The sequence below is a fragment of the Cupressus sempervirens genome, chromosome 2 (assembly GCF_028749045.1).
Source record: "Cupressus sempervirens isolate cs-2001-9-10 chromosome 2, ASM2874904v1, whole genome shotgun sequence".
Lineage (NCBI taxonomy): Eukaryota > Viridiplantae > Streptophyta > Pinopsida > Cupressales > Cupressaceae > Cupressus > Cupressus sempervirens.
The window spans coordinates 774,229,429-774,517,786 of record NC_143119.1 but is presented as its reverse complement, the minus strand read 5'-3'; the positions used below and the strand labels follow the sequence as shown (position 1 = coordinate 774,517,786).

The window sequence follows — 288,358 nt, the reverse complement described above, 5'->3', positions numbered from 1 at the left end:
TGAAATAGTTGGTACCAAGTAGTCTCACCATATAATCCACCAAGTCTGAAACAATATTTGATAATCTGAAAGATAATCCTACTAATCATCAAGCATAAACTAGCCTAAAAGAGTTCACCAATAATAATAAAATGTAAACTAGGGGTAGGCACTATAGTATTTCTCTAACAATTGCTACACTTTTTGAGGTACTTGGACCTTCTTCCTAGTTTCTTCTTTAGGTCTTACCACCACTACACAAAAATTCCTTTTTCCTTCTTCATAGCCTTTAGGATCTCCTTCCCACTCAATAACATTACAATTTCCCCCACATGTTTCTCCTCCTTAAGTTCAGTCAAAGGGTCCATCTGAAACTTCTTACCTTGCTTTGTGATCACATAAATATTCTACTCCTCATCATGTATAGCCTTCACATCATACTGCCATGGATGCCCTAACAAAAGATGAAAAGAATCCATAGAAATTATGTCACATAACACCTTACCCTTGTATTCCCCTATCTCAAATTCTAAAAATGTGTGTTCATCCACTAGTATTTGTTGGCCCTTATTCAACTAGGACACCTTGTAAGAAGTAGTGTGATGTATCCTCTCCTGGTTCAACTTATCTACCACCTCTGTGGATACTATGTTTTTAGTGAAGCCAGAGTCCATTTTCACTCTACAAATCTTCCCATGTGACTTGCAAGAAGTCTTATACAAGCTCTTTCTCTAAGGTGGTTCAACCAAATTAGGTACCTTCAACAAGGTCCTCCTTAACATCAGATTCTAACCATCCAATAGTGGTCCTACTTTAGAAATAGGTGATGTAAAACTTTGGGTGTCATCCTCTTGTACCAATTGTGCTCTCCTTTCCCTCATGAATGAAGTGGAACCCTTCTCAGGATGTCTATCCATAGTGTGACCTACTTGATTAGAGTTATAACATCTACTAGTAAAAATAGTACTACCTCTACCTTGGGACTAGAGCCTACCTATAGGTGGTCCTCTTCCTCTGTATCCCACTCTTTGAAATGTGTTCTTGTTCTCATTTACCCCATAACTATCATTGGTTTGAGTTTCTTTTGGTCTACTTGGTCCTAGTCCTTTGCCAAAGTTGCCCCTACCTCTAAAACCTCAGTTACCTCTACCTCTTTGTTGTGAATTATGCCTTCTCCTAGCCTTTTCTTTTTTTGTTAAGGCTAACTAAAAACATTTATGCATACTATTAGGAGCCATCATGTTGATCTCATCTTAAATCCCTTGTCTCATCCCATTAAGGTACCTTTCCACTCTTTCCACTTCTTCTTCTTGTCTTCTTGCTCTTAGACTTAGCTTATTGAACTCTTTAGTATAAGCACACACAGTGAGGTCCCTATGCCTTATATTTTGCAACCTATGATATATTTGATTCTCATAGTCTATGGGTAGTAATTGGGCTCTCAACCTAATCTTTATACTATTCTAAGACAATATCTTCATCTTCCTTACTGCTACTCTATCATATTGCATCATGTTCCACCACACTAGTGTTGATCCCTTGAGTCTAGCCTTGGCATAGTTGACTCTCTTCTCTTCATATACATCCTTATAACCAAATTGATTGTCTATGGCCTCCATCCAATCTAATAATTCCTCTCCATTCAAGCTACCATAGTAATAAGGGATATGCTCTATATTTTCTTTGTTAAAGGATTTAAAGGTATCTATTAATACCTTTTGCTCCTTTCCCACCTTTGAGTCCTTTCCCCTTTCAGATATCTCCTTGTTAGACTTTCATCTTCTTCCTTACTCTCATCTCCCTATTTTGTGATTCTCTTCTTACTCTTTGGGTCTACCTGATTAGCTTTGGCCAATAGATCTTTAACCAAATACACTATGTAACCCTTTCTCATTGCCTTGGGTGGCATATTTTCAACCTTTTGGTCTTCCATGTCTAACATACACCAAACTAAAAGTTGGCTCCGATACCACTCTGATGTAGAGGGTCTAGGGTTCTAACAACCAACCACTTCTAATTAAGGTTCTAGTCTTGAATAATCTAATTATTCTTGTTTCTTGAACTTTCCACCAATCCAAGCCTCCAAGACTATTTTTCCAACTTTCCTCCTAGGTGTATTTGGTTTGGTGTAGACTTAATCTCCCTACTAAGGCAGTAGTCCTACTAGTCCCTCCTTCCCTTAGAACACTAAACCTTACTTAGGATCTTTCTCTGCCACTCCCTTGGGGTCTAATAATGTTTTAGATACCTTCCATATCCTTCCTAACCATTTATCAATACTCCTATTCACAATAATAACCATATAAAACTCACTTCCTCTAAATAGGGCTAATTAGGCCTATTTGCTTCTAGGTCTAGTAACACTATTTTATGCCAATACTCCAAATTCTTCCAAAAAACCTCATGAGAAACCTTAGGAATATGAAAGTTTTCATCTATCACTCCAAGATTCCAAATTTCTAGAGCTTCAAAACACCCACAACCCTATTCACCCTTAAGCCCTAGTTTCTAGCCTATCTTTTAGGCCTCTAGACTAGTCTTCACTAAAAAGCTTCTAGATCTCTTCAAACCTCAAATATACCTTCCAAACCACTTTCTAATTCAATTTCTCATGCTAGTGCTTCTAGGAAATCCACTCATTTTTGTATTTTGACCCAACTTGATCATGGGAGCATCTTTAAATTGCCCTGATTCATTACTCCCAATAGTCAACCTAGGGCATCACTCCAATGCTAGGTAACTAGTCACAAAAATGAAAACAAAAAAAAACATTATTTAAAAGCCTACCCTATCACCCCATAAGGTTTCACCCATTTTCCACCATGGATGATTAGGTTAGAGCAATATTTGTGGAAACAACCTTGTGAAGGAAGATCTCAGGCCAGTGACAAAGAAAATTCCACAACTTGCTAATCTAAACACCTTCATTCCAAGTTTGAATATCTAAAACAACAAGGATACATTACTCTACAAGAATCATAAGTCAGATCCTCTATTTGATTTTGTACACAACCATACTAGGGCATTAAACAATGAAAAACTCCAAAAAAAATCCATATAGCAGGTCCACACATGCATAATCTGAATGTAAACATTCTAACCTTCCAAAGTATGATCCCCATGCTTAGATACCCAAGCATGGGTACTTACAACTTCTCAAACCACCATTTACAACTTTTTGCAAAAAATTACAAAAGTTGCTCAAGCAACTTTGCAACTTTTGAGCAATTTTTTCTCTTTACAACTTTGGTCAAATGGGTCCACCTAGGACCATATTTAAGATTCCTAAAACCTATTTAGGTAATAAAATACCTTAGTTTCCCATCCCCAATCATTTTGGACCTACTAAGCATATTTTGGCTCATTGAGAAACTTTTGACCAACCTAGGACCTAGTGAGCAATTTGGATCTCACATCTAGACTATTTTCCTTCCAAGGATTCTTGGAACTTATTAAGTACACACACACACACACACACACTTAACTAACCCCTAACAACTCCAAAAACCAAAATTAGGGAGGTTCCTTGCACCAAAAAGGAAAGAATAGATCCTTACTCAAGTTCTCATTGTAGAAAGGGAATGTCGAGGACTTATTAGGTCCTACCTAGATATCATTTAAGAGGAGAATAGGTGAGAGACTTAAATACAATTTTATCTTTAAATTATATTGAATAGGTGCTAAACAGTATAAATTGAAGTGCTTCCAATTAAAGATAGTACAATACCAAACACCTTAGGAGTTGTTCTAGATTATGATATTGATTATATTCTTGCATTTAATTGATGTGTTCATGACTTTTTCTTGTAAAAATTTAATGCTTGCATGTGAATTTCTACCAAGATAGGTTGATTTAAGGCCTTACCATATAGTTGAGGTCATAGGTGGTATGTTTTGTTCATGGGTTTTTATCGTTTGATCTTATTAATGAAAATTTTATGATGGGTGTAACATGATATTGATGTAACATATCCATAGGGGTCATATGCATGAGCTATGTTTAGTGTGGATTATATCTATGTTTTGGAACCTAGATAAATTCCTATGAGAATCTCAACATGAGGCATTATGATCTTGGTTTTGAATTCCCCTTTTCTTATGATGATATCCATAAATTTCCTATTGATGATTTTGTGATTTTATTTCCCTAAAATTCCTTATTATATTATGTTGGAAATGATTTTTTATTTGGCAATTTTTTTTGGTTACATGATTTGTGATGTTTATTTTGGGTTTTTCAATTTGGGGAATGGGGGTGGTTTTCTAGGAGAATGGTTAAGGGAGTGGCTTGAAATGGGGCCTGACATTGTAAAGTAGGTACCATAGAAAACCCATTGTAGGTAGATTGTAATGTCTGTAATGGATCTTACTAGTAACTAATCGAAATAAACTGAAATTGAACTATTTCAAGTACTTGGGATGTCACTGTTAGATGGGTTTATAATGTCCTAAATAATTTCATCACCAAAGATGGTTATACAAAAATGTAATGATAACTGAAACACCAAAACTTATTGTAATTTGCATTAATTGGCTGTTTTGTTTCAACTTAGCTAACAATAACAAGCTTTAACAATATTTGTAACAGTTTGTATAACAATCCTAGGTGTAATAAATTTTGTCCTTGACTTTCATGAAATTATTAACAAGAACCTAGAATTATTGCTACTTCCATAATCGCCATAGCATGAAGGATGACGCTCCTCCCTGTCTAAATATAATTCTGCTGATGAATTTGGTGGAGTCGAGTCTGTTTTTTGTCTATATTCCTTAAGCTAGCTGAGACACCATTACTAAGAGATTTAATCAATCAAGGTCGTATCCTCTGCCCGTCCTTGATCCGACTGTTATTACTACGACGGGATGAAATGAATGATTACCTTCAAAATAAGGCTCAAATCTGAATAAGACTGAACCCGCCTGACATCAACCTTAAATTATATATGGTTTGGAATAGTTGTATGCCCTCCACCTTCGATACCGAAATCAAACGGCCCAAAAAAATAACAATCCATGCAAACCTTCCACTTTTTGATATTTCTTAATACCCTCGACCCGATCTTGATGTTGCGTCTCAATATCAAGGTGGATCGACGCCCATAAATGTTTCGACACTCCCTCTACAGACTGGTCACACTGCAATTTTCTAATATAATTTTATATCTTTCACTGACATGGGTTAAGCTGTCTAAGTGCAGGTATGACCAGGCAATAATTCACTTGCAAACTCGACTAGGTACAAGAAATTAATAATCACAATGGTCTCCAGTTCCCTTCAAGTTCCTCCAATTCGGTACTGGTTAATTTCTTTCTCCACTGTCAACAATCCACAAAATTTGGCCTTAGGCCACAGATTTCTGCCCTGATGAGATGACTGTAACGCCACCTCCCTTTTTCAATAATTTGGGTGATATCTCACACCCTCAAAATTGCTTATCAATGGGAGTTTTCGTTCCCAAAGATAAATTGAGAATTTGCAGACCAAATGACTACGAATTACCCTAACTGAAAAGAAGTAGAATCCACAAAATTGCTTGTCGAAATGGGTGCCTCTTGTCCTCTATTTATTCACTTTTTGAGAAGTCGCTGGAAGCTTCTAGAACAAATTATTATACTAACTTATTATAATGTATTTTATTATTAATTAACTTTATAAAATTAAATAAATAACTTTATAAAGTTAAAGTACAATCTCAATTCGACATTAAGACAAGTAGGCCCCACTTACTGGATAATAACTTTCTGAGAGAAAGAATGTAATCATCTATCAACAGAATGACTCTCTCTTCCAAAATTATTTGCCTGCAAGAGTCAATGATAGGCAAATCCCTGGTAGAACTTATGTTGCTAGAAAGGGGACATGACAGTTCGCCCTTCCTGAAATTGCTTGTCCTCAAGCAATCTTAAAGCTAGATGCTGCAAAATTGTTTCATTTTCCCAAGTGGCATCTTCAACTGGTAGATCTTTCCATTTAATCAAATATTCTCTGATTACCCTTCTGCGGAGCTATTTTTCCCTACTTTCCAAAATGAATTCCGGCACTAAGATCAATTTCCATTCATCATCCAAAGGAGGTAATACTGTATAAGGTACCACATTCTATCCTAGCACCTTTTTGAGGCATGACACATGGAACACATTATAAACTTTTCTATCTTCTGGAAGCTCAAGCTCATAAGCCAATTCCCCTATTCATCTGGCGATCCTAAAAGGCCCATAATATCTAGGCTTGAGCTTTTCTGACCCACTTCTTTTAAGAGTAGATTACCAAAAGGGTTGAAGCATGAGGTAAACCATGTCACCAACCTCAAAACTTCTCTCAATTCTCTTCTAATCTGCATATTGCTTATATTGATTCTGTGCCTGAGCGATATTATCTTGAAGAGTGCTAATAATGTCTTTACTTTTTTGAATCAAATTCCCGGCACGTGGAACCCGGACATCCCCCATCAGCAAGTCAGTAAATCTCAGTGCATCATACCCATATAATGCTCGAAAAGGTGTCATTTGAATTGACATGTGAAACGTGGTATTGTAACAATATTCACACAAATAAATCCATCTTACCCATGCCTTCTGCTGATCAGCCACATAATTCCTCAAGTAGCCTTCCACCCACTTGTTTACTATCTCCGTCTATCCATCAATTTGCGGGGGATAACTAGTACTGGGTGTGAGCTCAGTGCCGCATAATCAAAACACCTCCTTCCAGAAATGACTCAAGAATCTATTATCCCTGTCACTAATAATACTACGAGGTATCCCATGTAACTTTAGAACCTCTCTGAAGAATACCTCAGCTACCTGTACTGTTGTATAAGTTGTGGTGATGGGAAAGAAGTGAGCATATTTCATTAGTCTATCCACCACCACATAAATGCAATCGTGTCCATGAGCCTTGGACAACCCTGTAATGAAATCCATGGATATGCATTCCAACTTTTGTCTAGGGATGGGAAGTGGTTGTAGGAGTCCTGCTGGGAAGGTGTGCTCCTGTTTATTCTGTTGACAAACAGGACACTCACGAACATACTGCAATACATCCTTCTTGAGTCCTTTCCATGTAAAACATTCTCGCACCTATCTATATGTTTTAAAGTACCTGGGATGACCAGCTATGGGTGAATCATGAAGAGCTCAGATAATAGACCGTTTCACCTTCGATCCTGGGACTAAAAAGATCTTGTTCTTGTAAATGATCAAGTCATCCATAAGTGAATACCTAGTGTCAACAATTGCCCAATCAACTATCCCAGATGCCCAAGAGTCTCTAACATACTCTGCAACAATCAAATGCTTCCAATCCTCAGAGATCGCAATCATTGCACTAAGATGTGGCCTACGTGACAAGGCGTCTGCTACAACATTCTGAGTGCCCTTAATGTATGATATATCACAATCATATGCCTGTAGCTTACTCACCCATTTCTGTTGTCTATCATTAAGATCTCTCTGCCTAAGGAAATGTCTCAAACTGTTGTGGTCAGTTTTAATATAAAACTTACCTCCTATTAGATATTGCTTGAATTTAGCTAATGCATGCATGATAGCTAACATCTCCTTGTCGTAAATGCTGAATGTTCTCTCTAGCCCATGGAGTTTCCTGCTCTCATATGCAATAGGGTGTTTGTCCTACATCAAAACAACCCCAATACCATCTCCTGAGGCATCACACTGAAGTTCATGGCTTTGATAAATCGGGCAATGCTAGTACTGGGCATGAAGTCATGATCTCCTTAAATCTATCAAAACAAGCTTGTGCCTTTGCTGTCCAAACAAAAGCTCCCTTCTTGAGAAAATCTTTCATAGGAGCCGCATGTCGTGAATATCCGCAAACAAATCTGTGATAGAAGCCACATAAACCAAGGAATCCTCTCAGCTGGGTCAGGTTCTCAGGAATAGGCCACTCCACAATAGCACGAATCTTATCAGGATTTATCCATACTCCTTCTTTGCTAATAATATGACCTAAGTATAATAACTCAGTCATACCCAAATCACATTTGGATTATTTGGCATATAAAGACTCTGCCTGCAAGGTCTTCAATACTGTCTCTAAATGCTCCATATGCTCATGCCAAGTCTAACTGTATACCAAGATATCATCAAAGAAAACCAACACAAATTTCCTCAGCTGATGATGGAAGACCTTATTCATGGTGGACTGGAAAGTAGCTAGTGCATTGGTCAACCCAAATGGAATCACTAAAAACTCAAAGTGTCCACAATGACATCTGAAGGCAGTCTTCTCTAAGTCCTGTTCTCTGACTCTAATCTGGTGGTAATCGGATCTCAGGTCTATCTTACTAAAGTAGCATGCCCCATGTAGTTCATCTATCAACTCATCAATTTTTGGAATAGGATATCTATTCTTAATTGTCTTCTTATTTAGCATTCTATAATCAATGCACATCCAAAGAGAACCATCTTTCCTTTTTACCAAAACTACTGAAGAAGCAAAAGGAGACTTAGTAGGTCTAATGTGTCCCATTACAAGAAGCTCCTTGATGGTTTTTTCTATTTCATCTTTGAGCCTCTTTGGATGCCTATATGGAGTGATCATAAATAGTTTAGCACCCTCTTCTAATTCGATGATGTGCTCAATCCCTCTATCAGGTGGTGTTCTAGGTGCAATATCGTTGAATACCTTACTATACTTTTCCCTCAATATCTGGATGTCTGGATGATATTCTGTCTTTTGTTGTTCCTCCTTTGTAGGCATGAGAGTACACACGGCTGCCCATTCAATATCGTTATCCCTCACCAATCTTTCCAATCTTTTGAGAGAAATAGTTTCGATATCACTATTCCTGATAGCTCTCAACACATGCTACTTCCCATCTACCTCAAACTTGATCTCCATGTCCTTGAGATGAAAAGTGACTTTGCCTAATAAACGTAACCATGCCATACCCAAAATGATATCCAAGTCACCCATATTGACCACATGGTAATCTACTTTAAACTCATAATTATTCAGACGTAAAGGCATCTCTCTGACAATTCTATTGCACTTAAGAGTGTATCCATCGGCAACCTATACTCGGAGACCCTCAAACTCCTCTGTCTTGATTCCATGGCGCTCAACCAATCATGCATCAATGAAGTTGTGTGTGGCACCTGTATCAACCAATGTGATCACCTTCTGTCCTGCTAGAACACCACGTAACCTAAAAGATCCCTCCTGATGAATACTAGACAAACGCCCCTGCTATAAATGTAAATCAATTTCTTCCTTTTGTTCTGAATTTCCTATTTCTCCTTCAGGTTCTGAACTACTGGGATCATCCTCATTTTTTGCACTGTCAGAATCTGACCCTTCGTAATATGCCCACATAACTCTATTGGCCTTCCCTTTAGGTCTCAGAGGACAATCATGGTCCCTATCATATGGGCCTTTGCAATAGAAGCATAGTTTCTTTATGCGCAAATCGTCTAATGCTTCTGCATCTGAGGGTGTAGTGGATTTTCCTTTGGTTTCAATACTCTTCCTTTTATTCTTATCAAACTTCTTATTGTCTCTAAAAGAACTAGTACTCTTGGAAGTGAACCTACTAGAAGGTGTTGTTAGCTCCATACTCCGTGCTTTCCTCATGGCCTCCTGAAGTGTTGGTGGATCAAATGCCTTAATCCACCCCTTGAGGGGTTCGGACAATCCTTCTGTGAATAGGATAACCAACCGTCTCTCAGACACATCCTGTACCATAACTGACAACCTCTGAAATTCACTAATATAAACCTCTAAATTGCCTAACTGTCTTAACTGAGCGAGGTCGCAAAAATAAATCTCTGAATCCTTTTTATCAAAACGTTTAACCAATCTATCCACAAAGTTCTGGTAAGATGTCACCTGGTTATGCTGCAACGTAACCATCCCGTGTGACCACCAATCATGAGCTGCTTCCTCCAAATGCAAAGTGGCATATCTAATGGCATCTATCTCTGACATAGGCCTCAATGCCAAGAATGTATCCAACTTGTAAACCCAAGCCTGTGCTGTCATCTGACCACTACCATCAAAGGATGGTAAAGTAAGTTTGCTAACAGCTCGCTGCAACTCACTATCATGACCTCCTCTAGACCTCCTATTCTGACAGCTGCTCCTCATATGCTCTCTCCTTTGGTTTAGATAGCGGTCAAAGTTTAATAGTTCATGCACAAGCAGGGGTAATGCTTGCCATTCAGCAGTAGCAGCTCTGAGATCATCCTGAAAATCATTCGGCAATTTGTCTTCTCTTATCTCCTGAGCCTCCTCCCTTAGGAAAGTGGGACGAGTAGGCCTATTTGTTGTCCATGATCTGCGCCTAGGAGCACCCTGTGAGCCTACCACACTTCTATTATCATGATCAGGTGTACCTCTACCTTATTCCTGAATCTTGGGATGAACAACTCTCTCCATTATGGTAGTCAAAGCTTGTAGTGACTGAGCCATTTCTTGTTGTCCGGTAGTCATGATTCTGTAAAACTCTTTGGTTTCATCATCATCAACTCTGGGAAATCTAGGTGGACTCTATGATTATCTTTCACCCATATCTCTGCCCTTAATTATTGTTCTCCTATGAATATAATATCTGGAATATGGTTGCATAAAATGTTCTACCCAACAGGATGGCAGGAATACTGCTCTGATACCACTGTAATGGATCTTACTAGTAACTAATCGAAATAAACTCAAATTGAACTATTTCAAGTACTTGGGATGTCACTGTTAGATGGGTTTATAATGTCCCAAATAATTTCATCACCAAAGATGGTTATACAAAAATGTAATGATAACTGAAACACCAAAACTTATCGTAATTTGCATTAATTGGTTGTTCTATTTCAACTTAGATAACAATAACAAGCTTTAACAATATATGTAACAGTTTTAAGAAAATGTATAACAATCATGGGTGTAATAAATTCTATCCTTGACTTTCATGAAATTATTAACAAGAACCTAGAATTATTGCTGCTTCCATAATCGCCATAGCATGAAGGATGACGCTCCTCCCTGTCTGAATATAATTCTGCTGATGAATTTGGTGGAGTCAAGTCTGTTTTCCGTATGTATTCCTTAAGCTAGCTGAGACACCATTACTGAGAGATTTAATCAATCAAGGTCGTATCCTCTGCCCGTCCTTGACCCAATTGTTATTACTGCGGTGGGTTGAAATGAATGATTACCTTCAGAATAAGGCTCGAATCTGAATAAGACTAAACTCACCTGACATCAACCTTAAATTATATATGGTTTGGAATAGTTGTATGCCCTCCGCCTTTGATACCAAAATTGGACAGCCCAAAAAAATAATAGTCCGCGCAAACCTTCCACTTTTTTATATTTCTTAATACCCTCGGCCTGATCTTGATGTTGCATCTCAATCTCAAGGTGAATCGACGCCCATAAATGTTCTGACACTCCCTCTACAGACTGGTCACACTGCGATTTTCTAATATAATTTTATATCTTTCACTGACGTGGGTTAAGCTGTCTGAGTGCAGGTATGACCAGGCAATAATTCACTTGCAAACTCGACCAGGTACAAGAAATTAATAATCACAATGGTCTCCAGTTCCCTTCAAGTTCCTCCAATTTGGTACTGGTTAATTTCTTTCTCCACTGTCAACAATCCACAAAATTTGGCCTTAGGCCACAGATTTCTGCCCTAATGAGATGACTGTAACGCCACCTCCCATTTTGCAATAATTCGGGTGATATCTCACACCCTCAAAATTTCTTATCAATGGGAGTTTTTGTTCCCAAAGATAAATTGAGAATTTGTAGACCCAATGACTACAAATTACCCTAACTGAAAAGAAGTAGAATCCACAAAACCGCTTGTCCAAATGGGTGCCTCTTGTCCTCTATTTATTCACTTTTTGAGAAGTCGTTGGAAGCTTCTAAAATAACTTATTATAATAACTTATTATAATGTATTTTATTATTAATTAACTTTATAAAATTAAATAAATAACTTTATAAAGTTAAAGTACAATCTCAATTCGACATTAAGACAAGTAGGCCCCACTTAATGGATAATAACTTTTTGAGAGCAAGAATGTAATCATCTGTCAATAGAATGACTCTCTCTTCCAAAATTATTTGCCTACAAGAGTCAATGATAGGAAAATCTCTGGTAGAAGTTATGTCGCTAGAAAGGGGACATGACAATGTCCCAACCCAAGATCCTTGGAATAAGGACAAATATAAGCCAAGATTTGAAAAAAAAAATTGGAACAAGTATAGATGCACATAACATACGACATACAAGCATCACAAAGATTGCAATGAAAGACTAAACAAACATCCAAACACTAATGGATCTCCAAACACCACTACTAACCAAAATGACAAACCAAAGAAGAATGAAAACGATTTTGAATTCGAAACATTCTGAAATCAAAATCCAAAACCAAGGGATTCAAGAACATTATAGAGGGTATCCAAAACACCTCCTAAAAACTTATGGCCAAACTGAAAAGTTTTCGTTATCTGCCCAAATAGGTTCTTCAAAAACCTAGGTGATGCTTTATTCCAACACTATGTGATACTTTCAAGTATCATATGACTTTTCTCAAGAATGCGTGTAGCACTTTCAAGGTCTGAGTGACACTTCTCCTAAAGTCATGTGCTACTTCACAAGTATCATAAAATAGTCTCTCAATGGGAGTGTGATGCTCTAGAGTATTGCATGATAGTTTTCCTATGGACATGTGATACTTTCTAGTATCGCATGATTCTTCTTCTTTGGGTGTGCAATATTTTATAAGTATCACCCAATTCTGATGCATGGTCACCCAAGAAAAGAAAGAAATGCTCCAATGATAAACAAAGGGATAAAACAAGAAGTCAAAATCTCCATACTAGGGAGTATTGGATCCACAATCAAGGCATAAACACTCAAACACCATAACTACAAGAAGGAACTACATCCTACCATCTGAAACATAGTAGTAAAAGAACATATTGAAAGCAACATTGTAGTATAGAAAAGCAACATTGCAATGTACAAGAATAGAAAAACTCATGCACAATTCCTCCCAACCATAATAGCATCATGAGACCTCGAAGGTCCTAGCCATCCCCCATGCATAACATCCCAAACTATCGACCAAATTTTTGGAGTTGTCTTATGAGGATGTCACTACTAAAACATACTACATCATAAGAAATAAGAAACCTAACATGCTAAAAGAAAAGCATTAGATATTCCAATAAATCAAAATTATCATCCAACATATGTCAAACATCATAATAAGGGAATACATCAAATAAACTAACATAATCTAAACATGATATCCAATCATTCCAATGAAAGCATAAATCACAAGAAAGCATACTCCAAAACCTGAAGTACCAAGTGAAAACATACAACAACGGTCACACTAGGATAATAAACCATCTTTGTACACTGGTCTCCAGTAGTGGTGAAGGTAGTTATGCCTCCCAACCACATGAAACCCATAGTTCCACTCTCACCGTGTTGATGGAGATAATAATCCAATCACAAATTCACATGAAGCACAATGTCCATGGCTAACACTCACACTAGATAGTAATGATGACTGAAACCAAATCACGAGACAATGCAAGTATTACAGGTCCTGGTCAAACACTCAATGGATTACTATGTAGGGACTAACATCATGGAGAGTCACTTGGCATTGAAAAGCCTAAGCTCGGATCGTGCAGATTCAACTCCTTAATGGAAGATTCTAGTACTATGTCCTCAAACCTAATCTAGTGCTCACACATTTTGTTATCTTAAGTTTTATTATCACACATATTTTATTTAGTTATATCTTAATTAAAACTTCTACATGTGATACTCTAGGCATGGACACCAAGCTACAAAGATAGAAGCCCCCTCCATATGTTACCCTACCCTACCCATGCTCATCCAATGATGAGTGCCTATAGGAATGCATATTCCCAATCCAACCCCAAATGATAATAACTTCTAAAAAGTCCACAAAAGATTGGGCCTCACAAGTCACCTGACAAATGCATGTGTACGTGATCATGTGCGGTGTGCCACCATCACAAAGATCATAACACAAGGACTAGATGAGAACACAAGCAAAATATCACTCAATCAAAAACAAACTTGGGAGGACAAATTCTACATGAATCCCAAGAAACAATAAAACCATACCATAAAACTCACTCAACTGGCCTCAATCTAGGAGTATGGATTCTACATGAATTCCAATGATGCAATAAAATCAAACATCATGAACTCACTCAACTAGCCTCAATTCAGGAGGATGGATTTTACACAAATCCTAGTGTCCATGAAATAACATGGGTCCAAAAGAAACAATAGCACTAGGTATAAACTCACCCAACCAAACACAAAATCAGGAATATAGATCCCAATGCAACATAAAAGTGCAACAATGATCTAACTTGCATCCCAATGGATGATCCAAGTCCATGACCAACATCATGCCAAGAAAACTTGAGAAACCAGGGCAACATGGAAAACAAGGTAAAAACCCCAAAAAAAGGAAAACTTTGAAATTAAAACCCATTTGGTCTTAGGGCACAAAAGTCATGAAAATCCAATAAAATCTAGGCTCAGAGTCTGTATGCAAAAATGACTAGCATAACAATGAAAAACCATAAACCCTCATCCTGGAAAATAGGGAAATGCTCATACCCACCCAACCAAGCAGAGCCAAAATACAGAAATGGAGGGGAACACTAGTTCTCAATATCCTAACAAAAAACTACCAAAAATAGAAGTAGAAAAAAAGTTGAAACCATAAAACAGGAGAGCCCTACCTCACAGCCAAAAGGGAAAAATGAGAATCTGAACCATAAAATAAAAAAACCCACAAATGTAGCCAAAAATCATGGCAATCTAAAGTCTCTCCAAGCTAGATCCATTGAGACCAATCTCATGATAATCCCATGCTCGTAGCTCCCACAATGAACAAAATAGTAATTCCTCATGAAGAGGATTTTGGGTTTTATTCTCAAACTTTCTAATTCAAAAGTGATAAGTGAGGAATTAAATTCCTTTTTGGATACTTATTCACTTTTTGAGTGAATAATCGATTAGGGTAAGTAACCAGCCAACCTAGTTAAACCGCGAATCAACCCAAACTAAACCAAGCTATCGCAAGTAATTAGAATTCATCTATAGCCAAGCTATCAAAAATTAAAATTAATTAAAATAAAGCCCAAAAATCCCTTAAACCAAAATTAGATAATTCCTTAACAACTTTTGCAAAAATGTGAACCTCTAAATTCATAGACACATTCACTAATCTAATCACATAATCCAAATGAGTCTAGATTTAATCAAATCACCAGAAGGTTTAATTAAACAATTAAATAAGATACGTCAACCATATAGGGATGATATTGGTAAAATATGAATAGTTGAATCACTAACTCCATGTTCCACTGCCAAGGATATAAATCTTGCACACTAAAATACACGATCAGGTGCAATTAGATATAATAACTTAGCCAAAGAAATAAATGCATTAAATCACCTAATTTAACCATTTATTCAATTATACTAAAATAATCTATTTACATCACTCACACTTGCATATAGCATAATGAAGAAAAAATGAAGTAAACAACCATAGCCTTAAATCCATCACATAACATAATCAAAGATATGTCTAGATACCGAATAACCAAATATCATCATAAAACATACTGTCATCTCAAAATGGCATCATCATGCAAATATGATCAACTGAACAACATAGTAGTCTAACATCTATGATACTAAAATCAAAGTATAACATTTGACCTTCAGGTCATCTCAAATCTAAAACATAACATGAGTAACAAGTATCTCTTAGATCAAAATATAAAAAGGTAAATATCTACAACACATAACCAATGAATCCAACATGGACAATCTATTTCTAATATTTATGCATTTAATAATGGTTGTTTAAACAACATGAAAAGGCACTTAAAACACATAAGTGAACACAATCATTTACATGACTAATTGCTGCTATAGGAACCTAGTCCAGTGTAGTAGGATAATAATACACGGTGCAGTCTCTGCACACATCTCAGGGTAATCATGATAACACATCGATCCTGGTAACCACTAGAACAACCCTCAGTGAACCATCTAACACATCATAATCTCATAATCAACCATAAGTAAATTCAAAGTAATTGATACAAAAACATAAATCCAAATCACCTCAAGGGTGTATACCACTCATGGTCCCAATCACGATCATTCACCAAGCAAGATCATCAAGGTTGCATCTATAAGGATGACTTATAGAAATCAAATGGGAGAGGCACTACATAGATAATCTAATTATAACTTAATAAAATAATTTGGGTTGGATTAAAATAACAAACAAGATAATTATGTTTACTCATCCAAGGCCATTATAAAACCTATGTGGACCATGGATGGGATGGAGAAGGTGAACTACTTGTGTCATTTCCTATGTGTTGTGAAGTTATCAAATCAACTTCTTTTTCCTCATGAATGGAATATTAGTTTTACATGATTTCTCACATGGTGGATAGGGTCTAGAGGGGGATATTGACATGAAAATTTAGGATGGTTGAGGGCTATGTGATGATACTCTTCTACACATGTCTTAGGATTTCCTCCATTTAGCATTTTTGCTCTCTTGCGGTCCCTATTCTATACCCATGAAAATTCCATTTGTTGTTCCTTGGGTTTTTTGTTCCTTTTCTTACTACCTTACTTGTGTTTTGTTTATGTCATGTGAGGTTGTATGTTATATTCTATCTTGAGGTAGTGGGCCTCATGGTTCCATGCTATTCAGGTGGAACATAAATCTCCTTTTAATAATCTTCAACGTTTGTTTGAGAGCTTTCTAGATGGTCATGCTTCTTCTTTATAGCTTCATGTTCCTTGTAGCTAGTTTATTATTACCATTTATTATATCATGATTGCAGCTTCATGATTAAGTAATGATGTAATATCATCTATATCATCATATTGATTTATTGATGTTGTATTGTGATCTCCTTGAGGAAATGATTACAAATGTATATATAAGTATGTTTTAGTAGTTACGTGTAATGTAAGGAAATAGGTGGGTGTAGATTTTTTACCTTGGATATATTAATTATATAATTATGTGCTATCCTTGGTTGTAAGAATCAAAATGAGATAATTCATAATTACATTTTGTTCTTTGAATCATATATTTCCTATTTAATACATCGTCTTTGTTAAACATTGTCAGTAACAATGTTGAGAAACCTAAAAGGACTTAGTTATCTAGTTAATATTTTGCAATGAATTAAAATATTGAGATGATGTAATATGAAATTATATTTCAACGTTAATTTTAATCTTTATTTTAAAAAAATGTTTTCATTTTCTCTAGTTAATGGTTTCATCCTCTTTGGTTCCCTTGAGGGGGTGTTAAATGCATTTTATTTTTTATTGTTGAATAATATATTAGGAGAATTTTTGAGTGTGAGTTATAGCCTCCAAAATAGTTTCCCTTGTGTAAATTACTATTTTATGATATATATTCTATTTATGTTTATTTTTATTAATTTTTTACAACTTTTGTGAAGATCCAAATTTTTTTTTGATAACCTTCATCTGAAGGTTTGTATTGGAAGTTGTTCTTCCACCCTAAATTCATTTCATTCCTTACAACATCATTCATTTGTGTCTTTATATAATATCATTACTAATTAAATATAAGTTTATATTCACTTTATTTTCCATATTCACACTTACTACCTCATTATTAACATAGAAATCATATCTCACAAGTTAAAGAAAGTATGTTTTATCCCTCCCTTTATTGTCACCATAATATCTTCACTTTTTTGTAATGAAATATTTTATCTTCTTTAAATCATAAAAATGAATAATGTTGTGTATTATGTCTTTCTATGTCATTGTTACAACATCTTGTTAATCATTTCTTGCATAAATATTGTCAATTACAAACACATTTTTAGTAGAAACAATGAGAGCCAAGCTTAGTTATAGATAAAAATGATAAGTTTCAATAGAAAAATCAATAGTCACACTAGTTACATTTTTTATTTTTGAGGAAAAAAATTAACATAAAAAATAAGCTATGTTTGTGTCATCATGCAAGTTGTGCTAAATATAACTTTTTGCATTAAGATTTTTAATTTTTTATTTTGTAAGTGATTATTGTTGTCCACAAAAAAGAAAGAAAGTCACCTAATCTACCACTATTTGTTGTATATTTCAAATTATATTAGACTTATATACAACAAATAAGAAACACTAATGATTAAAATAACTCTAATTTATAGAAATAGTTGTAAATGAACATGTAAGAATAAATCAAACTTTAACCTTAATCTTAAGATTCAATAAATGAACATTTTAAAAAAATCAACAACACATCAAGAATACATAGTTCACCAAGATGTTTTTTGCATGGAAAACATATTTGGGGAAAAAATATGGTGGAGATGAACCCACAAGATGATTTACTCTATTAAAATACTATAACCTATTAGGAGTATTAAAATAGGAATGAATATGCATTTAGGTGCATTTCTTAGAGCTCACTGCTCAAAATAGAATAAAGTCTTACTACATTGGGAAGGCCCATTGCCTTAATAAGATTATGGGCTATAACTCTTAAGTCATGAATTGTACAATAACATCTTCAACATGTAGGGATCAGTTCCACTAAAGCACAATTATGGCTTTTTATTCCACACCAAATCTCTTCCTTTATTCACACATCTTGTCCACACTCTCACACATGTACACACAATCACAAGAACATTACGATAATTTTTACAACTCATCAATCTTGGAAGTATCAACATGGTTGGTTTCACTCTCACCACCTAAGTAAAAATATATATTTATAAATGATACATCTCTAATATGAACCAATGAATCCTAGCTACAACATAACATGGTCAAAAGTTACATGTCTTGAACATAAAACACCTCCAAGAATTATGCCTTGATCGTTCACAATATGTTACAATAGTCAACTTGACTAATAACATAAAAAGCACCAACTCACCAATAGAAGTCATCAATTGAAAGCACCATGATTAATGTGAACCAACAATATAATAGGAGAAAAACTAGAAACATCTACATGTATCATGAAATACCACAGGAATTTCCACATGATGAAGGGTTCTCCTCTTAATAGCACGCACACATAGAAGAAATAACAATGGGAAAAAATATGAGCTTCTTATTTTGGCCACAAATGTGTAATTACATAATTTTGAAATAAAATATGTAAACCCACATTGATGTCTCCTTACAATAATTTACAACATAAAGCTACAAAATATCACCCAGAACTATCCTACACAATGTACAAGATTTCCTTATATAGGCATTTTTACAGCTCCTGAAAAAAAAAATTAGACATCAAAACCTAACCCTGGAGACTGACTAACCCTATAAAAAAATAGAGTCGACATGATAAAACTTTGACATTGATTATGGAATTTTCGATTGACCCAACTTTGGAAGGCCATAATTGTCAAACTGTTGCTCTGATTGACTATTATAACCCCATTCCAAAATCCTAATTTTTTTAATCTATAAATCCCAACTCACGCAAGCTCTAGTTGACCCCATTTTGGAGCTCATTTTGGACCTATAAGGTCTTCAAAACTAACCCTAGAGTTTTTATAGCAAAATTACATACCAAAAATCCATAATAACTTCACAAATACTCATGATATGTTATTGAGCCTTAACTGGAAAGCTGATATATCCAAGATGAACATCCACCTTTGAAATTAGAACATTCCAAGATTGTATGACTAACTTACTAAGTTGCAACCCTCTAGAAAAAAATTCTGAATTGAGACAACCCTTATTCAAGAAACAAAAGGAAGTATTTTTTGTGTGATGCAAGATTGCTCTTACATCCAGGATTCTCCCAGATCAAACACCCAAGGTAATTTGAGAAGTGACCCTATTTACGTCTCAAGTGTTTAGAGGAAAACCAAGATAGTTAACCTCCTCTCTAGCTAGCTGTGATGAATCTTCTACTAGCCTCCCTATCCATCTGACTAGGTACTCTTCATAAGTTGTGTTCCTTATAATTTTCCATACACAATTGTCCAATATCTCCTCAATATCCTTTGTAGTTGAACTAGCTACTAGAAAACTCTACTATTCTTTTGCAACTTCATCTCCATCACTCTCTTCATGATAGTCTATCAAATTGGAAATGTTAAATACTGGTGAAATATTTAGTTCAGCATGTAACTTTACTTCATAGGCATTTCCATAATCATGCCTTTTCACTATCTTGCACGGTCCAAACTTCTTTATTTTTCAGCTTGGGTGAAAGTACAAAGATGTGTCATCTTTCAGGCTAACATATCAGAATGAGTAAATTTGAGTATTTTTATCTAAAAAATAAATTTGTTCAAACATATGATCTCGATAAGTTTATTCTAGCTAAGTTATATATGTTCTTACACTTTTCCAATTAGAAATGCCTATTAAATACATGTTTTATAATAGCTAGTATCCAATTACTAAATAAAATAAAATTATTTCAAAAAATTGACGTTTCAATAACTCTTACTATTTTTTATAACATTTTTTTAATAACATATAAACACAATTTTATAGAGCTCAAAGTCAAGAATATTCTCATATAGATTTCATGGTGTTTTCATTAGATATAGTATATTATAATTTAAAAAATCTACAAGTACATATTTTAACACTCGAGAAGATGTCAATTTTGAGAAAGAAAAAAATATTATATCATATCAGAAAAATTTAAAAATTATGACATTCTAGTGGAGAGAGTCTTCTTCAAGAATCTATAATTTTTATTTTGGTTGGAATAGATTTATTTTGAAAAATGTGGTGGGAGATGAAAACTATCAATTTGAATAAGTTGAAATTTGAATCATTATAAAAGAGAAAATATAGGTCTAAAGCCAATTTTTATTTTTGGTTGTTCTAGCTACATATGTTACCTATAGCATAATCTAAGATCAAAGGGAAATGAGTTTATTTTCATGTAGTTTTGTGGTGGGAACTAGACCCCTAATTTTCAGTGTTTTTTGACAACTAAAAAGTTGTCTTTAAAAAATAAGAAATATATCATTTCTTTTTTCAAATAATTATTAAAAATTATAATTCTAAACTTCATCCATTTCTACACATTTCATTAGTTTACTTCATTTTTAAATTCTAAATAATAATACAAGATTTATGTCATTGAAGTTGAACAATTATATTTTTGTTAGCCTTTTCCTTAGTAAAAGGGTGACATAGGTTTATGCTTTTACCCACTTATTATATGTACCCACTGGAAAATGCTCCTTTCTTAAATGATCCATGACTTTGTCTACAATCTAAAATTCCTGATACCTCCTTTTCACATTTTCCTTAGCCTTGTATTATGTATTCATCTTAATAGCGTGCTTCCCCACCTCCTCATGGATGTTCTTCAAATGTTCAACAAAATCTTTTGCTTCAACACTACCTATTTCTACTTTATCCAACTGCCTCAATTCAGAAGCATTTTTGGGACTTCTCCCATATACAATATGGAATGGCAATTTACTAGTACTCCCATTGACATAATTATTGTATGCAAATTCTACCTGTGGTAAAATCATATCCCATCCTTTTGGCTTATCTCCAACCAAACATTGCATCAAATTTCCCAAAATCGAGTTCATAACTTCTATTTGTCCATCAGTTTGTGGATGATGTGATGAACTAAACTTCAAATATGTCTTCAATTTCTTCCATAATGTATGCAATAAATACCTAAAAAACTTGGTATCTTGATTTGAAACAATACTCTTTGGCAGACCATGTAGTCTCACCACTTCTTTGAAAAATAACTTGGCCACATAAACAACACCACTAGTCTTCTTGCAAGGAATGAAATGCGATATCTTTGAAAATATGTATATTACCACAAATATTGAGTCATACCCTCGCTCTATCCTTCGTAAACCAAGAATGAAATACATACTGACATCCTCCCATTACTTCTCTAGTATAGCTAATGGGATCATAAAAAGGATACTTTCTTTTGGAAACATTCAACTTCTCACTAAGATAAGCAATAGGTCCACCTTTTTTACCCAAAATAGCTCATATTGTACTACCACTAACATCACAGTCTACTTGAAACACCTTATTAAAATATGGAAGTTCTAAAACACGCTACTCAATAAATTTTAGTTTCAACATATTAAAACTTTTATCTTCTCCTACAATCCACTTACACTCTTTCCTATCCCCTTTCATTCTTTCAGCCAAGGGGCCACAAATATTGCTAAAACCTCTTATAAAATTTCTATAAAAGCTAGTCAGTCCATGAAAATATCTTACCTCATTCACACTCCTTGGTGTAGGCCATTCAAGGGTAGCCTTCACTTTCTCAAGGTCCAATTTTACACATTCTGTCTAAACCACAAATCCTTCATCACAAAACTACAATTCTTCAAACTAATCAGCAAATTTTCTTCCCTGGGCTTATCAAACACCTTATGAATGTGCATCAAATTCCCTTGCAATGTCTTACTAAAGATAAAAATATCATATAGGTAAATAATGACAAATTTACACAAAAAACCCTTTAGTACCTCATTCATGAGCGACATGAAAGTGCTCAATACATTGTTTAGCCCAAAAGATGTGACTAATCATTTGTACAATCCTTACCTTATCTTGAAGGTAATCTTCCAGTCATATCCTTCTCTGATGAAAATTTAATTGTACACACTCTTTAGATCTATTTTTGTGAAATAAACAACTCCACTCAAAAAATCCATAATATCATTCATATGTGGTAATGGAAATATGTACTTGATTATGATCTTCCAAATAGCTCAAGAATCTATACACATCTTCTACTCTCCACTCTTCTTTGGTGCCAATACTATTGGTACATCTCATGGACTCAAACTCTCTCAAATCAACCCGTTTGGCAACAACTCATGCCCTTGTCTATTCATATCTTCACTTTCTACTGGTATCATTCTATGCAATTCCTTGTTTGGAAAACTAGCTCCTGGAATCAAGTTCATCTAGTGATTGATCTTTTTTATTGGTGGTAATCTATTAGGTACATTATAGATACATTATCTGGAAACTCTTCCAACAAATCTACAACTTCAGCATGTACCTCTTCTACTTCTTCTTGACCATCCTTTGGAATTACAAAAAAACACATATGATCATGCCTCATACCATCAAGAAATTGATTTCCATTAAAAATACATATTCTAGCAACACTACATACCTTGTCATCTATATCATTCAATGACTTCAACTTATGTTTCACCCTAACCTTTGTCAAAGTGTAGGTATTTGCACACCCATCAAATACAACATGCCTATCAAACTGTCATGGTCTAACCAAAAACATTTGACATATGTCCATAGGTATGATATTAGAAAGAACCTCATCTTTGTAGCTTCCAATCTCGAACTTCACTAGGCACTTCTCATTAGTCATGACCTTATGGTCATCCTACACCTAAGCATTATGATACAACCGTGGGTATTTCTACCTCTTGAGTTTTAACTATGTGAACATCTTTTCTAACACCAATTTTTCATTACTTCCTATTAGCATGAATGTTGATGATACTACATTGGAGGAGTATCTTGAGCATTAGAGAGTATTGATATGTTACATTCATGACTATGTTTTCCATTGATGTCAACATAGCATTATTTCTATAAAGAATGACAGAGTAGTAGACAGATATCTTGATGGTATAGATAATGGTTTGACTGTCTGCTCATGCATGGTTATGGACATGTATAACACAGTGTCCTAATGATGTGGTTAAGTGTACAGAGTCTAATTCAATGGCATACAAAAGTTGTACCTAATTTACAAATATTGGGAAAGTGGTTCTTGATGATTGTTGTCTATCTTACAGCCTAGATGTAATGAAGTGATTTGTAGTCAAGCAGTGATAGAGGATAGTCATTTGATGACATCAATGAGTGCACAAGCCCCAATATCACAAGTGTGGAGTTTTGTATAGATTATGAGCCAATAGTGCTATTGTAATTTTAATGTAGTGTAATTATCTTATTTTAATTAATTGGGAAAGCCTCAAGGCCAACTCAAGGAATTATTATGAAGATATGGTATAAAGGAAAGATGTTTTCATTGATGTTAGTGTGTGACATGTATATCTATTGTTGCAAAAAGTATGAAGTGTGAAAAGGAGCAGAATGCTTACTAAATGCATGTAAGTGATCTAAGGGATTATTGGATGAAAGATTTGAGATCTAGTTACAAGATCTGAAGAAGAAAAAGTATGGTTGACAGGAAAAAGAAAGAGGAAGGAAGTACAATTTAGTTTGATTATTCTGCAAGGAATAATACAAAGATCATTTAGATAGTGGGTTCATTGGTCTTTCCCTTGAAGCTATTTGGGTAGTGGGTCCAACTATCTTCTACAACTCCTAATAGGGTTGGCACAACTCCTGATAGGGTTTGAATCTCCCAGCAAGGATTCAAAGTCTCCTAATAGGGACTCATATGTACTGAATGTTGTAACAAACTCCTAACAGGGTCTATCTTCTAACAAGGAATATTTATTTTAGTACATCGTCTTGTGGATACCATACCCATCAAAGTTTTCCCTCTAGTCAAGGGTTTCCCTAGTTAACACATATGGTGTTATTGTGTATGAGTATCTTGTTGTAGTTTCAATTTACATTACTCATATGGTTAAGATTGTTAATTGTGATAGTAGTTGGATAACTGATTCACCCCTCCCCCCCCCCCCCCGCTCTTAGTTATATCAGTGGACTATATATTATAACACTTCCACCATCAATGATCACATCACAAAACTTATCTTCATATTTGCACCCGGTGAGAAAAATCCTCCTTTTATTAGGTCCATTCTCACAACTAAGAAATAGTTTTGTTAAATAGTACTTCTCCTCTTTCAACATCTTCAAAATGTGATTATTTGGCATCTTCATCAACATGTACAACTCTAGCCTAACCTTCAGTTCTATCAATCATTCCTTGGAATTGGGAACACTCAAATGCTCTATGCCTTTCTTATCTGTAGTGAAAACATTTTCCACATAATCCTCCTATTTCAAATTGATCTGATGAATGGATCTAGACTAATTGTAGTATTCAATGTTTAAATAAAATCAAATTAGCGGAAGTCTTATTACATTTAAACATAAATAAAATTATGCATCAAAACTTAAGAATTTAAGGTGAAATAAATAGAATTGAGAGAGAAGAAGATAAGAAGATGCAAACAGAGTTTGATTTCAGAGTTCACCACAAACATGACTATGTCTCCGAGTCCGCTCCAATAGAGTGATCGATCCGATTAATCTTCAAAATAGATTACAAATGCACCAAGACCTATTCCCTTAAACACATTAGCATAACATGCCCTCGATGTGCAGAATAGTCTTCAAAAATCTCCTGAACATTCTCCTTTCCTCACCACCTGAATGCCTCTCCAAAAGGTCTAATACCCCCCTTTTATACATAATTTTAGCCAAAATTAGGCTAAAACCAATTAATGTAAATATAGGGTCTTTAAAAAAATGTATCTTCGAAATACTCCTTTTACAAGTTTAGGAGATTTGGCACATTACACTTATGGGGCTAGAAATAACACCCACATAACTAGTTACCTTTTTTAAAATAAGGTTAAGTGGTGGTTTTAACAATATATAGCAAATACGCCAGATAAATAACCAAATGCTAAAATGCCACACCAATTCTTATCTATTTACGAGGGCACCGGTCGGCGGTTCAAACCCCGCCGGCACCCCTTTTTAATCCCCAATTTTCAGCAATTAAACTTTAAATAGTATTTACGCCCAATTGTTTATGAAGTCTACGTATAACGCAATGGCCACTGCTTGAAGTTTGGGGTCGGGTGGTCACTGGTTAGACCCCACCGACCACCAAATCTAGCATTTTGTGTGACATTTATTTATTTATTTTAAATTTATTTGAATGCCACACCACCTCGAACTTCAACTAGGCACCATTTTCACATACGATCTCTGTTTTTAATGAAACGAACGTCATTGCAGAGCTCTTGATGAAACCTTTAACCTGGTGCCAACTTTGACCATTTTTGGGGTGTTCAAATTTTTGCCTTTTTGATGACCTTTGTATTTGAGTCATAACTTGCACAAACGGACTCCTTTTCCCTCCGTTCAAGTTGCTTTGGAATCAAGATGTCGAGATCTTTTGATGGTACAAAAATTTGGAGATTTAAAGACACTTCAATTTTCACTGAAAATATCCACCGGATCACAAATCCTTTCCCTCTTCCTCTTCCTCTCTAATCTATATTATTTTGATCATGGAAATTATTGGAATTGTTTCCCCTTTGGTTCTAACTACTATTTCTCACCTCATTCTTCTTCTTCTAATCATTATTTCAGCCTCCATAAGACTAGCTACCAAATCTTCCACTGCAACCTCTTCCATTGTTCTAGTTATTAAACTTCTTGTTCAACTTTTTCTCAACTCTTAAAGAAACCTAGTATGCCTCTTCAATATTATTCATTCAGACCAGCCTCATCTCCTCTTGAATGCTTGACCTCTATCCATTAAGATAATGAGAAACTTTCTCTTTATCATCTTTCTCATGCCCAATTCCGATGAGAACTCAATAGAACTCCTCGGTATACTCCTGAATAGATATTCCTGCTTGCTTCAACCCTTGCATTTTCTTTAGCAAATCAAGCTCATAATCCATGAGAATGAATTGTCACTTTAATTTAGCTATCATTCAATGATTTTATCTTGTCCTCTTATATTTCACTCCAATTCAATCTCCTACCACCAGATCTTTGTGTCAACATTTGGTTTGGCCTTGAAAATTTTGACCCTATTAGGATCCACACTATCTTCATACTCAAAGTATTCCTCCAATTCATTGATCAAATTGATTAACTTCTCTAGGTTAATATTTCTTGAAAAAGTTGGAACCTCAAAGTTAGGTCTCTTTTTGATCTTGAAAATAGCCCTAAAAATCTTATCTTCTTCTAGGATCAAAATCTCCTATTCTTCAATATTTTCTTCTTCTCCTTCATCCTCATTTTAATCTCTTATGACAATATTTATTCCTGTACGCATTTTTTCTTTCAATGCTTTCATTTGTCTTTGGAGGGCTCTAAAACCCTTAGGTGTAACACCTATAGGTCTACCACCACATTCTCTTTGTGGAGGCATTTTTGCACTTCTATTGAAACCATAGTGCAAATTGCCTCACAATCGATGATCTCTATACAAACTCAACCCAAAACATGGTCCTAGTGAAGTTGCCTCATAGTTGGTGATTTGTTTACATGCTCAAGAACTATTGCTCTGATAACACTTGATGAAGGGTGCTCCCTTATATACCACAAACACATAACAAAAACAAAGAAACAATAACAATTTGCAAGAACAAAATATAGGCTTCTTATTATTATCGCAAATACAGAATTACAAAATTTTGAAATACAATATGCAAACCCACATGGGTGCCTTCCTTACAATAATTTGCAACACAAAGCTATAAATTATCACCCAGATTTTTCCTAGACAATGTACAAACATTCCTTATATAGGCATTTTTACACCACCCGAAAAGTTTCTAGACATCAAACCCTAACTCTTGAGACTGACTAACCCTAAAATAACATATAGAGTCAGTCCAATACAAATTTGACATTTATTCTAGAATTTTTGGTTGGCCCAACTTTGCCATAACTTTTAAACCATTTTTCTAATTGACTATTATAACCCGATTCTAGAATCCTTGGCTTCTGATCTATAAGGCCTAACCTACTCAAGCTCCAATTGACCCCATTTCAGAGCCTACTCGGGGCCTCTAAGGCCTTCAAAACTGAGCCTGAAGTTTTTATACCAATATTGCACAACAAAAGTCCATAATAACTTCATGAATACTCATGAGATGACATTAATCCTCAAGTGGTAGGTTAATATATCCAAGATGAACATACACTAAGCTCTTATGGCTGACTTACTAAGTAGCAAGCCTTTAGAAGAAAAAAAACTCGGCAATGAGACAACTCTTATTCAAGAAAAAAATAGAATTTTTTTTTGGGTGATGCAAGATTTCTCTTACACCCAAGATGCTCATGCATGACAACATCAACTCAAATATTTGAAATCATCAACACCATTTACTGAACTTCAAATACACTAATAGTAACCATTGTCAATCATTAAATATAGCTCACAAATCTCCAAATCATGAACTATTTGCATTGAGGACATACATTAATGTCCCAAATATGCCACATAGATCCATTTACCAAATATTGCAATATGAAGCACTATTGATCATAATATACTCCTATGATCATCATTAAATACCTATAAAAATAGTTTGAATGCATAAAATCATTACTCAAATCTTGTTGTGAACCCCTAAAAGTTGAACTAAATCAACTACAAACATACCTCTATTAAATTCACACATTAATATACACTAATCTCCAATATAAAAACTACACTAGACCAATGAACTCTCTGAATTTCTCAAGAACATTGTCACAAATAGAGAATTATGTTGACACCAATGACAAAAAATATCTTCAAATGTATAACAATACATCTCATAGGCATATATTTTTACATTATTCCAACAATATCCCGCTTTGGAATTTATGACAACATATGATGGGAAAAATAATTAATGTCAAAGAAACCAAGTCTCACACAACTCTTCCAACAATCTCCTCACATTGAAACTTCCCCCCCACTATTTTTTCACATATATATCTCTCCCCATTTTAAATTAATGGAAAAGGAACCTATTTGTACCATAAAAAATGAATCTCTCTCACTAAAAATAAAGATTCAACTTAGAAGACTAAAAATACTCATCCTAAATAGTAACCACCAAATATCAATCTAGATACATGATATCTTTGTGAAATATAATAGAATGATGCATACCAATACACCTTAGTTTTGATCAATACATGTAGGAATGCCTAGCGTAAGTCTAACATACTCAAAATTATCCTTGGGGGAATTTCCTCATGAAAATATATGGCATTTTTTTCTTAGTAGGCATATACTCTAGTCTAACTTCTCATTAACCTTCTCTCCACCCCCCACCACACCCGTGCCCCACACCCCCCCCCCCCAAACCTGATATATGCCTCATTTCTAAATACAACAATGGATTATTAGAAATATTAATTGCACTTGAATTCTCATAGTAGATAGCAAAAATCTCATGATAAATATATATGATATATTTCAACATTTGTTTCATCCAAATCATATGTAATACCCTAATAGGGAACCCAAAAAAAATTAACCTATTATGTCACTAAGTTTTCCAAACATTTTTTTACAAGATTAAAACAACAAGAGATAGCATAGTGGACATACAAAGAAAACAATAAAAATTACATTTCTCAAGGGTTCCATGACATTGAATCACATACATAAGTTTATTAAGATTAAATCTTATCTATAACAATGTCTACATCATAAGATAACCATAAGTATGAAATCAAATGAAATAATATACAAGTACATGAGATGCCACATGGCATAACCAAAATGCATAATCATCCTCTATACAAGTCACAGGGTATGAAATGCTAAAAGAATATACATCATGATAAGGTACAACATCTCATAATGTCTCAAATAATCAAAGTACACTAAATCAAGATAAGACTGTAGAACAAAATCACAATATCAGAAGAATGAACATATGTACAAGTACATCTAGCAACAAAATCCAACTATAAGATCTCAATGGTATAAGAAACACTACCACCTGACCTTGTGGAACCTTAATGGCCCATTCCCATCGTGCTAAGGAGATAATCTCAAGTCCCAAATGGATAACAATCCAAAAATCATAACAAGGATCTAGGTCAATGAATCTTGATAGAAATCTATCTCAAAGGTACCAAGTAAACAAATAACATCTAAACCCAGAGGCAAAAAATAAACATAGGAAACCTACTATGTAAGTAGGCAAGTGTCATTGAATGAGCCAACTCTAAGGTAACCCTGGCCACTTCTCTGGACTCTAGCCCGTTCGTGACTCTATTCAGCATCAATATCCTTTCTTACAGACAAGGCATACTAATGAGGCAAGGTCACAACTGAGCATCCTCTCTACTCCTATTAGTACATTTGGGTTCCATTTTTCACCTACATTTTTTATAACAGGCCAATTTGGCTTGTCAAATTCATTTTTTTAAAAATATGATCCCGACAACATCAAAATTTTGATGACAATTAAGTTTAGTATCAAAATTTTGACGTTGTCAGGGATATAAACAAAAAAGAAAAGAAAAGTGAAACTTCATTCATTCACGCAACAAAGTGCTAGTGGGAGGCTTCTAGTGGTGTGATGAAGAGTTTTTTAGCACCATTCAAGGTAAGGGTTTTTAGTGTTGAGTTGGGAGTAAGGGATACTAAGTCTTAAATTTTGTTTGATTATGCTATAGTGTGATAGCAGATGAATCCCAAATTCACTAGTATTCGAGCACACCATCTCCATCCTCTTCATCCACTTCAAAATCACCATCGACCACCTCAAAAGAATAAGTGTAGCATGGAGAATGAATCTCCTTCAACCTTAAACCATCAATATTTACATTTAACCCTACCCTTTTGGGAATGAAGAGACATTTCAAAAGAGGGATAAAAAGTTCTTAGATATGTTACCCTTAATAGTGATCCAACCCTCTTCCACTTTAATTGCCTCACTGTGTCAAACCAATGAACTCAATGTTGGACTATCATCATCCCAACAAAAATTGCTTGTAGAGAGAATGTCTACCATCTCAATGGGGTTTGGATGCTTAATGTTGATTTAAAAGGTGGTAATTTGATTAATCAAGACTAATACCCTTGAACAAGATTGAATCTCTTCACCATGTAAATATTATTAAAATACATTAAAAGCCCTATAGTGATTGATTAGGGTTTTGAGATTAATAAAGTAACATGAGAAGCCATAATCAGACTGTAGTTATATTTTAAAGCATAAAAATGACTAGTTAGATCAATTATGTCAATTTAAAGTACCAATCACAGATGATTGTTGGAGCATTTGAGTAAAAGTATTGAATTTATAGTGCAACATTTTTAGTTGATAAAGAAAATGATTAATATGAAAATAAGAAATATATGTTAGACGACACTTTGAAATGACTACTTTGCACGCATAATGGATCCAAAACTTTATCTTTACTACTTAGAGGCCAGAACAATAGTTGTAAGTAGTTAAATTTCATATGAAAAGAATGATAAAATAATCAAAACCTAATGTACCATTTAGAATATGTAGGTACACAAAATTGACTATAACCACTACTAATACCCTTGTTCTGTTCAGATTTTAACTGTCTGATTTTTCATGTTTTTCATGGTGAGAATGATGTCCATTTTATTATCCACTTGTTGTAAATGGTAGTTTATTTAATATTCTTTAGTTTGGGTTTCGTGGAACTTGATTTCATGCAGCATTAGCAAAGTTATAAGGATTTTTCTATAGACTGTCGAAACCCTCATCCTAAGTATCGAGCAAGAAAAAGAAATACAAATTTATACTATTTTACATGTACTAAAGCCCCATAAAGCATGTAATGGAGGGTAACTATGTATTTTATTATTATATATGGTTCATGCAGTGAATCATGCATCAAATGGAACATGGAACCAATAATAAAAATGTCTAAATTTTTGTGTCTAACTACTTGCATTATTAAAGATTGGTCTAGTTTGAGAGTTTGAATAGTAAAAGGCATTTGTATGAGAATTAATGGATTAGGAATGTATAGGGGTAAATATGAGGGTGTTTTAACTCTTAAGCGATTAGAAACAAGGGAGCACTTAATTTAAGTTCAAGTTGGTGGCTATCTTTACAAAGGAGTTGCAGACATGACTAGTTGTCTAAATGTTGGACAAAATTAAGGTATGGGTATTAGTGTTTGGGGGCAGTATATAGTCAAGGGGTTGAATAGGGTTTAATGTGCATTGGGATAAGATCCTTAGAAGGGAGAAAAGATCAAAAGACCAAGGTCAGGAATTGACCCTTGATAAGGATCTATGGGGAGATCTATAGTCAATATGTTTGTGAGAGGGACAATCACATTGAGTTGCAATAGGGTGACAAAGACGACAGTTGCACTAGGAATTATGGATTGAGAATGTCATTGGTAGAATTATAGAAAGTGAGGGATCCTAGTTGGGATTTGTGGAAGATAAGGTTTGGTTTCTATCATGGAGAGTGGTGGCACGATAATCAAATTTGGGAATGCGATTAGATCAGAGTTGTTATGATCAGTGGAATTGTTGAGTCTATGAGTGATTGTTTGTTGAGTGGATGCATAAAGCATTGGTAAAAGGATTTGAGAATAGACCTAATATTTGAGGCCTAACCATTGAGGGTAATTTGGGAGAAACAAGAGTTGTGATTGTGGTAAAATTTGTGGATCTATAGGTTGATCCTATGATTTTGACATTGGGATTAGAGATGCTTTGAATGTGTGATTAGAGTTAAGAGTGGAAGCTTGGGAACCTTGGATATTCATCCAAATAGTTGATAGAGTGTGAGATGTGTTAGAATTGTTTAGAATAACTGAGAGGGGGGATGAATCAGTTATCCAAGGTCTAAATGCCCTAATAATACCTTTTCATTAATTATAGTGAGCCCATTAAACTATTCATCCATCCAAGCTTAAAAAAACCATCTTAGCAAGTTACAACAAATCAACATGCAGGAATAAAACATGCAAGATCAACACATGACACAGTGATTTACATGGAAATCCAATTTGGGAAAAACCACCAGTAACATGCTACTCAATTCTCACTATTTTGAAGTGATGCCTTGTTAAAGGCCTGCCCTGTTAAAGGCTACAACACACTGTTAAATGTGACCTTGTTAGAGGATTTCACCATACTGTTAGGAATGGGCCTAGTCAAAGGACTTTGGAACATTCACTTGGAATGTCACCCTGTTAAAGGATTTACAACATGGCTATTAAACCAACCCAAGTCCATAGGATTTATACTAACTATTACAATTGCTAGAGAGTAACAATAATCGCTTTTGATCTGATATAACTTACAACATATCTTGTAGATTTCATATCACACTTCAGTTCAATTCTTTGCTTGGCTTTAATCACTGCGGCTCTGACAGCTTGTCATCTCAAGCTTCGTCTCCTTGAGTCTTCTTGCTCATCATAACAATGCAATCATCTCTGTGGTCATCTATCTAAACAAAGTTTCTATGCTCTCTTCCTCCTTAGCACCTGTTTCAGTACTTCATGCTTTCATACTTGACCAACCCTTTTCTCCGTGACCTTGTCACTCCTTAAATAGAAATATGGAATACTTTTCCTGCTCGATTCTTCCTCTCCAACTTTAGGGTTTCAATAGATTATGTAGGATACAATGTATCTCTCCCATATCTCATTTTCATCTAGAAACTTTGTCTAGAATCCAGTTGTGTTCGCCAAATTTTTTTTACATAGTGTTCTATGCCACCAGCTCATCATTCTTATCTTCTATCTGGTTCACAAATTTCTAGATAACAACCATGTTAGCTCAGATCTAGCGAATCTTCGACTTTTCAAAATAATGTAGCAACTCGACATTATTGGTCTATTGATGCTCGACTCCTTCTATGTTACTCGGCTCCTATATCATGCTCAACAACTAACCTTTACTCGGCACTTGAAGATCACTCGGCACTTACTAAAGTTGAACTTTGCTCGGCTTCAATTGAGAATCTGTTCGGCACTAACTAGCTTGCTTGGCTCTCTCTAATGGACTTAGTTAGGCTTTGCAAATGACTTAGCTAAACCTTACATCTTTGATGTGTTTTAGTGTGTCCATTCTCTGTGTCTTAGAGTATGTCATCAATACACTATTTCATCAATAGCTTAGTTGATCCTTATACTTCATTATAACATCATAACTTCAACATTTCTCTAGGTGCTCTAGTTACATCTTATTGATTGCCTCCTCCTTGTCAATCAACCAATTGATAGTATTTGGATCACTAAAGCAATTGTCATTCCTGCAAGTAACAAGTTTGACATCAATGACAAAACAATGATTGAAAACATTCTTTACTAGTTCCATTACTCTTCATTCATGATCTTTTCAATCATTTCCAACAAGATGATCAAGCATGAAACCTTGAGAAGGTAGGGTTGTTCCAAAATAAAGTAGAAAATGGAAACTTTTTAAGTAAATGCTAGTTGGCCCATGATGCTCTGCACTAGAAACCAAGATCCTCCATCTCCATTCCAAGCCTCATACACTTAATATGAAAATTGGCTAGAAACATGAGTAATTTTTTCATATTGTATTAGAGCTTCGATTAGAATTTTTCACACTTAGAACGAAGGTGAAAAACAAATTGCTAGTCTCAATCATTTGGAGAGCTCTTCCTTAATTTAGGATATTTGACATTAAATGGCAGTACTGAGAAGGTGTCATTTGAAGAACATGTTCACTTCAACAAGAAGACTACATCTAGTCATTACAAGATGAATTTGGAGAAAATCATTCATCTAAAGAAATAGGTATGTCATTTTAGAGCCATCCTTTTGGGTGAATTTAACTTGTGTATACTTCAATAAATTAGTTTCTTATTTTAAAAATGAGATGGATTACCATGGCACGATTATTTAACAATAAAAAAGCATAGAATTTTTTTGAATAGTCACAACACAATATCATTTCTAAATTGCTTCATGTTGAAGATTCTCTTTTAAGGAAAATGAGTCACACTAATACTTCATCTCCATCTACAAAAATAGCTAATCCTCATAGCCTTACTAACAAATAAATAAATTATGGCTAGTTATGGTATCACTCCCTTCCTCACAAGACACAAGATATGCTTTCATTCACACAATTTTTGGGTATCAAATTAGATGTAAAAAGTAAAAAAATATATAAATATAGTAATGAATCATTGGGAGAAGTGAAGAATTAATTGTGCAAGAACAAGTAAAGGAAAAGGGTCACTTGTTTGCAAATTGTGAACTACAACTCATCAAAATCAATGTAAAAATCAATCATCATGTAGTATCCCTAAAGATTTATGTCTTTAAAAAAAAAAAATGTAAAATCAACTTCACATTGTATTGTAACTTTGGCATAGGTGTTTGATCCTCGATAGCTTTCATTTCAGCATTCAATTTTTCAAGTTTCCTCTTCATTATATGTTTGGTTTATCAATGGTTTATCAATGACTTCCTCCAATTTGATTACTATATGATCCAGAATGTTATGAAGTAATGAAGCCAATAGTAACTTCTCTCATGTCTCTAGAAAATGTAGCATAGGTTTAGGGCCCCTTGGCTCCCAAGAATTTGTAGCATAGGTTCAAGGTAGTAACTCCTTACACTCAACTCTTCACTAAAGTTATTCTCACAACCACAATGACATTACCTCTAAACCATGAAAAGGATATTGAAGTGGTTCCCAACTTGAAACACTCTTATAACTTAAGAAATGGAAAAGCAAATGTAGATGTAATACATGACAAATTCTACAATTGTAGTCTTTATATATATATATATATATATATATATATAGAGAGAGAGAGAGAGAGAGAGAGAGAGAGAGAGATCTTTTCTATTCTAAGGTGCTTATTACATATTACCACAACAAAAAAATTGTTCCAACTGCATACATATTCCAAAATCCAAATAATAAAACAATAAAACTCACTTAATCCATGCTAAGTGACAAGCCATAACCTAGTTCAATTGGTCTAGTTGTTGATTAGCTGGGTTGATTACAAATTGATGTAGAAGTGTCATCGGATTAGGTACAATAAAATGAACAATAAATTGTTCCCAACTAGCATTAACTTGACTAGTCTATTTAGACCCATTGATTATTGTCGCAAGCTTTTAAACATAACTATATAAGGATTGAGTTAGGACTATATAGGTTAACCTTACATTAACTGTAAACTACAACATAAAGGTTGCACTAGGGTATTATAGTATTGTAATTATAGAAAACTGCATGATTCGCCCAAGTGGGTGTATGATGGAAAAGAGTTGTATTAGGTGAGTAAAGCTCACCAGTGGTTATAGGAATACAACTAAATCAAAATAATTAGAAACCAAAACTACATATTCATTAGAGTAAGTAGTTCAAGGGTCTTGATCCTGTGGATATGGGTATGTATGCCTCCAATATGCAGATGTCTTGGACATAGTTAGGTAGCACTTAACCATGTATGTATGTATGTACCTATATGGATGTAATTATTCTCTACTTAACAATGTGTAACTTTATCACTTGTAACCATAATTTTTAGATATTACAAACCACAACAGTTTCTTATAATTCTATGGTCCTCTTTGTAAGTTTATAAAATACAAGTTTAAAAATTAATTGCATTTATTTACATCTTTTTCAAGTTTGATATTTCTCTTTTTCTTGACTCATAGTCCAAGAATAATTTTTCAAAACACATATTGACCAGTTGGAGATTGAGCCAAAAAATTGTATGAAGGGTTGTGCCAAAAGAGTGAAAAACATGATTGGTGCACGATAATCAGCTTTTTATGCTCTTTTTGACACAATTGTTCTTACATTTTATGATTTTTGGTGAGAACAAAATTCCAAACTAATCAGGTTGGTGCTCTAGAATTAAATCCTAATTGGTTGAGGCATGTTTAAATAACTTATTTCACATTTTATTGAATGTTATGTGTTTATTTGCTACTATTAATGAATGTTAAAGGATAAATTTTCTAGGCTATTGTACCAATTCTTAAGCCCAAAATAGATAAATCATGATTTGAAATTCAAACTTGGGTGCTTAACTTAATGAATGAGCACACCAAGTGAAAGACCTTGTGTGATGAAGGATTATATGATTTTCTACGTATTTCACCACATAGTAGTGCATTGTAAGTTCACATATATTCTTAAGTAGACATTTGTGAGCACTAGGTGTGTGAAGGTTCCATGCAAAAACATGTAAAAGAAAAAAAGGTCACGATGAACATTTTTTATGACATGTTTTCCAAGAGTATACACAAGCTCCTCAAAGTGACTTCGCATCATTAAGTTTTCATGTTTTCCAACACCACTGCTCTTCCTCCATATCCTGCACAAATAAAAAGTGTTGCCTCCAACATTGAAACCATATGATAAATGGGAATAGCATGTGCCCGAGCCATAACCTAGTTAAATTGGTCGAGTTGTTGATTATCTAGGTTGATTACAAATTTATGTAGAATTGTATGGAGCTCTCTTTTAGGATGCAAGACTCAAAGTTCAACCCCTTAACTATTTCTGTGACAAGATCCAAAGATGATTATCCCTTGAGTGTATGCTCCTCTCCACTAAGTGCTAAAACAAGAATTTAGTACTTCAAGCATGGGCAGACCCTCAAGCTCTTATTTTCAGTCATTTGCATGCAAACTACCAAGGTTCCCAAACCTATTCTTCCTCCAAGATTTGAACTCTACACTTTAGGCCTAAAAGAGACCTAATTCTAGGAGAACACCCTAAAATGGCCTTAACAATAAAGATATTGTGATGTTCATTTGTAGGGATTGATATTTGTACTAGAGATTGAAGCTACATGTTATATTCAACTATAATCGTCCACCTCTCACCTATGTGTAACACAATATGAGCTTCAAAAAGTGGTAAAACTAAGAGGTGTTGTTATTCTAGTTTCCCTTAAAGGGTAATATTTTTCTACATTATTTATTGTTAGTTTGTGGTGACTCATCAAGGAAGTACTGTAAACACTTCATAATTCTTTAGGGTTCAACCCTATTTTATCGGGGCCTATTTTATCGTGAATTTTTTATTAGTAATTTTGGGCTAACATATTGTAATTAACTATAACCCTAAAGTGACAAAAATACTTGTATAAAAGGGCATAGGGTTGGGGATTTTTTCTATAATGTGTTATATGAAATTGCTTCTTGCGACAGTATTGAGCTGTAAGGGATTACAAATTGTAATTAGGTTGTAATCATTGGATCATAATAATATTGGATTTTTTGTTAGGTGAATGTAGCCTAGGGTTTGGTTGAACCACGTTAACTCTTGGAGCCTTGTGTTCTTCTTTGTGTGATTTATTATTTTCTGATATTGTTTATGTCTGCATGTAATTGTTATTTCTGTCTCTAGTTAATCCTAACACTTATCATAATCTTCTCTTTGATTCCTTCTCAATTTGTGTAATAGGAATCCATTTGATTCTCTCCCTCTGCAATCCTAGCATTTAATCTACAAACTTTTATTTATCAACTACTTTAATGAAGTTAATATTGCTTTTGGTATTGATATTAGCAATTAGCAATTTAGTATTTACAACTGTAGTAGTGTTTTGGCACTTTTCTTATATTTGTATATGGCATGTTATGTACTATTCAAGCATTCATATTATGATTGTAGGACCTCATTTAACTGTATTCTGTAATTTGTATGTTACATCACTATAAGCATTTTATCCAAATCAAAGTCATCACTGCCCATTTTTATGTGTAGATTAGTATTTTAATCTATAGTCTCAAAATAGAAAAGGTGATTGTGTGGTATGAAAAAAAATTACTTACCCTTGAATTTTCCAATATCTCATATACCATATTTTAAAATTTTAAATCTATGTTGTTCTCCATGTCGATACAATGCTTTGCAACATAAGATTTGTCCCAGAACAAATTTGTCCATCACTGTTTTCTATTTTGGTTTCATTGGTTATCCTAAGTTTGATGGACTAATTATTTAAAAGGATGTGAAAGTCATATGAGAACAATGAGAGGAATACTTGATCACACAAGTCACTTTTTCTTCAAATTTTTTGAGATTCCAAAGTACAGCCATATCATTAATGTTTTGAGATCATCAAATTTATGTGTCACTTAGTAAAACTATCTTCCAATCAATTTAAACTTAAGAAATAATATACTTCAAAATTTTATAATTTTACTAATATTTGATAGGAATCAAGTCATGTTTTGTTATCATTAAAAAGAGTAAGAGCACGTTGGTTCATGGAATAGATTATTGACCTATTAATAGTACAATCATAGCACTAGTACAATTTCAGCACAACAACAATCTATTAATGATGTCTAGTAATGATGTTATTAGCCTATTATTAGTCTAATATACAGTGAGACTATTTTTATTTTTTTTAAACTCGGGCTATTGTCGATATTTCGACGCAACCTACCATTGATGGTATGACAAGCCCATCGAATCATCTCTGGATGTCCTTAATATTTTGATGTTGACTAACGTTGATAGTATGAAAAACTCACTGAATCATATTTGGCTAGTGTCGGTAGTTCGACAGGGTTTTTCATTGATGGTATAACAAACCCATCGAATCATCTCTAGCTGGTGTTGATAGTTTGACATTTCAAATTAGTTGTTTGATGCTACCATGTGACATAGATGGGGATGATTTTTGACAAAGTGGCTCATCGATAAATCAACAATTGTGGAGTGCATCAAACTTTTGATGCAATTCTAGCGACCTTGACTTTCGACATTTAAGTGTCAAAATTTCAACCACCCATGCGTTAAAAAATAGGTCCAAATTTACTAGTGTCCCATCCTAGCCTGTACTAGCACTTAAGGCATGAGCGAGGTAATATACTAACTCTTGTTAATTCATTTTTAACCCAGTTAATGCAATGTTATCACTTACTAATACAACTTACAATGGGTTACCCAAGCAACCTCTTTAGGGCTTCGACCTCCATTGCAAGCCACCTCCCAACATACGTAAAGATAGCCTATCCTAAGCTCATTATAGAGAATCTCATAAAATTACAATGTCCACATCAGTCATATATAAGCAATTGGTGTAATGTCCCCTTTCTAGCATTCATAGCATAATTTTGTCGTTAGCCTATTTTCCCACAGTCCCATAGGCTAACTAGGACATTAAAGGGGCTTAGAGGCCATTTGGCCTAGACAGTTTTAGTTCAGGTCTTTCTGAGGGGTTCTGGGGCAACTTTGCGCATGCTTACTATTTATAGTAAGTCATCTTGGACATGGCCGGACATTCAGTCATAGTGGTATGTCGATGGTAATTGTTTAAAATCGACAGGAAAACTTATTTATCATTGATAAGATTTGTTATGCATTGATAAAGCCATTTTATAAAGTTAAATTTAAATATTTAACTTTATTAATGCATAGACTATAGTTTGTGGGAAATATTTAAATTTAAAAAGTTCCCTTTATTTTTATAACACATTGGAGACATAAGGTACATAAAGGGAGTTATGTTTTATCCCACATTGAGAAAACGAAGGATTGAGCTCTTGTGAGAACACTATAAAAGAAATGGAAGAGCTTTTTTTTGTATGCTTGGATGAAGATTAATGTTATGTTGCTGGATATCTGATTATCGGGCTTGGAGGACGGAATCCCTCTTTGCTAGCATTCTCTTCGCTGTTGGAAGACACAGTCAGGAGGATCAAGGGTGTTCTCACTTCAGGAAACACACTGGGTTTCATTTGGGGCGTTCTCATAAAGAAATTTACAAGGGTTTGAGATGCAGATCTGAAGTTAGTTATTGCTATAGTGCCGCATGAACAGTATTTTGCTATAGTCGGCATGAACAATATTTTTCTACAGTACGGCGTGAACAGTGTTGGTATCAAGTTTACTTGTTTTTCTGGCTGATTAGAAGTTTGGAGGGCTGTCGACTACATCTGCAAAATACTACGGCAACTAATTCCAGGTTTCTTCTGTCAAATTTTGATACTTTGCATAATAATTGTTGAATACAAGTCTGAATAGTTGTTGCAGCCTTTAAGGCAGCTGTAAGTGCACATCTACATTTAAAAATCACCCTTTATCAGCAGATTGAAAGAGTTTCCAAATTTTTCATATACTGTTGAATGTGTGCCAAGTGTTTGTGAAAATGTTATGATGTGTATTATGCATTTTAATGTCACTTCATAGTTGTTCGTAAATCTACTCATTGGAAAGCAATTTATTGAGGAAATCAGCTTTATGAGTTTGCATACAAAGTGTTTGACAATATTCCTTAAGTTAAATTTCTACAAGTCAAAGTTCAAATCAGGGGAGGATATTACAATTGGAACCCATGATAAATAATTGATCAAACCTTCAAAGGTCACATCCTGAAAGCACAACTTTACATAATAAATTTACATAACCACTGACTAGGATGTCTGCAATTTAAAGAATGTTTTTTCAACCAGATTCCACTCTGCCATAAATGCAATATGACATTCCACATATGTGTCATCACTTTCTTATCACTCTTTGACTTAATACTGAATACAATATTTTGATAATGTGACAACTGATTTGAAAAACATGTGATTAATTTCTAATCATTGATTCATTGAGTGATCACATCATTTTCTAGCACTTTTGCCAATGTATTATATATGTTTTTCCACTAGACGGGAAAAATAGCCTATATATATATATATATATATATATATATATATATATATATATATATATATATATATATATATATATATATATATATATATATATATATATATATATATATATATATATATATATATATATATATATATATATATATATATATATATATATCCAATAAATGAGAAAATTTGCCTAATCAAATATATATATTTTTCCAATAAATGAAAAAATTTGCCTAATACAATTTATATGTTTTTCCAATAAATGGGATAAAATCACCTTATACAATATTTTTTTTTCTATCAAAAGGGACAAAATTGCCTCATTTTTATGAAATTTTGTAATGGTTGGAGAAAAATCGTATCTAAAATTAAACATTTCTTGACATCGAAAAAAGTTCACCAATAGAAATTAATTTCCACCCCCTGAAAGTAATGTTGGATTCGCCACAAATTTATATTTTTTTAGGGGAGGGGATTTGTTAAAGTTATCCCTAATTATCGTCGAATCTTACTACACTACCATTACATCTTTTCAAATACATAAACTTTCTCTTATCACCTATCATATGATCTGAACATCCATTGATAATCACCCATTTATCTTTTTCTTCAACATGTGCACATTTATTCACATACACCACTTAGAGATCACTACTCAAAATAAAATAAAGACTTATTGCCTTGGGAAGACTCAGTATCTTATAAAAATTATGAACTACAATCCACAAGTCATGAATTGTACATTAACATCTTCAATGTCTATAGATTAATTCATTAAATCACAATCACAACTTTCTTTTTAACACTAGATCTTCATCTTTACTTTCACATCTCATCCATAATGTCACATACACACACATCATTGCAAGACCATTACATTGATTTATACAATTCACCAACTTTGGAAATATCAATAAGGTTGGCTTCACTCTCACTACCTAATTGTAAAATATAACTATAAATGATAGAGAATTTAATGTGAACTAATTAATGTCAGCTATAACATAACATAGCCCAAAATCACATGCCTTGAACATGAAATATCTTCAAGAATTATGCCTTGATCATTTGTAATATGCTACAATCATCATGCAGACCAAGAACATGAAGATCACCAACTCACCAACGAAAATCATCAATTGCAAGTACTACAATCAATGCTAACCAACAACACAACAAGAGCACAATCAAGAAAAATCCACAAGTGTCATGAAATACTACAAGCATATCCACATCACCTTAAATCTCTAAAGTCATCAAAATCATTTAATGAACCTCAAGAACACTAATAGGAACCACTCTCAATTTAATAACAATACCTTGTGGATCTCTAAATCACGAACCAATTGAGTTGAGGACATATATTAATGTCCCAAACATGCCACACAGATCCACATTCCAAAATATTGAAATGTGGAGCACTATCGATCCAAAAATTGTTACGTTGTCACCATTGAACAACTAAACAAATAATCTCAACACAAAAAACTCAAACTTACTCAAATCTTGTCATGAACCTGTGAAAGATGAACTAAACCAACTACAAACATACCTTTATCAAACATACACTGATTTTAATTATACATGATACATCAAACCAATGAACTCATTGAACTTCTCAAGAACATTTTCACAGACAGAGAAATACGTTGACATCAATGACAACACATCACTCTAATATGTGATAACCCATCTCATAAGTACATATTTGTACATTAATCCAATAGTAATTACATGTGGTGGATGATAATTATCTAGATAAAAAAGAAAATTTTGATGTTGCAAAAAACTTTTTGTTTTTGCTAATCAATAAATACAATTGAATAAATGAATCTAAGGTCAAATTTATTTTAGAAACAACTACATATCCCCCTAAAAATATAGATTCTTAGAAAATTACACAAGGGCCCTCCATATCCACTCTAACATTACCTTCCTCTACTTATGTTCAATTATGCATGGGCCCTCTACATAGATTAGAAAATTACACAAGGGCCCTCCATATCCACTCTAACATTACCTTCCTCTACTTATGCTCAATTATGCATGGGCCCTCTACATAGATTGCACAATCATGTCCCTCTATTTGTGTTTGAATGTATAAATGACCTTTTATTGTGTTCTTAAAAAGTTAGGTTCCATATAATCCAAAATTAAGTCCCAACAAAGTGGGCTTCTTATAAAAAGTGAGATTACATCATTAAAAAAGGTTTCTCATTTATAATTCAAAGTATATCATGAAAAAGTGAGTTTCTTCTATAAAGTCCAATTTGTGTCTCAAAAAGGTGGTTTTCTTCATGTAAATTTCTACATAAAATCAATATATCCCAAACAAATATGAGATTGGTGTCCTACAATTGATTCTTGTTTTTTTGTGAATTTCTCCATAGATCTCTACATATCCTTTAAAAAAAAGTTTTAGAAAAGCCACATGTCTCGAAGTGATTATTGTCCTAGGAAACTTTTTCATAGATCCCCATGTGTCCTACAAAGATAAATTGTGGAAAGATCATGTATCCCCAACTCATATCCCCACATAAATGAATTCTAGAAAGACCATGCATTCCCAATGTATGTCCCACGTGAAATAATTCTAGAAAGACTGTGCAATCTCAATTGATACCCCAAATAAATGTATTCTAAAAATAACCACACATCCTCAAATTTGTAATGAGTTCTAAGAAGATCCTAGATTCCCAACTTATAGAAATTACTTTCAAAGAGACTTGGTCCCACGAGCATCAAGGGGTCCATAAGGCCAATTTGGCAGGAAATATTTAAGAAAACACAACCCCTCTTTTGTTATTATGTCCATAAAGGACAAGACAATATAATTTATCATCAAAACTTGCTATCTGTTATAGTAAGTTGGCCCACTCATGTGTAGATGAAGAAATTTTCAAAATCTTGTCAATTCCAATGCCAACATTAAATCAAACTATATTGAATGAATGAACATGCGTCAAAAGTTGTTTTTCTTTTTTGATGGACATTTGTCTATGGGCTAAACCTCTTTAGCTAAGAGTTACGAACTCAAGAGTATCCATCTCTACCTAATTTACTCATGGCATGTGATCCGAACCTCATCCTTTTTAGATATCAGAAGGCTTGATCTCTAGGGTACTCGTTAAGAACATTTCAACTCCACCAATTGACAAAAGACATATTGATATGAACGAAAGATTTTAATAATGTCTAATTGACCTAAAGAATTTCCATGCCCTCGGATAGAAAAACCAAGAGTCCCATCAAACTTAAAATCAGACTTGATTGGCATTAGGAATTTGTCATAAGAAACCCATCTTTTTCCAAAAAGCCAAGCAAATTTGATGGGAATAAGTAATTTCTTGGAAAGTGCGGGTAAGGACCGGAAGGGATGTGCATGGAGGACCACTACTGCCACTTGCGAACTACATAAGCGTGCCGTCACATTCCTTCTATCTTATTCTTATTATTATTATTATTTTAAGATTTTAAGATGTGTGGGCAACAACTTCCCCTTCCCCACAGCGCGAAAGTTAAATAGTCCTTCTGTTTTGCAGGCGAACAGTCAAAATTACCCTTTCCGTTCCGGACCCTCCCCATCACTGGTCGATTTCTTTACACATCGCCTCAAGCCTTTTCGCAGGTACATGCTACTCACCGAATCATGATTTTTTTATTTGCTTTTCGTTATTCTGTTTGATCTTTGTGATTTATGCTCGTAATTCTGTTTCAGAGCTGAATATTTGTCTCTGAAACCTTTGTTTGATGAGAATATTTGTTTCTGAAACGTTTTTGGAAAAAAATGGAAACGTTTCTCTGAAACGCTTGTTTAATGTAAATAATGTTATCTGCTAGTTGAGGATTGAGTTGAATTTTAAAGATTTTCCATTAAAAACTGTGCTAATGGACAATTTGTTCTCCTCGTAATCGAATCTTGTTTGATGAAAATGTCCTCTGTTAAATGAGGTTTTAGTTCTCTGCTGAAGAATTTTAACGAAAAATTGTCATGGGCAATTGGTCTCCTTGTAATTGGAATTTTTTTGGTGAAAATGTTGTGTGTGAGTGGATAATCTAGTCTACCGTTACAGTTTGTTAAAGCTTTTTCATCAAGTTCACTGTAATAGACAATTTTTGATCCTTGTAAATGAAATTTGTTTGATGAAAGTGTTGTCGTTATTTGAATGTAAATTTGTTTTCATGAAAATTATTGTAAAATACAATTTGTTCTCCTTCTTTGACGAAAATGTTGTCTGTTATTTGAGAATTTTTAATTGGCTGTTAAAGTTTTATCATGAATATTATTACAATAGGCAATTTGTTCTCCTTGTAATTGAAATATGTTTGATTAGAATGCTGTCCGTCAGTTGAAGATTTAATTATTGTAATACAAAATTTACTCTTTGCAGATGAAATTTGTTTGATTGGAGAAAGGGTTTATTAGTGGGGACGATATTTGAATACATCCCTCAAACGAGTAGGGTCAAAGAAAACAAAGTTGTTATGCAGGTCAATAATATTGTATTTGACTAGTTTGTGTGACGAATTTCGAGAAATGATATTTTCTAATTTCAACGAATCTTAAATTATGAGCTTCAATTTCAAGAGAGAACGATTTGAGCCGAATTTAGAGGACTTAGACATTACAGAAGGAAGAATTTTTCTGCAAACAATAACAATTCAGAACAAATTCTGCTGCTGAAACAATTGTATTTCATTAGGTTGTGTTGTGTGATGAGTTTTAAGGAAATGATCTTCTCTAATCTTTCCTACTCTAGCTTCAATTTCAACAGATAAAGCTTTGAACCAAATTACACAATTCAGTCATCAGAGAAGAAAGAATTTCTCTGCATACAATAACGATTCGGAACAATTTCTGCTGCCTAAACACACATTAATTTTTAAGCGGGAGTAAGTTAAACTTCTGAACCGCAATCTTTGGCTAGAGTCGAAATTGTTTTTGATTTGAAGGTCAAGGATCTTGTATTTGACTAGGTTGTGTGAGGAATCTTTAGAAATGATATTGCCTAATCATTCCGAGTCTCAATTTTATGCATTTCGATATCAAGAGAGATTTTTTTGAGCCAAATTATAGGACTCGTCAACAGAGAAATAATTGCTCTGTATACAATTACGATTCAGAAAAAATCCTGCTGCTTAAACAATTGAGTTAACCAATTTAATGAAGTCTGCAGCAGCATGGACCCGGGCTGTGAAACTTCATTTCCTGGTCAATCCAATACAGCGAAAACCTTGAATCCCATCCGTGAAATTAAACTGCAATTTCTAGTTAAGGCGCTGAACATAAGCAAATGGGATTTTTAGATGATTTTTTTCTTGACGGCTTACGCTATTGCTAATAACGATTCTGGAAAGCTAATGTGACGGAACTGGGTTTAATGGAAATCATCGTTCTCTAATTTTCTTACCCGGAGCTGTGCATTAACTATAGGAGCAATTTGCGTGACTGCATGTTATGCTAATTAATACCAATTAAAACTGATCTTCTGAATCCAATTTTTGTGGAGAACGCAATTAAGAAGTGTTATTTTGTACGAGGAAGTACCGGTGCATACTTGCCTCCCACGAATTTGGTCGTAGGCATTTTCGAACCAAACAACAAAAACTTCAATAAAGAAATAGATCATCTGCACTTCAAAAATATTAGAGTCAAAGTCCACTCCATGGAATCTCATTTTATTAGTAACTTATTTAGAATTTGATTCAAAAATATTGGAGTCAAAGTCCACTCCATGGAATTTCATTTTATTAGTAACTTATTTAGAATTTGATTCTAAGGAAGGTTTTTTTAATATACTGTGTTGTGTGTTGTGTTGGATGTGGAGTTTGACTTTAAAAAATTAGTATAATTTATTTAGAATTTGATTCTAAGGAAGGCTTTTTTATATCTTGTGTTGTGTTGGATGTGGAGTTTGACTTAAAAATTTAGTAGTTGAATCTTGATAACAATATCATATTAAATATTTCTCACATAACAATTGTTTTTGATATATTAGATTATGGTTTTTACAAGATCAATTTCAAAGTTGATCTAGAACATTAGATAAATTTAGGTCATCATTATTTAGTCTTTAATCCTAAATGTATGTAGAACAATTATTTTCTTAACAAAAATTAAAACAACCCTTTCATGATCTAGTGTCTACTTGTTCTTTCTTTACAAGATACCTCCTTTCACTAACAACATTCCTTTCACACTTAATAGAAGTAAGATGAGCACACATTAGCTAAACTTGCTTTGCTTTTCTACAAACTAAATCTAAAGTTTCTTTGCCAACTAATAAGAAATAAATATCAATGTAGACATCACACAATACATTCTCAACAAACTCATCCTCTATATATTTTTGAATAATAATTTTTTTGATAGGTTATAATAATCGTATTAATCACAAGTAAAATACTCTAATATAATTCATTCGTAGAAAAATATCTAATAATAAGAGTAGTCTTCCTTATAATTATTATTATAGTGAATAAAGGTATATAAAAGTTAATTTAAATACATTAATAATTTGTATTGCATCAATTTATTTATTTGTAATAAAATCTTCTATACATTATTTTGTTCTTTGTATTTGTATTTTCTTTATTTTAGTACACTAGAATTTAGTGATAGCTTATTATTAAAAAATATTATAAATTATTTCACTTTTTTTATAGAAAAAAAAGTTAAGTTCATAATGGAATTGAAATCTTTCTCTAGAAAAAAAGAGAAATTTAATTGCAAGTACTCTTTTATGATATTCATTTTCTAAATATTTAGTTATCATGTTTTTGGAGAAAAAGCTTAAGGAATTTAAAATGATGGTAACTTCATTAGCCCAACCTCTCTGGTGTAGTGGTCAAGCTTGAGGTCGTGAGTTGCCTCTGTGGTCTTGGGTTCAAGACTTCCCTAGGTTTGAATGGTACACGTGCTACGGCATGTGCGTGTACCACAAAAAGGGATTAATTTCTCCCCTCTCACCCCAAAAATGGGTTGTTGGATGGGTAGTAGAGACATCTCCTTGGTTTCAAAAAAAAAAAATGATTAATCATAACTGATATTTTTCTTCACATGAAGCAACAAAGTAATAGTAATAAGGATAGGTTAATTTGACACTAGTATGATTGTATTGGGATTTTTAATTGTAGGGTAATTTTGAAGGGCATACTTTAGAACCATAAAATATTCACAAGATTGTTGTATCTTTGTATTTTTTTTTAAATTTATTATGATATTTATTGTTAATTATATAATATGTCTTAATTCCCTTTCTATATACATGACTTGTCTTGGTAGTTTAGGGAAGTCAAATGATTAAGTGAGGGTACTTTTAAAAAATAAAATATGTAAAGTTTTTATATCAAATCTATAAAATTAGTTAGTTATTTCATATAATATTATGAATTTTAGATTAAAACTCATGAGAATATGAATGGAAAATTGAGAAGTATTTATTTTTTCAATTTCTTTGATTAAAATGAAGGGATTGGAAAGAATTTATTTTGTCAAATTGATCTAAGACATGATTTCAATTTCATATCATTTATGATGTTGGAACTCTACACTTAACATGTCTTATTCCTTAATAGACTAACTCAATGCCAATCAAATTGACTCGTAAATGAAGGACCCATCAACAAATTCCAATACTTGAGGTAGATAATTAGGGGAAGCGCACCAATTGGTGCCCATGTTCCAATTACTGTTGTTTTAAAGTTGACAAAAATTTCATATGGGTTCTTTTTGTGTGAGAAATGTTTTGGAGTTTGAATAGTTTTGAAATTCTTTGTGGGTTGAATTCATGCCATGTTCTACCCTTTGTGGTAATGTCTTAACTTACAAAAGTGATACAAATTGTACAAGAATAACTCCATTGGTTTGAGACTACAAGGACTAGTGCTATCACTAAATCTATAATATTAATTGTTCTATTGGATTAGCTATATTAAATCATGGTTTGGTGATAGATCATGTTGTAACCATATCTATCTTCCATTATAAGCCATAGCTCATGTAGGTTGATTTCACTTTCATAAGTCACATGTTTAGGAGACACAAAATCTAATGTACATTATGTTTTTGTTTGATACCAAAACTTATTTTCTACATTTCACATTGTCATGATCACAAAAGTCATTTCTAATTCTCATCTAGGGGAGAGGACCTAAAATTTGAGCACTCTAATATCGTGCTTCTCAAGATCTTATGTGGAAAATTTAAATTACTTTCAATATTTTAAAATAATTCATTTGATAAGCTCCCTTAATATAACTAAGGTTTCAAGGCCACATCATCAAATACAATTCCACATATGCTTGTTTTTTGCCACAATGTTTGAAAAGGCCTAAAAATCTTGAGACATATTCTTGTGCACTTTGTTGGGACTCAAAACTAAAGCACTGATGTTGAGTACAATTCTGAAAATTGAGTCTAATCAAGCCCCTATAAGAGCTTTTCATGCATATGTACTTGGCTATCATTTTGAGGCCTATGATGTGTTTCATATTTTTAACACCTTTCATTCAGTACATGCATGTGTCTTATGATGATAAATTGTCATTTTGAATCATTCTATGAAGTGTCATTTTGAACATTGCTTAAATTTGCATTTTTACCCAAGTGCCAAACAACGACAAGAAGCCTAGTTTGCATTTGAATATCTTGCACCTAGTTAAGTTTCATGACTTGCCACTTTGGGAGTATTTAGTATGCATATTAGAGAACCTATGTTTTAGATTTCAAGTTGTTTTGACATGTTTTGACTAGGTTTTGAATCCCTTAAAGTTGGTTGTTTATTGTTAACTTCGACCCAGTTGACCATATTGAGAAATTTCTTTTTGAGTTGCATTCTAGGGTTAGAGACATGCTATGTTCTAGATTTGAGTTTATGACGAATCCATATGAATAGTTTTGAAACACGATTCCAAATGTAATTTTTGAAGTTTTACTAGTATCTAAGGGCTCGTTTGGTTGCGGGCATAGGAATGGAGAATAGGCATGTAATATTGGGAATAGGAATGGCTATTCCAATAACAGGTATTTTTTGGAATGTGTATAAGCTCATTTTAGAGGCAAAATGGGAATACGTATTCCTATTCCCTCTTCCAAGTGACAAACCAAACAGAAAATGGAAAACGTATTCTAACTTTTCTATTCCTATTCCAGCAACCAAACGGGCCCTAAAAGTGCAAATTTATCGATAGCCCTATTTGGGATGTGATAAATTTGTATCTATTATAGTTTGAGCCAAACAGATTGTACTACCGTGTTCTACTCTAAAAATACTATAAGTATGCCAATTTTCAAGTCTTGGCGAATCCTTTTGCACACTTTCCTAGGTTCATTCTGTTTGTGAAAATTATTGTTCTGCTAGTGTTCCCAGTTCTGCATTTCCAAGTACCCAATTGTGCCCACTTGCCAAATTTGTCCTATTATTTGCCATAATCTTGAATCACAGACTTATATTCTCCACATGCCATTGAATCAACACCCAGGATTTCAGGTCCCTAAGTGACCTTTTGTTTAGTTTTCAAAGCCAAAATGGAATGCACTTTTATTATTTTTTTACCATGTTTGATTGCAGGCAGTTTCAAGTGAGCAACTTCGACGGTCAATATCTTTGGACCTATTTGTCATCACGAGGCATACATTTCTAGGATGATAGTGGGAATGATAGAGAGTATGAGTGTAAGATCTCAAGGCCCGATGGTTTGATTCAGTCAGTTTTTAAGACCGGTCTTGAGCCCTCCTGGCATAGAATTCACACTTTTTAGAAAAGGAAACAATGTTTTAAAAATATTTAAATAGTGATCCAAATTGATTTCATTCAGTTTGAAAAGGTCAGTCAATAGATTCTAAGAGGTTCGGTTGTTTGAAATGTAAATTTTGTTTAGCCAGACCCGCTTTGGGGGCCAACTGGTTCCATCAGACAAATAAGGCTTTGGAGGTGGAAAGTATTTTTAGCTCTGAGGTTAGCATTGGTTTTGCTATTAATATGAATATATGGTCTTTTGAGATCAAATGGGTATGTGAGACTAAACACATAATGTTCAATAAAGGATGTATTTTAATTTTCTAGGGAAGTCCAAGGCTTTACAATTATTGAAATACATCTCAACAATGAATCCCACACTAAAGCTACTCTTTAAAAGTCTTTCTCATGAGATGTGTGTTGTAATTTTTCTATTAGTTGGATAGAGGCTAATCCATTTGATAGTGGTGTGCCACTTGTCATGACAACAACCAAATTGAAAAGGCTTTAAGAGGGTGGTTTTCTTGACATGAACTTCTTCATTAGTGAAATGGAATTTGAGTAAAGGAAGTGTTCGCATCATTTTTGTAACCCGAGCCAAATTTCAAGAGTTTCTTTTGAAGATATAATGTGAATGCATCCTATTGCAAAGCTAAAGAAACATCTTACACCTATTTCACGAGGTTTCCTATTATGAGATTTCCATTAAGGGATTGGGCCTTAACTTGAATGGGGTAGTTGGTGATTATGCTACTCATAACGGATTTGATCCTAGAGAAGGATCAAAATTGAAGTTGGAACCTTAGACATGGATTAAGATCATTGGGCTTCGATTAGGATTATGGAGATTTGAAATGAATTCTAATTTCTAATTTGGAACTTGGAATCAAGAATTCAGATTTCCTAACTTTTAGGATCAGATTTATGGATTTGCAGTCCTATAATTGGATTTGAAAGTGGAAATTAGATTTTGGAGGAGGAAGGTGGGTATGGTGGATGTTCTTGAACTAAAAGTTGGGAAGTGTGATAATCCATTTTTTTGTAAACTTGGAATGACAATTTGGAGACAGAGCGAAATTCCCATCTCATCCGATCTACACACCAAGAAACCCACATTTGGTGAGGAAGATGAAATTGGGATGGGATGCAGGTTGTGTTCAAAGTTTGCAAGCATGTATAAACACAAATGAAATTGTTTTATCTTCTAGTATGCACAACAACCTTGTCCAATTTGCAAAATGCATGCACAAAATCCTGATAGCATGGATTGGGAGATGCTTTGTTAACCCTTTACGTGGTACTTGAAAAAATGACAGATTTTGTTCTTTGTCAGAGGGAGAGCGGCAACATATAAGTCAAGTGGTGTTATTGTCATCATTTCCTGTGATCCAATTTCTATAGTTTTACACATGGTCAAAGATAAGTTTGGCAAATCAGAGGGAAATAACCAAATGGACGAGTCTATTAGTAGCAGAATATTCAATGACAACTCTATCCGATTTTCTCAGCTTGGTAAGTATCGTGCAAAGAGAATATCACCATTAATGAAGAGGTGAGGTTTGTTTCAGGATTTTCATCATGGTTTTAGCACAAGGAAACATTGATTGATGGAATGACTCATGCACTGCTACATGGTTCTCATGTCATTGTTGTTCATTGCCTGTGATATAGATGGGAGCGAAATGTTATTGGAAAGAGTTGTGAAGGAGAATATGCAACTTCATAAGATGAGTATGGCCTCCACGTGCTATCGAATGCAACAATTTTCTTCCTTCATTGTCCCTCTATTATGGGAGAACCATTGTGTTTGCTAACATTTTCAATCAATGTGCAAAGAATGGGGAAGCATTTATCCCACATTGCTTGTGTTGAGGGCCTTTATAACATTTTTATACCTCAACACACAAGTGGTTAGTGTCTAAAGCAATTTTCTTTATGACACAAGGCAATGCACATGCATGGGCCCCAGTTAGCTTAGTGGAAAGGTAAGCAAAATTTTGACTAGATATATAGGTGTTTTGAAATGACATGGCAACTTGCAGGTCAATCAGAACTTGACATGTGGCAGTAGGCCTAGACAACTAGGCAATGATGTAGATGAATAGGAATGTGACATGTGGCACACATCCAAATGTGGGCACAGTAGTCACGCAGTATGTGGTTAGTATGGTGGTTAGCAATTGGCAATTCTGAAGGCGCGAAGTGATTAAGGTTAGTAGTGGTCGTGCGATTAGCGATTAAAGTGGCAGTTAGTAGTTGGCAGTCCTAACGTTGTGAAGCAATTAGTTTGGTGGTTAGTTGCATGGCCAATGGTTAGATTGGTGGTTAAAGGCTAACAGTTTTGACGTCACAACTAACCACTAGCGGTTAGTTGCATGATCACCACTATTTGCAAGTAATTAGTGTTAAGAGCTTCAAAGCTGTGAAATGACGACATGTGGCATTGGTAGAAATGATGTGGAGGAGGTGCCAAATGGATGTTGATATCATTGGTGATTGAGCAGAGATCAACCAATCCGAGCACCACGTGGCAAGTTCGGTCAACCATGTTAGACTTGAAGTGAAAATGAAGGAAAAAATGCCAAGTTGCAAAAAATGATCTTTTATTCATTTCCTTCATTTTGAACATGCATGCATTTTAAATGAAATTGGTTTACATTGTATAGTTTGAACTTTGGGTTAAATTAATTTTTTTACAAATTAAAGGCCTATAAATCAGTTTTTGAACCTACAACTTCTTCCAAATGCCCTGGGCATGTTTTGAGGCCAATATAGGACTATTATATATCGTCAGAAAGATCTTGGTGTCTACTTTCCAGATGTGCCATCAGATCTTGCATAGGTATCAGTGGAAATCAATTATAATGAGTTTTGTCCGAGGTACTCTATTTCAGTTGCATTCTGGCATGAGCAGTTCATATTCAGTTTTTGGCTAAATGGTTAAAATGGGTATGGACCAAATTTAGAAAGGGTCTAAGCAATGATATTGTTTTTTCTCCAAATAAGTTTGGTAGAGGTTTTGGCAATTTTTGTCAACAATATAGATACTTTGTTAGAAAGGGGCTTTTCTCATCATTCTTGGAGATATTTTCAGAGTTTGTTATGGCAATGATAGGATTTGATCTGGTTTTCAGTTGAAGAGAGAAGAGAGAGGTTTGGCTTCAACAAATGGAAGGATTTCAAGTGGACAAATGGCATCATTAGATTAGATTCGAGATTCCTTCCCTCTTCTATATCTTTCTTTCTTCTCTCATTGTATAGGGTTGGTTCCAGAGTATTGAGCAAAGCTCTACTTGTGATTCGACCATCCTTCTTCAACATTTCTCTCTTGTATGAACAACAATGATGAAGTATAGAATATATTTCTAGTTTATGGTGTGTTTTATGAGTCTTTCATGCATCTTGAATGTACTTGTTTCAAAAGAATGAATACAAAGAATAATAAATTACTTAGTTTCATTCTAATTATTGTCTCATGTCTTTGTTGTTTGCAATCTTTTGTGATCTATGGACAAAGAACATAGATCCAATTACATCTCATTTTGAGCTATATATCTTGATGTGTTTTTCTTTTGGTTCAAAAAATCATGTAAATGCTTGATACATCTTGATAGGGTTGTGAATTTCATGAGAAGAATATTTGATGAGTATGAGGTTCAGTTTGAATGTTGATATCTGATTCACAAAGTGAGAAGATAGATCATTAAAACCTGATGTATGTTGTGATTTGTGCAATACCCAATGGATAGGGCACTCATCAGCTACATGATCAATTTAGCTTGTTTGTTGCATACGTGGGTTATGCTGATTCAAAGTCAAATATCAATTGTTCGTTTTTCCTTTCTGTTAAGGAGTTGAAAGGATACCATCACTTAGCTTGTGGATTTCATAGGTTTTGTAACTTGCTATTGCATAAGAGAAATAAGGGTTTAATCTGCTTTGTACAGATTCAGATGTATGCTTTGAACTGGTACCACGTGAATGAATCTAAAGGTCTACCCACCTAGATTTTGCAGAGCTTGAACTAGGAGTTCAACCTTATAATTGGCCTGGGTTCTTGACAAATTGTGTCCATCATAGGAGATAGCTTCCCTTAGATGCAATCGTGTCTTGGCTACTTGGTAGTTGAAATCACTACTAAATTAGGAGCCAACACATTCAACCATGTTTGTTGGTGCACAAATGTTTCTTAACATGATTGGATTCTTTTTAGACTAAGTAATGTAAATTTCATTCAATTATAGGTAGTTGTCAACACTAACAACTTTAAAGTCACAATTATTGGTGTAGCATTGTAGAAAATATCTGACATTAAACCAACAAGTTTCATGTAAGCGTACTTGGAATACAGTTATTTTCTTTTAGGTTATCCAATTCTTTGACAAACATAAGTTCACTAATATATAATATTTAAAAATATTTATGGCTCTTTCTTTAACTCTATTTTTTAGTTAATTTGAACTAAGCACGAAACTTTGACGCATACACTAAAACTCACATTGCAAAATTCTCATCCTTATTCACTATGAAGATTCATAACTTTCTCTAGGTCTTCTTTTAGTTACCATTATCTTTATGCATCTAAAACATGGTTTTAATTAAGAAGAATTTTAGGCTCATTTTTAATTACTAACATAATATTTTATTTTTAAATAAGGATGTTTACCACACTTTATCTAGAGTATGTTGAAAATGTTGACATTGCATTTTCACCATTTGAAAAAATTAATTTAAAATATTAAACAAAGTATTCTAATCGATTTCAGAGTTGTATTAGACTAAAATATGAGGAGTCGACATTGTTTATGGTTATTTTAAGTAAAAAATGGAATAGGAGTAGGGAGAGATAATGTGTATTAAGGTTAAAGATTGTAAGAGTTGTAGATGACTAAGAAGACATGAGGAGGTCTAGAGTATTGATAATAAACTGAAAAGGTTTATGATTTTTTATGACTAATGGTGTGCTTTTACTGTGGTGGCATCCTCCAAGGTGCAATAATGTCTCTTTAGGCATGGTAGTCTTTATAGACATAATAATATCCTCTACACATTTTGGATAGACTTACAACTTTATTTGAAGGGAAAAGTGGTCTTAAATACTTTTTGGAATATACACCAGTCAAATCCCAAGGTTGATTCAATACTAGGTTGTAGCATAAAGCTATATCTGACTTGTGGGTCACTTCCAAAATCTTGGAGAATTTAACATTTAACCAAATATAGACACACATTACATTTTACATTTGATCGATGTTTTTTTTCTCATTGAGGAAAAGCTCAAAGAGATGGTACAAAAAACCATTTTATTATATATAATGCCCTATGGCCCTTCAATTAAACTCATGTTTAAGTGGCAAATGGTTCCGTTTATTCCATAAATTAGTTTTTGATTTGAAAATGAAGTGTTAGTTCATGCCACTTCTTTTCCTCTACACATTCAAGGGTAGGAAAATGAGGAAATCAAGAACATTGCATTCAAAGGTTAACCACGAAACCCTAAAAGTATACATAATTGAAACTCATCGTAACCATTATGTAGCAATTGAAATACAATGCATAAAAACTAAAAACTGAAAACCAAATGCACTCCTCAATTGGGCTTTACTATCCTTTCCTCCTCATAATGTTGGTATGTAGCTCCTATAATGCATTGCACTTAACCATGAAAGGAAAAAAATGATAATGGCAAGAATATTTGAAAAGATTACAACATGGCTTAGAAATAAGAGTAAAATGAGTGTAATTTGTAAAGTTTTGGAACTTGAATGATTAGATTATGATTGAAATCCAATCAATGATCAAGATTGCCTTTCATTACTCCAAATTAGAAAATGCAAGATTTATGACAAATTGAATTGTAGATATGGAAAGGGACATAATTATGGTAAATTAACTAATGATTTTGGTAAATGATATATTATGACAAATACTGAGAAAAGCATGACAAGAAATGAATTTGGCAAATGACGAATTGAATTACAAATTATTAGTGCATTTAGAAAATGATAAGTCATAACAAATTGAAGAGTGATTTGGGGAAGATAAATTAGTGGGAGATATTAGTGGGAATGTCATATGAGAAAATTAAGGTCCCGTTTGGCTGCCGAAATAGGAATAGGGGAATAAGAATAGCTATTCTTGAATGAAAATGGGGGTACGTATTCCTATTCTTTGTTTGGTTCAACTAGAATTTGATGGGGAATTTGCAAACCCAAAAATTTATGTTTTCTAAAATAAATAAAACTAGATTAGGAATACGTATTCAAATTCCACCTATTTGGGTGGAATTGCAAAACCTCATTTTTGGGCTAAAATCAAAATATGTATTCCTATTTTATTTCGTATTCCAAATCCGATTTGGTGCATCCAAACGAAGAGTTCAAAATTTTAAGAATTTACATATGCCTATTTTGCTTGTATTCCCATTGCCAAACGGGCCCTAAGGGAACTCTTATATGAGGGAGAAGTGGGAAGAGAGAAAATTTAGGGACTTTAACATGACTTAGAAATGAGAGGAAATTTTTAAAAATTATTAGTTCCCCCACATTTTAGTAAATCAAGTAATCAATTAAATAAATTTAATTAATTATGGTAAAATGGAAGAGTGATAAATAAATACAATTTATTTACCAAGACATGAGAGCTCACGATAAGGGGTTGAATTAATGGTTATTCAACCTTAATGAATTAATTAACTAGCACGATCCTTTAATTGGATAGGTGAAGGACATATTGATAGTATATGATGAAAATTAAAGGATGAATATTAGTGATTAATTAAACATTTATTATTATTTAATTAATGAGGAGTGACACACTATCATTGAATGATAAAGATGAAACACACAATATAGAAAAATGAGCAAAAAAAGGAGGCCATATACGCCAATTTTTAGCATCTACAATTAATTGTATTTGAGGGCAAAAGGGGTATTGAAGACTAAATTTGAAATCTATCTTGATCAAACCCTTGGGCTAATTATAACTATACAACTCCAACTTACTTGGGGTCTATTTTGGACGCCTTGAAAATTGACCACATTTGGACACCAAGCACTCTTGAACTTTGACTAAAGATATTATTTTTGAATAAAGAAAAACCTTATATTGAAGGATAATATTTTAACAAAATACATTTCATTATAAATGTTGCTAAATAGTTTTTAGTTGTAGGATCTTCAATTCAAGGTGCCCAAGTGGCCATTGACTCCTTCAATTCTACATGTAACATATTTTTAGACAAAAACAATTGTTTTAAGCCATAATTTCTATTATCAAATGAGGCCACTGTGATACTAAAAATATGTGAATGTAGCCTACAAAGTAGGCTTTACAATAAATCTAGGTTATTATATTATATTCTATTTATTATTTTGATTTCTCTCATATAATGACTCATCTAGTCAATCTAAGTATGTATTAGGTATGTCCTTGTATATTCCATTCTTTCATTTGTTATGTGTTTTTCTTTCTTGTGCATGAATTTCCTTCAAACTACACTCTTCCTTTCTACCTATCAGACTTTCAAAGTCATATGTTCTATTATGCTTACTACTTGACCTATAATGCCTTGTCCTATCATTTGAGTCTTGTCTATGGTTGATCATTGATCCTTAATGTTCCTTTATATGTTTCCATGCCCTTCTTTACTACTTAGTGCATGTTGTTTTGGTCATGGTGGTACATATCTTTGGCACCATAATTTTCAAAATGGAACCTATTTGTGCCCATGATCATTAATCAAATTTGGATTCATGGGTAAAATTGGTGGCCAACTTGTTTATATGTAGAGGATATAAAATAATATTCTTGTTTAATTTCGAAGCATCTTCCATACTAATTCAATTCCTTTCTTGCATTGCAATCATATGACAAAACCCTTGGTGTGGACATAGATTCGACGACACTATATTGTTTTGATTCAATATTGTTGATATTGTAGTAACTAATTGTAGAACTAGTTAATATTACACAATCATTATTATATTAAGATAGAGCATAGAATTTGCATATCTACATTACTATTCATTATAATAAGAAGATGACAATTAGTTATTTTCTTTACCATTCAAAGTATGTTGGTTATTATTGACACACAAATAGTAGTTTGTAGATTTGATTTAACTAATATTTGAGAGTATCGCTAGTCAAAATGATAAGTGTTTGTGAAAGATTAAGCATTGAAGTTACATAATTGTTTTGGCCTAGGGTTATTATGCATCTATATATAGATTTATTACCTAACATAAAAACCTTTGTTATACATATTGGAAGACAACAAACAAATATTAATACGAAATATAACTATCCTTTGTATGATATTATATTTCATTAATAATAAGGCAAGAGCCTACAACACAACAGTAAATTGTGAGCCTCTTATCAAAGAGGTCTTGGGTTCGAATCTACTCACCCTTAATGAATAATAATATTAATCAATCACACCACATAATAATTAATCTTGGCTTCAACCTCTTATCGAAAAATAAATAAATAAATTTCATTAATATAATACAAATAATTCAAGTTATATAAAAATAATTATACTTAATGGGAAATATGTTTAAATTATAGTTCATTTCAATAATAAATAATAAATAGGATGCACAACTAAAAATTGCAAAAAACATGTAACTTAAGCATAAATATTAGTTCTATAGTTTACGAGATTGTGAAAAACAATATAATTTCTTGATTGAAGTATTAGGTATGGGGAAATATTACTCTTTATGAATACTAAAACTACAAGACATTGTGTATTGTCAAATATATTTAAACAATTCATGTTGTTTTAAAAAAAATAGAAAATAGTTTTTAATTTATATTTTAGGAAATCTGATAGATGCTAGTTTCGAGAAAAAGAAAAAAACCTAGATAAAGGGCTCAATTTATTTGTGAGAGCTTCATAGAGTTATAATAATAAGTCTCCACTTAGCTTGCAGTTTAGTCATTGAGACTTATAATTTAAATATTACTTAAATAAGATTTGTAATGTAGACATGTTCTTAGTAAAATATCCATAATCTATTTTATGAAAACCAAGATCCTAGTATTTATATACAATCATATGTTCCTACCCTTGAGAACCAAATTCCTCCAATTCACAGTTGAATAGAAGAAAGAGGGACAAATGCAATAAATTAGCTTAAAATACTTAATCAAATTGGTTGTGGTTGAACTCCATATTGTTGCTTGCAGGCCTCCTCTCTCTCAACATTGAAAATATGCACCACATGAATGAATGAAGAATTTTAACGACGTCCACGAGACCAATAACCTATGAGACCACAGGCCAAAAAATGCAAACTTACTCCATATTCCTTTCAAGATTTGATCTCCTGCAATGAATCTTGATAATCAAATTTATAGCCTGCCTCATCTTATCCTCTTCAAATAAATTATGCATGGTTATGCCCACCACCAAGATGACCCCGTAATGGACCCAAATGTACGCATAAGCCATGCACTCAATGAGAAAGTGTCATTGAGTTTCAACAACCCCTTTTTGTTAAAACCTGTAGATCCTTTCCTCTCATTCCTCTGTAGGCCCTTTCCATCTACACGTTTCACATATGAGATGATACGACATGGTCCTCGACTGAGTTGCTAACACTGTAGCCTTGCCATTAATAGCTTACCCAAGATAATCTTGATCCCCATGCCTCTTGGAAGGTTGAACACTTTGATATAATGTAGCTTTATCTACCCTATGTTACATTGTGCCCCCATATTTTACTAAAGACTTCCCATCATCGTCAAAAGACGTTGAATTTTTGTAAGAAAAATGAACATGACTATTTATTAAAATAAAATAAAGCATAGTTATAATAAGTAGAAAATGGAACTAGAAAGTGTATGGTAATTAGAGCAATACATAGAGGTCACACAACAAGCACCATATTTGAAAAAGGACAAATATTAAAGCAAAGATTTTTTTTGTGAAATAAATGATGGACAAATGGTAAAAATAATGTTAGATAATTTCTTAGGGATATTACACTATCTATTAAAACCCATGTTTAATTCTATGTGAATTAAATATATACTACTAAAAAGATGTCCAATACCAATGCGATATCCATGAAAGAGTAAATAGTGGACACTTAATATTAAGTTTTGTCTTTCTTTTCTACAACAAGTTACTTTAACTCTATATACGAAGATGTTTACCAAGAGTACCTTCTTTAATCCATTTTTTATGGTGAGGAACATCTAGAACCATAGACAACATAATATTCTTCTTCTCATGCAGCAATATACTTTGAAGACATATTATTGATTTCTATATATTTGTGAGAATCTATTTGGTTTTAGGGCTTGGAGATGTTAAAAAGACACCTTAGCAAGTTTGTTGTAAAAAAGTTGAATGGTGAAACTTTCTCAACTTCAAGAAAACATGTTTATTTGCTTTTCAATATTTGAAGCCACTATGTATATATATGTGTGTGTGTGTATGTATACATATACATATATGATCATGTATATATACATACACATACACATACACCTACATATATACATATACACGTACACATACTCATACACACACACACATATATGTATGTACATATATATGTGTACACACACACACACACATATATATACATATTTGTATATGTACATATACATATACATGTGTATAGGTATATACACCCACACACACACACACAATATGTAGTATATATATACATACACACACGCACATGTATGTATTTATATATTATATATATACCTACATACATATACATATACATATACATATATGTACATATGCATATATGTATATATATGTACATATGTACATATATGTATATACATATACATATACATACATACATTTATATGCATATAGATGTATGTATGTATATATATATATATATATATATATATATATATATATATATATATATATATATATATATGTGCACGCACACACAGGCACATATATATACATGTACATATGTGTGTGTGTGTGTGCGCACACAAACATAGACACAAGCACAAACACACACACACACAAACACATCCATGCTTCTTCAAGATCACATGTGCATAATTGAATTCAATTAAGATGAGTAGACCACCATTCGGGCTCTGCTATGCCACTCTGATATAAACATTACTATATCCAAAACCACCAGGATCCCAAAGGAGCCAATCATTAAATAGATCCATAATCTTCATGTAATCATCAATCTCCTTAGGAACTTCACAACACATGTAGATCCTATTATTTTTATGAAAAAACACTTCACATGGAAAAATTGTAGTCATGCACGACTTAGGCACAACTAAAGGGTAAACTCCATATTCAACCAACTGCAGTTGCTCTTGCAAGGAATTGTCCATTGCATCTCCAAGAAGTTGAACAACCATCGATAGAACCTTCTCATTTGGAGGGCCATTGAAAAAACCCAAATTTTCATCAAGATGATCATTGGGTGTTGGTTTGACAATATTTGTGTCAGTATCTTCCTCAGGAATCTATTCCTTCATCTTTGTCTCAGGTACCAAATAGATTTTTCGTTTGTAGTAGATGATGTCATCGACTACCTTGTATCTATCGTCAATATCACACTACCTTGTATCTATCGTCCTGAATGTCGCCATCCATCAATTTGCATTCAAAAATGTTCTTGGAGTACTCGACCAACAGATGTGCCTTCCAGTCAGTAGGAGACCATATGGCATTGTTGGGTGTCATAGTGTGATCCGAGACTAAACTCTTAATTCTCCCAACAGACTCGCAAAATCACTAGCTCTGATAGTACTGTAATGTTTTGTTCTAGAGTTGCCTTATGAAGTCTCATAGTATGCTTCAGGTAGTCTTGTCGTGTGCTTTAGGCTTGGATGTGTGCTCCAGGTAGTATCCCTCAATGCTTCAGGTGGCCAGTGCTTCATATAGTTCTCCCTCAGTGCTTCATGTGGCCAATGCTTCAAGTAGTTCTCCCTCAGTGCATCATGTAATGACCCTTACTATAAAGGTCACTAAAAACCTAATACTGTACTGTGGCAATTCATCAAATAGTTTGCAAACGAGCTTTGATACCTTTGAAATGACCCTCACTAAATGAGACACTAAAGTAACTATACTGGAGAGTGGTTACTCATCATGAAACAAGACCAATCCTTATGCAATGGATAATGACAAAATTCAGGAAAGTGATTCAGTTGCAAGTAAAATGGTCATAACAAACTCGTTTTATTAACAATCAAATGGAGAATAACTGAGTCTGAAAAAATTACAACTGAGCACTGAAAGGAACCTGATAATTGAATAATGCAAGAGTTGATCCAAGCCGTCTATCTTCACAGACTGGATGTGGTGTCGTCTATACAATCTGCCTTAGAAAGCTAAGCTTGATCGGAATACGGGGTTCTCTCCAACTATTCAATGGATCATTGCTCTTTCGCTTGACGCCTATGATGTGATTGGAACCCGACCATGAGTATTTAAAATCAAATCGTTATTTGCTAAGGTGCCTGCATTGTCGGAAGTTGAATCCGCAGATTGTAATGCTCGTTATTTGCAGACTATATTGCTCTCCTGCTGATCCCTCTGCATATGCTTTTAATTTTATATCTATTTCTTGCTGCCTCCTGTTCGATATCCTCTGCCAAGTGTATCGCACACTTACTCCAAATGGCGAACTGGTCGGCTGAGTCAAATGGTATTTGTAGGTTGTTTCCAGCGATCCCATGAAATGCCCAATATTTAATCATGATTTTCGCTGAGTCCAGTAGAATCCACAATTAATCTCTTAACCTGCGGAGTATTCTTGCGATTTCTCGACATTGATTAATCTTCTGATCCCCTGCCAGTCCGTCTATCCTTGCGCGGCAAATTCTGACCCTTCCAAAACGGCGCCTGTTTGATTTAATTCGAACTCGGCTGTAGGGAATAGCGCTTCGATTTTGGTGGAAAAATTCGGCGATGTAATAAGCTCCAGTCTAGGTTCGGAATTAACTCCTAATTCTCTGCCACAAACAAAATAATATCTTCTGCCACACAATCCCTGCAATTCCTTTATAATCTCCAAATATGTGATTGATGTTGGTGTTATACTATAATCCGGCCTGCCAAATTCCGCTAGACTTTGTGCAAATTATTTCAAAACGACTTCTATACAAACAACTCCTAAATCAATTCGAGTCAGTTCCACTTCTAGCTCGACTTCAATGGTGTCACCCTATAACATGATCTCTGTAATTGCCCTCGATCTAGACTTCGGCCCTAACAATATACGAAAATGTTGGCTGGAAGGATGGCTTGGAAACTCGTTCTTTTACCCCTGATTTTCTCACACTGCGACTTCCTATATAGAATGCTGAAGAAGTCTTCTTACTCCTCTTGCCAACTGATCCTGTGAATAGCTTATATCTTCGAATCTCAATTCTCAGAATGATCCTCCAAAATTTTGGCCTTAAGCCACACATTACCGCCTTGATGAAATGACTGAATGTCACCTCCAATCTGCAATAATTCAGATGATATTTCACACCCTCAAAATTGCGTACCTATTGAGAGTTCTCGTTCCCAATGGCCAGTTGTGACAATTGTAGAAACCCTAGGTTCCACAATGCACATGTGATTGAATCACAATCTGATATCAAAAGAGAGATAAACAACTGCTTGATTAGAATGGAGCCCCGAGGTGCCTATTTATTCTTTTCTCTCCATTTTCTCCAGTGGCTTCTAGAACATTATTTTAATTTATCTATTAAGTGACTTTATAAAAAAATTTATAATTCAAGTCACTTTATTAAATTAATTAAATATAAAGTTATCTTTTAATATTTATTTATTTGATAACTTTATAAATAATTAACTTAATATCACTTATATATTTAATTAAAATAATTAATTAGCCGTCCTCATAAAATATTCATTATTTTGGACAACCAAATTAATTAAATTAATTAAATTAGACTGCCTCTGAAAATGGGGACATGACAGTCCTGAATGTCTGAATAGCCCTCCTTTCCACAATTCCGACTCTGGATACTGTGTCTATCAATTGTCCAAGATTGTGTCCTCGGAGACTTTGTACTGTACCTGTCCATTCTGGATAAAGTAGAGTGCTGATCACTCATGTAAGTCGGTTCTCACCCCACAGGATGGCAAGAAAACTGCTCTGATACCACTGTAATGACCCTTACTATAAAGGTCACTAAAAACCTAATACTGTACTGTGGCAATTCGTCAAATAGTTTGCAAACGAGCTTTGATACCTTTGTAATGACCCTCACTAAATGAGACACTAAAGTAACTATACTGGAGAGTGGTTACTCATCATGAAACAAGACCAATCCTTATGCAATGGATAATGACAAAATTCAGGAAAGTGATTCAGTTGCAAGTAAAATGGTCATAGCGAACTCGTTTTATTAACAATCAAATGGAGAATATCTGAGTTTGAAAAAATTACAACTGAGCACTGAAAGGAACCTAATAATTGAATAATGCAAGAGTTGATCCAAGCCGTCTATCTTCACAGACTGGATGTGGTGCCGTCTATACAATCTGCCTTAGAAAGCTAAGCTTGGTCGGAATACGGGGTTCTCTCCAACTATTCAATGGATCATTGCTCTTCCGCTTGACGCCTGTGATGTGATTGGAACCCGACCACGAGTATTTAAAATCAAATTGTTATTTGCTAAGGTGCCCGCACTGTCGGAAGTTGATTCCGCAGATTGTAATGCTCGTTATTTGCAGACTATATTGCTCTCCTGTTGATCCCTCTGCATATGCTCTTAATTTTATATCTATTTGTTGTTGCCTCCTGTTCGATATCCTCTGCTGAGTGTATCGCACACTTACTCCAAATGGCGAACTGGTCGGCTAAGTCGAATGGTATCTATAGGTTGTTTCCAACGATCCCGTGAAACACCCAATATTTAATCATGATTTTCGCCGAGTCCAGTAGAATCCACAATTAATCTCTTAACCTGCGGAGTATTCTTGCGATTTCTCGACATTGATTAATCTTCTGATCCCCTGCCAGTCCGTTTATCCTTGCGCGACAATCTCTGACCCTTCCAAAACGGCACCTATTTGATTTAATTCGAACCCGGCTGTAAGGAATAGCGCTTCTATTCTGGTGGAAAAATTCGGCGATGTAATAAGCTCCAGTCTAGGTTCGAAATTAACTCCTAATTCTCTGCCACAAACAAAATAATATCTTCTGCCACACAATCCTTGCAATTCCTTTATAATCTCCAAATATGTGATTGGCGTTGGTGTTATACTATAATCCGACCTGCCAAATTCCGCTAGACTTTGTGCAAATTATTTCAAAACGACTTCTATACAAACAACTCCTAAATCAATTCGAGTCGGTTCATTGCCCTCGGTCCAGACTTCGGCCCTAACAATATACAGAAATGCTGGTTGGAAGGATGGCTTGGAAACTCGTTCTTTTACCCCTGATCTACTCACACTGCGACTTCCTATATAGAATGCTGAAGAAGTCGTCTTACTCCACTTGCCAACTGATCCTGTGAATAGCTTATATCTTCGAATCTCAATTCTCAGAATGATCCTCCAAAATTTTGGCTTTAAGCCATAGATTACTGCCTTGATGAAATGATTGAATGTCACCTTCAATCTGCAATAATTCAGATGATATTTCACACCCTCAAAATTGTGTACCTATTGAGAGTTCTCGTTCCCAATGGCCAGTTGTGACAATTGTAGAAACCCTAGGTTCCACAATGCACATGTGATTGAATCACAATTTGATATCAAAAGAGAGATAAACAACTGCTTGATTAGAATGGAGCCTCGGGGTGCCTATTTATTCTTTTCTCTCCATTTTCTCCAGTAGCTTCTAGAACATTATTTTAATTTATCTATTAAGTGACTTTATAAAAAAATTTATAATTCAAGTCACTTTATTAAATTAATTAAATATAAAGTTATCTTTTAATATTTATTTATTTGATAACTTTATAAATAATTAACTTAATATCACTTATATATTTAATTAAAATAATTAATTAGCCGTCCTCATAAAATATTCATTATTTTGGACAACCAAATTAATTAAATTAATTAAATCAGACTGCCTCCGAAAATGGGGACATGACACATCACCTATACGATCCCTCCCTTCAGGCATCCCTTTCCAACATACCATACTACCTTAGACTTTCACCCCATGTATGGTCATCATTAGTATGTCGTACGACCATCTCAACACCATATGACCTAGTTAGCCCCCCTTACCATACGACCTCATTCCTTCCACACGATTACCAACTCCACCACCTTCGTACACCATCCTTCACCTCCATCATACAACTACACCTTTTAACCATACGACATCCCTTCTTATAACCGTACGACCATCACATATCCATCCCATCGTACAACCTGCCTACTTGAGTTGTATGATCACTTCTCCTCCCTCACTGTACAAACATAGGGACTAAAAGGAGTGGTGTTTTAGTAGTGCATTTCACATGAGGAAAATAATTCTGTGTACACCTCAGAAAAGGGACATTACAATCCTAACGACGAGTTCTCTATAAACATTGTTACTACTCTTGAAGTGACTAAATCTATGGAGTTGGACCATGATAGTGGAATGAGAGGCATTTTCTTAGTCTTGTTGGAGTTTTTACCTATTGAATGGTTTCTGTAGTGTAAATACACTGTCTTGGTGATTTTGTGTATGTTCTTTGCCTAGTATCATCTATGTTAATTTTCTTAGATATTGAGTCACATACCAATGAGTGTGCAGTGATAATCACATCTGTTTGAGGCAAATTAATAGTGTTTGAGGTATTCAAAGAGTTAGCTACTAATTATGTCTGTAGGCGATCAAATCCAAAAGAGTCTCTTGGGTTCTATAAATCTTGTTTTTAGATGGAATAGTCTAGGGGATAAAGCACTAGGTTGACAAAGAGTTTGTAAGGGTGTAATGGGTCTATAGTGGATATGAATAGAAAAAGGAAATAATAAGGCGTATGAATGAATTTGCTAATAATTTAAGGTGGACAAGTGATAATAAATGAGAAGTTTGAAAATGCTTGGCTCTTAGTCAATGTTACGATGTCAACAAATATTGATTTGATTATGTGATACGATCAATGATTGGGTCAAGATATCTTGTGTCAAATCTTAGAGACTTTTTTATTGATCACCTTTTATAATTGTTTTATTTGTTGATACAATCTTACATGATTTCATCATTGGGTGACACAATTGGGACTATAACATTGTGATTATATTTTATGTATTGTATATTATAAAAGCCTTCGTATTTTTTAAAAGGATTGTGTACATTAAGAAAATTGTGGTAAGAAGGTTAAAATAAAAATAATATTAACTTTCACTTATACCATTTTATTAGTTTCATAAAATTAGAAAACAAAGCATACACATACAATATACTTATATACTTATATGCAATATTTATCTACTTATCTAATAACAAAATATTAATAAATATATTCTTTTAATTTTTTTTAAAAAGAAGGTATGGCATAAACTTATAAAAAGACCTAAATTGAAATAGCAACAAATAAATTATGATTGTTAGAAAAAATCATAGATTTTTAGATGTAGATTTTTTTCTCCTTAAAATTATTTTTTAAGAATCAAGAGGTGCTGAATATTCATTTTCTCAATTTTGTTTCGACCATAAATCGAATCTAACTTCACTCACAAACCACAGCTTTATTAGTCCCTGCCTTATATAAGGGAGGGAACTAATGTTTTCGTTTCACCTCCACTTATTAATTTTTTTTCTAACATGCATCATTTCTCTAAAGTTTTTAGATTGAATATTTTTTAAGAATCAAGAGGTGCTGAATATTCATTTTCTCAATTTTGTTTCGACCATAAATCTAATCTAACTTCACTCACAAACCACAGCCTTATTAGTCCCTGCCTTATATAAGTGAGGGAACTAATGTTTTCGTTTCACCTCCACTTATTAATTTTTTTCCTAACATGCATCATTTCTCTAAAGTTTTTTTAGATTGAATTTTTTTTAATTCATTTATCATAATAAATACACTCTTACTGATTGGTGGAGGACTATTTTCCTGAGTATAATTGCTATTTTCCGAATCCAGAAAATACAGAAAATATTAAGAGGATAAGTATGTAGTTATTGAATTTGTCATACTTCATTTAATATCTTGTACAACTTTAGCAAGTGTTATAATGATTTTTTTGGGCTACGAGCCATGTCCAACCAATCGTTACATATTTCGTTTTCTTCTCCGCCTGGGAACGCTGAACGCACACTAATTTTTCCGAATTCGAGGTGCTCTGCCAAAAATGATTCCCTGAACCAACGAAGCAAAGAATCATACGAATTGAACCAAGAAACAAAATAGTCTGCGACCAAAATATAGCGTGACTATATTAGTCTCTATGTCGGCCCCGAGCTACGCATATATTTTAAATCTGAACACTTTGGATCATTATCATAAATTAAGAAAACATCTCGAAAGTGAAATTCATTAATATTATTATTTTTTATTTTAAAATATTAGACTCGCGGTCTTATTAATTGCTGCCAATAGATTGTTGTTTGAGGAGTGTGGAGATTGATAAGTTTTGTACAGAACATTCTGGCCTGTAAGACCTTGATTTTTTCTAGCAGTCTCCCTTTTGTTTTTTAATCGGTCTTTTTCCAAAAAGAAGATAAAATTATTTAAATATAAAGTGTATTCAATTTCTATCTGATTCAAAAACACCAATCGTCGTTTAATTGTAATAGAATGAGTTTGGATGAAGATATTTATGATTTATAAATTTAATTTTTAAAAGTTTAAAGTAATTAATATATATATTTTTGTTAATATCAATTTAATTAGACAACCTACTTTAATACAATAATAGTGAATTGGGAATGTAACATTAAAAAAATGTAGTTGCATTCATATTTATAATTTATTAAAAAGAAAAGAAAATGAGAGATTAGATTTTTTATTTATAATATATCTTAAGTTAGTATATGCATTTCAGGTCAAAAGATATATGTTTGTTTTTATTTTTTATTTTTATTTTTAAATTTTAGATTGAAGGGATCGGGTGCAGCACGTCCCCTGAGGGGGTGAAGATTTAGCCAAAAAGATATATGTTTGTTATTTTTAACAAACAAAAAAATTATATTATGATACTATAACTTATATTAATTTTGATCAAGATATTACTATTATTATTTATATATACATTTTTTATCTTTTCATTAAACATTTTACAAAAAATTCTCAAACATTATCTCAATATTCTATAAATCTATTAGATTTTAACAATAAAAAATAAACCTATCACAAATACATCATCATTACTCATATTCTTAATGAGTCATATGACTCTTAGTCGAAAGTCAATTGATTCATATCAAAAATTAAAATCATATTGAAGCTAGTTTTTTCCAAACTAGAAAATGTCTAGTAATAGGCAAGGACTAAGAACTCAGAAGTTTCATTTTAAGGAGACATTGGAGTTGCTTATGTATTGAAACAATGTTTATTAACTTCTACAAGCCATTAGTTGAGATATAAACGGTTGTTCCAACTGCAATTAGTATAATTTACATGTGACAAGTTTTAGTGTAAGAGTTGTGTTACTGTGCTTTTTAACTATTTACTAACTATAATTTAACCATCACATAAATCTACTTTTTTGTTTTTGACAAAAGGCAGGACTCAAGCTCCATCAGAGCTCTTGTTTGATAAAATAAAATGAACAACTCATAGATTACATAAAATAAAAAAACTCATAGGTCCCATAGCATAAGATAAACTTAAAAAATTGGAAGCTGGCTCTTTGCCTGCAATAAGACAAACGCCCATGTATAATATAAGAATAAAGATTCGAAAAAGAGTTGCATTTCATGAGCCATAGTAAAAGTGAGAAGAGTGGCACACAATTGGGTCTGAGTAAGAAAAATGGAATCGTGTCAAGCCCAGAATTTGATATCTGGGTGTTGAAGGCTGCATTCATTTGAATATGATTATCTGTAGACATCTGCACAAGACAAAGAAACAATATGCATTTATTTCGATGTAATTATTCGCAGACAGCTATACAAGACAAAGAAACATTATTCCATTCCTTAGAAACTGTAGCCATCAAATGAGGCCCGGACAGGTCCAAAATTCTATATTTGTTGGTGCCCTTTAAAATATTTCACGCTATGGAACTGGAAGTCATTCGTGAGAAAAATCTCCAAGCGAAACGTGGGCGTTGGAATCTGCAATGTTAGTTGCCTTAAAGGCCTTTCTTCTTGTGCTTTAGCGGCTGCAGGGGAGTGGGAGAGTTGGACCCATTATTCTTTTTCACGGTTACATTCAGAAAAAGACGAGGAGTTGTATTATTTGGGGATAGCTGGTTTGAAGGTACACTTACTTTTGTCCTGTCAAGAGACTTTTGTGGCAAGCCATCACTATAAATCAATCTGCCTGGTTGGCAAAACGTCTTGAAGTCTACAACAATGATACGATCCGATTTACACACGATTTTATTAAGGGCGAAATGAGGATTGGTTACTATAATGACAGAGCAAATCTTTCGATTGCAGGGATTGGTTAGTATAAAGACAGAGTAAACCTCTGGATTGCATCACCTCTGAACCAGATCTCCTGTCACATGATGAGCCTTGAACATGGCTTCATCGCCCATTGTTTCGCATGTGGGGGTTTGTTAAGATCGTACAGGAATATTTTCAAAGTTTTGGTTGAATACGATAATTGTCAGCAAAATAAATTGAAGCGTGTAATACTTTCCCAATAAGTGAAATGATTTGTAATGTCTATGAAATTAAGAATATCATAATAAGGAGATATTTTCAGAGTAAGTCAAATTGTGATGTCGTTATTAGATTCATTGACCCATGTTTCATGATTAAGTGGTTAGCACAAACTCATTTTTTATGAGAATGAATGGAACACTTAGCATTCATTACATCTAGGAGATGTTTACAATGAGAAGTATTGGGATTTTTTGGGGGGTCACCCATCCATGGGGTTGCAAGGAGAGTGGGTTTAACCATGGAGAAAACTCTACAGTTAAGTGTGCTCAAGTTGTAGTACTGGGATGAGTGACGTCTTGGTTAGTTCAGATTTAACCATGGAGGAAGCTCTCTAGTTAAGTGTGGTCGAGTTGGAGTAGTCACTAGGATTGGTGACCTCTTGGGAAGTCTCATTTTAACCATGGAGGAGGTTTGGTACTTGAGTGTGCTTGTGCTTGAGTAGGTACTTGGATGTGTGACCTCTTAGTCCTAATGCTTCACCTTTATGAACGTCAACTAGATGCAATGAAATGAATATTTTTATGACGTCCACAAGACCAAAGTAGTCTAAGGGACCAAAGGACCGTAACACTAAGCAATTTCTACATTTATTTCCATTTCCAATCTTTTGTTATGGATATTAGCGAAAAGTCCAACAGTTTGCTTGATCTTGTTAGCTTCAAATAAACTATGCATGTTATTCGCCTTCAAGATGACATCATAGCACATTAGGATGTTGTCATATGTTGTGCATTTAAGAAAAAATGCCATTCCATTTCAATTGCCCCTACCCTACAAAACATACAATTTCTCTCCTCCCAAGCCTCTTTGGGCCTCTTCCATCTACCTGTCTAACACATGAGGTGATAAGACCCTATTCGCAATGTGCTACTAACAACCTTGTCTTATCTTAAATAGCAGCCCCAAGATATGCTTTATCACCATGTTCCTAATTGAATTGTCTTCATTAATATAATAAGCATTTTTTATGTCCACATTTATATTCTAGATGTTTTCAAGTAACCAAATTATCTCTGAAATCTAACATAAAAACCCAAAACCCAAAACCCCAACCTGCCGTCCTTGCCCAAATTTTTTATACGAAACAGATGCTAAATGTTAATAATTTGTGTAAACCACATGGGTCAAATCGTTTGTTTCACTCCATTATCAAACCACTGACCGAAAGTATCTAATTTTAGAAACAAACGACAGTGCATATAAAACCACAAGTAGAGAGAGGGTTCCACCAAATGAAAATGTCAAATCCGTTGTAGGTGACTTTGATCGGGATAAGTAAAAACAGAATGAAGCATTATTTAGGTGTGGGATAGGGAAAGGTAGGACCCACTCGATTGGCGGCATTAACATTCTCAAGAGCATGAACATTCGAGTTTTCGCACGTTTCACCTTTTACCCTCAATATTGCCACGGAAGTGCTGCACAGAAAAACTATTCTCTGTAATTTAATAATCTTTAATCCAAAAATTGGAGTCAAATATTTGGAAAAGATTTGAAGATTATTTAGTGCAAGTCAAATTTAATATACAAAATGCACCTGAGTGAAGATCTCCCTGCTGAACTTTGGGATTTTGGGATCTTGCAAGAGTTTTTAAATCGCTCCTTTTTTTGGTTTTTGTCTATGCCATTATTCTCATTCGCAACTGCCTACTTTCGATTGACAAATAAGTCGGCATCGCATCTGAGGAAAAGGTGGAAAAGAGAACAGAAGTTTTGTTTGGTGTCTTCCATGATTAAGATGATTTGGAGCTGCGTTTAAATTTGTTTATAATGGCGCTCGCAGCAGCCTTCTCAGCTTTCGAGAAGGTACGTCTAGTAGAGGTACATACATGTAAATTTATGTGCTTGCTTTTTCGTAATTTTCAGTATCATTTTGTGTTTTGTGGCATTTTAGCATTGTTTTTGCTTCCTTCTAGCCTTCATTATGTTCTCTATTGCCTAACGTATATTCGCGCGTATAACAATATTTAGCTTCTGTTTTTGCTTCGCTCTAGGCTGAAGGAAATCTGTGTACGTTGAAATTGATTCAAAGTGGACATTTTAAAGCAGGTATAACAATTTTCAACATGCGTTGGTCTCCATTGGTTTAAGAATTTACATTGAATTGATATGATACGAAAGCTTCCCCACTTTGTTTAAGGAATCTGTAGTTTTAAGCAAGACATATGTTTCCTGTGGATATATTACAAATATATCACAAGTTGCAGAATACACCTTGCAAGGATTTTACATTCACTCTAGGAATGAATACAGGAAAATGATTTCCACAGCGTCAAATATATGCAGGGGTTTTCAGTTGTTTTTGATGACGCAGTTGCATTTACTTTGTTTCTCGCTGCTTGATTTGCATGAAGCAGTTCTGAGAGAGGAATTTTGCAGCGTGGCGAGAAACAAAACGAATTCGAAAGTGCATTTTTAATTGGCACGGCAAAGCTCTGTAACAACAAAAGTTTGTTCTTTCTAGTGCTTTTAAAACATATGCGCAGTTAAAAATCCAGAAGCCTTCCAGCGCACCTTCCGGAGCTTTTAAAACATGGCTGGGCGATGAGTCCTAGTGAAAACAGCTGAAGTTGTTTTAAATGGTTACTACAGTCGGAATAAATGCTTAGAATAAAATATAAAGTAGATCATGACCAAACAAATATGAAGAATATTTAAAAATAATAATACAGACATGCGCCAGCTATGCGAAGCGCATCAGATGATTTGACTATAATATCCAAGAAATATGCGTATTGCGCGTCCTACTTATTATTATTATTATCATTATCAACCATAACGGGTTTTTTTTAAGTCGGTGGAAGATACAGTAATTTCTACTTTTCCAATGCCTATCTCTACATTCATTACTTCTATAATAAAAATAATAATAATACTTCTGTATCTCTACAGGTGGCCGATAAAGAAAGGGTGGAGCTTTGAAACATTAGTAGAGCTGTGAAAATTGTATGATGGTAGTTTTCATCTAAAATTCCCTAAAAGCTGACTGGTAGAAAGTGCTCATTCAAAAAAGGAGTACTTTAGTTAAAACAATTTTATTTAGTTACATACAGGTCAAATAAAAGTCTTTTTTACCTGCTGGAGATGTGGGATTTTAATTAGTTATATATAGATAAATTAAATAATTTTTTTAATTAATTATTTTCTATTTAAGAAATTTGAAATTTAATGTTGCTTTTAGTGTAAAGAGAATTCTTGTGAAGGAAACTTGTTTTAATAGCTTTACTATTGAGGCTATTTTAGACTTCTTGTTTCATCTCATTTAAACCTATAATCCTAATGACCAAATGACCCAATGGAAGCCCGTACTCTATGAGCATAATAACATAAAGCAGGCACACATTCTACATGCATTTTACTCCAACGGGTGCACATGGTATTAAACTTAAGTTACACAATAGGTAGTGGAACCTTGGTGCACATGGTTTTAAACTTCAGTTGCTCAATAGGTAGTGGAACCTTGGTTGCCGCTATGGCAATGTTGTGAGTTGACCACTACCTTGAACCTTTATTGACTTATAAAATGTTTAATTTCAATTTATGAGTTGGAATTATAAAAAACAAAAACTAAATGCATTAACTAATGGTGAAGTAAATATAGAAGCTAAGTAAATTAAATGTGTGGGCACTTTGTTTTTCACTTGTGAATTTAATTATATTCAATTTGATACCACAGATTTGATCGAAACTGTCATGGTTATGCCACTGCATTCAAATTCATGAAGAAGAGTGATGATATGTGTTCCATCCATTTGTTAAATGCACATGATGCAAGGAAGGAATTGGTAGAGGAGAAATTTTATGGCATACCAAATAGAAAAAGTTACCCATTGTGTGATAAGCATGGAAGCACATGAACTAGAGATTATCAAGGCATGTGTAAAGGATTGCTCTTATCATAGGAAAATGACAAAACAAGAATAACCATAAATGCTAGATAAGAAGCATGCAAGCATATACTTAGGAAATAAGCATGAAGGCATTTACAATGATGTTTTTTGTAAAATAGGTAGATGATAAGGATGACCATAAAGGCTAGAGAAGGATCATCTAAATAGAAATAGGATAAGGATGCAGGCATGACAAAGGGCATAACATCTGTAATGATCCCATCTTTTGGCCTTCACGTTCTCCAAAGTCTAAGTGGAGGATAAGAAAAAATTAAATTAATTTCTTATAAAGTCATTCAATTTAAAGTTGACTTTGTATTTAATTAATTTAATTATTAATTACAAGGGAGTAGCTTCTAGGGTATATATTAATTATTGGAAGGACGAAAGCCTCTCGATTTAATTAATTATTTCCAAGGAGGAGTTTTTAGGGTATGCATTAATTATTGGAAGGAGGAAGCTTCTAGTCCTTGCAATTAATTAATGTTTTAGTTCCTTCCAGAAGGATGAAGAAAAGGATAAATAGGGCTGAAAGTCTCATTGTTGAGCATGGGATTATTGTATCGGATGATTGTGAATTGCATTTGATAAGAGTTTGGATGTGTGAATCACATATCTTTCTTGGCATTAGAGGACGTTCATCCTCTCTTGTAACATTCTAGACGTCATTCCCTTAGGGTTTGGCCTTTGGAATACATCTCTTTGTACTTGATTGCAGCATTTTTAGAATTAATATAATTCCAACTTTGGTTCAGCTTTTGGGCATTCTTGGGTGTCCATTACAGTGGTATCAGAGCTATAAGTCCTGCCATCCTGTGGAGATCATATTGATAGCCGGATAAAGATGTATATTAGTCCAGATCAAGATGTGATGCTCAGACAGTTATTGGGTACATTAGAGAAGAAGCAACGTATGCAACAGGAGCAGAATAGGCGAATGGATATGATGTTGCAACTTATGGCTAAACAGATGGGCATCAACATTGATGATTTGTATGTTACTCCAGAGCAGAAGGTAGTCGATTTCTCAGGTGGGATCGAGACACGTATAGAGGCAGCCAACTATGATGTGGGCATTTCGACAGAGTTAGTAGAGACATGTGTGCAAAGTCAGGAGACCACATATGAAGCCTTGTTAGGGGATGATGATGTAGCAATAGTGGAATTAGGAGAATGCGAGGATACTATCATATCAGCAACCACTTCTATGTCAGTTGAAGCATCCAATGAGGAGTTTAATGGTATAAATGCAGTGGTTGATGTATTTTCTAAAGAAGCCACACATGTTAATGATTATGAGTTTTCATCAACTACAAATTTAGTTCAGTTTTCTGTTGCAGCAGTTAATGTTGTTCCTATGTCCATATATTTCGATGCGGCAACACCTATTGTTGATACAGTTAGCATGAGTACATATGGTTCACCTACAACTACATCTTTTTCAATGCATGATGGTGATAATATGCATTCCAGTCCAATATATATTATGTGGATGGATAAAGGGAAGAAGACGTTTCATAGATCTTCTATGGAGTTGCCTTATGGTGACATTCTGACTTCATCAGCACAAGTTTTGAATGCTAGGCTACAGGGGTTGGTCCTGATGATGCGGGTTTGCAGTTGGTTTAACTTCCATATGGATATCACATATTGGGATCCAGGTGGAGGTTGGAGTCCATTATGTTACTTAATTGCTTGAGGACAAGCAATTTCAAGGAGGGCGGATTTGTAATGATCCCATCTTTTGGCCTTCACGTTCTCCAAAGTCTAAGTGGAGGATAAGAAAAAATTAAATTAATTTCTTATAAAGTCATTCAATTTAAAGTTGACTTTGTATTTAATTAATTTAATTATTAATTACAAGGGAGTAGCTTCTAGGGTATGTATTAATTATTGGAAGGACGAAAGCCTCTCAATTTAATTAATTATTTCCAAGGAGGAGTTTTTAGGGTATGCATTAATTATTGGAAGGAGGAAGCTTCTAGTCCTTGAAATTAATTAATGTTTTAGTTCCTTCCAGAAGGATGAAGAAAAGGATAAATAGGGCTGAAAGTCTCATTGTTGAGCATGGGATTATTGTATCGGATGATTGTGAATTGCATTTGATAAGAGTTTGGATGTGTGAATCACATATCTTTCTTGGCATTAGAGGACGTTCATCCTCTCTTGTAACATTCTAGACGTCATTCCCTTAGGGTTTGGCCTTTGGAATACATCTCTTTGTACTTGATTGCAGCATTTTTAGAATTAATATAATTCCAGCTTTGGTTCAGCTTTTGGGCATTCTTGGGTGTCCATTACAACATCTAATCCTACAATGTAACATGCTTAAGGAACATAGATATGGAATCATAAGCATGATATAGTGCATCAACACATAGCATCATCTAGGCACAACAATTTGTGTCCAATAACATGTATGGGATATCATATATCATGGAAATCTAAGTTATTGGTTTGAGTTTGGGTTCAAAGAACCAGTTCGTTGGTACGTCAAAATCTTGAAATGGGGTTTGGGCTCGTTTGGATTCATTAGTATAAAATCATATGTGTGTGTGTGTGTGCAGCCTAGAAAAATGAATTTAAGATTAGAATGCCACATTGTACCATAAAAACAACAAAAACACTATAAACTTGTTATCTTAGCATCATATCTATTAACAACACCAAAATATTAAAATAATATCGATTTTAAGTATCATTGTCTAGACTTTCAATAGTTAAAACTTTAGGCTTAGTTTCAATCGTCTAATCGATTATCTAAATCTTTATCTTCTTCTTCTTCATTAAAGGCATTAGTTGATTCACACACATTATCAATGTTATTGGGATCAACTGCACTATTAACATTCCTGCTTTCCAAGATGTCCAACGCTTATTACTTTTCATTGTACAAAGAGCTTGTTTGTTTGTAATTAATATCCTACATGAAATACACTATTTAAGTAGCTTGCAACTCGCCTCACCTATTGAAGATGTTGTTTACTGTTTCAAATATGATAATCACAATATAGAGCTTCCAATTATTCACATAGGGGCTATTATCAACAATTGGATATAAAAATTTCACTAGAAGAAATCTTGAGGGATAGTTTAATTTGATGTAATAAATATTTGAACTTCAGAAATTTATGTTTGTAATGATTAATCTTTATGCAAATTTGTAATAATTGTTTTTTGCACTAAATTATAGAATGTTCTTGTTAGTGTATCAGACTATATGAGAAATATTATTCTGAATCATTTCTCAAGATAATAATTGAATATATGATTGGATGAAGATCAAGAAAAGCAGAAATATGTTTGCTGATATGCACTTGGAAGACTTAGTAAATTACGTGTTCACTGTGCTTAAAGATCAGTGGAGGTAAAGTATATATATGTGGGAGAGTTGACCACGGGTCATGACCGATAGGCGTGACTCATGTTAGAGTCACGTCTATCGGGCGTGACACAATAGTCACCCCCAATACCTTTCTAATCCTGTCCGGAGAATTATGAAGCGGTAGGAATGTTAGTAAGACAGTTGACAACATTAGTTTATTCATATACGTTTGTAATTATATTTGCATATATATATATATGTATATATATATATATATATGTATATGTATATATATATATATATGTATATATATATATACATATATATATATATATATATATTTGAATATCTAAACATATTAGAATAACATAAATATCCACACAAGATTCATTAATAAATCTTAATAATTTATGTTCAACTAATCTATACATTAATAGTTCCCAATGGAATTGTACTTGGTTCACACTCGGTCTATGTAGGTTTGACCTAATTTGACCTAGGTTTGTCTTGAAGAAACCAACCTGCTTGGGTTCAAACCCAAGTGGAACCCAAAAGGAAACCAGAACCAGAACCGGGAACTGGTTTGAAATTTGCCTGGTTCGAAGGGCCAAGGGGAGGACTAGGTAACTAAGATGGAAATATATTAAGGCGATGTTTTTTTGGTAAATAGATTGCTGGAAGGGCCAGCTCCCATTGCATTAATAAAAAAGAGTGTACACAAGTTTATACAATATCACACTGGAGCTTGAAAAAGGACCCCAAATACTAAAACCTGCCAGAGCATATCAAAATCTGCTAATTAAACTTTACCAATTACATAATTCGACCATTCATAGAACTTTATAACTAAACACTAGTAGGGAGAGTACAAATGTGGGGTTTTAACCTCACAAAACCAAAACAAGGCTCTCCAACCTAAACATATACTTAAACTAAATGTTTAAACCAGCTACTTGGTCGAGAGAAACACCATTGCCATGTGAAGTTTATGCCAAATGTGCTTGTTTATTGCCATGCTTATTGCACTACCCACCCTTCTTTTGAGACCTAGAGTGGGTCAAGCTAGAGGACGAAGTGCTGCCTTTTGTCACCATACGATGCATTTTGTATGCACAACCCTTGCAATGACAGGGCAATTTGTCCCACAATTTTGGTGAGCCGCTCCCCGTGCAGTCTCCTCCGCATCACACTTGTTGAAGGTGAACAGGTCCTCCCCAAAATTTGGGAGAGAGGGGGAATCCAGGTCCACAAGACTACATCCTTCATCATCTGGCACCCAAAATCCCTCTCCTCCACAATACGTTTGGAATACCCACCGTGGGTGTTGTTATGATACCCACAACCATTTCTAAGTAGGACTGGTGCTTGTCCATGTCTTCCATATTATCAATCAACTTGCCCAACTCTACTATTGTGAGCAAATGGAATCATTTGGTGGGATTCTTCTGCGCCCCAAGATAGTGTTGATGCCCAAATTAACAGGTTGGAAATCCTATGAGCCTACCTACTCAATTCTAGAACCTTCCAACTCAACTTGGCCAACTAATGAGAATGATCAATGAAGATCCTATTCTCCTACACTTTAGGCTCTGTAGGACCTAAGTGGGTGCACCTATTCCTCAACCCAAAACTTGGAGAATTTTTATGGCAGATAGCTTTAAGATAGCTTGGTGGTTCCTTGTAAGGACCCTTACTATAAAGGCCACTGAAACCCTCAGAATGAACTAGGAATTTTATCAAACACTTGGCATGTAATTTACGATAACAATAACAATATTTAAAATATGACAATTTTCAGGTTTGTATGTGAATACTAACATGGATTGAGGACAGCATATAAACCATTATATCTAATCCTAGCAATGCATGCAATCTGATTGTAAGGACTGTGTACATCAATGACTGAATATGAGATCTTAGTAGACTGTCACAACCAAGTAATTCAGTTTACATCATATCAACCTTTGTGCATAAGACAATACAATGCTTTGAAAGAATATCACTGTTCAGATTTGGAATGGTAGATGACTGGTTTACAATATCTGATTTTAATGGACTGTCACAGCTATGCAATGGCAGATCATAAATGATAATGACTGATTATAAAGACTGTTTTCTGAATTGATATGGACCATTACAATGAACCTAGGACAATAACAAAACCTTACAATGCATCAATCCAATTACAATGATGACTGATTATAACGCATTCTGGACTGATTCACCAGTAACTATATATATATATGCAATTCTGTGCAATTTTTGGCAACAAAACTCAATCACTAAGCAATGTATAAAAACCTGGAGACGCTGCCTTAATTGCTGATGAAAGCTGATGAAGAAGACTCCTCAAATCTGTCCAAACTGCCCTCCAACTGTGACAAATCTGCAACCCTGTGATGGCTGTACCAGGTAGCTGAGAGACTGCGATTTCAATGTCTGAATTTTTTGTATTTTTTCTGCTGACGAAAATGCCCTAAACAGGGACGCCTAGGGTTGTTTGATGATTTCCCAAAGGCATAAAATTAATCTCTGAACTGTTTGTGAGATACGAACAAATTTGTAACCCGTGCCCTAGTTCAGCCCTGTTATGTTCGGCCCTGCTATAAAATAATCTATTTGGTAATGGGTGCCGAATTTGGTATGATCTGAAACGCCTAGGGTTAATATATAACCCCTCCAATGCATAAAATCGAACTCCAAAGGGATAGGAAGATATGAGCAAAAATGTGTGTCGCAGGCCCAGATATGGACTTCACAGAAAAATGCTGAATTGCTTCCAAACCCTTGTCACATGCTTCACCAATGCTAGGGCAAATCTGAAACCCTTATTCCAATCAAAATAAACCCTTCAAACAATTTCTCAATGAAGTTCAAATGAGATGGCTGAATACCAACTCCTCAACTGCAACAATTCAGGTGATATTTCACACCCTCAAAGTCGCCAATCCAAGGGAGTGATTCGTTCCCAAAGATCGAATAATTTGCAGACCCAAGAGGCTACAAATTGCTCCACAATGAAGAAGTAGAAGAAATCTCAAATCCCAGCATGTCCAAATGAGAGGCCCAGCCCTCTATTTATTTACTTTTCTAAGAAGTTACTAGAACTTCTAGAAACATCCTTTATAAACTCTCATTATAATGCACTTTTTATAATAAAGTAACTTTAAAAAATAAAAAGTGCAACTCAACTTAAAATTATAACATGTAGGCCCCAATAACACATAATAATGAAATAAAACCTCTTAATACTTCTTCAAAAGCATAATATGACCATCTGATCCGCAACATTGACTCTCTCTCCACACCATTTGCCTACGAGAGTCTGGGATAGGCAAATCCATGTTTAATGCCATGTCGAACTAAAGAGGGGACATTACAGTCCGCCCCTCCTGAAATTGCTTGGCCTCAAGCAATCTCAACGCCGGGTGCTGCAAAATAGCTTCCCCCTCCCAAGTAGCATCCTCAACAGGTAGATCTTTCCACTTAACCAAGTATTCTCTGATCACTCTTCTGCGAAGCTGCTTTTCTCTGCTTTCCAGGATGGACTCTGGTACTAAAATCAATTTTCCCTCATCATCTAAAGGAGGTAATACTGCAGAAGGCACCACATTCTGACCCAAAGCCTTCTTGAGGCGTGACACATGAAACACATTGTGCACTCTGCTGTCTGCGGGAAGCTCCAACTCATAAGCCACCTCACCAACTCGCCTGATAATTCTGAACGGCCCATAATAGCGTGGCTTGAGTTTCTCTGCACCACTCTTCTTAAGAGTAGATTGCCTGTATGGCTGCAACATGAGATAAACCATATCGTTTACCTCAAAACTACGCTCAGTCCTCTTCTGATCTGCATACTGCTTCTGCTGGTTCTGAGCTCTCGCAATATTATCTTTGAGAGTAGCAACTATGTCCTTACTCTCCTGTAATAATTCACCTGCACTGGGTACCCGGCTGTCGCCCAATAACAAATCCAAGAAGCTAGGTGCTTCATAACCGTAAAGTGCCATGAAGGGTGTCATCTGTATAGTGAGGTGATATGTAGTATTGTAACAATACTTGCAGAGATATATCCATCTGACCCAAGCTCGCTGCTGAGCTGCTACATAATTCCTTAAATACCCTTCCACCCATTTGTTCACAATCTCTGTCTGACCATCGGTTTGTGGGTGATAGCTAGTGCTGGGTGTAAGCTCCGTGCCACATAACCGGAATACCTCCTGCCAAAAGTGACTCATGAAACGGCTATCCCTGTCACTCACAATGTTCTGAGGCAATCCGTGCAATCTGAAAACCTCCCGAAAGAAAACTTCTGCCACCTGAGCTGCTGAGTGTGTAGTGGTGACAGGAAAGAAATGAGCATATTTCGTTAATCTATCTACCACCACATAAATACAATCCCGTCCTTGTACCTTGGGCAAACCTGTGATAAAGTCCATGGATATGCACTCCCATTTCCTGTCAGGGATCGGAAGTGGCTGTAAGAGCCCTGCCGGATAGGTGTGTTCTTGTTTGTTTTGCTGGCAAACAAGACACTCTCGAACATACTGCAAAACATCAACTTTCAGCCCTTTCCAAGTGAACCGCTCTCGAACCGATCTGTAAGTCTTGAAGTACCCGGGATGGCCTGCTGTCGGTGAGTCATGAAATGCTCTCAAGATCAGTCGCTTAACCTTCGATCCTGGGACTAGGTAAATCCTGTTCTTGTAAATGATTAAATCATCTACAAGTGTGTATCTGGTATCAATCACTGTTCCCTCTACTATATCGGAGGCCCATGTATCCCTGGCATACTCTGCTATAATCAAATGTCGCCAATCCTCTGATATCTGAACCATAAGAGTGAGGTGTGGCCTTCGAGATAGAGCATCTGCAACAACATTCTGAGTTCCCTTGACATATGAGATGTCAAAATCATATGCCTGCAACTTACTTACCCACTTTTGTTGGCGATCATTCAGGTCTCGCTGTCCCAAGAAATGCCTCAGACTGTTATGATCAGTTTTAATACAAAACTTGCTACCCACAAGATATTGTCTAAACTTGGCCAAAGCATGCATGATAGCCAACATCTCCTTATCATATATACTGAATGAACGCTCGGGTCCTTTGAGTTTCCTGCTCTCATAAGCTATGGGGTGCTTATTCTGCATAAGTACAGCACCTACTCCCTCTCCAGATGCATCACATTGAAGCTCAAATGGCTTCGTGAAATCAGGTAGTGCTAGAACTGGGCATGTAGTCATTATCTCCTTAAATCTCATAAAACAGTCCTGTGCCTTCTGAGTCCATACAAATTCCCCTTTTTTCAGTAGATCTGTCATGGGAGCTGCATGTCGCGAATAGCCACTGACAAACCTGCGATAGAAACCACATAAACCAAGGAACCCCCTCAACTGTGTAAGGTTCTCTGGTGGAGGCCAATCAACAATGGCGCGAATCTTTTCAGGATCCATCCGCACTCCATCTGCACTAATGATGTGTCCCAAATATAATAGCTCGGTCATCCCTAAGTCACATTTGGACTCCTTTGCATACAAGGACTCCTTCTGTAGAATGCTCAACACTGTCTCCAAATGCTCTAGATGCTCCTGCCATGATCGGCTATAGATCAAAATGTCATCAAAAAACACCAACACGAATTTCCTCAACTGATGGTGGAAAACTCTGTTCATAGTGGACTGGAAAGTGGCAGGTGCATTGGTCAGGCCGAAAGGCATGACTACAAACTCAAAGTGCCCACAATGACATCTGAAAGCAGTTTTCTCAATATCCTGTTCACGGACTCTGATCTGGTGATATCCTGATCTCAAATCAATTTTCGTGAAATAACAAGCCCCATGCAATTCATCTATCAATTCATCAATGCGAGGAATAGGATACCTGTTCTTAATGGTTCTCTTATTTAATGCCCTGTAATCAATACACATCCGAAGCGTTCCATCCTTCTTTTTTACCAAAACAACAGAAGATGCAAAAGGTGACTTACTTGGTCGGATGTGCCCCATAGCTAGCAACTCCTCAATGGTCCTTTCGATCTCATCCTTGAGTCGCTTTGGATGTCGATATGGTGTGATCATGATAGGTTTAGCACCTTCCTCCAGCTCAATAATATGCTCAATGCCTCTATCCGGTGGCCTGCCTGGTGGAATCTCACTGAATACCTTTTCGTACTTAATCCTCAATTTCTGAATATCAGGATGATATTCCGCCTTATGTTGCTCCTCCTGTGTAGGTATCAAAGTACAAACTGCTGCCCACTCTATATCATTATGCCTAGTTAATCTCTCCAGCCGCCTAAATGAGATAGTCCTGATGCCTCCATTACGGATAGCCTTTAGCACATGAGTCCTACCATTCATTTCAAATTGTATCTCCATATCCTCTAATCTCAGAGTAACCACCTTCAATGAATGTAGCCACTGCATTCCAAGTACTATGTCCATGTCACCCATGTTGACCACATGATAGTCCGCCTTAAACTCATAGTTGTTCAGGCGCATAGGTAGATCTCGTACCATCCTGTCACAACGAAGAGTGTACCCATCAGCTACCTTGACTCTTAGTCCCTCGAACTCCTCAGTAATGAGTCCACGCTTCTCCACGAATCGTACATCAATGAAATTATGTGTGGCACCTGTGTCCAACAATGTAATAACCTTCTGCCCAGCCAAGACTCCCCGAAGTCTGAAAGACCCCTCTCTCTGGATACTAGACAGTCGTGCTTCTTGTAAATGTAGCTCTGTTTCCTGCTTTTGCCCTGCACTGCCTATCTCCTGCTCTCCCTCTGCTTCATCAGGATCCTCATCATGATGTTCCGAACCATCTGAATCTGATTCTTCGTAATAAGCCCACATTGCCCGGTTGGCCTTCCCTTTTGGCCTCATAGGACAGTCATGGCCGTACTCATACGGTCCTTTGCAATAGAAGCATAACTTCTTCCTACGCAAGTCATTAAGTGTCTCCTTGTCCAGTTTCTTACTTTCCTCCCTTGGTAGCTGCGCCTCTCTATGAAAGGGTTTCCTGTCCTTATCTTTTCCTGAAGGGAAACTCTTTGCCTGAAATTTATTTTTAGAAGCTGAAGCGGAATCCATGTCACGAGCTTTCTTAATGGCTTCTTGCAAAGTGGGAGGGTTGAGAGCTTTAATCCACCCTCTCAACGGATCAACTAACCCATCCATAAATAAAACCAATAGCCTCCGTTCGGATACATCTGTTACTAACACTGCAAGTTTCTGAAACTCCGAAATGTATGTTTCCAATGATCCCCACTGTTTAAGCTGAGCTAACTCCTTGAAATGGAGTTCTGGATCCTTCTTATCAAATTGTTCAATCAGCCTCTCCGTGAACTCCACATATGAAGTAATGTGTGCATGACCCATAGTGACCATACCATGATGCCACCACTCGTGTGCTAACCCATCCAAGTGAATTGCTGCATACTTAATAGCTTCTTCCTCGGACATAGGGTTCAATTGAAAGTATGTGTCAAGCTTTTGAACCCAAGCTCTTGCTGTAGACTTTCCCGAGCCATCATAATATGGTAACTGTAGTTTTCCTACTTTCTTTCGTAGCTCATAGCTTTGAGTCCTGTCTTGTCCACAGGGCATATGCTTCATCCGCACATCCATATACTCTCTGAAGGTGATTGCAGCTGTAAAATCTGGACCTCCTGCTTCCCAATCTCTCCTCAGCTGATCCTGTATGTCAGTGATCTGGGGTTCTGGTACCGGCTGCTCTGGAGCCCTAGGAAGGAACGTAGGAATCATAGGCCTCGAACTCACTGTCCTAGCTTGCTGGGGTGCATGACCGAAATTGTTCCCAATTTGTTCGCCTCCATTATGTATCTCATCCTGATTATTCCCATTCTGATTGTGACCATTCTGATTATTTCCTCCACCTATGTTAGCGTTCAACCCCATTTGTCGAGCCATCATCTGCATCATAAGCTCCATTCTTTGGTTCTGTTCCTGTGCTCTCTGTTCTGCTAATCGCTGTCCCTGTGCCAAGGTGTCTAATAACTGTAAAAATCTTTCCTCTCGCTGATCTGGACCGGCATTCCCGCCTCTATCCATATTGTGGTCGTAGTCTTGATCAAAGAATACCTCCCCTGTGTCTGTATGACTGGATTCTATGTCTACCTGGATAGATGAGCTAGACTGTTCGCTCTGCAGGTCTGAAGTCCTATCTTGTCTTGCTTTGGTATTGCGGAAATTATAATGCCTTTGTCGCATGCTCTGATTTTAGTGTTTTGACATTTCGTCAAACACTTTCCCAGCTGTTCCAAATTCCCGATAAAACCTCCACAGGATGGCAGGACTTTGGCTCTGATACCACTGTAAGGACCCTTACTATAAAGGCCACTGAAACCCTCAGAATGAACTAGGAATTTTATCAAACACTTGGCATGTAATTTACGATAACAATAACAATATTTAAAATATGACAATTTTCAGGTTTGTATGTGAATACTAACATGGATTGAGGACAGCATATAAACCATTATATCTAATCCTAGCAATGCATGCAATCTGATTGTAAGGACTGTGTACATCAATGACTGAATATGAGATCTTAGTAGACTGTCACAACCAAGTAATTCAGTTTACATCATATCAACCTTTGTGCATAAGACAATACAATGCTTTGAAAGAATATCACTGTTCAGATTTGGAATGGTAGATGACTGGTTTACAATATCTGATTTTAATGGACTGTCACAGCTATGCAATGGCAGATCATAAATGATAATGACTGATTATAAAGACTGTTTTCTGAATTGATATGGACCATTACAATGAACCTAGGACAATAACAAAACCTTACAATGCATCAATCCAATTACAATGATGACTGATTATAACGCATTCTGGACTGATTGACCAGTAACTATATATATATATGCAATTCTGTGCAATTTTTGGCAACAAAACTCAATCACTAAGCAATGTATAAAAACCTGGAGACGCTGCCTTAATTGCTGATGAAAGCTGATGAAGAAGACTCCTCAAATCTGTCCAAACTGCCCTCCAACTGTGACAAATCTGCAACCCTGTGCTGGCTGTACCAGGTAGCTGAGAGACTGCGATTTCAATGTCTGAATTTTTTGTATTTTTTTCTGCTGACGAAAATGCCCTAAACAGGGACGCCTAGGGTTGTTTGATGATTTCCCAAAGGCATAAAATTAATCTCTGAACTGTTTGTGAGATACGAACAAATTTGTGACCCGTGCCCTAGTTCAACCCTGTTATGTTCGGCCCTGCTATAAAATAATCTATTTGGTAATGGGTGCCGAATTTGGTATGATCTGAAACGCCTAGGGTTAATATATAACCCCTCCAATGCATAAAATCGAACTCCAAAGGGATAGGAAGATATGAGCAAAAATGTGTGTCGCAGGCCTAGATATGGACTTCACAGAAAAATGCTGAATTGCTTCCAAACCCTTGTCACATGCTTCACCAATGCTAGGGCAAATCTGAAACCCTTATTCCAATCAAAATAAACCCTTCAAACAATTTCTCAATGAAGTTCAAATGAGATGGCTGAATACCAACTCCTCAACTGCAACAATTCAGGTGATATTTCACACCCTCAAAGTCGCCAATCCAAGGGAGTGATTCGTTCCCAAAGATCGAATAATTTGTAGACCCAAGAGGCTACAAATTGCTCCACAATGAAGAAGTAGAAGAAATCTCAAATCCCAGCATGTCCAAATGAGAGGCCCAGCCCTCTATTTATTTACTTTTCTAAGAAGTTACTAGAACTTCTAGAAACATCCTTTATAAACTCTCATTATAATGCACTTTTTATAATAAAGTAACTTTAAAAAATAAAAAGTGCAACTCAACTTAAAATTATAACATGTAGGCCCCAATAACACATAATAATGAAATAAAACCTCTTAATACTTCTTCAAAAGCATAATATGACCATCTGATCCGCAACATTGACTCTCTCTCCACACCATTTGCCTACGAGAGTCTGGGATAGGCAAATCCATGTTTAATGCCATGTCGAACTAAAGAGGGGACATTACATTCCTCTTGAGTTGGCAAGGAACTCTTAAGCAAAACCAAATAGTAAATTTGTTTGCTTTGTAAACTCGACTGTAAATTTGAATGAATGCTGAAATTTTTCCATTGATTGCTGATGAATACTTTAAATAAAATAATGCTTCGATTGTAAAATAAAAATATGAAATGGAATTTCTCTAGAAATGCTTAATTATCTTATATCCAATTTAGACTAGAGCCTTTAGCTCTTACAAACTTCTTATTAATTCAATCAAATGATCCTACGTACAACCTTAGAGAGTTTTAATAACTTTCTATTAGAAACAAGATCATCACCTCAAGGGCATCTGTATGAATTGTGATTTAAATTTGTATTGTTGCAATTAGTCTTACTAAATTTAACCCTGACACTGAGAGATCAATAAGACAGAGAAGTTTGAAAACCAATCCTTCTAACTGATACTTGAATTGCAACTAAATTTGAGATTCCAATAACATAAGATTGCACAATGAAACAATCTAATAGATTTATCTAAGGGAGTAGTTTAATGATTGAAGTAATAGACTCGTCAGAAATAATGCAACACTAAATCTTTATATTGAAATTAAGTATAAGAAAATCAATTGGTTATATGAGTAATTTACTAGTCTTGCACTTCCAGTAGACAAAAACCAAAGTGTTATGTAAGATAAACCTCAATTATTATTTTTCTATTGCCTCTTTTCTCACATTTATAGAAGAGGATTCAGTTTTGGAATGAAAGGGCATACCCCTTCATCCAAAAGATACAACTGTTCCTGACACCTAATCCAAGACATAATCCAATAAAATATTTTATTTGAAATATTTCTCTCTTTATCCACAAGTACTTTTCATCCTCTAGAATTTTCAATTGCTTTGATTAATAAATCATTTGTACTTGTGCTTGTCTTTGCTGGCTAAACCTTCGTAATTTATCATTTAATAGATAGTCTTGCAAAACCAAAATAAATAATTTAGATACATGCATTAACTCAAAGAACATAACATCACCTTTTAGGATTTTGTATTGTCATTAAGAGCCTTTTGATAAATATATCCTACACGCAAATACTTTGTCAAAATAATTCACATTTGATAAATATTCAATTGATCCTTAGACATTACTTTTAGAAATATTCGTATAAATTGATATTTGCCGTCATAACTTAATACCATGTAGGATGAATTGTAAATGCTCATTATGCCATTATAGCTTGGATATCAAAGCAACACATGTTATGTAACAATGCCATAGATTTCAGCATGTGGGAGTGGTCAAGTGTGATGGGTGTGGCCTCAAGGGATGGAAACCAAGTTGGAGTCTAGCTAGGAAGGTACGACACTCTTGGTTAGGTTATCCATGATTGAGTTGCCTTCCCTATAAATTGAAAGATCCCTGATGGATCTCTTCTGCGGATCTGCTGTAATTTTATATTTTTAAATCTGTTTTCCTGTTTATTTATGTTTTCTTGCAAAACTAGATAGAAGTGCAGAAAGGGTTGTTTGTTTTTGATGGTTTTATAACATAGAAAGGAATAGGGAACAACAACCATGAAACAAGACTGAAATAAATAAGGTATTTAGTAAAAATCAGAATTATTGCAAAAACCATACGAGGCAGATTGTCTAAATTATAGAGCCAAGCAATAAATCCAATGCATTTCCCAAAGCTCACATACAAATTTGATGTCAAACTGGAAGGTGAAGATTGTTCTTGAATCCAACATACATTTGGAGGTGAATACAAGCAATACTCTATACATCACGTGGTGTATCTACTACAAATGGCGTCCCACAGGTTGCAATGAACCACGTCCCAACTGGAAAGATGATATGCCATGCTGAAACCCTAATGAGAATTGATGCCTCTATCCTTAATCACCACGCACAATGCCTAAGAGATTCGGTACCAAAGATCGCTGAGGGCTACATCCCAGCCAATCACTAACATGGGTTTGCGTCCCAGACTAGAAATCGCCCATTCAGAGCAAATTCATAAACAAGTTGTCAAATATGCAAAAGATTATCTTAGAATGAAGCTTCTATCTCCTTATAACCCCTCTCAATTGCAAATCCTACGTGTCTCCAAGTGGCGTTGGGTAGTGAAAGTGTTATAATTTCTTATTTTAAAGTGGTCATGTTACTAGAAAATGACCTTTTTCCTCATAGACAGAAATCTATTCACTGAATTGCCCTGAGACCAAAGAGAAAGATTTAGAGAATTTCGAGACCTTTCCAACGAGCTATCACACCATAGGATGCGCATCCAGATGAGGCCAAAAACCCCTTATTACTCCAAAATGGCTAATAACTTAGCCTTATTTAATTATTAAACGCTGACTTAGGAAATATTAAAAATATAACCCAAATAGCCACAAAATGCCCAACTGACATCACAAACCATAAAATCATCTTGTCACCTGTTTGTGACTGAAGTCGGAAGTCAAGGATCCACTGGCAATCTCATCCCTAAAATCTAAGGATGCTCCTAAAATTTAGGAAACAAGCCCTATCCCTCTAAAATTGAACCCAAAGAGTAATCTCATGGAGACCCAACCTTGGGCAAGATCATACCTCCTAAAAAGTAGGAATTGCCTCCTAGAAACAAGGAATGTCTCCCAACTGATCAATAATTGCCAGAACATCAAGTCCCCAACATTGAATAACCATACTGGGTCTCTATCCAACCCTGTCAGCCTACAAGACCCCATAATAAGATGACTCACATGTCTCTGCTAGACTGAGCTAAAAGAGGGGACATGACATAAATGTGGGAGACCCTGAAATTTTCAAGTTTGGGGATGAATTCCTAAATGATTTTAACCCACTTGTTGAGTCTCTAGTCTAGAGTGGAACCTTGGCGAATTCCATTAATCACCATCATAGAATCACCCTCCATGTGTATTTTCCTGGCTCCCAACTGTATCCCATAGCATAACCAACAGAGGTTGCTATGAATTTTGCTATGTTATTTGTTCTAAAACCGAAGAACTCCTTGTGAGTGTTCAAGATCTTCCCTAAGCTATCTTGGATGACAATGCAATTACCCAAAGCAATAACAATAAAATAAAATAATGTAGAAAGTGTAATGGAATAAGAGATGAGAATATTCCCTATTCACCACCTCCCTTCAAATATTTGGCTAATTGTAATAGTGGTACAAGTGCATGGTACTAATGGGATACTTTGGTCATCTAGTGCTAGTGGACAAATCAAAAGCTCTTGTGCCAAATTGGTAAGTAATAATGAAAGGTCCCAACTAAATCAAGATGGAAATTACAACTTAGTTCCTATTTAGCATTTGAATTTTTAGGATTTGCGTGAAGGATCAAGTTACCAACTTGAAAATATATTTGATTAAGGTTTTTCTTATAAGTTTTATTCTATTATCCTTGACATGGTAATAGATTATCTAATGCATTGACATTCCTATTATCAAGGGTTTCAAGTTCTTTTTTTTTTGTTCTCTCTCTTTATAGTATCATCAATAGTGCTACAGAGAAACACAAAGTGCAATGGCCTTAGTGCACATGCCATAAACTAATGAATAAGGTGTGAATCTTGAAGTGTGCTAAAAGTAGTTACAATAAGCCTATGACGTCAGAACATGTTTTGTGTGCCAATTAGTACCATATTTAAAAACTTAATTTTTTAAAAACTTGCTTAACTATTTATTGCCAACTTCTACTTGATCATTATCTTGTGGATGTTAAATATAAAATTGCTGAATATTGAACCCCTTTCTAAAAGCTTACTATTATTATTACTTGTGATGATAATAGATGCTTAGCCTAGTCTATAAATAAGATTATCCATGATGAAGGCACAAATATTATATGCCATGGAAGATTTTAGGGGCATGGCTTTGACCCACTTAGCAAATATTTTTTTAAAATGTAATAAAAAATTCTGTCCCATTGAAGATGCTAGGAGAATCTTACTAACCAAGAAAATGTATAAAATGGGCAAGGAGAGCTAAATGGATGAAGTTCACGAGTAGCTGCATATTTCAAATTACCATGTGTTTGGCATGTTGCACATTTATGAACATAACACATGAATCTTTTTCCGTTTTATACCACCAAAAGTCCATGCATAATTTTTTTTGAATCAATGGCTTAGAACTAATGTTGAATCAATAAGCCTCTTGAAGAGCAATTGATTTATCATGATTTTCAAGGAATCTTAGTTTCAAACCATCAAAAACCACGTCTATGTAACAATTAAATACTTAGCAGTCTATTCCTAGAGGAGATATGGGTAGTTTTTAGAAGGACCAAGTGGAAGTGTTCCCCAACTCAAGATAAATGTAAATATTATGAAACTACTCTTCACTTGCTAGTGCAGAACAAACCATTAATAGTCTTGAAATAGAGATCACAAGATCAAATCTTGCGGGGGGTAGGGTATGTATGCATGGTTTGTAGCAGAGTTAGATGCCTCTTGCATGGATTATGGGGCAGTTCTACATTATCACAAGCGATTTGTAGACCCAAAATAGATCATTTGGAACCATGAGCTATATAAAATTATTCATTTCCATTAGGGCCTGTTTGGTTGCTGGAATACAACCAGAATAGTCATTGAAAATTAGAAATGATTTTTATTCTTTGTTTGGTGCATGGAATTGGAATGAGGAATAGGAATACGTATTCCCATTTTAGCCCCAAAATGAGCATTTATCCATTCCAAAAAATACCTGTTATTGGAATAGGTCATTTCTATTCTCTGGTTGGCTTTTCCAAAATTAATAATTTTTTTGGTCGGTGGTTACATACAAGTAAGGGTATTCAATGTTTTCAATAGTTTCTGTGATTTTCCAATGGCGTCAATAGCATCTTCAGAGCAGCGTCCGTCATTTTCTTTGCCTACACAGACTTCTATGCTATTACCACCATGGTAGAAGAGACATCAATGCAGAGTTACATTGACTTAGACATCAAAGCAGCCTATTCCGTAGCGTTTCATAGCCAAAGAGAAGCATGCGTGCCACAACAAACGTGGTGGATGCCATCGTTGTTGCCGCCCGTGGAAAAGAGTGATTGTTGCTCCAATAAGAAGTCTTGGATCATATGTAGGTTTAAAGTAATCAAATAGTTTAAATAGTATTTTAGAATGAACTCAAAGGCCTTTTTGTTGACCGTTTGCAGTGAGTGCAGCCTACTGGGTAGTGACTGTAGCCTACTACAACACCATAAGGAGATTGATGAGAAGTTATAGGAGGCATTGCACGATGCCTTTACAAACAATCAACAGGTACTAAAGAATGCAAGGAAGAATATCATCGGTAGAAGATTTATCAATTTAACCTTATTCTAATATAAAAATATATAAATTTAACTCTAGTCCAATTCAAGCTTGTATAACCAAACAAGGGATAAATAGGATTTGATTGCAATTTTCCATTCCCATTCTCCATTCACATTTTCTATTCTAATTCCCAATTCCTATGCCTGCAACCAAATGGGCCCTTAATAAATAAGCAAGTTAAATTGCGGACTTCCATATGAATCTTCATACGGGAGACAGCACCAGTTATGTGATTAGCATGTCTATTTGTCTTGTTGAGGAATGACATTACCAAGCAAGGAAATAGGTTGTTGATTCAAACAAGCATGTTGATTAAGCTCATCTTTTGACCTTTTCAAAGTGTGAGAACAACAATAGCATGCAAAAAACTTGAATGGAAGCTTGTTGTGCAAGTAGATATGATGCTTTTATTACAAATCATAGTTGAAATGTAGTTGATTTTCCTCTTGTTAAAAGGGCCATTGGATGGAAATGAGTAGAAAAGATCAAATGTAAGGTTGATGAAAAGTAATCCATATAGATTTGGGAAAAGATGGAAACATCAAGAGGAATCACTTTCAAAGTTATGAGTGTAAATACACACTAGAATAAGCAACAATATGAAACTATTAGTTGTTATCGTGGGTGGTTTTGGCTAGTTTTGAAAAGGAGTAGTCCTACAATTGTTATAGCAGTTCTGAAACTGTTGCCTTTTGCTTGAATGCATAGTTTTGTTTTCATGTTATGAAAAAAGAATCTGAAGGTCTCTTCCAACTGTGGTTCTTGAATGTTCCAATTGACGAGGAGAACCTTAATCATCTATTAAGGAGAGGAGGTTGGATTGGGTTATTAAAGGTATTCCATAGTGAACGTATCCACATTTGAAGAATTGCGAAGAGCAATATATGAAATGCAAAGAGAAATACACAAAGACTGAGAGTCTTACAAAGAATGAAGAAGTTGAACAACTCATGTACTTGTATGAAGTCATAGAGCATTAGGAAGTTATGAATGCATGGAATGATTCTTTTAGTTGTGTAAAATTTATTTCTACATTCCAATTACTACTTCCAACTAATTTTTCCCTTCTTGAAGCTTCCATAATAAATCATAAAATCACTCTATTTTGTTAATGTTGTAGCTTCAGTCTGATTGAATGGAACTAGAGATAATCCTTCTACGGTCATTGGTTAATCATGAGTTAGACAAACTTGTATATATATATATATATATATATATATATATATGTTACATATAATTAATATTATTGTTAATAAATTGTCTAATGATGATTAACTTATAATTTACCATATAGAGACATGTCTCCTTTTTTCATATTTATATGACTTTCAAATCTGCATTTGGAACACAAAAATAAATGGTAGTGTTATTACGTTTGCAGAAAACGATCCTATAAAACTTAACATGGTATCAGAGCTAGGCTGCAAAAGAATTAATATGAAAAAGAGAGCTATGAATGGCATTTGGATGGGCTGAAAAACTTCAAGTCAAATAGACTTTAAGCAATAAGAAAGTCTGAGAAACATTTATGGTGCAGATAAAATTATCAAACCATGTCATAGACAATTCATCCAATGCAGATACAGTCAAGCAATGTCTCGATAAAAGGGGTGTGGAAACATAAAACAAAGGTTGAATTCATGTTCACAGTAAGAATGATAGAGGGCACGATTTATTATATTAAGTGGACTTGTTTGTATGACGAGGAGATCATAAAATTGCGAGTTTGAAGGTGTACAACTAAACAAAAATGGAGATTGCCACTTTAGGAGCCCGGGTCTTCGGAGTTTCACAATAAAACAATGCTTGTATGATAAGGAATCTGGTTGGAATGTGCAGGCGCATTATCAAGCCCCAAAAGATTCAACTAAAGAAAGAAAACCCAGGGCCGACCTCAATATGTATTCATGGTAACCTCAATAAGTCTGAGAAGATGAAACATAATAAAAGACCCCTGAAAAACAATACACAAAATAATTCTTCAAATTCTGGCAAGAGTTTAGACCATCAAGAAGAAACTAGGAATAATGAATTTCCTGGAAGAAATCCCTGAGTAGACATTTAGAGATATTTTACTAAGAGCTCCATATAATCTACAATCAAAGATTAAGAAATTATTGGAACACCTCAATGAAATGATGGGATAAGGATGGAGTTAAGTTTGGACTGACGAAGAAATATATATGTTTGCTCGAACCTAATGTATACTGTAGTGTGAGGTAATTAATGTATGACCCTGTTGATCAGTCATCTATACTGCGCATTTCTTCTCCCCGCGGTCTACTACGTAGAAAGATTATAAATGTGAATCATTTGATTGTTGTGCTGGGAGCATATGATGATCTGATTCCAGACATTTGGATATATGATTTATTATCTAATGTGTGGAAGCAAGGCGCTAAAATTCCCGCTCCTAGAACTTGAACAAGGCTTGGACGAGGGTTTGCATGTGAAGGATTGATTTACATTGCAGGTGGATATTCCACTTCTCTTCCTCATTGCTGTCTCAGTGAAGCAACATTTTATGAAGTAGATGATGCTGTTTGGGAGATTCTTCCCAAGAAGTACCAAGAAATTCGCTTGTGTAAGGGTGTAAATCATATTTGCCAAAAGTAAAGTAGATCAAAGAAAGAGATCCGACTCAACAGAAGAATATGGAGAGAAATAGGGAAGATACGTTAATAACTACAACCCCCCATGCAAATTTCACACATTTTAATGAGAAATGAGATAAAGACATCAATAAGACAAGCAAATATTAATATTCCATATCAGACGAGCATCACAACAAAATTGAAGAATAAATGAAAGGCAAATATAAGCATGTCTAAAAATATGAAATACGGTCTCTTAGAGTATTTTTTTTCAATGGATTGAGTAGAACAATACCAAGGAGCAAATGACTCTGATTCTGGTCAACAGTTAAGGGCATCCTCCAATCAGTGATCTTGAAAGTAGCAACACAAGCATTTATAATCTGGTTAGCTGGAGAAACAATAACACTCAACATCAAAATCATTGAAGGCCCAAGGCCAAACTCAAACCATACATAACACATACACAGCTTGTGAATATGTACATAAACTCTGCAATCCTCATATCTGATTTGTGCAAATTAGTAGCAAAGAAATTTCTTTGAAGTACCGTCAGCTGTATGTCAAGTAACTCATATTGTGCGTACCAAATTATACACTCACATGTGAAGTGGCCATAGTATACATTAAATATGTATATACAAGCCACCCATTGAAGGTAAAATGTGCAGTGAGCAACACATAAGGTAAAAGAATATACAACCTTTGAATAATGTACATGGGAGTAATTGGTGATAGAAAGTAAGGTGACATACATCAAGAATGACAATTAATATCAACTACCATATTACCTATTAGTAATCCCAATAAATTGATATTATTATGAAAAGGCACGACACAATCAGTTATTACAAAAATATAACTAGTACATACCAATCATGTAAGAGGAAGGAAGACAACTGTCCTAAAGAGGCAAGTCTGATTGGTAACCCAAATATTAATGAAGTGATGTGATTAGAAGTAGAATGACCCGAAGACATGTCTTTGACAACATGTCTCAATATCCCAAAACAAAGGAATTCATCACCGGTTAGGGAAGGAAAGAATAGAAGTGTTGAGCCAAGTCTTTTAGTAGTAATATTATTAGTACATAATTGAGGAAGACTGTGACATAATGAAAGTCTTCTAATACAGCCTACATGAGGAATAGTGGGAATTGAATCCATAGTAGTAGAATAGAGTATATAGTTGATGACATACTTCGTGAAATATCAACACGAGTTGATTTTTTGTTAAAACGGGTTTGGGATATTACATAGCAAAATCACTTTGGGTTTCATTCAGAAACATGTCTCAACACCTAGAAATGATAGAAGGATGGTAGTCTTCAAATTGAAGAGATAGGGACATGCCTGTGTTGTCTTTAAGTTAGTTGAGACGTTTGTCGAAGAGGAAGAATCCATACAGATTGTGGTTAGTTTCTTCAAAGAGGAGGAATCAATATTCAGAGGGAGAAACTAGAGGATCTGCTTAAATTGACTATCAAATAGGCTAACGTTCTCAGATCTTTTAAACAAAAAAAAGTTTGTCATATTTGATGTGATGCAAATTGTTCAACGATATAAGATTGAGAATTTTGTAAAGTTCTGCAAATTCTTTTGTTCTTGAATCAGACTTATAGTTCAGGTTCAAATGGCTGAGAATGATCCTTTGATAATATGTATATTCAGATTGTTTCAAGCAGATATCACTAATCTTTAATTCAGGTCCAGTCCTCTATATTCGATCTTGGATGATTAAGAATATCTCTGCTATGTAACTCGTAGGAAGTAGAATACTTGGAAGAGCAGACTGCTGTGTGTATGTGTGTCTTCCAAACTGCATTCACAACCCATACATATATCCTATTTAGAGGGTATGTCCCTCAAGGGACATGACCCTTAACTTTGGCATTAAACATAATTAATCCTAAATCAGCAACTTCAAGAATTCTGATTAGTATTAACATACTAATTATTAACTTAGTCAAATACAAAACAAAAAGCATCTATTGGAAATAGCCGACACCTATAGGAGAGGCATAAATATGTATTAATTGCCAATCATTGGATATATTATCCATACAAGAAGGTATGGTCTGTACTATCAGACCTATAGAATTATCTAGGTTATATTCTTAACACTCCCTCTTAACCTGATAATCCTATAGAGAGATATTATATCTAGCAACATCAACACAGATGTTTAAGCAAGAATTAATACTCTATATCTGTCTGTCTCTTCTTAGTATGTGATATCATAGAGCACATGATACAAAGTCATATTACTAAACCTGTGATGTGACAAATCACTGCTACTAGTGATAAGACACATATTGTGACTCATAGAAACTGGTATTTCTATATCACAACGAGATCTTGAGTTTGAGATCTACTAGAATATAGGATAAACCCGGAGAATTCTAAGATTCTTCCTTTATCCAATTTGTGACCCATGAACATAGCAATGTCAATATCACAATATGATCTAAAACTCATCTGGATCTTACAGTAAAATCTACTGTTTAGTACATTATCTAAGAGATTGTCATCTCTCATAATGCCTTTTACACAAGTATTCATTATTTTAGAGATCGTCACCTCTTTAAATACTGATTACACATGGTGGAGCCCATAACAGTCAATAGCCTGACAAAAATAAAATTATTTTATTAATGATCAAAAGAGTACAAATGGATTACAACTCAACCATACCAAGTCTCCTCCTGAAATGTTCTATCTTTACTCTAGATAGAGGTTTGGTGAGTATTTCTGCTGTCTGATTTGCTATGCAAATGTATTCCAATTTTACAGAATTCCTATCTACCATTTCTCTTACATAATGGTAAGAAATTTCAAAATGCTTGGATCTGTCATGGAAAATTGGATTCACTGAGAGCTTGATGGAACTCGGATTATCACAATGAATAATCATAGGATTCATGGGTTGCCCAAATAATCCCACAAGTAACTTCCGTAGCTATACTGCTTCTCGGGAGGCCATCGCTGTTGCAATGTATTCGGCTTCTGTGGAGCTCTGAGCTACTAAAGACTGCTTTTTGCATATCCATGAAATCATAGCTGATCCTAAATTGAAACAACATCCTGAAGTGCTTTTCCTGTCTTTAACACTTCCACCCTAATCTAAATCGGTGAATCCATGCAAAATCTAAAGCAATTTTCTCATATTTGAGTCCATAATTAAGAGTGTCTTGTGTTTACCGTACTGGTAAAGAAATCAACACAAACAGACAATGGAACAGAATACTAGAATTATATTCGCATATGCCAGACATACATTATGCTTCATAATATCCGTAATAGTAGATGATAGATGATTTACAATGATCCTAGACGGGATATAAATACTACTGCCGAACTTTCCCGAAGGGTTCCGTCGGCCACAACATTACATCCGCTACAAATTATTTACTCGTCGGCTACAAAATACAAAACATCGACGATAGTCAATCCGTCAGCTATAGAAACACCGTCGGAACCATCCAGTCGGCTGACACCATCCCCCCAAAAAAACAGTCGTCTCCTGACGACTAACAAAATTAGGAGACAACTTACAGACAACAGAAGAAATACTAGAGAGAAGGGGGCGTCCCAGAAGTGTGCTGCTGGCGACGTAACTCATACACCTACTCTGTCCTGATGCGGAGATTTGTCTGAATTTGAGAATTAACCTCGACAGCCTCCTTTAGAAGAAGCGCCGCATCCATAGCCTGCCTCCTAGCTAACTGCATCTTGTGCTCAGCCGCATCCTTATCTTGGACCACCGCCTCTGTACCTTGCCTAGCCACATCCCTCTCCTGCACTGTTGCTGCCAAATTTGCTAGTAGTGCTGCTCACTCTGCGACCCATGCTACCTGTTGGTCGGCCAAGTCGGTGGCTATCTTCTATCTAGCCTCACTCAGCTGCCAATGATCTCTCTGCTGCAACCCTATTCGCCTCCGCACGCTGACGACCATAGTAAACATCCTTGTACAATCCCACAATCTCATGTGCCAGCTTCATCATAGGGGTGTCACTGGGTCCCAACTCCGGCTCAGTAGCCCAATCTGCCAACATCTCAGCTGTCTCCACTGCCGGCCAGCCCCTGTCTATAAAACAAATCTGAAATCGTTGAGGACAAATCCCACGGATATATGCTCTGATCAAATGCCACTCCCTCCGCCGAGTCAGGGCCTGAATTGCCACATCGCGTCCCTTCTTCAACGCAGACTTCATAGTCCTGAGGTAATCCCAGCACCTGTCCTCATCCGACCCGTAATCCTCCTTGGCGAAGTCTTCCAATGACCATTCCGCATCACTGTTGTCCTCCTCATCAACGGGAGCCATGCCCACATCCGATGCCGCCTTCTCTACTGTTGGCGCAACCACGGCATGTGGCATTCCCTCCTCCCGAAGCTGAGGCTCTGGTACTGTTGGTGATGTTCCTGAACGCCTAGGAGATTGAATGGACGGACCTTGCTTCACAGGAGTGAGTCGGAACTGCTGCCTCAGAAACTCACTAGCTCTATCCATCACCTTCGGTTGGTTTGACTACGCGAGCTCCATGTTCTCCTCCGGTGCTGGCTGAGCTGACTCGGCCTTTGCTAAAAAAGATGACAAAACAGTGACAACTGCATCACAATCAATGACCTCCAACCGAACCTGTGGCTCAAGCTCCGGTGGTGGCAACTGTGCTCTCGGTGAGACTGCGACGGTGACATCTGTTGGTACAATTGGAATCACCTCCGCTACAGCTGTCGGCAATATCTCGGCGACTATTTGTGGGACAACATCTGTCGCTGTCTGTGGGACCATCTCCCTCATTGTCCATGGGACATCTGCCTCCGCTGGAGGAGTCATAAGGACCGAGGCATGGCGCTAACCAAACACCGGAATGACTGTCGGAAAGGTAGTCAAGTGCGCTGAAGTTGACAGCTGAGGAGGGGTAAAGAATATGGGCCCACTACCTGCTGCCTCACCGTTAACTTCCGCCGATGTGCTCACCTCTTCTTCCACGGACTCAACCTCATCACTCATTGTAGTGCCCTCCCGTCCGCTATTTGTCTCTCCGGAAGTAGCCAGTCCGCGGAGTACTTTCTTGCTGCTGATCCTCCTGTATCCAAGTGTCGCCAGTAGAATATGGGAGGCTCCCCGTCTGCCAACTTGCCCCTTGGAGGAGTCTCAAAACCATCCAGTGGAATCTGGCTAGCTACAGCCTCTAGAAACAGCCCGATGGCATGGTGCGGCATAAAAAATGTTCAATGTTGAAGCGTCATGAATTCCTCCATCCTGTCGGCAAGCACTGAGGCTCAATCATATACCACTCCCTGCATAATACCATTCATAAACACAATCTGCGGCAATGCTATATCTGAAGCTCGAGTGGCGCCTGGCAACCTGCTCTTGATGACGTCCATGATACACTGCCAGTGACCCTCCTGAATAAAGTCCCTGCGAAGCCCTCTACACTTTGTCCCCTAAACCGCTGCCTCCCTCTCCACGGGTGTAAGATCCCGACACACTAGACCTATCCAATGCTCCTTCCATTCCCATGAGAGTTTATGGTTCTTGATTTCCACTTTCCTCCCATCGGGGCTAGGGATGCTGAAAACCCTAGTGAAATCCCTAGGTTTAAAGGACATCGTCATCTGCTGCTGCTTGTACAGGAATGTACTTGTTCTGCTCTGGGCACTATATGTCTTTATCATGGTGCGCAATACTGATTCGAACAACCGGATGGAAAAGATGGGAAGCTAGATGGCCCAATGCACCTGTGCCCGCATCAAAATTTGTTTAATCTGGTCTGCCTCCGGAGTCTCCTGCCACCACTTTCGACATTCGCTCCCACTAAGACTCAAACTGGATGGTGAGATAAGTGAGTTCCTCCTTGGTCTTCTTTTTCTTGCTATTGGAACTGGAGGGGCCTGCAACTCGAATCCCCGATGCCAAGACCCTTGAATTCTTTTCCATATTGGCCGCCAACTGACTCTTCCACGGCTTTCGCTTGTCCGCTGACTCCATGCAAAAATTGCTTATTTCTCCTTATATTTGTTTCCTCCGTCTGTTACAAAAAATCTCACTCTGGATGTGTCGAAGTCACCTTTCCCACAGACCGTTAGGGTAGCAGAGATAACCACTGGAGGAGTCCGACCCAAATGAGAAACCCAGGCAATTCTTAGGGTAGTGAAAACAATCAAAACGTCTCCTCCGAATTTCCTCCTTGCTTCAAGCGGTGAAACCCATCCTACGGCTGAGATCCAGACAGAGTTTATGGTCTCCTCCAGTGCAGGGCAGACACAACTGTGGAGGAATACGTGAGTTGCTCGGAGGAAGCAAATGCCTTCATGCTCAATAGTTGTACAAATGCAAGTAGTGGTAGATCTGTGATGGAGAAATGCTTTATACGCTACAACAATTATTCATTCTTCGAAAAACTAGATATCGTCGATGCAAAAGTTGCTGCTAGTTCGGGGAAGGTCACCGATGCGTCTGAAGAGTTCAAGGCGGGCGTCAAGGAACTTTTCGGTAATCTAACAGAGATGCCCTCCAATCCCCTATAAAGTATGTTGCTGGATAAATGGCCTGCTGCAGTGCTTGTGGGATTTAACGTCTGTCGACGACTGCCATATATGCTTGACAAGCGCAATTCATCAATTGATGGATGCGATGTTTGGTGCCGATGGACCCATTACGGGAGGAAACCAGACTGCCCACCTTGACTTTTGTCCACCCATGGAGAAGTCTGCTATGCCGGGCCGGAGGAGGAAGTTTGAAGTTTGGCGAAAATTGTTTGTTTTGTTTCGATACCCGCGGGCCTTTCCTTTTTTACCTGCGGACAGACTGCCCGCGAGGCCTTTATTTCTCACCCACGGACAGATTTCTTGTGAGGCCTTTCTTACACCCGCAGACAGGCTGCCCGAGGGGCCTTTTTCACTCGTGGACAGGCTGCCCGCGGGGCCTTCTTACACCCGTGGACAGACTGCCCGCGGGGTCCCTCTTTTTTTTCTTTTTTTTTTCTTTTTCAATTTTTAAAATTTTTGTTTTCCCTTCAAAATTAAATACCAGAGGTACCTTCAGTTGCCAGCGTCGCCTCACGGTCCTTTACTGATGACAACGGAGGATTCATGTGAGTACTGGGCGATGACGACATCCTTCTTGCGTGGTATATTTTCAATTTAGATCCGTTAACTGACTAAGCCATCTCCTATCCGTCCAAGGTCGCCAGTTTAATTGCTCCATTGTTGTCAACCTCCCGGATTTGGTATAGTCCAACCCACCGCACTTTGAATTCTTCCGGCTTGATTTCATTGTAACCATCATACTTCAATACTAACTGTCCCGACTAGAATCTGCTATGTTTCAGATGCTTATCATGCCAGACCTTGCGTCTGTTCTGTGCCACTTCCGTCACCCATTGTGCCAACAACCATTTCTCCTCCAGCTTATTCAAATTATTTAACCTCTCTTGTAAGCTTCCGTTGTCATCCAACTTGTTTGCCAATGCTATTCGGAGACTCGAGACCATGAATTCTGCTGGGACTACTACTTCCTGTCCAAACATTAACTAGAATGGTGTGTGCCCTGTCGTCACCTTGTACGCCGTGCAATAAGCCCATAGGGCAGCAAGTAAGTTTTCCTCCCAATCAGCACCTTCAACCGCGCAGGATTTGTAGATGATGGATACTAAGATTTTATTGGTGGCCTCCGCCTGTCCGTTTGCTCTTGGATAGTACGGACTCGACAGTGAATGATAAATCTTAAACTAAAACTCCAACAATCTTTTGCTGAAACCACTCCTCCGGCAATGAGAAGCTCAACAATTCTTCCGGCAATGAAAACAGACAGATAGATCACGTTGCGGAAGACCTCCGCGGGACAGTCCGCAGACATCTGCCGCGGGACAGTTACCCGCGGGAGCCACCCGCGGAACAGTCCGCGGACCTCTGTCCGGGGACTACCTGCGGGAGAGGTCCGCGGACTGTTCTGCAGGCGGCTCCCGCGGACATGTCCCGCGAGTAGTCCCCACAGATTGTCCCGCGACAGAGGTCTGCGGACTGTCCCGCGGACATGTCTCGCGGGTAGCTGTCCCGCAACAGATGTCTGCGGATTGTCCTGCGAAGGTCTTCTGCAGCGTGATCTATCAGTCTATTTTCATTGCCGGAAGAATTGTTGAGCTTCTCATTGCCGGAGGAGTGGTTTCAGCGAAAGATTTTTGGAGTTTTGTTTCTCATTTGCGGAGAGATTGTTGAGTCTGTGTAGAAGATGGGTGTGCGGGGTTTTCTTTCAAAAAAAAAAAAAAAAAACGACAGATTCAAGTTGTTCAGAATGAGTGACAAATAATGCCAAAGGGAAGGGAAGCTATCACTTGTTAATTGTAACGGACCTGCTGATGATTTGTTCATAAATAAATTTCACAGTGTTGACAGCCGAGTTATCAGGTAACGCACATGCCTGCAGCCACTTGGTCAGGTACTCCGTTGCAACAATGATGTATCGGCACTGTCAAGTCTTGCTCACCCTCAGTGGTCCAATGAAATCTAACCCCCATCTCTCAAAAAGTTCCTGCGCATGTGAGGGGTGAAGTGGCATGAAATCTCTCTTCAGCGGCTTTCTGGCCCATTGGCAAGTGTCACATCTGACGACCCATTCGTGCGCGCCATTGTACACCGTCGGCCACCAGAGACCTGCTATCAATATCTTCCGCGCAGTGGTGTCGGGCCCCATGTGTCCTCTCGCAGGACCCTCATGTGCTTCTTTTAACACCTGCGATATCTCCTCTTCCAACACACACCGCCGAAGAATATGATCCGGCCCCATTTTGTAGAGCAATCCATTGATCAATTGAAACGTGCGACTCCTGATTATCAACTTGCGCCTATCATTTGGTGACATCTCAGTGGGAAACTGTCCTATTGACAGGTACTCACCAATACTATTGTACCATTTCGGCAGTACCCCAATCTGAAACAGTTGCACATCAGGGAAGTCGTCATTCACACCCTTCGCTAGTTCCCTTGTTTTGATCTGCGACAGGTGGTCAGCTCTAACATGTTTCTTTCCTGGCCGGACAATGATTTTGAAAGTGAATTCCTGCAACAGGAGTAGCCATCTACTGATCCTCCCTTGGATGACAGGTTTATTAATCATGTACAACAGGGCTGGTGATCAACATAGAACACAAACGGTGTAGCAAGCAAATAATGATGGAATTTTGCACAGCATAGACCATTCCCAATGCTTCTCTTTCAATCGTGCTGTAGTTCTGCTCGGCCTTGGATAGCAACCGGCTGGCAAGGTATATTGGATGATCCAGTCCGTGATTACCTGTCTGTGCTAGGGCCGCGCTGATCGCATAGTTGGAGGCATCCACATGGACATGGAACTCTTTATTCCAGTCCGGATATGCCAGGATGGGTGCCGTAGCTAGTCGTATCTTTAGCCCTTCAAATGCCTCATCCTGCTCTTTCTCCCATTTAAATGATTCTTCCTTGCAGGTTAACTTATCTAATGGTTGGGACACCTTGGCAAAATTTTTAATAAATCTCCTGTAATAATCTATGTGCCCGAGAAAATATTTTACCTCCGTCACATTAGTAGATGGCTGCATTTCAAAAATGACTCTCACCTTGTCGGGATCCGTCTTTAACCCTTCCTTACAGACAATGTGTTCGAGCAGTCTCCCGTGCGGAATCATGAATCTGCACTTCTTGGGATTCAATGTTAGCCGGGCTCTGCGACATCTCTCCATACATTCACCAAGTGCTGCCAGGTGTCCGTCCTCCGTGCTAAATATTGACCAATCATCCAAGAAGGCTTTGAAGTTTCCCACGGACATCCTGTGGAAGATATGCAGTATAATCCATTGGAATGTGGCCGGCGTGTTACACAACCCAAATGGCATCCGGTTGTACGCGTAGGCCCCATCTTCGACTACAAACGTTGTCTTCAACTTATCCTCCTCCGCTATAGAAATCTAATTGTCTTCGGAGAACCCGTCCATAAAGGAGTAGATTTCGTGTCCCGCGACCTCCTCCAAAATGCTATCTGTGAATGGAATCGGAAAAGGGTCCTTGATCGTTACTGGATTCAGGCATTTGAAATCGACGCATATCCGGATCTGAGTAGTATCCTTCTTCAATGAGATGACTATCGGCGACACCCATTCGCCGGTCTGTACTTTGAAGATAATGCCAACTTCCAGCATCCGGTTGATTTCCTCTGTAACTCGTGCCACATAGTTCTTGTTCATCTTGTAGGGTCGCTTTCGTACAGGTACAGCTCCCTCCACCAATGGGATGCGGTGCACACATAATTTCGGAGGTACTCCCTTGAGGTCCTTGTATGTCCATGCAAACACATCCTTGTAGTCCATAAATATCTTGAATGCCGCAGCCTTGAGTACTAGATCCCAATTATCTCCGACTAGTATGTTCTTCGGCTCTGCCTCGTCCCCCAAATTCATCGTTTGTAGCGTAGCTTCATTATACTTGATTGTCTCCCCTTCACTGAATGCATGGGCGGGTGTAACATCCAACGGTGCCTCCCCCTCATTTACTTCACTAAACTACTTGGGATATTTGTTCTCAATTGACAGAACATTGCAGCTGTGAAATAATTCATAGTCCTCCATTTGCCAGTGGTAGAGATCGTTGACGGAATCCAAGTCGTCATCCATTGTTCCCCCGTCCAATCGGAGGACGCCCTCCTGATTCGGTTCCATCCATTGTCTTCCTTCGTCCTCCTTTCCCTCAAAATCTGATGACAAGGCCTCTTCCCCTACCATTTGGGTATGCAGATCAATGACGAATTGGCAGCCTTTACTTTCCAATGATAAGGTGTTCTTCTAGTCGTGTTGAGCTCTTGCTTCGATAAGCTACCCACGGCCTAGGATGGCGTCATAACCTTTCTTCTTCAATGGAATCACCACGAAATCTATCAGGAACGGTTGAGTGCCAATGGTTACCGGTTGTGCCATGAGAATACCCAACGGTGTAATGCCATGTTGATCGGCGGTCAGCAGCTGAAATCTCGGAGGCCACAATGTTGGCTGTCCAAGTTTCCTCCAGGTTTCTTCTGGCAATACATTTACACCAGACCCTTTGTCAACTATGGTGTCTGTGAGAACATGTCCAAGTATCCCCATCTCGACGATTGCAGGGTGCCGTTCGGATGTCAGCGCCAACAACATCTGATCTTCTCCTCCAACAACAATTTCCTTTTCCTTCCCTTGACTTGGTTCTTCCGATGACTTTTCCTTCCCTTGACTTGATTCTCCTGCAATATTTGAAAGAGCAGATCGAAGTTGAGGCATGGTGAGAAGCAAATCATTTACCTTTACTCGCACCTCCGTTTGCAAAATTTGCCGTACTATGTTTTGTTCTGCGGAATTCCTCACTGAAGTGTCGGCGGTGTCTGAAGGTGTTGCTACTTGGGATACTTTTCCAACTTCCGCTCGTGCTTCCGCAAATTTCCTCTTTTCTTCGGCGGGGTCCGGGTATTCTTTTGCTTGTTGCCGCATAATTGCCAGAACTTCTTCCTCATCCGCTCCGACAGTGATCAAGTTCACTCCGGATTTTGGACACTTTGAGTCTTCATGATTGCCGAGTCCACATCATCGGCACAATAGTTGAGGTGTATTCGTTGTTGGGCACTCCTGCGCAAAATGCCCCCACAAGTTACCTGTGCGGCACTGAATAATCGACCGTCCATTTGCATCATACTAGATCTGGCTTCTGCTCGTATTGGTATTGTTATTGTTGTTGTTATTATTCTATCCACGCCGATTATTCTTGTATCCTCCGGATGTAGCACCGGCGGTATTCGTGTTTCCGCTACTACCCAACGGGGAAGCCTCCTGTGTGAGAAGCACCTACGGAGATCCTCTTGTCTTCATGTTAAAGGGGTAGTCTTTTGTCGAATGGCCCATGATCTGACAAATGTCACAAAATTGGTTCTTCGAATACGATCCTTTAGTATGACCGTCGGTCTTACACTCCGTGCACCACAGTTCACTGCCTTTTGGCTCCTTCTGCATGTTTTTAAACTCCTTCATCATGCGAACCATATCCTTCTGTAGGGCACAAACCTTCTTGTTGCTACCTTCGTCGTCGCTGCTATCATCTCGGGCAGGCTCGTCGTCATCAGAATCAGAGGAGCTAGTTTTCTTCTTTTTTGTTTTCTACTCACTTTCAAGGTCCAGTGCTCTGTTATACGCATCCACATATGACGACAGTGGCACAATTTTCATTTTCCTCCGCAATTTCGATCGTAGGCCGTCCACGAACCATCTTTTCTGCAGTCCGTCCGCCGGCTTGCTTTCCATTTTGTTTATTAAGTCTTTTAATCTCCTGGCGTAGACACGGACAGTTTCGTGCTTCCCCTATTTGGTATTGAAAATCTCTGCTACGATTTCATTATCATCCCTCAAGAGTTTAAATTTCACCAGGAACTCCTTTTTAATGTTATCCCAGCTATTTAGCTTTTGTGGATCCGTATTCGAAAACCAATCAATCGCCACACCCCGTAGGGTTGCTGGAAATTGCCTGACCCATTTGTTGGCATCTGTGATTCCATTTGCCTACCAGATCGTCTCACACGTCTTACAATGTCGGATGGGGTCGGCTGTACCATCGCCCTCAAACTTCGGCAGCTTTTCTTTGGGTCCCGCCATCACAGCACTGGAGGTCTGCACTCCCACACCGGAGGTTTGCACGCCCACACCGACAGTCTGAACTCCTACACTGACGGTCTGCACTCCCACACCGGAGGTGTCGACAGCTGCGAACCTTGGTGAAGAAGATGGATCTTCTGAAGTTGTTTCCTGTGGAAGTCTATCCTGGACGAAGAGGTTACTACACGCTCGTGCTCCCTCGGCACTGCGAGCCATGCGAGTTGATGCTCTTCCGTCTGAATTTTCCTCCCTCGGCAAACACAAATTCAAAAACTCCTCCTGTGCTTCTTCCACCAATTCCACCCGCTGTCGAGTCTCCTCCAACAATTCTTCGGCGCTCCGGTTTCCGTTGGCAATCTTCTGAAATCTTCGTCGGCGTTCGGCTTGCTGTGCCAAAATTAAATTCTCTTGCGTAGTATGGGTTCCATCTTTTTCCTTGACCTTATTCCGATCTTTGTTAAGCTGATTTGGCATTAATCTTCATTCCTCCCACCTTCCAGATTCATAAGGCAACGGCGCCAAATGTTTACTGTACTGGTAAAGAAATCAACACAAACAGACAATGGAACAGAATAGCAGAATTATATTCGCATATGCCAGACATACATTATGCTTCATAATATCTGTAATAGTAGATGATAGATGATTTACAATGATCCCAGACGGGATATAAATACTACTGCCAAACCTTCTCGAAGGGTTCCATCGGCCACAACATTACATCCGCTACAAACTATTTACCCGTCAGCTACAAAATACAAAACAGCGACGATAGTCAATCCGTCGGCTACAGAAACACCGCCGGAACCATCCAGTCGGCTGACACTTTGTAAGTATCTCATAATGTGTTTAACAACAACTAGGTGAATCTCCTTAGGTTTACACATAAACTGACTTAAGGCATGAACAACATAGCAAATATCAAGTCTTGTATTTACTAGGTATATAAGGGACCCAATCATCTGTCTGTAGAGAGTAGAATCTATTGGAGGTGATTTTGCAACTGCTTGTTTAAGTTTATGTAAATTGGTCTCCATTGGAGAAGACATAGACTTGCAGTTCCACATTGCAAATTTCTTCAAGATATCTGAAGTGTACTTTCCTTGATTAAGTATGATACTATCAAAATTCTGTCATACTTCCAATCTTAGGAAGTAATGGAGAAGCCCCAAGTCTTTCATCTCGAATTCTCTAGTTAGGTCTTTCTTGCACTGATCTATAAGATGATCATCACCTGTGATTAATAAATCATCAACATACAATATCAGAATTACCATACCATCTTTATCTCTTTTATAATATAAGTTAGGATCGGCTTCATTCTTGGAGAATCCTAAGTCAATGAGATATTTATCAATCCTTTCATACCAAGCCCTGGGAGCCTATTTAAGCCCATAGAGAGCTTTCTTGAGCTTGCAAACAAATGCGTTAGGATCATGGGTTTCAAATCCTTCCGACTGCTTCAGATAGACTTCTTCTGAAATCTTTCCATTTAGAAATGTTGTCTTTACGTCCATCTGATGTACCTTCCATCCCTTTGATGCGACAATTGCTAAGACTACTCATACGGAAGTATATTTGGCAACAAGAGCAAAGGTTTCTTTATAATCAATCCCTTCTTTCTGAGAAAATCCTCTGGCTACAAATTTGGCTTTATATTTCTCAATACTACCATCAACAGCATGTTTTATTTTAAATATTCATTTGGAAGAAATAACAAATTTTCTTTTTTGGTCTTGGAACAATTTCCCAAACATCAGTTTTCATAATTGATTGGTATTCTTCTGTCATAGCTTCTTTCCAAGCTGGATGTTTAATAGCATCAAAAGGATTGGTTGGCTCTATTTTGGATAAATCAATCATATTTGCTATATAACCAAAGAATCTTTTAGGTCTTTTACTTTCTCTAACTGTTCCTGAAGGTGCAACAAAGTCTTGAGCTACTTCAACTGTTTTTATGGCCCAAAGTGGTCTTTTCTTTGAATTTTCTTCAAGTTTCATATTTTCATCTTCGACCTCTTCTAAGTTCTCCCTCTAGGATTCAGATTCACTAATTCTTTCGGAACTTGGTAAAGGAGAAGGTTCATTGGAACTTATGGCTCTTTTGAATGCAAGATCTTCCTCAAAGACTATATCTCTGCTAATTCAATAGTTTTCTGTCTAGGTATGAAAATTGTATATACTTTGGAAGTTTCACTATACCGTACAAAGATACCTTGCCTCCCAGATGGTTCTAATTTGGTTCTTTTTTCTTTTGGAACATGAATGTATATAGGACATCCAAAAATTCTGAGATGACTTATATTGGGTTTTACTTTAGTAAATACTTCTTCAAGGGTTTTATCTTTAAGATAGGAGTGAGGGCTTCTATTTTGAATATATACAGCAGTACAAGAGGCTTTTGCCCAAAGATAGTATTCTAGATTTTGGTCAAAAATCATAGCCCTAGCAGCTTCTATAATTGTCCTATTCTTTCTTTCAGCTACCATGTTTTGTTCTGGGTTATAAGGAACAGTGTACTCCCTCTTGATCCCTGATTCTTTACAAAACTTTTTAAACAAGTCTGAGGTATATTCTCCTCGGTTATCTATTCTAAGGGTTTTAATTTTATGTCCTGAAAATTTTTTAGTTAATGCTTTGAATTCTTTAAATCTTTGTAGGATTTCTTCTGATTCCTTGCATTTAAAAAAAAAAATCCATGCTTTTCTAGAGAAGTCATCTATGAACAAGATATAATACCAGAATCCTCCAAGAGAAGGAATGGACATCAGTCCACATAAATCTGAATGAATTAATTCTAGTACATTATTTGTTTTCCTAGTACTATCATGAAAGGGACTTCTAGTACTTTTACCCAGAGCACACCCCTTGCAAATACTAGGGTGATCTTTATTTAATTTTGGTAATCCGGTAACCATATTTTCCATAGTTGATAAGGTTTTAAAGTTTAGATGCCCTAATCTTTTATGCCATATTTCATTTGAATCTTTAGCTTCGTGAACTAGGGCTTGAATGGATCGACTAGGTTTTGTATTCAATTCATACAAATATCCCTTTCTTTGACCAATTAACTTAGCTTTCTTGATGGAAGAGTTCTTAGCCCAAGTCAATATTTTGCCATCCACGAATGCAACATTGTGTCCATCATCTTCAAGTGTTGTAATTGAGATTAGGTTTCTTTTAATCCCTGGTACATAGAGTACACCTTTAAGAAGAAGAGTATTTCCTGTATTTAGTTTCAAAGTGCAGCTTCCAATTCCTTCAACTGAGTGTGCAGAGTTATCACCAATAGTAACTTCGCCGTTAACTTTCTCTAATAAAGAATCTAGAGTTTCTTTGTGTCCCGTTATATGTCTAGAAGATCCACTATCAATTACCCATGCTTTATTTGAGATTTCATTTGATAGAGAGGAATACAAAACACGGTTTTGAGGATCATAAGTCTCTTCCTCTCTAATGAAATTTATACAATTTGCCTATTGTTTGGAATTTTCTGGACAATTAGATCTAGAGTGTCCAAATTTTTCACATTTGAAACACTTTATTTTAGATAGATCTTTCTTGGGCTTTCCATTATTTTGATTTCCCTTTTTCTTCTTGAAGTGCTTCTTCTTGCCTTTATAGGAGTTTGCATAAAGAACGTGAAGTTCTTCATCTTCTACTTTTGGATTCCCTGATTTCTTTAGTTTTTTAGACTCTTCTTGAAGACAATCATTCTTGAGTCTGTTTAAACTCTAGAAGCTGATCTCTAGCACTTATTCCTTGTGTGAATGTTTCCCATGAATCTGGCAATCCATTTATGGCCATGAGTGTTAGTTCGGTGTCATTAATGATGGTTCCTATGCTTGATAATTCATCTCTAATGCTGGCAACTCTTAGGAAATAAGAGTTTATCGATTCTCCTTTCTTTATCTAGATGTGATTCAGTTGCCTTTTAAATGCAAGAACCCTAGTTGAATTGTTTAGTTCATATGCATTTCGTAATGCATTCATCATATCATAGACAATTTGATGTTTCTTAAGCATAGGTACGATATCATTTTTAACTCCATCCAAGATGATTTGAATAACTTTTCTATTTCCATTGGTCCATATGGATTTGTGAGGTTCAACTGGGGGCTGTTTGGATGCCCCATCAAAAAATTGTTTAACATTGTTCTTTTCAAGATTTTGAATTTCCAGTCTTCAAAGTGTTCCTTCCCATCGAACCTGTCCTCGGGTCTGATTGTATATGTCACTGAAAATGGGAGAAAACTACTAAATATATATGAGGTCTAATTGCTGAAATTTTGCAGAGCCCTAGATCTAATAACTTGGCTCTAATACCATGTAAAGTTTTGCAAATTCTTTTGTTCTTGAATCAGACTTATAGTTCAGATTCGAATGGCTGAGAATGATCCTTTGATAATATGTATATTGAGATTGTTTGAAGCAGATATCACTAATCTTTAATTTAGGTCCAGTCCTCTATATTCGATCTTGGATGATTAAGAATATCTCCACTATGTAACTCGTAGGAAGTAGAATACTTGGAAGAGCAGACTGCTGTGTGTATGTGTGTCTTCCAAACTGCATTCACAACCCGTACATATATCCTATCTAGAGGGTATGTCCCTCAAGGGACATGACCCTTAACTTTGACATTAAACATAATTAATCCTAAATCAGAGACTTCAAGAATTCTGATTAGTATTAACAAACTAAGTATTAACTTAGTCAAATACAAAACAAAAAGCATCTATTGGAAATCGCCGACACCTATAGGAGAGGCATAAATATGTATTAATTGCCAATCATTGAATATATTATCCATGCAAGAAGGTACAGTCTATACTATCAGACCTGTAGAATTATCTAGGTTATATTTTTAACAAATTTTACATTGTGGGGGGAATTAATAACCAATGTCCCTTTCCCATTGTTTGACAAATGCTTATATTGAGACACTTTCAAGATTTGAGGGACCTTCATTGAAGTAGCTCATATCCAGAATGTTAGTGTACAGATAAGTATTTATTATCCTTAAGTTAATATACAAATTGTGATTAGTTTCTTTAAAGAGGAGGAATCAATATTCAGAGGGAGAAACTAGAGGATTTTCTTAAATTGACTATCAAATAGACTAATGTTCTCATATCTTTTAAAAAAAAAAAAAGTTTGTGAAACATTCCCATTGTTTGACAAATGCTTATATTGAGACATTTTCAAGATTTGAGGGACCTTCATTGAAGTAACTCATATCCAAAATGTTAATATAAATATAAGTATTTATTATCCTGAAGTTATATACACTGTATCCTCTCTTATTTGTATATGTACTATAAAGAGTTATTTTCCCTAATCTTTTCGTTTATGAGGATGTTCTTGCAGGAAAAGAAGGTTAGTACTTTACATATGGTACCAGATATTGTGCAGACTCAACCTTATGACAGTAGCTCGAAAGAAGCAGTGATCTAGAGTTCATTAGTCATATGATGGTAAGGCTGGATAAAAGTGAGGCTCTTGAAGCGAATATCCTTGATGATTGAGATTATGAGTATCCTTCTATATAAAGAGGAAGTTTGATACTTCATCAGAGGCAACCTTGTACGAGGAGGTCAGATTCAGAGGGAATTTGATATTCCATCAGAGGGAACCTTAAATGGAATAAGCCAACAAATTGAGACGAAGAAGTTTGAGGTGAAATTCCTTGTAATACATTCTTCACTGTGAGAGAGAAGATTGAGGTGAAAACTCTTATTCTAGCCTCTAGAAGCAGCTATAGTGGATCCACCTTCTACCTTGGTTCATGGTGGATATCACGAGAGTTACTATTTTGCATGTGTGGATTATGTCATGAAAGGTGACAATCTTTCATTGATGTATTTGTGAGGTCGCTATTGTAAGTTGATGATCTTAACAATGGTTTGACCTATTATCATGATCGACTACATTAAGTTGTTGCCCTGGAGTGCAAAATATCATGACAACGAACGTATTATGATAGACTACATTAAGTTGCTGCCCCAGAGTGTCGGAGATCATGATACCTGTCATGATGGAGAACATGACATTTTGATTATTAGTTATCTAATAGACTACATTCAATTGTTGTCCTAGAGTGTGTTGGAAATCAAATAACTCGTATCCTTCTAAGATATAACATATTCTTTTGGTAGGCATCATGAACATGATGCCAGTGCACATACCAAGAGAATATTGTTGTGATTGATATTTCTTGTTAAATCATACTTCAAATGATATCAAAAGATAATAGCTAAGTTGATGGATATATGTTGATATTCTTAAATATGTCATTCCAAGAATATCATATTGAGATGATATCTCTCTATATGCTTGAGAGCATAATGTGTTTTATAACAATCCTCCCTATCTAAGCGGGAGTGTTAATGTTGTTGCTTCACTCGGATTGATGGAACTAGAGATAATCCTTCTATGGTCATTGGTTAATCGTCAATTAGAAAAATTCTCCTATATATATGTTACATATAGTTAGGTTTATGTATATTATTGTTAGGAAATTGTCTAATGATGATTAGCTTATAATTTACCATATAGAGACAAGTCTCTTCATGAGACATGTCTCTTTTTCTCATATTTATATGACATTCAAATATGCATTTGGAACACACAGAAATGAATGGTAGTGTTATTACATTTGCAAAAAATGATCCTATAAAACTTAACTTATTTTGATTGCATAACTAACTCTAAAATTATAAGAATGAATAGAAAATCAAGTAACTGAGTTTGAATTAAAAAAATTTTGGCTATTAATTTCCGCAAGTGTCATTTTCTAATGTTTTGCCTAGAAAAATTAGATAAACAACAATAAATAAAAGTAGAGAGAGAAGGCACAAAAGACGCAAGAAATTATCTTGGGAAAATCCTTCCACTTAAAGGGAAAAACCCAACCACACAACAAAGATATCACTTTTATTGATAATAAAATTTGTAATGTCCCCATTTTTGCCAGCATCGGAGTTTCAGGGATTAGCCTATTATTGTGATTCTTGTAAACTAATTATCCTAGGAAAATCCTTCCACTTAAAGGGGAAAACCCAACCACACAGCGAACGTATCACTTTTATTGATAATAAAATTTGTAATGTCCCCATTTTTGCCAGCATTGGAGTTTTAGGGATTAGCCTATTATTGTGATCCTTGTAGGCTAACTATTGTAGATAGAGGGTCTTCTGAGACAGTGGCTTGGCTTGGAAGGGTCTTGTCTTCTCCACAATTCAGTAAGCTATAGGTTGGTCTTCGTTTGACTCAGATTGGACTTCGTTTGGGCTTAGTTTTGTGCACTTACTATTTGTGGTAAGTGGGTTATTGATTGAGATGGACCCTTCCTATTTTTGGAAAGGGCATCTAGTTATATGGAAATATAATAGGTATGAGTCCTATTTCAAATGACATATTTAAATGATGAGTATTTTGGGAGTTATTATATTTTTAGTGGCCAAATTATTATTAAATTATTTAATAACTTATTATAAAGTTATAATTTAACTTTGTAATTTCACTTAAGTTGAGTGTTGAGTTATCATTAAAAAGAGACATTAATTAGTTAAGCCAAATCAAGTGAAAGAATTTAATGGAAGCTTCTAATTAATGTTGCGTGGTGAAGCTTCTTGAGTGAAATTACATTTTGGCAACAAGAAGGGCATCTAGAGGTTATAAATACAAGCCCATTTGTTGTGAAAACCATGCTTGGATATTTTATTTGCTTTTGATGCATTTGTGGCTTTTTCTAAGTTCTGATTTTTTGTGCCCTTGTTGAAGTATAAGGGTCTAAATTCTGAGTTGTTCCATTGGATCTACAACTGAAGTATTGTAGATTCAAATTTGAGATTTTGTTTTGAGTTGTGTGGTAATTCATAGTTGTAATGACCGTGCTCAAATCTGACCTTAAAATGCTGATTGAAGGCTCAAAGAATTTTGTCAAACACTTTGCATACAAGGGGTCATATGACTGATAACTTTTCAGTTTGTTAAAATGACTCTTTTCTTCAATTTGAATCAATAAGAATGTTTGCAAGAAGACTTCAGATTGTCTAAACAATGACTTAACATGAATGTGCAACTAATTTTGGCAATATTCAATGCATATATATGATCTAAGCATTAGAAATGAACGCTTACAGCCAATTGACATTTTTACAAATAGTTGGTATGCAAACTCACTAGCTGATAATAATGATATTGAATTGCTCAAATGACACCAGCAACTATTATCTCCTTAATTGCAATGATACCAATAATGTCAAATGGCAAACAAAGACAAGTACAAATGTAAAATAGTAAAGTGCTGAAGCTATATCTTGTACTCAACTGAAAACATACATTTCTCAAAAAATATGCCAAATGCCAAATGAGAAGTGAAGAGAACTTGATTGTAGATGGCTGTAATAATTTTTACCAATGCTGAAAATGCCGACACCCAAGCCAAAGTCACCCCAAATCTGAAAATGTATTTCCTTGCAAATTTTCGAAAATGTCGAGGAGTTTTGAAAAATTCCTTAAAAATAAATCATGGCATTTTGGAACTCCAAAATGCACTTATCTTAATCTCCTCAACGATAGAAATCCGATGCAAAAATACTCAGAATGATATGCTGAGTAATGAGGAAGATATGAACAAAAATGTGGTTCTAAAGCCCTATCCTGAAATTCTGAAAATTGGATCAGACTTGTAGAAAAAACGAACCAGCAGCTATAAATCTTTCCTCCACCACAATTAAGCCTTCTAAAGACGTCCTGCAATCAATCCACGATTGAAAATGAATAGTCCTCAGAAAATGCCCTCCTTCCATAATTTTGGGTCTGTTGAAAGAAGCCTTCTAAAATTTCAGATCTGCTAAAAATGGCTTTCTATAATTTCAGACCTATTAAAAACGGCCTCCTATAATTTCAACCCTGTTAAAAATGCCTCCTGAAATGCTGAAATGCTGAAAATGGCCTTAGGCCCAATGATGCCCTAGCTGAAGTGACTGTAGTATCACCTCCAAATGTGCAACCCTTCAAAGGATATTTCACCTCCTCGGTTATGCAAAATTGAAGGGAGACTTCGTTCCCAAAGACCTAGTGACTATCTGAAACCACTTGGCTCCATAATAGACTGTGACAGAATCACAATCTGATGTCAAGGGAGAAAATACAAATTAGATGATCAAATGCAAGATCCATAGGGTCTATTTATTCACTTTTCAGTAGCTTCCTCTAGAAGTCACTTAAAACATTCTAGAAGCATCCAAATATTCTTGTGAAATAAAGTGCACTTTTATAAAATATTACTTTATAATAAAAAGTGCATCTCAACATCAAATTATAAAACTGGGCCCGAATAAAGTAACTTTACTTTATAACAAACGTAGGCCCAAATCACTAATCAACTGTACAGACAAAATACTACCAAATAGTCGTTGGTCAACTCTCTCCACATCACTAGTCTACGAGAGCCTATGATAGACTGATTCGGCACGCTAAATGATGTCAACCAAAATGGGGACATGACAATAGTTGAGGTATTGTGAATTAGTTCTTAAGAGTTATTTCAAATCACTGCTGAAATATAGTGATTGTTATATGCTGCATTGGTTGAAGCTTCTCTACTGTCTTACATTGTATTTGAGAAGTCATTTATTTTTTAAGGGATTTGTTTGATTTGGAAGAGAATTCATTGGCTGCTGGAAACGTTAGAAGACCTATTGTTAATTTTGGCAACTCATTGTGCATGCTAAAGGTCTGTTGATATTCCTCAAGATAGCAGTTTGACATTTTGAGGACCGTAGTTATCCTTGAAAGGCCTGCGATATATGTTATTGGGGCTGTTCATATTGGACTGCAAATTAAAAGTCAAAGCCAATCTATATTTCTAGGTTCTTGGCATATTAATATATTATTGCTTCTACTGTATTTTTGAAACATTGTTTGTAATGAATTAAAGTTGGAGTAAATCCTTTGTCTTGCAAAATTATATAAGTGCACAATTCGTAGGAAAGAATTTTGAATTAATGTTAGTATTCATACAAACTTCTTAGTATTGAATTTATCTGAAATTGTAAGTGCCCAATTGCATTCTCCAGTGTGATTTCGAAAATTAGATTATCGAATTTGCAACAATAACAATAAAAACTGCCAAATGTTTGACAAAATATTAGACTGTTGATTAGCAAAGGTTATTTGATGATTAGTAAGGATATAACCAGCTAGGGTTATTACAGTGGTACCAGAGCTTGATTGTGAAGTGTTTGATGAAATGTCAAACAACTGAATTATAAAAGAATTTGGTGTTTGACGAAGTTATAACCGGTTGGGGGTTATTATAAAATTGTTCAAGTACAATGCTTTTCGCTTGATACAATATATATAAAGAATAGAGACTTACACAACTGATGGTCTCTTCAATTTCCAATTATAAAACTTTTCATATTTCCATATGCATACCTCTTCGCATGATGCATGACACATGCCTTTTTATATAATATAATCTCAAATATTATCACAGATGCCTTTTTCAGCTAAAGATGACCATAATGGTTATAAGGCTCATGTTTCTATTTCATAAAATTAGAGGTGAAAATCTCTATCCCAACTACAATCTTCAACACTCACTCTTAGCAAGAGAGAGATCTTTAGTAAGGCGGACACATATAGCTGCAACCAAAGATGTTCTTGATAAATTCTCATCACATAGATTCTCATATAATAAACATGTTATCTCAGCATAACATAATTCATCATAGTAACATAAAGTGGAGTCACACACATGACTTCCATCATGCCTCATCGCAGAGGGTGGAACTAGGGCTTTCATGTCAAACTTCTATAAGAGAAGAATGCAATTCTACTATGCCTTAGTGCAGAGGGTGGATCCAAGGGCTTTCTTTAAATTTATCAGTGATGGATTCTCTAAACACAACAATAAAACAAAAAGTAACTTATTAATATTCAACAAAAATATCACGGAATCATTCAATATGAAAGGTCTGCAAGGTCACATCTAGCTTACATTACAAACTCTCTTAACATGATGCTATCATGAAATCTTTCAACATGACATTCAACTCCCATCACAGAATCTCTCAACGTGATGACATCATGGACTCTCTCTACATGTTGTTCCACTACGATTTCCCTCATAAGTGAAAGAGTTATCATAGTTGTCCTTACAACTTTATTAATTTCACATGAATAAGAACTCATAATCAACGAGAAGGAAAATCACAACCAAGACTCGTATCCAACAAGAGTCTCAAAATTCTACAATACCTAACTTGTCACACAAAAATAATAATTTATTAACATGTATAAAAATGGTAGGGATTCTTTAAAGACTCCCTCTCAATAGGAACAAATTTGATCATCACAAGAAGACAATAGATGAAACCTCCCTCTGAAGCTAGAACATCTCCCTCTGGATATGTAACATTAAAACAACATCCTCATCTCATTGCTTCTTGTTGCACCTTGCAATAATAACAACAATTCCCTTGTGGTGCATGCTTCAGCGACGGTGATAGATAGTGCACGTGCCATCCTCGATCATAGTTCATGAAATGTCTCAGCAAACTGACAACAGTTGTCCATAATACCAATCATCTTCACTAGTAAAGAAAACCTCAACTAATCATCTTGCTTGAAATTATTGCCTACACTTTACCACCAACAAAGCTCCTTTTGTTGTTTCTTTCTAACAAAGCTGAAACAGACAGAGATTTATTCCCATGTAGGCCTTCAAGCTTTCAGTCAGATCCATGTCAACACTCGTAACAACACCTGTCAAATAATCACAGCTGGCCATGTGTCGAAGCCTGGGCTGAGAAGTTCTTTATACAGATTGAAAATGCACCTCCTTCAAAAGAAAATTTGCTTCTAGAATTGAATGCATGAGTAACCTTGTCAATGAGCTATTTTAGACGGGCATCTTCCACTGTAAATCGTATTAAATAGATTCATTGTTTTCTTCCTAGATAGTTTGCCTCTCATACACTAATTTTTGCCTCGATGATCAAAATTCAAGTTTTTAGGGGATGAGAATTCTGAAATTGTACAGGATCATACTTAATGTTGTAAGAAATGAGTGACCTCGCTAGACTCGAACCTGTAATCCTGAAATGCCATGATAATAGGACACGATTGAAAACTTCCGGCCCGAAGACCATGCTAAAAGGATTTTCTAGACCTAACTACTCAATTGTTAGTAGATGAATGGTCTCACACAAGTGTTAGAAGAAAAGAGACCTCCACGACAATAAGGGAATGAAAAGACATCACAAATAAATGGATACTTATTAAGAAAAAGATTGTTGGTAGATGAATGGTCTCACACAAGTGCTAGAAGAAAAGAGACCTCCTAAGCAATAAGAGAATGAAAAGACATCACAAAAAATGGATACTCATTAAGAAAAAGATAACTGGTGACAGTTTGAATAAAGCATGCTTAAGATGCCAAGTAACTTTGAAATATGCAAAACACAACAGATAGAGGTAATTGCACGATAAGAAAAAAATAAGGCGAATGCTTCAGCTTGAGCCTAGGAAGCTGTTGAAGAAGAAACTACTATATGAGTAAAACACAACCTCATATACAAAAGGAAATGGCTACAGTCACAACAACTATGGTAGAGCACCAACAGGCCAATAGGTAAAATGTCCTCAACCAGTGAAGAAGTACAATCGCCGTAATGTGAATAGAGTTGAAGATACAAAATTGAAATGATGTTGCAAGAGGAATGAAGGCATATCATGGCAGTTACAAACAAGATGATATATATATATATATATATATATATATACATATATACATACATACGTACGTACATATATACATACATATACGTATACACACACACACACAGACATATACCATCAATCACATAGAAGAGACGATAGATAGCTTGGATGAAGGATACAAATAAATCCCAATAATAAATAAAGATACTACTCAAGCCACATTACATTGAAGAAAGAGATGTTGACGGCAATATAGCTTGGAAAAAATAAGAACATAAAGGCATAAAGATAGTAAACATCAAAATTGTTGCTAATAAGAAACACAAGAGCCTCCACACAAATATTAAGATGCCATCAAGAACATAAAATGATGAATCCAGCTGCAGAGTCATACACCACCAAAACAAACATATTAAAGATAGAAATGATGCCACAAAGAATAGTCACAAGTACAAAATAAATGAATATTGCAGACCAACATTTCCAAAAATAGTTGAATGAAAAAGTAATACACAACAACCTCTCATGTAGAAGGAACTCTATTGCAGCTATAATTTTAATGCCTACGTATTACCTACAAAATACTTAAACAATTTGCAACGAATACACGAGCAAGAGAACAAGAGAAACTCTCATAATTGTTGTTATCTAAACCATGTTAATGTTTTGCTCAAAAAGCTTAGATAAACAACAATAAGAAAAAGTAGGGAAACAAGGCACAAAAGACAAAAGAAATTATTCTGGGAAAACCCTTCCACTTGGAGGGGAAAACCCAGCCACACAATGAAAATTTCACTTTTATTGATAATTAAATTGTTCGAGTACAATGCTTTTCGCTCGATACAATATGGATAAAGAGTAGAGAGACTCTTCATTACACAACTGAAGGTCTCTTCAATTTCCAAATATAAAACTTTTCATATTTCCATATGCATGCATCTTTGCATGATGCATGACATGTCTCTTCATATAATATTATCACAGATGCCTTTTTCAGCTAAAGATGATCATAATGGTTATAATGGTCATGCTTCTATTTCATAAAATCAGAGATAAAGATCTCTATCGTGGCTACAATCTTGAACATCATTTTGTAGTAAATAATGAATCAAGTCGAATGCTTCTCTTGTTGCAAACAAAGAGTTGGTGTAGAATATTAAGTATGAAGAGACTTCTACAACTATCAAATAAATGGTCACTTTTCAATTGTTTCTCTCCAAAGCAACACAGTTTGATTGGAAGTTGCATCAAATGGCTATGAAGTACAGCATCTTGAATGCGAATTTGCATGAAGAGGGTAACATGAGTTAATCTCAAGAATTTCAAGTAACTTGATAATGATAATGTTGTTTGTCATATTCTTAGGTCTCCATACTAGCTTAAGAAAGCTCCATGAGGCTTGTATATTAAGGTTGATTAACAAATTCCAAATTTTGTATATGGATTGTCTTTTTGGTTCAAATCTTTATTAAAAGTGATGGTGATGACATTGTGATGATTTCTATCTTTGTTGTTGATCTAGTTATCACTTCTAGTGGGGTTGCTCCATTGCAACATGTGAAATTTAATGTTTATCTTTTTTAGGATTAGCTTAGACCTCCCACTATTTATTTGCATGGCTCAAGTGTAATTTTCTATAAATATTTTGAAATAAGCTCATTAGTTTGATTATAATCCTTCCAATACACTTGTGGAGATCAAACTAAGTTGTTATCTTGTGAGATTCATCAATAGTCAATGAGTGACTAGGTAGTTTGAAGTGTCTTTCATCCACACAACTAGAATGTTTGTTTTTATCATTAGTTATCTTTCTTTACTTTTAGCCTAATTGAAGCATATTTAGTAGAGGCAACAAAATGAGAGTTGTGATATGTCAAAGATACTCTTGAATTTGTCATTCTATTCTAGGGGACTATTGATTTCAAGTTGAAAGGATGTACCTACTATGATTCAACTTGTTTGTTGAATATTTGGAGATTAACTACTATTTATATTTTCTTATTGTGCTTTGGAGAGGCTTTGAGGTAGAGTAAGCTTCAACATATTGTACCTTATATCCTCGGTTGAAGTAAAAGGAAAGTAGTTGTTAGTGCGAGTTGTAAGAGTAGTATGGCTATGTTAGTTTTTAGTGATCTACATCTTCCCCTTTTATTTTGTATTGATTTATTTTCGGTAATTAGGATCTCTTCTAGTTAGTGAAGAAGCCAATTTTTAATTCTTGCACTGACAACATTGAGGTTAATCATTTTTACTTTAGGCAATTAGTTGACATTGATGATAATCCTCTCCAATATTGCATATCTTTAAAACTTTGATCTAATGAGTGAACCTCTTATTACTATTTTTTTGTCAAATTTTGGTCATGATTGGATTTGTTACTATTTTATTCATTAAGGAAGGTATTGGATATAATATTATGATAAAAAATGTTAGTAGACTATACTTTGTAGGTTGTACATAGACATCTATAGATCTTGTTCGTGATGCAAAAGTATTTAAGTTGTCTTGACTTCAGTCCTAATGTTAAGATTACGATGTGGTTTTCAAGTTATAGAATAGAACTCAGTTTTTGGCATATATAGTTCATTTCTTGTCAAAATTAATATTCTAGTTTGTTCAACATAGCATTTGTGTTTGTTCTATACATAGACCTCTTCAAAATATACAAGTTCAAAAAAGGAGTAGTAATGTCCTCGCAAAACAGAAGTTACGGCCTTTAGAAGTTGGGTGTCACCCATTGGAAATGAAAAAGCATTGAGAACACATAACAGAGCTACAATTTGGGGTTACACTTATTGACCAACTTACAAAACATGTTATGACTTGTCACAAGGCATTTCTAGATGGAGATAATGGAGAACCCAAACTAGTGAGTGGATTATGACAAGCTTATGATAGGTTGAAGGAATATTTTTCTCAACCTATGGATCTTGGAATTCGGTTGTTGGATATTGACTAGGGATTTGGGTGCTTGAGGTGGAGGTTTATTGATAGTGAGTTATAGCTATTGTTGTGTTGCCAAAATCACTGCAAAAGTTTGGTTGGTGATGCTCATGCAAACTAATAGACTTTGCAAATGTATTGTAACTTTTGATTATTGAAGAACAGTTGCTTTAGAGTGTGGGGATTTTCTCTTGGAAAAGTTTTCCCCTCTTAAGTCATTATGTAATGGTATATTGTTTTGTTTCCTTCCTTTGTAATTGCAAAGATTTAACATATTTGAACATACCTTCTTTGATAGATTAGTGTAGGATGTGTATTCCACACTTCTTTCTTTCAAAAAACTCACACAAGTCGTGTCCAAAAAGTAACAACATAAATTATAACCACCAATAGAATTTTCTCATACAAGAATATAACACAAGCATACATTCATAGAAGTGTTCCATCCAATCCTTTTAAACTTCGTGCCTTCATTCTTCCAATTGAGATTTTGGGAAAGAAAATCAATAATGAATTTGATGCTTTGCACTGTGAAGGATATTTTTAAAACTACCTATATACATGTTTTTATTCAAATTTTTGGAAAGACTGTGATTCAAGGATGTTATTGATTGTGGAATCCTAATTTTTATACAACGTGATTAATGAAAACTAATGAGAATAACTAGGTTTTGTAAAGATGATGACAAAATTGTAAGTCTGGCTTTACTTTAAAGTGAGGGATTCTCAAACTTTTTTATTGTTGAGATGTATCAATATTTTGTCTTAAGCTTGCAAGTGAAACATTAATTGGTGATATAGTCCTAAGTAAAAAAGCATTCTTGGAAAGAAATATAATTAGCTAAATGGGAAAATAAGAAACATATGCAATTAAAGAATAAGAAAATAGGAAGAAGGGAAATAATAAATTGATCAAGGGAAAAAAAAAGGAAGAACAGGAAGAAAATTGGCCATCTTATTTCTAGTAACATTCCTATGGCCAAAGCTATTTTTGTAATCTGTAAACCTTAGTTGCAATTGTACATATTTCTCCATAGTGACTTTTGAATCTCCATAACTTGAACCTTCTTGTCATGCGCATGTTCCTCCTTTCCTTGATATAAATTTATTGGACATGATGCTTAGCCAAATCAATGCTAGTGAAGTTACAATTGCAACTAAGGTTTATAGATACAAAAATAGCTTTGGCCATAGGAATGTTATCAGAAATAACATGGGCCTATTTAAGCTTTGTGAATTATCTTTTTCATTTTCTAGAAATGATCAACATTGCACGAAGGTTTGAGAGGGCCACTGCAGTCAAATCTAAAGGCTTACTTCGTCGCCCTCAACATCTTTACAAAAAAACTTGTTTTTTGTGTAATGTTCCAATCCCTGTAGTTGAAGACGTGATTCCTCTGTATACCTTATTTCATCTCCGTCAGGTAGTTGGAGGGTGTTGTACAAAAGGGAGGGAGCAAATTGAAGGCAGTGTACAGTCTAAAGGGAGGAGTGACTGAGTTGTACGGTAGTGGGTATGAGGCCGTATGATGAGAGGTTGAATGTGGTTGTACGGTGGAGGCAAGATAGGGGAGCGTATGGTGAGGGGAAGAGCTCGATGTGCCAAGTGTGAATGTGTACGCTTTGAAGGTATGTGAAGAGGCCGAAAGCGGAGTACTAAAGAGGCCTTGGAGCTGATCGTTAAGTGTGTCAACAAAGGCCGTATGGTTGTTGTAGAGGGTAGTATGGTGTTGTTCTTCAGATTCACCAATGTTGAGTTATCTAGAAATGAATTAACAACTTTAAAGGAAACTGTACAAAGTGACACTAGAATATATTTTTTTGTATTAAAAAAGTTCAACCAGTAGCCAATACAACTAGAGATTTAGAACTACATCCAACCCTCAACACCTATACAAAATGGAGGGAGGAGTAACCAAAAATTAATCAACTAATATGGACACCCAAACACCAACAAAGTATATACCCCTTAATACTTAAATACAAAACATGGACTGCAAACTTAAACAACCTAAGACCTATGATCATGCTGATCAGCCTCATAACAATGTACTGTATTAGTTCCACCACATGGAACAATCCCTTTATCGGTGCCTAGATGCCACTTCTCCATAAGTTTGCTCAATTCTTCAATATTTGCCTGGGCAAGAAAACTTTGATACTTATCAATGTATTGGGCTGCTTTGATTTCATCTTTGTAGATTAACAGCATCCCTTCATGTACCAACTTCATAAATCTGGGCTTTGAAATCTCCAATGAAATAGAAACCTGTGACATAATATAAAAATGTGTGAGTTTAAGATTAAACTCAGTAGGTGCCCTTCTCACATTTTGAAAAATCTCCTTGTTCCTTTCCTTCCAAAGAAGCCATAGCACTGCACTAGTCAGAGCAAACCAGAATCTATTAAGAAAAAGGTCAAAGGTTTTCACATAACCAGCCAAGATTTCACACCAAGAAAAACTATCCTTCTTATTCCAAACAATAGGAAATCCAAAAAAAATGGCCAAAATTTTAGAAGCAAATATACACTCAAAAAAGACATGTTCAAAACTCTCAGGCTTATTACAAAGATTGCAAATCACAGGCTCAACACTGATAGAGACAACACTAGCCGTATAGCAAGTTTCTTAAGCAACAACAACCATCTAAAATGGATAACCTTAGGTTCACAAGGACCCTTCTAGAAATAATCAAAGAAAAAATGCTAGTTTGAGAAAGGACAGCTAAGACCCCAACAATCAACTAGACGCTGTAACATAGATTGATCCTTTTTAAACATATCATAAATTTGTTTAACAGAAGTATTACCAATGTTAGTGCCATCATTCCATTTCAAATTTCTGATAAAAGATTTGCTGTCTATAAATTTCCCACCTTTCTCCAAACATAAAACTTTCTCCAAAAGAGTATATGTCTTCCTTTGAGTTTTAGGATATCAAACCCCTTAGACATCTCATCCCATGACCCAAACTTGTCATTTACCATCAAATCTCTGATAAGCGAAATACCTTTTTCATTCCATTTTTTAGCAGAACAACTTTGAGTAAGAGCCAGAGGTTTGTTATTCAAATATAGTCCCCACCAGATTGATCTGTCAGTAACAATAAACTTAGGAGGACCCCTAGTGGCATTCCTACAAGATAGAAGCTTCCTCACTTGTGTCCATGCAAACCACAGAGAGGAGAATACCTTAGATCCGAATACTTTCATCTTGAAGTCACCCATAATAATGTCCCAAAAAGGAATATTATCCCATTGCTTACCTTTTTTAATAACTGACCTTTCAATATTATTTCTCACCAGAAACTTCCAAGGCTCATTACCCCAAAAGGCTTTGAAAATCCATTTGGATGCTAGAGCAATACCTTGGGCCTTAATGTCCTTGATCCCCAACCCCCCCAATTGCTTGGGCAGACAACACCACTCCCACTTCACACAATGTCACTTTTTGGACCCTAAACCATCCGACCATAACAAGTCTCTGAGAATCTTTTCAAGCATCCCGAGCTGGGTCTTAGTAAACAGCCATGCTGAAGCAAAAAAGATATGATGAGAGGAAAGCACCTTCTAAACTACTTGAACCCTTCCTGACAAAAAAAGGGAATGGGTTTGCCACTTCAGGTGTTTACCATTAATCTTATTAAACATCCAATCCCACATATCTGCAAAAGAAGGATCCAGGGAGAAAGGAATACCCAAGTACCTATTAATAACTTTGGGGCTAGACCAACACCACCCCAACTTAGATAACCAGCTGGGAGTGGCATCCTCCCATCTCATAACAACAGATTTATGAGGGACTACCTTGGCTCCAAATACAGAGCAAAAGAAATTAAGTTTGTACATAGCCACTTCAAAATTATCTTCAGAGAGCTCCAAGAATAGAGAAGTATCCTCTGCAAACTGAGCATTAATCAATTCCTCTTCATTAGGAAGGGTGATGCCCTTAATAGGGTGCCCTAAAGACACATCTCTCAGAACATAGAATAGAGCATCAGCAACAATCACAAATAAGGAGGGTGCTATGGGACAACCTTGTCTAATAGATCTCTGCAAAATAATAGGCTTAGAAAATTCCCCATTGATCTCTATAACTGTGGAAGCATCCTTGAACAGAATCTCAACCCATTTGCAAAAATAGTATGGGAAACCAAAGGCTTTCAACATACCAAGCACAAATGGCCACTCCACCCTATCATATGCTTTCTCAAAGTCAAGGAGAATCATAGCTACCTCTTGACTGCTCTTCTTAGCCCAGTTCATGGCTTCCCAACTGGTGATGAGATTCTCCAAAATATATCTGCCTTTGATAAACCCTATTTGAGTAACTGAAACAATGTTCTTAGTGATATCTACAATCCTTCTAGCCAACAATTTAGCAATAATTTTATAGGATAAATTAAGTAAGGTAATGGGTCTCCAATTTTTTACCAAAGATTTATCTCCTGCTTTAGGGAGCAGCTTGATAATACCTCTATTCACATCACTACCCAAAGAGCCATTGTCAAAAGCATCATTATAGAACAAGAGAAGCTCTTCCCCAATCCAGTCTATATTGTCTTTATAGAATTCAATGGGCAGTCCATCCATCCCTGGGGCTTTGTCATTGGCCATAGCCTTAATAGCTTCTTGAATCTCTTCCAAAGAGATTCTTTTACTCAACTTATCACTATCCATACCAGAGACCTTCTTAGGGATCATCTTCAAGCACTCATTCAATTTATCCTGCTGAACCTGATCAAAGTCTGAGGAGAACAAATCCAAGTAGAAACTGTAAAAAGCATCTTTCATAACCTTTGGATCATTAGTCTTATTACCTTCAACTTGAATATTCTCAATTTTCTCTACCTTGTGTTTAGCCCTTATAATATTAAAGAAATATTTAGACCCTGCATATCCATCTTTCAGCCAATTCATCCTTGCCCTAATCCTTTGCCCTTGGATCTTGTATCTATGCAGAGAACCAAGTTGGTGTTTGATGAATGTCAATTCATTTAGCAACACTGGATCATCTGGACAATTTTGAAGCTCAAATTCAGCCTTAGTAAGTTTGGATTGAAGATCATTTTCTTCTAAAGTTTATTCTTGGCAACATTTTTTCACAATAATCTGATAATTTTTTTTCCAAGATTCTACTAACTGGCACCACTGCTCGATAGGTCTAACAGACTGGTTACAAAGTTTGGATGAAAAAGTCACCATCTTAATTGCCTCTTTATTATCAGGATCTTTTAACAATGATGTATTTAATTTAAAACTCCTATTTTTGCTGTTATTCATGTCAACATTATCATCCTTGTTAATCATAATCTCTGCAGAGATAGGAGAATGATCAGACATTGCCGCATGAGATACAATAATAGGAGAATGTCCTTCTTCAGCTAGAAATGAAAAATACGAAGAATCACAATATATTCTATCCAGTCTGCAATAAACTCTATTCTGCCCTCCTTGATTATTGCACCATGTAAACCATATATCATTATAGCTTGCCCTACTATTTTCCAAAGGATCAAATAAGTTAAAACACCTTCTAAATTTACACCAAAAGAAGTGTTCATTACCTTTCCATTGATGCTTCAGTCCTCCTTGTTTGTCACTGCCCTTCTCTATCATGTTAAAATCCCCAACAAAAATCCAAGATGCTTTTGGCAAATTAGAGGAGCACCATTCCCATAACACAATTCTCTCTTTATAATCATTTGGAGCATAAATATTGCATATCCCAATGATGTCCTTCCCAGTTTTGAAGGTCGCCTAGAGTGCCCTTTGACATCCTGAGCATCCATGCTGTACCATGGAATCATCCCACTTGGGACCCACTAACATTGCCACTCCCCCTTTGCCTTTCTCATGCTCAGAATGAAACCCAATAGCTTTATCCCACAATAATTTATTAATACAGGAAGCTTGAAAACCGACTACTTTAATTTCTTGTAAATAAACAATATCTTTATCTCTTAACTTATTACACCATTTCCTAACAATATACTTCCTATCAGTCATCTCTAGACCCTTGACGTTCCAACTATGGATGCTTATCATCATGAATGGGGTTGTATAGCGGGAGTCTTTGAAACCTTATTAAATCTGTTAAAACAGTTCGGGATATCATTCTAGCCACCAAAACTACTTGAAATCGACCTCTTCTCATATGTTTTCTTCTTTTTTTTCACGACCTTGGGAAACTGCCCCTTGCCTCTGCACTAACAGTATTATTGGCTGCAAGCAAGGGAGAGCCTATCTCTTTAGGAATACCACCTTTGACAATACCATCTTTTGCCTTCTCCTTAATAGACCTAAGAGTAAGTTGCTGAGCATTCAATCTAGGATCTCATCCATATTAATCTCCGCCACCTCTGTAGTTAATCCAGTTTGAGCCATGGGATGAGACTCACCGGGCCTCTTTCCGCCTTGACCTGCCAAAATCACTTCAAACTCTTTGTCATACAAAGGGTTATCTAATGAAATATAACCACCACAATCCAAGGAATCGACTTCAGAAGGGCTTTTGGTCGGCAAGGCCTAATTAGACATTCCTCCCTCCGATTGCCCTTTTGTAGTCGATGGCAAGCCATCATTCATTGACTCTCTCTCCATATTATTTTTTTCCTGAGAGTTATCCTTGGAGCTATCAACATCCACCCTAGTCTTTTCAAAGGGCAAATTACGGGTTAGACAATCCTTTTTAAAGTGGCCATTAAGCTTACAATGAAAACATGCATGTAAATTACCCACCAAAGAAATTTCCCACAAAAAACATTCACCTTCAAGATTTAAAGAAATAATATCAGGGAAACACACACCCGGTTCAAGAGCCACAAGAGCATGCATATTTAAATGCGGGAGAGTAATCCTAGAATTTCCACCCATTTCGGTGTGGATTTCTTAATAATGTCATCAAAATTACCATTCACAGACCAAGGGTAAGCTCTGAATAAAGAATGCCCAACATTCCAAAAACCCTTTTTTAAAATTCCTTCCTACATATTATCGGTTTAAAAAAAAATAACAAACAGCCCTCTTTGAATCATCCTGCAAAAATTAACATGGAAACCAAATTTCTTTCCCCACACCGCATTTAACCAATCATCAAAAAATTTACAAGAAGGTAAAGCATTAGCATCCAAGCATACAAAGAATATGGCAATATTTCTTAACCTACATTGCTTTGCTCTAACGGCTTTAACCATATCTTCATCGGGAGACGAGGTTAGAGATTTCAAACCGTTAGGAGGACACCTACCATCTCCACGAGCATGTTCCTGTTCGACTCCACTATCTCTACCTACATCTCACCTCTCTCCATGGGTTGCGGATCTTCCATCTCCATCAGAGCCCTTAACAACAGCAAAATTATCAAACCTACTGTCAAACCAAGCAGTTGTAGGGCAATTAGGCATTGAATCCTCCGTAAGCACTGCCTTATATGAAGGCTTCTCAGTCTTGCTATCCAGGCCACCATTATCCATAATGCCATTGCAAACCCTCTCCCCTCCATCATTGCCAACAAATTTTGAAACACTTGAGCCCTTCTCCCCCCTCGCACTCTCATTATTTTCGCACGCAAGCTCTCATGGAGGTTCGCTTGTTGCCTCCTCTCCATTACCCTCCATCAACTTTGGTCACACGCGCAAGCCAAAAGGGGGTCGAGCAGCCACCTCAAATTGGCAAAAATAAAAGACCACAAAAAAAACCAAGCTAGGGCACACACCAAAGAAAAAGCACAGGTTAAAACACATGCCGAATCCAAAGCAATAAAAAAACATGAAAGAATACACACTCTCGCTTAGGACGACACGAGACTGCACACAGTTAACAGGGCAAGCCAGCAAAGCTGTACAGGCCAAGGTACGAAGTTGTAGACCGCCCGCCACCTATTTCCTCTCTATTTTTCTCTTCCCAATATTAGATCTATGATATATCTTTTTAACCGACACCAGAATATATTGAGATAATCACAAATATATATATATTCTAGACCAAAAATGGTGTTTTAGACTTGCCAGATCCTAAGCAAAGAAATATAATGGATGGAATGGGGTGAGGGTTGATTACCACCGAAACCGTAAGAGCCAAGTAGGGAAGATCTCTCGCTTCCGAAATGGCGAACAATACAAAACTCCAACAGGAATTCACATCTAATAAAATAATCCAAATCCCATGACAACTACTACCTACATGCCATGCTTAAATACCATTTAGAGGAGCTCCCGAGGGTTTACAAAGATTGCCGATGACAACACCTATAGAAACAATTAAAATAAAAATGGGTCCGAGATATACTAAATCAATTGGCCCATAAAAAATGCTTTGATTATTTATTTATTTTATGATGGGAACATTACATTTTGCACTTGTCTGTTCTGGTTCACCATAAATCCACCCAAGTACACCTTGGTTCATCCAAGACTAATCAGTTTGCTTGGGAGTGAACCCTGGCCGAACCCAAAGTCGAATCGAACTAGGACTTGTACCTGGTTCAAATTGGACTGACACCAGGGCTTGGGGCAAAAGACATGGTAACTTAGATGCATGTGAATAGAATCTCATATGGATGGATAGTTGATTAAGACACTGGTTTCATTAATTTAAAAAATATATATATTATTTTTCTTGTCGTGTTGGAGGATAAAACATTTTAGAAAGATACAAGGTTACCTACTTGGGCACATGATTTTATGGTGTGGATGAGATTATGAATTAGTTGGCTTGTAGTATGTGTAACCCATGTTAATTGTATTATTCAAATGGGAAGCTTGTGGAATAAGCTATATTATGTAATTGACCGGTTTAATGTATAGCTTAATGTTCTACCATGTTTGAGGATTATTAGATTAGAATTTATATATAGAGGCTTTTTACAATGTAAGTAGCATAAAAAGTATAATATTTGGTTTTGAATATCATAGTAGAGCAATTTGCCATTTGGAGTTGTTTCTTCCTTCAAAATAATTTTTTCGTTTAACCCTACCTCTAGGCATTGTTTTCTAAATTCTAGTGAGTTTATTGAATAGATAATATAGCAATACCCACGATACATCTTCTGTTGTTCTAATTCCTAAGTGATTTTTGCCTCCCTTGTGCATAGTTTCTGTTATCAGATGTTTGAATGTTTTGCCAAACACCTACAGCTTGATGCAGATCAGATCTGAAACCCTCCTTAATGGACATGGAGGAAGAGGCTTCGGGAATTTCTGCCTTATAAAGAACTTTAATCATGAGATGAAAATCAGCAAGTTCAACCTAGAAATTAGAAAGTGATTGTTGAAAACAATCATTTTCTTCAGGATTCTTTGTCAGGTTGGGTAGATGATGAACCAAGACAGAAAATAATGACATAACAGAAACTGAAGATAAATGGACCCTTAATCTTATGCTTATCCTTTTTATTCGTGGCAACTTGGATACCTTGGGACTTTTCTGTACAGTATGCAGATTTTTGGGAATATATTTGTATAGGAATTCTGTTTGGGCTATAATTGTTTATGGCTCGAGAGTTTGGCAAAAATAATTTCCCCTCTAGTACAGATTATATCTGATATCATGGCTACATCTTGATCCTGTGATTATAAATCATACATTTATTTTTGAATGTGTGTATTGAAAAATAGTCTGATCTTCAAATAGCATGCCTGTTTAGATGTATTCAATGTCTAAACTTATGCTTTTGCTTTCCATTTTTTCTGCTGTTTATATGTTTCATGACTTTTGGAGTTTTGTTTCAATCTCTTAGGAAGACATTTTTCTTAAGATGCAAGCCTTTTTATTTTGCTCATCTGAACACTACAATTGCCTTTAGGTCCTTTTCAGCATAATTGGGTGATTCTATCACCATTTTAGGAAGAAGCGTTGGGATTACATCCACCAAATGAGGAAAACTCATTAAAAGACACAATCATTAAGGAGTTCTGTTTTAGTGGGATAAATTTGGTGAGCCTAGGCAGCTCTTGCACGCGTCTGTTTAATTATCTTTGAACCAATGGGAAATAATAGCATCCTTGGTGAAAGAATCAAGAGAAAATTCCACGACGACAAGATAGATTAAAATTTCTAAGACTTTTTAAGCACTGCATGCTAAACCATCTCTATTATGACAATGGTTGCTTGGTCAGAAGACTACTGATCATCACTTCTTGTTTTCTCAGAGAGAAATATCATTCATAATCTAACCATTTCGTGCAATATTCTACACCATTTGGCTTGCTCTGGTAAAGTCCTGGTCAGTTGCGTGCATATTTCTTCATTGGTACTTACAGCAAATTTTATAGCTTTGTGATGTGTATCAATAACAGGTGTACTTTTTGGAATGATTTGAGAGTCATGATATCAAAATCATTGTTATGAATGCAAACTAAATTTCTCTAGATTCTAATCATATTCTTACCAAAGGATGGCACATCATACTGCTATTAAATGACTCTAGTTTTTTGGTAACTGTGTAGACAAAATCATTTAAGTTTTTGGATGCATACTATATCAGGACATCTGTTTCTTTCTTTTTTTGTTTCATGGAACTATCTTTGCAAATTTACTTCGAAGTAATCTTGTTTCTATTTACTGGCAGGTTTGTATAATCGGAGAACATGTTGAATCACAAATCAGACTTTATGTATGAGTTAGCTGCCATTGAAAATATTCAGCTCGGCCACTAGGAGTCAGATTTATAAATTATCTCAGAGAGAAGGACCTATAGAGGATCAAGATGAGGCCATGCACAACTGCTCTTGTTCAAACATTTCTGTTAGTTTTCCTATATTATATTTATCCACTGAATGGAGTGCCACATCAAATCCTTTTGGACTCAGATATTGATACAGATGACTTCTTTGCAATTCTCTATCTTCTAAAGCAGAACCGGTCAGAGTTCAATTTGAAGGTAATCTGTTTTCCTTTTCTATAAATACATATTGTCTATATCAGTAGCCTGAATATGTGTGTGCCATTTTTGTTGCATCCATAAGAAAAAAATATTGCACATATTTTGATAGATCGAAATACTATGAGGTGTATATTTTGTGCTGAAGATAACTAAATGCTAACACAGTTCAGAGCTATCACAGGGTCGGTATTAAACAAGTAAGATTCTTAACTGGGCCTATTGCAAGTGAATACCTTGAGTCACCCTAGTGCATATACTTTAGAGATTATTGATGAGTTCTGCATTGAGAATGGCATAGATAATGCTCACTTTTGAAGCACTGATGCTTTTACAAGAGAAAATGTACAACTAAATCCCCTTTTGATGCAAGAAATCTTAGTTAGCTATCAACACAGTGGAGAGTCAAGACACATACAACACATTTAAAATTCACTTTAGGTATATCTACATTCATTTTGAAGTGGTTGATGCTAAACTATAACCCATAGTCCTGCAAAGACACTATATAAAAGAGGTTCATTGCCTTGGAGCAAAAAGATAGGAAATTCTCTTTTTGATATAATTCACAACTATCTTGTACCTAACATTTTAACATGAGTGAAGTTGGATGACATATCCTTTCTTCTAGTCATGAGATCTCTCTCTCTCTCTGCATTTGAATCAAATTTTTAAGTTTCCAAAATTATCATTTGTAATGTTCCTGTTGGATTCAAGGAAACAAAATGATTTGTACGATCTGCAATGGCCCGAGTTCTTGATGGTCATACAATGTTGGAGCAGGGAAGGTTGTACATCATACGATGGCTGTAGGAAGAATGGTGTACGTTAACAACTCACTAAATGTTGTACGTTATAGGTATGGGATTTGTTTGGGTTTGTAATGTCCCCATTTTTGATGAGTCTACATAGTTAATGAATTTAGCGCATCATAGTGACCCCTGTGAGCTAACAGGGTGATTAGGGGGTATTAGTTGTGGACTTACTATTTTTAGAAAGTCCTTTTTGTGGTAGTTGCCATTTTTGGTAGTGTAGTGGGTGGCTTTGGTAGTTAGCCGTCACCTATAGTAGATGTGGTTATTAATTGCATGAGCTCTTATTTATTAATTAGTTATTAAAGTTGCATTATTATAATAATAATATTTTATTATGATAATGTCATTAAGAGATATTACTAAAAGAGTTGAGTTGGAAAGTTTCAGGAGTTGAATTCTTTTGGGAAACTTTTGCCAACAAGGGATTATAAATATGAGCTCATGTCATTGGAAAAAGTATCCGGTTATTTGATTATCTATTTTCTTTTGTTGTCTTTGTGTCAATTCTGAGTTTGTGGATTTTGTGTCCTTGCTGAGGTATAAGGGTTTGGAGTTTGAATTTTGCATTGATCCTACAGCTGAGTTATTGTGGATCAAATTTTTATGTATTGCATCTTTCATTTTGTTGCTACTGTTGCTTGGAAGAAGTTTTCATTCTGGTGGAATTGAAGTAATTAAATTCTGAGAATTGGTGAGTTTCTTTCTTTGGTGTCTACTGTGATTTGGAGGGCACTAATTTGCGGAAGGTGATAGTTATTATATCTGCAGTATAGTGGTTATACAGTCTGCATTTATTAGCTCCATTAATTCATTCTATTGGTGTACATTCACTCAATAGTTGGGACTAAAGAATATCCTGTTTTGGACACCTGATCAAGGACTGTCAACAGTGTTCAAGATCTTGTGTTTGGGTGTGATCTCTCTTGCAAATTCTGGACCTGCAAATTAACACAGAGGCTGCAATTAAATTGGTGGATCACTGGAATCCATTGGGGGCTGCGTTTGTAAGAAAGGAATCTACATTTCCAGATTGCGATTGGATCTGGATAATTTCCAAAGTGCTGTTCAGTTATAAAAAATCAAGATTATCATATCATTTGGAACAGTTCTGTTGGGTGGATATTTTGCAACCGACAGTTTTGGGGTAAAAATCCAGTCACAAAATAGGATGACCAGCCACAGCGTATGAGATAGAGTCTCTCCTACCTTAAAGGGAAGGCTCCCCCTTCTCACCATTCCTTGGATCAACTCAAGGTAAGCAAGAAGTTGAGAGATTTTATAAACAAGGTGTTACTAGTATCCTTTTTTCTTAACTTCCAAGAAATCGTAGAGCGAATAATGGGCAAGTTGAATCTCTAACTACACTTCTATCAAGAGTTGGAAACAGTGATACTGATAAACTTTAACTAACTCAAAGGTTAGCCAAAATGTACCAGTTTGGCTGTAAGTCCGTTCGTACTTCTATATGGTAAAAACTTTACAATTAGGGCACAAAGACTCCTAAAAGTAAGAACAATTTAACTATTTTGCGAATTAAGACGAAAATACAAGCTACAGACAAAGCTTCTAGCTATTTGTTTTCACAATTGTTCCTGGTCAAAGCTTGGGCTTCAATTGTTTCTTAACTCTTTTCTGTGCTTTTTTATTGAACACACAATAATAACATGAATCAAGAAAATAGGCACAAGTTATAGTCAAAGCTTCTAATTTGCTCTATCACAATTGCTTTCAGTCAAAGTTTCAAATCCAATTGCTTCTTTTATTCACTTTTCTCCCAAATTCATACTACACAATCAAAGTTATGCTTGCACAAATGTGGCAAAACTTTCTCGCATACAACAAAAGATGATTTTTACAATGAGAGGGCACTCCTTTATATAGGCAAAGTGCACTTTTCATGGCATATATATGGACAAATGGGCAATTTCAAGCTAAAATATGCATGAAAATAGCAAGATAAGCACAAATTAAATAGCAAGAAAGAAAGAGTCCACTTGCATGAAAATTAAGTGCCAAAAATGAAGGAGAAAGAGCCAAAATAGCAAGTTTTATAGACTTAAGACAAATTCTCCCTTAAATCTGGATTTTCAAACATTTTTTTGACTTTTTCCACACTTGCATGTAATGAACATTCAATGGTCGAATTTGACATGAAAGTGACAAATAAATGGTCTTTAAAGACAATATCATGCATTTAAAACTCAAAAACAATCCCTCTTGATCAAAGGTATGGGCTGGAAATGCATTTTTGAGTTTTTTGAAAAAAACCATAACCTTTTAATGAAAAAATCTGGGCCCTTTTTGCAAAAATGTGGCCAAAAAATGCATGTTTTTGAGTCATTTTTGACTCATGAATGCAAAAATGACTCCTCTAAATGCATATACATGGATCAAAATGCAAAAAAGTGGCTTCAAAATGCATAAAAGTGGATTAAAACCCCAATTTTCTGGGCATTTCCAGCAAAAACGTGATTCATAAAAGACTTGAAATGAATTCGTTTTTAGCTTTTAAAGTTGAAAATGTGTATCACAATGCAATGTAAACAACTAATAAGGCCAAAATGACTTGTCTCCAAGCAAAAACGTTTTCCAAATTTGAAGGTTTATGGAGTTTTATGCAGACTCGTGCCCTAGATTGGAAGTTTTAAACACGTTTTTGGGTGCAATAAACTGATTTTTGATGAGGTCAAAATGATCACCTCTCCAAAACGTTTTGAATGCAAGTGATTTCATCCAAATCCATGAAGAAAATCAAAAGTTATGATCAAAATTGGAGGTTTTTGGAGCAAGAATATGTTTTTTTCACACAATAGGACATTTTTATGTTCATTGCATATTTTAAAACATGTTGGAAGGCAAAATCGGATTTTTTAGAGTCCATTGCATGTTTTAAAATATGTCTTGAGACATAATCTCACTTTTTGAAGCTCATTGCATATTTTAAAATGTGCAAGGCTCTAAAATTGGACCTTTTGGAGTCACATGTTTTAAAACATGTCTCACCTTTTTGATGCATAAGCACAAAAACTCAACTTTTCATGTCATTGCATCAAAAAGGTCCACTTCAACAAGCTTTTGATGCAATGGCATGAAAAATATCCTCAAAATGAGTTTTTATGTGCAATAGCATGTTTCCACTTTTCATAGTTTTTTATATGCATATGCACATAAAATGTCCACTTTGAGGATTTTAAGTTATGTATTTCACTTATTTTTATAAAAATGTCAACAATATGGGTCAAAAATAACATTTATGCATCATATTAATCAATATAATTCATAAACATTAAGTTAAAGTGACATTTATATAAGTATTTGATTTTAAAATAAAAAATAAAAAATGTAACTATATAGTTCTATAGTCACTTTAAGTGAAAAATTAAAAAGTAACTCAACTTAAAATTATAACATAAAGTGCACTATAGTCACTTTAAGTTATAATTTAAAAGATAAAGTAATTTCAAAACATAACAAAAAGTGAATAAATGTTATATTTTTGAAAAAGTGAATGTCAAAATGAAAATATAACATCATTTTTTAAATTTGTGATGTTGCACCTAAAATGTCCACTTTTGAAGCACTAAAATGACCATATCTCTTGATTGACAACTCCGATTGACCCTTAGGTTAGATCGAATCGAAGAGGAAATCGAAGGGCATGACATGAGCAAATCTAAAAGACTAAAAACAAGCAAACAAAAACTCAAAAACAAAGAACGGACTATGAAGGCTTCAAAAATTAAGCAAAGGCTCGACAGAAAGCAAAACAAAAACGACTTAACGAAGGCCTTCAGTAAAATGATTCATTATATCAATTGATACTGATTGGTTGATCAATACTAACCAATTAAATAACGAACTAAACTAAGAGAAATGCGAAACTAAGCTTGAAAAAGTTTCGTATTGTTACCCACATTTTGTGCTGACAAAATGCAGGACAACAAGTTCTAGGTTTTAATTATTTTCCATATAATTTCCTGTTTTGATTGCATCATTTAATAGCTCAATTGGACTCTTGTTAGTGATTAGTTCAGTTCAACAATTGTTTTCATCAATTTGGTTTGAATTATTTAGATTTCAAAGTCCAAGAATTCCAGAAGCGCTAAACACAAGAACAAGGGAAATATATATATGTTTTCCCATCTATCATCATAGTTAGTGGAGTTAATGTTTCAGAATTACATATCAGAATTTTAATGTACACAATTATCATAGATTTCAAAGGCTGCATTATATGATAGATTTGGGAAAAGATTTTTTTGCAGTGGGTTATCCAGTTGGACTCTTTGCATTGGTTTGTGATTTTTTCTTGCCAAGTGTATGATGAATTGAAAGCAGACTGAATTGTAGTGTGTTTTTAAGTTATAACCGGCTAGAGGTTATTATAGGGTTGCACAAAATATGGAGGAGGGTATGTTGTATGGTAAGGTAGCAGGTGGAGGTGTTTAAACGGTGGGGAGGTAGTAGGGTAGTGGGGAAGTGGATACCATACTGTGCTAAGGAAAGGGCCAATCATACATTGATGGGTAGGTTGTATAGATGCTAAGTGAGGGCGTATGATGTGGTGGGTTGGAGCGATAGACCAAGGTGCCACACTTCTCCTTCTCGAGTGCTTATGGTTGGCATGGGCTGCATAGGGTAGAGTGCCTTCGGCTTCACACACTTGATACAAGTTGTCGTCTACTAATATACTTATATAGTTTAAATCTAGATATAGATAACATGCGAAAATAAACACTGGATAGATTGTCGCCAAGAATGGCAATGATGCTAGAGCAATTTAGATTAAATAAGGATAACACTTCAACTTACAAAGGCTTTGAACAAGATTCGAGGGATTATAGATTTGTCTCCAAATGAAGACAATTAACAAATTTCTCTCATAAATGAAATATCAGAATGATATTTCCAACAATAGACTAGGGTGGTGCTGAACCACCGAAACTATGGAAAGAAAAGTAGGGAGGATCTTCCACCTCAAAAACTGCACATGAACTCCATCAACCTCTAGCTTTCAGAAATACAAAGAAGAGTCAAATCCAATTCATGATCTTTACAGTGCCCAACCAACTCCTTATAAATGCCTTGAAGCTTCTCAAGGATTACAATATGAGACGCGCTGATAATATTTTATTAATTTTTTAATTGAACCCCTCTTTATATATTAATTAAATAATTTAATTAAAGGTCCTTTTTATATTATTTAAATTCTAGGACCATTTAATTAATTAATTAAATTACGTCACTACATCAATCCACTATCTTCATGCTATCATACTTGCTACTATAATTGAAGCAGATCTTTTTACTTCCATGAGGAATCTCTTCACATGAAGGAAATGTAGCCAGCTCCGTCTCAAGCCCTTCCTAGAGGGTAAACACCAAACATTTCTAGAATTTGTTCCTACAAATGACCACAAGTAGAGTCTGCACCTTCACCACCTCTTGGAACTCAAAAAAATTACATACTTGAATCCTAATAGAAATATTACAATTTGACTTGCTGTGGAAAACATCTCCTACTTATCAATTGAGGAGCTTAAGGGGATTTCTAATGAATGGTTCATAAGGCACAACACTAGCAGAAGGTTTCGCAAATGGGGTTGCAATCAGAGTGGGTTTAACCATGAAGGAAACTCCGTAGTTAAGTGCACTCGAGTTGGAGTAGCATTGGGATGGGTGACCTCCTGGGAAGTCCTAGTGCTTTACCTCTATGAGCATCACATAGATACTTTGAGTGCCAAGTGTTCCATTCATTCTCATGAGAGATGGGTTCTTGTGAACCGCTACTAATGAAACATTAGTCAATTAGTTTGACTCAATAAAACTACATAGTCGAATCCTGATAGAAATATCACAATTTGAGTTGTGGAAAATATCTCTTGCTTATCAACTGATGTGCTTAAGGGGCTTTCTAATGAATGGTTCATGAGGCACAACACTCTAATTTGTGGAGCAATGTAATTGGTGCAATACAACAACTAATTGAAATGGTGGGGTAGGTTTAAGACCACTCATGCCAAATTTTTGAAGAAAATCACAAACCTACTTCTATAACAAATTAAAAATCCCCTTAGAAGTCTAGTGTACTTGAAGTTCAAGGAAGAAATGTAAAACAACAAAATTAGTCATATCAAATCACTCAATCAATGCTCACTAGACACTCTAGATCATGGAAGTGGAACTCCCTGTGGGAATAAAATCTTCCACATATACCACTAGGATAAAAAGTTCTTCTCCATGTTTTAAGTGTAAACCTCAGGATTGAAATAGAAGTGCGTGAAATAAAAAACAATAAAGAAGCTACCCATCTCCTCATATGAAGCTTGAGGCACTTATTGGAGACCATACAATATACAACAAAGCAAAAAATAACATCTATAATCCATGTTTACTGTACTGGGTAAAGAAATCAGAACAACATTAAGAATAGTAGAACTATTGTATTATTCGCATATGCCAAAGACGTTACATCCAGATGATAAGATGATTACAATGATCCCAGAGGGGGGTATATACATCTCGAGGAACCTTCTCGAAGCTGTCCGTCAGCTACATACAACATGTCGGCTACACAGTAAGAACTTTCCCGATACTAACGTAGAACCTTCCTGATACTGACGACATACATCCCGATACACACCCTGTCAGCCGATGCCGATGACATACATCTTGATACTGACGGCATACATCCTGATACCATATTTACTGATGACATCATCCCCCCCAAAAAAGAAAAGTCGTCTTCGGATGACAACACAACAAAACTCAATAACTAAAACAACAAAAACAACATGGGCTTATACATCATGAACTAGAAGGCTGTGTCTCCGACTGTGAAGACCGGCTGCGTCGAAGCTGATACACTTGATCTGTCTGGACCTTCAAATCAACTCTTATCTGAGAGTTCTCTTCCACTACCTCCTTTAGCATCAATGCAACCTCCTGACACTTAGCTTCTTTTTTATCATGAGCCTTCTTCGCTGAGTCCTTCTGTTGAAGAGCTTCTACCAACTGTTGCTTCGCTGCTGCTAGCTGCTGTTCCACTTGCTGCTTCCCTCGTGCACTTTCCTCGAGCTGTGCTAACAGTGCTGAGCGCTCTGCTTCCCACGCACTCTGTTGGGTGGCAAGTCGGTCGACCATCTCCTCCCGAGCCTTCATGGCCGTCTCCCGAGCTTCCTGCCCAGCCTTTGCCCGTCTTCTGTCTGTAAGCACCAACTCTGCCAAGAACTTGCTATGCTCTATGATGATAGCAAGGCGAGAATGAACATCCTTATCCTTCTCCTCCGCCACAGGTAGAGGGTCCGACACCTGTACCCCTTCATCTACTTTCTCTGCTGTTGCTGCTGGACTTTGATCCTCCACCCTTGGTGATGCCAGTACCTCGACTACCTCGCTGTTCGACCAAATGGCTTCCAACTACGTGTTCTCTCTCATAGGAGACTAAATGGAAGGACCTTTGGCAACAGGGGCAAGTAGTCGTCGCCTCAAGTACTCACTCGCCCGACTCGCTGTACTCATCCGTTCCCCTGTTGGCACTTGGGATTTCACTTCTGGAATACTGAAATCAGCATCCTGATCCTCATCTAACAGAGTGTCCACTATGGTGACTATTGACTACTACATCTGTCCCAATCACTTCTAGTCGAACCTGCTCCTGTGTGCCCCCCTGTCTGACTCCTCCCTCTGCTACCGGCTCTACTACAGGAGGAGGCTGAGGCAAACTTTCTGCAACAGGCACGAGAGTCAGTTCTTGAACTGTTGGCTGAGGTTGTGATCTCGTAGGTTGCGTACCCATAGGCGTGCCTGTTGGTGATGTTGTCCTCCGGCTTACTGAAGTCTAGACCGGTACCGAGTGTGGAACTAATCCTGCTACTGCTAGCCGTGATCTAGGATTAAGAGTTACTAGGGTCATCACCACTGGATGTTGAAACTGTCCAAACCTCGGGATGTGAACATCCGCCATGGTGTGCATATGTGGGGCTAAAAATAACGGAACTGATGGCGTAGTTGTTACTAGCGCAGTCGTCAACTGCCGCAGAAAGCGAAGTGGGACTGCTGAAACTACTCTGCCTTCCTCATCATCTTCCTTCTCATCCTGCTCCACCTCCATACCCTCCGAGTCATGCTCCTCGCAAGATTTCTGTGTTGCTCGATTCCTCCATCTCCTGTCGTGCCCTCTTCTTGCCCACGCCCTTCTGTCCTGTAGGTGAATCGAAATGCTTCCATTGCATTACCGGAGGCTCGCTAGGTACCGCCGAACTTGGCTTAATTTCCAGCTGCTCATGGGTATCGTCCTCGCCGTAGCTTCTAGAAAAAGTCCAATGACGTAGTGCGGCATATAGAATGTTTTGTGCTGCAGGGTCATGAACTCATTCATACGCGTGGCTAACAGAGAAGCCTAGTCGTACACCTTCCTGTTCATCATATTGACCAACGGAAAGGAAATGTCGGACGCCGTGCTGGATCCTGTAAGCCTACTTTTTACCATATCCATCAGGCACTTCCAATGGCCATCTCTAATGTCAGACTTCCGCAACCCTCTTCCCTTCGAAATGCCAATAAGGGTATCTACCTGTTGCTGCACCTGGTCATTACACACCAACTGTACCAGCTGTAACTTTCTTTCCCTATCCATCTTTTGTGGCTTATTGTCAATTTTCTTCCCTCCTTGTGCTGCTCCAGGAATGCCGAACACTCTAGTAAAGTCGGCTGGTCGAAATGAAACTACGTCATACCCCAAATCTAGAATTGAACACTTTCGAGAATGCTTGTCATAAGCCTCAATCATAGGACGCAAGACGCCCTCAAAGTCTCGAATACAAAAAAGTGGCATCCGGATAGCCCACTCCACCTGCGCCTTTCTGATGCTTGCTTTAACCAGGTGAGTATCCGGATTTTCATCCCACCATTTCCTGCAGTCCCATCCATTCAACCCTTCAAAAATGACAGTCTGTGGCGTTGTTTGCATATCCGGCTGATTCTACACTTTTGCCCTCTACTTGCCCTTGTCCTTTCCGCATGGTTGTGCCTGAGAAGGTCTGCCTGCACATCTTGGTTCATAGCTGAATCCTGATCTAGTTGTTTTCTCCAAGCCCTCTTACCGGCTGATTGCATACTATGCCTTTACGAATTTGCTGAAAATAAAACCATAAGGTCAGTTACTTGGCCGTATAGCTGTAAAAATTCCCTCCTGGCTTGTGTACGAATGCTAGCCCTCTCACTCTTCTTCCTGTATGCTATACGGCTTTCCTGCACCTTCACTAAAAACATCGTACGAAATCCTCTTTCTGAATGTCATACCCCTCTCTAGAAGCAGTTTGCAGCTACTTGCAGATCTCCTTGTTTACTGTACGGTTAAAATAAATCAATGCATACAGACAATGGAAACACGAACAAAAAAACTCCGTATATTATTCGCACATGCCAGAACATTACATTATGCTTTTTCAGATGATTTACAATGATCCCAGAAGGGGTATAAATACTTTCCGCCGAAGCTTCTCGAAGGGGTCCATTGGCTACATAACAATACTAATCTACCCGTCGGCTACAAAATCTTTACCGACGACAACACCCTGTCATCTACAGTTTCTACCAATGACATCATCCCCCCCAAAAGAAAAAGTCATCTCAGGATGACAATTACAAAATACAATTACAACATATCCAGGACAAATTAACAAAACAAAATACACTAACTGGTCTCCAAAATGTGTTGCATCTACAGCATCTGTGAACACAATATTGTATCCTTAATCAAGCTAACCTTGATAGCAACCCGTGCCACTTTCTCTGCTTCCAACTTCTGGGTACCCTGAGCCAAGTGTCGCTGAACTGTCTTCAACTGGATGATCAACTCCTCCTGAGCTCTTTATGCATCCACCAAGACAGAGTCACGTCCAACACCCACTCCTAGTGCCTCTGGTACACAGACACTCCATGCCTGTGGCATTTGCAGGTCTCATCAACTTGTCACACTTTCCACGACTGATAACCGCAACGACTAGGGGTCTGGGAAGCAATGCCCCCAACGGGGTCAAGGGGCAGCACCCCTCGCCACCAAGACCAAAATAGCACTTTCGAAGCCACATGAAACACCATTTTTGCAATTTTCTTTTGATCAAACACTCTTTCTGACAACCGCTTATGTTTTCTACTTGATTATGTATTTCTCTTCCCTTTGGCATCAAGCGTTACTCATTCCAAACTGTTTCAATTTGTCTTTTTTTTATAAATTTTAGCTCTTACCTGCTCTGTCTGTCTATCACTCCCAATTGCTCTGATGGTTTCACCTTCAAAGTTGAAGATCAGTGTCGTCATTGCATCACCATGAAAACTTCATAAAAATAAGTCATAGCCCGTGGAAGACTAAAGCACCTCCCGAGGATATTGAAAACACTTCTCGCGGAAAAGTAAAGCACAGCCCACGGAGATCTAAACCAGTCCGCTGAAATCTTCCCGCAGGGCATAGGTGTCCTCGAGTCACTCAGTGTCCACGACCATGCGTTTGCGGGACACCCAATGTCTGCGAGACACTCAGTGTCCATGGCCAAACGTCTGCAAGACACCTAGTGTCCGGTCCGCGAGACACTTAGTGTCCACGACCAAACGTCCGCAAGACACCCAGTATCTACGGGCATGCGTCCGCAGAAACAATTAAAGCCGCCATCACAAAAATTCAAACCGCAGCCAAAAACAGTCACCTGCGGAGGAACCAAGTCCGCGGAAGGAGAGGGAGCCGTGGAGTTCAATTTGCGGAAGACAGGGAAAAGCCGCACTACGCCGAGGTTGGAAAAGTGAAGCCGCCAATGAACAAGATGAGCCCGCGGACACCAAGATGCAATGCACGGAAAATAGAAAGCCATCCGCACAACAAAAGTCCCCTGGAGATAAAGGCAGGCTGCGAGGAACAAAAGACTTCCCGCGGAGACACAGCCCGCGGAAAAGGTTCCCGCGGAACAATCTACGAGACCCCTGTCTGGGCAAACTCCGCTCGCTCTTCGATAATCCTCTGGTTTCTTCTCTACTTTTCCATCAACCTTCGTTGTCTTCTCCCTGTGTGATTTTCTTTACTTCTCCCTCTTCCTTTGTGGTTTTCTTCGTATGTCCTTCCATTGTGGTTTTCTTCTTTACTTCCGGTGGTATTTTCTTCCCTTCTCTATCTTCCTCTGTGATTTCCTTCATTTCTCCTTTTACTTTGTTCGCTCGCTTTCTTTTCTTACTCTTCTTACGCTTGCCCTTGCTTTCTTCATTCTCAATTTTTTTCTCCACCATTTCGTTGATCTCCATTTTCTCCGAGAGCTCTTGCTTTGTCACTGTTTTCACAGTAACCTCGATCTCCTTCTCTAATTCATTCTGCTGCAGCTCCACTTTTTTCGAAGTTGACTCATTGGCCTCATCTCCCAAATTCATGGTTTGTAGTGTGGCTTCGTTTTATTTGATGGGCTCCCCCTCAGTGAATGCATGAGCGGGTGTAACATCCAACAGTGCATCCCCCTCGTTTACCTTAGTGAACTCCTTTGAAAATTCACCCCCCCTTGGACCTTCTTTAATTGTCAGTACATTGCAGCTCTGGAATAGTTTGTAGTCCTCTATTTGCCAGTGGTAGAGACCGTTGACCGAATCCAAATCGGCAAGACTCCCTCCTGATCCGGTTCCATACGTTGTCTGCCTTCATCCTCCTCTTCTTCGGAATCTGATGACAAGGCTTCTTCCCCAACCATTTGGGTGTGCAAATCGATGACAAATCGCTGGCCTTTACTTTCGAGTGACAAGGTGTTCTTCCAGTCGTGTCTGACTCTCGTTTGAATAAGCCATCCGTGGCCAAGGATGGCATCATATCCTTTTCTCTTTAACGAGATCACGACAAAGTCCAGTAGGAACAGTTGTGTGCCAATCGTTATCGGCTGTGCCATCAGTAAGCCTAGAGGTTTAATGCCGTGCTGGTTCGCTGTGAGCAACTGAAATGTAGGGGGCCACAATGTCGGCTGCTCCAGCTTCTTCCAAATCTCCTTGGGTAAGACATTTATGCCGGACCCACCATCGACTATTGTGTCTGCGAGAACATGTCCGAGGATCCCCATCTCGACAACTGCCAGATGCCAGCCGGATGTGAGAGCTAGCAACATTTGGTCTTCTCCTCCTGCATCACTTTCCTTCCCTCTTCCTTGTTCTCTTGGTATCCTCGGAACTAGTGCAATATTTGTGAGAGTGGATCGGAGTTGGGGCATTGTAAAAAGAAAATCATTTATCTTGACAAGTATCTCTGTTTGCAAAATTTTCCGTACAATGTTTTCTTCTGCGGAGTTTCTTGCTGAAGTGTCGGTGGTGTCCTTCAACTGAGATGTTTCCGCCTGTGATGCCTTTCCAATCTCCGCCCGCGCTTCTCCAAATTTCCTCTTTTCCTCCGCTGGGTCCGGGTACTCTTTTGCTTGCCTCTGTGTAATCGCCAAAACCTCTTCTTCATCCGTCCCAATAGTGATCAAGTTTACTCCCGATTTTGGACATTTGGCATCGTCATGGTCGCCAGGTCTGCACCATCTGCATAATAGTTTGGGTGTATTTGCAGTTGGACATTCTCGAGCAAAGTGCCTCCATAAGTTACACGCACGGCATTGTAGGATCGACCGTCCGTTAGCATCATACTGGATTCGGCTTCTGCTGGTATTGTTAGTGTTATTGTTTGCATTGTTATTGTTATTCTACCCACGTCTATTATTCTTATATCCTCCCGACGTAGCACCAACATTATTGATATTTCTGCTACTGCTTGACGGGGACGCCTCCTATGTAAGAAGTACGTACGGAGATCCTTTGGTCTTCATGTTAAAGGGACATTCCTTTGTCGAATGGCCCATGATCTGACAAATGTCGCAGAATTGGTTCTTTGGATAGGATCCTTTAGTATGACTGTCGGTCTTACACTCCGTGCACCACAGCTCACTGCCCTTTGTCTCCTTCTGCATATTTTTAAACTCCATCATGCGGATCATGTCCTTTTGTAGGGCGCGAACCTTCCTGCTACTATTTTCATCATCACTGGTATCCTATCCCGAGGACTTGTCATCATCTGAGTCAGAGGAACTATTCTTCTTCTTTTTCGTCTTCTGCTTGCTTTCCAAGTTCAGTGCTCTATTGTACGCTTCCATGTAGGACGACGGCGACACAATTTTCATTTTCTTTCGCAACTTCGGGCGTAAGCCTTCCACGAACCATCTTTTCTGAAGTCCGTCCGCTGACTTATTTTCCATTTTATTTACCAAATCTTTTAATTTCCTAGCATAGACGCGGACAGTTTCATTCTTCCCCTGCTTAGTGTTGAAAATCTCGCCAACAATTTCATTATCATCGCGCAACAGTCGAAATTCTGCGAGAAACTCTTTTTTAATGTTATTCCAACTGTTTAGCTTCTACAAATCTTTACTAGTAAACCAGTCGATTGCCACACCCCGTAGGGTGGCCAGAAATTGCCTCATCCAGTCATCTTCATCAATTATGCCATTTGCCCTCCAGATCGTTTCACATGTTTTGCAGTGTCGAATGGGATTGGTCGTACCATCGCCATTAAACTTTTGTAGTTTTTCTTTTGGTCTCGCCATCACAATTGGTTTTTGTAAACAGTCGTTGCTTGTAATGTCCCCACTTTAGCAATTGACCAAGTGTGTGTGCGTTAGCCTTGTTCTACATGGTCCCGAGGGCTAACGAAGGGTTTAATGGGATCCTCGAGTGTTTTGGCCTAGTCATTTCCAATTTGGGCCAAAACGAAGTTGATTTACTCAGTTTCAAGCATACTTACTATTTTTAGTAAGTCGGCAGGACACAGTGCAGGTCAATTTTGGTGATTGGATTCGATACTCCTCGGTGAGAGCTTTCCGATGAGCTATCACTCGCATTATTCGGAGTCCGATTGCTAATACATTTTAATGCCTGAAGTTTTATTAAAGTAACGTCTAATTTAATTGTAAAATATTAAAGTGTTACTTTAATATTTATTTTATGGTGATGTGTACCCAAGGGAGACATAAGGGGTATTTTAATATATGTTTTATATATTACACATCTTTTATCCCACATTGCCCATATGAGTTGAGCGGACCCTTGGGAATAGAATAAAAGGAAGCATTTGTGGCTTCATTAGACAGGTGGAATATGAGAAGAAATTGGTGTGTGAGTTGCAGCTCTGTTCTTGGCATTTAAGGACGTTTATCCTTTCTTGTAACATTCTAGACGTCATTCCCTTGGGGTTTGGCCTTTGGAATTCTTTGTTATCGGCTTCATTATCAGGCAGTTTAGTTGCATTTCCGGCTACAGGCAGATTTGGTATTTTGCTCATATCTTCTTCACTACTTGTTCGACGCTTATGCCGCTTTGAGAGAATGATATTACGAAGGTAGTGGACTGATTGAAGGACAAAGTACTGTAGCAGCAAGATCGAAAGCATGCACTGGAGTATTATGTCAATAATGCTGAAGTAATTAGTGAGTTGATAAATCTGCCATGTATTTGGTTTTATGAATTCTGAAAATAACATTTTATTGGCAGCAGTTCATTTCCACTTTGCATATTATTGTAGTTTCTTTTTTGTTTATGTTGTATGATACCAATTCCATGCACAAAACACAACAAACAAATAAACGTTTGATTTTTGGAGTTATAAGGGGTTTAAAACATTAAACGGAGGAATAAGAGGTTGAATGCAAACTGTTTGACATAATTCCTTTTAGCAATTTGGTTTAGTTTTTGGGACATTCAGGGGTGCCCATTGCAGTGGTATCAGAGCTATAAGTCCTGCCATCCTGTGGAGGTCTTATAGGGAATTTGGAACAGCCGGATAGAGGGAAAAAGTGTTTGACGAAATGTCAAAACACTAAAATCAGAAATAAATAAAAAACACAGGCTAAGCATTTATGTTTGAGCATGCGACAGGGGTCTTATAATTTCCGCGATACCAGTTGCAAGACAAAATAGGATTTCAGACTTGCAAAGCAAACAGTCTAGTACATCCGTGCAGGTGGACATTGAATCCAACCATACAGACACAGAGGAGATATTCTTTGATCAGGACAATAATATGGGTGATCGAGATGACAGGAATACAGGATTAGGCGGAGGCGGAAATGCTGGTCCAGATCAGGGGGAGGTACTGTTCAGACAGTTATTGGATACATTAGAGCAGGGGCAGCGTATGCAGCAGGAGCAAAATAGGCGAATGGACATGATGTTGCAGCTCATAGCTAGACAGATGGGTATCAATATTAATCCAGGTGATGCCAACAACAGAAACAATAACAACGAGGGAAACAATAACAACGGGGGAAACAATAACCATGGAGGCCAAGGCAAGAACAATGGTCCTGAGAATAACATTAATGGTAATAATGGACACGGCAACAATGGGAATGAGGCTGATAACTTTAGACACGTTGTACGCCCAGCGCGGACTGCAAGCTCGAGACCTCTTCTACCCACTTTCCTACCCAGAGATCCGGTTCAACGAACCGCAGATTACCGAGTTACAAGATCAGTTCAGGAGGGACTGGGAGGCTAGTGGACCGGAGTTTCAGGCGGATATTTCCCTCAGAGATTATATGGACTTGAGGATGAGACACATGCCTAGAGCAGGACGGAGGAATCAAAACTTTGAGCTGAGGAAGAAAGTTGGAAAACTTTCTTTACCTTATTATGATGCTTCAGGGAAGATGACTGCACGAACTTGGGTGCAGAAGGTAGATACATACTTGCAGCTAAATCCTATGCCTGAGGAGGAGGCTATCAAGTATGCGGCTATTCACTTGGATGGCATTGCACATGAATGGTGGCATCATGGCATGGTGACTTTGGGGCATAATCAGATTAAATCCTATGAGGAATTCACCGAAACATTGATTGAGAGATTTGACACTAGGGATCCCGAGTTACATTTCAAAGAGCTAGCATAGTTAAAACAGTCAGGTTCTGTGGATGCTTACATTGCCGAGTTTCAGCGCTTGTCTGTACTTGTTACTGATATCTCTCCTAGGAGATTGGTGGTGTTATTTTGTGATGGTCTTGCTGATCCATTACGAGGTTGGGTGAAGGGACATGATCCACTCACTTAGCTGAAGCAACTAAGAAGGCACGAGATTTAGCCCCTTCGGTATACAAAGGAAAAAACCATCCAACAGATTCTTCCTACCGTAAGGACCAAGACAAAAAACCGTTTCAGAAAGAGTATAGCAAACCCAAAGAAGGATCAAAAGGACTAGACAATGAAACCTTGAATGAACTTCGAAAGAAGAAGTTGTGCTTCCATTGTAGAGAGCCTTGGGACTTATCTCATAAATGTCCTCTCAAGGCTAAGGCAAATCAAATGGAGTATTTTTCAGCAGAAGAGTCAAAGTCAGAGGGGGAGGGTCAGCACTCCGATTCAGATGAGGGTAACACTATAGAGGAGAGCAGCATTCTTAAGGATGATAGATCGTTGGCATGCTTGACAGGGGCCCAAAAGGCAATCACATTTAAGGTCAGGGGTACTATCCAGGGGCAGAAAGTGATATCTCTTATTGACACTGGGGCTACACATAACTTCATAGATGCACAGTTGGTAGCCAGGAGAGGGTTACAAACAGAGGAGCATGATGGGTTTAGAGTCATGGTGGCTAACGGTGATAAATTATTATGCACTCGGAAGATATCTAATCTTTGCATCAGGTTTGGAGATGGCTATGAGTTGGAGGATGAGTTCTATGTTGTGGACATGGAAGATTATGATGTCATCCTCGGCATGACATGGATGGCTTCACTAGTTGAGTTCACACTCAACCTAGCGAAATTGGAGATGAGATTCCAGCATGAGGGCAGAACTGTGGTACTTAGAGGATTTTCAGATGGAGGTTGCAAAGTAGTGTCCTTGAGGAGAATGCAGAGACTTTTTCGTCATGATGACATAGAGTGGGCGGCAGAGTGCCACATTATGCCAACTTCACCAGAGCCACAAGAAAAGAGTCATCCACCAGATGTCCAAAAGATACTTGATAGACATGCTAAAGTATTTAGCGATATTCCTCATGGGGTTCCTCCTGACAGAGGGATGGAACATGTTATTGAGCTCGAGGAGGGAGCCAAACCAGTTATGATTACTCCCTATCGTCATCCTAAGAAACACAAGGATGAGATAGAGAAGGCGATTAAGGATTTGTTGGAGATGGGGCATATCAGGCCCAGTAAGAGCCCCTTTGCTTCAGCAGTAGTATTGGTAAAGAAGAAGGATGGGATGATGCGCATGTGCATCGATTACAGAGCACTGAATAAGAAAACAATTAAAAACAGGTATCCCATTCCTAGGATTGATGAGCTGATTGATGAGTTGCATGGGGCATGCTTATTCACCAAAATTGATTTGCGATCTGGATACCATCAGATCAGGATGAGACCAAAGGACATTGAGAAAACAGCCTTCCAATGTCACTATGGCCACTTTGAGTTCATGGTTATGCCATTTGGTCTAACCAATGCACCCGCTACATTTCAGAGTTGTATGAACCAGGTATTCAGGAAGCAGCTGAGGAGATTTGTCTTGATCTTCTTTGATGGCATCTTGGTCTTCAGTAAGACCTGGGAGGAGCACTTACATCATCTAGAGGAGGTGTTATCTATTCTGGAGAGAGAGTCATTGTATGCCAAGGAATCTAAATGTGAGTTTGGCATGACTGAGCTCCTTTACCTTGGGCATATCATTGCCCGTGGCTATACAGCCACGAAAATGCACTCCCTTTACATTGTTTTTTCTAACTTTCCAAAAAAAATTCTAAGTCCTCTCCTTCGTAAGGAAGTGCATTTTCGTGGCTGTATAGACGTTGCCCATATCATTAGTGCAGATGGCGTTCGGGTTGATCCCGAAAAGATTAGAGCTATTGTAGAGTGGCCTACTCCCACAAACCTTACACAGCTTAAGGGATTCTTTGGTTTATGTGGTTTTTATAGGAGGTTTGTTAAGGGATTCTCACAGATTGCTACACCCTTGACAGATCTTACCAGGAAAGGAGCTTTCGTGTGGACAGGGGCAGCACAGAGGTGTTTTGAGCATTTCAAGCAGGTAATGTCTTCATGTCCAGTTCTAGCTCTATCGAATTTCACGAAGCCTTTTGAGCTTCATTGTGATGCATCAGGTGATGGGATTGGAGCAGTATTGATGCAGGAGAAGCATCCCATTGCATTCGAGAGTAGGAAGCTCCGGGGAGTTGAGAAAAGTTATTTTGTCAATGACCGGGAGATGTTGGCCATAATGCATGCATTGGCCAAATTTCGATCATATTTGGTAGGTGGACGTTTTGTGATCAAGACTGATCACAACAGTATTAAATACTTCATGAGCCAGCATGATCTTAATGACCGGCAACAAAAATGGGTGACTAAATTGCAGGCTTATGACTTTGACATAGAGTTTGTCAAAGGTAAGAAAAATGTGGTGGTTGATGCCTTATCTCGGAGACCTCACTTATGTGCTCTGGCAGAGATTTCAAGAGATTGGAGAGATCGGATTATAGCAAAGTATGTGGGAGATGCTTGGGCTTCTGGATTGATTTCAGGTACCATACAGGATGATCGCTATGAGGTGATAGATGGATTGATCAGAGTTCAGGACAGGGTTTATTTGATTCCGTCATCACATTTGAGAGAGGCGATACTAAAGGCATTTCATGATGCACCCACAGTTGGACATCCGGGGGTCTTCAAGACCTCCAGGCAGATCCGAGAGCGGTTTTCATGGAAAGGGCTCAAGGATGATGTTCAGAGGTATGTCAGGGAGTGTGTGGTTTGTCAACAGAATAAGGGAGAGCACACATTTCCTGCAGGTTTATTACAGCCCTTGCCCATTCCTGATAGGAAATGGGAAAGTATTTCGATGGACTTCATCACTGGTTTACCACGAGTACAGGGAAGGGATTGCATCTATGTGATGGTGGACTGCTTCACGAAGTTTGCTCACTTCTTTGCTATTCCGTCCACTTACACAACAACACAGGTGGAAGATCTTTTCTTTAGAGAGATATTCAGGTTACATGGGCTGCCTAGATTCATTGTCAGCGACCGGGATACTAAGTTTATGAGTGTTTTTTGGCAAGAGTTGTTTAGGTTGTGTGGTACAGATCTTACACCTAGCACTAGTTATCATCCGCAAACAGATGGGCAAACAGAGATTGTGAATAAATGGGCGGAAGGATATTTGAGGAACTATGTAACTACACAACAAAAGGCTTGGATCAGATGGTTGCATATGGGAGAGTATTGTTATAACACCACTTATTATATGTCCATCAAGATGACTCCTTTCATGGCACTCTATGGTTATGAAGCACCTAGCTTCATGGATTTAGTTTTGGGGGACAGTAGAGTGCCCAAAGGCAAAAACTTATTGCAGGATAGTCAGGACATCCTGAAAGTGCTCAAAGAGAATATACAACAGGCCCAGAATTAACAGAAATTGTATGCTGATCAGCACCGAATAGAGCGTAGCTTCAAGGTAGGGGATATGGTTTACTTGAGGCTACAACCATATAGACAGTCATCACTCAAGAAGAGCGGAGCTGAAAAGTTGAAACCTAGATTTTATAGTCCCTACAGGGTGATTCGCAAAGTGGGCAAAGTCGCCTATGAGCTTGAGCTTCCAGAGGGCAATCGACTGCACAATGTGTTTCATGTGTCTAGGCTTAAGAAAGCCATTGGTCAGAGTGTAGTGCCTTCTGCAGATTTACCCCCTTTGGATGAGGAGGGGAAGCTTGTGTTAGTACCCAAGGCTATTCTGGACACCAGAGAGAGGAAGCTTAGAAACAGGATAGTGAAGGAGTATTTGGTCAGATGGAAAGACCTGCCGGAGGAAGATTCTACATGGGAGAGTGAGCAGGTTATTCAGCAAGCTGGACTGAGATTGCTTGAGGACAAGCAATTTCAAGGGGGGCCGACTGTAATGTCCCCATTTTAGCAGTTGACCAAGTGTGTGTGCGTTAGCCTTGTTCTACATGGTCCCGAGGGCTAATGAAGGGTTTAATGAGATCCTGGAGTGTTTTGGCCTAGTCATTTCTAGTTTGGGCCAAAACGAAGTTGATTTACTCAATTTCAGGCATGCTATTTTTGGTAAGTCGGCAGGACACAGTGCAGGTCAATTTTGGTGATTGGATTCGATACTCCTCGGTGAGAGCTTTCCGATGAGCTATCACTCGCATTATTCGGAGTCCGATTGTTAATACATTTTAATGCCTGAAGTTTTATTAAAGTAACGTCTAATTTAATTGTAAAATATTAAAGTGTTACTTTAATATTTATTTTATGGTGATGTGTACCCAAGGGAGACATAAGGGGTATTTTAATATATGATTTATATATTACACATCTTTTATCCCACATTGCCCATATGAGTTGAGCGGACCCTTGGGAATAGAATAAAAGGAAGCATTTGTGGCTTCATTAGACAGATGGAATATGAGAAGAAATTGGTGTGTGAGTTGCAGCTCTGTTCTTGGCATTTGAGGATGTTTATCCTCTCTTGTAACATTCTAGACGTCATTCCCTTGGAGTTTGGCCTTTGGAATTCTTTGTTATCGGCTTCATTATCAGGCAGTTTAGTTGCATTTTCGGCTACAGGCAGATTTGGTATTTTGCTCATATCTTCTTCACTACTTGTCCGACGCTTATGCCGCTTTGAGGGAATGATATTACGAAGGTAGTGGACTGATTGAAGGACAAAGTACTGTAGCAGCAAGTTCGAAAGCATGCGCTGGAGTATTATGTCAATAATGCTGAAGTAATTAGTGAGTTGATAAATCTGCTATGTATTTGGTTTTATGAATTCTGAAAATAACATTTTATTGGCAGCAGTTCATTTCCACTTTGCATATTATTGTAGTTTCTTTCTTGTTTATGTTGTATGATACCAATTCCATGCACAAAACACAACAAACAAATAAACGTTTGATTTCTGGAGTTATAAGGGGTTTAAAACATTAAACGGAGGAATAAGAGGTTGAATGCAAACTGTTTGACATAATTCCTTTCAGCAATTTGGTTTATTTTTGGGACATTCAGGGGTGCCCATTTCATTGCTCGGTCCTGCAACAATGGCGTTGTTCACTCCCACACTGTGGCTTTGCACTCCCACACCGGCGGTTTGCACTCCCACACTGGCGGTCTGCTCTCCCACATCGGCGGCTTTCTCTCCTACACCGGCGGTCTCAACAGCTGCGAAGCTTGGTGAAGAAGGATCTTCTAAAGTTGTCCTATGCAGAAGTGTATCTCGAACGAAGAGTTCACTCCATGCTTGTGCTCCCTCAGCACTCTAAGTCGTGCGAGTCGATGCTCTTTCGTCGGGATTCTCTTCCCTTGGCGAACACAAATTCAAAAACTCCTCCCATGCTTCTTCCACCAATTCCACCCGCTGTCGAGTCTCCTCCAACAATTCTTCTGCACTCCTGTTTCCGTCGGCAATCTTCTGGATTCTCCTTCGGCGCTCTACTTGCTGTGCCAGAATTAAATTACCCTAAGCTATGCGAATTTCATCTTTGTCGTTCTCCTTGTTCTTATTTTTATTCAGTTGATTCGGCATTAGTCTTTATTCTAGCCCTTGTTCCAGGTCCATTGGGCAACGACGCCAAACGTTTACCGTACGGGTAAAATAAATCAATGCATACAAATAATGGAAACACGAACAATAGAACTCCGTATATTATTCGCATATACCAGAACATTACATTATGCTTTTTCAGATGATTTACAATGATCCCAGACGGGGTATAAATACTTTCTGCGGAACCTTCCCAAAGGGGTCCATCGGCTACATAACTGTTGTCCTGCATTTTGTCACCACAAAATGTAGGTAACAGAATTAAACCTTTTCAAATTAGTTTCGCATTTCTTTGAGTTTATTTCATTATTTAATTGCTTAATATTGATCAACCAATCGATACCAATTGATACAATGAATCTTTTTATTGAAGGCCTTCGTCAAGTCTTTTTTGTTTTGCTTTTTGTCGAGCCTTTGCTTGATTTTTGAAGCCTTCAAAGTCCATTTTTTGCTTTTGAGTTTGTGTTTGTTTGTTTTTAGTCCTTTGGTTTTGCTCATGTCATGCCTTTTGTTTTCCCCTTCAATTCGGTCTAACCTAGAGGTCAATCGGAGTTGTCAGTCAAAAGATATGGTCATTTTAGTGCCTCAAAAGTGGACATTTTAGGTGCAACAGCATGAATTAAAAAAATGATCTTATAATTTCATTTTGACATTCACTTTTTGAAAATATAACATTTTACTCACTTTTTGTTATGTTTTGAAGTTACTTTTCATTTAAATTTATAACTTAAAGTGACTATAGTGCACTTTATGTTATAATTTTAAGTTGAGTTACTTTTTAATTTTTCACTTAAAGTGACTATAGAACTATATAGTTACTTTTTAAATTTTTTATTTTTAAATCAAATACTTATATAAATGTCACTTTAATATAATGTTTATGTATTATATTGATTAATATGATGTATAAATGTTATTTTTGACCCATATTGTTGACATTTGTATAAAAATAAGTGAAATACATAACTTAAAAGCCTAAAAGTGGACATTTTATATGCATATACATGTAAAAAACTATGAAAAGTGAAAACTTTTCATGCTAATGCATATAAAAACTCATTTTGAAGACCTTTTTCATGCCATTACATCAAATGCTTGTAAAAGTGGACCTTTTTGATGCAATGATATGAAAAGTTGAGTTTTCATGCTTGTGCATGAAAAAGGTGAGATATGTTTATAAAATATGTAAGTGACTTGAAAAAGTGAGATTTTGGAGACTTGCACATTTTAAAATATGTAATGGGCTTCAAAAAGTGAGATTATGATCAAAGACACATTTTAAAACATGCATTGGACTCAAAAAGGTCCAATTTTGTTTTATTACATGTTTTAAAATATGTAATGAACATAAAAATATCCTATTATGTGAAGAAAACATGTTCTTGCTCCAAAAACCTCCTATTTTGATAATAACTGTTAATTTTCTCCATGGATTTGGATGAAATTAGTTGCATTTAAAACGTTTTGGAGAGGTGATCATTTCGCCCACATCAAAAATCAGTTTATTGCACCCAAAAATGTGTTCAAAACTCCCAAGCTAGGGCACAATTTTGCAAAAAACTCCATAAATCTTCAAATTTGGAACATGTTTTTGTTTGGAATCAAATCGTTTTGACCTTATTTGCTGATTCCATTACATTGTGATCATTATTTTGGTGTTAAAATACCAAATCGTTTTTTCTTAGAATGCTCAGAAAATTGGGTGTTTTAATCCACTTTTATGTGTTTTAAAGCAACATTTTTGCATTTGGATCCATGTATATCCATTTGGGGAAGTCGTTTTTGCATTCACAAGTCAAAAATAACTCAAAAACATGTAGTTTTTTGCCACGTTTTTGCAAAAACGGCCCAGATTTTTGAATAAAAAAGTCATGTTTTTGTTCAAAAAACTCAAAAAATTGCATTTTCAACTCATACATTTGATCAAAAGGGATTGTTTTTGAGTTTTAAATGCATGATATTGTTTTTGGAGACCATTTATTTGGCACTTTCATGTCAAATCCGACCATTGAATGTCCATTACATACAAGTGTGGAAAAAGTCAAAAGGTTGTTTGAAAATTCGGATTTAAGGTAGAATTGGTCTTAAGACTACAAAACTTGCTATTTTAGCTCTTTCTCCTTCATTTTTGGCACTTAATCTTCATGTAAGTGGACCTCTTCTTTCATGCATTTTAATTCATGCTTATCTTTGCTGATTTTATGCATGAAATCGTTGAATGGATGCCATTTGTAAAATCTTTGCCTTAGAATATGCTTTTTTCCTTTAAATATGAATTTCTCCTTCATTTTGATGTTTTTGGTTCTTCCCCAAATTCCAAATTCGAATTTCATCTTTGGAGTGTATTGCATCTTGGCATGTTTTGAGTTGTTTTCTAAGGTATGTTTTTCTTTTGGTTTGGTTTTGTGTGTTTGTTTGCCAATTTTTCTCCCAAAAACTTATTTTTCTTTCATTACATGCGAAAGCGTTATCATTTTTCACATTTCATTTCCATGTCATTACATCTCACATCTCATCTGACAAATGTGATTACATGTTTTTCACCTCATTCGCCATTCACACATGCATGTAATCCCATTTTCCACTTCTATTTTCATCCATCTCATTTTTCGCTTTTATTCGCACGGCACGATTACATGAAATGTCTTACATGTAATTGCATCTAAAAGGTCCAATTTTGACTAAAAGTCACTTTTTGAAAAGTAAAAAAGATGTCATTTTCTCCTCTCCATATGCATTCACACCTCCATGAGCAAATACATGTTTCCGTATCTTTCCATGCTTTCCATCTTAGCTTTTATCCGCATATGCATGTAAAGCGTATCTTTCACTCACACTTGCATCTCATTTCACTCTCCACCTTCCGTTACATGTTGCATTTACATGTAATCCATTTTCCGTGCAGTGACATCTTGAAAGCCCAAGTCACTTTTTGAAAATCGGCAATCTCCATTTACACGCATTCCCATGCGCCAAGCACTTTACTTCAAAAAAAAAAAAAAAAAGAGTTAATGGTGCTAATGGAAAGTTGTTTCGAGTGTACATCCGAACATCATCAAGAAGGTTTTCAAAGTGTCAAAGACTCCAGTTTGTGCTGATTTACAAAGGAGAATTCACGACAACTTGAGCGAGAAAAGATGATCACATCAAGTTTCCACATGATAATGGACAATTCATCAAAGAGAGCTAGAGGTTATCAAAAGACACAACACTATGGTTATCAACGTGAATGCAACAATACAAGGTACAGGAACTCCCAATCCTGTTATCATCTGGGATTGCATCGTCAAGTACAAGGCCCTTCAGAATTGTTCTTTTCTCTTTTGTCTTCTTTCTTCTTCTTTCATGTTTGTAGTTGGAGAAGATGCATTACATGAAAAAGTGTAATTACATGTAATGCGAGTTATATGTATGTAAAACGATGTAATGCGAGTTGCACATGCAGTTGCATGTAACCCTTTATTTTCTGTAGTTAGACTTGGTGAAAGTTGGTTGAGTTGCTCCCACCTTTTCCTCCCCCTTTTTCTCAACTTCTTTGCCTATATAAAGGAGTGCCCCCCTCATTGTAAAATCATCATTATCTTTATGCAAGAGAGCTCTGGAGAAATTGTGCCAACAAAACTTTGTTTGTGTGAGCATTATTTGGAGAAAAAGTGAATACAAAGGCGCATTTGAGACTTAACTTTGATTAAGTGAAATTGTCACTTGTATGAATTATAAGCTTTGTCTATTATTCATTCAAGTTATCTTTAATTCGTATTATCTTTTGTTATTGATATTGTATCCTTTGTGATTGATAGAAAAGAGTTAAGAAACAATTGAATCCCGAGCTTTGACCAAGAACAATTGTGAAAATCCATAGCTATTAGCTTTGTCTGTAGCTTGGTTGTTCGTCTTAATTTGCAAAATAGTTAGATTGTTGTTACTTTTAGGAGTCTTTGTGCCCTAATTGTAAAGATTTTACCACAGAAGTACAACAGGACTTAGAGCCAAACTGGTACGTTTTGGCTAGCCTTTGAGTTAGTTAAAATTTATCGGTATCACTGTTTCCAACTTGTGATAGAAGTGTAATTAGAGATTCACCTTGCCCATTATTCGCCTTACGAATAAGTGGATCCTTTCTTAAAAGTTAAGAAGAAAGGATAATAATAACACCCAGTTTATAAATCTCTCAATTTCTTTCTTACCTTGAGTTGATCCAAGGAACAATGAGAAGGGGGAGCCTTCCCTTTAAGGTAGGAAAGACTCTGTCTCACACGCTGTGGCTGGTCATCCTATTTTGCGACTAAATTTTTATCCAAAACTGTCAGTTGCAAAATATCCACCCAACAATAACAATACTAATCTGCCCGTTGGCTACAAAATTTTTACCGACAACAACACCCTGTCGGCTACAGTTTCTACCAACAACACTCCTTCCTTATACATCTCCAGCCTGGCCACTTGGAATGATTCTACAACCTCAACCCTTGCCTTCGTATGGAATTTTAGCACACAACACTCTCTTAGCAATCTTTTGTCCTTGATAACCGTATTTTTCTTCCAATTGTGTTTCGCCTTGGCTTGTATTAGCCACCCCCAGCCCAGAATAGCATCGTATCCTTTTTGCTTCAGTGGGATCATGACGAAGTCCAATAGGAACGACTATGTTCCAATCGTCACTGGTTGTGCTGTCAGGACTCCCAATGGCTTGATTCCATGTTGGTCGACCATTGGCAGCTGGAAGGTAGGTGGCCACAATGTCGGTTGTCCCAACTTTTTTCAGGTATCCTCTAGTAGCACATTGACACCAAACCCTCTGTCCACGATCGTGTCCGTCAGCACAGTCCCGAGAATGCCCATTTCGACGAGTGTCGGATGGCGTCCGGATGAAAGGGCTAACAGCATCGGATCTTCCACACTTACGCCACCTTCCTTCTCCCTTCCTTGCTCTGCTAGTTGCTTAGCAATTGGAGCTATATTCGTGAGTGCCGTACAGAGTTGAGGCATAGTGAGCAACAGATCATTTATCCTTACGAGTACCTCGGTTTGTAATATTTGTCGTACGATATTCTGTTCTGCGTAGCTCCGTGCGAAGGTACCAATCGTGTCCTTCAGGTGTGTTGTTTCTGCCTATGTTGCCTTCTAGATCTATGCCCATGCTTCCTCCAGTCTCTTCTTTTCCTCCATCGGATAGGGGTATACTTTCGCTTGCTTTCGTGTGATGGCCAGAACCTCTTCATCGTCCGTCCTGATGGTGATCAAATTTACTCCCGACTTCGGGCACTTAGCATCGTCATGATCGCCAAGTCCGCATCGTCTGCATAATAATTTCGGTGTGTTCGCCGTTGTACAGTCTCGGGCAAAGTGGCCCCACAAATTGCATGCGCAGCATTGAATTATTGGTTGGTCGTTTGCATCATACTGAATTCGACTCCTCCCACCATTATTATTGTTGCCATTGTTGTTGTTGTTTTGACCTCGTCGATTATTTCTTTATCCTCCCGACGTGGCACCCTCTGTACTAGCATTCCCACTCCCTCCTGATGCGGACGCCTCCTATTTGAGGAACACTTGCTGCGGTGCTCTTGTTTTCCTACCTGTTACGCGGGTGACCCGGGTTCAATCCCCGGCAACGACACCAAATGTTTATTGTACTAGGTAAAGAAATCAATGCATACAAATAATGGATCAGAACAGTAGTAAGAATAGAAGAACTATTGTATTATTTGCATATGCCAAAGACATTACATCCAGATGATAAGATGATTACAACGATCTCGGAGGGGGGTTATATACATCTCGAGGAACCTTCTTGAAGTTGTCTATTGACTACATACAACATGTCAGCTACATAGTAAGAACTTTCCCGATACCAACGACATACATCCTAATACACACCCTATCGGCCAATACCGACGACATACATCCTGATACTGACGGCATACATCTTGATACCATATTTACTGATGACATTCCACATTATGACAATTATATTTAAATTCATTTTTTAAAAGCAATACACACAACCATGAAATCAACTCAACTAGCATAAAATAACTTTCTTAAAATAATTTTATATCTATAAGTATATACATCCAAATATGTAACACAAATGTCCAAGAAGTAATACAAACACCATCATAAATATCTAGTACAAAACTACATCCCACATAGCAAGCACAAACATGTGGGCATTACACCCACACCAAGGTGCAATTCATGCTTTTCATTCCAATTTATTTCCCGTTTAAATATAAACATTACACGTGCATTATTTAGAGAGACTCATTAGGAACATGTGTCTATGAATAAGACTCAAGAGCATGTACTTTGAGCTTTTTAATTGTCTCTGAAGTATTAACCATTAGAAAATATATTTTTTGGACCTTATTAATTGTGAAGTGAGTACCTTGTGATATAGTTTGTTTATTTTTTGCAGCCATAACTCTCTAATGAGACTTACCTAAATCATTTATTGATACCAAATTTCTTTAGGCTTCATTAACTCGTTCACAAGGTAATGAATTTGGTTAAACAAAAGCAAATGCTAGATAAATGGCTAAACTAAATGAAAAATATCATTGACCTTTACAAACATATAGCATTGAAAGTTGTATTTAGCATAGATAGCTATGTAGTAGGGTGCATGGAATGCAATGTCGAGTGTTCTACTCAACCATCAAAATTCTCATTTTAGCTTAAATATTTAGTTTGTGTCTTCTCTGTTCTATTTATCTTCTTTTATCAAAACAATCTTGTCCTTGCTCAAAATTTATATTACATATTCCTTAAAGCTGTTACGTGATGGTTAACTAGAACAAATAAGTACATAAAAAATCTTAGATTTAAATTACTGATTCAGAAATAACGTACCCCTTTTCAAAAAGTGAACATGGTTTAGGCAAATGTAGGTGGTAAAATAGAAAAGATTAAGTTTAAGACTTTCTTTTCAGGTAATATGGTTTGATGTTTGAATTTGATTCTATGGGTGACACACAATATTTATCCAAAATATTTGGGTTCGTTCTCATTGAGAATACTTGTGACAGGCAATTACTATCAATGCAAATACATGGACTGATTCTGGACATTCTGTAAACCAAGTATATGATATTCTTTATATGATGGGGCGAGACGATATTCCAGTTGGAATTGGGGGAGAAGGTGGAATATTACCTGATGGTGAGATCCTTCCAAATGTTGGTGGATACTTACCATTGATTGAGCAAGTAAGAAACAACACGTATCAACACTATGAAAATTGCATTTTAATTTAGAGCTATACTTCCTTTCGTTTCTAGCTCTAGATCTTGTGCCTTTCTTGGATTTGATATTCGATCTAGATTAATTGTTTCCACGGGACATGGTTATAACTCATGATTGATTGCAGGAGATTGGCATATGTACAAATTGACAAAAGCCCATATAATATCTCAGTAATTTCATAAATGTTATGGTCACATTTTTTTCTTATTAGGAACTATCAACAGCAGGTGGATGTCGTTATCGACAATCTATTCCCCCTGGCTCTGGTGGGCGGCTGGATACTGATAGTAATTATGGTATACGCAAAGACTTTCTACCACAGGTAATGTGATTCATTCCTAGTTTAAGCGCTAATATGAAATTTATTTTTGTTTTGGGATGTCTTGGAGTTTGTAAGGACATTTTTTTCCTATTCCAAGCACCGAATAGTATATAAAAAGAAAATGACCTATGCTATTATTTTTAGACATTAGTTATACTATCTTGAGTTAAGTTTCAAAACCACAGTAGTCACACGTGAACAATGATTTTGGGAGACATTAATCTCTATGTAGGGTGATGGTGAAAGCGTTTGAAGGGATGCAAACATTCCAATTTTTCAGCACTATCAACAACAAATATTCTGTATATTGTTTGTGTACAGAAAGTAATCATACACATATGTAAGACAAACACCAATATGATAAAATGAGTGATGTCTTTGTCCTATTTGAGAAAACAATAATTTGATGAAATAGACAAGGAAATCCATGCACAATAATAGAATGATCATCTCTATGATCCCTATTGAAAATCAAGAATACATCCCTACAAACTCAAATTTAAATGATATACCATTCATCAAAATGGAGAAATTGAGTAGAACTTTTCATTATTTGAGATTTGCACGTGATATGTACATGCCTTGTACTCAAGATGGTACAGAGAATTGTGAAGACACCTTTTGACATCACTGAACATCTATTGTTATCTCTTGTGGGCGTAAAAACAAACTACAGGAGCCTTTCTAAAGCCCTAAGAATATGGTGAAATTTCACTTACATTATTAAAAAGCACAAATTAAAAAAAAAAAGACTGACAACATCTCACTGCAGGCTTGCCTCCAAATGATAGAAACTCTGAGTGAAGGTTGCATGTTTCACCTTGTAGTTGAACACTCTCGTCAGTTTTTGGCTATACATTTTAATGCTGTAATTTTAATCATTTATCTTTCACTTTGAATTCTTAGCAATAAGAATATGATTATATGGTTTGATATAATGTTATTTATGCAACCTTTTGAAACACTTTGTTACTTATGCAACCGAGAAACAACCATCCAATCACATTAATTTATCCCAACTACAAAATTGAAAATTTCAAGTGTTGTTTGGTTTGGTATGATATGAGGCACTTCATGGGCAAGATTTTTACTGACCAGAAGTTAATTTATTAGAAAAACATATGCTTTGTTTTTTCCTATTAAAGGGTGCTGGATTGTGCTATAATTATTCTGTTCTTAATGCAGGGAGAACGACACTATTCACCACTCAAACAACCAACTGCACAAGAAGTGATGTTTGAAGCATTGTCATCAGGACCAACTACTGTTGTCCTGATTGGTGCACATACAAACTTTGCAATATTTCTCAAAACATATCCTCATTTGCTGAAGAATGTGGACCATGTTTATGTGATGGGTGGAGGTGTTAGGTCGAGAAACCCTACAGGGTGCTGCTCTAAGGATGCAAATTCTTCTTGCACACCAGGACAGTGTGGGGATCGTGGGAATTTATTCACTGGTTATCATTCTAACCCATTTGCAGAGTTCAATATATTTGGTGATCCATTTGCTGCATATCAGGTAATTTAATTCTGGATGGTGATATTGGAACCATGATAAGTATGTTTGATTGGAATTTTAAGCTGCTACCTTGGAAAAAATTATCGGTTTTCAATACAGGGACCATTATAGGCATATGTGCACAACTCAATGTCTCTAATCCATCTGTATTTTGTTTAGAGTCCAGAAGAATTATTTCTCCTATAGATTTCTTTAGTTTTCTGACTTTATTATGTGCATGTGTTTTCTTAAAAATAAAAAAATTCCATCAGAGAGAACTGAAATCTATCAAATGGTATTTATCCAATTTGATAAGGTTTAAAAATGTTTTACTTGAAAACGCCATTGAATATTCCATTCATTTTGGTCTTGTGCCAGCCAATTGTGTAAAATCTCTCTCTCTCTCTCTCTCTCTCTCTCTCTCTCTCTCTTTCTCTCTCTCTCTCTCTCACACACACACACACACACATCTCAAATGCAATCTGCTCTAAGTGGTGAATATTGAAACTTGCTACAGTTTACAGTTTTAACCTATCCATTCAATAGAATTCATCTAGCTGTAGAATAAAAATTTACTTCAGTTATATCATATCATTGTTGGTAAAATATATATTCAAGCCTGGTCAGCATATAACTAGGATGATAAGCATGCAAAGTTGTTATCACAAGGGATTGCTTTAGAACATCTAAATAAATTTAAATGTTCTTTGCGATGCTGTGGCACTTTTGTTGATTCATAGTAACACATTAAAGATAGCATTGTTGGTTTATCTCAGCAGTCTCTACATTTTCCTGTAATGACAACAGAAAATGTTACTGATACATGTGTGTGAAGTGAATCATGGAAAGAAATGTATAATAGATTTGTCACCAATACAATTTCCCAGTGAACAAACTCTGTTTCACCAAAGAGTATGCACTAAAATTTACCTCAAAATAGCCCATTACGACTCTAGCTACATTAAGAAGTTGAAAGTATCATGTGAGATGTATCATATTACTATACATTTCCAGCAGCATTAGTTTGAACTTTTAATCTTTTGCCTCAAATTTGACGAGTCATTATGGGTTCAAGCTGGATGAATCTCCCTAGGAATCTGGGCTTGTGAGAATTATTTGCATACTTTTTTTACTTCTTTTGAACATGAATTGTTATTTTGCCAATTTCAGCATACTTGATAGGATAAATCTTGTATTTTTCTGTGCAACTCAGAGGAACAAGATGAAATTATAGGAATCAAGTTTGACCATTGTCTCCATGTACATTACAGGTTATTCATTCTGGTCTTCCCATCACGCTCGTTCCACTGGATGCAACAAACACAATTCTAATAAATGAAGAGTTTTTCACAGCATTTGAGCAAAGCCAACATACATATGAGGCGCAATATTGTTTTGAATCGTTAAAGTTTGTCCGGGATACCTGGTTTGATAATGAATTTTACACGGTATGAAACATTTAAAAGAGATATAAGTGATGTTAAAACTCAACACTTTCCTGCAATTATTTTCAACTACCCTCTTTTCAAATGTCATATATATATATATTCCTTGGATCCTTTCCTTTTGTCTTTCAATGATCTGAAACATTGGAAATCAATGCAGAGCTACTTCATGTGGGATTCATTTACTTCGGGTGTTGTTGTCTCGAGCATTCGCAGTGGGCATACCAATACTGAGGACAATGAATTTGCTGAGCTCGAATATGCAAATATTACTGTTGTTACTTCAAACAAGCCATATGGAGTTCAAGATGGCTCCAATCCCTTCTTCGATGATCGGATTTTGCCCAAGTTTCATCTTAATAAAGGAGTACACAGTGGGCATGTTCAGACAAGTCTTGTTGACCCATTTTGTTTTGTTCCAAATGGAAAGGGAAAATGCCAGGCAAATTCTGACTTTACAACCCTATAAGAAATTTTTCTTTTTTCTTTTTTCAGCCACGAAGTAGAATTTTTTAGCTACTGACATTGATGCATTTCTGAATGAAGTTCTAAATCATAAATTTATGTGTAGACAGGCACTTATTCAATTCTAGATGCAAATTTTAAAGTAAATTTTTCTCATGTCATTTGTCAGATCATTTAAATTAATATATCATAAGCAATATACTTAGGACACTAGAAGATTGAAATGGAAAACCTATCTTAAGTTTTGAAAATAATTGTATGTAGATCTTGAAAAACATATCACTAGACATGCAAATACTAACCTGTAGCAGAAGCAATCATGTTGTTGGAAAGATAGTGTTGTGTTGGAGTAATTGTTAGAGCACAAATGGTATCAGACATGCTGCAACCAAGAAAACATAGCTTGACCCAGGAAAATAGTGTAAAGAGAGAAGCACAATAAAACTTGATTTTCAATAGGTATTATGTTTATATTGCAGTTAGCCAGAATATCTACCTGCAGATACATGCACAAGGCTAGCAGGGCAGCTCATGTAGGAAGCACCAGACAGAAACGATGAATGGCTCCCACTAAAATATGACACTGTTCTATTTTCTACATGAAAAATCAGATTGTCCAAAAGACCTATATAAAGAGACCTCCAATCCCTATGTCTTCATTCAATCACTGCATTTTGGTCCCTGAATTTTGTACTCTTCCCTGCATATTAGTTTGTACTATGGCCTGATCTATTGAGTGTAGAGTGGCATCTGACAAGGTAGATTTCAAGTGTGTCGATTTCTTGGGAAGAGAGCAGAATACAGTACGTCATTATGGCACTTAGTACTCACAGAGATTCCTGAAATGCAACTAAAAACTGTTTCGTTTGAATCTTCATGCACAATGTGTGTGCTATATATGATATTTTAGTTTTTTGGAAATTCTCTTTTGCTAGTCCCAAAAAATTAGAGTTAGGATCTTATACAGACTTGTTTTTTAGTATCAAGATGATTGTATTTATGCTGGTGTCCTTGTAATCAATTCTAATGGATTCATGTATGAGTTTGTTCCTAGATGTAACTACCCCCTATATCTAAAAGTCACATATCTATCGAACCCTCATTACCAAGATGATAATAAATAAAATCAGATTTTATAAATAGATTAATGGATTAGTCCATCTGGCTGAGATCCTAAAGTGTTATGATCCTAAAATCATATAATCCTAATTGTTATAATGACAAGCTCTTGTGACATGCTTAACCTTATCGTTATAATAGTCAATCCACTAATTCCTTTAGTTTAAGATGAAGGTGTGTATGCAACATAGTTAAAACTTAAGGTTATAAATAAGATGTTTCTTCCTACCTATCATGTCTTCAAATATTGATTTCATACATTATTATCTAATTACTCGAGGTCACACCCTCAAAGTGTTCTATCATTTTACAGATTTTAATATTTATTTCCAAGAAATATCATAATAAATGGTATTAGAGCTACAATTGGGCCAATTATTTTGTACTTCCCTAACTTACAGACCGTTGTGAGTTTCAACCTGTTCTATTCCAGTGTTCCACTGCCCACTAGAGACCGGGAATGGATTTTGGCTACACAGGACAAAGTGCCTAAGTTCGGGGATGGCAGGGAGATGGTAGAGGGTGGGTGGTATTGATACACATATAGAACTTGAAATACTAGTTGTGAAAAGATTTAAAAGAATTACATTTGAAATGTAACTTTGACAAATTAGTAAAATGGCAAAATTGCAAATACTAAAGACTAAATCATTAACTGTATGTGTCCAATTTGTCAAATATGACAGCTGATAATGACTGATATTTTATGGATTATGATCTAAGTTAACAGTTCGGATTCTGGTTTGGCTGCAGGTTTGGCATTCGCTTAATTGTATTTTGGGTTGGGTTCGAGTTTTGCTGCTAAATTTCATTCCCTCCCTTCTAAGCCTCTAGCTAGCTTTCAGTGTATATATGTTCGAGTCCTCTAGGTATCCCCTAGGTGGCTCCCTTCTCATCAAGCATCCTTGAGGCTTGCCTTTTGGGTCTTTCCGGGTTTTACGTGCTCCACTTCCCCCGACACCTCTATGTGGGATTCTTGCTTTTTCCTTGCATCAAGGTCTTAGGTGATCTAGGTTCGGATGGGTTTTTGTCTCAGCATCTTCTCGACGAGAAGGAAGCCTATTTTTACTCTGCAATTAACTCCTAATGCTAGCTTGGTGTTCCTTTCGGATTCCAGCCCGTGTTGTCGAATTTCTGTTGCTGGTACACTTCGTCAGTTAAGCCCCCAAAGAAGCAAAGTATATCCACATCTCCAGGTGATTTCAAAGATTGATTCATGATGGGAAGATTAGATGAACAAGGACCCATAGCCATGGAACTCTCACAGTACCAATCTGAAGTTAGAGTCTGTTTTTGTGTAGAGGAATGGAGTTCCATCAATTTGAATGCTTTCCCCTTGGAAGCGAATGTCTTTGAGTTCGTTTTCGAAGCAATGTCAAGAAAAGAAGAGAAATAGTCCCCAAAAAGCATATGCTTTGATGATACTTTCCGTCTAAGAGAGATTATGGAGCCTCTATATGAAATGTGGAAATACTAAATCCTAATGCGAAGATAGTCTTTGGAAATACCTCAAAGTGGTTTCTGATGGAGTAGCTCGTGAAGTGCAAACCCGAACTAAAGAAGATAATAGTCCAAGCCCTCAAGGAAGAAAGTTCATTTCGCGACTTCTCCAAGGAATGAGCTAAAATACAAAGGAAAAGCTTTGTGTGGAAAAGAAAGCAATAGGGTACCCAAAGTGCTGATGCAGTATACCTTGTGATGTGGTCCCGAATCAAAGGAAAAGGAAAGCTTACGGAAAGATAAGCTTATGCTTCCTTCCCCACACATAAAGAATTGTGGCGCTACCCTTGTTCTGGTTTTTGAAGTTAAAAGGGTAGCTTCTATTAAAGCCAAAACCAACTGATTCGGAAAGCGAATAATCTCGCTTCTATAGGCGATTTAAGTGAATTTTATGTTCATTGGATTTATGAATCGTGACATGGGTAGAGGTAAAATGTTTTAGAGATCCATTAATCTATCTAATTTATTGCAAATCCAACCATTACGACCATTAGCTGCGAGTTATTCCCTTCGTGTGGCACCAACATTCGAATTTTCGAGTCTATACGATTGTATTTAACCCAAACGAAGTTCTTCATGTCGTAATGGCTATTTTATCAAAGCAATGTGTCGTCTTTGTGAAAGTATAAGCTAATGGCAATCAAAGCAGTAGGGTATGATCGCCTGATTGGATTGGAGAGTGAATTGGAGAACTTTTCTGACACTTCAAATTTTACGACCTAGGGGATCTACAAAGAAGACTCAATACCCAACCCATCCATCCAATTACTCGGAAATTGAAAGAGAGCGGATTAGTTGAGGCTATTGGGTTTCCCATGGCCGTGCAAGCACCAAAATTGGTAAAGTAATGAATTGAAAGATACAATCTGGAGACAAAGCAGATATTGTTGCCCGACCAATCCATTCTGCTTTCTGTGAACAAAGAATTGATGCAATTTACATTTAGAATCCTAGCAAAGGAAGAATATTGCGAGATCGACTTTAATTCCTTTGCATCGATGTTCAACGAGAAGAAAACACTAAGGAGAGAGGACATGTAGAGGACATGGTTTTAGACTCCTCGTAGCAAAAAGAATAAAATGCCAAGGACTCTTTTTGGAACAAACCTAAAGAGGGAAAGCGTGGATATCCTGACATTATTGCTAAGGTTAAAAGGAAAGGAGGAGACTTTGGATTTCATTGAGCATCATTTCTACTTGGTTCAGGCCATTTGTGCTGAAGGACTGCAAATTGTCTAGGCTTAGATTATATGTGAAGAGCTTGCCTCTTGGCTAAATTCGGAAAAGGCATTCAGGCAATTCTTTATGTCTTCATATTTGATATACACCTTAGCCACACATCATCTCTGGCCTGGCCTTCCCAGTATTGAAGAATATGACGAGAACACCAAGGTGTATGAATCCTACCCTCACCTCTAATTGTAGAGGAGTTCCGAGGTATATGTGAAGGTAAATGATGCCTTTACAATGAGGTTGTGCTAGGAATTACAAGGGTACCCTATGCGGAGGTTTTCACCAAAAGCTGTATTAGTGGTCTGTCAATTCGGATGCTATTTAATCCAATTTCCATCTTTCTCCTACCTGAGGATTCGTGCCTTCGATGGCTTCCCCAGGAGGCTCCCCAAATATCCTGAAGATAAGGTAGTTCTTGTAGAATTGTGTAGGAAAATACTAGAGGTAAACACCCTATGTTCCAATGTGAAGAAAATAGTCGAGATTCGTTTTCCAATAGTGGTAGGAACCTATTCTTGTGCCTCCAGATCTAATGCCCAAAATTTAGTTAATGCCTTTGAGAGCAGGATTAAATTGATTGATTATGAGGTGATAAGACCCCAGTATGGCCCTATTAACTTTGTAAAAGATCATTTGAAGCTAGGGTACACTCATAGGCATGTTCTGGATATTGAAGACTATTGGGTCAAGTGTTATGATGAATACCAAACCAGAGAAAGGTACTAGTCCAGATTGACAATAGATGAAATTAAGTCGTATAATGACACTATTGATGTTAGTGACCTTGCAGATGATGGCTCCTACATGCATCTGTCTACTTACGAACAAATCAAGAACACTCCTATAGTGTCAACTCCACCTGAAGGCCCTGTTATCAACACAATGGAAGTTTTGATGCATGGTATCATCAAGAGAATAGACAAATGAGTGGAATGGACTAGAGAAAGGAAGAAGAGAGTTGGAACTGTAAGTTCTTCTGGTGGAGTAGCTTTTGGGATAGCTCAATCTATTATTGCTACATCAACATCAGTCGGACCAACACAATCTGTCGATGGAGGAGACCAACCTCCTAAGAAGAATGTTCAAATTACCTCAACCTGTGGTGGAGGATCTTTGCCAGATATGGGAAAGGTTGGAGATGAAGAGAAAGACAAGGAGAAATCAACAACCAAGCCCTCCTCCCCAGTGCTAGTCATCAATCTCGATGGTGACAATAACTCTCTAGTTGGCCAAGAGCAGGAAGCATTCCAGCAAGGTGACACTCTAGCCCTCTTTGTTACCAAGGTAACTACCTTTCCTACTGTCATCCAAAGAAAAGTAACACCTCCAATTGTGAGGAATCTTTTCTATTCCTCCTCGGTGCCAGTCATCAACCTAGATGGTGACAATAACCCTCTGGATGGCCAAGAGCAGGAAGGATCCCAGCAAGGTGACACTCTAGCCCTCTTTGTTACCAAGGTAATTGCCTTCCCTATTGTTAGCCAAGAAAAGTAACACCTCCAATTACAAGGAAGGTTTTTGATCCTATAGCCTCGCTGTCAGTCATGGTTGGAAGAGACTATTGATCGAAAGAAGATAAGATGTGAGGAAAGTGCTCCATCTGAGGACCTTATTATACAAGCAACTTTAGCTCAGCCAGCATCAAAGAAGGTAAAGAAGCAGAAGACTATAGCTGCATTGGCCACGGATTCTTCTACTGGTCATATGCTAGTGGAGATTATAGAACCGTAGGAGGAAAAATTTCATGAATTAACTCCCAATGATTTCCAGATTAGATTGGTTGACATAGGCATTCTAGTGCACAATTCTATGGTCAACATTCTGGAAATCAACAAATGAGAAGATTGAGGATAGATTGGAGGAGTTAAGGTCTAAAAAAGAGGTACTGAAATCCTTGAACAAAGAATTGATGGATTACATTAGAGCTGCACTTGGAAGTACCTCTACAAGCACATTCAACCCAAGTGCAAAGGAGAATAAGGATTTGCTACTTAAGTTATAGTAGGAGAGCAATTTGTTCAAATTGGTCGTGCCTGGTTTGATGAAATTAAGGCCCAAGGTCCCCCTCTTATTGAGAACCTTGGGAATCTACTATTGGACACTGATAAATTGAGAGAAGTAGTGTCAAGCCACCAGACTTCGGTGCAGAAAGCATCAAACAGCCTAACAAAGCAATTGGATTTGTTGGAAGAGGTGATTGACATGAAAACTAATGTTGCTATGACCCGTGGGATACTCAAAACAAGCCAAGAACCATTGCTTCATTTGAAGCAATCATTAGAATTCAAGATTGAGAGCTCAGTCAAGTCTCAACATGACCTAAAGGATGTCTATGATTTAGTGAAGAAAGTAATGGACAAGATATTCGAACATTTAAAGGTTTTTCACACTGAATCATATGTTACCAGTAATGGCCAGTTGTTAGACATTGAATGAATGAAGACTAAGTTCTTGGCATTCGTTGAAGAGGTTACTGATCCATCAAATTTTCGGGTGACAAAGATTCTGGAACTCTCAACAGTGATTTGTATTTTGAAGCGTGCAACAGAGAAGCTCCAACCAAAGATTTCCAAAGTTGAAGAATTGATAGAAATGCATGATTATTGGATGGTTAGAGCTAATAACATTCTCATTCCAAGTGTCCGTGAGTTGAAGAGTGTAACTGATGCAATGAAGGCATACAAAACCAAGGCCGTAACTCCAAAGAAAAATTGATGCTCTGACAGAGGATTACACTCTCCCTGCGAACATATGACATGTGTCACCTTTTCTCTCTCTCTCACTTTCTGATATTGTAGCCATATTTTACATTTTCCTCGAAGCCTAAAGTTTTGTAACGGATGACTAACTAGTTAATCCTATTTTTAGAGTGATTCAAAGATGCTCTGTTGAGGAATCATGAAATCTAACAGGCCAATTCTAAAAGGGCCTATGAATGTAACTTTTTGAGAAGTAAATAAGATCGGCAAAATCTTGATCTGGACAAACACCTGAAGCTGGGACTACTGTGTGAGACTCTGTGTCCGTATTTTGGATTCCGTCATTCATTTAGTTCTTGTATGGTGTCTAGTTATGAAATATGTTGTTAATGAAAGCCATGGAATTGCAAATAAACTAGCTTTTGTTTCTTTCTTTTTAGTGGTTATAAGCTTTATTTGCTTCACTCACAGTGTTATCGCATTTCCTTTGTTCTTTGCAAATTAGTGTATGTAGCATTTTCATTGTTGTACAAGAAGTTCCAGATTTGGTTAATGTAAGTACTGAGTAGGAAGCAAACAGTGGTTGTGAAACCTCAGTAACTTGGGCAATTTGGGCATTCCTTAATTGATCATCCTTTCTCTTCTTATGCAATATGCATCGATAATTAATCTTGCAATTGTTGCATCTCTCATTCAGTTAGTTGGATAGATTGCATTTAGGAGATAGAAGATCTTAAGTTGACTCATGTGTATTCATAGTTGTGGAGCTTTGTGAGTCAACATCTTGAAACTGCCTCAGTTGTTTAATGTCTTTAGGCAATCTGGCCATACCTCTTTTGCTCTTTGGTCAAGAGCGTACCCCTAAATCTTGCTGATCTACTAAAAAGAACATTCATTGCAAATCTTTGCATATAAGGGAGTTGTACCTTTTCAATTCAAGGGTCCTTGATAGAACACCTACATTGACCCATTATGTTGCCAACAACTTTGTCTTTCATCACATTGCGCACATTAAGAGTCAGGGCACAAACCAAACCAAGGAAGACAAACTGTTAACCAACAAGTTCATTTTGGGTTCATCCACACAAGATTTTAAAAAATAATAATAAGTATATACTAAGTTGTCGGTTCGGGTTCTGTTCCAAGTTCGAAGTTCGAGAACCGGTTTGCAAGTTTGTCAAGATTTTGGAAAGGGGTTTGGGTTTGTTTGGGTTCGTTAGTACAAAAACATGTTTTATATATATATAATACAAATTTATGAAGCATGAGTTAAAATTAGAATGTAGCACAAACACATTTAAACAACAAAAACATCATAAATAGTTAAACTTGTAATCATAGCAATCAGATCATCATAGAGTTCAATCAACTTCAACATCAAAGATTCAAAACATTTAACAAAAAACCCTATTTGGAAACATAAAATGACAATGAGAGACCATCAAAAGCAATTCATAACAAATTTTAGGGTTGTGGACGCCAAATAACATTTAATTTTTGCCCACAAAAGCACTTTCCAGCCATCCACAGGGCCTAGTTCGCTGCGGGTTCAAACTTTTTGGTGCTGGTTCGCTCGGGCTCGAACCCAATCGAACCCACGGGGCAAAAACAGTACCCTGGACGAATCAAGTTTGAACCGGACCAAAACTACAAATTGGTTCAAGTTTTTCTTGGTGCGGACGGCGAGGGAGGTAGCCATGCAACTTAGAGTATATATATGTAAAAAATGCTGCTGCAAATAAAAATTCATATATCACTATGCTAATATTAAAGCAGCTTAGCAAAATACACCACCACGGGTATTAACGATTTAGTTTGAATGACATAACAAAATGTCAAAATACACCACCATATCAATGTTTTAGTTCAAAAACAATAATTCAACATTACTAGTCAAGCATATGTGATCAAATATCGTAAAAAATCATCATCATTATGCTGTTGCAAATTAGAAGCACAAATAGTGCCACTAGCATTAGTACTAGCAACCTCAAGATCAACTTCAACATCACTAAGTATCTCACAATCACCATCATCAATTGCACGTGCATCAAAGTGGGCTTCCAACTCCGTGGACTCTCGTTCAACAGCCAAATGTTTTGCCTCCCCTATTTTGTAAGTATTCACTTTGTGTGTTGTGAGCCTCTAGTTTGAATGCACAAAGACCAAATTATCTACCTTCTTGGAGTTTAGTTGGTTGCATTTTATTGAGTGGATGAAGGAGCATGTGCTCCAATTCCTCTTGGATGATGATGAACTAGCAACCTATCAAGATTAACAATTTTTAAATATGAGAGTTAAAGAGTTTGGAATATTCATCAACAATAATTTAGAAATTAGAATCTTAAGATTAAAGAACTTACTTGTGATAAACTTTTAATGGCAATGAGTTGCAAGTACTAGTACATCTATCCATGGAAGTACCACCATTTATGAGCAAACGTTGTGCTTGTCTTCAAGAGCTTCAAGACCTTAATCATTGGTGCTTGTGAAAACTCATAAATTCAGACCTCACTGCAAGTCGTAGGTGCTCAGGAAAAATTCTTCGAAAGGCTTCCTTATATCTTTGAGCAACTTCAGGATCTTTGTATGGGGCAACTCTATTGGTACTCCCCCTGAGGACCAATTGGCTATAGAACCTTGGGCTAAAAGAGGGCATCATTTTGTTCCATCTCTCTACCATGATTACCTATGACTCCTTGAAGAACTTTTCATTAGGATCTTTCTCTCTCTCATTTATGATATTTCTAATATCCTCAATCATGGAGTTAATGCCATCATATACCTCACCTAGGCAAGGTCTATCCATGTCAGTGCATCCATGCTCAATATAGGCTCAGTTTACTTCAGAAGGTAAGTCATCTATTATCAATTCCTTAATGGCGGCTACCTTGGTACTACTAGATTGCCTCCATATGCTTCAGTTAGTACTGATTACCATCCTAGACAATGCCTCTTGAACCTTGACAAGGTATCTCAAAACTAAAGTGTTGGAGGCAAAGCAGGTTTTGACAACCTCTTTTAAGATCAAAACAATAATAAAGTAAAATCAAGATTAAAATTAAAATTTAAAAACATAGACAGTTTACTAAACTAAAGAAACTAGATTTCTAAAACATACTTAAATTTTATATTATTTAATTTACCTTGAAGAGCTCCAATTTTGAGAATTGTGTAAATATGGCGTGCATCATATGGTGGTTTGTTACAAACATTTGGATCTCCCGTACCTCTCCATACATTTCTTTAATCCACTCAATCTTAGTGTCATTTTTTTGCAGCATTAGGTTGACTGAGAGCACAACAAAAGGTGTCCAACAAATGTGTTTGAAGTACTCGTCAACCAATAAAATAACAACCCTTCTATTCTTGTCATTGTTGGTTACTACCTGAACAACATTATGTGGGCCAACTTGCTCAATGGCTTGGATGAGAATGTTTGCAATGAAAGGACTATCCACCTCTCCTTTATAATCCACGACTTTTAGAAAAATTGCACATCTTGTGGACATTGCAGTAACATTCACCAAAGGATGATTTCTCATAACTTTTCATCCATCAAATACTATTGTCAACTTGTTTTGATCCATGAGTCCTTGATGGGATGCATGGAAGCCTCTACATTGGACACCTCTCTATCCAATAAAGTGGTGCATACCTTGTCATAACCAAGGCCTTTGAACCCCTTTGGAGCCTCATTGATTACCCTCACCATTTTTTGACAATACAATGAGCAAACAACATTAAATGACAATCCATAGATGATGTTTTTCCTTTTTTCGTAGCATTTCATAGCGGATGAGAAGAATTCCCCTCCTAGAAGCTTCATCTTCTTGTTTTTGTTGTTGAATGTATTTATTCACAATGTGGTTTGGAAGGAGGGCTTTATGTAGCACCCCGTTAACTCTTGGCTTCCTTTTACAAAATTGAATGCCTTATTGAGGAATAAAACACAAATGTGCTTTCACTCCACTATAAGAGTTACCAAATTCCTCTTTGCATTGGCTGCAAATCTACACGTAACCTCCACCTGCTATTCGTCGAACCATTTCCGCATATTTCCATAATGGGGAGCATCTATCCATTTTGAAGCAGAGGTTTTCGGCACTAGAAGCACTTTGCATCCATTCTTTGAATCTACAAAGAACACACAACAAACAAACCAAAAAAATAGAAAAAGCTCATTGCATTTTGTTACTTTTAACAAACAACCAAAAATAAACACAAATTTGCAAAATGAATTCAGAATCAAAATAAATAAATCAAACGTAGATGAGAGTTCTGTTGAAAAAACTTTTGTAAGTGCTTACTACTTTCTAAACAAGTAACAAAATATGCTACTAGCTACTAAACAAGAACCTTAGCTGGTAGAACTGCAGACCTCAACAAACTGTTGTTGTTTCCTTCAACACAAACGTTTCAGTTGTATGTTATTGTTGTCTACACAAACGTCTAACTTGAAATTTTAAATCAATATCCACAAGATCAACTCGTCTACCTTCAATCGTCTCTCTATCTTTGAAAGAAATGTCAAACTGTTGCTTTGTCTTTGAAAGATATGGCAAACTATTCTTCTTTTTGTCACCCATATTTGGAAGAAATGTTGTGTACATGTGCAAACAAAGATTTTAGGTTTGACTTTTGACTTTAATTGTTTATGCTATGCATAATATGGTGTGTGTGTGTGTGTGTTTCAAACAAATATCAAAATGGAAAAAGCTAAAAAAATCAACAAAAAATGTTATTTGGAAGTCAAAGCAGTCAAGTTGTCGCCTAGTCGCTAGAAATTTGTTTTGCTCTTGCACGGATAAAAAATAAAGTTGGTCAAATTTGCACGAAATTCGTCCAAAGTCCCACATGACGAATTTGGACTGACTCTTTCAATTTGATGGAAAAATTGAATCGATTTCAAACCAAACCTGAATTTATGGCAAATTGAACCCTAACTTCTGCCCTCTGTGAACAAATGTGGTAACTTAGATTATGATATTGTCATTCACCACTAATTACATGAAACCCATATACATTGAAACTAAACATTAGTGAAATTGTAATTAAATAGTAAGTTGTTGGATAAATATAGCAATAGCAATAAACGTGGAAACACCACATAGATACCCCAATTCTGATTTTTATTTAGGATAGCCAACATAGGCAACAATCATATATGCAATAGCAGCTAGAAACCCTCATAAATTGCACATATTAGGTTTGCAAATGATCTAAAAATGTCCTTCAATCAGCAAAATATGTGTGTCTATATATGTGATTTTCTTTCAAATACAAAAAATGAAATTTATAAACATACAATTTTGAGACATCTGGGGGCATGTGACTTTTAGAAGTTCCAGAGATGGTTAAGGGACTCTTGGGTGCCCCCACGATGAACCAGAGACTCTTGGCCATCTTCCCTATCTCGGTGGCCATGACAAGATGATTGGGGATGCTTGTTCTTGTCCCCAAGTCTTGGAGACATCGTTATCCTGGAAACATGGGACTTCAAGGGGGAATTCAAACTCATGTTTCATTGAATTTTTTGAATTTATTGATGTACTTCAGATAAAGTATCAAGAAAAATTAAGAACTTTGTATTAAGTGTTTCTTAAGTTATCTAAATTTTATGATATTCCATCAATTTGGTTTATATACCACAAATTTTGAAATTTGGAAAACAACACATTTTTGAAAAGCCTATAAAAACTAGGTGGGTCTAGTTCTTTGAAATTTATTGTTAGTTCTATTATATACATTCCTTAGTGGTAATATTTTGGTCAAATACATCAAATTTCTTTCTCATACTAGATACTATCCTACCATAATAAATCGTAAGATAAAAACACAATTGAAGCCACCTAAATTGAGGGTGAAATTCCTCAAGGACATGAAATAGTGGTCCATTTTATGAAAGACAAATTATTGGATCCACTTGTAGCTTCTTTAAATGAGGGTTTAGATAGGCTCAAGAAGGAATTGATATCATATTCAAATTTCCAAAAAAACCACCAAATTGTTTACAACCCTAAAACCAATATCAAGGACAAAGAACCATTTATAGGTTTGATTGTAGAAATGCAATTTCATGGATAAACCTCATGGAACAAAAAATTAACTTTGTAATACTCTTGATAATTCCATGGTTGAAAACCTCACTACTTTTAGAATTAGGTCCTTACAAATGGTACCAACGGAGGATGGGTGACAAGTAAGAACAAACATCTAGTTCCAAAGAACTTTGTAGCAAGTCAGCAACCTTCTATGACAAACAATGCATTGGAAGCTATATTACCCAAATAACAAAACTAGAATAATGTTGACCTTTTGAGATTGGCAATTTGAAATCTATAGGTGACACCTTACCAAAGGCTACAGTTGTACGTCAATGAACTTAAGGACCAAATTCACCATGATATTCTTTTGTTGAAATAATTGTCAGGTTTTATTCACAAAGTTCATGCCTGCCTCTGATCCAATGATCCTTGGAGGTGGCAAGGAGTATATAGTTGTCAATAAACACAATGTTTAGATATCATTTTGTGAGAGTTATTTGATTTTTCTCAATGTATACTCTGTCTTAGGTATGAAGCTCAATCATATTTTGCTTCATTCTCCCCAACATGATGTCATTAGTTCATACAAGTGCAATAATTTTGGCAGGAAGTCTCACGCTATAGTTTTAGTTGGTCTCGAGGATCATCATCTATATCAACTCATTAATACCAATAATTCTTAGGAGCAGGCCACAACAACCAGGAGCACTTCCACTAGCAATCTTTGGTATTACTGATATGGGCATTTTAATATCCACTATCTCTCTTAGTTTGCTTGATATAGTCTAGTTGTTGGATTATCTAAGGTTCAAACATTGAATCGTGGACTTCTTTTTTCGATGGTGACTATTGGAGAGCATAGGTCTTGCAATTGGTTCATGCAGATATTTGTGAACCCATGAACACTCCATTAATCACGGGATGCAAATATTTTCTTCTATTTGTTGATGACTTCAACAAGCAAATGTGGGTGAATTTTCTTTAGCATAAACTAGAGGTGTTCAACTTGTTTTAAAAGTTCAAGGGCCTAGTGGAAAAATAGTTAGGTTGTCAAACTGCCACTCTTAGATTTAACAATGGTAGAGAATTTTGTTCAGGTGTTTTCCAACTTTTGTGTCGTAACATTGGATTAAGCATCAAATTATAACACCTTACACCTCAGAGTAGAACAATGTTAAGTGCAAGAATCATATAGTCACTAGGATGATTCATCTACATTAGAGCACAAAAATGTTCCAAAGAAATGTTTGGGAAAAGAGTTATTTACTACTATCCATCTTCCGAATCAGTCTCCCGCACAAGCCATTAAAAAGATGACCCAAGAATAAGCTTAGTTTGGACGAAAGCCCAAAATCAGTCATTTGAAATTTTTTGGCTTTACAACTTATGTTTGGTTTCTAGATGCCAAGTGCACCAAATTGGATTCGAAGACTCAAAAATTGATTTTTACAAGCTACAGTGATACACTTAAGGCTTATGAATTGATTGATATCGATACTGATTGTCCCATATTAAGTTGACATGTGGTGTTTGATGAAGAGCAAGGTTCATTTCGGCCCTTTTCTCTAGTTTGGAGCCTTGAAGATCAACCTTCATAGGCTAAAAATATGGTTGTTTATCTTTCATTTGGCTCCCCTAATGGGAGTGATCCAACTGACATTGTGTCACCGCCCTCCTACAGGACATTTAGGCTCCACATCTAGCAATACTAAGTAATGTTCCTTCTACAGTGAATGTTGGTTATTCTACTCTTCAACCTAAGTGGTGGGCCAAGACCATTATTGATCTTCATGATGATGAGCTTGTTGAGGGTAGATCCAAAAGGAATAAGGGAAAGCAACATGCTATAGTCAATTTTCCCTTATGGTCAATGTTCTTAATATTTTTGAGCCTTAGACATATTCAAAGGCTAAGGGGATACCGGAGTGGCAACAAGCTATGGCAGTTGAACATCAAATTCTCATGAAAAAAAAAACACTTGGGTGTTATTAGATCTAATACCACAAAATAAGCCCATTGGCTACAAATGGGTGTATAAGGTCAAGTTACAAGTATAAGGCTAATGATGCACTTGATAAGTACAACACATGATTAGTAGCTAAAGGGTTTTCATAGGAAGGCATTAACTATGAGGAGAATTTGTTCCCATCACCAAAATGAGTACTATTCGTCTTATCCTTGCCCTTCTAGCCTATTTTGGATGGCATATCCATCAAATGGATGTCAAAAGTGTTTTTCTCAATGGTGATTGGCAAGAAGAGGTATACATGACACAAGCTCTAGATTTTCAAGTTTTAGATTTAGAACATCAGGTTTGCAAATTGATAAAAACTCTTTATGGCCTTAAATAGGTTCCCTGTGCATGGTACATCAAGATTGAAAAGTATTGGATTGATCAAAAGTTCCAAACGATTCTTGATTCTAATCAATATGTCAAGCATGCTGGTGGTGAGCTTCTTATTCTAGTTATCTATGTTGATTATTAGATCATTATTGTTAGTGTAACACATTTGGTCAATCAGGTCAAATGTAATTTATGCCATACATTTGATAATTGTCAGTGTAGAGATTTGGCAAAGAAATGCCTCCATCTTCATTTCTCATTCAAAGTATATCAAAAGTTTGTTGGATAAATTTTGGATGCGTGATTGCAAACCAACATCTACACCTTTAGAGAAAGGGCTGAAACTTTCAACCAAATCAGATTTACTAGGGGTGGATGAGTCAACATTCAAGCAACTAGTCGACTGCCTCATCGATCTCACTACCACTAGACCTAACATTAACTATGATGTGAGCTACATTTCTTGCTTCATGATAACCCCAAAAGTTGACATTGGATTACAGAGAAGTGTGTGTTGAGATATGTGAAGGGCAATCCTAATTTTGGCATTCTCTACAAGAGTAACATAGATCTACAACTCGTCGGTTTACAGACTCATATTGGGTCAGTTCTGTTGATGATAGAAAGTCTATTTTTGGGCATGTTTTCAGTTTGGCCACAGATGTAGGCACATGGACCGGAAAGAGGCAGTAGTTAGCATCACTCTCCTCTACCTAAGTTGAATACTAGGGTATTGTTAAGGTAGGCAGTTTGGCTTATGTAGTTGCTTGTAGACATGCACATGCTTTAAGCAGGCCCTATCGTTTGTTTTGTGTTAATCACGGAGTTCTAAAATCAGCCAAAAATCCAATCTTCCATAAACAGACAAAGCATGTTAGCCTTCATTATCACTACATCCATCAGCTTGTCAAAGATGGATCCGTCATGTTGCAACATGTCCTCACTAAGGACCAGACTGTAAATATTCTTACCAAGTTTCTTAGCTTGAACATTATTTTTTCCCAAATTTAAGGGTAAATTTGGTGTAGTTGATAGAATGACCATAAGGGAGGGTATTAGACAAGGTTGCATGGGGATGGGGGTGCTTGGGTACTTAGGGTAGGGGTACAGGTCTGTCTATTTTTCAAAATAGGGGACAAGGGGTACTTGCGTATGTCAATTTTTTAAAATATAATTTAATGTCTATAGAAAATCTGAAATATGAGTCATGACAATGGTTTTTCAAGACAAGAATAGTGATAAACATTGCACTTCTTTTTTAGTTTCAGATTTGCAATATGTTTGTAATAATATCTGCTAAATGTTTAGATACATAACAGGGAAGGAAGACTTAAATCATGAACAAGATGATTATAAATCATATAAGCATGACTTATTGCAGATGATAAACTTCTGAGTTAAACAGTGATAAAGTTTATTGTTAATCAATATTGTACCAAAGTTTCAAACTGATTGCTTATTGAATTAAGCTTGATAAACAACAAGCTGATACACAAACAAAAACCAAAATGAAAATAAAAAATCTTACTTAAGGACCTTAGCTATAATGCTCTTTACTAAGTACCTAGTACTTGGGTATGTGTAGTCGGTTATTGCGTATGTGGGTCCACATCCCAAGGGTGTGGATATGTGGATTGATGCAACATAGTTATTAGACTACTTTTAGTATCCTAGGTTTTTGGTTATTTTAGCTCATTATTTTACAATCATAGTTAATGGTCATTTAGGTTATCTTTTTCAGTTGCCTTAATTAGTTTATTTTTAATCATCTTTATTACACGACTTTTGTTTTTCATTAAAAGATTTTTTAAATTGTACATATTTTGTATTTGGTTACTACAATTAATGTTTGTTAGAGTTTCACACTAATCAAATAGCTCAACAAGATCACGCGTAAAGATCTTCATAGATGCAACATTCCAATCCAAGTAGAATCACCTACATTAGATGAAGAATACATGTTTATTTTACACCCGAAGGCAACTGTTTTGAAATGGGTGAAACATTTACAAAATAATGCCTTCTTTGAAACAATACTCAAGTGTAATGTCCCCATTTGTTGCCAGCATCAAAATTTTAGGGATTAGCCTAATATTGGATCCTCGTAGGCTAATAAGGATGGTAAGAGGATCTTCTAAGGATTGATTCATCTCCAACATTCAGGGATTTATGGATTTGGCCTTCGTTCGATATCTTTTGGACTCCATTTGTCATACTTACCATGTATAGTAAGCAGGAGTAATAGAGAGGGACTCTTCCTATTTTTAGCAAGTGTATTTTGGTCACATGGGAAATTATGAGGAGAGATTCCTATTTCAGAGGGCATGCCAATCAGACAAGTATTTCAAGAGATATTAAAGTTCAAGTGACTTTAGTGATTTATTTAAATATTTTAATGTTATTATAAAGTTACAAAGTCACTTAATGACAAAATGACTTAAGTGACTAAAAGACGAAATAGTCTTTTATCCCACATTGCTTAGTTGTTCATACCTCTCCTCATTTTGAAGTTATAAAGGAAGTTATAAAGGCATTGGGATTGTTACCACGAATATTTGTTATTATTCAAATCCCAATCGGTTTCTTGAATGCGACTGGATATTTCCTAAAGATGAAACCCCTTAAGGAAATAAGGTGAGGCTGGACGCAAACCTGGCACTCACATTGTACTTTCAGAACTAAAGACTAGAATGATACGTTGAGCTCAGGAGATTATAACTCCAGGACAGAATGGTGATTAAAGTTTGTAATGCTTAATACCACACATAGGGCATTATTTGGAAAGTTGGAGTTGGATAGCAAGGAGAGTGGTCAATCATCCCACGACAGAAGAGTAGTTCCCCACGTAAGTACCATTTTCAAGTCCAATTAGATTGTAACAACATGGTCTAACATCACACTATAGAACTGGAAGCATAGCAAATAGGGGGGGAATTGTACAACAATCTAGTTATCTTCATAGTAGCTCCCACACGTGAGTATCTCACCCAAAAGTAGTAGGTTGGGGGTGATAGCAGAAATAAATTACAGAGATTGGAGGGGCTGCAGGGACGATTGTATACTTGACAGTGATTCAGAGATAGCAACTCGGCATTGAGAAACTCCAGCACCATTCTGTCTGATCATAATCAATATACCCCAGCCACAGTGAATTTTGAAGAGAGAATGGAGGTGAGTAAGGGTAGTTGGGTTTTAGTATGTTACAGACAAGAGTCAGCATTTAAGACCAGAAATAATGTAATAACCCCAATAGGTTATAACTTCTTCCAACACCAAAAATCTTTATACTTCAGTGGTTTGACATTTCGTCAAACACTTTGCAAGCAAGCTCTGATACCACTGAAATAATCCTGCTCAATTTTGATCTCAAAATGCTGATTGAAGGCTCGAAGAATTTTGTCAAACACTTTGTATACAATGGGTCATATGACTGATATAACTTTTCAAATTGCTGCAATAACTCTTGTTTTGATTTGCATCAAAGAGAATGCTTACAAAAGACTCCAGATTTGTCTAAACAATGACCAAACATGAATGTGCAACTAATTTTGACAATATTCAATACAAATATGAGACTTAACTACTTGCAATATGCAGCTACCTCAACTAGTGATTATGACATACTTTGGATGCAACCTAGCATGGCATTAATGCACTTACAACCAATTGATATTTTGTCAAACAATTGGAATGCAAACTAATAAGCTGATCATCAAACTCTAGGCTTGCAATATAGTTAGTCTAAAAATTACAATGCTCTTTCAATTGCAAAATCCTAGCCTTCCTTTGATACCAATAATGCCAAATGGCAAACAGAGACAAGTACAATATGAAATAGTGAAGTACTGAAGTTATATTTGATACTCAGCTGAAAACCGACATTTCTCAGAAAATATGCCAAATGAGAAGTGAAGAACCTGATTGTGGATGGCTGTAATATTTTCCTTCAATGCTGCCCCTTCTGCTTGCTTTTTTCCGATCTGCTTTTTCCACTTGCTTTTTTCGGATTTGCTTTTCCGTTTTGCTTTTTCGAACTGCTTTTTCGGATTGGTTTTTTTTCGGAGCTGCTTTTTTCGGACTTCTTTTTTCGGGTCTGCTTTTTTCGGCCTGCTTTTTCGGCCTACTTTTTTCGGACTGCTTTTTCGGCCTGCTTTTTTGAACTGCTTTTTCGGCCTGCTTTTTTGTACTCAAATTTTTTTTTTTAATGTAGCACAAATAGAAGACTAAATTATCTTCCTCCCAACTGCACTAATTCAAGTGATATTTCACACCCTCAAAATCACGTACTAATTGAGAGTTTTCGTTCTCAATGGCCACAAATATTTTTTCTCAATGTAGCACAAATAGAAGACTGAGGTATTTTCCTCCCAGCTGCAATAATTCAAGTGATATTTCACACCCTCAAAATTGCGTACCAATTGAGAGTTTTCGTTCTCAATGGCCAGTTGTGACTATTGCAGAAACCCTAGGCTCCACAATGCACATCAACAAACATCAACATCAACAACAACAAATCTGGATGATTAGAATGAAGCCCGGGGTACCTATTTATTCTTTTTCTCCACTTTCTCCAGAAACTTCTAGAACATTATTTTATTTTATCTATTAGTGACTTTATAAAAAATATTTTATAATTCAAGTCACTTTATTAAATTAATTAAATATAAAGTTACCTTTTAATATTTATTTATTTGATAACTTTATAAATAATTAACTTAATACCACTTATTTATTTAATTAATATAATTAATTAGTCATCCTCATAAAATATTCATTATTTTGGACAACCTAATTAATTAAATTAATTAAATCAAATTGCCTCCAAAATGGGGACATGACAGTCCGCCCTTCCTGAAATTGCTTGTCCCCAAGCAATGGCTGAACAAGAAACCAATCAATCCACCTGGATCCCAAATGTAGTCATGTACTATACTGCTATCAATCAACACAGGCTCCTGTAATATCCTCTGCAATATAACCAAGAGGAATCCATAATCAAACTGACAATTACAGCTCAACCAAACTCCAAAATCACAACTGCCAACACAGTAAATACCATCAACGCATCCCACTAGCCTATATGGAATGTACAATCCAACTCTGCAACAATGGTGAACGCTCCCGAATGAAATTGTACCAAGTATGGAGAATCCACACACTAAACAACTCCTGCAGTCAACACAACTCTGCAGATCACTGGCCACTGTCTCATAGCCATAACTCCCATGCACTGCTGATGGTGAAAAGACATCACAAGATAAACAGCAAGAAATGGAACCCAAACCAAATTTGCCTGCCATCAACTCTTCAGCACAAGGATCAAATGCTAACTGATGCACATACCCTGCAGTTTAATGCTAATAAAAAGAACCAACCTCAATCAACAGCTCACCATGAACAAGTGATACAATCCACTGTGACTGATCACCAGCTAAGTCAGGAGATGTCATAGCCAAAGGAGTAGAATCAATAACAACCACCGCTGAAGCATCACTCCCAAACTCCTGCTCTAAGTCATGTATTATCAAGTTGTCAACCGCAGAACCTATCGCCATGTCATGCCCATCACAACTCTCATCCCGAGGCGTCAAACCGTCCCATAACTGATGACGAGCACTATGAACCAAACTACATCTCTGTATCATCATTTCATCAACATGGTCATCAAAGGTAAATTGATGAGCATACCTCATAGTGTAATGCCGATAGAATGCGCCAATCTCAGTCAGTGGCTCAAATTGCAATCCAGATGAAACTAACTGCAATCGATCATTAACCATGTTGGAACTGACTACTACCTTCGAAGACATCACCAAGGGAGTAGTATTACTAGCAGGAACCATGCCAACTGCCGATTCACCAACATCACACATGATCTTTGATACAACATCTCTAGTCTCCGTGCCATCAGTACTAGAGGCCACCACCATGTCAGACATATCACAACAATCTGCTGCAGCACCCAACTCAACTGAACCTGTCTCTAGTGGGAATGAACTCGATATGCCAATGTTAGTATCAAGGATGGATGCATCCCCATCTCCACTGTCTTTGACAATCTCGACCATGGACATCCTCGAATCGCCAGACACCACAGCTTGTGACTGTATAGAATCTAGTAAAGACTACAGTCGCTCTAATTCCATCGTCACCTTAGCCAAATGAAATTGTGACTCCTCGAAAGCCAACTGTGTACTCTCAAGAATCTCAGAAGTCACCTCAAGCTGTTGAGTAAGCTCACTTACCTCATCTTCCTTGGTCAATAATACATCATATGCTGTACTTCCCCACTCCATAAGATAATCTCGGTCGGCTACCAACTGCATATAATTCTGTCTCAGAATCCGAATAGCCTCCCATAAAGAGTGGATCTCTGTCAATGAAAGATAACTGCCTCCCTGCTCATCACTAGTAGGAGAACCCCATCCACAAACTGCTAACAACTAATGAGCAACATCGAAATGCTGGCAAGTGATAGCAATGTCTCGCTCACTAACTCTGAACTGACTAGACACATGATGGCACTGGCTAGATTGTCTCCTACAAACCTCTTCTGATGCACTGTCTAAAGGAGTATCCTTAAAGTTACTGGTCTCTAGAGTATTACCATCCATATCCTGCGAATCAACTCCAAAGCTCATATCATCATACTGAGTATCAAAAACTGTAGCACTGCTATCCAACTCCTCTGTACCAAAAGACACTGCCAAGGAAACTAAGTCTTCAAAACTGCCCACTGCATCCTCCTCGATGTCATCAATGGCAATATGATCCTGGGGCTTATCTGTACACACTGCCAAATATGAAAGATTATCAACACATTCCAGCAATAATGGTTGACTGGATATATGAACAATGCCCAACACCAGTGAATAAAAACTAATACCAACATCAGACAAGTTGTTGGCACAAGGAAAGACAACACCGTGCAATCTGCTAATCAAATCCATGATAGCATCCAAACAATCACTGCTACCAAAAAGTGATAATGATCTCCAGTCAACTGAATCCCAAATGCCAATATAACAATCTCGAGTCCATATCCATAAACTAGAATCAGCTGGTAACTCAAGCAAACTCCTCACTTGAGTAATATGACTAGTACCAACTAACTCCACATACCTGTCTGATATTGTCCCTGTATCCTGGATGTGAATGCAAGATGAACTCACAACACTATCAACGACCACATATGATCCGCCTACTGCAGAAAGCTGAGTATCAAGAGTGCAAGATGAAACTAAACTCAACGCCATGCCATGCTTATCCCCATGTCTCTCCCAGTCCTGTAATGCCAATGGAGTATTCACCAAAGAAGCTCGAGTGTCCTCAAGCTCGCGAGAAAGCCTGTCAACTTCCTCCTTCCTCCTCAAGGCATCTGAATAGTCTCCGACAAGGCTAAGAAGATGGTCATGATCTGATAGAAGATGTAAATAACTCAACTTCATCGTTCCCATTCCTTCCCTAATCGCCTGTAAGTCAACACAAGAAGACTTTGCCTGAACTCCCTTATGTCTACCCTGTAACTGAATCACCCGGATGTGATGCTCTATCAGATCTCGCATCCTGTCATGATGAGATAATGAAGTTACAATACTATCTTCGCTCACCTTTAGCTGGCTGGACAAATCATGTGAAGTACTACCAGCCTCAACCTCATGTGACGAAGCATCTATCTGTGCCTGGTACTCTCTCTCAGCAAAGTCATGAATGCTCAATGTCTGCTCATTTCTACCAAATATCTCACCATCATGCACAACATCCTCATAATCATCATCTGAACCCACTACGTTGTAGTCACTGCCTGTTGGAACTAAACCATCCCGAGTACCTATGACATCACCCTCTGACAACCTGTATACAACTGTCTCAACTTGAGTACCAAGTTGACAGTTACTATCCATCAGCGTGATATCCTTCACCACTTCTTCCTGTTGCTGAACTGAAACCTCTAACTGGTTGCAAACTTGTTTCTCGAACTCCTCATTAAGGTTCCTAGTAACATCTCTCACTGTATCAGTCAATGCTTTGCAAGAAGATTTGCCAAATAGAAATCCAGTCGACTTATCCACCTTAGCTGGGTCGGACAGCCTGTCATTTATACGGTCGTGCTTAACCAACAGTTCAGACATGTTATGCCTTATTTTCCTAAGTTCATCTCGAATGTCTGAATAGCCATCCTTTCCACAATTCCGACTCTTGATACTGTGTCTATCAATTGTCCAAGATTGTGGCCTCAGAGACTTTGTACTGTACCTGTCCATTCTGGATAAAGTAGAGTGCTGATCACTCATGTAAGTCGGTTCTCACCCCACAGGATGGCAAGAAAACCGCTCTGATACCACTGTAATAACCCCAATAGGTTATAACTTCTTCCAACACCAAAAATCTTTATACTTCAGTGGTTTGACATTTCGTCAAACACTTTGCAAGCAAGCTCTGATACCACTGAAAAATCCTGCTCAATTTTGATCTCAAAATGCTGATTGAAGGCTCGAAGAATTTTGTCAAACACTTTGTATACAAGGGGTCATATGACTGATATAACTTTTCAAATTGCTGCAATAACTCTTGTTTCGATTTGCATCAAAGAGAATGCTTACAAAAGACTCCAAATTTGTCTAAACAATGACCAAACATGAATGTGCAACTAATTTTGACAATATTCAATACAAATATGAGACTTAACTACTTGCAATATGCAGCTACAGCAACTAGTGATTATGACAAATACTTTGGATGCAACCTAGCATGGCATTAATGCACTTACAACCAATTGATATTTTGTCAAACAATTGGAATGCAAACTAATAAGCTGATCATCAAACGCTAGGCTTGCAATATAGTTAGTCTAAAAATTACAATGCTCTTTCAATTGCAAAATCCTAGCCTTCCTTTGATACCAATAATGCCAAATGGAAAACAAAGACAAGTACAATATGAAATAGTGAAGTGCTGAAGTTATATTTGATACTCAGCTGAAAACCGACATTTCTCAGAAAATATGCCAAATGAGAAGTGAAGAACTTGATTGTGGATGGCTGTAATATTTTCCTTCAATGCTGCCCCTTCTGCTTGCTTTTTTCCCGATTTGTTTTTTCCACTTGCTTTTTTCGGATTTGCTTTTCCGTTTTGCTTTTTCGAACTGCTTTTTCGGATTGCTTTTTTTCGGAGCTGCTTTTTTTGGATTGCTTTTTCCGCCTGCTTTTTTCGGGTTTGCTTTTTTCGGCCTGCTTTTTCGGTTTTGCTTTTTCGGCCTACTTTTTTCGGACTGGTTTTTCGAGTTGCTTTTTCGGCCTGCTTTTTCGTCTTGCTTTTTTGTACTCAATTTTTTTTTTCAATGTAGCACAAATAGAAGACTGAATTATCTTCCCCCAGCTGCAATAATTCAAGTGATATTTCACACCCTCAAAATCGCGTACCAATTGAGAGTTTTCGTTCTCAATGGCCACAAATATTTTTTCTCAATGTAGCACAAATAGAAGACTGAGGTATCTTCCTCCCAGCTGCAATAATTCAAGTGATATTTCACACCCTTAAAATTGTGTACCAATTGAGAGTTTTCGTTCTCAATGGCTAGTTGTGACTATTGTAGAAACCCTAGGCTCCACAATGCACATCAACAAACATCAACATCAACAACAACAAATCTGGATGATTAGAATGAAGCCCAGGGTGCCTATTTATTCTTTTTCTCCACTTTCTCCAGAAACTTCTAGAACATTATTTTATTTTATCTATTAGTGACTTTATAAAAAATATTTTTTAATTCAAGTCACTTTATTAAATTAATTAAATATAAAGTTACCTTTTAATATTTATTTATTTGATAACTTTATAAATAATTAACTTAATACCACTTATTTATTTAATTAATATAATTAATTAGTCATCCTCATAAAATATTCATTATTTTGGACAACCTAATTAATTAAATTAATTAAATCAAATTGCCTCCAAAATGGGGACATGACAAATAAGGACGTGGGCACTTGGAGGATATTCAGAGCACATTCGGATCTCCAATTTGGTACTCACAGTAACAACGGGTCTGTATGATACTTATCCAATCCGCATTTAAATCACTATATGTTCCTTTTTATATGAAGTTTGAAATCTGTCATCAGTACATTGTGCAACCGTTGTTGGTTTGTTAGCATGATTATAATTCATTGTTGCAATATTGTGTTTTGGACCACCATCTAGGGACTTGTTGAAAGAATATGAATAAATAGTTTAACATAACTATTTCTTAGCTTTTTTGTTAGCAATCAGTACAATGGTATGTCAGTAATAATTTTGCTTAAGGACTTGTTTATATAATAATTGTTTGACAAAATACTCGTTAGTCCAAGTTCAATATTTCTGTTCCAATCCAACAAAGATTATTACAATGGTCTCAGAGCTTAATACCAAGCTTACATTCCAACTGTTTGACAAAATATCTCAAGTCAAGATTTAATTCATTTTGATCATATTCAGACCAGATCATTACAGTGGTATCAGAACTGGTCTTCCTTCCAGCCTGTGGATTTATAACAGAGGCAAATTTTTATAAGGATTTATCAAAAACAGTTTAAATTGAGAGAGTGGTATTTTGAATTTTGCTATCATCACAGAGGTAATAAAAGTTAGGAGCCAATAGTGCTATGAAATGTAACATTGTCCAGTAGCAGGTACAGGAAAGAGGAAGTGAAACATGTACAAGACACTCAAATAGCTCATAAGGAGAATGAACAAGGATGGGAAGTGAGGGAAACTCTGAGGGCTTTTAGAGATGGGTAGAACCATATAACCACTGCACTTCAGCAGCTTACAAGTGCTATGCAGCAGTTAGCTCCGTCTCACAGGGCAGCCCTGAGTCATCACAGGGGAGGTGGTAGTGTGGCAGGATCACCCCGAGCTATTAGGTCCCCCACGTGGAACACTGACAGGCCTTTGATGCCCGTTTTTTGTGCAGAGGAAGAGGTAGCACCACCTGTGGCACCAGACTTACTACCAAATAATATTATGGCAATGTATGATGAATGGGATTTATTTCCTAATTCGGCTAAGCAGAATTTGTCCTTTATTCAATACTTAAATCAAAAAATGGAGAGCTTTTTAGATCCAGAGATAGTTGGGAGGACAGCAAGGTATGCGGTTTCTGCCTTTAGAAAGCCAACATTGAGATTGCAGGGAAGGAAACTTGAGTTTTCCCCGACACCTGCTAGTCCTATCTGCCATGTTGATGATGGACCCATTTTACAGAGGTCAGTAGATGTGTCAGTACCCTTTGTGGATAGCGGCACTAAACTTCAACACATTGAGGCCCCTAACGTTGCAATTAGTGCAAAGACAGTTGATGCAATTGTTACTACTGATACTTTAAGCTCTCTTGAGAAGGGAATTATTGTTGGAGATTGGTATGCGAATTGTCATAGTGTTGCTCTAGTACAGAAGGCAGTTGCTTCCTCGGGTGGGACCAATGCATGTATTGAGTCACCCAACTGTGATATCGGTGATTTAGGTGTTACAGCAGAGTCTGTAGATGTAGGTTCATGCTCTAGCATTATTGATTCATAGCCTGGCATAGAGTTGTGTGTGCAGAGTCTAGTGACGGCAGTTGAGGCTCTATTATGTGATGGGGATGTAGGCAGGATGGACACCTTTGGTGATTTTTTGGATGATGCTATGATTTGCACCAGGTATGATACACCTTGTTAGATATTGGGTGATGACCCTTATGAGATTTTGGATGAGTCCTGAGATCAATGTTTATAGGATCTTACCATTGAGGTGGAAGCCGAGACATGTGGGGAGATTGAGATTGTGAGGGCTTCTATTTCTTCAGAGGAGTTGTTTGAGATACATAGTAGTTGTATCTTGGATGCAAAGTTGTGCAAGGATGATAGCACATGTATGAGTGCTCTTGTGGTGGATAGTTATGATTTAGTTTCCTATCACAGTGTAAGTGAGACACAGAGCTTGCATAGGAGTTAGGGATTACAAAGGCATCATGTGACTTATCAGCCGAAGGTTAGTGATAGTGACATATATTCATCTCTTGATCATTATGATGCTATTCGACATATGCTAGCTACATCTAGTTGGGGTGCTCCAGTGTCAGATGAGTACAGTGATAGTTTTTTCCTAGCAGAGATTCATGCGCTTTGAGAGGTTGTTAGGATCTTGAAGCATAGTTACTCTGAGTTAGTTGATGATAGAGATTACCTTCTGGAGTAGGGTAGCACCTACTATGAGGTGTTGTTAAGGAAAGAGAAGGAAGTGGTTGAGCTCACCTAGGAGCTTGAGGTGACAATGGACTCTCTTCAGTTTACTCAGTTGGCTCTTTAGGAGTCACAGTCATAGTTGGGTGAGGTTACTGTGGAGTTAGAACAGGTATAGTCAACACCAACCCCAGACCTTATTCAGTTGCATATTGTGGTTGGTGGTGAGTTTGCTTCTATGGTTGAGGATGAGGGACGTGATGATGTGGCAAACACATTCGTCCAAGATGTGAGTGTAGTATGTACAGAGGAGGCAAGAGCATCAGTGGAGACAGGCTCTCATGGTGATTTCCTTCTTTCTCCTGGAAATGAATCTATTTCTTCTTTTCATACAGCGGGTAGCATTAGACAATTGACATTGTCACATTTTCACAGAGATCAGTTGTGGATTGCAGGAGAGCAAATTGATGCTTCCACATATAATTTATATTGTATTGAGTCATTCATGGAGTATTTGCTTGAGAGCTTAGATCTACGGGAGGTTTCATACAGTATATCTGAGGGCGCTCTCATTAGGGGCTCTCGTGCTATTCGACGATTGTAAAGGAAGATTGTAGAGACCTTGGCTACAATGCTTCCCAATAGGGATTTTGTGGTTGGGCTTGCTGAGAGGGTTGCCCAAGATCCTACCCGACCAATAGTTCAGAGTTAGATATTGGAGCCATCTTCTGATTTCCGGTTTGATGACAATAAGCCCTTGACAGGGATTGGGAGTTTTTATCGGCATTACACTGAGGAGTGCTCATCACTTTTGCAATATCCCCCTCTAGTATTGAGATTTGACATTAAAATGCAAATCATCAACATCCTTATTCAAATAATTAAGAAATCAGTTATTTACTAAATAAGGACTAAAGCATTTCACTATAACTATTTATGAAAATAAACAATAAAGATTATTAAAAATAAAATAATAAATCAATCAATAAATATATTAATATTACTAATATCATTATTTATATCAAATCCTATGTCGGCATTGACCTATCAAAAGTCATGACCCTTTGATCGGTTTGGAGTACATATTTAAGTCTATGCATGTGTGTAAGGAGGTTTTGGGGTAGAAAAAGGAAGTCTTAGGAACAATGAATCCAATCACTGCACACGGGAAGGACAATCAATTACCGCAAGAGGGTCAAATGATTAAATACTCCTTATGGATGTTGTTGACCAATGTCCGCATGGGAAAAGCAACGCCTTAATACCTAGAGCATTAGAGTGAAGCATTAGATGCAAGAATCATGATGTGGAGTAAACCAAATATGCCTTCGAAGACATAGCAAACACCACCGGGAAACACAACATTCATCTCACCAGGGACAACAACCATCATAGTACACGTTAGCACAGACAGTGACACGTCTACGAAAGGAGAGGGATCAGGCGTACAGTCCAAGCATACAACCAAATAGTCTACGAATCCAATTAAGAAATCGGGCCATTCACCATTAGTTAGAGGCAATCTTGAGGAATGAAGGTCAGGCCAGTCCCATCCAATCAAACTGACAAGAGTACGGGAGCGCAGTGTACAAAGTCCGACCCCATCAATGGAACCCATTTGCACCTATTAAGGCCACCCTCTACATATTACGTGAAGTATAGATCATCAACAACATTCAAGGAAAATAGAAGTCACCAAAAGTGGTAAAAGACATCGAGCCAAATATAGAAAAAGGCCCGACCCCCAAAGATGGTGTAGTACAATCCGCACAAGGTAAGTAATATTGTTTATTAGCATCCTTTTATATATGGTAATAGTTGTAAGCAGTAGACATAGAGCAATGCTCCACTCCCATTGTACGAGTCATGTTGACATCCGTGGTCAAAGTTGACCCACCAAAAGAGGAGGTACGGGTAGTGTTAATTGCCATGACATATAGATATATTCAAATTAAGATTTAGTTGAGTTTATTAAGATGCTAGGCATTTCTAACATGTTATAAGGTTATGCTTATTGAATGAAATCAATAATATGTTATAAGCTTTTCCACTATTAAATTAAAATATAAATAATGCTATGTATATAGATATATTAGTTGTAAGAAATTCTTTGTATGGAAAAATAGTGGAAATTAAATAATAATGTATAAATCTATTAGGAGAATTATAAGACTCAAAGCATGGGGGAGCAAGGTATTAACACCTTGAACTGACCACCATGGCTGAGAATTCTCCTTGTTGACAGAATATTCTGATGTTGTCAAACATATGCATGTCATTGGCCTTGGATAGAGGATACCCATCCAAGAAGAATCTTAAGCGGTGCGTTCCCAGGATGACGGGGAAGTAACTATGAGTTATGAAGCTCGATCTGGAGACATCCATGAGATTGGGGTTAACTTAGAGGGTAGAATAATATAGTTAGTTTTATTATTATTGTGATTCTAACATTTATTTTGCAGGTATTACTTGTCCCTAACTAACCCTATTAGTGGGGACATTACAACTTTTCTTTTGACCCACAGATGGAGGATTTGGTTTTCAGTGTTATGGATGGTGATAGAAGGTTTCGTATTCATTACACCCATAGAGGGCGTACTTCTCTGCTAATGAATGGAGACTTTGAGATACAAGGTATTGTGCAACAGTTGGATGTGCTAGTGAATGAGATGAATCAAGATCACAAACAGATGACCCAACTGATTTCAAAGCCGAGATTTGAGCAGAGAATAATATCACCTTTTCTAAGAGCGAAAGGTGATGATACAACTGCGACTTCAAATTTGTGGGACATTTCTTATGAGACACTGCATGAGTTGGGCACAATTGAGGTGGAATGTGATGAGGATTTATGTCAGGTTAAGTAAAATGATGCAGTTGTTGGCATGAGTTCCCCGAATCATGTATTTGATGGCGATGCAGAGATAGTGGGAGTAGGAGCATGCGAGGATAATGTCATATCAGCAACCACTTCTGTGTCGATTGAGCCATCCAATGAGGAGTTTTGCAATATGCAAGCGGTTGTATATGTGTGCTCTGATGGTAGTACACTTGTTATTATTGATGAGGTGAGCAATGTTGTGATAGAGTCATGTTATACGATCAATCAACAAAGTGTTGATGTTCACTTCATGAATAGTCCTACGTTTGACATGGATGCAACATTGTCTTATGGAAATCCATTGTTTAAGGTTGATGTTGATCACTCACCTGAGTGGAGTTGGGCTTAGTTTTCACCATCTGTAAAGATTCAATTTTGTGTCGTGGCAATGAGTAACGTTCCTATGTCCACAGATTTTGATGTGGCTACACCTGTGGTTGATATAGTTTGTAGTGATCTAACCTTAAATTTTAGTGTCCAATGCTAGTGGATAGTTGAAGGACAAATTTCGTCAAACAGTTCTCGTGAATGCAATGTAATACTTGTTGGGCGTTCGTTTTGCACGAGGTCAACAACAGGAATCCATAGTGTAATTCCTCTCTTGAAAAGAAAATCTTTTTAAGGATCCGCTCCAAGGTTCAGTGTTTGTCTTGCGACGTACCAAAATCCGCTCAATAGAAAATAAATGTGAGTGTTCACAAGGAGGCCTTTGCTGGTTCTAAAACCCTTTTATCTTGGAATCGAAGTAAAATCTGTTCACTGTCTCAAAATATCACACCAAAAGAACAATATTTTTCTATTTTTTTATTTTTCAATGAATGCAACTTTAACAATGCAGCTACTATGAGGTCCTATTCTAACAGGGAGTTAGCAAAGCAAATAACGAAACTGAAAGCAAATAACATGAAATCAAATGACTTGAAATTGAAATTCCTAAATGGACATAAGCTACAGTGAAATGTCCCTTTTCTGATTTTATATGATATTTCAAACCTCTAATCAGATCTTTAAGATCAAACAACCAATCTTTCAAAGATCCACCAATTTCTCAATAAACTCCAAATCAGGTATGCCGGAAATAGTGCCAAAAACTTCACAGCTTCACATATTATTAGTAAATCTGAAAGTGGACATTTTTATAGAAATTTCAGCAGCATAACAGCCTACAAAATGACATTTTCAGATCTGTATAACATTTACACAACAGCTCCCAAACGGAGGATAAAAACAATGCTCATCGGGCTCCCGAAAACAACATAGAATAGCCCGGAAACACCACAAAAACACTAATAATCTATCACAGAAGTATAATCACGACCAAATACATATATTCAGCTCTATTTCAACATCTAAAAGTTTGAAATACAGCAGCAACCCAAACTGATATGAAATACTAAACGGAAACACCAAACTCTTACAAAAAAACACACCCGAAAAATCACAAATCTGCACTGTTCAGCACAAAGGAAAACTCTGCATGAGCATGCACGTGGAATGGCTTCAAACTCCCGTCCTTAGCCTTCCTGGAAACCTGCAAACTCCTGTTCTTGGGTCTCTTTCTCCACAGGTTTGGCAGCCTCTGAAGAATAACAAAGAAATGAGCAAAAATCAAGTTCTGGAGTGAGCCCAAAATGCCTCCAAACTCTTTAAAAGAGGGCATAACCCTAACTCACGTCCAAGAGGGGTTAATAAAACATATTTTAATAATAATTTTCATTTATTAGTCCTTTAGCTTCCAAAGATTATCCCCTTTTTCCGAAACTTCACCTTTTTGGGCCTGCCTACCTTAGAAAATATTATTATTTTTTATTATTTGAAAAGGGGACATGACATACAGAACACAACACACTGTGAGTAAAACTTTTGAAGAAATCGGTAGGAAACCAATGAAAACAGGAGCAGCGCTTCCTAGAATCCACTGATGCAATCGTCGGTGAGAATCTTTAACAAATGGAATGATGTTTCACTCTTCATCAAATCGCAAGGCCACAGAAAGTGCACTCATGCGAGACAAAAAGCTATGTAGACACAAATGGGTGATCTCTTCTCAAGCTTATTACGTCAACGGAATTCATATATCTGTAGCAAACACTAGAACTAAAAGATCGCACAACCAGAAACAACGCAATAAACTTTTGGCTCAATCACAATCTCATGAATAAAATCCACAAAACAATGACACATTCAGGCAAGAATAACTACACTCGGAATGCTAGCACCAAAAGCATAACTTTATTGCATAATAACGGCGGCCCTTGTTACATTTTACAATGGGTTATTTATAAGAAATCGTCTCTTCAATTTGTGTTGAGAGTGAGAGATATCTTAATGCAATAAAATGCTTTTAAAACATTTAAAACAAACTAAATATATACAAACTGATAATCTAACTGGTGCTTAGAGGAACTCCATCCATATTTTATTCATTAATTGGATGCATGAGCCCTTTACATGTCAAAAACAATGAAAGCATGAGAGAGAAAGTAGGAGGAAGCCATCAATCGAAGTAGAAATGCATGGAGACCAAAAATAGAAGCTGGCCCTTCACTTGATGTGTGTCGGAGTTAACTTGCCATCAAAATGCGCTCCCAATGCATGGAAAGTGCTATTTTTGGAACTGGCAGTCAACTGTCGGCACACCTCTGAATTGCGGACTTGCGGACCTCGACTGAGTCAAAATCTCAAAATTTTACTAAGTGTCAAAATTGAAATTCTAGCATCTGGGTTTTGCTCATCTTTATCCTAAAGATATGTTTGGATGTTTGCCCTTGAATTTCTCTATAATCTCAATAATCTTAGCAGCATCAAGAAGATCCAAAGCCTCATACTTGTCTTTGACCTTCTGTCTGTAGTTGTCCACCTCAATTCGAGTTTCTGCAAAATCTCTGAGTTTGGTGTCCAACTCTAACAGTGCTTCTTTTGTCCTAAAGGCTTGTCTGATGTCTTCATCACTGGATGCTTCCTCTAAAGTTTTTCTGAAATTCTCCACAACTACCTCAACTGGTAAAAGCTTCTCTCGTTCTTCATCTTCAAAAATGTCCAAGCATGCATCACTGTACAACTTTTCTGCTTCCAAAATTCGCTCTCAGGCTTGGTCCTTGAGCCTTTGCCCTTTTATGGCCTGTAGAGTTTGTAAATCCTTGCTCCATACCCGTACCTCATCCATAATACTAAAGTCCTGCCTCAAAATTGCCACGATCTTATCAACATTCTCTTGTGTAGCATGCAATAACTTCAGACTTCCTGTGATTATAGTGACACCCTTATCCTCAAGGCTGTCTCGCCAATCCTGACAAGCTCTCAAAAATGGACTAAGCCGTACACCTTCCCCTTCTCTAAGAATGGTATTCAAAGTCTCCTCAGGGCGTTCAGAATCAAGAGGACCAATAACTTAAGCTAAATATCCTTTTAAGATCTCAACTTGCCTTCGAAGTGTTCTGATTTCAATCTCATCCTGTTCCATATGGTTAAGAACCTCCTTGACTCCCATAGTCATCATCTGTTGAGAAGTATCCCGTGTAGGCTTTCCTAACATGATATCCTTCACTTCATAGTCCTGAAGGCTAACAACTTCTTCATCTGTACCTTTCGGAGGGTGAGCCACTTGTGCAAATAAGTCCTGGTTTCGGGTAGTAGTAATGAATGCAAAGGGTGTTGCATCATGTAATGGAGATTCAGGCTTGTTCAAAATCTCTGCAATGTCACAAATATCATCCTCTGAAGCAAGGAATTGATGCTTAGCACTTCTCATTATTTCTTTTCGGAACCATCTCGGGATATGTCTTTCTGTAACCTTGGCTCTGGATGATGAAGGGATGTGTTCAACTACCTCCTTCCCTTTATCGCTCTTGCTTGGAGTCTCCTGTTGTGAGGGTTCTTCTTCTGTAGTCTCGATTTCTGTAGATCCCGTAGTTTGATCCTCAACTTCCTGAGAAGGTTGTTATATACATTCTACTACCTGTGCCTCTTTTGATGGCTCATCGGTAACCCTTGGTTCTGGTTCTCCTTGTAATAACGATTCCTTCTAAACATGTTCTTCTGAACTCAGAGGTGGAGGTGTCGCTGAAACCTTATCTACCATCATAACCTGAGGTGAAGATGGGGGAGTTGGATGAGGACCTTGTGTCTCGGGTGGCATCTGTGTCCAATCTTGTTGTTGAAATTCACTTGTAGGAGTATCTCTAATCTTATCTCCAACCAATTCTGTACCCACTGGCATGAAATCAAAATCTAGGATGGAGAGAACATCATCACCTAGCTCCCTTTGCTCATTCACCCATCTTTGTACTTCGTCTTCCGAAGAAGAGAGTTCTACCGTTTCAGCTTGGGTGGGTGGTGGGGTATTTGTGACACTCTTCTTTCTTTCCAATTCTGTGGCTTTGGCCAGTCGAGTTCTCCTTTGTAGAGGCACTTGCTCCTCCTCTTCATCTGACTCTGTTTCCCCCTCATTTGATTCTTCCTCAGGAATGGTTTCAGGAACAGAGGGATTAGGCACTAATCTTTTACGAACTCTTTGCCTCTTGTTCATTCTAACCTTGACCCTCTTTTGCTTCTGTGGAACCATAGGAGAAGCGGGCTCTTCATGCATCAGATGAATGGATGTCTCTGGAATCTCTCCCTCTTCTTGTTGGCTTGACAAAACAGGAGGTAATGGAAAATCAACCTGGATATGAGAAATTCCAGAGTCTTGGGGCTCCTAGGGATTAGATTCCTATTGCTGCGAAGGGGCCTATTCTTCAACATGCTCTGTCTGAATCCTCTGAGGAGAGGCTCTCTTCCTCTTTTCCTTCTTCTTCTCTGAAGGATGGTAGTATCCCACTGGACGATCAAGCTGGTAGACTGTTTCTGGCCTGATAGGAGACTGGAGCGCAAAGATAGGAACTGTGACTTTCTTCCCCTTTACCCTTTCTGGGCGAGCATGTGCATGGAATATCACTATATCCGGAATTGGATCAAGTAGAAAGGGTTTCTTGATCCAACCCTTGTCATTTTGATGACATGTCTCGCTCGATGATTAATATCATCTCCTTCCTCTCTATCAATTTTTGCATTCAGGATGGACCTCTCGCCAACTTTATCTGTATTGAATAAGGGATCCAGTAGCTCCTGTGAATCCTGTAGCCTTATCTCATCTGGGATGGTCAAATGGAGAGCCTTCTCTGCTAAATACAAAGTCATTCTACAATAGTCCCTAATACGAACATCATAGTCATTTGTGGCATTCATCCAATGATCTTTAATGGCGTCCTCGTGGTAGAACTCTTTTCCTGCCAGGTTTTCCACTTTACCAACATTGTGAAAAAATGGCCGGGGAGAGTTATATTCTTCAAGAGGATAATTCTCCCATTCCCACTCGAAAGTCGGGATATCTTGCTTTCTCTTTACGTGGTATGCTCCTATTACAAAAGGCCAATCCCAACAAGGCCTTCGTTGTTTTTTTATCCTCTCATAAGCTGACTCAATCTGCCGAGAAATTTCCATTAGAACCAACTTGTCACTTGGGTATCTTGGGAGCTTCTTTGGATGGATGGATGCAACACCAACCCGAATGTATGTGAATGTCCAGAACTGGATGAATTATGCATCGAGAGCAGTGATGTGTGCCTTGGCCTCATCAGACAATCTCTTCCCATAATCCCCTTTGATGAATCGAATGATGGCAAAGATGAAGGCATCATTCACAATTTTGTACTCCTTGCTCTGCAGTGAGAGCTTCTTCTTAACTAGCTGAGGATAGACTATATACGGCCATGCATTAGGATCCTGCATACTGCCCTTCTTATACAACCCGGGATAGTCAGTGGCTCTTGCTGCAAGTATATATACCACATAAGAAGTCATATAGAACTTCTTCTTGTCCTTTACTGTCCGCAACTGGTCACACAAGTTCTCACTAAGTGTGGTGGCCCAATCTAGTGGCATCTTTGCGTGTCTGATGGTCTCAATGAAGTTGACCATGAATGGAGCGAGATGACCTGCTGCAGGCAATCCCATAACTTTGCTCAGGAGAATGATTGAATAACCAATGTCATCCTTCATGTATCCTCGAGTCATGTCTACTTTGCTGATTGTCTTCCCCCGAGGTGGCTTCTCATTGAAGTAAGAGAAATATATGAGGTCGATGGCCTCCAGGTAATGATCCTTATGCCACCTCTCAACTACTTCATATGAAAGCCTGATAAACTGATCGGCTCTAGGTAGGTGAAAAACCCCCTCGATATTATGACTGTGCAGGTCAGTTGAATTGATTATAACCACCTCTCTTTTTTTGCAAAGCGCGCGTGCCTCGATGCGCACGCGCGCAAGAAATTTTCTTTTATTTTATTTTTATTTTTAAATTTATTTACTTATTTTTTAGTTTTTTGACTCTAAAATTCTAACTTATTTAACCGAGTTTTCTTCTCCCGACTCCCGAACTATGAGTTCGAGAGTCGAAAAAAGTAGGGGGTCCCCATTCCTAGTAAGGAATGGGGCGTGTGTTGTGGAAACCACAACAATACTCTCAACTGGAATTGAAATAGAATACTGGTTTCCGAACTCAGTGTATTTATATCAAATAGTTGTCTGAAACTCAATCCACATAAACCTGATACTGTTATATTATGGCAGAGTACTGACGAAGTAATGTACAACAGAACATACATTGTTTATTACCATAATCAGGTTCTTATTCAAACATCAGAGATGAGATTACAAGATAAAGTTACTGCAACTAGGATGTTTATTAATAACTGACTAAACCTGAATATAGAGATAGAGTGATTGTTTAATATCTAATGAAGGTTATTTGTGGCAATATTACACCATGACGTTTAGTAATATGAATCTGAACCATTCACTCTAATTTTTGGGTCGAATATCAATTCATAGTTAATGGAATTCTGTTAGGAATTTATTGCAAGCAAAGTTCATACCAAAATGGACTCCAAAATGCTTAAGGCCCAGGTACTGAATGCTAGCATGACTCAGGAAACTCGTGTATCTTGTGTTTACTATGTTATGGTGATTTAAATCTTACGTATGAAACCTGTGGTCTTGGGCTAACGACTGCTGCTTCTTTCACACACCAAAAAAAATATTAAACTGCCCCGTACGCTTCAATGATAGTGATAATCTTCGTTCAATCTAAACACCTGCAATGTTCCTTCCCGTGCGACGTGCCTATATCAGTGTGACATGACTGTGCTTGAGTCGTGGATGCCTACTGGTTTCCCACAAGGGGTTACAAACTTGTTATTGCTTCAAAGAAAAAAAAAACCCGACTCCAGTTATCTCATAATCCAACGGCCCCCCATATTCATGTGTTTTTCCCTACGTATTGGAGACTCTGGTTCACCTGTGTAACAATGCCCTCCACTTGCAAATTTCACCGTTGGAGATACAAAACCACTTCCACACACAATGCTATCAATACTAAAAGATGTCGTGGGACTTAACGCCCTGGGTTTAACGGTTGACTTGCTTCCCACTGCCGAGAACTTACATTACAGACTTCTTCCTCCCGTTAAGCCATCTATAAGTCGGAGTGCAACGCCTAGCCAAACTTACATACAACCAACAGTTAAACCCTGCCAATCGGTGTCTTCTAGATGTGGTAACGTATGGTTACTCGACTCGTTAGGTTTCTCTGTACTTAGGATAGCTACTGAACCTCAAATCGATGGCAACAATCCTGCTAAATAAACTCTTCCTAGAAGGAATCAGCTTTCCTCAAAAACTTCAGATTTGCAAAACCAAAGTCACTTACTTCATGCCTAAATTGAAAAACTTGTTTCTAGCTGATTTTTGCCCAAACCATACAACTGCAATTCTGAAAGAAGCATGGGGTAACTTCCAACTCCTCCTATTTCCAAACTTGAGGGTTTTCGTCCTCAAAGCCTCAAACTAGTCACATCAAAGCAACCAGAACTCAGAATACTTGTTTATAAATTCTTTTGTATGATAATCCCAATGCAAACTTGTGCATATATAGCCTCGAAATGAGAGAAAGTACCACGTACAAGGAATGCGTGATTAAGAGTCATTTTCGTCCTGTAGTTACTTAAAGCTATTTATAAAGTAAATAACTTTAAAACAATAAAGTGACTTAGCTCTGTACCTTTTAATAAAGTTCTGGAATGAATTAAATTAAATACCCCATTGTGACTGGAGAGCATCTTGCCTGAAATCGATATTAATCTATCCGGATGTGGAGATAGATTAATTCTGTCACCCAGAACTAAAATTGAGAAGGGGACACGATAGTCCTCCCTTCCCAGGATAGATTTCCCTCAAGCAATCTCAATGTTGGGTGCTACAATATGGACTCGCCTTCCCAAGTGGCATCCTCATAAGGCAAGTCTTTCCACCTGATCAGATATTCCCTGACAGTTCTGTTGCGTAGCTTCTTCTCTCTGGTCTCAATCACCTCCTCTGGTACCAAAAAAAATTTACCCACGTCATCAAGTGGAGGTAAACTCTTTGAAGGCACAATCTGCTGACCCATTGCCTTCTTGAGGCTCGAGACATGAAAAACGTTGTGGATCCAGCTATCACCAGGTAATTCCAGCTCATACGCGACCTCCCCTATCCTCTTGATGATATAGTAAGGTCCATAAAACCTAGGCTTAAGTTTCTCGGCCCCGTTTTTCTTCAATGAGCTCTGTCTGTAAGGTTGTAGCCGAAGAAAAACTCTATCTCCTACCTCAAAACTCCGCTCTGTGCGATGTCGATCAGCGTACAACTTCTGCTGATTCTACGCCTGCTGAATATTACCTCCAAGAGCTCGAAGGATGTCTTGTTGTTCCTCAATCCAATCTCTGGCTAAAGGTTCTCTATTGTCTGATAAAGCCAAAACAATAAAAGAGAGAGGCTCATAACCATAGAGAGCACAGAAAGGAGTCATCCAAATAGACATATGATAAGTGGAGTTATAACAGTACTCCCCCAAATACAGCCACTTGACCCACACTCTGTTATCCTGCAATGTAGTTCCTCAAGTAACCTTCCACCCACTTGTTCACTATCTCGGTCTAGCCATCACCCTGTAGATGATAACTTGTGCTAGGAGTCAATTTTGTACCAGTCAATCTGAAAATCTCCTGCCAAAAGGTATTGAGAAACCTACTGTCTCTGTCACTCACGATGGTTTTAGGTAATCCGTGGACTCTGAAAATCTCTCGAAAAAACAATTCAGCTACCTGGGAAGCTGACCAATCTGCAGATATCGTGAAGAAATGCGCGTACTTGGTCAACCTGTCCACCACTACAAAGATGCAATCCCTGCCTTGGACCCTCGGCAAACCGGTGATGAAATCCATAGAAATGCTCTCCCATCTTTGAGCCGGAATGGGGAGGGGCTGAAGTAATCCTGCAGGAAAACCCTGTTCAGACTTGTTCTGTTGACAAGTCTGGCACTCCCTAACATGCTGTAGAACATCATCCTTGAGCCCCTTCCAGGAGAATCTCTCTCTAATCTGCCTGTAGGTTTTGAAAAACCCAGGGTGCCTTGCTGTCGGTGCATCATGTATGGCGCGCATAATGTCCTCCTTTAGTTTAGAATTGGGTACTAGGTAAATTTTGTCCTTATAATATATAATATCATTTAGTACCTTGTACCGCTCATCCTGAAGTATGCCATCCAAAATCTGACATGCATGTGCATTTTCGGAATACTCCACTAGTAGCTGTGATCTCCAATCCGCTGAAATCTCAGAAGTGACGTAACAATCCAACACTAGGGGTCTACGAGAAAGAGCGTCAGCAACAATATTATTTTTCCCCTTGACATATTCAATTTCAAAATCATATGCTTGTATCTTGTTGACCCATTTATGTTGTCTTTCATTCAATTCTTTTTGTTCTAAGAAGTAACGTAAGCTATTATGATCAATTTTAACTGTAAATTTACTTCCCACCAAATACTGTCTAAATTTTGCTAAGGCATGCATTATGGCCAACGTCTCCTTATCATATGTGGAATATAATACCTCGCTGCCCCAAAGTTTCTTGCTCTCAAAAGCAATGGGGTGACGGTCTTGCATCAAAACAACCCCTATTCCACTTCCCGATGCATCACACTCTAAAACAAAGGGCTTAGAGAAATTAAGAAGTGCTAGCACTGGGCATGAGCTCATCACCTATTTCAGCTTATCAAATGCTACCATGGTATCCTCTGTCCAAAAAAAAGCCCCTTTCCGTGTCAAATCGATGAGGGGTGCAGCTACCTGTGAAAAACCCTTGGCAAACCACCGATAATAGGAACATAGACCAAGAAAACCCTGTAACTCTAATACATCCTTCAGTGGTGGCCAATCCAAAATTGCCCGGATCTTCCCCTGGTGCACCTTAACTCCCTCAGCTCCAATCACATGACCCAAGTAAAGAATCTTAGTCAACCCAAATTCGCACTTGGATTCCTTTGCGAATAGAAAGTTTTCCTCTAAGAGACCAAGAACCTCATCCAGATGTTGTATATGTTCCTCCTAAGTTCTCCTGTAAATTAATATGTCATCAAAGAATACCAAAACAGACTTCCTTAGTTGTATTTTAAAAATATGGTTCAAGCAAGACTGGACGGTGGCTAGTGCATTAGTGAGCCCAAATGGCATCACCAAGAACTCGTAATATCCGTAATGGCATTTGAAGGCTGTCTTATGCACATCTTCTTTCTGGACCCGTATTTGATGATACCCTGAGCGAAGATCTATCTTGGAGAAGTAAATTGCCTCGTGAAGCTCATCCAACAACTCATCAATGCGAGGAATCGAGTACCTATTCTTAATAGTCCTCTTGTTCAGTGCACGGTAGTCTATGCACATTTGAAGGGTGTCATCCTTCTTAACCAACACCACTGGCTCTGATATGCCCCATGTCCAAAAGCTCCTTTATCGTCTTCTCTATTTCCTCCTTGTAATGCCTAGGGTGACAATAAGGCGTAGTAATAACAAGTTTGGCTCCCTCCTCAAGCTCAATAATATGCTTAATTCCTCTATCTGGAGGAATCCTAGGAGGAATATCCTTGAACACTCTCCTGTGCTTATCTATGACTGTTTGGATGTCACAGTGATATCGTTGTCCTGTGCCCTGTGTCTCCTTGGATGAGATGAAACACTGAGTAGCTCACTCAATATTATTGTGTCTCAAAATAGCCTCCATCCTGTGAGCAGAAATCAATCTGGGACCACTATCAAAAATAGCTCTAAGGATCACCAATCTATCATCCTGTAAAAACTCCAGCTGCATAGTCTCATGATAAAATGTATACCTACGGAGAGTACTCAACCATTGTCTTCCCAAAATAGCATCTAGTCCATCCAGATCAACCACGTAAAAATCAGACTCTAGAAGATAACCATCAAATTGAATCTGAAGACCGGCTACCTCCTCTGTGCACCTTAAAACTTCTCCACCAGCTACCTTAACATCAAACTCAGGTATGGCCACTGTCTATAAACCCCTCCTACATACCATCTGTGTACTAATAAAATTATGTGAGGCTCCTGTATCTAGGAGGCAAATAATACGCTGGCCTCTAACAACCCCTTTCACCTTGAAAGGATGACATGCTGGATCATTCAAAAGGGTCGCTAAAACAGGAGGCTGCTAAGTAGGGGTTTGTTTCTTCTTATCTTTACTAGGCTGTCCCTCGACTTCCTCCTCCTCCTCGCTATCCGCACTATTATCCTCTTCATGTGGCTCTTCTACCTCTTCCTCCTCCTTAGAATGGACCTCAACGTAGTGGATTTTGCCTTTACCCAGGCATCTGTGGTCAGGAGTCCAAGGCTCCCTGCAAGTAAAACATAACTTCTTCCTCAATTCATTGTGTGTCTCGAAATCCAATCTGGGGGGTGTTTGTCTTTTGCTGTTTTTTATTTACCTTAAAAGAAGTGGATCCTTTATAGGATTTCTTAGGAGGCTGTAACAGTGAGATAGGTGAGTCCAAATCGTGAGCAATCTTAATTGCGTCATCCAAGGTGTTTGGTTTTAGGACTTTAACCAAACCCCTAAATCTGTCTTGTAATCCCTCTATGAATAACATTACATTGCGTTGTTCGGACATATCCAGTACCATCACTGATATTCGCTGAAACTCGTCTATATAGTGATCCAAAGTCCTGCTCTGCCGTAACTGGGCCAAATCCCTATAGTAAACCTCGATATCCTTCTTGTCGAAACGAGTACTGAGCTTTGAGCTGAAAACATTGTATGAAGTGATGAGTCCGTGATCCTAGGTAACTAGTCCATGATGCCACCAATCGTAGGCTACTCCCTCAAGATGCATCATGGCAAATCTGATAGCTTTTGTTTTCGTCATGGGCTTGAGTGTGTGTTAGGTATCCAATTTATGAATCCATGCCCTAGCTGTAGTTTTATTGCTACCATCAAAAGTGGGAAGTGTTAATTTGTTCATAGCATGTTTAAGATCCCTGTTTTGCACCCTAGGCCTCCTATCATGTTGAGGTCTCTCAGCTTCCATCTTTTGGTTCATATATTGATTAAAAGTCAAATTTTCTTTGATTGGATCCGGAAGTAAATCCCACTCATCATATATTGCTATAACATTATCAAGTAACAGAGCTGGAGCTGCGAATTGAGCCACTTCGTCTTCAGCATTATTTCCCACAAAAACGAGCATCAAGGGTCTATCTGTATTCCGAGTAGGAGTTCTTGTTGCACGGGGTGGTCCTACTATGCTACCACCCCCACTATGGTGGCTAGGTGCTCCCCTATTTACAAGAGCTAACTGCTGCATGGCACCTGTGAGCCGCTGTAATGTTGTAGCAAGGTTATTTTGTCCCTCTCTAATGGCCCGTAAGGTTTCCATTACTTCCCTATCCACTGCTTCGTCATTTCGTGCCATTGGAGAAACTGGTACTTGTTCTTGAACCTGTTCAATTCTAGTGGTTTGTTCAACCTATACTTCTGCCCAAAACTTATGTCCTCATCTACTGAATAGCTATCTTCCACTACAAGGTGTTTTGAAGATTCTGTCTTTTCCGACTGAAGATGACAGAATGTATACTGCCTTTTACTCATTCTCGGCTGTCATTTTGTTTAATGAACCTGCAAAAATAGTTTTTCCCACAGGCTGGTAGGATTTTGTGGCTCTGATACCACTGTAGTGATCTAACCTTAAATTTTAGTGTCCAATGCTGGTGGATAATTGAAGGACAAATTTTGTCAAACAATTCACGTGAATGCAATGCAATACTCTCAACTGGAATTGAAACAGAATACTGGTTTTTGAACTCAGTGTATTTATATCAAATAGTTGTCTTGAAACTTAATCCACATAAACCTGATACTATTATATTATGGCAGAGTACTGACGAAGTAATGTACAGCAGAACATACATTGTTTATTACCATAACCGAGTTCTTATTCAAACATTAGAGATGAGATTACAAGATAAAGTTACTGCAACTAGGATGGTTATTAATAACTGACTAAACCTGAATACAGAGATAGAGTGATTGTTTAATATCTAATGAAGGTTATTTGTGGCAATATTACACCATGACGTTTAGTAATATGAATCTGAACCATTCACTCTAATTTCTGGGTCGAATATCAATTCACAGTTAATGGAATTCTGTTAGGAATTTATTGCAAGCAAAGTTACATACCAAAATGGACTCCAAAATGCTTAAGGCCTAGGTACTTACATATTTATATTTTCAAATCCTATTTTAGAGGAAACAAATCCTCTAAATGCATGAGTTGTTGTTAACAACTCAACAATCATATATACAGACAACCAACATATTATAATAGTTCACATAATACCATTTTTACTCTAGACATGGGGAATAGGGGATGGATTTTCAAGACTGGGGGAAAATGGCCTCAATTCGGGGATGACAACAAGGGAGTGTTGTATATACTATATACCTTAGTTACTGATTCTCTCCTAGTGGGCCTAGAGATGGATGTGGATGCTTGTGGAGGCAATTGTAGGTATTGGTGTTCTCTAAATGCCCCAAAGAAGTGTTTACCGTATGGATTAATTAAGCAACGCACACAGGAAATCGATACGAACACCGAACAGCAATAGCAGAACTATTATTATTATTCGCATATACCAACAGTACATCATGCTTTTCTCATATGATAATGATGATTACAATGCTTTCCGAAGGGGTTATAAATACTTTCCGACGAACCTTCCCGAAGGTATCCGTCGGCCAGATACATCATGTCCGCTACAAACTATTTACCATCGGCTACATAACAAGTACTTTCTCGAAGGGACCCGTCGGCTGATAGACAATTTCCTTTTCGAAGGGTCCCGTCGGCCGATAGACAATTTCCTTTCCGAAGGGACCCGTCGGCCGATACACAATTTCCTTCCCAAAGGGACCCGTTGGCTGATACACAATTTCTACCGACGACATCATCCCCCCCAAAAAAGAAAAGTCGTCTCCTGACGACTACAGAACAAAACTCAAACAACTAATACAACAATATTGATCTGCCATATTACTTTCACATTCATCCTGTTGCATCTATAGCCTTTGCTATTTGATAGCCACCTGTGCTGCTTCCTCTGCTTCCAACTCCTCGGTACCTTGAGCCAAGTGTCGCTGCACTGCCTCCAACTGGATGATTAGCTCCTCCCGAGCTCTCTACGCATCCACCAAGACAGCCTCACGGCCAACACCTACTCTCAGTGCCTCTGATACACAGACACTCCATGCCTGCCGCAGCTCCAAGTCTTTTCAACTGGTCAGACTCCCACAACTGATATCCGCAACGACTGGGGGTCCAGGGGGCAACGCCCCTCGCCGCCAAGACCAAATTAGCATTTCGCAATCCACACAAAAATGCACGAAACACACCATTTCTATCATTTTCTGCCGATTCTACACTCTTTCTGGCAATCGCTGATGCTTACCCTTCCCTATGGCATCATCTGATACTCATTCTGAGCAACTTGATTCTGTCGTCGTTTTTTTTTTTTTTTTTTTTTTAAATTTTAGAAAACCTCCTGACGCAAAAACCCCACTCTTCAGAATTTGTAATCTTGCAATCCAAATCCGTACACGTGACATGCTTGAAAAATCCGTACAATCACCTCGCATTCCCAACTGCAATTTTCGTACGCTGCTTTCCTTTAAAAAATCCTTACAGAAAAATGGCTCTAAAATCGGTATGCTTAATATATGTGCTTTAAAATCCTTACAAAATACAAGCCGTACGGTATCTTCCTCCAAAAATCCATACAGCAGCCTCTTGAGAACCCGTACAATTAATTTATCTGGAAAGCCGTACACCATTCTTTAGACATTGAAAACCATACGGAAGTCCTTTTTACTGTGAAATCCGTACGGTGTTTGTGGAAACCGTACAGTGCCCCTTTACTGTGAAATCCGTACGGTGGCAATAAAATACGTACGGTGGTAATGAAATTCGTACTCCAAACATGAAATCCGTACGTTGGCTTTAAAAACCGTACTACAACATAAAATCCGTACATTCTTAAAAAACCGTACTGCAATATGAAATCCGTACATCACAGGGATGCATTTCTGATGGAGTCCGTACTGCTTGCAAACTTGTACAATTAATGGAGATTTCCGTACACACAAAAGTATCAAGGAAAGTCGTACACTTGAAATGCTGGAAGCCTTCAGTATGGTTAATGTTTTTAACAAGCCGTACAGTGCCCTGCAAGTTGCATATTATAACTTGGCCCTTCTCCCACCTGGTCTTTGAAAATCCGTACAATGGAAATTACAACTTTTTTTTGGCTCCAAGTTCTGTTTGTTAATCTTTTGAGGCTTCTTCTTTTAAAAAACCATACGATGGTCAGTGTTAGAGAATGCAACTTATTAGAAACCATACAGTGCAAGGAGAATCCGTACCAAAAGCAATTCATGCAACAACTATGGAATCCGCACCTTCTTGAAAAACCGTACCACAGCCATGGAATCTGTACTTCAACCTAAAATCCTTACAGTTTTTCAACAAACCGTACTACAATGCCACTTCAAATATAAGAACCCGTACGGTGATTAATAAGAACCCGTACGGTGCTTTTTAGAATCGTACTCCACTTAAAGAAATCTGTACGGCTGGAAAACCGTATGGTGCATCATTAAAAACTGTACAGTGCCTCCAAAACCGTACTCTACTTAAGGGAAATCCGTACGGCTGGAAAACTGTACGGTGCATCACTAAAAACCGTACAGTGCCTCCAAGAAACCGTATGGTGCTTTACTTTCTGTTTTTTCTTTTTTTTCTTCTTTTTCTTTTTTTTCCTTTTTTTTTTTTCAGTGTACCTTTTTTTCTGTCGTAGAAGTCTTCCGCTCATGATATATCTTCAACTTCGACCCATTCACCGCCTGAGGCACTTCGTGTCCATCCAAAGTCCATAATTTGATTGCTCCATTGTCCCCTACTTCCCGAATCTGATACGGGCCGACCCACTTAACCTTGAACTTGCCCGGTTTGATCTCATTCCGGCCGTCGTACTTTAATACCCACTGTCCAGGCTGAAACCTATTTAGCTTCAATTGCTTATCGTGCCATGCCTTCCGCCTATTCTGCGTTACTTCAGTTGCCCACTGTGCTAATAATCGCTTCTCCTCTAACTTGTTCAGTTTATACAGCCGCTCCCTTAAGCTTTTCATGTCGCCCAACTTGTTTTCTAGTGCTATCCGCAAGCTTGGTATCATAAATTTTGCTGGTACGACGGCCTCCTGTCCAAACATCAGTTGAAACGGCATGTGTCCTATTGTGACTTTGTACGCCGTGCGGTAAGCCCATAGAGAAGAAGGTAATTTCTCCTCCCAATCCTCCCCTTCGACGGCGCAGGATTTGTATATAATTGATACCAGGATCTTGTTGGTAGCTTCGGCCTGTCTGTTTTCCCTTGGGTAGTACGGACTTGACAGGGAGTGGTAAATTTTGAACTCCATGGTGAGCAGTCGGATCACATGGTTTACAAAATGTCCTCCCCTATCGCTTGTTACTTGTAATGGAATGCTGTACCTAGTAATAATTTGCTCATAAATAAATTGCGCTATACTTACCGCTGAGTTGTCTGGTAGTGCACGCGCCTCCACCCATTTAGTCAAATATTTCGTGGCAACCCCAATGTAACGGCATCTTCTGGTTCGGCTCGGCTTCAGGGGTCCTATGAAATCCAAACCCCATCGTTCAAAAAGCTCCTGAGCATGAGAAGGATTCAGAGGCATGAAATCTCTTTTCAAGGGTTTTCTCGCGCGCTGACATGTATCGCATGCAACAACCCATTCCTTGGCATCATTGTATACTGTTGGCCACCATAATCCTGCTAGTAGTATTTTTCGTGCAGTTGTGTCCGGCCCCATGTGTCCTCCTGCCGGTCCTTCGTGCACTTCCTTCAGTACCCGTGGAATTTCTTCCTTTAGGATACAACGCCACAAGATCTGATCGGGTCCCATTTTATACAACAATTCATTAATCAGCTGGAATGTTCCACTCCGTATCACCAACTTCCGTTTTTCATTCGGTGGCATGGTATTTGGGAACTATCCTGTTGACAAGTATTCGCCAATGCTTGTATACCATTCTTGTAGTGCAGCAATCTGAAACAGCTGTGCGTCAAGAAAGTCATCATTTACTCCGTTTTTCGGTTCTCCTGTTCTGATACATGATAAATGATCTGCGCTTACATGTTTCTTTCCTGGTCGGACAATAATCTTGAACGTAAACTCCTGCAACAGGAGTAACCATCGGCTGATTCTTCCTTGAATGACTGGTTTGTTGATCATATACAACAGGGCCTGATAATCAACGTAGAATACAAATGGAGTGGCCAACAAGTAGTGTCGGAATTTCTGTACAGCATAGACCATCCCCAATGCCTCCCGTTCGGTGGTAGTATAATTTTGTTCAGCTTTTGATAGCAACCGACTGGCGAAATAGATCGGATGATCCAACCCATGACTTCCCGTTTGCGCTAGAGTTGCTCCGATTGCATAGTTCGATGCATCCACATGCACATGAAACTCCTTCAATGAACCATCTTTTCTGGAGCCCATCTGCCGGTTTATTCTCCATTTTACTGATTAAGTCCTTCAATCTCCTAGCAAAGACCCGTACTGTTTCATTCTTCTTTTGCTTGGCATTGAATATCTTGGCTACAATTTCATTATCATCACGCAAAAGTTGAAATTCTGCGATGAACTCCTTAATGTTATCCCAACTATTTAATTTCTGTGGATCGACATCAGTAAACCAATCAATGGCAACACCCCGTAGGGTTGCGGGAAATTGTCGGATCCATTCGTTTGTATCTGTAATGCCATTCGCCCTCCAGATCGTTTCACATGTTTTACAATGTCGAATGGGATCAGCTGCTTCATCACCATCAAATTTAGGCAATTTTTCCTTCGGACCTGCCATTATTACTGTATGTCGAGGGTTTTGTTGTGTACCTGCGCTGTTTTGCACTTCCGCGCTATTCTGAGCACCCGCGCTGTTCTGGACACCCGCACTGTTCTGTACACCCGTGCTGTTCTGGACACCCGCGCTGTTCTGGACACCCGCGCTGTTTAGGACACCTGCGCTGTTCTGCACACTCGCGCTATTTTTCGCTTCCGCGCTTTTCTCAACACCCGCGCTGTTTGGTGAAGAAGAGGGTTTGTCAACCGTAGTTGTCCGTTTCGGAAGTATATCTCGGACGAAGAGGTCACTCCACGCTCGTGCTCCTTCGGCACTCCGAGCCCTGCGAGTCGATCTCCTTCCGTCAGGATTCTCTTCTCGTGGCGTATGCAGGTTCAAAAACTCCTCCCTCGCTTCTTCCACTAAATCAAGCCGTTGTCGAGTCTCCTTCAACAATCCTTCCGCGCTCTTGTTTCCGTCGGAAATCTTCTGAAACCTCCTTTGACGCTCTATTTGCTAAGCCAAAATTAAATTTTCCTGCGCAACGCGTATGTCATCTTTTTCCTTCAGCTTACTCTTATCTTTGTTCAATTGATTCGGCATTTAATTCATATCCGCCTGCCTGCGTGCCAGATCCATCGGGCAACGGTGCCAAATGTTTACCGTATGGATTAATTAAGCAACGCACACAGGAAATCGACACGAACACTGAACAGCAATAGCAGAACTATTATTATTATTCGCATATACCAACAGTACATCATGCTTTTCTCATATGATAATGATGATTACAATGCTTTCCGAAGGGGTTATAAATACTTTTCGATGAACCTTCCCGAAGGCATCCGTCGGCTAGATACATCACGTCCGCTACAAACTATTTACCGTCGGCTACATAACAAGTACTTTCTCGAAGGGACCCGTCAGCTGATACACAATTTCCTTTTCGAAGGGACCCGTTGGCCGATACACAATTTCCTTTTCGAAGGGACCCATCGGCCGATACACAATTTCCTTCCCGAAGGGACCCGTCGGCTGATACACAATTTCTACCGACGACAAGAAGCTAAAGAACAATACACCATCCAGAATAATCATACATTATATCTGCCATTATGTCCGATTTACATTTGAATGATATTATGAATTTTTAGGTTACAAATACGAACGGCCCCCTTCTAGTAAAAATGAAGCAACACTAATAATATCATATATGATGAACAAATGAGAACTGATACTAGAGTATTGGGTAATCACAGATATGGTATTGGGTACGGATACGGCCATTTTTTAAGACCCGCAATATGGATACGGTTGGACACGACATTAATAAATAACACATACATATATTTAACACAGTTTTCTAAGTTATTATAGGAGATTTTCATTACTTCAAAAGGAATATTACCACATAAATGCTATATAAATATTTATAAGTTAATTTAACACTTTACAATATGTAAACATAGTAGAGTTGCATTAGAAGATAACGTAAAAAATGGGTTTCTGAAATAGAAAAACATTTTATTTTTCTTTCTTATTTAGTGCAGGTCTTGTTTATTCTATTATTTAAAAAATTTGATTTAATATAGTTTTTCTTAAATTAAATGTGGGAAGATTTACGTCAAATCTTTAAAAGAATCAAATCCCATTGTATTTGGCAGGGTGGAAATTCAAGTTTTTTTAGCCAGACATGGTACAATATTCGACGTGTATCTAGGTAGTATCGGATAAGTTTCCAAATTGGATATAGGGATACACATGCCCAAAGAGGGACAAAAGAGTTTCCGGCAACTCTGATAAAACCAAAATAAATGCAACACCAAATGGCAAAGGTAATGCTATGAATCATACACACATATGAATAGACACACAGCATGTGAGAAACACACAAAAATTTAGTTTTCCAAAACTGAGATTGGAGTATACATAGAGAGGAGAAACGAAGACGTATATCCAACAAGATGAGGGAAGAGACCACATGACATGTATGAGAGATAGGAACTAAGAATTATCATAGAAGTAAGATCTGTCTCACAACTATCAAACTCCAACACTCCCTCTTAGCAAGAGAGAGATCTTCAATTTGTCAACTCATTCCAAGTGCACATAGCTGCAATAAAAAATCATTTCAACACAAAATCTCATCATAGATCTTCTCAATAAAATGTTATCTCAGCATACCAATATACAACATAGCTACTAGTAGAGGGTAAAATAAAGCAAGTTACAAATGAAGTCATGGATTCACACACATGAATTCCACCATGGCTACTCCTAAAGGGTGGATCCACTGTAGCTACTCCCAGAGGGTAGAACAAGGGATTTCACCTCAAACTTCTCTCGTAGAGAAGAACTCATTAACAAGCAATTGCACCTCAAACTTCTCTTTCAGAAAAGAACTCATTAACAAGAGACTGCACCTCGAACTTTGCTTACAAAGAACTCATTAACAAGGGATTTCACCTCGAACTTCTCTTGTAGAGAATAACCTGTTAATAAGGGGTCACCCTTAAGCTGCTCTTATAGAGAACTCATTAACAGGGATTGTTTACCATACAGGGTAAAAGGATACTTATTGCATGTAGTACAGTAATATATAACACAGAACAGATACTTTATTCATATACGCAATATGCACTTGAATGCTTACAATATGATTATGCTCCTTACCATGATGTCGATAAAGTCTCTTCTAGACGGTGTACATATACTTCCCCGAAGGGGTGACTCAACCATCACACGCTCGTTCAGATACTATTCTACTTGTCGGCTACAATATAGAATTTACCGACAACATCATCCCCACCAAAAAATAAAGTTGTCTCCTAACGATTGTACAACAAAACTCAAAATAAACAACTAATTACATCAATGTATAGATACTAAGTAGAGGGATACGTCCTTGGTGTAGTGGTCGTCTGCACCCTCAATTCTTTTAGCTCTGTCCATAACTTGTACACTTGCTCCTTTTGAACTTTCAATTTCGCTTCGGCCTCCATCTGAATCTCCAAAGCTGACTGCATCATCCCAGCAATCTCTCCTAGCTCTCTCGCCTTCTCATATGCTACTCACTCCTTCTCTGCTGCTAATTGTTCCTTCTCTGTTGCCAGTTTTTGTAGCTGACTCTGTCTAGCTAACAAGGCTGCCCTCTTCGTGGCTAGCCTGGTAGTTGACTCCTCCCGAGCCCTCTCAGCTACTACCTGATCTGTCTGGCTAACAAGGCTGCCCTCTTCATGGCTAGCCTGGCAGTTGACTCCTCACGAGTCCTCTCAGCTGCTACCTGATCTGTCTGGCTCCTCCGAAGGGTGTAATATGCCTCCCTATGTATCTTCACTATCTCCTGAGTCAAAGCCTGTACTCGGCTTTCCATACCAGGATCTCTCGTCATGGCCCAATCCTGTCACATCTCTATAGTCTCCACACTCGACCATCCCTATTCCTCAAAACAGACTATAAAGGCAGTCGGGCATCCTAATTTCATGAAGGATACTACTCTCTCCAGCTCCTTTACTACTAAGTCCAAAGCCTATGTCTTTGCAGAGGCCACTACCTGGAGAGCCCGAGTCGCTAGAGCTGCTACATCAACAAAGAATGCCTCACTCATCCCTAATTCTGGCGCTACTAGATTCCGTTGCATACTCATAGCCCTCTCTACTACTTCTGCCATCTGCTCGACAGTGCTATGCAGTAGTCCCACATCTTGTGTTGGCTCCTCCACCTATGCCTGCAAAGGATCTTCCTCCGGATTACTACTCACATAGGTGTATGCAAGTATGCCGCTCGAGGCACTAAGGTACGGTGGAATTGCGTACTCAAGTACGTGCTCAACTTCTAGGTTCTGCTCTCTCTATCTTGCTCAGGTGATGCTAACAATGTCGTATCCATCGTAACCACTACATCTGAACCTACTACATCCAATTGGACATCCGACATCCCCAAACCCTCACCTGTCAGTATCTCCATTACTCCTACCTCAGTGTCCATCTCTGCATCAGGTACAAGTACCTCATCCCTAGCCTCTAGTAAAGCCTCACGAGCAGGCTTCATCATTACCTCCGGAACGGCTGTCTCTGTTGGTGGCAAATGTGCTAATGTCTCAGGAATATCTTGTGTCTCCACAGCGGGTTGAATCGCAACTGAAGCTAGTGTCATCACTACTGGCTACCTGAGCTAACCAAAACCCGAAATGCCATGTATACCTACAGGAGCCAAATGTGTTGTCACTAGAAGTACAGGCCATGGGAATCTCAATGGTGTAGCTGTAATTACTTCTACTTCCTCGTCGTCTTCTTCCTCCCGTTGGTCCCACTTTTCTCAGAAGAAGTCTCCTCCCGACCAGTGTCAGTATTTCCACCGTCTGGTTTTGGTCATTTTTGGCCGATCATGGTCTTGGTGCCCAGTGTATCAAGATGTCTTCACTGCATAATTGGGGGTTCACCTGGCACGAGTGGTCCCAGTTTGGCATCCAGTGCATCGTTGGGGATCATTTGCATTGTTGCCTCCAAGAATAGGCCAATGGCATAATGCGGCATGTAGAATGTCTTGTGTTGTAATGTCATGAATTCATACATCTATGCGGCCAACAATGTAACCCAGTCATACACGCTACCATGCAGAATCCCATTCATCATCGCCACATGTGGAAATGAAATATCTGAGGTGCGGCTAGAGCCTGTGAGGCGACTCTTCACAACGACCATCAGACAACACCAATGACCTTCCTGCACGTTGGATTTCTTCAATCCTCTACCCTTCAATGTGTCCGTGAGAGCTTCTTGCTCTGCCTGCATCAAATCCCCACATACTAACTATATCAATTGTGTCTTTATACTTCCTTACTCAACTTTTTAGGTTTGCTATCTATTTTCCTTTCCCCCTGTGCATGGCCAGGTATCCCGAATACCCGTGTGAAGTCGATCGGTTTGAATGATACCACCAAGTTGCAACCAAGGTAAGCAAACATACTAGTTGGAGAGAACCTATCATACGTTTCTATCATGATACATAGAAACCCTTCATAATTTCTGATACAAAACATAGGCATTTATATCACCCATTGAACCTATGCCTTCCGAATGTTGGTCTTTGCTGGATGGTTATCAGGTGCCTCCTACCACCACTTCCGGCATTCTACTCCATTCAATCCTTCTACACTATGGGAATGTCCATCACAGTTGACTATGTTGGTTGCTTCACTTTCTTTTTGCTTGGTCCTATACTGGTTCCTCCTACGAAATAGACTCCAAATGGCGAAGTTTTTACATTCCTGTTCATGGCTGCAGTTGTCACTGATTCTTCGTCCAATTTTTTTCCAAGCTCTCTTGCTAGTTGAATGCATAATTGCCACCTTTTGTCGTTTTGCTGAAACACAAAATTCGTTAGGTCAGTTACCTCTCTCTGTACAATATTGTTCCAAGGTTCCTTTCTTGTTAATTGCATTCATACGGCTCTTGCTTCCTACCAAGTACGGCTCCTTGAATGCTCTGTCACGGCCTCTCCATCCTACCACATTATTCATGTGTTGTACGGTGCATTCAAGGAATAGGGATTGCATCTCAAATTGCTCTCATAGAGAAGAACTCGTTAACAATAAGAAATTAATCATCAGAGTTGAGACTCTTTCTTAGCAAAAGCATCATTCTCCACAATACCAAGCTTCTCTCAAAAACAACATAACTTCACTCTCTAAAGTGGCTTGGTGAGAATGTTTGTTGTCTACTCCATTGTTGAAAAATATTTGAGTTCAACTGATTTCTGTTGAATCATATCTCTCAAATAATAATATTTAATTTCCACATGTTTAGTACTATCATGAAACACTAGATTTACCAAAAGCTTGACACACAATTGGTTATCACATATAATCATATTAGGTTCAAAAATTTTGAAGCCATAAAATTTCTCTCGCAGCCACACAAGCTGAAACATTTTATGCTTCAGCAGTGCTTTGAGCAACACAAGATTGTTTCCTTCTGCACCAGGAAATCATTGCTGAACCTATGCTAAAATAACATCCTGAAGTACTCTTCTTGTTAGGCACACACCCTGCCTAATCTGAATCAGAGAAAACCTGTAAGTTCAATTCAATATTTGAAGAATATTTTAATCTATATCCTACTGTACCACAAACATATCTCAATATATTTGGCTGCCACAAGATGAATTTGCCTTGGTTCACACATAAACTGACTCAATGTATTAACTGCATGGCATATATCATATCTTAACTAAGTACATTAAGGAACCAATTAGCTAACTCTACATGGTAGGATCAACTAAATCTGAAACAACTACATCCTCATGTAATTTTTTCAGTTTCACTTCCATAAGAGTAACCATAGATTTACACTCTTAACATTCCAAATCTTTTGAGAATATCTATTTCATATTTACCTTGACTTAATATTATTTTGTTTGATATTTGCCATACCTCAAGCCCAAGAAAATAATGCAACAAACCAAGATCTTTCATTTCAATTTCTAAAGGAGGCTCTTTCTTACACATAACAATGAGATCATCATCATTAGCAAGAAACAAATCATGAACATAAGCACAAGAATCAACTTCTTCTCATCATTTACCTTCTAGTATAAATTTGGACCAACATCGTTCTTATGAAAACCCAAACTCAGAAGATAGCAATCAGTTCTCTCATACCAAGTACGGGTAGCTTGCTTAAGACCATATAATGCCTTCGTCATCTTGCACACATGAGACTCCCTATCATGAATCACAAAACCTTCCTGCTGCTCAATGTAAACTTCCTCTTTAATTACTCCATTTAGAAAAGCTGTTTTTACATCCATTTGGTGAAGTTTCCAACCCTTCCCTATTGCCGTAGCTATGATTGTTCTGATGGAAATGTAACGAGATACCAATGCAAAAGTTTCTTCATAGTCTATGCCTTCTTTTTGTGAGAAACCTCTAGCTACAAATCTGGCTTTATATTTTTACTACCATCAACAACATTCTTATCTTAAACAACCATTTAGAAGAAACTACTAATTTACCTTTTGGTCTTAGGAAATATACCCTATCCATCACTTTTAAGGATAGATTGACACTTTTCCATCATTGCATACTTCCACACTTGTTGATTTGAAGCTTCTTCAACACTGGAAGATTCAAATGCAATTATATGACTCATCAAGGCTACATAACCAGAATTTTTTTGAGGTCTTTTACTTTCTCTGGAAGTACCATGAGGGGCTGCATAATGTTCAACTTCTTCCATAGTGTTTCTGGCCCATAAAGGTCTTTTCTTATTGGTTGGAGTATTACTGGAACCTGCTGAAGTATCTATAGAATCAACTGAATCAGTATGGTCATCTAAATCTGCATTCTCCCTTTCAATATTTGAAGATGGATCTGGTCAGCCATCACTAAATCTTGAAGATGCTCAAAATCTTCTCCATTATTTTCAGTCTTAGACTCGTTGGATATCTTACAAGCTACATCTCTATCAAAAGTAACATCTCTGCTTATTTCAATTTGTTTTTGATCTGGAATATATATCCTGGAAGCTTTTGAAGAAGTGCTATATCCAATAAAGATACCTTTTTTTTGTGAAGGTTCTAATTTTGATATTTTCTCTTTTGGAATATGAATATAAACTATTCAAAAATTAGGAAGTAACTAATGTCTTGTTTGATACCTGTAAAAGCTTCTTCAGGAGTCATGTTGTCAAGAGTCTAGCAAGGACTACAATTATGAATATGAATTATTGTCTTGCATGCCTCAACTCATATGAAATGAAATGAAATGAGAGGTTTTAATGATGTCCACGAGACCACCGGTCTAAGAGACCAAAAGGACAACTAAGCAGCCTGCTGAATTTTCTCCAAGTTTGAAGGCTTTGATCATGAATCATTTCCTTAGTTGCCTCAATAATTGTCTTGTTCTTTGTTTCAACTACATCGTTTTGTTAAGAGAACTCCCTTTTAATCCCAGCTTCAGTACAATAATCATGAAATATATTGGAGACATATTCTCCTCCATTATCAGACCTTTATATTTTTATCCTTTTGTTAGATAAGTTTTCAACGAGTGCTTTTTCTTTAGAATGGGACAACACCTCATTAGATTCCTTAGACTTAAAGAAAATAGATCCAACACTTACAAAAAAAGTCATCTATGAATGTAATATAATACCAAAAGCCACTAAGAGAAGCAACTGACATGGGACCACATAAATCTGAATAATCTGAGATGCATCTTTAGCTCTACTTTCACTACTACGAAAAGTGTTCTTAATATTCTTTCCTAGAGCGCATCCCTTGCAAACTAGTTCATGGTTTTGGTCCAGCTTTGCAAGACCAACTACAACCTTCTCCATAATGGCTTAAGTTCTGAGATTTAAATACTCAGACCTCTTGTGCCAAAGTTCATTCAAATTTGAAGTGTCATGTGTAAGTGTATGGATTGGACGGGCTGAAAGCTTGTAGAGACTATCGCAACGGACTCGAATCAAATGAGCTGATTGAATACTAGAGCTCTTTTTCCATGCCAAGACCTCACCAGCAGAAAATGCAACGTGATACCTTTGTCTTCTAACGCTGATATAGATTCATCTTACACTAGGTACAAACAATACATCACTCAAGTGAAGTGGAATTCCATAATCTAATTTCAAAGAAGTAGAACCAACACCCTTCATTGAATATCTTACATCATCACGAATTCTAACTTGTAGATAAGAAATTTTTTTCTTCAAATTAAAGAGGTATTCTTTGTAAAGAGTAATATGATGAGATGCCCCACTATCAATCAGCCATGCATCACTGTTTATGGGAACTGCAGTAACACGGGGACACGTCCCCCCTTTTGCCCCACATCCCGAAGACAAGGATGCACTAGGGACTTGGGGACTCCGTTCGCCCATCCCCAGCGATGCCACTAGATTCTGCCACCTCTGCCAAGAATGGGGGGACATGCCGGTGTTGACTATTTGCTGATTCGACTATTTATGTTCAATGTTCGATGTTCCAATTCAATGCAATGTTCAAGTATTTACTCTTTTACATCTTTATATCTTATATTGCAATACATATTTTCAAAAATAGCATTTTAACTACCATATGTATAGTATATACAACCCCTCCCGTCACCTACCACCATCCCCTCATGGTCCCCAAATTAAGGTCCCTTTGTCCCTCCATCCCGGAAACTTTTCCCTTGTTCCACTATCCCCTTGTCCCCCAGGGTAGTGTAACTATGATAGGAACATTGCCAAAGAATGCAGAGATAAATAAGAATCCCTCAAAATTTTCACTTGACTCCTTTGAGTGGATGAATTTTTTACATTTGTAACAGCAGCTTGAGTCTTTGGTATAGAGTTATAATCTCTAGCAACATGACCATATTTGTCACATATGAAGCACTGGATCCTAGAAGATCCCTTCCCTTTCTTGGAGTGAGGGATTGACTCAAAGTTTTTATCTTTGAATCTCTCGAAGATGCCTTTCTTCTCTTTTCCTTTTGAAGTGTGAGTTGTGTTTACCGTACTGGTAAAGAAATCAACACATAGAGACAATGGAACAGAATAGCAAAATTATATTCACATATGCCAGACATACATTATGCTTCATAATATTAGTAATAGTAGATGATAGAAGATGATTTACAATGATCCCAAACGGGATATAAATACTATCCGCTGAACCTTCCTGGAGGAGTCCGTCGGCCACAAACATTATGTCCGCTACAAACTATTTACCCGTCGGCTACAAAATACAAAACACTAACGACAATCATTCCGTCAGCTACAGAAACACCACCGGGACCATCCAGTCGGCTGACAAGTTGCAAGTACATGATCATCTTCATGATGATTTCTACGACCACTTCATCTAGCTTCTAGTCTACACTCTTCTTGATGCAATTAGCCCTTGTAATTTTTGAGAGCTCATCTCTTCCACTAACACCCCGAATGAAGGATTCCCAAGAATGTGGGAGTCCATTCATAGCAAGCATAACTAGATCTTTTTCTACAAATGTTTCACCAATTGCACTAAGTTGGTCCTATAACTTTGAAATTTTCATAAAGTATGAAACTACAAATTCACCCCTTGCCATCTTTACATTCAGCATTTGACATCTCAATGCAAGGACTCTACTGGTATAATTAAACTCATACAAATCATTGAGAGTACTGAACATCATTTTGGCTGATTCTGATTTTGAAATGACAGGAATCAAATGATCCTTGATAGAGTCGATCATGATCTTTTTAGTCATAATCTTATTCTTCTCCCTCTAAGATCTTTTAACTTCATTAGATGGTTCTGCAACATCAAAATTGATATAATCCAAAAGGTCACTCTCTTCAAAGCAACCAAAATTTTGGGCTTCCTTGCAACAAAACTTGAAGAGCCATCTAACCTATCTTCAACTTTCAAACCATTCACCATTTTCACACACTGAGGACGAATAGTTGAAAGTTAAACAAAGAACACAAATCACACAATACTTCTAGTTCTAAATCAAATTTGTTTAGACCGACTTTGATACCATGTTTGTCAGCCGACTCGATGGTTCCGGCGGTGTTTCTGTAAACAGGCGTTGCTCGGTCCTGCAACACTGGCGCTCTTCACTCCCACACCAGAGGTGTCGACAGCTGCGAACCTTGGTGAAGAAGACCAGTCCGCCGGTGTGGGAGTGCAGACCGCCGGTGTGGGAGTGAAGAGCGCCAGTGTTGCAGGACCGAGCAACACCTGTTTACAGAAACACCGCCGAAACCATCCAGTCGGCTGGGATTGTTTTATTCTGGTTCCCGCGGCCTTCTCCCCAAATTTCTTCTCAGCATTTGTTCTTGCTGCGGACTCGGGCAATATTTCTCTTCGCCCGTAGTACTCTGCAATTCCATAGTGGTTGATATTGTTGGTGCAGATAGTTCTGCAAATCCATAGACAAGGTCGGGGGCAGGGTTGTGGGTGTTGGCGTCAATGCTCCAGTATCAAGTTGTTGGGAGTGGATCTATGCAGAGGCGGCATACAAATCCTTACTGTAAGGATTTTTCTGTTCGCAACGGACGCTTGTCTTCTTCGGAGTTTTCTTGTCCTGCGGATGGTTTTATGCGGGTTTTTCTTAGTTCTCTCATGGAGGTGGTTGAGTTCAGCTTGAAGGACAAATTCAACTCGAAGGAATGAATATCATTCTCTTGGCAGGGACCGGCAGGATAGGAAAGAGGCACAGCAGCGGGCGAGTAACAAAAAAAAAAAAAACGACGACAGATTCAAGTTGTTCGAAATGAGTAACAGATGATGCCAAAGGAAAGGGGAAGCAGCAGTGGTTACCAAAAAGAGTCTGGAATTGGCAGAAAATGGCAAAAACAGTGTGTTCCGTACATTTTTATGTGGGTTCCGGAGTGCTAATTTGGTCTTGGCGGCAAGGGGCGCTGCCCCTCAACCCCACCCTATACTGCGAGGCGCTGCCCCTCGACCCCGCCAAGGGCGTTGCTCCCTGGACCCCCAGTCGTTGCGGATATCAGTCGTGGGAGTCTGACTAGTTGAAAAGAGTTGAAGTTGCTGCAGGGATGGACTTTCTATGTACCAGAGGCATTGGGAGTAGGTGTTGGCTGGGAGGCTGTCTTGGTCGATGCGTAGAGAGCTCGGGAGGAGCTAATCATCCAGTTGGAGGCAGTGCAGCGACACTTGGCTCAGGGTACCGTGGAATTGAAAACAGAGAAAGCAGCACAGGTGGCTATCAAGGTCAGCTTGAGGAGACAGTATTGTGTTAGCAGAGGCTATAGGCACGGGACGAAGTGAAGTGATGTGACAGAAGCAGACTTTTCTTGTTGTAGTCACTCTGATGATATATTTTGTTTGTTAATTTGTCTCAGATATTTTGTACTTGTCGTCCGGAGACGACTTTTCTTTTTGGGGGGGATGGTGTCAGCCAACTGGATCGTTCCGGCGGTGTTTCTGTAGCCAACGGAATAATTGTCATCGGTGTTTTGTATTTTGTAGCCGACGGGTAAAATAGTTTGTAGCAGACATAATGTTGTGGCCGACAGACTCCTCCGGGAAGGTTTGGCGGATAGTATTTATATCCTGTCTGGGATCATTGTAAATCATCTATCATCTACTATTACTCATCTTATGAAGCATAATGAATGTTCTGGCATATGCGAATATAATTTTGTTGTTCTGTTCCATTGTCTATATGCGTTGATTTCTTTACCAGTACGGTAAACAATGTTGAAATTGAACCCAAATAACATGATAAGGCAATAGTATGAAATACAAAAACATAATCAATAGATAATACAAGGAAATTATCCTAGGAAAAAACCTCCTCACCAAGGGAAATAACCCAACCCACCAAAAATAGTTCCTTTATTAGAATAGCAAAAACCAGTTACAAAATTCTTTCTTCCTTTTATGCCTTCAACACTTACTGATCACTCAGTGATCAAAACATAATATGATCAACAAAAAGCTCACTTCAAAGGCTCGATGCTCTCAAAAGTAAGACACATTTAACACTGAAAAATAATATCAATAGATGAGTGACTAAGTTGCTTATGTGCAGAGCAACTTACAATATTCAAAGAATTGACAATAAAATGTCACCCAAATCAAGTGCACAAACGCAAAATAATTCACCATGACTCCCTAAAGAATAATACACTATAATGTTCCCTTCTCCGCACTAGACCTAATGGCGTCTTGTTGGTCTATCTTTCCATCTAGATAGGCTAACAACATTTATTTTGAGGATGCCAGCCAGTCACAGGGATCCTTTAGGATTCATCGGGTGAAGTCACTTTATTTTATTAAGTCGATTTATAAAGTACTTTATCATTTAAAGTCACTTCATGACAAAAATGACAAGTTACTAAAAGACAAAATAAGCTTTTATCCCACATTGCTTAGTTGTTTGCATCTTCCCTCACATCGAGGTTATAAAAGCAAGCATCTGCATTGGGATCATCACCATGAAATATATCAATACTCTGAAAGTTAATCTCGGTTGCTTAAATATGGCTGGTTTTTTTTTCTCATAAGGACAAAACCCCTTATTGAGAAGTGTGGAGACTAGGCATAGCCCCAGAAATCTCTACTAAATTATCTAAATTAGGTACGGTTTATGCAGACTCTTTTATGAAGTTCAGTTGGGTTTGTTTTCAGAGAAGCTCATGTTTTGGGGAGAAATACATACTTCTCTTGGCAGTAGCTGGACAACCGTATGAACAGGTACCTTACAGTGATAGTAGACATCATCATACACAGAATGCAGTAATCTCACTAATTGGACTCACTCCAAAGGGATTGGACAGGATAATACAGGTATTACGCAGGAGCTAGAGTATTAAGGATCACCGACTTTAATCGCAGAGTTGGAAGGGCAGTCAGCTAGCCTAAGGGAACTCGGACCGATCAGCACTACTGTACAGGATGACGGCATGGATACAAGCATCAACCACAATTGCGGGCAGCGTAGACATTTTACTTCTCAGGCCGGCAGGTTGTCTCTCATGGGTAGGGACAGACTGTTAGAATACTCCAAGGTCCGATTACTCGTGGAAACAGGAGTGCACAACCCTTAGACAGCTAGCTCCAGCACTCTATGAACTACTTAGCCTCTCACGTTGAACTGCAAGTACTAATATCTGCTTATACATGTTCCTTGTTTATATGTAGTCAGTTACACTGTTGTTAAAGCATAGTTTGAATGTGAAATGCCATACATTGTTAACGTGAGTCTCTAGGAAATGAGAAATCGCATGTGAGTTTCCATGTATGATTGGTGTAGTTCTGATATACATGTTAACTCTGGATTTAACATATGAATGTGAACATTTCATCCTTACTGTTACGGTTACATGGAGGATACATAATTAATCTATTTGGGAACCATTTGTATCAATTCATAGTTGGCATTGTCTCAGAATACTAAGATCTGTGGTACACAAGTGGGTATTTTACAGTGATAACAGAGCTCTCATACTCGGCTGCACACTAACTGTTTGTCAAATTGTCACTAGTCAGATTTAAAATCCCTTGTCAGATAACAGCAAGGATCTTACATACACTACCCAGAATAACCATACATTATATCTTCCATTATGCCCGATATATATTTTGAATTATAAAAAGAATTTTTGGATTACAAAAATGAACTGGCTCCTTTTAATAAAAATGAAGTAGTGCTAATAATATAATATATGATGAAGAAATGAGAACTGTCAACAACAGGGAATTGAACAACTTCATAACTGCACTCATAAAACCAAAATAAATGCATCAGCAAATGGTGAAGCTAATATGTTAGCAACAATGGTGCCAAGTAATCATTGTGCCATGAAAGCCTGATGCCATGAAATCAAAAGACATGGCTAGTTAATGCTATGACTCATATGCACGTATTAACATACTCACACTTGTAGATAAGCAAGGGTTGATTCAATTTCCCCATTAATTTATACTTTTTCTTTTAAATTTCAAAGCAAGGGTCTAGGGGCGGCAACCCCCAATTCGGCCAAAGGGCAACACCTGTCCTAAGGTAGCACCCTACATGTACTCCCTATCGCAATACATTGTGGGGTCAAGGGACATCGTCCTTGTTGCCACTCACATTTTCCCTCTTGTGTTGCCTTTGTATTCTTCATTTTTGAAACATTTTTTTACCAAATTAAATTTAAAAGATGTTTTTTTTTAAAAAAAATTAAATCACTTTTTAATCTGCCCACCAATGATGAACACATTGATGTCCTCCAAATGATCGAGGTACACTTAGGCATCCCCATGTTGGGGATACCATGTCATCCCAATGTCCTAGCAATCGATGGGTAGCAGAATGGTGATAGTGGGGGGATGCCTTGTTTCCATCCTACTATCCTCTAGAAATTCCCATCCTAGGAACATGAGGGTTAGTGAGGGGGATGTGTCCCCTTGCTACATTGTATAATACTAACAAACCTATAAAAACAACAATGCATAGGGACGAGGGTACTTGGGTTCTTTGGGTACAGGTACAACTATTTTTCATAATAGGGGATAGGGGTACTTGGGTCCACCAATTGTTTTAAACTATAATTTAGCATTTAATAGAAAATCTGAAAATATGAGTCACGACACAAGAAGAATGAATAAGTTTGCCGATGTAATGTATTGTTTTCAATTTTAGATTTGTAATATGTTTTCAATAATAGTAAATGCTAAATGTTTAGATGCATAATGGAGAAGGCAAATTTTAAATATGAATAACAAGATCATAAATCATATTACAATGACATATTGCAAATGATAAACTTTTGACTCAAAAATTGATAAAGTTTATTGTTAATCAATATTGTATCAAAGTTTCAAACTGATTATATATCGAATTAAGCTTGATAAACAGAAAGCTAATATGCAAGCAAAAATCAAAATTCCTAATCAAGTTCCCTAGCTATGATGCTCACTGTGTACGCACTGAGTATCGAGTGCTTGGGTATGGGTATTGTTAACTACTAGGGTTATTGTTGCACCAAAAGTTCGACCTATTAAGCCCTAATACAACCGCTAGACTTATAGAAGACACAAAAGGTTGTTAAACCATGTCACGAATCTAGCAAGGGACACTTATCCACTGCCAACAATCCCCCTTCCAGCATTACTTGCCAGAACCAAGGATTCAATCATGTGTCCAAGCTTTAATACCACTTGTTAACCTATAGGGTTGCCATTGCACCAAAAGATCGACTTGTTAATGCCCAATACAACCACTAGACCTATAGAAGACACGAGAGATTGTTAAACCATGTCACAAATCCAACAAGGGATGTTGGACCACTGCCAACATGTACTAGTACCCAATATGTGTGCCATGAGTATTGGTACGACTACCCATGCAGCTATGATAAAAAATAATGTCAAAGTTTAATAAATATACCAACACCCTCCCTTAATGAAAAACAGTAACAAGTTTTTTCATCACAATAATTTGAGCACACATAAGGACCTTTTTGATGAATGTGGAGATGACTCTCTCACAATACAAACAAATAAAAGTTAAGAGACACAAACAAACAAAAAATCAAAGTCGTACCCCTCCCTTAATGACAGAACCTGAAAGAATGCCTAACTTGTCCCTAAATTTTACAAATTTGAATCATTTTTGTGACGTTTTCATTATGTCAAGAACTTATTCATTGGTGGGACAATTTTGAAGACACACTGCACTGTGGGTTTTAATCTGCCAAACATGATGATGATGAATTTCAATAAGCATGATAAATTGAATTCCTAACCATCTTGAGGACACTTTGATTATCACAAATAATAGGTGTGAGCTCATGTTGATATATGTAAAGATCTTAAAGAAGTTTACGTAACTAAACAACTTCACAACCTGCACTACATGTCACTTTATATTCTACTTCTGTAGCTGATAGTGCAACAATGTATTGTAATTTGCTTTGCCAAGAATTACCTCCAGAACCAAGTGAGAACACATAGCCAATAGTCAATTGATGATCATCAATGGAACCTTCCAATCTGCATCTATGTAATTGCTCAAGTGAAATTCATCTGTGTGATGATACAGTAGACCAAATTTGAGGGTAAATTTGATATAATTAGTGATTTGGAGGCTAGGCCTTTGTCAATCGTCTTCTTAATATGTGGCTAGTTGATCATATCTCAAATTTTGCAAGGGTATACATTGAATGAGTATTCATTGTTGCAATGATTTTGATTTTTTGAGGTCAAGGAAACAACTTGTTGTTTGAATGGTGATCAACTACAGTTGAAGCTTTCCATTTTAAATAAAAATACCTAACTAGAACAATGCATAGGTTCCGATTTGGAGGGATTGGGAGTGGAATCATGGAAAATGTCTGCCATATTTTGATCAAAATAACTGAATATGAACGAACTTGACTTGCAAGATAAGTGGATCATGAGATGTTGAATCATTTGGAATTCAAGAGTAGCCCTCAAACACATGGATATTAAATTTGGTATGTCTAGTTCACAGTTTTATCATGAAAGTCAATTAACAATATCAGATTTCCACAATCCATAAATCTGGTTTGTCAATTTTCGTAAATCTGGTTTGTCAAAAGGAACATTTTATTTTTGGCAAGGAGAAAACACCGTGACTTGATCTTTTGGCATGGCTGGGTTCCATGATGGTTTGAGAGTTGGTTTGCCTCAAAGGTTTCTCTTCTTCTTTTTGACATCTCACTTTGGAAGGAATTCATTTTAGAATATGTTTGCTGATTTGTTGATATTTGTTGAAAAAAAACTATGTATTCTAAAATGAAATCCTTGTTTTGCTTTTCCTTTTTGACATTTTCAACATATATTTATTTTTATTAGTGTTATATACATAACTTGAAAAATACTTTAGGATTTCTCCACGATAACAGTTTAGAAAATTAATTTACAATTCCTTTATAGAGAAAGAACTTATATTATATTACCTAACAAAAGAATACATAAATATAGTACATCAAGTGCCAAACAAGAAATATATTTGCATACCATCAAAGCTAAGCATACCAGCATGTTAGCTTTGGCAACCTCATATTAAGAATCCATGTTGAGTTAGCAAAAAATAAAAATGCAATTGGCAATTTTTTCTTTTTAAACTGAAATTTGCTTCTAGATAAAAATGTCCTAATTAAGACTAGCCTTAAGCTACTCCTCTAAAGGAAACTTTAGACAGGCCAATTATGATGTATATGACACTAAAAAAAACAAATATTTGTTGAAAAGCTAGAAGCTTCTATAAAACAATACCAAACAAGTAGTATTTTCTTCAATAGTAGTTTTTTTTTTTTTTTCAAATTTTGTTTTACCAAATAAAAAGCTGTATTATATTCGTAGTTTAATTTGCTCATAATGTGATACAAACAGGATGGGTATACTAAAGAGGTAGCTGGAATGGAAGGAGTAAGAATATTGCTAGCCACAAAGGCCAGACCAAATCGCAATAGTCATAGCCTTCTCAACAGGGAATATTATATAAGTTTCCTTGATGTAAGTCTTTTAGCTATTTTAAATTTGATGTTATTGTTTGGTTCCTTCAAAAATGTAATGCTTTTATGAAAAGAACATAGAATTGAGGTTTCTTGTTATCAAATTTTATTGTTTTGTGAGCATTGATCATATAATCTGAAATTTATTGAATTTTTTCCAAACTTTATGTTTTATCTACTGCATATTATATTTTCAATAGTTATCTGAAAAGTAACCATGAACATCGTGGAGAGAACTACTGGATTCTGTCTCTGGACTCCACCTTAGGCTAGACTGTGCAAACATTGTGCATTTGGAATCACCATAGATAACCTGACAACTTTGAAGAGGAGTTCTATTTGGACGCTATATATTTAGCTTAAAGATTTTCCCTAGCATCACCCCATCAATATAACGAATTCTCCAAAAGCAAACTTTATGTTTCTTTCACAGTATATTAAATGGGAATGCACCAATTTGGCCACAGCCTAGAAAGTGAATCTTTAAAGAGAAAAACTGGAACCCTCTTATTTCTATATATTTGTGGGTAGTAACCAAAAGAATGAACCTTGATGTATTGTTGCCCATCTGAAACAGGAATTTTCTTTTGAATTACATCAAGACCACTGTATGGAAGTTAAAATACTTTATGCCAAATTTCCATTCAAATTGGCAGCACCATTATGTCCAACGGGACTTCCTATGCCTGTGATAATAATTTTTTGTCTCAGCCTTAAAAAAGGGATATCCACAATCAGCACTGCCAAGGCGATTAGCTCTTCCATTCCATCTTGCACTAATGTTTGCAGTCTCAGAGCTGCAGATTAGTTGCACTACCAATTCCTTAGCAGCTAGCGGTTAGAAAAGAATTTAAAATACACAATGATCTAACTGTTTCCTCTGCATTATGGATTTCAGGTTCTCCATGTTACAATTAACAAAGAAAATAAATAAAGGATTTGTTTACATATGTGATACTTGATAGTGAGCATATAATCAATTAATAGAAGCTGAACTATGGTCTTGGCTGGTAACAATTTTTTTTCTGATAGTTCACTTAAGGAACAGAATTGAGAATTGTATGTCATTGTTAATTTAATTCACGTTCTAATGGAACTATGGTAAAGGAAGAGTTGTTCCATAAAAGACAAACTATATGTTCTTTTTTATTCTACAGTTGTTGCACAACATCACCACAAAGTATGAGATAATTATTTGACTAAATCATTTGTTTAATCACAAAACTGTGAAGTTTTTTAGTTTATAATGGAAACACTCTATTACATCTAGTTGCAGTCAATGATAAACATCATATACTAACTTATTAGTAGAAACTCCTTTGTGGAACTGCAGGCTTTAAACTCTCCACATCAGACTGCAAAGTTTAACTTGAAGACAGAGTTTCCATACTACAAGGAAGTTCTATACAAGCCTGATTTAAAGGGAAAGCTACTGGGTAAACCCATAATTTTTGACATGGATATGAGCCCAGGAGATTTTATTACTCTTTTCTACCTGCTCAAGTTTCCAGTGGAGCTGATTGATATCAAGGTAGAGTGCATTATCATTAGATGTGATAGTCATGAAATATAGGTCCCAGAACACAGTTCGTCAAATGTATATACTATTTCATAGATTTAAATTTTAATATGGTAAAGTATGCCTATATGCAAAGAGAAATTGAAGTCACGAATTAAACTATGAATTGTGCTTAAAATTCATACCCGTAACCTCTTGGAAACACTCATTCATGTGCAAATAAACATTGATTGCATTCATACTTTAATAAATAGCATCTATAGTGTTTTACTTCTGTAGATAATATTTGCAGGGAATAACTGTAAATGGTAATGGCTGGGGAAATGGTGCAACCATAGATATTATATATGATGTGTTGCACATGATGGGACGTGATGATATACCTGTTGGCCTTGGGGACTTCTTTGCACTTGGCCAGGCATACTCATTTTTCAGTTCAGTTGGCGATTGTAATTATAGCAGAGCCATTCCTTATGGACGTGGTGGTTTCCATGATTGTGATACTCTACTTGGACTTGCTCGTGAATTGCCACGTAGTCCTCGAAGGTAAATATCCATTAATCATGTTACCTTTGTGTATCAATATATTGATTTATTTTATTTTCATCATATCAATCCTTGGATGAAGTATAGTAAAATTATTTGCACGAGAGAACAATTGAATAGGAAGTAAGCTGCAAATACTTGATAATACTTGATGATAATAAGCCACTGAAAAGGGGAAATCCTCTAAAAGTCTTCAATAAAACCAAATTGCAATATGATGATATTAAATTAATCACTACATACCATACTCATGCCACAGACGCCACAATATAACCTATTGAATATAGTGTTACAAAATATTAGGATCCCGTGCCTCTTCATGTATTACCATGCATATTGACATAATTATATCTCGTCATATTAATATTTGAATAAAGTATAATGAATTATGAAATCAGTTGCATGAGAGAAAAATAGAATCAGAAATAAGATGCAAATGTTTGATAATACTTTAAGCCACTCCACATAGGCAATCCTCTAAAAGTCTCCAATAAGACCAAAATCCACAGAAATGATAATAAATCAATCATTACCTCTTATGTACACCACAGTTATGTCATGGATGACATTATATAACCTATGTAAGGGATTATGCTAGCCATAAGTTGGCTACACATATCCCAATACAATCAATAGGCTAAGAGCGTAGCATGGCCTCCCTCTTAAGAGAAACATTGTCCTCGATGTAGTTCAGCTATGGGTACTTTTGCATGAAATCTTCAATTTTCCATGTAGCATCGTCAACAAGAGAATGTTTCCACTTGATCAAATACTTTTTAATTGCTTTCATTCACAAGGCTGAAACCTCTTAGTGCATCTTTGAAGGAATCCCTTAGGTACCAAAATCATTTTTCTCTCCTCATAAAGATCTAATAATTCTGACTAGGTTGAAACTTTTTTGTCTAGTAGCTTTTTCAAGCAAGAAACATGGAAGGCCACATGTATCTTTGTTGACTTAGATAACTCCAATCTACATGTTACATTATAAATTTTATGTTAAATTTTCAAGGGTCATAATACAAAGGTGCAATCTTTTCATCCTTCTTATATTGTTTTAATGACATTGGCTTGTATGGCTGTGATCACAAAATGACCTAGGCTCCTACTTCAAAGTTCCCTTCATTGCAATGCCGATCAGCTGGCTACTTCATTTTTTTTTATGGCATTGTTAGATCCTCTATAAGACTAGAGAGTAAATTTTGTTGTTGAATGTGTTCATAAACTTCTCTAACCTCTAGGTGTGCCCATAATAAAGATTCGATGAATGGTAGATGGTACTCTATGGTGTCAAAAATAGAGACATTTTGGATGAAGTGTGGAAAGAAATGTAATACCACCATTCTGCTAGTGGTAGCCATTGTGCACATCTCTCTTGTTTATTTGAAGTCAAACTGTTATCTACCAAAATTGCACCCTGTTAAGTTTGCAGAAAACTTGACCTTTTGGAGAAACATGGAAACATTCCAAGTTTGTGGGTAAACTGTGGCTGGAATGAATCTTCGGATTCTAGGCCGGCTTCCTATCTGGTAAATCACTCTATATCTAGTATAGAGTGATTTACCAGATAGGAAGCCGGCCTAGAATCCAGAGATTCATTCCAGCCACAGTTTACCCACAAACTTGGAATGTTTCCATGTTTCTCCAAAAGGTCAAGTTTTCTGCAAACTTAACAGAGTGCAATTTTGGTAGATAACAATTTTGGCACGCTCGGTGGGACAGTTTTATTGACTAAAATCTTTCAGAACTAGTCTTTACAAACAGTTTTAATGATATTTTTGCTGATTTTGATATGCTGTCAGTAAAAAGATATAGAGTGATTTACCAGATAGGAAGTCGGCCTAGAATCCTGAGATTCATTCCAACCATAGTTTACCCACAACCTTGGAATGTTTCCATGTTTCTCCAAAAGGTTAAGTTTTCTGCAAACTTAACAGGGTGCAATTTTGGTAGATAACAGTTTTGGCACACTCGGTGGGACAGTTTTATTGACTAAAATCTTTCAGAACTGGTCTTTACAAACAGTTTTAATGATATTTTTGCTGATTTTGATATGCTGTCAGTAAAAACAGACCTGTTTAGAGGTTATTTTGCTGCATATCTAGTGACTCAGTCTCATAGTTATGAAGAATAGTGCTGTATGAGACACATTGAGACTAGAAGCTCAAAATCTTTTGAGTATTTAGAACTTTCTTCACCAAAAAGAAGAGGGAGAACACTTCAAAAGACTCCTCCTTCAGAGAGAAATCAGTCTACACCACCTGGTACAAGAGAAAGACCGTTGTCCTACAAAAGGAGAAGGAAGCGTTCAAATAAAGAGGTTAGAAGGCATTCAGCCTCACCATCTTGCAGGATAGGGTCTCTATCTTTATTTTCTACATAATCTACAGCAGCACAAAATATTACATATTCAGCAGGTGCTGTTGGAACAGCTTCAAAACAGCAAGTACCTGTACCACCACCAGCAATGGCGAGACAGTTTGCCTTTGTGCCTTTTAATCAAGGCAACCCCTTAAATCTTGCTCAACATGACAATATTCCCCTTGCAACACTAAAAGGTTTACCAAAATATATAGGGGAAGGGCAAACCACAGCATTAGAACACATTAGAGACGTGGCAACCCTATGTTATGCTCATCATATCACACAAGATAATGTAGCAGTAAGATTACTAGCGGCCTCTTTGAGGGGGAAAGCACTTTAATGGTTCAGTGGACTGAACGTAGGTTCTGTCACCACATGGGATGACTTAGGAAATGGTTTGAGCAAATATTTTGAAGATAAGTCAGACTATTTGTCCTTGGTGGAGCAGTTAACTACTATCAAAAGGGCCCCTCAAGAACAAATGACTGATTTCAATATGTAGTTCCAAAGGACTTGGAATAGAATTCTGATTCAAGTCAGACCCTCAGCTGAACATGCCTTTTTATACTATTTAAAGAGCCTAAACAACGACATATCAGTTTTAATCCAGTCTATGGGAGGAATCTCACTACCACAATCATATAGCTTAGCTGTGAGGGCAAACAATTGCCTAATACAAGCTGGAAAAATAGCACTAAGGCCTCCAATGCCTATATTTCTTGATATTTAGTCGAATATGCCACTGATCATTCCTCCTTTTGCAACATTACCTGTTGTTCCAGCATTACAGATTGCTGCAACGAGTGATTCAACTGCTGCAGGACCATCCCAAGAGTTACAAGAGATTAAAAATAGTCAACAAAAGATGGAAAATATTTTGCAGACTATAGAGAATGAGTTGGTAAGCATTAAGAAGCAACAATACCAAGGACGACCACCTTACCAACAGCAGAATCAAAGTGGAAATCCATATTACCAATAGCAGATAGGAGGACAGCAGCAACAAAATCAAGGTGTGAGGCCACCTTATCAGAATAATTATCAAGGGAATAGACAAAATGTGAACCCAAGGCCGTTTCAAACATATGCACCAGCGCCTTTGAATGCTGTCAAAGGCATAGTACCAGCTTAGAATAATTTAGCTACTGAATATGAATGGTGCTATCCGTGTAATCAACCGCATAATCAGACAACATGCTCTAATGGGGTTATCAATCAAGTATTGATGGTCCAAAATGTTGCAAGCACACAACCAGAAGTAGCTAGGGATGCAACGAAACAACAATATGATTCAATTCTAATTGATACTACTTTTATTAATTGGCAAAGAGAGGAATTTTGTGGGCTGAATGGTGATGCACCAATTGCAACTTATACGAGAGCAAAGAAAAGAGCTTTGGAAGCAGAGCAAGCTGCATACAAAGGTAAAGAACCTGCAATCAATGAGGCACCATTCAACCAAGCACATGTGTCACAAAGCAATCCTATCATCCCAACTAAAGAGCAACCCCAGCCACAATCAAATCAGGATGATGTCAAGGCGCATCCCAAGATACTTCCACCTATGCCTTACAACATAGTGGACAACATGAAAAAGGTTAATGTCACAATGTCTATGTGGAATTCATTAGTCATCCCAGGGCAAACCGATTTGCTGAAGAAGGCCCTGTCTGAAGAAAAGAATTCTATGCAAGTGGCTGATGAGAACCCCAAGGTGGTTTTGACAAATGCTGTTCCAAAGGTTGCTTCTCAAGACAGCAATAAATTTCAAGGTAAGAACGTAAAACCACCTCCTTTTTACGTATCTTTGATCATTGGAGATAAGTTAGTGCATAATTGTATGGTAGATAGTGGAGCTACCAGTTTTGTAATGCCCAAGAAGATTGTTGATCAGCTTGGTTTGGTTTATCAACCTTTAGAGAAGGGGGTAGTGCAGTTGGATGGTTCCACTGTTAACACTTCAGGAGTTGTTAAGGATGCCAATTTGACACTCCATGCATGCCCCAACTTCTCCATCCCTCAAGATATCTTTATAATTGATCTTCCTCCATATTTTGCCCTTTGTTTATCAAGAGAATTTACGGCAAAAATAGGAGGATACCTTTCCTCAGATTGGTCCCACATGCTGTTTAAAACCCGTTATGGGACCAAAGTAACCATCAAATCAGAAGGACTTGCAAGGAACCACATTGAGCCATATATACGCAACGTGATCAATGCAAACTGTGTTGCATTTGATCAAAGTGAAAATCTTGCTATCTTAGAAGCAAGTACCCAAGTAGAAAACATTCTTGATATTCTCCTTGATGAGTGGGCAACAGAAAATGCCTCAAGAAATCAAAGCAACACTATTTTAGATGTTGGTTAAGGAAATTATATATTCAGGAAGCTAGTTCAATTATACCAAACCTCGTTAAAAGTTCAAATGAGTTTAAGGGTGAGCAGGAAAAGGTTTGGGAGTTGTACTTTGATGGCTCTAGAAGCAAGAATGGTTCAAGCGGAGGAGCAATGTTAATATCTCCTCAAGGAGATAAATACTATGCAGCTTTTCGTTTCAGTTTTGCATGTACTAATAATACAGCTGAATATGAGGGTTTGATTCAAGGGCTAGAATGGGCTAGAATGAGAGGTGTTAAATGCTTGAAGGTATTTGGAGACAGTGAATTAGGGGAGAGGACCCAGTACTTGAATGGGTTCCAATGGTTGTGATAGAAATTGTTTACTTTATACCTACACTTGCTGACTTAATGTCCAATTTTTTTGACAACATTGCACCAATACTTGTGACTTTAATGTTGTTAGTACAATGATGATTACCAAAAAATGAATGAAAATGTACCCTTTGATCTAAAAAGTAACCAATGATGTGATGCCATATCAGCTGTTCAACTATTGGTACCCTTTATGCACGACCATTGGTCTCACTTTTTTTTTGGGTTGTTTTGGACAATTTGGCAAAAAACATGTTGATGTGGCATCATAACGAGTAATGTGTACTTGAAACTTTAGTTATAAGTAGACGACTCGCCAAGTAAGCTGATGTAAAAAACTAGGAGCGATTTGAAATTTTTACGTAAAGTTTTGATAAGCGCGAAGTTAGGTTGTTCAAGTACCGGGTCCTCTCCCCTAATTGTCAATCAAGTTAGAGGGCTGCTTGTGACTAAGAATGACACATTGAAAAACTACAAGCACAAAGTTTGGGACAAAATTGAAAATTTTGATGCTTTTAACCTTATTGTTGTCCCTAGAAAATTAAACCAGCATGCTGATAGGTTGGCTGCTGTAGGAGCACAATTTGATATAGCTGGAAATATTAATAAGGAACATGTACAGCAGCATATCAAAATTGTAGTCAGGCCTTCTATACCTGATAATGATGTTAACTAGCAAATGTTTGATAGTGATGAGCAGATTCTGAATTTCTTGCTTGAAGAAGATGTGTTTTCAGCATCCAATCAGCATAAGCTAGAGCAGCAATATGGCGATCAGATCATACAACTAAAGTCCAATAAACTACCTAAGGGATTGGTTACCCTTGAATCTATCTTCAATGCTGATGATCAGGCCAGAAAAAACAAAACCAGCCTGCTGGTCCAACAGGACCATTATGAAGACCTTGAAATTGCCAAAGGAAAAAACTTAAAATTCAGAATGGTAATTTCTACAGAAGAAAAACAGTCTTATGTTCAGCTTTTTCAAGAATTTAATTATATTTTTGCATGGGAGTATGCAGATCTTAAGGGTTTTGATCCACAACTTGCCCAACACACCATTGATTTAGAGCCAAACTCCAAGCCTATAAGGCAGAAGCAAAGACCAGTCAACCCAAAACTTGCACCTTTAATGCAAAAGTAAGTATTCAAGCTTATTGAGAGTGGTATAATCTTTCCTATCAAACATACTAGCTAGGTATCAAACCTTGTTTCCGTTAAAAAAAAGAATGGGGAACTAAGGTTGTGTGTTGATTTCAGAGACCTCAACAGAGCATCATTGAAGGACCGTCGCCCTTTACCATCCATGGAGCAAATACTCCAATGTGTTTCTGGTTCAAAGCATTTTTCACTCCTTGATGCTTATTCGGGATATAACCAAGTTTTGGTTAAAAAAGAAGATCAGTTTAAGACTGCATTTACTACAAAGTGGGGTACAATGGCATATAGAAGGATGCCTTTTGGTTTGTCCAATACAAGAGAAACTTTCCAAAAGGCCATGGACATGGCATTTCATAATTTGATGTACAAATTCGTGCTGGTTTGTCTTGATGATATCACAGTTATTCAAAAAATGTTGCAGATCACATTGGTCATCTTACACAAATTTTTCAGAGATATAGAGAGTTTGGTATATCTCTTAATCCTAAGAAATGTGTATTTTTTGTGCATGAAGATAAGTTATTGGGCTATGTGTGTCGTCAATAGAAACTATGTCAGCCGACTTGATTGTCGTCGGTGTTTTTGTATTCTGTAGCAGACGGGTAAATAGTTTGTAGCAAACATAATGTTTGTGGCCGACGGACTTCTTCAGGAAGGTTCGGCAGATAGTATTTATATCTCGTCTAGGATCATTGTAAATCATCTTATCTTATGAAGCATAATGTAATGTTTTGGCATATGCGAATAATCTAAGGAGTTTTGCTATTCCATTCTATTGTCTGTATGCATTATTTTCTTTACCCAGTACAGTAAACATTTGGCGTTGTTTCTTTATGAACCTGGAAGGTGGGAGGAATGAAGATTAATGTCAAATCAGCTTAATAAAGATCGAAATAAGGTCAAGGGAAAAGATGGAATCCGTACTGTGCAAGAAAATTTAATTTTGGCACAGCAAACCAAACGCCGAAGAAGATTCCAGAAGATTGTCAACGGAAACCGAAGCACGGAAGAATTATTGGAGGAAACTCAGCAGCGGGTGGAATTGGTGGAAGAAGCACGAGAGGATTTTTTTAATTTGTGTTCGCCGAGGGAAGAGAATCCCGACGGAAGAGCATCGACTCACACGGCTCGGAGTGCCGACAGAGCAAGAGCGTGGAGTGAACTCTTCGTCCGGGATATACTTCCGCCGAGGACAACTTCAGAAGACCCTTCTTCACCAAGGTTCACAGTTGTTGAGTCTGTCGGTGTGGGAGAACAATCCGCCGGTGTGGGATTGCAGACCGCCGGTGTGGGAGAACAGTCTGCCGGTGTGGGAGAACAGTCCGTCGGTGTGGGATTGCAGACCGCCGGTGTGGGAGAACAGTCTGCCAGTGTGGAAGTGCAGACCGCCGGTGTGGGAGTGCAATTCGCCGATGTGGGAGACCAGTCCGCCAGTGTGGAAGTGCAGACCGCCGGTGTGGGAGTGAAGAGCGTCAGTGTTGCAAGACCGAGCAACACCTGTTTACAGAAACCAATTGTGATGACGGGACCAAAAGAGAAACTGCCGAAGTTCGATGGCGATGGTACGGTCGATCCCATTCGACATTGCAAAACATGTGAAACAATTTGGAGGGCAAATGGGATAACTGATGAAGACAACTAGATGAGGCAATTTCTGGCCACCCTACGGGGCGTGGCAATTGACTGGTTTACTAGTACAAATCCACAAAAGCTAAACAATTGGGATAACATTAAAAAGGAGTTTCTGGCAGAATTTAAACTGTTGCAGGATGATAATGAAATTGTAGCAGAGATCTTCAATACTAAGCAGGGGAAGAACAAAACTGTCCGCGTTTACGCCAGGAAATTAAAAGATTTGATAAATAAAATGAAAAGTAAGCCAGCAAACGGACTTCAGAAAAGATGGTTCGTGGAAGGCCTACGCTCGAAGTTGCGAAAGAAAATGAAAATTGTGCCGCTTTCGTCATACACAGAAGCTTATAACAGAGCATTGAACCTCGAAAGTGAGCAGAAAACAAAGAAGAAGAACACTAGCTCATCTGATTCTGATGACGACGAGCTTGCCGGAAAAGATAGCAGCGACGATGAAGGCAGTAGCAAGAAGGTTCGTGCCCTACAGAAGGACATGATCCGCATGATGAAGGAATGTGCAGAAGGAGACAAAGAGCAGTGAGTTGTGGTGCATAGAGTGTAAAACCGACGGTCATACTAAAGGATCCTGTCCAAAGAACCAATTCTGCGACATTTGTTAGATCATGGGCCATTCGACAAAGGAATGCCCCTTTAACATGAAAACCAAAGGATCTTCGCAGGTGCTTCTTACACAGGCAGCTTCCACGTCAGGAGGGAACGGAAATGCAAACATTGATAGTGCCACTCTAGGTGGGTACAGGAATAATAGCAGAGGGCAAAATAACAACAACAATGCGAACGATAACAATAATAATGGCAGCCGAAGTTGAACCCAGTATGATGCAAACGGACGGCCAATCGTTGAATGCCGAGCATGTAATTTGTGGGGTCATTTTGCGCAGGATTGTACAATGGCAAACACACCGAAATTATTATGCAAATGGTGCAGACCCGGTGACCATGAAGATGCTAAGTGCCCAAAGTCTGGAATAAATTTGATCACTGTCGGCACGGATGAAGAGGAGGTTTTGGCAATTACACAGAGGCAAGCGAAGGTGTACCCGGACCCGACGGAAGAAAAGAGGAAATTGGGGTAAGCACAGGCAGAAATTGAGAAGGCATCGTCCGCAGAGACATCTCACTTAAAAGACATCACCGGCACCTTGGCAAGGAACTACACGGAACAAAACATTGCATGGCAGATCTTACAAACAGAGGTACCGGTCAAGATAAGTGACCTCACAATGCCCCAGTTACGAATGGCCATTCTGAATCATACACCGTTTTCGAAAGCAACGGAGGACACAAGAAGGGATAGTAAGGAAGTGGCGACAACAAACCCAATGCTGCTGGCACTCACAACTAGAAGGCATCCAGCAGTTGTCGAGATGGGGGTTTTGGGACATGTTTTGACAGACACAATTGTTGACGGAAGTTCCGGCGTGAATGTGTTACCAGAGGAATACCTGGAAGAAGTTGGGAAAGCCGACGTTGTGGCCACTTACATTCCAATTGCTCACGGCAAACCAGCACGAGATCAAGACATTGGGAACTTTGTAGTACGGTTTTTCAGGAAAGTACCGTACGGTTTCCATATTGAAGAAAACAGTACCGTACGGAATTCATAGCCGAGGAAAAGTGTCGTACGATTTCCATATTGAAGAAAACAGTGCCGTATGGATTTCATAGTCGAAGGGAAGAATACCGTACGGCTTCCATTTTGAAGGTTGGTGTACGATTTTGCTGTAGTATGGCTTTTTCTTGCAATGTACGATTTTTTTAAGAGTTGCATATTGTAACACTGAGACCACCGTACGGATTTTAATAGCCTGAGAAAGTACGGACTTTTTCACTGTGTGGATTTCACTACTCACCGTACGGATTTTATGAAGACTTGGAGCATACGGATTTTTAGCTATTTTAACCATGTAAAATCACCGTACGGTATCCCTGTACGAATTTTTGAGGAAAGCCATTGACACTGCGAATTTTGGTCGTACGGTGCACAGAATTTGGAAGTAAAGACATCGTACGGAATTTACAATTTGGAATGTGAGGTAATTGTACGGATTTTTCAAGCATATCATGTCTACGGATTTGGATTGCAAGATTACAGATTCTGAAGTGGGGTTTTGGCGTACGGCTTTTACTTGCTATTGCATTCAGACTTTGGAGGACATTACAGGATATTCCATAAGGAGTCGATACAGTGGCAGGATGTATGGTGTAGCTGTACATTGGTAGCACAGAAGGGTGAGAAGAGGTTTTCTAAAAAAAAAAAAAAAAATCGACAAATCAAAAGTGCTCAGAATGAGTATCAGATGATGCCACAGGGTAGAGGAAGAACTAGTGGTTGCCAAAAAAAGTGTAGAATCGGCAGAACATGATAGAAACGGTGTGTTCCGTGCATTTTTCTGTGGGTTTTGGAGTGCCCTAGGACCCCGCGGGGGCGCTGCCCCTCAACCCCGCCGGGGGCGTTGCCCCCTAGACCCCCAGTCGTTGCGGATATCAGTCGTGGGAGCCTGACCAGTTGAGAAGACTTGGAGCTGTTGCAGGCATGGAGTGTCTCTGTATCAGAGGCACTGAGAGTAGGTGTTGGCTATGAGGCTGTCTTGGTGGATGCGTAGAGAGCTTGGGAGGAGTTGATCATCCAGTTGGAGGCAGTGCAGCGACACTTGGTTCAGTGTACTCGGAATTGGAAGGCAAAAAGCGGCACAAGTGGCTATCAGGGTCAGATGTCAGAATGGCTAAGGTGACAGTGTTGAAGACCAGTTAGTCAGTCAATGTATTTTGGTTGTTGATTTGTCTCAAAGATTTTGTAATAGTCGTCAGTAGAAATTGTGTATCGGCCGACGAGTCCCTTCGGAAAGGAAATTATGTATCGGCCGACAGGTCCTTTCAAAAAGGAAATTGTGTATCAGCCGACGAGTCCCTTAAAGTTCTTGTTATGTAGCCAACAAGTCCCTTCGGAAAGGTTTTGTTATGTAGCAACATGTTGTATGTAGCCGACAGACTCCTTCGGGAAAGTTCTTCGAAGAGTATTTATAACCCCTTCGGGAAGCATTGTAATCATCATATCATATCTTATCATGGAAGCATAATGTACTGTTTGGCATATGTGAATAATAATAAGAAAAGTTTTGCTGTTCGTGTTCGTGTTCATTACCTATGTGCAATTCTTAATTAATCTATACGGTAAACACCTTGAGGGCGCAACCGGTAACTATTGGAATGCAGCCATTTTTATTGGACTTTGTGGTCATTCCATTGAGAAGAAAAGGATATGACGCTATTCTGGGATGGAATTGGTTGGTGCAAGCAAAAGTAAAACATGATTGGAAATGAAATACCCTATCAATGGAGCACGGAGGCAAAAGATTCATAATTGACCTGCACACACAAATGGTAGGTGAGGAGGTAGCATCGTCAGATTCAGAAGGTGAAGGCGAAAGTGACGACAAAGGAAAGAGGAGAATGGAACCGGATGAAGAAGTATTGACACTAGGAGGATCGAATGACGATGACTTAGACTCGGTGAATGGTCTTTACCACTGGCAAATAGAAGACTACGAACTCTTTCTGAGTTGTAATATGCTAAGGGTCGACAAAGGTGAGAAAAAAGAAGAAAATGAGTGTCCGAAGGAATACAGAGAAGCAAATGATGCAAAGGACGTTACGGCTGAAGAAGGGAAGGACATACAATACAAATTCATAAAAAAGAAAAATTCCACCGTCTGGTACACGGTGAATGGACCGCACAAGAAGAAAAGAATGCATCGTACCATAAAATTACTTGAAGGGTGCCGATAGCAAAGAAATAAGCTAGATGCACGACAACCGCAGGCACAGTGAGCAACGGAGGTGACACAGAACAGACATAAGGCATGGCATGACAAACTCAACAGGTTTCAGTCGGGGCAATTGGTACTCAAGTACGATGGTCAGAATGAAATCAAAGGGGAAAAGTTTAAGGCCAGATGGGTTGGACCATATCAGATCCGATAGGTCGGCTACAATGGAGTGATAAAGTTGGGGACTTTAGACGGGCAAGAGGTACCTCATGCAGTGAACGGATCCAATTTGAAAATATACCGTGCCAGGAAGTCTTCGGCGCCATCGCAGCATGACCAAATGACTCCCTCGTCGTTGTCATTACAAAACGGTGACGCCTCAAGGCAAGATTGAGGTGTTGTTCATTTGTTTGAAAAAAAAAAAAAGGAAAAAAGGAAAAAGATGACTGTGCCCACAGGCAAATCCCCCTCGGAAGGATGTTCCGCGGGTAGGTTGTCCCGCAGACACCTGTTCACGGACATCATCTGCGGCCCTGTGGAAGGATGTTCCGTGGGCAGGTTGTCCCGCGGACACCTATCCGCAGACATCATCCGCGGCCCCGTAGGTAGATGTCCCCACGAACTCTGCCTCCTCCAGGGGACAGCCACAGAATGTGTTTTCTCCGTGTGGTTTCCTCCGCAGACGGTCGTTCAGGTAATTCCTACGGTGGTGCTCCTATCTTCCACAGAGTCTATTGCTACTTTCTTCCTTCCGGCAGGATTGCTCAACTGCCAGACTTTGCCGCTAGAGTTAGAATGATCACAGTGCACATGAAAAAGTTGAATCTCGAACTCGTGACCAGAATGCGAGGGCACGTTTGTCACACAGGCGTTCGGGGCTATAATATTCGAGAGTCGAGGATGCCGCGGGAAAAGGATGATAAATCTTCTTCTCTCTCTTTTGCGGACGCTCTTGTGGTGCAGATTTCTTCCCGGGTGTTTTGGTTTTCCTCGGGAAAGGTGTGATTATACTTTGTGATCGGCTACGACATGTCCTGTTGCCTTCTCCGCAGAGTAAGGATTTCTTTTGTAATAGTAGGAGGAGTCCTCTATTAAAGGCATGATAGATCTTAGAGCAGCAGGGTAGGAAGCTATTCCATATGTTAGGAAGTGGAGAGGAAGAAGAAGATTGCAGTGCAGAAGAAGGGTGCCAGGAGGTTTTTCCAAAAAAAAAAAAAAACGACAAATTCAAATCATTCGAAATGAGTAGCAGATGATGCCAAAGGGAAGGGGAAGCATCAGTGGTTGCCAGAAAGAGTGTGGAATTGGCAGAAAATGACAGAAATGGTGTGTTCCATGCAGTTTTGTGTGAGTTTTGGAGTGTTAATTTGGTCTTGGTGACGAGGGGCGTTGCCCCTCGACCCCGCCGAGGGCATTGCCCCCTGGACCCCCAGTCGTTGCGGATATCAGTCGTAAAGTGTGACCAGTTGAGAAGACTTGAAGTTGCTACAGGTATGGAGTGTCTGTGTACCAGAGGCACTGGGAGTAGGTGTTGGCCGAGAGGCTATCTTGGTGGATGCGTAGAGAGCTCAAGAGGAGCTGATCATCCAATTGGAGGCAGTGCAGTGACACTTGGCTCAGGGTACCGAGGAGTTGAAAACAGAAAAAGCAGCACAAGTGGCTATCAAGGTCAGCTTCATTAAGGAGGCAGTATTGTGTTAGCAGAGGCCACAGGCACGGGATGAAAGTGAAAGTGATGTGTCAGAAGCAGATTTATCTTGTTGTAATCAGTCTGTTAATATATTTTGTAATTGTCGTCCGGAGACGACTTTTTCTTTTGGGGAGGATGATGTTGTTGGTAGAAACTGTCAGCCGACTTGATTGTCGTCGGTGTTTTTGTATTATGTAGCCGACGGGTAAATAGTTTGTAGCGGATATAATGTTTGTGGCCGACAGACTCCTTCGAGAACATTCGACGGATAGTATTTATACCCCGTCTGGGATCATTGTAAATCATCTTATCTTATGAAGCATAATGTAATGTTTTGGCATATGCAAATAATCTAAGGAGTTCTACTATTTCGTTCTATTGTCTATATGCATTGTTTTCTTTACCCAGTACGGTAAACAATGTGGTGTCTAAGCAAGGCATAACAGTAGACCCAGAACGAGTTGTAGCTATCTTAGAGGTTCCCTTACCTCATCATAAGAAAGGGCTGCAAAGTTTCATAGGAAGAATAAATTTTTGTTAGACGCTTTCTACCTGATATAGCTACCCTTTTAAAGCCATTAACAGCAATGTTGAAGAAAAATGCAGTTTTCAGCTAGACTAAGGAAGGAAAGAGCAGTTTTCAAGAGATCAAAGAGGCCTTAGCATCAGCCCCGATATTGGTAAATCCTAACTTTAAAAAGAATTTCATTTTATATGCTTATGGCAGCTATGATGTCATTTCTGCAATTTTAGTCCAGCAGAATGACGAAGGCTTTGAACAACCTATTGCCTTCTTTGGTAAAGGCCTTGAGGATCACGCGAAAGGATACAACTTTGTCGAGAAGCATGTATTGGCTATTGTAAAGAGCTTGAAGAAATTCAGACATATGTTATCTCATAACAAGGTACATATTATGGTAGCCCATCTTAGCGTTAAAGAATTCCTACTAAGTAAAGACTTAAATGAGAAGAGGGTGGAGTGGATTACTAAGGTGATGGAATACGACATGGATATCCAGATTACTAAGGTGGTTAGGGGGAAGAGTCTTTGTGAGCAGATTGCTGATATAACTGTTACGGAAGACAAGGAAATAGCAAAAACAAATTCGTGGAGCAGCTGCAAATGACCAACCAGCAAGTTGGTTAAAAGAAATCACTCACTTTCTTCAAACCGGAGAGTGTCCGCTTGATCTCGACAAGGCCAAGAGAAGGTATTTCAGATTACAATTTGTTCCTTACGTATTAATTGATGATATTCTGTTAAGGAAGGATCACAATGGTATGCTGTTAAGATGTGTAGATAATGATCAATTTGACAAAATCTTGTTTGAGTTCCATGACAGACCTTCAGGCGGTCCCTATTCACCTAGAACAACAGCATTTAAAGTTATGAGGGCTGGCTATTATTGGCCAAGTTTGTTTAAGGATGCCCATGCTTGGGTAAGAAAATGTGTCAAATGTGCCATGTTCGCTGGAAAAGAAAAGCTGTCAGCTTTACCATTACAACCCATTCAAGTATAGCAGCCCTTTATGAAGTGGGGAATAGATTTTATTGTAGCAATTAATCCACCCTCAAGTGCAGGGCACAAGTGGGTCCTAGCTATGACAAATTATTTTACCCATTGGACGGAAGCAATAGCCTTGAAGGAGGCTAATGAATCAGCTGTCCTTGCTTTTTATGAAGATATTGTTTGCAGATTTGGGGTACCTGATTCCATTAGTTCAGATAATGCCCTTGCAAAAAAAACTTCCTATTCTGAATACGTATAAAAATAGTATGTATATTCTAAGTGTCCCGATGCAGATCACAGAAAGATAATTTATGAGTGTCACGAGCCCATGCTCGAACCTCATGGAATACGCTTTTAAAAATCACAAAATAGGATAGGAACAGAGGAGAATATTGTCAATGCTCTACAAAATATCAGAGAAGGATGTACAGTTTGGCATTCCACAATAAAATTCATTGCAGACAAATTAGAGTTGAACAAAATGCAGAATCAGCTAATGTTTGTAGGAACTGAAGATGTTTTTCTCAAACTGGAAATAGCAATAAAGGAACCTGTTGAGAAGCTTGAAAAAGATTCATTATTAACTAGAGTTGCTAAATTTAAAGGATTAATATCTAATGACGAAGAGTATGAAGGAAAATCATATGAGGATCTAGTGCAGGGAAATCATCTGCTAAATGATATAAATAATCAGAATACAGTTTTGATCAGACACCAGTGGAATCCATGAACTGTCCCTTATAACAGTTATAGTAAATTGCGTCTTCAAGAGTTTATACAATTAGTTGCTGGAGATTGTTTTGTGGAAGCAAAATGCTGACATAATGCAACAAGTTCACATGTCAAAGAAGATTGTAATTTAAATGCCTGAGTGTGTGCATAAGAAAGTATATTTGGAACTGGTTTGCAATTTATTCCAGCCAGCAAATATAACCATGGCTATAGAACAGTTCTTATTGCAAATAACACATCTGTTATTCCAAATGAAAGGTTAGATCTCATACCTATTACAGCAAATTCGAGGCTATTTTAATGCAAGGGAAGAGACGAAGCAAGCTGGTAACGTTGTCAATGCAATAGTAAAGTCAGTACAGTTTAAATGGCTACCCAAAGGCAATGAATTTGAAAAGCCCTCTACAGACATGTCTAGGAAAAGGCTTATACATCCTTCAACTGCAGTTAAGTCCCTTTCCAGATTTTATTAACATCCTTTGTCAAAAGCAGCAGCAGAGAAGATTGGTGGCACGATTTCTTTTAAAAAAAGCAAATACTCTCAAAATACCAGCAAGAACCCCACTCGGGTTTTGAAAAATGGGGTGTAGTTTCTAAAGTGGTACATGTTGAACCAAAGACGAAACCCAAAGTAATAAATATTAAATGCTGAAAACATACAGAAAGGGCAACAGCAAACCCTCATGGTGTCAGCAAAAAGGCAACAGTAAACCCTTCAAAGAGGCTCCAGCAAATATAACGATGGCTGCAAATGGGAAATACATCATGAAATTACACATAGGAAATCCCACTTGGGTTTTGCGTAAAGAGTGATACAAATATAATTTCCACAAAAAAGCAAAACCTGTATGTCAACATTTCGAATTTGAAATGTATAGGAGGAGCATACCTTTCAAATTCAGTAACAACGGCCATAACCAGAAGACTCAACAAATCCGAATGCACAAAGACGTACCCAGCAAAAGCACAGAGAAGGGGGTGAAGAAACGCACAGAGGGGTTCTGGTTTTCCTTCCCAAACCCTCGTGTTCTCCTTCATAGCAGCGCCTCTCTTCATTTCGCAAGTGTAGGAAGACCAAATGAAGGATATGACATGCTCTTAGGGTTCGAAATGCCCTATATCCATGACACGTCCAAGAAAGGCTTTTGCCTTGTGTTTAATTTTCCCAATATTACAAGCTTTTGATGCCCATGTTATGGCTTTGTGATGCTTAAAAAAAACGACAACTTTACTTACCCTTATCTCAACATTTAGTCATAATAATTATTTGCAAAGTATTTGTTCCTTTTTTTTTAACTTGTTTAAAGTAAAAGTTTCAAATTAAATACTTTTTCTTGCAATAGTATTTCTATTATAATACAATTCATTCTTGTTATTTTAATAAATATTAATTATTCTAATAGAATATTGAGTGATTAAATATTATCACTTAATATTTTATATAAAATAATTAATATTTATTAAAATAAAAAGAATAAATTATTATTTAATAAATATTAAATGCTTTATATTTTATTTACGAAATATAAATCTTTTAATAAATATTATTATGCAAAGAAATAAATATTTAATTTTCTTTTAAAAGGTTAAAAACAGATATTTTGCAAATCATTATAACTAAGTGCTGAGTCATAAAGGTGAGGATTTTTTCTTTAAAGAGTTATTGCAATTTGGAGACTTTTGGGAGTCTTCTTGGAGATGTGATTGCATTTATGAGGGGCAATTATGATGATATTTCAGGCCATACCTTTTGGGCCATTTTGTACACCTTTTGAAGTCTTTTTAAAAGACTCAAGTTTGGCCTTAGGGGCTAAATCCGACCCGGCATTTATGGCTTTCAAAAGGCAGTTGGATGGGGAGGGCATAAGTATGAGTTTGTAACCCATTATTCAGAGGTTCTTTTTCTTCTTTGCCTTACTGTTTTTGTAAGTTTTTCAAACTTCTTGACAGGAGCAGAGACCTTTTTGTAACCCATTATTCAGAGAGATATACAGATTTGTAGCACTTTTGGACAAGAATTTGAGCTCGTGCCTTCTCCCTTTCTGTGTTTGTGTGTCATGTCGATGCCTTCTACAAGATTGTTTCAATCTTTTGCAGGTTGAAAGTTGCATTATAGAGCAATTTTGGATTGTGAGTAATTTATTCTCTTTTTAGAAACTATTATTTTAGCCTTCTTATCAGTTATTGATGCAAGGATTTTGATCATTGAGTTGTGCAAAGGAGTTTCGTTGTTACTAGTTTTATTATGTGTTGGTTATCTACTAGATCTTAAAGATACTTTTTCTGGTGCATCACCCTTAGGATTTAGATTTTTATTTCCTGATATCCTTCTCCCCTTTTCCTCCATCAAAAAGATCTTTTTCAGGTAGTATAGAGTGATTTACCAGATAGGAAGCCGGCCTAGAATCCGGAGATTCATTCCAGCCACAGTTTACCAACAACCTTGGAATGTTTCCATGTTTCTCCAAAAGGTTAAGTTTTCTGCAAACTTAACAGGGTGCAATTTTGGTAGATAACACAAACATAAGAGATAGGCCTTCAAGCACTCATTGTTCAACTTAGTCTATCCATTTGATTGGGGGTGAAATTACGAGCTTGAACAAGCTGAATTTTCAAACGTTATCTGTCAATCCAAAAGTCTCTTGTAAACATAGGATCACAATCACATACTATGATTTTCAGACCCCCATGCAACTTCTAAATAGTATCTATCATCCATAAAGGTTGTCGTTATAATCCTTGCTAAAAATAGGAGTGAGAAAGCACAAAAATGTACATATTTGTGATTCAATCCACAACAACTCTAATGTTTTTTTTAACCTGTAGACATAGACAAAGTGGCAGTTAAATCCATGGATACCTTCTCCCACCCCTAACTTGGAATAGATAATTGTCTCCTCTTTATTTTCTAGCATACTATGCATTTTGCCACAATTATTTGTACATCTCTTTATAGTCCATCCCAAGAGATGTCTTAATATAATCACTTAAGTGAAAAATTGAAAAATAAACTCAACTTAAAAATATAACATAAAGTGCACTGTAGTTACTTTAAGTGAAAATTTAATTGATAAAGTACCTTAGAAACATGACATAAATTGAATTTAAGTTATATTTTTCAAAAAGTGAATGTCAAATTAAAAATATGACATGATATTTTTAATTCATGCAGTTGCATAAAAAAGGTCCACTTTTTGGGCACTAAATTGGTCGTATCTTTTGACTGACAACTCCAATTAAACCCCAAATTAGATCAAATTGAAGGAGAAACTGAAAGTCATGACTTGAGCAAAACCAAAAGACTAAAGACCAAGAAACACACTAAAAAAACGAAGAAAAGGACGATGAAGGCCTCAAAAATCAAGCACAGTCTCAACAAATAGAAAAAGAAAAGGACTTGACAAAAGCCTTCAGTAGAAGAATTTGCTACGTAAATTGGAGTTGATTGATTGATCAATGTTAAGCAATCAAATAACAAATTCAACATAGAGAAATGCGAAACTAGTTTGAAAAAGTTTCATACTATTACCTGCATTTTGTGGTCACAAAATGCAAGACAACATGATTGATTGAGAAAGGAAGTTTATATTATTGCTGCCAGCAAACACAAAAGCTATACATTGATGCATATGCCATACAGATGGAGACAAAAATTAGTCTAAACAAAAGCCAATGTCAAAGTAGCAGTGATAAAATATTTTGTGGAAGTCAAAAGTAATACAGCAAAGACGTCTTCATTAAAGAAAGAAACAATTTATTGATCATAGGTTTCCAAATTGATCACATTTATAAAGCCATGATGGAGATGGTAGTGTAAAGGGGCAAGGTATTCTCAGCAAGGAGATTATATGATATCATCTTCAGCAAAAACAATAAAAAGTTAGATATTAGAAGTGATGGATAAATAAAAAGAAAAATTATGGACGATATTTTTTTGATGAGAATGAAACTTAATAAGAAGCCTGATAATCAGAATGGTCAAAGGGTGTGATTATAGTAAAAGTGCAATTGAGAATATGGTGTTCTTGGAAGTTCTGAATTTTAAACCAAAATTAAAACAAGCGATTTGTGAAAGGAAATGTCTTTTCATGTTTGAAAGTTCACACCGTCTTATGGGTAAGATATAAAAAGGATTATGTCATTTGAAAAAAAAAAGGTCTGAAGATAGAGAAATAATAAGAGGATAATAAAAGAAATATATAATCGAATTTTTAATCTGATATATATGTTCATATAGAAGACGTGTGAATGTAAATAAGAAGAATATGTGAGTCAGTAAAGTGAAGTGTAAAGAAGAGAAGTCAAATGTAAGTAAGGTATAAAAAGAGTAAAGAGAAATTAAATAATTAGATTGAAAATCTGATATACATTTATGTGTGTGTGTGTGTGTTTAAAGAGTACATATCTTTATCTGACTTCTGTAAAGGGAAAAGAGAGTATAAATTTATACACATAAGAAGAGAAAAGTGTGAAATAAAATATCCATCATTAGTTGAGTAAGCAATATTAACAAGTTGGAAAAGAAGTTTGAGAGCAGTGTGTTGGTGCTCACAAAGATAACAGTGGTAGTTGGCGCTTCCAATAGGTCGGAGCCTATGAAGTGTGGGAGTTGGAGCTTCCAATGAGTTGGTGCTCATAAACATAGCGGTTGGAGCCTCTAGTAGGTCGTAGCCTACAAAACTTTGTAAAAGAACAATTTATATAAGAAAGCATTTATTTGTTGTTTTCTCCCTCATTGGAGTTCCACATAAATCTTTGTGTTATTGTGTTAATGTGCATAAGTGTTCATTTCAGCATTTGAAGTTAATTGTTTGGATAAAAGTTTAAATTGTCAAATTTGTTAATATATTGAATCCCCCCCCCCCCCTTCCCTCTCAATATATTCATGTGCTCTTCAGTTTGTGCGCAGTTTCGAAGGTGGAAGACCCTCTGTATTCTTCTTGTCACAGTTTTGGTGGTTTAGTGCCACCCTATCCCACCATTGGAGATATCGTTCAAATATCTCACTTGTGCACCAAATCTGTTGGTCGTCATCACTCAACGACTGATATGTGTTTGCTCAATTATTGTCCAATGTGCATGTAACTTTAAAGTATTGTTGGATCTGAGAATATTATTTGTGTCACTGGAGTTGGCGACAATCAATTAGGATGTTTATGCATTCAGGAGCTCTATTGTTTGTGTGTGCGGATCCATTAATTGGTATTCAACAATTTAATCTATCTGTACATGTTGCATTTGATCTTTGGGGGATAATTTGTGTGCGACTAGGAATTAATAATATCCCCGTATGCAATGACACTATTGTGCCAACATGCTCATTTCCCCTCACCCAACCATACAACAACATCACACTTTCACACCATAACTTGCCTCCTCTATGACCGTACAACCTACCTCCATATTTCCTAAAAATTGCACCAACTGCATGCCTACTGCCATCATAGCCATACGACCCTATCTTGTATGACCAATTTTGAGACCATACATCCAAGTTAGAAACCAATACACCAAGTCACAACCAAACCGTACGCTTGCGAGGTTGCTATTCGCCAAGTGGCCTCATACACCGTATGGTCCGCTCTTCTCTTGTTGTATGTCCATGCTCTTGCAAGCATAGGGAGTCCGCGTTCACACAGTGCTTTCCATTGGTACATCAAAGACTTCCTTTGAATAGTTTCCCTTGATCACCTCTCTCAAGTGCTTCCCTTGGGTACTTTCCCTCAGGTGCTTTCCTTTAAGTGCTTTCCTTTGGGTACTTCCCTCGGGTGCTTCCCTCAAGTGCTTCCCTCAAGTGTTTCCCTCGGGTGCATCCCTTAGGTACTTTCCCTCACGTGCTTCCCTAGTGTACTTTCCCTCAGGTCCTTCCCTAGGGTACTTTCCCTCAGTTTCGTCCCTCGAGTACTTTACCTCAGGTGTTTCCCTAGGGTGCTTTCCCTTTGATACTTCCCTCTGGTACTTTTTCTCGTGTTCCTTCCCTCAGATGTTTTCCCCTAGGGTACAGCGGTACATAAAGTGCGCTGGAAAATTGAAGTGCATCGTTAGGTTCATTACAATCCTAATTGAATCTATCTCCTCTTTGTTAAGAGTTATTTTCTGGGATGTAGGAATTCTAGCCTCAACCACACACTTCTATAACCCTATCATGATGTGACAATAAATTATTCAAAATAAATATAAATAAGCTGATATTTTAGCATAACTTATCGTAGTCTAATGCTTGATTTGGTGAATAGATATTGAAGAAATTTTATCTTTTGCAACCTTGGTAGAAAATTTGGTAAAAACCCTAATTTTGGATAATTTTACTTTAAACTTGTTTCAAATAACCTCAAATTCATATCATAGTAGCTTCATTGTGTCCTTGATCAACCCTCCTATTTTCAAAAAGGAGTTGCAAATTTGAGAGTGAGATACCCTTTATGATCCAACCTAAATTAGAAGCAATCGGCTTGTTTCTTGCCTTAGACATGCCAATATTATGCTCTAATACCAATTTCAATGAAATTGCTTGTTCAAATATGCTACAAATACTTCATAATAATATGACATACTCCAAAAGTATCCATTAAGAACAAAATCTACAGTATAATGATGATAAACTTATTAGGTGGATATTTTGCAATCGACAGTTTTGGGTAAAATTCAGTTGCAAAATAGGATAACCAGCCACAGTGTGTGAGATAGAGTCTCTCCTACCTTAAAGGGAAGGTTCCCCCTTCTCACCGTTCCTTGGATCAACTCAAGGTAAGTAAGAAGTTGAGAGATTTTGTAAAGGGTGTTACCAATATTCTTTCCTCTTAGCTTTTAGGAAAGAATCCACTTAGCCATAGAGCGAGTAATGGGCATGGTGAAATCTCTAACTACACTTTTATCTAAAAGCTGAAAACGGTGATACCGATAAATCAACACTAACTCAAAGACTATCTGAAAGTGTACCGATTTGACTCTAAGTCCAGTTGTGATTCTATATGAATAAGCTTTACTAATAGGGCACAAAGGCTTCCAAAAGTAAAGATATCCTAATTATTTTTGTGAATCAAGAAAGAGATATAAGCTACAGACAAAGCTTCTAGTCTATATATCTCTACAATTGTTCCTAGTCAAAGCTCCAGCTCCATTTTCTTCCCAACTCTTTTAACACTCAATTATCAAGAACACAAGATCACATGAATCAAAGATAACATATGCAAATCATAGACAAAGCATCTAATTTGCACAAGTAACAATTGCACTCAATCAAAGTTCATTTTCAATTGCTCCTTTGTATTCACTTTTCTATCAAAATAGTGCTACACAATCAAAGTTTTGCCAACACAATTTCTCCAGAGCTCTCTTGCATACAATAAAATATGATTTTACAATAAGAGGTCACTCCTTTATATTGGCAAAGGAGTTGAGAAAAAGATGGAGGAAAAAATGGGAGCAACTCAACCAACTTTGACATAGTTTAACTAAAAGAGAATTATTGGGTTACATGCAACTCGCATTACATGTAATTACGTCCTTTCATGCAATGCATCCTCTTTGATCTACAAACAAAATAATAATCTTAAAGATTGTTCTTTAGTGCCTTGAATTTGATGATAACATCATGCACTGTAAGAAGATCAGAAATCTCCATTGTCTTTGATATTGCCTCTATTCTTACTGCATCTGCATATGCTATTTGCACAACCTTGGAATTTTCCGCCACAAACTCTTGCAAGTGTTTTGCCAAAGATTTATGAGAAGCAAATTTGTTCATTGTGTGAGAACCAAAATCCTCAGAATCTAAATCAGCATTGACCTTGATTGTATATTCTGAAGTCATTCTTTCAACTGTAATCAGATTACCGTGTTCATCAAGAATCTGACATCCCATTTTCTCTAAATCACTTGTGATCCCTATTTCTATTGCATGGCAATCTCCAAGGGCTGCCTGCAACTTTGTTATCAGTTTTCTCAGTGCTTCTTCTTTGTAGCCCATAAGTCCTTGATATCTTAAAAACATTTCATAGGATGGGAGAATGTCACATGTAACCATAGTATCTAGATAGAACTTAACAATCTCGTCTCAGTCAGTAAGAATCCCTTACAAATCATTAGCTTCTTGAGTCAAGGAGGAAATCAAATCTTGTTCCATCTCATCCATGTCTTTGATATGCCTAAGGACTTTAACAATATCTGTATCAACTTGGACTCCTTCAGAAATAACTTCTCCTACCCACGACTTGGCAGCTTCAACTATCCTTTTCTCCCTAGATGTCACAGACACAACAATAGCATTTTGAGAAGATTGTTGCCGAATAACTTCATTTAAACGAGCAACCTCATGTTTTCGTGGTTACTCTTTGATACATTGGCAAGTGCATCTTGAGCATCCTATAAGAAACTAAGTCGTGACTGCTTTCCGATCTCTACTTTGGTGAACTTGTAATCAGAACGGGTAAGTTCTTCAACAGGTTTATCCACCACTGGCTCAGCAATCTCCACAAACTTGGTTTTTTCTGAATCAACAATGATCCTTGAAACAATCTCATCTTTCAAAGATTTAGACTTAGCTTTCTTTACAGGAAGGTTATCTGGGGGTACGACCACTTTCCTTCTCTTGATTGTGATCTTGCTTAACCATGCAGGCAAGTTGAAACTTTCATCTATGGAAGCAGGTATAGTGGAGACCATTGGTATTGATCCTAATTGTATCTCCGTTGTAACTGAGCAAGATTTAGTTTGCACAGTTGAATTCATAGGTACATGACAAGAGCATTCTATCATGAACAATTCAAACCTATTAGAGACGTATGAAGTTGAGAAGCTGATGCAGGAGCATCCAGAGGTATAAGGGCAATCCTGTGTCACCCAAAAAAATGTACTTAGACTTAGTTTCTGGATACCCATTTGGGTCAAATAAAGGTTCCAACTCTCACAATTCCACTATCAGTGTGTTTGAAAATCCCGAAAAAATAGGAGCATGCAATTGGGCCATCATTTTGGTAAACTAGAAGGTGTGAATTGGCCAGATGAATGTAATTGTGATTTAGAGCATTCCAGAAAAAGAATCAGGTCAAAAGGCCCCACGGTTTGAAAGTTATTGCAGTTTTTCGGGTTTTGGAGACCTCCTAAGAATGCTTCAAAGCCAGGTTAGGGGCATTAAATGACCTCAAAAAGGGCTGAAAAATGGGGGACGAGCGAAGCTAGTCCATAGGGCTATAGAGCGCTTCGAGAGCTTTTCGAAAATGTAAACGGTTCGTCAATCGGAGCTACAATTCAAAAGTTATGCCTCCCGGAAGTTCGGTTACCGTTTCTGGATTCTTCTAGATTTGCACCGACTTCTAACGCAGCTTCTGGAACCTTCTATTTGGTCGGTGGTTGCCTACTAGCACTTTCTAGAATGTACTCCTAGTCCTTAACCCTCTGGGGTCTATTTAAGGAGATATCTGGCATTGTAAAAGGCAGTTCAGAGTGGAGTTTGAGAGGAGGTACTGAAAGGAGAAATTATCTCCAGATTTATGCTATTGTAAGCCCTTAGGGCATGTTTTAAAGTTTATTTTCCTGTACTGTTTGTACTAGCTTATTCTCTCAATTAATATAATTTTCTTTCTTCTGTTGTGTCCATTTGCTCTTGGGTTGTGTCCCCATCAGAAGCTTGACCTTCTACGAGAGTTGGAAAATCTTTGAATACACTTCCCAAATGTTCATATTGTTCATTTGATAAAATGGGAGGAGCTTCTGAAGATATAGGAAGAGCCAATGTATTGACTTGTGAAATCGGGATGAAAGGTGTGAAAATAGTGGAAAATGAATCCACATCATCATCTATCTCATCTAAAAAAGATGCTTCCTGCATGGATGGTTCCTGAGTTTGTGCAGGTCTTGGGGGAGATATGATCATAACTTCTTCTTTCTCCTCATTTTCTTCATCAAGTTCTTCCTCTGATTCTTGAACTGGTTCAAGGATCTGAGATGATTTAAGTCCTTTTCAACCCTAAAAGTGGAACGCATAAGAATGTGTGTGAATGAAAACTCTTAACTTCAAAAAGTGACTTGGGCTTTCAAGATGTCAATGCACGGAAAGTGGATTACATGTATATGCAACATGTAATGAGGAACAGAAAGTGAGATGCATGAAAATGGAGGATGAGCTCACATGTAAGTGCGTGTGAAAGATGAGATGAAATGTGTTATGACAAGGAAAATGGAATTACATGTATTTTGCTCATGAATTGTAAGTGCATATGGAAGGAATGAATGCATTATGTCTTGAGGCGAAGTAAGCTTTTATAAACATCTTTGAGAAAAGGTGAATTCCAAGTACATGGGAAAACATGCCCATGACATTTTTTGACCTTTTAAAAGTAACTTTCAGTTAAAAACGGGTTGTCAAGATGCGATTATATGTAAAAGACGTTTTATGTAACCATGACATTGGATTGGGTGCGGAAAGTAAGATGAGTGAAAATGAAAATGGAGATGAGATTACATGTACATATGGATGATAGATGGAAATACATGTAATCAAATGTGAAGAATGAGATGTGTTATGACGTGGAAAGATGGAAATGATGCTCTTGCATGAAATGGAAGGTCGAGTGAAAGAAACATGCTCAAGTTCTTGGGAAAGAACTTGCAACTTCTTCAAAATGAAGAAAAACCAAAATGCAAACATGTAAAACATAAAAACAAACTCAAAAGAAAAACGTACCTTTGGTAAAAAACTCAAATATGTCAACAAGCAAGCAACTTCAATATGAAAATTTGAATTTGGAGTTAGGGAAAAAATCAAAAACATGAAAATGAACCATTTCATCATTTTTAAAGGAAAAATGCACTTTTCATGGCATCTAAATCAACAAGTGTAAAGCATCAAGCTAAAACATGCATAAAATCAGCAAGATAAGCATGAATTAATTAGCAAGAAGGAAAATGTCCACTTGATGATTGTGTGCCAAAAATGGAGGAGAAAGAAACTCCAACTTTGAAAAATTCTCAAACAAACTTGGATATCTTCAACCTTGTAATGATGAAATCAAAATGAGCATCGAATGAGGCATTTTTCATGCCCAATCCCAAAAACGTGCCCTAGAAATCCTCCCAACTCCAATGTTTTTAATTAAATGCAAGATAATGAGATGTTTTTGGAGAAAAATGTGATTCAAATCTTCACTTTCATGAGTTGTTTTTAGCATTGAAATGCAAGAATGTCCTTTCCAATGGCAATAACATGGGCATTCATCACAAAAGGCCTCTTCTAGATACAAAAACGTGATCTAGAAAGGGAAAAATCTGGGCATTTTTTGGCCAAAACGCGCCCTAGAATGGAATCAAAAAAGACATTTTTTGCATGGGAATGCAACGTTTGATGCATGGGAACACCTGCAAATGCAAAAACGACCCTATAGAGAAGATCTTCTTGATTTGGATTGAAGAGATTTGAAGGTTCCAAGTAAAAACAGTTTCTTGGAGGGCAAATGCTGAACTTTTTCTTTCAATCTTCAAAAATGGGTTCTAGAGAGGCAAATGCATGCTCTTGAAAGCAAATCACACCTTTTAGGTGCAATTACATGTTTTAAAAAACTTGCAATGAGCTTCCTTTAGCCAAAACGCACCTTTTAGGTGCAATTACATATTCTAAAAATATATGCCTTTTGATCGAAAATGGGTTTTTGGGATGCATATACATGTTCCACAAGCAAAACACACTTTTTAGGTGCAAACACATGTTTTAAAAACAAAAACTTGCAATGACAACCTCCAAGGCAAAATGCACCTTTTAGGTGCCTTTACATATAAAATGCATGTCTCAACTTTTTGATGCCTTTGCATGTTTTAAATGCACTTACATGCATTCCCTTTCAAAATTGCACCTTTTAGGTGCAATCGCATATTTTTTATGAAATATGCTTGTAGACATGTTGAAAACAACTTAAGTGATGAATTAAGCACAAGTTAATTTGATTTTTGATGAAATATTACTAAATTGGGCTGTAAATAATAGTTACACTATCATATTAAAAATATAATGTGCAAATATCGTTTTAAAAATAATATTTGCTAGAGCATTTGATTTGAAAATAAAAAATTAAATCAAACTATATAGTTAATATAGTCACTTAAATGAAAAATCAAAAAACAACTCAACTAAAAAATATAACATAAAGTGCATTATTGTTACTTTAAGTGAAAAATCAAAATGATAAAGTCACTTAAAAACATAACATAAAGTGAATTTAAGTTATATTTATCAAAAAGTGAATGTCCAATTAAAAATATAACATTATATTTTTTATTTGTGCAGTTATATCAAAAATGACCACTTTTTGGGCACTAGATTGGTCATATCTTATGATTGCCAACTCCGATTAAGCCCAAGATAGATCAAATCGAAGGAAAACCGAAAGCAATGACTTGAGCAAAACCAAAGGACTAAAAACCAATAAACACACACTCAAAAACAAAGAAAAAGAGGTTAAAGGCCTCAAAAATCAATCATAGACTCGACAAACAAAAAAACAAAAAATACCTAACGAAAGCCTTCAGTAAAAGAATTTGTTACATTCAATTGGAGTTAATTGATCAATCAATATTAACCAATTAAATAACAAATTCAACTCAGAGAAATGTGAAACTAGCTTGAAAAAGTTTCATACTATTACCTACATTTTGTCACCACAAAATGCAATATAACAAAACTAACCACTACCTCCTCTATATATATATATATATATATGACAAACTTCTGCCACCTAGGCTGACCTAACTACCCATGTAAGACTATATAATGTATTGTTCCCATCATAAAATAAATATTTAATCAAACCTTTGTTAATGGGTCAATTGATTTAGTATATCTCGGACCCATTTTTATTTAATTGTTTCTGTAGGTAGGTGTAGCCGTCAACTTTCTTTGTAAACCCTTGAAAAGTTTACCCCATGGGTATTTAAGCACAGCATGTAGGTAGTAGTTATGTGATTTGGATTATTTCTTTGTACTGCGAATTCCTGTTGGAGTTCTGTTTTGTCTACTATTTCGAAAGTGAAAGATTTCCCTACTTGGCTATTCCAGTTTCGGTGGGAGTGAACCCTCACCCTATTCCGTCTTTGTATTACTTACTCAAATCTGGCACATCTATGCACCATCTTTGTTTGCAAATACATATATTTGTATCTATCTTCAATTGGTTTTCAATACTTGTACTAGCATTATTTGATGTTTTTGGCGAATATAAGCAACTTGTACTGGTAGCTCAGAGCACAGCTTAATCTGTGACAAAGCAACTCACAACATCCTTCTCCCTCACCATGACGACACTCGCTTCCGTACCCCTCCAAACTCCATTGTGCAAAATACACTCTCATACTGTACGGTATCCACTCTATTCGTACAATTCCCATTCATACTGTATGGACACTTCCATCAGCTTAGATCGTACGGCCATACACATACCATACAGCCAGACATATTCCATACAGCCATTTGAACACCCTATTGTATGGCCTCCAACCAGTCGTATGTTCATCTACACTCCATACCGTATGGCCTCCAACTAAGCCATACAGCAATCATTTCCTTCACTCCCAGGCCATATGGCCAACTAGCCAACTTGTTCTAACTATACAGTCACCTAAATATCAGCGTACAGCCAATTTGTGCTCCGAGTTTGGGCTTTTAACAAGCAACGTTGGGAACGGAACATTACATATAAATGATCATATAATTTAAATAAAGGATTATACTTGCCACAAGATAACTACACAAATCCCACTATAATCTGTCAGTTAAGAGCATAGCATATAGTGGCATAATATGTATGGAATCCATGCCCCTTTATTGTTAGATTTTTCATCGGGAAAAGAAAACTAAGACCTAATGCTTAGAAATAGCCACAATACTATTGCTTTATCAAAGATTAAAAAATGAAATAAATTGATTAATGCTATTCTATTGAAAGCGAGTTTTAAAATGCAAAGGTGATGAGGGCATTTAGAACAAATGCAAAGTGAGAGGAGGTATTACCTTATCCAATAAGAAGTGCAACTCTTCTTTCTTCAAGAATGGCAAGGGTGACTTCTATGGAAGAGTGTGATACCACATATCATATGATTATACTTTGATTAACCTAAGAAAGCCAAACTAGGAGTAAGAACATACATAATAAACTAGTAAGTAAAATAAAATGATAAAAACTTGCAGCAACATTCATAATATTTAAAATACATCCATATTATATAGACAGGCTTTGTTCAATCGTAGAAAGTATGACAAAATGTCAAATATCTCTAGACTTATCTCATATTTTCATTAGATCTTCCTTGTAATTATCTCTTATTTTGTTATTATCTATATTATTTCAATTTTTAACCACCCTACATGTGCACTTAGCCTGGTTCACTCCCTCATTCCCTGCATGTTAGTTAGATGAGGGATTTAAATTACTGGGTTCTCACTGCCTGCATGTAAGTTAGAAGGATTACATTCTGGAGTTTCACCAGGGTTGAATGTAAGTTACAGAATTAGTGCTAGAAAGATAACAGAAAGATGCATGCATTTTTGCTCTTTGGTCAAGGTCTGGAAAGCCTTTAAGACTTATGAGCGATATAAGATTTTGAGTAATTGGTTTTTCTTGTTGTTCATGTGTTGAAACCAGCAATTTGAAACAACTTAGAAATCAGAACTTAAGACACGTGCTGCTAATTGTTTACCGCATAGATTAAATGATTAATGCACACAGACAATGAACAAGAACAGCAACAACAGTACTTCTTTTATCATTCGCATATGCCAAGAGATTACATGCAGAGCATAAGATGCTTTACAATGATTCCAGACGGGGCATAAATACTTTCCGCTGAACCTTCTCGTAGGGGTCCATCAGCTACAAAACAATCCTATTCTACCCATTTGCTACAAAATCTTTACCGACAACATGAACCCATCAGCTACACAGTTTTTACCAACGACATCATCCCCCCCAAAAGAAAAAGTCGTCTTCGGGCGACAATTACAAAATATATTCCAGACAATTTAACAAATAAAATACATTAACTGACTGACTACAACAAGATAGATCACTTCCACATTCGTCCTATGCCTGCACAAAACTAGTCTCCAACCCACGATGCATCAACTAACACAATATTGGTTCCTTCGCTGACCTTGATAGCCACCCCTGCTGCTTTCTCTGCTTCCAACACCTGGGTACCCTGAGCCAAGTGTCGCTGAACTGCCTTCAACTGGATGATCAACTCCTCCAGAGCTCTCTATGCATCCACCAAGACAGCTTCCCGTCCAACATTTACTCCAAGTGCCTCTGGTACGCAGACACTCCATGCTTACAGCAGCTCCAGGTCTCATCAACTAGTCACACTTCCCACGACTGATAACCGCAACAACTAGGGATCTAGGGGGTAGCGCCCTAGGTGTGCTCCTTGTCGCAATACAGGGTGGGGTCGAGGGGCAACGCCACTCGCCGCCAAGACCAAATTAGCACTCCGAAACTCACACAAAGCTGCATGGAACACACTATTTCTGTCATTTTCTTTCAATTCCACACTCTTTCTAGCAACTGCTTATGTCTACCCTTCCCTTTGGCATCATGCATTACTCATTTCGAACAGTTTCAATTTGTCGTCTTTTTTTTTTTTTTTGTTGCTCCTCTGCTCGTTCGTTGTTGTGCCTCTTTCATCTGTTCTGCCTCTCTATTACTCCTAACTACTCTGATGCTTTTGCCTTTTGCCTTCCTATGGATAATATGCCCCAAAATATATATTTCCCAGTTGCTTTTTTTTCTTTCCCACAAGCCACGAAGGATATAGGCAACCCGTGGAAGAGGAGTTTAAGCCACGGGGGACCAAAGAAGACCCGGTAACATAAATCCGTGGGCACACACTTATGACTTCTCCGAGAGCGAAGATGTTTACTCTGCGGGGATAAAAATCTGAACGTCTGCGGGAGAATATAAACTTCAAGCTGCAGCCACAAAAAGCTACCCGCGAAAAGGAGATGAAGGCATGGGAAAAACCATCCACGAAAGGCAGGAAAACACCCACGGGGAAGCAAGGCATCCGCGAGGGATAGAAAAGCGTCCACGGAAAATGTGAAGCCGCGACCAACCACTTGTCCGCAGAAAACAATAGGAGGAAATACCACACCGTGGAACAATTAAGAAGGCATCCGCGATGGGCACGGCGAAGTTCGTGGAAAGACAAAGAACAATGATGGAAAAACATCCGCGAGAGCAACAGACATCTGCGGAAGAACACAACACACGCAAGGTTAAGACAACCCATAGGAAACAAGCTCCACCACGGCCTCATTCGTGGAAAGATGTCCGCGGACCCACCAGCGGGAAGTCCTATCTGCGGGAGTGGGTGTCCGCAGGATATCTCTGCTTTTTTGCTTTTGCTCTTTTTTTTCATAGTAACCTCAATCTCCTTCTCTGATTCAGTTTGCTGCAACTCCATTTTTTTTGCAGTTGACTCATCGGCCTCAGCAACCTCTAATATTTTCTTCACCGTCTGTAGTTCTCCTTTTACTTTCTTCGCTTGCTTTCTTTTCTTACTCTTCTTACGCTTGGCCTCAATTTTTTTCTCCACCATTTCATTGATCTCCATTTTCTCCGAGAGCTCTTGCTTTGTCACTATTTTCACAGTAACCTCGATCTCCTTCTCTGATTCATTCTACTGCAGCTCCACTTTTTTCGAAGTTGACTCATCAGCCTCATCTCTCAAATTCATGGTTTGCAGTGTGGCTTCGTTGTATTTGATGGTCTCCCCTTCAATGAATACATGAGCAAGTGTCTCATCCAGCGGCGTATCCCCCTCTTTTATTTCTCTTAATTCTCTTGGAAACTCATCTCCGTCATGGCCTTCTTCTATTGTCATTACATTGCAGCTCTGGAACAGTTCGTAGTCCTCTATTTGCCAGTGGTAGAGACCATTGACCGAATCCAAATCGTCATCTATTGATCCTCCTTCCAACCACAGGACTCCCTCCTAATCCAGTTCCATACGCTAACTCCCTTCATCTTCCTCTTCGGAATCTGATGACAAAGCTTCTTCTCCCACCATCTGAGTGTGCAAATCAATAACGAATTTCCTCCCTTTGCTTTCACGTGATTAAGTGTTTTTCTTCCAATCATGTTTAACTTTGGCTTGAACAAGCCATCTGCAGCCCAAGATGGAGTCGTATCTGTTTCTCTTCAACGGAATCACGATGAAGTCCAGCAGGAACAGTTGCATGCCAATTGTCACCGGTTGCACCATCAGAACGCCGAGAGGTTTTATGCCATGTTGGTCTGCTATCAACAACTAAAATGTAGGAGGCCACAACGTCGGCTGTCCCAGCTTCCTCCAGGTGTCCTCGGGTAAGACATTTACACTAAATCCTTCGTCGACTATTGTGTTTCTCAGCACACTTCCTAGAATCCCCATCTCAACGACCGCTGGATGTCGTCCGGATGCAAGGGCGAGCAACATTGGGTCTTCTCCACTGGCAGCAATTTCCTTCCCTCTTCTTGGTTCTCCTGGTAACTTGGCAGTTGGCACGATATTTGTGAGTGTCAATCGGAGCTGAGGCATTGTGAGCAACAGATCGCCTATTTTGACAGGTACCTCAGTTTGCAATATCTGGCGTACGATGTTATGTTTTGCACAGTTCGTTGGTGAGGTGCCCGCGATGTCCTTCAACTGAGCTGTCTCCGCCTATGTTGCTTTCTCAATTTCCTTCCGTACTTCCTCCAGCCTCTTCTTTTCTTCCATTGGGTCGGGGTATAGTTTTGCTTGTTTCCGTGTGATCTCCAGCACCTCCTCTTCGTCCATTCTGACGATGATCAGATTCACTCTAGACTTCGAGCACTTGGCATCTTCATGATCGCCAGGTCCGCACCATCTGCATAGTAATTTTGATGTGTTTTTTGTTGTACAATCCCGGGCAAAGTGGCCCCACAAATTACATGCTCAGCATTGCACGATCAGTCGTCCAAGTCGTCCATTCGCATCGTACTGAATTCGACTTTAGTCGCCATTGTTATTGTTATTGTTTGCATTGTTGTTGTTTTGCCCTCTGCTATTATTTCTGTACCCACCCAAAGTGGCACCATCAATGTTTGTGTTTCAATTCCCTCCTGATGTGGAAGTTGCCTATGTCAAGAGCACTTGTTGAGGTCCTTTGGTTTTCATATTGAAGGCACATTCTCTTGTGGAATGTCCCATGATCTGGCAGATGTTGCAGAACTGGTGCTTTGGACAGGACCTTTTGGTGTGACCTTCTGTCTTACACTCTGTACACCATAGCTCGCTGCCCTTTGTTTCTTTCTACATGTTCTTAAATTCCTTCGTCATACAAATCATGTCCTTCTGGAGGGCTTGGACCTTCTTGCTACTGCTTTCATCATCACTGCTATCTTCTGCTGGAGATGTGTTATCATCTAAATTCGACAAGCTACTTTTCTTCTTCTTTCTCGTCTTCTACTCGCTTTCCAGGTTCATTGCCCGATTGTACGCTTTAGTGTATGACGATGGCGGCACGATCTTCATCTTTGTTTGCAGCTTCGGGTGAAAGCCTTCAATGAACCATCTTTTTTGTAGCCCATCAGTCGGCTTATGCTCCATTTTATCGATCAAGTCCTTCAGCTTCCTGGCGTAAACTCAAACTGTTTCATTCTTCCCTTGTTTTGTATTGTATATCTCCACTAGAATTTCGTTGTCGTCGCAGAGTAGTTGAAATTTCGCAGTAAACTCTTTCTTAAGGTTGTCCCAAGTGGTTAAATTTTGGAGATCTACATTGGTGAACCAATCGATTGCAACACCTCGTAGGGTTGCCGAAAATTGTCGGACCCATTCATTTGTATTGGTTATGCCATTTGCCCTCCAAATGGTTTCACATGTTTTACAATGTCCGATTGGATCGGCCGTACCATCGTCATCAAACTTCGGTAACTTTTCCTTTGGTCCTGCCATCACTATTGGGTGTTGTGCACAAGTGTTGTTCGGTCCTGCAACATTGGCGTTGTTCACTCCCACACCGTGGCTTTGTACTCCCACACCAGCAGTCTGCACTTCCACACCGGCGGTCTGCTCTCCCACACCAGCGGTCTCAACAGCTGCGAACCTTGGTGAAGAAGGATCTTCTGAAGTTGTCCCCTACGGAAGTGTATCCCGGACGAAGAGTTCACTCCACGCTTATGCTCCCTCGGCACTCTGAGCCGTGTGAGTCAATTCTCTTCCCTCTGGATTCTCTTCCCTCGGCGAATACAAATTCAAAAACTCCTCCCTTGCTTTTTCCACCAACTCCACCCGCTATCAAGTCTCCTCTAACAATTCCTCCGCACTTCTGTGTCCGTCGGCAATCTTCTAAAACCTCCTTCTGCATTCGACTTGTTGTGCCAAAATTAAATTTTCTTGCGCAGTATTGATTCCATCTTTTCCCTTGACCTTATTTCAATCCTTGTTAAGCTGATTTGGCATTAATTTTCATTCCTCCCACCTTCCAGGTTCATGGGGCAACGGCACCAAATGTTTACCGCATAGATTAAATGATTAATGCACATAGACAATGAACAAGAATAGCAACAGCAGTACTTCCTTTATCATTCGCATATGCCAAGAGATTACATACAGAGCATAAGATGCTTTACAATGATCCCAGACGGGGCATAAATACTTTCTGCCAAACCTTCCCGAAGGGGTCCATCGGCTACAAAACAATCCTAATCTACGCGTTGGCTACAAAATCTTTACCAACAACATAAACTCGTCGGCTACACAGTTTCTACCTAAGACACAAATCTGGGGCCTTGTCTCACAGACTTGGCCAAGTCTGCTATAGAAAAATAGATCTAGTCAGTTTTTCAATGAGTCCAAGTCCAAGCCAAAAAGAAAAGATTGCCAAGTTTTGACCATGTCTGACCCTCAACACTATGGTCGAACATGAATGCATTTTGGAGGGTTTTTAGTTTGGTAGGTGTAGGGGAGCATAGTTTATGTATTTTTGTCTTCAACTAAGTTCCTTTGTCTTGTCCACTATGGATAGCTCAGAAATTTAAATTGAAGAAGTTAGAAAGAAAGTGTTTGAAAGGTAATCAAACAATGTGCTGGCAAACAGAAACTGGAATCATAACATATTAACATTAGCATGCTAGGGTGATCTATTAATTCCTCTTATTTCTTACTACAAGAAATTGTCTGAGTCAAACAACTACATATATACATAGATGTACATATGTATAATATGGAACAGATGAAGAAAGCTACAGCAATTCTTCTTGTGTGTTAATTAAAGGTTTAACTTCAAAATAAGTCTTGCACGAAAACTTGCCTAGTTATGATTTCCAAGCTCAAATAGTTTCTTCTTTCGAGATAATGTCTTTAGAATTAAGTTCTAAAGTAGACTTGTCCTAAACTATTTCTTACTTTGACAAGTAGGTAGCTATTAGTTTATGGTAAACTATAGCCACTAAAGAAATTGAAACTAAATGCTGTAAGCTACTAAACAGTTATGATCCATCTCATCATATCTCTCCTATCAAGGATATGTACAGACTGACTTTTGTAAATATGCAACAAGCTACTCACATGCCTTCGTTCCAATCATTTTATACCATGTAACAGTTCTGATCAATTGGATTCTTTACTGCTTTGTTAAGTCATGAAGAACAAATCAATTCACAACTGCAAAAATTTCATTAGCGTTATTGGTTGAGTTTATTCTTATTAGTATTGAAGGAGCTCTTTCTTGATGAACATGTTATGCTTTTGTTGACAACACTTCTCATCTTATTCAAGATATACTATGGTATTCAAATCAAATTATCTCATCACAAAACTATATTTTAAATATTTTGTCAGCCTTCAATGAATTTTTAAATTTGCTTGTAACAATGTTTAACCTTATTTTTTCTGAAGACTTCTCCAATTGTACAGATGTTGAACTCAATAGAAATTATTCCATTTTAATTTTGCAAGGAGGTTTTCCTTGGTTGAATTTTGTTTATGAAATTGCTTGACAAATTGTTATCATAAACTTGAGAACAATATTGAAACATATACATTCTTAAATCTCATATATATCTTTAAGATGCCTTGGAGTTATATGGTAATTATTTTTCCTGATAAGAAAATTGCAGGTATACTGCCCACAACTCTATTGAGTATGGAGCTCCAAGAAATACTGATCATCCTGAACTAAGACAACCCAAAGCGTACGAAATTTGGCAGAATGTTTCACAGGAACTCAAGCCAGGATCAAAAGTGACAATTTTGACCACTGGTCCTCTAACAAACATAGCGAATTTACTCTCTTCTGACACAAATTCAGGTTCCAAGATTGAGGTCTGTGTCCCTTTCCATAGTAAGACAAAGAGTAATTTTTATTACCAATCTGTACAACATATCTCAAAGGGGTAATTTCATTCTACTTTCACAAGTGAAAATCTGAAATGTCATATTCTCATTGATCTTTTACTCCCTCTTGTTTGGTTTTTCAACTAACAGCAAGCCACTTTACATGAATGAAAGAAACAAGAAGAAAATGATTGTGTCTGTGGTGCTATCTAGTGGTTTATTATATAAATGCTAAGTTGCCGGTACAGATGCAGGTTCGAGATTTGGGTTTGAAATTCGTCCAATTTTTTGCGGGGTGAGTTCGGATTCATTTTGGGTTCATCCATACAAGACATGTTTTTAAAAAATATGTATGCAACAACAAATAAGTTCATACATTACTATGCTAATAGTAAAGCAACACAGCAAAATATACCACCATATCTATGTTTCAGTTCAATAGGATATTGATTGCATCATTTAGCCATACATACAACATGATACACTTGCTTGGTCACATGCATGGAACATATTTCCAAATCAAGGGGACAGTTTGAGAATGAACGGAATTTTCAAAAGATAAGTGCAGTTCTCTGAATTTTCATTTTGTATTGGTTAGAGGATTTGTAACCAGGCTAGATCAAAAGTTGAGATTCAGATTTTAAGCCCTCGATTCAAAGATATCAAATCTTTGTCAAAGAAACTCTTCTATAATCTTCAATTTGGATGTCACCTATTGTCAATTTAGATTTCCTCTATAAGCAAGTGTTCATTTTCATTCACAAATGCATAAATGACATATAGACCATCTTTTTGGTCTTTTTAGTGGTCACTTTAGGGTTGGGAGGATAGAATAGACCAAATTAGGCAAAAAAAAAACACTTAAAAAGTCTTAAAAAATGTTTTCAGACCAAATTCAACACACATTTGGCTGTTGGGCAGCAAATTCGTAGCTCTGCAAGAGAATTTGGGAAGAATTTGACAAAAACCAGACTTTGTACAGAATCGAAGCAGACTTTGAGCCTTGCTGGAGAGAATATGGTACCTTATTATAAATGACATGTAATGGGATGTATGAATCTTTAATAAAATATTTTAAAATGAATGACCAATCTCATAAGCTAGCTATTTTTTGCCATTGTAGCACAGTACTTAGTAATCTTATACATTTTCAAATGATGCTTGTAGATATAACTGATTTATCTGTGTTTCTATATTGAACACTTTTTAAGATTAGTTGATAGAACTTTGATCGTGGTACTTGATCAATTTGGATGGAGGTCATGATTTTTCCACCCAATATCAAAATCTCAAGCATAATAGCTTTTGTGAAGTCAAACATTTAATGCTTTGAAAAATTCCAACGATGATGAAGAAAGGATTACAATTTAATAGAAATCCAATATCCAAGAGATAAAACGAGCTTGGACTATTTTTTTGCCACTTCTTATTCTTCAGATGCTCGTGTCATTTCTACTAACTTTTCACTGAAAATGTGTGTCTTTATATTGTTATTTTTTTAATTGAAAATTATTATCATACATCACATCTATATGTCTTGTCTGGCATGCTTGTTATCAGTTCATCTGTACCATGAGTTTTGGCACTTCATAGTTAGAAATGTTGAATGATAGAGAATAAGTTGTATTTAATTTGTTTGTTTTGACCTCTTATTGAGCCAGGATTCCTAAATGTGTAAATTTTATGAATAGTAACATTTGCCTAGATTTCTTGCTCCTATATCTCGATTGTGTTTGTTTCTCTGCATCAATGTTTTAGGTTACACTTTGCGATCCATTATCAGAATTTGATTTGCCTATATATTTTTCTTTTTGAATTATTTTTGCAAGAAGTACATATCTCCTAACTTGCTCCAGGTGTGAGTATCACAAGTACCATCAGAAATAGGTTTCCTGATAAGATGCGTCTCTTGACTGCCTCCTGGTCCTTAATTTCTCTGTTTTAAACTATTCGGGGATGTTTATGGCAGAGCATGGGTGCAATTTTTGAAGAGTTAGAAACTAGGAATAAAAATGCAATGAAATTTTATCATTATCCACAGTAGACCATCTACAACCTAGGGATGAGAAAATTGCATGTACAATCTGAGGCTTGAGCCATAATGTTTGCAAATCAACTACTTTCAAATTCAGAGTTTGTCATCTTCCTAAGTGAGAGGAGCATACTCAATGAACCTAAACGTATTATCGAGCTGTTAGGAGTTAACTGTAGAAAAATAAAGTATAATACGGTATCTATCCTTGTCACAAAATTGGTCAATGAATATTTCAATCTTACTAGCAACCAGGACAGTAGAGCATCTATCACATGTCCCTCATCTTGATTTCCTGATTGTAAACAGCATAACATAGGCAAGGATAATGTTCTTTGTGTGTCCATTTGCTTGTCTGAAAATTAGACCTTGTGCTAAAAAATGGCTCTTGGTGTTAGTGTAGTTTTTTATTTTTCCTATTTTGCTAGGTTTTTCCTACACTTTTAATAATCTCGCTTAGGTTAATAAAGCATGTCTTATTAGGTGAATGGTTGTGAGGTGTCACCTTCCTACATGTGAGCATCCATTAGCTATCTTGGGAAGATACTTTACTATCTTTAGTTCGATAGATGGTTGCTCCTCATTGGTTGGTGTTGCCACCTCCTCTCTCTTCCTAGCCTATATAAGCATGCTACCTAGCTTGTATTTGCATCTCTTGTTTTTGCATCCTCTTAATGCTATTTTGCTTCCAGCATTTGCATTACTCTCTTGGAGACTAACTCTATGATGCTATTTTGATTTTGTATCATTTGCATTCATAGTTTAGATATTTACTCTTTGCACTAGTTTTCTGGGTTATTAATCTTTTCAGATTCTAACATGGTATCAGAGCTTTTCTATGTGCAAGAGTAGATTTTAGTTTCCTTATTTGAGATATTCGGGGGGGGGGGGGCAAATAATTTGTATTGTAGTTTTTTGAAAAACGAAGTATGCTCTTCTCTTGCATCCTTGGATGATCTTGAGAATCAGAAAAGTTTTGACAAAAACGGTTGTCCTCTGGGGTTTCAATCTCAAATCTGACAACCAACTTGCATATTTAGAGTTTTCAATCAGTTTTGCAGGTTCCAACATGCCATTGATGGACTTAGGAAGCTGATCCAGCATTTGCATGTCATATTTTGGTTGCTGGGGTCATTTTTTGATTTTTGGAGCCATTTTTTACTGTTAAAGGCGTCTGATTTACACTATAGCAACATCTTCTGTACATCAACAAGAAAAACCCTTTCTGGGTTTTGTTCGCAGCCCCGAAAAACCATCTGGGTATCTTTTAGATTTTGCATGCAAGCTGTATATTTTGCAAAATCGAGCATGCAAAGCTACAACCATACCCCTCTCCGTTGGCAGTCGCAGATTTGAACGCAGTTTTCAAATGTCTCATTCTTGCTCATACGGACTCCGATTTTGATGATTCTTGTTATGAACTTGGCTATTTTTTTGTGCTCTATCCATTAGTGGAGTTGTTTTTTTGATTTTCATGCACAAATTCTTCAGAAATTGCAGATTCTTAGTCGTGACTGTGCACAGTTCTCGTTTTGGAAACTTCGGAGGATCATAACTTTCTCATACGACCTCGTATCGAGGCGATTTTTTTTTGAAAGTGCATGATTTTTTGAGTAGATCGCAGTAGTGCTATTTGTTTCCTTGATTATTGCGCCCAAGTTTCACTTTTAGCATATGCTCTTCATGAGGAGGCCCTATTGGTTTTTTCGCCGTAACTTGAGCATACGGACATATTTTTTCGATCTGAAAAATGCATCGGAAAGCTGATTTTGAGACGGAGATGATGGTACAGGTGTTTTTGATTTTTGTTGTAGTCTGGTTGCCTATTTTGGTAGTCAGAGCTAGATGTTCTATTTTGCCTTCTGGGAGCCATATCTCGCTCATTCGGACTCTTTTCTGGGCTCACCAGATATCGTTGGAAAGCTGGTTCTATGAGTTATTCAGTTGCAGAGGTCTTTTATCCAGATTCTACTCCAGGTTCTTTCTCCTTCGAGTTTTGCACTTTCGCACTCTGGTGGATTACTTGGATTCTACAGGTCCTGGAATCTCTTCTTCTGTTCTTTTGGCTCACTCTTCTTTCTGAATTCTAAGCATTGTATGCTTCTATTCTGTTGCATTCCTTTTTTTGTAAACGCACTGAGATAAAGTGTCTGCTTTTGCATATCTGGGATCTTGTACACCTTGTGTTTGTTTGTACTCGCACTATTTTATAAAGTGTCATGGGGGGGATAGTTGTTTGCCACTTATAGGCCCTCTTTCTCTAATTCCTCATGCAGTGTGTCGGTGACACCACCCTTTATCCTGTGCTTGTACTTCTATTGCACTATTGGTGTTCCTGATTCTTCTTCTTGCAGATGTTTTTGGCATTGCATTTCAGTGTTCCTGTCACCCCTCTCCCTGTTCAACATTATGGGGGGGTTCTGTAATGACCCTTCTTATAAAGGCTACTGAAACCCTCAAACTGAACTTAGGAATTTTGTCAAACACTTGGCGTGTAACAGTAACAATATTCAGAATATGGTAATTTCAGATTTGATACTTTCAGAATATAATCACAGAATTACAATATATATAAAGCCAATTACAATGCAATAAATTCTGAAATTATTTTATTACCAATTCTGGACTGATTATTACAATGACTGTATGACAGCAAATTTACCCAAAAATTGACATATATTTCAGAATGCAAGAACCTGGTTTGAAGAACTATGGAAGAACACCACATTTTGCTGCAGATCGTTGATGAAGACCTCCAACCGCACCCCCAAACTGTCCTTAATTTGCTGCTGCTGCCCAAACTAGGAGGGTCGTACCAAGCCGTACCTGTACGGCTGCTGAAATAAAATAATATTAGGGTTTTGGGACCCCCAAAATGCAAGAAAAATGGGCGCCTAGGGTTAGGTAGTAACCCTATAAAACCATAAAAAATAACTCCAAGGGGTTGAGGAGATATGAGCAATTATGTGGTTCCGAACCCTGCTTTGCCAATTCTGAAAATGCACTTATTCTGTCTTCAAACTCTTGTCAAATGCTTCTCCAATGATAGGGCAAATCTGAAATCCTTATTCCAACCAAAAACAAACCCTAACAACGAATTCTCAATACGCTCCAATGAGATGGCTGAATACCAACTCCAATTATGCAACAATTCAGGTGATATTTCACACCCTCAAAGTCGCCAATCCAAGGGAGTGATTCGTTCCCAAAGATCGAATAATTTGCAGATCCAAAGTCCGCAAATGTCTTCACAATGAAGAAGTAGAAGAGTTCTCCAATCCAAGCATGTCCAAATGAGAGGCCCAGCCCTCTATTTATTCACTTTTCTAAGAAGTTGCTAGAACTTCTAGAAACATCCTTTATAATTTCTCATTATAATGCACTTTTTTATAATAAAGTAATTTTATAAAATAAAAAGTGCAACTCAAATTAAAATTATAACATGTGGACCCCAATATCACATAATGATAAAATATAACCTCTTAACACTTCTTCAAGAGCAAGATGTGACTATCTGATCTGCAGAATTGACTCTCTTTCCACACCATTTGCCTACGAGAGTCTGGAATAGGCAAATCCATGATCAATGCCATGTCGAACTAAAGAGGGGACATTACAGGTTCACTTGTTGTTCTATGCTTCTTTGGTTGATGGTTCGTGCCTTCTATTTCCATGGAGGTTCTACAGATCAACATTTTCATAGAGTTTGCAGCTTCATGCTTCAAAGATGCTTCATGCTCTTTTTTGTTCCTCTCTTTGGGACATTTCCTAGATTGGAGGCTTAGTTTCCTTCATCTAGTTCTTTTTCTTGTATTGGGTACCTGATCAGGCCTTGTTGCCGGGACCCATTTTCTTGCTTTCATAGCTTTGCTAGGTTAGCATCCACCTAAGCTTTGCTTATGGGGGGGTGTTAGTGTAGTTTTTTATTTTTCCTATTTTGCTAGGTTTTTCCTACACTTTTAATAATCTCGCTTAGGTTAATAAAGCATGTCTTATTAGGTGAATGGTTGTGAGGTGTCACCTTCCTACATGTGAGCATCCATTAGCTATCTTGGGAAGATACTTTGCTATCTTTAGTTCGATAGATGGTTGCTCCTCATTGGTTGGTGTTGCCACCTCCTCTCTCTTCCTAGCCTATATAAGCATGCTACCTGACTTGTATTTGCATCTCTTGTTTTTGCATCCTCTTAATGCTATTTTGCTTCCAGCATTTGCATTACTCTCTTGGAGACTAACACTATGATGCTATTTTGATTTTGTATCATTTGCATTCATAGTTTAGATATTTACTCTTTGCACTAGTTTTCTGGGTTATTAATCTTTTCAGATTCTAACACTTGGTAGCTGCCCATTGTAGGCAATAGTGATAGCGATAACTTGTGCAAGGCATTTTAAAGCCAGTAATTTTGCTGTTTCATCTAGCAAATAGGTTTTTGAAGATTTTAATAGTGATAATCTTTTAAGTCTATACCATGATTCATTGTGATAGCCATAAACATGATAATGTATTCCAACAGTTTTAAGTTTGTACTGATGGTGTATTTGTTTTTACAAAAAATTGTGAAAAGCAAAATCTAAAGACTCACATGGATGAAAATTTTCTAAAATTTAATAGCAAAATTATGTTTGCCTCTGCCAATACCATCGTTTGTTCTGATAAATTTCCCTTTGTTTTTCTATTCTTCTAATTTTGCAGCATGTCTACATTGTTGGTGGCAATATTGACAAATGCAACAAGTCGTCAAATGGAAATGTCTTCACCATGCCCTCAAACAAAAATGCAGAATTCAATGTGTTTCTTGACCCAATGGCAGCAAAGAAGGTTATAGCAACAAAGCTCAATATAACCCTAATTCCTCTATCTGTCCAACGCAAGGCTTCATTTTCGCAAATTCTACAAGAACTAAAGATGCACAAGGAGACACCAGAAATGATGTTTGTGCACCGCCTTCTCTCAGATATGGACCATCTACATCACACACATCATGAATACAAGCACTTGGTATGTGTAAGTTTTTGGATTATCTGATAGTGATAATTGCATTGCAATTCATAGTTTTAATATAGCAATTCCAGGGTTGTTTCATCATTTCGCTTAATTTTAGTGTGCACTCCAAGATTATTGTTTATTTACAAGGCACTCCATTGAACGTACTTCGCAATGAAGATTTCTGCGTAAGAGCCTTATTGAAGGGACTTCCAAAAGTTGCTTAAAGAACTGGTGTACAGGATGCTGTAGATTCATCTGTACACCAGTTATTTGAGCCACTTCAGTGAGTTATTCTGCCAAAGGTTTTCTAGGCAGCTCGTCTAAAAGAAACTTTGAAATGTTTTTTTTTTCGATTTCTTCACAACTCATCAACATTGGCATTTTTCTGAGACATTAGATTTCTACAGTTTATTATGATCATTCGCTGTGCTTCTGGATTCAATTACATAGAATTTATTTGCATCAACATTATCACACTCAAGATCATAGTGTAATCGAAAACTTTGATGCAGATAAATAGTATGCAGTTGATCCAGAAGCAGAGCTCAATAATCATTGATGCAAATTAAATATATACAATTGAATCAAGAAGCACGATGCAGTAACCAGTTTTTTTAATCATTCATGAACATGAGAATCTAAGCTAAATTGAGTCTTATCGCTTCATTTTTGCAGGACATGTTTTTGGGAGATGTGGTGGGTGCTGCAATCATGACAGGGGCAGAAGCAAGCATAAAGACGACACAAGTGCCTGTCAAGGTGGTGGCAACAGGTGATGTGGCAACTGATGGATGGACAGTCCTTGACTATGACAAGGGTAATCCCATCCATGTCGTGGAAGACATTGATTTGGACACTTACTTCCGACATTTTGCAAATGTGTTGAATGACGAAGCCCAATCTGCTGTAATTGCTAGTTACTCTGCTCAAAAACGGTTATGGAGCACGCCTCCTAGTTCTACTTCACCTACCTCAAGGTCTCTCAAAGAGCAGAAACTATAATGCCTTAACAACTGCCTCCAATAAACCTGTAGGTGTATTAAAGGCAGTACTGCCCTCATAGTTTCTGTTCTTGCAGCATTCATTTCATATTCATTGAATGAAAAATATGTAAAAAAAAAAAATTGAAATCAATTTAATTTATTAAGTAAAAAGAAACCTTGCCCTCCCTGGGTTTGTAAATATTTTGGAATATTTTTCAACAACTTTCATTAATTCAATTGTAATTTGAATTTATAATCTGCATGTATTAATAAAATGGTTACATTGACAGCTATGTTGTCAATACAATGGCTCATATTTATTGAAAGCAAGCAATATTTTGAATTTTTTTCGCACTTTTTATGATAGTAATCTGAACGTTTTGTTGAAAGAACAACCATTCACCACCACCACAAAAGAATAAAAATATAAATAATATTCTTTTGAAATGTAAGTCTACAAGAAACAAAGCTGAAGAAACAGTTTATATTTTTAATTCATCATTCATCAACTAATAAAACGTATTATTGCAAGAGATGCAAAATGTCATAGTTCTTGCCAAATGCATAATGGTTGAGATCTATTAGATTTCCACAATCCCTACTAATGCATAATGGTTGTAGAGTTGTGATAGAACCGAAAAATATATGTGAATGTGTTGAACAATGATGCACTACTTTTTTCTATTTTTGCATGTAAAATATTTGGCAAACAAATAGTAGACAAATATAGAAAAAGAAATTGAGTTTTATTTAAATTTGTTCCATAATAATATTTAGGTATTTATTATGATGAATAACCCAAAAATCATAGTACGATTGTGTATATGGTGAATAACCAAAAAAGTATGTGACATTTTTATGTGTAGAAACAAAATTTTGATGTAAGCAAGCATGTTTATTGATGATTGAACTCTATATCTAAAAATAAATTGAAATTGTAAAATGAAACTACTAAAATTCAAAGAAAACATTTACTATCTTACATTTATAAAAAAGAAATAATAATAATTAAAGAACTAGTAATTGCTAAAATATATTCTTAGATATTAAAAAAAATTAAATACGACATGCAATCCATATGAAAAGAAACTTTTAAAAAATTAAATTTACCAAATTCAGATTTGTAATATAAAAACATATAACTTAAATGAACCTAAAAGATATTCAAAAATTAATTTAAAAAACAAATAAATAATGTAGAACACAATTGGCAAAAATTAATTTAAAAAACAAATAAATAATGCAGAAGACAACTGGCAAATTATGATTGTTTTTTAATGTTATGACTTGAATTAAAAATATCGTGAGGGTGGCATTCATTATAACTGAAAAATATGTAAATATGTTAAAATTATATAACATTTTGAGACATTCAAAAATACTTTAATGATGTTAGCTAGCAAAAATATTTTAATATATTTAGTTATGCTAAACCATTGATGAATATCCTGCCATGGAACGAACTTATAGAAGGCAAATATTAAATCATCTTATAAACACACTTGTTATTTAAAAAGAATATGCAATTAGGTTTTAATAGTAGGAAGAATTTGATATTAGCAATAATGTGTTTAATGTACCTTTGAAAAATTAAATTAGATGCTTATTTTATGTAGGGGTCATTATTTTTTATCTAAATTTTTTTAATGATTTTGTAGGATTTGATCTTTATGCATTTACATTATTTTAAGACGGCTTTTATGAGTGGTCATTATGTTAAATTTGTTTACGTTTATCAATCTATTATTCAAGTATTTGAAAGTATTTATTGGACACTTAAATTAATTATTACATTAATAGTATGTTTTCTCAAGCAAGAGCCTACCATATAATGGTAACTTATTAAAAAAAATGGTCCCTTTGAAAATATTTTAATAATTGAACTAATTAACATTAATTTTTAAATTGGTAGTGGTAGCACTTCCCTTGGGAATCCAGACTAACCACTTCGCTAAGGCAATGATTGCCCTCCAAATAGTTCAATTGGCCAAGGGTCGGGGGGCCTTTAAGCTATTTCTGGAGAGAGACTCGATGAACATTGTCAATTGCCTAAATGGTTTTTCTAACCCCTATTGGAATATTGAAAACATAATTAAGGAAACTATTGATATTATTAATTCTATGGAGAATTAGTGTCATTTGATTTCCACAATCCATTGGTAATATATTAGAGTTTTTCTAGAATTTAATTGTGTAAAAAAAATTTAGCATCAACGTTTCGGATCACACACAGTGATCCATCATCAGGGTGAATAGCAAGAGAATAGAAAAATAAGTTAGCAAACTTGGGGAGAAACAGAGATATAAAAAGAGGAGGGGGGGTAATGAGGAGGGGGGGTGTGGGGTGTGTAATGAGAAAAAAGAAGAAGACAGAAGACAATGAGTGTGTTCTTGACTGAAGGAGAAGAAATGTAAAATTAAAAGCAATTAAAAATAACTAAGAAAGAAACCTAATTAGAAAGAAAATGTAAAGATAAGAAAGACGAGACAAAGGTAAAATACGGAACCTATAAACATACAAATGGTAAAGAGTATGAATAATAATAAAATGGATGTAACAAATAAGTGAAAAAGGAAGTGAAAATATAATGAACGAAACACAAGTAACATGACTAGATAAGACAAAAATAAGAAGATTATATATATATATATATATATATATATATATATATATATATATATATATATATATATATATATATATATATATATATATATATATATATATATATATATGTATGTATGTATGTATATATGTATATGTATATGTATATATGTATATGTATATGTATATATGTATATGTATATGTATGTATGTATATGTATATATATGTATGTATATATGTATCTATGTATGTATATATGTATATATATGTATATATGTATATATATATGTATATATATGTATATATGTATATATATATATATATATATGTATATATGTATATATATATCAAAAAAAAAAAATCATTAAAATAACAAAAAAAAATAATGAAGATAAATGAATAAAAAGTAATAATAATGAGAACCCGAAAATGAGCTATAACCAATAATAATACATACGGAAAAAAAATAATGAAAATACTAATAATCATAATCAAAATAATAATAATAATGAGCAATAATACTAATAACAATAGGACACATTATACATACATATGAGTGTATAAATATTGACAAAAAATAAAAACTAATGGAAACGAGCTAGGAATGTGAATACGGAAAGAACCGCAAATTAATAATAATAATACAACTGAATAAATGAAGAAACTCAAAAAAATGACTAGATAAGACACAAATTAAGTAGATAATATATACATAAAAGAAGAAAAACCAATAAAATCTAAAAATAATGAAGATAAATGAATCAAAAGCAATGAAAACAAATTGATAAAGAGAATCCAAAAAGGAACTACGCGCAATAATAATACATATGAAAAAATTAATAATGAAAATAATAATAATAATCGTAATAATCATAATAAACTGGAAAATGATGATGATGATGATGATGATACTAATAACAATAGCGCGCAAGATACATAAATATAAGAAAGCATAAAAAATTAAAATGAAAAACTTAACAAAAAATAAAAAATAATAGAAACGGCCTAGGAAAGTAAATGAACCACAAAATAATAATAATGATACATCAGAAAAAAAAGTTAATAATAATAATAATAGAAAATAAAACTAATAACATAAGGACACATTATACATATATATAAGAAGGCATAAATATTAAAATGAAAAAATAACATCAATTGTATAACTAGACAAGACAAGAAGAAACAAAATATAATTTAGTTATATAACTAAAAATATGATGAAAAAAAACTATAAAACAATTGAGTAAGATACAAAAAATAAAAACAATACTAATAATGAAAGAAATTAAGCCAGCGAATGAACTACACAAATAATGATGATAATGGAAAAATCATAATGATAAAAATCATAATAATAACATAATCGGTGAATAATGAATATAAAAGATCATAAGACAAATAATGAAAAGATAAGAGAATGCAGATACTCAAAGAAAAAGGAAATAATTAAAAACCTAGAACTATAAATAAATAAAATAAAAAAGGCGATATAAGACTAAGAGTCTAAAAAAATATAAACTAAGAATGAGAATTGAAGAGCAAGGAAATAGAACAAAAGAAGCGAAGGGAAAGAGAGAGAGAGAAAACCAGATGAGGGGGCCCTAGAGAGCAAGGCATAAAAGGGATGGATGGGAAAGAGACAAGAACAACCACCAACTTAAAACCATCATCAAGGGAGCAAAGAGGAGCAAAGCGGTGAGGAAAGACCTACGAGGTGGGAAGACCACAGGTTTAGGAACGTTGGCACTTGGCCAACAAGGGAAGCCAAGAGGGGTTTAAGGACCATCCTTCGTCTCTGTTGAGGTTAACGGGGTGGCCGATGATTTTTATAGCTTCCTTAAGTTTCCTTGTGAAATAGTTGTCCTCCTTGGATAAGATTTGAGCATCTTCCAAACAAATGTGGTGCTTAGTAATTGACGAGTGCTTGGCTAAGGCAGACTTCTGCACCTTGTCATGTATAATGTCAGCACAATGCTCCTTGATTCTTATGCCAAAAGAATGACCAGTTTTGCCTATATAAGGTAAACCACAAGAGCAAGAAACTTTGTAGACTCGTGATTTTGAAAAAACTTCTTTGGGGCCTTTGAGAGCGAGGGTTCAATTTTTTAGCCCATACCAGGGTTTGAAAGCCACCTGAAGGCCTTTTTTGCTCAAAATCTTGGCTAACTTCTAGGAGATACCATCACATATCTCGTCTATCGAGAATCAAACACAATGGAAAACTCCATAGCCAATGTGGCGGTGAGGTACGATGAAGGGATGATATGGCAGGGTAATAATGGCTTACCAAAGGTTGTCATATCAAGCATTGGATTATGATACCATTAATGGGAAAGAGGGAATAATTATTAATAAGAATGGGCACACTTAGAAGTTTTGTGATGGTTCACTGATTTTGAGACATAAGAAAGAGAGAAAGCATGGCATTTGTATTTATGAATCCATTCTTTTGCATGCTTTATGGTTTGTTTTGAGAGCTCTTGTTACTCATTTGTCTCTACCATTCTTTCTAAGGTTTTCCCACAATAGATCTTTGTTCTTTAAAAACCATAACAAAGCCATGGGGGGTCAACGTAGGTGTCGTGAACCTTCAAGCTCCAATTAATGGAAATGATGAACTAAGGTTTGGGACATTCTGGAGAGGGGTAGCCTAAGAAAAGTCATGGAGAGGCTCCATGAAGGCGATCCAAATGTTACTCATATTTTCCTGAGGAAGTGGAACGAGGATACTCTGAACATTGGTGGTAGGAGTATTATCA

General features: G+C 37.1%; 2 protein-coding genes and 1 long non-coding RNA gene across 7 annotated transcripts; 2 read left to right on the top strand and 1 right to left on the bottom strand.

The window, feature by feature from the left end:
- The first annotated feature begins 44,822 nt into the window (after positions 1-44,822).
- Positions 44,823-283,189, top strand: NSH3 (inosine-uridine preferring nucleoside hydrolase family protein). 2 transcript variants are annotated; one of them, XM_089815551.1, is made up of 14 exons: positions 73,565-73,701; positions 73,890-73,944; positions 135,951-136,262; positions 165,707-165,886; positions 166,135-166,245; positions 167,431-167,766; positions 169,017-169,193; positions 169,351-169,632; positions 235,889-236,011; positions 237,344-237,541; positions 237,822-238,075; positions 274,769-274,973; positions 281,714-282,019; positions 282,683-283,189. In XM_089815551.1, exons 3-14 carry the CDS (start codon positions 136,089-136,091, stop codon positions 283,007-283,009), a joined length of 2,673 nt encoding a protein of 890 aa, XP_089671677.1. In that variant the 5' UTR covers positions 73,565-73,701; positions 73,890-73,944; positions 135,951-136,088; the 3' UTR covers positions 283,010-283,189. The 2 variants fall into 2 exon arrangements, with proteins under 2 accessions (XP_089671676.1, XP_089671677.1); XM_089815550.1 differs by lacking the exons at positions 73,565-73,701; positions 73,890-73,944 and adding an exon at positions 44,823-45,006.
- On the bottom strand, positions 70,643-267,763 carry LOC149575764 (uncharacterized). Of its 4 annotated transcripts, none has more exons than XR_016360226.1 (4): positions 254,554-254,830; positions 254,325-254,409; positions 169,958-170,037; positions 70,643-71,111 (listed from the first exon to the last, which is right to left on the bottom strand). It is a non-coding gene; the product is annotated as an uncharacterized LOC149575764 (long non-coding RNA). The 4 variants fall into 4 exon arrangements; XR_016360227.1 differs by having other exon boundaries at positions 254,344-254,409; XR_016360228.1 differs by lacking the exons at positions 254,325-254,409; positions 254,554-254,830 and adding exons at positions 97,348-97,443; positions 267,661-267,763 and having other exon boundaries at positions 70,891-71,111.
- LOC149575765 (uncharacterized) lies at positions 148,232-248,204 on the top strand. The gene is made up of 2 exons (XM_089815552.1): positions 148,232-149,519; positions 246,996-248,204. The coding sequence occupies exon 2, from the start codon at positions 247,185-247,187 to the stop codon at positions 247,566-247,568; it is 384 nt and encodes a 127-aa protein (XP_089671678.1). The 5' UTR covers positions 148,232-149,519; positions 246,996-247,184; the 3' UTR covers positions 247,569-248,204.
- Positions 283,190-288,358: the final 5,169 nt, after the last annotated feature.

Coding starts and splice junctions, on each gene's coding strand:
- NSH3 (XM_089815550.1), top strand. CDS start 136,089: ATGAGGCCATGCACAACTGCTCTTGTTCAAACATTTCTGTTAGTTTTC. Junction 236,012..237,343: donor ATTATATAAGTTTCCTTGAT/GTAAGTCTTTTA, acceptor GTGGAACTGCAG/GCTTTAAACTCTCCACATCA. Junction 237,542..237,821: donor TGGAGCTGATTGATATCAAG/GTAGAGTGCATT, acceptor TAATATTTGCAG/GGAATAACTGTAAATGGTAA.
- LOC149575765 (XM_089815552.1), top strand. CDS start 247,185: ATGCCCCAGTTACGAATGGCCATTCTGAATCATACACCGTTTTCGAAA.